Below are 288358 nucleotides of genomic sequence, written 5' to 3'. Positions count from 1 at the left end.
AATTAGCGCAGCAGTCTGGAACTAAAATTAGCGCGGATCTAACCAACGTTTACGGAGGTCCCGATTCCAGACACTCTAGTGACAAAGAGGCAGACTACAAGTAGATTCAATAAACACATGTATTTATTAATAGTGTGGCGTAAGCCTGAACTTGCACATACATACAAGGAAGCATACAAGAACTAGGAAATGCAGAGTAAGAAATACAGAGACGGTCGCATGAGCAGGTACCCACGATGATAAGGGCGATACTTACGATCCTGAAGCGGAGCAGAGACATGGCAGTGAGGTGGTCCAATGCCAGAACTGGATCCACAGAGAGACAGCAAGGGAGTCTGGATAGGAATGGCACGTGCCTGGCTGGGAACAGGATAGGAATGGCACGAGCACCATGCGGTCTGAGGGACCAGCTTAAATACCCCAAAACGCACCCTGGGGCTGGTGCTGTACTTGGTGGTTCTCACGGATAAAAACAAAGGCTTTAATGGGTTACTGAATGTCTTAGATGGGCCACTTTAGGAATTTGATTGTGTTATAGCGACACCTCAGGAAGAGGGTACAAAGGAGGGAGGGGGAGATCCGAGCGTGCTGAATGGATGTTCCAGCGGACAGGGCTTGTCCTGATGTCATCAGCTCTGGAATGCGGAGGTTTCTTTGAGATGCATTCTCTAAGTGCTTGGGATGGTCGGCACTTAGCTTCTTCTCCGGGGCGGCTCCTAAGATATGCAGAGCGGGGCGAGGTTCTCTCGCTGCGGATGTGGTGTGTCCCCTTCTCCAAAATGGCTTCCCAAAGCAGGCTTCTTCTCTTGGTCTTCTGGCTGCCTAAGAACATGGTCGCCGGCTGGGCATGGCGGGGGCTGGTTAGCAGGTTGCCCGGTAGCGAGGGCAAGCTTGGTGACCGGCCCGCGGGAGGCTCCAGGCGGGAACTGACCATGGAGCACCTGGCCAGGCTCGCTGGAGGTTTCCCCGGCAGGCGCCCGGCTGCTAACAGCGACTTGGGCCCAGGTGAAGCAGGCTTCCATGGAGGCAGGGAAATAGCATGTAAAACACAGTCCATAGCAGGGAACAGTCGCGGTCCGTGGCGGATGGCAATGCGGCACAGGGCACATGTGCAATAAAGTCCAAACACGCACTGGGAGGTCCAGATATAGGTCTGGGCAGGGCTGCCCAGGAAGAGAGTCCTTTGTGGAGTCATCCAGACATAGAGTCAGGAAACTAACACAGTCTGTTGCAGCAGCAAGGTAATTAACAAGCAGGCAGGAAACTGACACGTGTATTAGAGTGCACACCTGCAGGGCAATCTTGGTGTAGCAGTAAAACAGCAATGCAGGAAACTCTGGCACAGTCCATGGCAGGCCTTAAAGCAGGAGAGGGGGGCTACTTGGCAACAAGTTGCAGTAGTCTAGCCTGGAAGTGACCATTGCACGGATTACTGTGGCCAGGTCCCAGGGCGAAAGATAGGGCACCAGTTGCCCGGCCTGTCAAAGATGGAAAAAGGCAGACCTGGTAACGGTTGTGACCTGGGCCTCCATTGAAAGTGTGGCATCCAAGGTCACACCCAGGCTCCCCACCATCGGTGAAGGTTTCAATTGTACCCCGTCGAGGGCTGGGAGCTGGCTCCCCAGCTCGATTGCCCCATGACCCAGACACAGAACCTCCGTCTTCAGGGGATTCAATTTCAGGCGACTCTGATGTAACCATACTGACACAGCCTCAAGACCCTTGGCCAAGGAACCCAGAGCGAGATCAGACTGGCCGTCCACCAGCAGATAGAGCTGAGTGTCATCCGCATACTGGTGACAACCCAGCCCAAACGGGCTAACTGGGTGAGGGGGCGCATATAGATGTTAAATAGCATCAGGGAATCACCCCCTGAGGGTATAAAATTGGTGGAGCACCCCATTTTGTTACCCCTATTGCATAGCCTTCTCCTTGCCGTTAATTCCCCCTCTACTCTCAAGGAGGCCTATTTCTGGTAACAACAGGACCTCAGTTTTCAAAGGATTTAACTTCAGGCAGCTAATCCTCAGCCACTCCACTACAGCATCCAGTCATTGGGCCAAGGAAGAGATATCTGCTTCTGGTTCCTTGTCAAATAGAAAGTAAAATTGGATGTCATCAGCATACTGGTGGCATCCAACTCCAAGCCTCCTAACAACATCCGCTAGAGGGCATATTGTCCCTGGAGGAAAGAGGCAAACCATTGTAAGGCCTCACCCCTAGTGAGGCTAGGTGGACGACCAGGACCAGGGGTCAACTGTGTCAAATGATGCCAAGAGATCTAATAAAATCAGCAATGTACAACTGCCCCTATCTAGTTCAAGCCAGATGTCCTCAACCAGAGCTATTAAAGCAGTTTCAGTCCCAAAGTCCGGCTACAGCTACTTTGAAAATAAAATGGGGGCAAAACAGCTCACCTGAAGCATTGTGGCAGGAAAGGAAAAGTCTAGCACCAAACACCTCTGTCAATACAAATGCAAAAGAAAAGTGGAACAGAGCTCTCCCTGCACCTGCTTGCATTCTTATATATGTCTATATGCACTCTAAGTACCATTGAGTTATATAGAACTTGTTCCCCAAATAAGTCTGCAGAGGGCTGCAGGTCTTCAGTGGTAATATCACCATCTCAGTCCCAAAGAGACTTAAACTGCAATCCCAGGCACATTAGAGTGGGATAGATTTTTCCAGTTCTCAGCTGTTCCATATAACTGCAGCACATTCTACTCTATTTTCTTCCGTTGACTTTTAGTTTTCTCATTTTTTTAGATGAGTGTGCATCTTGCAGGGGAAGAAGGCAGCATGCACGCATGCACATGTACAAGTCTGTTCTATGCTTCTCACTTCCAGCCTGCACAGTAGCTGTCCTCACACAATGACCATCTGCTGCTACAACAGCAAACAACTCATAGGTAACTGAGGTATGTAAATAGATGCAGAGGAGTTCTCCGTGTTAGTCTGTAGTAGCAAAATCAAAAAGAGTCCAGTAGCACCTTTAAGACTAACCAACTTTACTGTAGCATAAGCTTTCGAGAATCACAGTTCTCGAAATCACAGTTGCAGCTGACGAAGAGAACTGTGATTCTCGAAAGCTTATGCTACAATGAAGTTGATTAGTCTTAAAGGTGCTACTGGACTCTTTTTGATTTTGAGGTATGTAAAGGTGGTAATAAAGCGGGGAGGCAGCCTTTAATTTTGGTCAGAGTCCCAGAATACTAGGACTATCCTGACTGTCACCTCTCCTGGATCCTGGACATGATACCCATTCTCCTTCCCTTGTACACATCATTTAAGAGTTGCTCTTAACTGCTGCCAGTGCTAGTTTTTTGTTTGTTCAATAAGAATTGCTGTTTGTGTCTCAAACCTTTAAATACAGGGATCTGTATTCTAGGCAGCAGTTCAGCCTATGATACTTCAAGTATGTCCATTGCATGAGGATACTTGTGATTCATCCTGCCTTTTAAAGGGGGTAGGGAGCCTTGTTACTTCTTTAAAATCCTCTCATATATATAGACTGCAATTCTGAAGGGGGGAGGCCCAAAAATGCCCAGGGAGCCAACCAGTTGCCATGCTGGTGTACCTCAGAGATACACTAACATAGCTCCAAGGTATGCTTGTGTAGCCCCCTGCTGCACCACAGCTGGTTACGAGCTGGCCACTGGTTCAGCAACACCATGGACCCCTGCCAGAACAGTGTGGGTGCTGTCTGTGCTCTGGGAGGAAAAGAGGTGAGGCCAGGGATGTGAGCCTCCCTAGCATGGGAATGCCTTCCAGAACCATAGTAAAGTTATGCCTGCAAAAACCATGGCACATACAGGGCTTTTTTTCAGCGGGAACATGGTGGAACGGAGTTCCGGAACCTCTTGAAAATGGTCACATGGCTGGTGGCCCCGCCCCCTGATCTCCAGACTGAGGGGAGATTAGATTGCCCTCTGTGCCACTCGGCTCCCCTCTGTCTGGAGATCAGGGGGTGGGGCCACCAGCCATGTGACCATTTTCTCCGAAGGCAACTCACTGAGTTCCACCACCTCTTTTCCCAGAAAAAAAGCCCTGGGCACATAGATACCCATAGATGCCCATGCAACAAAGAAGCCTAAGTGCTCGCTCACAGCTTAGGTCCTACCTACAATTCCTGGCATAATTTAGGATGCCAACTAGGGTGTAGCCAATCATCTCCCAGCAGCTGGTTACACCTTCTCCCCACACCCAAAATAGTAAAGAGTCCAGTAGCACCTTTAAGACTAACCAACTTTACTATAGCATAAGCTTTTGAGAACCACAGTTCTCTTCGTCAGCTGAGGCATGCATCTGACAAAGAGAACTGTGGTTCTCGAAAACTTATGCTACAGTAAAGTTGGTTAGTCTTAAAGGTGCTACTGGACTTTCTGCTACTTTGCTACTACAGACTAACACGGCTAACTCCTCTGGATCTATCCCCACACCCAATCACACATACATGAGCTACATGAACCCTAGCCAAAATGCTCTGTCTGCCAGGCCCCTGGCATGCAGCATTGCACTTTGGTTGTGGGAAAAGCACAGAGAGCACTAAAAGCACTAATACCTAAGGGAAAGAATAAACACTAGTTTGAATAATGTTTCTCTGTCCAGAACCCATACAGGTTATCTCTGCAGACATCCAAAAGAGGGGGGGGGGGGCGCAACACCCGACAAGTAGTAGTAGTAGTAGTAGTAGTAGTAGTAGTAGTAGTAGTAGTAGTAGTAGTAGTAGTAGATTTATATACTGCCCTTCAGGATGACCTAATACCCACTTAGAGCTGTTTACAAAGTATAACATTATTATCCCCACAACAAAACATCCTGTGAGGAGGGTATGGCTGAGAGCTCCGGAAAGCTGTGACTAACCCAAGTCACCCAGCTGGCTTCAAGTGGAGGAGTGAGGAATCAAACCCGGTTCTCCAGATTAGAGTCCTGCTACTCTTAACCACTACATCAAACTGGCTCTCAAGTAGGGGCAAAGATCTGGCAACCTCAGACCCACCATTCCCTTCCCCCACTGTATGTGCTACCTCAATAATATAGGCTTTTGCAACTGAGGCTAATAGTGACTGTATATGGGGGAAACCCAGGACAAGCCACCCACAAGTATACCCCATGACATGTAATGGAGCATACACTCAGGAAAGTCTATGATGGGGAGGGAATGCTAACAGCCCCATATCAGGCTCTCAGCGCTACCCCTTTCCAGGTTGCCCCCACCCCTCCAGGCAGGGCATTGACTGCACTTGGGGCCTGGGTTGATTGGCAGCTATGACTAGTGAAGCTGATGTCCAAACACTCATGGCACCTATTTCCTTGCAGGATAGAAGCGCTATGCAGCAGCACCTGCAGATGGAGTCACAACAGTTGAAGTGCAACTCCTTACACGGGAAGGGTGTCAGTGCAACAAATGCCCTGCAGGGGTATCCCAGCAAACAGCGCATGCTGGTGGGGGAATCAGAAACCATGCTGCTGTCCCACAGGAATAGCTGTAGTGGTGCCCACCATGCTGTCTGTCATCATTCCCTATGTCTCTGTTCAGCACCTGTGTAGGCAGTGATTCTACAGGGAGGAGACCTGGAATGATAACATTTCCGGTGCAGTATGGGCTGACTGTGGTGCCTGTTGTCGGCCCTGCCACTCTGCCATAGGGCTGCCATCTCACTGAGTCCAGCTCATCCAGGATGTTCAGACAGCCATCCCTCTGGCACGTCCACCCCCTCACAGACATGCTGCAATAGAGAGGAGTCGCCCTATCTCCCCATGGCTCCCCAGAGCAGCTTGCAAAGGTTCAGGGGCTGTAGTGGACAGAGGGAGTTCACAATCTTGCTCAGTGAAACTTACTGCTGTTTCCCTGCTGCTCTTCAACAAAGTCTTGAGTGTGAAAAGCTGTGTCCTTGTCTGTTGGTATTGTGGAGTTGAGGTTTGCCCCCAACTTCCCCCACCACCATTCCCATGCCACACCACCGTGCCTCAATCCCTCCCCATGAATTTTCCATGGGATGTCCCCAAGCAGTTTCCTCTTCACAAATCTGAGCAGGTGGGCTCTGATTCATGAGAGGCTCATGCTGGGGTGCATTTTGATAGTTTTCATGATGCTATTGGACTTCTTTTGAATTCACCTACCGCAGACTGCCATGGCCGCTTCTCAGCAGTCCTCACCCCATACTCTCTTAGTCTGCTGGTTGCTATGTGCAGGGGGGGGATCCAAGGGGGAACATGTATGCCCTTGCAAGTGGGAGTCTACTGCTAAAGACACAGCTACCCATCTTGATCTAAATTACAAATTATTTTTAACTTGAGGTCACTTCTTTAGTATTAGACGTAACATTTTATGTTCTGTGCTTTAGGACTGCACATTACAAACTGTGGATGCTGTTGTGGAAAATATATATTCTAACATATTTTAATTTTATTTGGGATATGCACTTTATGCTACCATATATATATTTACAATTGCAAGAGTACCCTGGAGAACAAACAGAGACCTCTAGGATGCATCAGGAAATGTAATTATGAATGGAAACTTCCCAGAGGCTCTGTGCCACTGCTTACAAAATGTCTGCCCCTTGTTACAGCACACTATGGAACAAAGGAAGTATTTGCAATGCTGTATCCCACTGGAATCAGGTTTCCCTTGAGTTTCCTTCTACAAACATGTTGGAAAGCTTTTGTTCCTGAGCATATTTTCTTTCTCAGACATATGGATTGGAGACAGAGGTGACCAATATGGACCAACAGTAACTTATTTCAAGATCCTCACCCTGCTCACAAGCCTTAATTGTGCATCTGTAACTAGTTACAATGGATTTCTAATGTCATCTTTGACCATCAATCACAATGTATATAGAACCACTCTGAGTTCTGTACCATAAACTTCAACATCAATACAAACACCAAAGGATACACCCAAAGTTGCCTTTGGTATCTCCGTATTCAGACCATGTGCAGCAATCACAAGACTGTGCTTTGTATTAACTACCAATATGGTTAACAGCAAAGAAATGGTCTTCCAGGTAAAATTAAAACTAATTTCAGTTGTTATACCTGATAAAATGATAAAACGTTCAAACGATAAACTTGTAGAATAAACTCTAAGAAAACAAATACAAAAAGAATGCAAAAGCACAAGGAAATCAAGACTGAAGTGATGCTGGTTGGAAAAGCGGAGATCTTGAAGGTCATTGTGCTTCTGTCCTTTGATGAATCCAGTTGACCCTGGCAGACTCAGTGAAAAGCCTAGGGGTTATATTAGATCCAGCACTGCTGCTAGAGAAGCAAGTAAATGCAGTGGCAAAAAAGACCTCCCAACTTAAGACTAGCCTGGAGGATGGCCCCTTACCTCAACACGGCTGATCTGGCCACCTGGATTCATGCTAAGGTTACATCAAGACTAGACTACTGTAATTCATTCTGCATAGATCCTCCCCTCAAAGTCAACTCGGAGACTCCAACTGGTACAGAACACTGCAGCTTGTTCACTTTTAGGAGCTAGACAGAGCATGTATCATTCCATTCCCATTCTGCAGTCACTCTATTGGTTACCTGTCAATTTAAGGTAATGTCTTTCACGTTTAAAGCCCCTCATGGTCTAGGCCCCTCCTATCTGTGCAACTGCCTCTCTTCCTATGTTCTACCAAAGCAGCTTTGCTCATCTGAACAGGGCCTTCTGCAGATACCACCGTGCGGTTGGGCTAAATCAACAGTTGCCTACGTATGTGCTTTCTCTGTAGTAGCCCCCACCTTGTGGAATGGCCTGCCTGAGGATGTCAGGAAAGTTCCCACTCTCATGACTTTCTGCAAACTAAGCAAAACTGAATTATTCAGGATGGCTTTCTACTCAGATGATAGGACTGCATCATAAGAAATAGCTCAAAGTGGTGCTTTGGTAAGGGACGGGCTACAGACTAGGGCTATTGGGTACTGTCTGATGATGAAGATATGCTCCTACTGGGTAATTCCATGTTGCTAAAGATGTTGTGTTAATTAATTAAGCTTTAATTCAGAACAGCTTCACCTCTGTTTGGTTTTACGCTAGTTTTCAAGTTTTCTGCTACCATACACTATTGTATCCGTTTTCACTGAATGTCCTGTTGATCATATTGTATTTTGCTCAGTGAATGTCCTAGCTGTTGATTATATTGTATTTCACTTGCAGTGTTTAATCCACATTGGATCTAAGGGAGAAACGTGGGCTATTAATAATAATAAAGTCAGTGTTGTAAAGGTGGTTCAATAGAGAAAAAGGTGACTGATGATCTTGCCCAAGGAACTCTCAAGCCATTTCTGGCTGGCCTCTTTTTCCCTTGAGGATGGCATTGATTTGCTACAGCTTGGCCCTTATCTCTCTGTAGCTGTGCTGCTGGATGCCCCTCAGTATAGTTATCCTCTGCTGTGGGGGCAAAGATGCCTGACAGTATCATTCTGATAAACAACCATTAATGAACTATACCTAGCTCTGAACACATGCCATATTACACAGTACAAGTCACATTTTGCTTTCAAATTGCATGACAGCCATGGTTGGACTGCTGCACATGCATAACTTTTTGAAGACCACTAGTGTTTGTTTAGAACACACTTCCACAAAAAACATGGACCCTTGTAAGAAATATTCTCCTTAACAATAGCTACTAGAAGCGGAGTCCTCCCAGAATTACAAACGATCTCCAGACTACAGAGAATTACACGTGATCTCCAGACTACTATGGTGAAGATGGCAGTTTCGGAGAGTCACTTCTCTGTTGAGCTACCTCCCCAAACCCCACCCCCAACTCTAGGAATTTCCCAACCTAGAGATGGCATCCCTAACATTAACACTTTCCTTCATGCTCTTCCAATTCTGAAGCAAGGCATTTTCCTTCAAGGAAAATGCTACAGTAGGTGTGTCACTGGGCTTGGCAGTCATAGTTCAACTGCCCAAGTTTGTGTTGAACTGAAGCTTTTGTGTGTGTGTGTGTGTGCATGTGCACACACGTCCATGTGTGTGAGAGAGGTGGGGGGGGGGGGTAATGTTTTTGTTCACTCACCATTTTGATCGCACAGAGTCAGACCATCGGTTGGTATTGCTTACTGGCTGTGGCTCTCTACCTGGCTGTGGCTCTCAGGCTGGAGTGTTACCAGGCTCAAAATCTGTTAGGTGGAAATGCTAGATATTGAACTTCAGACCTTCCACAGGCAAGAAAGAGTCTGTTTCACTGAGCCAGACTCTTTCCCCTTAAATTCCAAAATTGATTGCTTGCCAAGAAAGGCAAGCTGTATATGGAAGCGGGGATCTGAACCTTTACTGAGTTTCTCACAAACTGCTCCTCAGTCTCTTCTTTCATTCACCACTTGATAATTAGCACAGGGATGTGAAGGCATGAAAGTTGCATTAATGTGACAGAAATGGGACCTGCACCCTGGAACAAGGGAGACTTCTCCATTGTCACCACTTGCACAGCAAAAAGAGAGCCAGCAGCATCCCTCCAGGATGGTGAGAATATGATCATATCAGCTCTCACAGATCATGATCCTTCCAAGTTTTAAATTAGTAGTCTTCTGTGACAGAGTGAGGGAACTGTTTCTGGTAACCTAACTGTTAAATTGGCAGACAACTGGCAAACTTTTCATTCCCTGCTAGTATGGCAGCTACTTTAAGCGAAGAGAAAGGAGATGAAAAATGAATCAGGAGTGGGCTTTCTTCACAAAAAGGTGATGATTGAATAAATTACTTTTCACTCTAAACAGAAGCAACATTTCTTCTGGAACCTGTGTGTGTATAGGAAGCATGCTCCAATTTGGGTTGCCACTTCCCGGTTGGGAAAATTCTTTGGAGATTTCTTTAGACCTCCTCAGCAGGGTATAACGACATTGAGTCCTCGCTCCAAAGCAGCTAATTTTTAAAGCTATTTTTAGTTGTAATTCCTGGAGTGATTCCGCACGCATTGGATAATGCACTTCCAATCCTCTTTATAGATCATTTGGAACGCTTTTTTTCATGTGCGGAACAAAAAATCCACCTCAAACAACTGATAAAGTGCATTGAAAGTGCATTATCCAACGTGTGCGGAATCAGCCCAGAGGTCTCCAAGGCCCTACCTAGAGGTTAGCAGCCCTAGTTCCGGCTGATGGTGTTGATTCCAGTCTCATCCATAAAAACATTCTTCTGAGAATCAACCCCATTGAATAGAGTTGAGCATAATCAAGTTGAAGAACTACAACAGGCATACAAAATCGAATGTACGGAGACACCATCATACAAATCTTATGCAGCTCAAAGAGGTGAACGATTGAAGACTGAAGAATGATTCCGTTCAGTGTGTTAGGGAAAACGCGAGTCTATTCCGGTTTAATTCGAAGAACAAAGTGCATCATCATCATTATTGCTGAGTGTCACGGTCTGGTTTTTGACCGAGAAATCTGCTGCAATGTTTCTTCGGCAGTCTGTGCGTGTTTATTTGGAAGTGCACCCCTACCTTAACTAGTCCCAAGTAAGCGCACAAAGTCGCATTAGTCAGAGGCACGTTTCTCCCCAGCAATGAGCCCAGGCCCTGACAAGACGCTCCAGGACCGAGACGTCATTTGTCTGCATGGCATTTTCATCCCGCTATAGGGCCAAGCGGGCTCCTTGAAGCAGCTTCGGAAAGGGCGCCTGAGGGCCGGAATGGGCGTAGAGGGTGGAGGGACTTTCCCACCAAGCTCCAAACCGTCTTCTCTCTCCGCAAGAGGGCGCCTGTGTCACCGGTTACCTTTCTCGTCTGCCCCTCCCTTTCCGCCCCAGCTTCCGGGGCATTGGAGAGGAGATGGCGGCGGGAGGGACGGACTCGCGCGCCGTGGATGTGGAGGAGGATGCCTCTCAGCTCGTCTTTCCGAAGGGTGAGCGCCGCGCCATGAGAAGAGCCAGAGGGGTGGGGGAGGCAGCTTTGGAGGGTGGGAGCCAGAGACGCTTATACTAGTCCCACGTTTATGGAGGGCTCGTGCATTGTCGGGTTGTGCTCCCCCCTCCCGACCGATTCGTCCTCGGTCTCAGGACACAGGGGGCAAGCAGTCGGGGGAGGGGGAGGCGTTGCTTGGTTTGGAGACAGCCCGGACATGGTGTGTGGGCTTTGCATTGAGTGTCCCCTGAGGAAAGGCGATATAGAAGCATAGCGGTAGTAATAAAACACGCTTCTTTAGAATAGCAAGCAAATAGTTTGTGTGCGCTTATCTGAATGTAGTCCATCAAAGTTTATGCTTCAATTAAAACATGTTAGTCTTTAAGGTGCCCCAAGACTCTTGTTTTCTTTTGCTGCAACAAACGAACATGGCCACCCTTCTGGAAAGGTGTAACGTGTAACGCCTTTAATCCTTTTGTGATACTTGCAGATTCTCTGGCATAAGTTATTTACAGACTGGAGGTGTATAGTATCTACACCTCTGTGTATGTTTTTTGAGGGGGGAGAGGGGTACCTACTTGCTAGTTGAAGTTAACACTTCAGCTGGGTTCTAGTCCACAGAAGCTTATGCCACAATAAACCTATTGGTCTTTAGTGTGTTAAGAGGACTCTGGACTTGATGCAGCTTACTAATTGCAGTGTAGGTTGGTCTTCCCCTCCAACTCCTACTGCTGTCATTGAGCTGTCTGAAATTCTCAGGAAGGGTCAGAGACTGTCAGGACCAGTGTAAGTGGCAAAGTGAGATCTGCAGCCTGAAGGGGAAATCAACAGAAATTGTCTAACTGTTCTTTTTGCTGCAGCAGGGTAATAAGGTTATCATCCTGGCAGTTGTCTTTAAAGCTTTATTGCAACTTTAGCAAAAGCATTAATCTCGGTACTAGTTTTGTAAGATAACTAGTATACATCCTTTAGCTGCTGATTCTGTCTCGCAAACGTTTTATTTTTTTTGTATGGACTAGGCTGTATATTCCAATATGATGCTGTTTCAGGGAATAGTTATCACATTTAGATGTGAGTTTGTTTGAAACATTCTGGAAAACAAGTATGCAATCATACCAGTCTTAACATTTCGCATCAGTATAAAAATGAGCTGAAAACTGTGCTTAGAGGTTCTATTAAGCATGATACGCCTATTATAAATGTGGTTGGATGGCTCTCAGGAAGTGTATTTATGCATGATTAAATCTCAGTACATCTATGGATGTCATACCATTCTTAAGATAAGGTATACATATGCCCTGGAAGGTGATACAATGAACTCTATCTCTGCAGGTTGTAAGTAGAGATAACCTTTCTGGGAAGGGTAAACCAGCACAGCAGGGAGAATGCTGAGCTTTCTCCTTGATGTATTTATTTTCTACTTGGAAGGAGGGTGTTTTTTTAAAAAATGTTGGAGGAGACATTTAAAAATGTAATTCCCTACCTGAATGTGATACATTTTAGTCTGCCACCTATCCTGTTGCATATGTAGGCCAGGCCTTAAAATAACTGTAGTATCTGGATTTCTGTGTACTTTAATTTTTTTGTCGTAACCACCTTTATATACAGAATTTGAGAGTGCTGAGACCCTTTTGAATTCAGAAGTACACATGCTTCTCGAGCATCGGAAACAACAGAATGAGAGTGTAGAAGATGAACAGGAGCTCTCAGAAGTCTTCATGAAAACACTGAACTATACTGCTCGCTTCAGTAGCTTCAAAAACCGGGAGACTATTGCTAGTGTTCGCAGGCGAGTAATTTAGCCAATGGGGGGAAAAATTTAATTGAAAATGTGAGTGCCAAAGTGGAAGAGTAAAGCTACCACCTATAAAATAAAAAATAGAAAAATTTGCTGTATGCAAGGTTTTGTTTTTTGCAAGTAAATTTTATTCAAAGTTTTAAAGAAAACGAGTATAAAGGACCTAGATAAGGTAAGGTAAAGGGCCTGAGACATAGCTAAATAGATCAATGTTATAGGTGTTTATATTTAAATGTGTTCTGTTTTTTTGGAGATGATTGGAAACTAGCATTTCTTAGTCTAAAGTTTTTTGTAAGACATCCTTCATAAAACATTTCTGGACTTAAAATTTTATTATACCTCTGTTGTGACTCAAAAACTTTCCATCTTATTTCATGGGGTGCATCTTATGTAGCTGCTAAGAATAAAGACCACAAAGTGTATAATTTCATCTTCTTTAAAGATCATCATTCCTGTGTTCATATAGTTGCCTATTAAGTAACTCAAGTTGGAGATTCCACAGTATATGTAGGCTTATATGAGTCATACTTAGTTGGATTTTGGAAAACTTGTTCATGTGTATATCCTTATGCCTGAAGGACTGGATGCTGTGCTGGCTCCTCCCCCTCCCTGAGAAAGTGATAATTGGTAAAATATTCCAGACTAACAAGTAGACAGTTGGACAAAATTGCAACATCCAAATCTTGGTACAAGGACAATTGATTTTTTTAATATGCTTCTACTCTTGAACTTGTATCTGTTTTCTAAAGTCTCATTATCTCCTTCAAGCATATCTAATTTGATATACATACTTTGTAATTTTAAGGTAACATTTTGCTTTTGATGTATGTGATGTATCTGTGTTGTGTGTGTTAAAATGTATAAAATAAATGGTAGTGGAGACTATATTTTTAAAAATTCCAAGTGTGAGATAATTTAAAAACCCCACTGAATTCTTAATGTGCTTCACTAGCCTTTTTGATTCTTTCATTAGACAAATGCCTCATTCTTTCTAGAACGTTTTCCCACTGCTTGAGAGTGATTTAAAGTGCTACTGGACCCGAATCTTGCTCTTCTACTACAGACCAATATGGCTACCCATCTGAAAATAAATCTTGGTATGTTTTGTTTTTCCCCTGCAGTTTATTACTCCAGAAAAAGCTTCATAAATTTGAACTGGCATGTTTAGCTAATCTGTGTCCTGAGACAGCTGAGGAAGCCAAAGCTTTAATTCCAAGGTGAGCCATTCTGGGGGTCATCTTGGTGACACATGGTGCTATTTAGAAAGTTCAGACAACAGGTATGTCAAGATATGGACATTCCCATCTGTCTGATTCTAAAGTTGAATTGGTTTTATATTCTGTGATATTGGTAGCCCCATACGACTTTTGTGTGGCTTTAGATCAACAAGAGATTAGCCTAGGGGTTTTTGCTCAGGTAATAGGGCTGTGCTATAGGAAATGGCTCAGAGAGATGCTTTGGTAAAAGGACAGGGACAGTAGACTATACTACTGAATATTGTCTGTGGATGTAGATATGCTCCTACTGGGTTTTTCCCTCGTCATTAAAGGTAACTTGTTTACTTATGCTTTGTTTCAGCAATGTTTATTCTCTGCATTCAGATTTAAGTTTGTTTAAACAAATTTTGCAACGTGTATCATGTTTCCATTGAATGTCCAAGCTGTACATGTCCAAGCTGTTGGTCATATTGACTTGCATTGTGTAATCTGTCTCAAGTCTCAATGAGAAAGGTGGACTATAAATAAATAAGGGCTTGGTTAGTCCACTCCTCCCCCATTTCTTCACTTAAACCTTGTTATGCCCCAGGCTTATTCCCAAGTTTCAGAAAAGAGAGAAAAACTACAGTTGTGCGTCCCCTCTACACTCCCTTCCTAGTTCCTAATCAAGGAGAGCTGTTGCCATTAATACTGTGCTGCTTCTTGATAGTGTAATGCTAGTGGTGGCTGTTCCCTTTCTCTGATTTAAATTTCACAACTGAGAGAGACTCAGCCCACAAGCAGCCTCCTTAACTTTGTTATGGAGAATGAGCCTGATTCTGCAATTCTCTCTCTTCCTGCCAGTACCCATACTTTGAGGAATGAGCATCTGCTATCCAGCATGAAGCCTTCAGAGTGGAGGAGGTGGAATTTGGAATAAATTTGTGTAGCTGTTTCCCTCTGTAGTATGTGGGTCTGAGAAAGTTCAACTAGGGCAGGTTGCTGCTTGCCCCCTAATTTGTAATACAAATATACAAAAATAATTTGTAATACAAATATAGTGGCTTTCTCCCTGCTGAGTCAGCACAACTGCCCCCCCCCCCCCCTCAGGCCACGTATCTGGGAATAACAGTCAAGACTTCTTGGCAAATTTCAGCATAAGTATTTTTAGTATCAGTGTGTGTGTGTGTGTATTTTTAAATTAAGTACCATTAATTCTTCTCCTTTAGCCTAGAGGGTCGGTTTGAAGATGAAGAGTTGCAGCAGATTCTTGATGACATTCAGACCAAAAGAAGCTTTCAGTATTAGAAGGAATTACAAAATCCTGCTGTAATCTGAACACTGAAAATCATCATTTGTTCCTTTGTATTCTTGGACCAATCCTGATTATTGCTTGACAACAACAGAGAAACTGATGCAGGATAGATGTTGAAAAATGTTTGGACTTGTTACATATTGATGGAGCTGTAAAAATTCATGCGGTATAAACTGAGGAGCTCTTCAGAGTTTAATCTGATCAGTTTGTTTCCAAACATCCTGGCTTCATATGGGAAGCATACAAAATACTTACGGCATTGAGTGTAAAGTAAATGAAGGCATGGGTCTCATTCTGAGTATTTGTTGTTCAGGATAAACTTTTTTTCCCTATTATTTCTTGAAAATAGTAACAGTGGAATCAGGTCTGATGCATTTGAGTGATTTCTTGACGTGTTTGATCAAGAGAGAGAGCTCTTTCCTTTAGGACTAATTTTATACATTCTTTTTTGTAAAAATCTCCAGCATTTCTAATTAGGGGCATGTGGTTTTTTTAATGTTATTCACTTATTTTAATGGAAATCCCTTTGACACACAAAAAATGTTACTTTGGTGGTGGATAAACAGTAGAAGGAAGGGATTTATTAAACTGAAGGCCTTTCTTATATGTTGGTATGTTGATATATTAAAACTTCTTGTATGTTTAATTATATGCATATGCTGTTATAAAGACCAGTTGTTTACAAGTCTGTTCTGGCGAGAAAAAAAATAACACTTTAATGGTTTTTGAAACTGGGACTGAAAATACTAATGTTGAAAAGTCAAGATGCATACCTGAGTTGCTATAAGTAGCAGGACTTGTTGCTTGAAGTGTGAAAGGAGTGCTGGCACACAAATTTAAATATCTTTGTGCATTTCTAACCCTTTAAAAATTTTCCTCCATTCGTACCCATGCATTTTTACCTCAGAAGTGAAACAACAACGGGTGAGGAATTGGCTGAAATTCTCCAGAGATGTGAGAGGGTATGAATTTTCTATTGAAGCTTGATCCCTGCTTGAAGATGAGGGATTCAGATCTTTTTAGAAACATAGCCAACAAAGCCTCTGTGGTGAAGAAGTAAACTGAAAAGCTACTTCACAAATGTCTATATGATTGTTTAGCATGGGGGGTTGCTTTTGTCTTTTACCTTAAAACCTCTATATATTTTTGCATTTTATATAACATTCTTTTGTCTAAAATTTGTGAGCTGTATAGACACACCTGTTAATAAATGGAATATTTTTTTTAAAAAACACTGACTCTTCAATGGAAGCCTGATGTAGAGCTCAATGCAGTAGTCTGATCTAGATGTTACGAGGGCATTTACGACAGTGGCAAGATCTTAATTGCTCAGGCAAAACTGCAGTTGTCTCACCAGGCAAAGCTGGAGAAAGGAACCCCTGGCCATTGCCACCACATGCTTACCCAACAGGAGTGTCATCCGTCCCTAAACGGATCCGTCCCTGAGCCTGCAAAAGCGGGGAGGGCGGAATATAAATATAATAAATTAAATTAAACTGCTTCCAGGCACTAGCTCAGTTTCCACAGCCTCCCTGGGATCTGCTGGAAGTGTGAGATAAAGCTGAGTATCATCTGAATATTGGAGACAACAGCCCAAATCTCTGAAATGATTTCTCTCAGCGGTTTCATGTTAATTTTAAAAAGTATGGGGGACAAGACAAAACCTCGCAGGGGCCAAGCAGCAGACCCTCAGTCCCACTGCCTGAAATCTACATTCCTGGTAGGACCAAAAGCACCATGGAACAAATGCCTCTCAGTCCTAACCCCAAAAGACCATCCAAAAGAACACTATGATTGATGGTACTGAAAGTGGCTGAGAGGTCCAAGAGGATCAACAGGGCTGTACTCCCCCTATCTGCCCTCTCACAATTCAATGTATTCTAGTGTAAGCTTTTGTGGACCATAGTCTAAGGATTTAGGATTCCTCAGATGATACCAATCTCATCTAGTTGAGCAAGAAGAGGAGGGGTTGCATTATCACCAATTGTTATAGTCTCGAGTTCTGGGGAGGAGGGCAAGGAAGGCGGACACCCAGCTACTGAGCAGAGGGACAACACTGCTAATTTGTTGTGTGGGAGTTTCTTCCACTTGAATATCTGCTTGGAACAAAAGACAGATTGTGAGTTTATCCCATCTGCATTCCTAAGACTGCTTGGTGGTGTGTGTGTGTGGGGGGGCTTTTTGCTGAGACAAAGGTTTTGGCATTGGTTCCTGCTGCAGCATTTGGAATTGGGGAAAGTTATCTTCACTCATAGCAGTGTTGGAACCGTTAATCGACACCAAGCTTTCCACTTCTCATTTCTTGATGTTCGAAGAGAGAGACTAATTTAAGTTAACGAGATTTTCTCCAAGACAATGAGATAACATCCTTTGGAGCGAGAGCCCTTTTTAAAGGAGATATAAAGGATATTTGAATACACCTTCCTTATTCCAGCTTTTTGGAAGATTTATTGACCTAGGAAGTGAAAAGTATAAAGACTGAATGTTCAAGTTTTATTAATGTAGATGTGGACATTTTTAGTACTTTTGCAATTAAAAGCATTGCCGAGAGGAACAGCTAAGCTGGGAAAGTGAAACTGGGAAAACAAGTGTTTGTTTTGGTTATCCAAGATAAGAACACCTGGACTGCGTTATTGTTTTCCTTAAGTTGCTATGGCAATGGGACTTGGAAGAGATACAGTGAAGGAGAGACACTATTAAGAGAATTTTAGAAGTCTACTGCCACTCTGTGGCGCAATTAGCCTGACACTGTTAGAAATGCAAGAAAAAGAATTTACCCTGAGATTTAGATCCATTCCAGAAGAAGAAAATGAGGACATTCTGGACAAGATGACTGTGGCTTTGGTGGAGTTTTTGGACTGGGATCAAGATGTAATGCAAATGGAAATTGATCACGCATATAGAATTAACTCTAAATTTGCTAAAATGAAAAAAACTCCCAAGGGATGTGCTGGTCCACTTTGTAAGAAGAAGAGTGAAGGAGCAAATTCTATAACAGCACTATACCACAAAATTAATAATTGGTGGTGCCCAGATTATAGTTTTGAAAGAAATCCCCACCCGATTTCTGCGTAAACGCAAGGATTATAGCTTTCTGGTGGAATAGCTAAATTAGAAAAATACTGCTTTTCAATGGGATACTCCAGAAGGTGTGATTTTTACATTTCAAGGGCAAAGATTTAGACTGAACTCAGTACAGAAAGCCAAAGACTTTTTTTTGGAAAAAATAGGCATCAATTGGAGCAGAGTAAAGAGGAGGAGGAAGTGGAGGCCCATATTTAACTCTGCTCCTTATTTTTCCATATATTGGGATTTTTTTTCACCCATTTTATTAAATTTTAAAATTTCACGGCACTATGGATTACAAAAGTTTAACATGGAATATCAATGGAGCAAATTCAGCCCCAAAAAGGAAGAAAATTTTTCACTACTTAAAGAAATTAAAATATGATATGATTTATTTGCAAGAAACCCATATTAGAAGAAAAGATATAAAATTTTTGACATACAAAATTTTGGGTGAAGAATTTATAGCAGCAGATACCAAAAAGAAGGATGGAATTGCCTTATACATTAAGCCACATTTAAAGCCTAAATTGATAATGAGTGATGAGCATGGAAGATATGTGGCAGTAGAAATTGATTTACAGGGGACAAAAACATTGGTGGTGGGTCTTTACCATAAAACTGGATTTTATTAAAAAAAATGGGGATTGTTTAACGGATCTAACATATGAAAATTATTGTTTGATGGGGGATTGGAATGGAGTGATTGATCCAAAGATAGATAGATGCTCTGAGAAACACATCAAGATGAACCAGGGCAAACTACCTAAAGCCTTTTTTGATCTAATGGACAATTTGGATCTGATTGATTTGTGGAAACAGAAAAATGGTAACGCAAGAGAGTATACTTTTTTTCAGAAAGACACAGATCTTTCTAAAGAATATATATGATTTGGACATGTCAAGGGACATTGCCCCCAAGGTGGCTAAAATAGAGATCCTACCTAAGACATTTTCGAACCATAACCCAGTATCCATGACTTATAGGAGAAAAAGGGGTACCTTTAGGTGGAGATTAAATGAAGCTCTATTACAAAATGGACTATCAAAGACGTTAAAAATAAACTAAAAGAATATTTTGAATTAAACTTAAACAAAGGTACAGATATGAGAATGGTCTGGGATGCAAGTAAAGCATATATTAGAGGTTACCTAATTCAATATAATGCTCAACAGAGAAGAAAAAACCAAGAGAAAAAACAATGTATTTTGGAGGAGATAAAGAGCAAAGAAGAACTCAAGAGAGCTCCTGGAAATACTAATATATTGCAACATATTAAGATCTTACAACAACAACTATCAATGTTAATGTCAAGAGAAATGGAAATGAAATTGAATTATGCTAAACAAAGAACATTTGAATATGCAAATAAGCCAGGAAAATGGTTGGCTTATAAATTGAGAAAGGAGAGAGAAAAGAGAATGATATTGAAAATACAAGAGGCGGATAGGGCATTAACAGACACTGCAGATAAGCAAAAGGCATTTTATCAGTACTATACAAATCTGTATAAGAGTTGATGTGTCAGCAGAAAAAATAGATGAATATATTAATAAACAGAAGTTACCTAAGATCACAGAACAACAAAGACAAATTATGAATGGACCTATAACAGTAAGAGAAGTGGGAGAAGCCATAAAAAAGAGTAAGTTGGGGAAAGCTCCTGGACCAGATGGCCTCCCAAGTAGCTACTACAAGTGTTTTGAGGATGAACTTCATCAGCCTTTACAAAAGACGATGAACTCTATTTTAGAGGGAGGGAAAATGCTGGACTCATGGAAGGAGGCCAACATAACACTTATTCTAAAAGAGGGACAAGATCACACATTGACAAGAAACTACAGGCCAATATCATTATTAAATAACGATTATAAGCTGTTTGCATTGATCTTGGTAGGAAGACTTAAAAGTATCCTACAGGACATTATTCATGAAGACCAAAGTGGATTCCTACCCTAAGAGGCATCTAAAGGACAATGTAAAAACAGTATTGGACATTCTGGGATATTTAGAAAAACATAATGAAAGACAAGTTGCTTTGATTTTCTTAGACGCTGAGAAGGCTTTTGACAACTTAAACTGGAAATGTTTGTTTAAGATACTGGAAGATCTGGACTTTGGGGACAATTTTATTAAATGGACTAAGTCAATCTGTACAACCCAGACTGCACAGATAGTCGTGAATGGAGAGTTAACTAAACCATGTGGAGTACAAAGAGGCACAAGACAAGGTTGCCCATTGTCACCTTTGTTTTTGCTTTTAATTTTTTCATTAATGCACCACATATTATTACATTACAATACAGTCCCAATTCTCCCATGATACATCTTTTACCCCTTTTATAACCCTCCCCCGCACAAGGTGGCCATCATATAACTACAAATTAATTTTTAGCTACGAGCACAATTTTTCCAATTTTCCAAATATAGCTGTATTGGCTTCTCCATTATATACCCACTGAAAATATACAGATCATTTCTCTTTTATCTCCTCCATTTTTCCATCCCATACCTTATATTTTTTTAAACATTTCAATATATCCGATTGAATATATTCATATAGGTAATCATTCCATCTTTCTAAGGTCCATTTTAAATTCTCCTTCCAACCGCATGCAATCACTGCATGTGCAGCTAGTAACATTGCTTTAAAAATATCCTGGTTTTGTTTCTCAATTCTAGTGTTTCCCAAGACACCCATGAATAATAGATCTACATCTATATTAAGGTTAACCTTACATACCAATGCTATTTTTCCCTGTATCTTTTCCCAAAAATCTATGACCTTTGGACACCCCCACCATAAGTGGGAGTACCACCCTTCTTTTGCATTGCAATGCCAACAATTAGGTTTCATCCCTTTAAGCATGTATACCAGTTGGGCAGGAGTTCTATACCACTTCATGATTATCTTCCTTTCAAGTTCTCTGTACTTTTCTAACTTAATTTTCTTCAAATTCACCATTAACTTATTAACCTCCTCAGAAGTTACTTGTTTTTCTTTATTCCATTTATTTTTTAAAGTTCTAAACATACACTCCTTATCCTTCACCAATTCAAGGTAGATTTTCCCTGCCAACCCTTTATTTCATCCACATATAGTGCATGTTCTATAATATTGTCTTCCCTTTTAATGGCTTCTTTATATTTGTCTTGTTTAATTAAATGGTGTAGCCCCATTAAATTTAACCAATATCTTTTCCCCAATTTTTGATTCAATTCCTGAAGTGGTAACAAATCCCCTTGGCCATTTTACATATCCTTAACTCTAGTTATACCTTCCGCCTTAAGATCTTCCCAAAATTTCGGGTTCGTCTCCTTCTCCCAGATATACTTAAGTAGAGTCCATTTCGAATCCTGTGGCATCATAGCCATTTTCCACCTCTTCCAAACAATCAAGGCTATTTTTCTTGGGCCCTTTGCTTGTCTTATCTCCTTTTGCAAATCTCTATTATAAATTCCATAGCTACCTGCTCCCTTATTGATTGCAGATTCAAATCTTGCCCACTTATCCCCTTTCCTCTATTCTAGCTCCATCAGTGCTTTCAACTGGAATGCATCATAATAAGCTTGCAGATGTGGGAGTCCCCATCCTAAATCATCTTGGGGCGCCCATTGTCACCTTTGTTATTTATACTGATGCTTGAAGTTTTGAATAGGATCATAAGATGAGAGAATTCGAGGTGTTAAGGTGAAACAGGAGAACTACAAATTTGGTGTTGATTTTGGAGGACCCTTTGAAAGGAATTGAAACCCTAATGACAAATTTGAAAGAATTTGGTGTAGTGGCTGGTTTTAAGGTTAATACGCAGAAAACCAAAGTCTTAACTAAAAATATTAAAATACAAGATTAAATGAAACTTGAGAGGCTAATTGGGAAGAGATATTAATGAAAATTAAAGATATCACAAACCACGACCTCCCCTTTGACCCAAAAATGATTTTTTTAGACTTGTGGGAAAACTCACACGTCCCCAAAATCAGAAAGGAGCTCATTGCCTCTTTTTTTGTAGCAGCTAAGAGTGCCATAGCGACAGTATGGAAATCAAAAAAATTACCAACAATCGAAAACTGGTTCTCTAAAGTTTGGAATCATTTCATTCTAGAAAAAGTAAGCAATGATATGCAAAATGCAGTACAACTCACAGAAAATACTAATTTTATTGAAAAGTGGCTCCCATTTCTGGAATACATAGAAAAGAACAATATGCAACCCAACTCGAAAATACTACAAGTTGTAACAAACAATGGATACCTCTCCTTCTATTAAGCTGATAGTATAACTGTGTAATTACATGGAATTACTTTTTCTCTATGTTAACTATTAAGGATGTAAGTCTAACTGCGTATTGTATATTGGTTTTTGTTTCATTCAAATTTGAAATGTTGTTTGTTACTTGAAGGTTATTAGTTACATCTAATGTTACAATAACAATAAAAATTTAATAAAAAAAAAACTTGAGAGGCTAACAGGGTTTAAAGTTGAGAAAAAGGTAAAATATTTGGGTATTACTTTGTCAAATACAAACCAAAACAATTATATTGAGACTTGGAAAGAAATTAAAAGGCATATACTAAGATGGGATAAAACTTAATTATCACTGTTGGGAAGAATAGCTACAATTAAAATGAATGTCTTACCTAGAATGTTATTCTTATTTCAGACAATACTAGTTTTGACAACAGAGACACCATTTAAGCAATGACAGAAGGATATATCGAGATTTATATGGCAAGGCAAAAAGCCAAGGGTTAAATTTAAGTTTCTACAGGACGCAAAAGAAAGGGGAGGTTTGGGCCTCCCAGATTTGAGATTATATTTTGCGGCTAACTGTTTGTTAAAAAATAGAAGATTACTGGACCTGGAAGGGCATGATCCAAAATTTGGGTGGCATGGATATCTATGGTATGACAAAGTTAAAGCCAGTGCAGAGTTTAATAATCATTATGTAAGGTGTGCAATCCTGAGAGTATGGAATAAATACAAACTTAGGTTTTGTTCGAAAATACCTCTTTGGCTGTCATCGCAGGAAGCTCATTTTAGAAGGGAAATGGTTAGTCCACTTAAATGGTTAACTTATCAGGATTTATTTGAATTCTCACAGGACCAAGTTAAAATTAAATCAAGAGAGGACTTAGAAGGGCACGCCCGTCAGTGGTTTCCATATATGCAAATTTTGGAGAGATTCAAACTAGACGAGTTGTTATGACTTTGAGAAATCTAAAACTGAATTTGAAATAGCCCTTTGTACAAATGATGAACATGTTATTTCTAAAATGTATAAACTTCTGTTGAGGTTTGAGATGGAGGAAGAGCAAGTAAAAGAATGCATGATTAAATGGGCAAAATTGTGGACATGATATATTAATGGAGCAATGGGAAAATATGTGGATAAGGGGGCTGAAATTTACACTAAGCTCCAGTATTAAAGAAAATTTTTACAAAATGATGTATCGTTGGTATATGACTCCTGAAAAATTGGCTAGAATGTATAAGGGGGCGTCAAATGTATGTTGGAAATGTGCTAAACAAGAAGGGACATTTTTTCATATGTGGTGGACATGTAAGAAAGCAGAGTTATTGGTTGCAGATACAATCATCGATTCAGAAGATTTTGAAGATTAAACTTCAGCTGAGAGACTTTTCTATTGGGAATAATGAACAGCCAGTTGGAAAAAAGTTTTAGGACACTGTTTTTATACTCTATTACAGCAGCAAGAGTACTTTATGCACAAAAGTGGAAAACTACAACATTGCCTACAGCGGAGGAATGGTTGACAAAAGTTTTGGAGTTTGTGTTAATGGCAAAATTTACTGCATTAATTAGAGAAAGGGCATTAGTTAACTTCTTGTCTGAATGGAAATGGCTAATAGACTTTTTGCATGAAATGGATAACAAGGATTTGATGACATCTGCATTTATGGATTAAGAAACAGGAACAATAGAAAAAGAGGGTTTTGTGACTAACTTAGAATAAGTGGGACTCTAGAAATGATATATACTTGTGGTGGAGAAAATCGGAACTCAATTTGTAGTGTAATCTAGGTGTTATTTTATTTCCTTTTTTCTTTTCCTCCTAATTTTATAGATACATGTATTGTTAGTGTGTTGTGTTTAGAATTGTTTTTTCTTGTTCTCTGTTGTTTATTGTCTTGTGGTGTGTAGTCTATAGTTTAATAAAGAAAAATTTTAGTCAACCAGTTGTTATAGTCTTCCTCTCACTTCCTCTCACATTTCAAGGCTTTTTTTGTCCGTTTTGCCCCATTATAACCTTATATTTAAATGCCCCTTTAGTGAAGGCCCACACTATGCATCTGATGAACTGGGCTCTAATCCATGAAAGAAAGAAAAAAAATCCCATTATTTATTTTTATGCATTTCTAACCTGGTTTTGTCCAGAAAAAGGATCTAAAACTGTTAGCCTTTAGGGTAGCACAAGTCTTTATCTTGCTCATTGGTTTATTTCTGTACTGGGTTGAGTAGGTTTCCAACCCTATGCAACATTACATCCACTTGAATTTTAGTATGTACTAAACCCAAAGGTTTATGTACAAAACCCAAAATTTCACTGGAGTCAAGTAAGCATCTTAAAGACTACAATATATAAGCTTTCGTGAGTCTCTGAACTCCTTTCTTTGGACTACCTGAAGATGTCAGGAAAGCTTCCAATTTCCAGGCTTTTTGCCAGCTTTGCAAAACTGAATTATTCAAAAGGGTTTATAGGGTTCCCAGTTGCCACCTGGTGCTGGGCAATCTCCTGGGGGTTTGCCATGTTGCCTGCTGATCACTGGAGAGTGGCAGGAGGTAGCAACTGGCAACCTGGGAAGGTGTGCTCCTGACAGGGTGTGATTACATCATTTCCTATAATGATGTCATTGTGCCACTGCAGGCAATATGCCATTCTTAGAATTGCTTATGATCTGTATTGGTATTTCCTCAGCTCTATATAGGATTTCTCCTGGTTTTAAATATCTGCAAATTTGCGTTTATATTCCCTATTACATTGTTTATTGAAATCTTTAAAACTGACTGTATTAACCCACACTCTGCAATTCGCCTTGAGCCTGAGCGAGAAAGGCAGACTAAATTACGTTAAATAACTAACGTTAAACGAATAAACAAGCACTGAGGCTGATTTTATATACAGATGCGGCAGGGTTTGTGTGTTGTATATTAGTGCTGTATACAATCTCCCCTCATCTGAAGAAAAGTGTTCTGACTTGACAACTCTTAACATAATTTTTTAAAGGTACTACTTCATTCTTGCGTACCGGACTTTAAGCACCGCCCTTTCCGGAGCGGAAGGCGGAAATGACGCCTGTGCCGAGACTCAAAGCAGATCCCCCTCCCTCCAATTCAGAAAATATCTGGTCCCTTCATTCCGAAAGCGCATGCGCATACCACAGTCCTTTGCGCGCCCCTCCTCCTCAGCCTCTCTTTGGTTTTACTCCGCCGCTCGCGTGCGCGATGACGTTAATTGTGTGTACCGCCTCTGGTCGCTGGTGGGGAAGATGGCGGATGCTGGCGGCGGCTCGTGAGGAAGCAGCTTCCGGGATAGAAGCGCTCTGGGGTTGGGGGCCCGACGTACGGGGCTCTGTGTGCGGCTGTTCTGTAAGTGTCTCTCGTCAGGCAGGCCGCGCAGCTCGGGGTGGGAAAGAGGCGTCTCAGCAAGTCGGAAGGCCGCTGCTGCTTCCGCCATCTTTAGGCCTCGAGGGCTGCCCCTGTTGAGGGTTAGGGGCCCGCGGTAGAACGGTGGCGTGGGAGCACGTTGAGTCTGGAAAGGGTCTGAGGTTCGGCAGGAGAGGCTTGAATAGAGCGAAAAGTGCATCTATGCTGATCGGTGAAGATAGTTTCAGGTGGGTGGCCGCGTTGGTCTGCAGGAGAAGAGCAAGGTTCGAGTCCAGTAACACTTTAAAGATTAACAGAATTTCCAGGGCGTGAGGTTTCGAGAGGCAAAGCTTTGATTATCGAAAGATAATACTCTGGAAATCTTGGAGGTCTTTAAGATACTATTGGTCTCGAATATTGTTATTCTGCTCCAGTAGACAGCTGAAGGCGACATTGGGAATGGGTTAGATATGTTCCTTCCGACGTGAATAACTTCTAACAGGACTAAATAAATGCTTACAGTATGATCTTAAACAATACCAGTATTTTAGTGTAGGGGAGTGGCTGTGAGTATGATCTAGAAAGTCTCTGATTCAGGTCTCACCTCAGCTACTCGTTCCCAGGTGACCAAAGTAGGTTACTGTCTTGGCAGCTTCTGCTCCTGTAACACGGACATGATGGTGGTCATAATACCAGGCTACATTACAGGATTGTTTTGAAAATAAAGTTTTAATTTTAAACATTTTACTTCATTTTTACTTTACCTTTCTCGCCAGTGAGGCCCCAAAGCTGTTTACATCATTCTCCTCTCCATTTTACCCTCACAAAAACCTTGTGAGATAAGTTAGATTGAGAATGTGTGACTGGCCCAGGTCAGCCAGCTGCCATGGCAAAGTGGAGATTCAAACCTGGATCTCCCAAATATCAGTCTGATACACTATACTGGCTTTCATATAAATAGAAGCAGTCATTATTTGGAATTAATGTATGATAGTACATATAATAGCATGCAAGCATTCAAGTGATACAATTCTTAGATAGAAAACGTACAAAATAAGGAAAAGACATCTTTGAAATGTAAATATATTACAGTGCAATCTGAGATAGCGTTACATCCTTCAAAGCCCATTGAGATCTGTGTTCATTTCTGTTTAGGATTGTGATGTTAGTCACACACACATTTGTAATCACAAGGTTTCTTGGTTATGTATTTAAATCATTATTTCTATGAACGCATTAAGTCTTACTGAGTTATATTAGGAAATGTTAATTAATTTTTACATCCTTAAAATGGTAAAAATTAGTGTTTATAAAATTGCAAAACCATGTCAATGATTATTTCAACAGAATGTTTAGAAAGTGTGCTTAGGATCAAAACTCTTGTTGGTAGATCTATGGCTTCCTGATTTACATTTTCTTAAGGGCAGGGTCTTTGATGTGAATTTTCTTTGATTTTTAAAGAAGGCATAACATAGCATTCTGTGCTTTAGGATCATATTCAGATTCTTTTCCCTCTGTATAATATGTAACATACAACTGTTATAGGTTAACATGTACATTGGTATGAAGTCTTGTATTTGCCTGGTGGTAAAAGTTATTTGTTCTTAGCATCTGTATATTTATTGCAGTATATTTTAATACTGTATTTCCCATTAATTGCAATCATATATTTAAGAATTATTTATATTTTAAGCCATTTTGGGGTCTTTTCCTGGATAGTAAGTTGGGATACAAGTGTTGTAATGAACAAACTATACAATTGCTAGATCAAGATGGGTAGCCGTGTTAATCTGTCTGTAGCAGTAGAAAAGAGCAAGAGTCCAGTAGCACCTATAAGACCCACATTGTAGCTCTATCTGAAAAAGTGAGCTGTGAAAGCTCACACCCAACCACAAATTTTGTTAGTCTTATAGATGCTACTGGACTCTTGCTCTTTTCTACTGTACAAGTGCTGTATGTTTAGTGACCATGGTATGGCCATTAAAAAAAAACCTTCATTGAATCTGCAAAATAACTATCTTCATTTCTATCGCTTGCTTTAAAAAGTAGCCTTTTAACCTCAAAATATCTCATCAGTTTGAACTTGAAAAATTGAAACGATAACATCTCTTTAGTATGCAGTATGAAATATTTTCAACTTTTGGAGGGCATTTTTTTTCAAATAGTCACAAGAAATCTCTAAACAAGATGTTTTCTGAATAAGCATATAGCTTCTTCTGATTTTGCACTTTTGTTTTACTGCCTGAAATTTAGTCAAACTAGTTTACATTCATTTCCTCAACCATTCCCAGTGGTGATGCATATAAAAGCTATTTGGGAGAAAAATACTCAAGGAGTGAGGCCTCTGAAGACATAACTTGTTATGGTTGAAATAGTCACTCCATTATCATAACTGATTTGCCAATAATAGTGTGTAAATATTCTTCATTTAAAAAGAGTACAAAAATAAATATTTCAAAATGCAGCTCTACATTTTTAAAAAAATTATACAGATGTTATTCTAAATTTGTGAAGAGTTGTTTTCCTTTTACTAAGAGCCTCATTATTGTATTTGTGCTATATTTTTTCTTCCTGTGCTTTGTCTGCAATATTAAAGCAAAGGGAGAAATTAAGCATAATCAAATATGTAATTTTTATAAGAATAGATGTTGGCCATGAACACTCTCTTCTGAAGTTCCATGTGCTGCTTTTTTCAGTTCTTTACTCCAGCCATTCCTATTTGATTATGTTTTCCACTGCTGCTGAGGTCTTAGCAGGTCACCATATTGTCTAGATTGTGGCTACTCATAGGAAGGCTAGTTTGAATAGAATAAAATCAAACTCCTCTTGCAAAGCATGGGGTGAAGGGAAAGGGGAATAGAAACAATGTATATTGTGTCACTGAGAATTCTGTCAGTTGGGCATAGTACTATTGTTCCTAATTGATTTTTACATTATGACTTTCATTTGAAAACCTTTAGCATTGGCTTCCACATGTCTTCACATGTACATTTATTACAAATGGAACTGAAAGAGTTGAGTATTTATTTGATATTTGCCGTGCTTAGTTCATAAAAATGTCTTTGCTGTGGTTTTCTGTTTTTATCATGATTATGTTGATCACCTTAAAGCATCCTAAGTAAGAATCACAGTTCTTGTTCTTTAGAATTCTTCATATACTTGGAGATTCCATTGATTACAAAGGTATTTGCTTCTAAAAACACATACTGGAGATGTCATCTTCACTGAGAAAACAAGAGTTACCTGTTCAGATGGGAAGTGAAATCTATCAGATATGGTGAATGTTTGAGATTTTCCAGTCTGTCTAGAATCCAATAACTCTTTGAGACTTCAGTACTGAATGTCTTCCTCAATATTTGACTTTCATGTCCACCTATAATTTGAATTGATCATCATATATCTCATTGCCAACTGCGCATGTTGGCAGCACTTGGGCACAAAAGAGATGTTTGTGCAATCTTGGGCCACTCCTAGTGTGGCAGAAAAATCTAAAAACAGTAAATGGGGCACTTTCAATTGCCCCCCCCAACCAAAAGCATGTGCAGAAAACACATTTAACTCTTCCTCTGTTGTCAACATTATCAGAGGTAGGGAGGGCCTGGTGGAGGCAGCAGTGTGGAGAGATGGCAGTGTGGAGGTGAATGCTGGTTTGGATGGGTGCAGAAGCACCCGTAACTGCACCCAAGCTAGGGGGCAGCAGTGAGAAAGATACTATGGTGAGATTGGGGCGGACAGCCTGGGGGGAAGCCTCTGTGGCCATGCTGGGAGGGAAGAAAACCACGGCAGAAAGACCGGTGGGGGGAAGGAGACAAGGAGCCTCGTGTAGCATCCTGCAATTCTCCCCATCAATTCTCTTTGTAATCATTCCATTTTTGTTGAATGCTGGGACTAAAAGAACTGTATTTCTGAACATTTTTTCCCTAGAAAATAGAAATACGACTTTTGTGGAGAAGCTGGCTTTCCAGTAATAGCATAGGAGTCTGCTCCTGAATAAGAAAGAAGCTGTGGGAGTGGCTGTCCATAGAGACTGGGGCTTGCGTTAGTTCTAATTGTAAATTGTCAATCTCTGGGGAACTTGCTTGGCCTCCCATAGCTTGGTGAGCTTCATTATTTTCCATATAGTCTTGCAGATATTTTTGATAGCTTTAGCTTACTTAATTGCCAAATAGTAAAGAGTTCATTAGCACTTTTAAGACTAACCAACTTTATAGTAGCATAAGCTTTTGAGAACCACAGTTCTATTCGTCAGATGCAAAGTAATTGCCACATAGCTTTTTGCACTTTGGGAGGGATGCATAAGGTCAAGTGTATAAAGATGAAGTGAGTTATATCTAGCATTTGCCTGCAGGAACCCCCATTCTGGTCTTAATATTCAGAAAAAATGCTATAACTGCAAGTAAAAAATAACTTAAATGACAAGAATTATATATAGCAGTAATGGGTGTAGAGTTAAAAAAATCTGCACTATGGGCCTATCTAGAGCCAGGCTATATGTTCCTGTAAATTGAGCTAATCCCAGGTTTGCGAAACAATATTTATTTAATTATATATCACCTCCATATCGAGTGCTCAGTATCAATTGTTTATATATATATTTGCTCTGCCATGACAGCTTCATTCATCTAAGCGGGGCTTTCTCCAGGTCCCACTGTGTACATGGGCAACATCAACAACTGCCCATACATTTGCCTTCTCTGGCCACCACCTTATGGAATGGAGGAGAAAAAGGGTTATCTTGTGGGTTGAGGGTAAAAGGAAAATAGGCAGTTTAGTAAAGTAGATGAGGAGGAAACAGGAATCACCAAGGTACGTGGATAGGTTTCCCATCCTTCATGTTCCTCTTTGCCTTGTTTAACTTGCTTTTATGCTAGAATGTAGAATATGTTAACTTATCTTCAAGGGAAAGTAACAGGCATGTGAAGTGATGTCCTGTACACATAAGCCCGTTTTTCTGTGGCACATAACACTCTTATCTAACAAATAAAATTTGTCTTCTCAGCTGGAGACAAGCCAGAGCATTGTTTTCATCCATGCTTCAGTTTGTGTGTACCAGATTTATTTTGCTACACATATCCCAAGTCCTCAAGTAAATAAGCAAATCTGTAAAACATAACACTTTACTCTCTGGGATCAGTTGGTTGTAGATACCTTTTTGACCTTGCTTATACTAGATGTATACCTAAATTTTTTTTTTCATAATTACAACACTGTATTCTGATGGATTCTCAAATATGTGCTTTAGAGTCGAAAAGGATTGCTGCACAGCATAAAGGTTTCAAAAATGTTTCATAGTTAAACATTCCTGCATTCTGGTATCTTTGAATAGTTATTTTTATGGTGGTTGAAAGAGTATTCTTGGTTGATCTGCAATTACACCAAAACACAGGCTTTAAGAAGCCAGCGTTGCCCTTATATACCAATATAACATGCTTGAAAAAAAAAACTGTGCTCATGGAACTATTAAAACATGTCAGTCAGTCTGTATTGCAGTAATGAACAAGCTCTAGCAACACAGCAATTCCATCAAAGAAAAACCAGATATTTCCACGTTTTATAGGAAAAAAATAAAATATAAATCATTTAAAATATCTCAATATAAACCCATGATGATACACTTTTCAATCTAATGGTTAATGACCCAGGGTGGAACAACTAGTGAGCAGGTCAACTGTGCTTATATCTGCATGCCTCCTGTCATCTTTATGATGGCAGCAACAAACCTTGCCATTTGGAAAGATGCATTTATCTGCCAGTAGTAATACCAGTTTATCCTGATCTGACCTTCCTAGTTTATTTCCAAGTAAATAATGGTCCTCAGAAACACTTTACGCTCAGTCTCAAATCTCAAGCACTGGAATATGACATGGGACAAATTCTCGATGGATCTATAGTCATAAGAGCAGACTCTTTCACTGTATGGAATACCATTGAAGTGGCCACCTAAAACTGCAAACAGTAGACTATCTGCATATGCTTAGTGAAAGCCTTTCTGTACTCATAATTAATTGTATCAGTAAAGTACACTGGTAGAGTCAGGGGAGAAAGAAGTAACTGCCTGTAAAAGGGAGTTGTTCTCAAAGTGCCTATTAATCCAACATCAGTTTGAGCATTCTGGTCAACAGTCTTTGTTTTATTAAAAGTTTGGCTGCACGGAAGCACTAATGTCAATACAAAACCACATCATAAGTTAGCCCTTCATCACTCATGTAAAAGTTCGACGGCCAGGAGATGTACAAAAATATTTTTCAGTCAATAGTTAATGGCTGCGTTATTGAGGGTAGAGATAATTCTACTCTGACCGTAGCTGAAGATGTTCAGGGAGGGGTATCCAGCACCAGGTGGGCTAATTTATTCAGGGCAACTTCTAAGGAGTAGAGATTTCCAGAGTCTGAAAGTGCTACTCCATATAGAAGCTGGGGCAAAACGTGGGATTTCCCCCCCAATTTTGCTCCATATTTTTGAATATTATTTTCAAAGTTTTCTTGAGTGTGCATTGTCAAATTATCAGCATTCATACGAAGCTTGTGGAAAACTGAGTAAGAAGCCATGTTAGCACTTCGGATTTCTCAGTGTCGTTCCAAATGATCCAATACTGTGTAGGAAGGTGTAGTGGTTTTAATTGAACATCAGTCCATTTAATATGTAGGTACATAACCATGTGAAAAAAACTATTGTAAATTAATCTGTATGTGCAGTGTGGGCAGCCGTTTCTGTGGTTAAATCTGTTGAAAACAAGTAGCCACTGTGAAGGAACTTGGTGTTGACTTTTGGAAGTGATTAAATTTTGGCTAAAGTTGACTCTATAAATTTTACATAAACATTAAAGATAAGCTATAGTAGCCTTTTAAACTTTCTGTGGCTGCTCATCCTCTTCTCATTTGCCTCCCAGTCTTGCTTCATGTACAATACTGCCTGCTGCAGCCTGTACTAATCTTCCTTTTTTGTATTATACCATTTATGGTTCCCTTCAGCTAAAAGAGGAACAGTAGAGCATAAATGGAATATTTCAGTAGAAGTGAATAAAGGTATAATATGCTCACTTATGACATTGGCTACTTTACTAACGTGTGTGAAAGCCAAATTGCATTGTTCAATGAATATATTACTTCTCTGTGGAAATAATATATAAAATATGTATTGTTTAAGCAGCCAGTAACTTGCAGTCTCCTCTCTCACAGGCTTCAAGCTCTTCTCTGCTCCATGAACATCTGCCAGAATTCTGAACAAAAATATTTGGCACAAATGTGTTAAAGAAGTTGTCAGTTTCTGCTGCACAGGTATTTAAAATTCACTGCCTATCAGATTCCGTTTAATTAAATTGTAAACCCCTTGCCAGAGTTTTGTATGTCCTTAATATATGACAAGATTCCTGAAGTTGCCAATTGGAAATTGCTTCTGTGCCCTTGCCAGTCAAATATAGAGCATAATAAACTCAAGCCATTGAAGAAAAACTTAAAATTAGAAATGACTTTAAATCAGTGCTTGATTAATATGTATTTTTCTGAAGGACAATTTTGTCTTAATAGTTCATGAAAGTAAGAAGTGTGTTGTATGTCAGAAAACAGTTACTACTTGGTACATACATAACCCTCTTAATTTGATGAGTGCTTTATGGTCTCTACTGTTCTTACCTTCACAACCATCCTGTCAGGCAGGGGCTTAGGTTGAGGTGGAGTCTTGCTGTGGCACAAGTGGAGATTGAATCTATTCCAGGAGCAAAGGCAATGTTTTTGTGTTGAATCCTGGCTTTCTTTCATACCTATGAGATAGCATTAATGTGTAGCCTGATCATTTAGGTCTCTAACATTCTTGAGGGTTATAAGTATACTCTAGTACCTTTTCAAGCAAAAACACAAGAGGTGACTAATTTGGATTTTATGCACTTTACTTTAGTGCACTTTTGCTTATTGAATATCTCTTTAAATATGTTTTTTAAAACTGAAATGTAGAAAAAACATTTTTTAGTTTTAATAAACTGTAAATTCTCTGCTGGTATTCTTGTACTGCAGCACTGCTATTTTATGGAGGGTATAGCTCATCATCATGACTGCAGAAAAATTCCAGTAGTCTTTTTGCTGTGTTCTGTAATCTGCAAGCTATTAAGGAAGAAACTGGGTTCACCTTTACTAACCAAAAATAAAACATGATCATTTTGTTTGTACCATTTTGTTAGTGGAATATCTAAAAGCAGTCAGGAGCTTTCATGTCGTTGATGTTGGAGTGACCTGGACTTTTAGTCTTTCCAAAGTTGCTTGCATAAAATGCTCCAAGTACAATTCCTTTCCATTTTTGGTGTTTTTGTAAAGCTCTGTCATGCCCTGTCACTGGCCCCATTCATTCCTTATGAATTGAGGGAGAGGGGTAATGGCAGCATTCCTGTGCTAGGACATGGCTAGAGCATGCACCATAGGATTGTGTGGGTCCCTACATCCCCAGCTTGGAGGGAAGAGGAAAGAACTGGCTAGCATGGCACGCTGTGGAACTGGTGGCTACAGGATTCAGGAGAATTGACGATGCAACTCTCTAGCTGACTTCTTCCTCTTCTCTTCTGGTCCCACTAGGGGCTACTGGGGACTTCTCATTCTCCCACCCTGCCCCTTGGTTTAAGTGTTTTCTCCAGCCAGCTCTTCCACATGATTTAGGCATAAACAAGCTTTGTGCTTTGACTTTCTGAGATTTTTAGAGATGGGTGCTTTGCTGAGGGTACAAAAGGTCTCTTCCATTGCCGTTTGTTTCATCTGTACCATACCTGGCATGAGAGGCAGTGATGCCAAGTTCACCACACAAGCACAGATGCATACAGTATGTGTATCCAGTTCATGTGCATCCATGGGGATTTGTTTGTATGTGTGAAGGCTTGTCCATTTTGCCCTCTATTTTCCGATACTTGATCCATCATGCCCAGTATTCTTGAGGTAAGCTAAAAAGTCCTAATCATTTAAACTGTTTTTCATTGAAGAACAAATCAGCAAGCCTTTATTTATCACTATAACAAGAGTTACAAATGGAGTTCCATTGTGTTTATTGAAATATCATATAATAAATCCATACACTAACTCCCTCAAGAATTGTTGTTTGAAGTTTGTTGAATGTAAGTACAGCTCTAGAAGAGCATTATCAACTTGTGCCTTGCCTCATGTGAGGTAATTATTACTTTGTACATGAAGAGCTTTCCCTAGAGTGTGAGTGAGATCAATTAGAAATAATTTTAAGTGTTCCACAAGGGACAGCAAGTCTATTATGGGAAATTATCCTATTAATTTCAGAATTGCACTCTGAAGAACTATTTAAAGTATTAAGAAACAAGCAGTAAAGTAACAGTAGATTAAACAAATGTAGAGTTTCTACTGCCTATATCAGATGTGTCTATGTCTGATCCCTCAGTAGATTTTATTAGTGAAAATGCACGCTCAGATTATGCATTTAACCTTTTGTTCTTATACAGTTGGAACGTCTCAAATTTTCCCTCCCCTCAGCAGTCCTTTCTTATCCTGGGAATGGTTATTCTCAGGGTTTGGGGACTTATGTGGAGCAGGAGGCTGCAGAGGCAAAGGAGACAGTATCAGTCCCTCCTTCCATTAGGCAGAGCTCTGTCTTTGGAAGAGGCAGGAGGGGAAGATTACATCAGATTCACACTTCTACTGCAACTTCTCAATTTGCATGGCTAGGATCTACACAGGCCCTGCAACCCTGTGGCTAGTAGGCTGCTGAGTGGAGGAGAAAGCTTGGAAAGATCTCCAACAGTGCCTTCTACTGGTGGATTTCTGGATCCAATCCCTTGATACTAAATCAGATCTTAAAACAACATCTTCAGATTCTTATGGCTTAAACTCTACATGTAAGGTAATGGTAGAAGCCTCTAATCTCAGGCTGACTTTCAGACCCACATATCTTGACTTTGAATTTCAGTTTCTGTGTTAGGCTGTAGGCGTAACTTGGATAAAATGTTGATCCTAAGCTATATTTTATCATTTTAAGTACTTAGACTAATGAAATTACGTAAAGTCAAGTACCTGTCACTGAGGCACATGCTACAATGATTAGAGTGTCAAGATGAAATTTGGAAAATTCAGGTTCAGTCTTACTCAGATGTGAAATGCCATGTGCCAGACTTCAGACACTTTAAACAGAGGCTCTAATAAATTGAAGGTTGGTCTGTGATGCTCCTTCAGGAATTCCAAAGACCCTTGGTCCAGGTTGAGGAATTGAGGCTGCCCAAGAGAAGAGAATTAAACACCCCAGTGTTTCTTTGAGCCCGTAAGTTCTAACATCTCAAAGAACCAGAATTCACAACTCCATTACAATTCCAGTTGCCCAAGACTTCAGACTTCTCTGTCAGCTCTCAGAAGATAATACAGTGTAGCTGGAGGTGAGGCTACACAGATTGCCAGCCTTCAAGCCAAAGTCCCACTTCTTTAGAGTCTTGCTCATTTTCAGCTGGCACTTGGAAGTGCTGTTTCTCTCTTTAGTTGCTCAGTTGAATTTGGACCATTGATAACAACAACAGTTTGGACCATTGATGACAGAATTGCAGTAGGAGCTCTCCCGCATCCAGTTAGCCATTTTAGTGTTAGACCCTGGAATATGGTTACTTGGCTACCTTCTGCTATAGGCCAGTCTCTTCCAGACCTTGTTCAGAACCTGTGGTCTAGCTTGTTAGCAATTGAATCCTGACCATATTTACTTGGAAGTAAATTCCAGTATCCAGTAGGACTTGCTTCCAAATATGCATGTTAAGCATTGTAGCTTAAATGTGAGGCAGTTCTTAGCACAACAAATGATCAGCAACCAACTGGCTTTAAAAGGGTAGCATGTGGTGATTTAAGGCCAAGAGCTACATCGCACAAACATTATGTACCCATACAAACAATAAAGGGGAGAAGGAGTCTGAACAAGCTGAGTGTGAGGGTTTAGCAAACATATTCTAACTCAGCATATTTGGATACCTAGTTAAACTTTATAACATTGGAAGTATAAACTTTCAAAAGTCAAAGCTTCCTTCATTAGATCTGATGAAGGGAGCTTTGACTCTCCAGAGCTCATACCCTGGAAACCCAGTTGGTCTTTAAGGTGCTACTGGACCCAAATCTTGCTCTTCCACTACAGACCAACACATTACCCGCCTCAAACATTTAAATAGTGTGTTAGCAAACACAGCATATTAATATGGACAAAACTGGTGACATCTAAAGCTTATACTTGAAAATGTATTTTAAAAAAAATTATGCTGCTTTTCCACTCAGGGTACCTAAAAGGAGGAATAATCAAAATGTTAAAGCATTTTAAAGTATGAGAGAGAGTGTGTGTGTAAAACATTTCAACAAAATAAAAACACAAGCACGGGATATGGTGAACATCTCATTTTCCCCTTCCTCACTATTTTCTTTTTCCCCTTTCCCAGCAATCCCCATAGTCCCACATTTTCTTTCTTCCTTCTCTCCTTCCTATCAACCAACCTTTTATCTGTCCCCCCATTTTCAAATATATTTATTTACTACATTTATTCCATGCCTTTCTCTACAGTGCAGCTTACATCATCCTCTTCTCTCCCATGCAGCTTACATCATCCTCTTCCATTTTGTCTTCACAATAGAACTGTGAGGTAGATTACACTAAGAGTGTGTGATTGGCCTAAGTTCACCCAGCAAGACTCCATGCCAGAGTATGGATTTGAACTTGGTTCTCCCAGTTCCTAGTCTGAAACTCTTAACCACATGCACATGCTAATTCTGTGGGGTGGCTGCTGAGTCTGGGTAGGTCATGCAAATCACATGGTATTGTGTTGCTTGATGGTTGCTGCCAGGCCTGGCCCCAAAGAATCCTCCCTCAGACTCTAAAACAGTAAACAGATTCTAAAGCATTGCAATAAAGGGGCTGCTCCCCACCCCCTTGCTTTTACTGACAAAAACCAAGCCTGGAACGCTGACAAAACTCTTGTGGTTTCTTAGCAATGGCCAATGAGGGCATCAGTTTCTTAAAGCTACAAGTTATCCTTTTATCCTTTGGGGGGGTTGTTAACCCCTAATTTATTGGGGGGAGGGGGCGGTCAGATTTTTCTGCAAGCCTGAGGCATTTCTCAGGTTTGAGAAAGATCTATCTTGTCGTTATGACTCCAGCCTCCAGATTTAAGTATCCACAGTTATGGCCAAGTTAAGAATTAGATATATTGATAGATACATACACATAAACAGGAAGGGAAGGTCACTGAGGGAACGCCAAACAAAACAACAAAGTCTTCACCCGCTAGTGGAAGACTGTGATAGAGGGGGACAAAGGAATCTCCCTGCAGAGGGAATTCTGCAGTTTTGGTGCCGTGACTGAGAAGGCTAGATGATGGTACTACTACTATTTCTTTCTCATTGCAACCCAAGTTGGATTACAAGTATTATTAAAAAAATCTTTCAGTCTGTCAGCAAGCAAAGTAGAAGATATGAGAACTTTTGAATCTTACAACAAAGATTCCTAGTAAAACAGCCTAATGCATTTGGGCTGGAATTGTCGAACAGAGGAAAAACTGTAACAGTGCATGGAAACATATCTTTTTAAGGCAACAACTTAATCAGTGCAGAAAATACTTTATCCCTAATAAATCATCTCCTGAGCTGAACCGTTACCCTACAGCTTTGCTCCTTCTACAAGAATGCTGTCCTGAACAGTTCCGTTTTGCAGGATGCCACCTATCTAAACTCAGGTGGCAGAGGAACCCAAAGCATGGCTTCCATAAATGGCCCTAGTAGTTAGTTGGGTTCATATTGGAGTAGGCAGGCAGTCCTTCAGGTTTGCAAGCCTCAAGTTATATAAGGCTTTAAAGGTTAATACCAGCACCTTGAATTGAACCTGGAAACAAATTGGGAGCCAGTGTAAGTGGAACAAAACTGGAGTGGTATAGTCTGTACGACTCACTTGAGTGAGCATTTGGTCTGCAGCCTTCTGTGCCAATTGTAGCTTCTGAACATTTTTCAAGGGCAGTCTCATACAGAGTGCATTGCAGTAATCTAATCTAGATGTTACTAAAGCATGGCTGCAGCTGGCTCACCAATAAAAAAACTGTTGAAAGGTGCCTCTGACCATCACCACCACATGCTTATACAACCGGAGTCTCAGGTCCAGGAGCACCCCTAAGCTATGGACCTGCTCCTTTAGAGGAAGTGCAGTTCTATCGAGAACAAGAGACTCCTCACTTTCTGGAACAATCCTTATTCCTACCAATAGCATTTTTGTTTTGTTGAGATTAAATTTTAGCCTGTTAACCTTTACCCATTCCAAACTGCCTCTTGGGAACAGTTAATAATTACCACAGCCTCCCTGGAATCTGCTGGAAGTGTGAGATACAGCCAAGTATAATCTGTACATGGATGATAGTCTAGACCGAATCTCTGTGTGACCTCTCCCAGATATCTTCATACGAGTCTTAAAAAGTATGGGGAGGCAAGATGGAACTTTGCAGGATCCTGTAAGCCAGGGCCAAGGGCCAGTCAGTAAGCTCTCAGACCACCTTCTAGAACCTACCTTCCAGGTAGGACTGAAACTACAACAGAACTATGCATTCCAGTTCCAACCCTGAAAGGTGATCCAAAAAGATACTATGAGCTATCAAAAGCCATTTCGAAATGTTGTTTGTGTCTACTGTATGTGCAGGAATTGTCACTATCAAACATTGTATTATATTATCTTAGATATAAATCTTCATACTACCACATACTAAAGCCTTGACTTAAAAAGCATTTTATTCATAGCAAAAGAGCAAATTTTTCTTAGCATTTTTTTTAGTGCTCCCCAGAATTTCCATTTTCTCAGTCGGAAAAAGGAAAATAAGATTGTTTTCAAACCATGTTTTTCCCCTCAAAAATTTGTGTATTTTTCTGGTCCTTCAATCTCTATCAGTAAACAGCTTTCAGTGAAATACAGTGAAATCCATACATTTATTTATTTATTTATTTTATATTTCAATTTATAAACCATCCATCCTCAGGGGCTCTGGGTGGTGAACAAGTTAAAATCAATAAAAACAAGAAAACAACCATTCTAAAATCAACATACAATAAACAATAATGAAATAAAGTAACCAGATACATTAAGGTGCAATGGTGGGGAGAACCCCCCCACCCCAAAGGTGGGAGGCCGACATGGCACCGCCCCCTTCAGCCACCGAACGCCTGGCGGAACAGCTCTGTCTTGCAGGCCGGCAGAACGATTAATATGTCCCGCTGGGCCCGTGTCTCCATTGACAGAGCGTTCCACCAGGCTGGGGCCAGGACTGAAAAGGCCATGGCCCCAGCATCTTAATAGCATCTTAAATTGTTAGTTTAGGACACAGGCCTGTGAGTGAAGCCAGGATTCAAATCTCCCACTATGATCTTGGGCCAGTCATACTTCACACTGTTTCTTCCCAGGTGTCCTCACAGGTTATTGTGAATGTAAAATTGAGGAGGTGAGAACCTTGTGTGCCACCTTATGTTCTTTTGAGGAAGGGATGGATGCAGATATAATAGACCAGCACCAGAGCCTGTTGTGACATAATACAACAGACTCTAGCATTGGGGGCCAGGCCGAGCCAAGCCGCCCATGCTGCAGTGGGCTGACAGACCGCCTCACAGTGGGCCAATGGGCCAGGCAGCCCTGCATCACAGTGGACTGCTGAGCTGGGCAGCCCCACACTGCAGTGGGCTGCCCAGAAGCCCCAAGGTAGTGGGAAGCCCAGGCGGCACAGTACCATGTCTTCCTATCGCTGGACTGGAGCTTCCCAGTCCTCTGAAAGCCCCAAGGCAGTGGGAAGGCCCAGAACCATGGCACCGGGCCTTCCCGTAGCTGCGCTGGGCCTTTCGGAGTCTCTGGAGGCCCAAGGAGACTGTGGGGAGGCAAACTGTTTTGCCTTCTTATCCCCATGTACTGTGCCTGTGCAGTGTTAAGAAGTGAGTCGCCAGCAACACGATTTGCCTTTTATGTTTAAGGATGCATAACTTCTTAATTGGGGGTTGGTCTAGTGAAAAATAATAGGGGGCTGTTCCCTTATGTTTATTTACTTCATTTATACCTGGCCCAGTGGGGACCCAAAGTGGTTTACATCGTTCTCTCTTCCATTTTGCACACTACAGTGTAAACAATCCACTATAGGTTTGCCTCCTTTTCATATTGCTTCTATAGTAGTAAAGTACACAATGCTGCTTTCTGTGCTACTGATAGCTACCATCATAGCTGTGCAGTACTGAAGGGAAAAACTGAAGTTTGAACACTTCAGATAATTGAATTGTTGTGGCAAATACAAGTATGGCCTGTCATTTTAAAAGTTTGGAGGATGTATGGGGACTAGGATATGTATGCATGTGCATTCAGACCAATGTGTAATGAATTAGAGGAGGGAGAAAAGGAGTGGTAGAATGAATGGAAAGAAAGGAAAGTAAATCTGATGGACTGGTGGTGAGAATGATACAAATGACAACAGCATTAAAAGACCAGTTCTGCAGCAGATCACAGCACATTAGTGGAAACTTAAAACAAAAGAAGAAAAGTGAGTTTTTTAGAAATTCTAAAAGGCAGAAATGTTAAGTTGAACTTCCCCTTTGTCCTAAAACAAAGAAGCAAACTTTTGAATACTGCCTTATTTAAGTACAACTATACTACACAGATTTTATTTGTTCAGCGTTTCTAATTTTCTTGCATTTGCTGTCATTTTTTCTAGAGCTTTCAAAGCAAGATTCACCATGGCCACAGAGATTGGCTCGCCACCACGGTTTTTCCATATGCCAAGGTTCCAGCACCAGGCACCTCGGCAGCTGTTCTATAAAAGGCCTGATTTTGCTCAGCAGCAGGCAATGCAACAGCTCACCTTTGATGGGAAACGTATGAGAAAAGCTGTGAATCGAAAAACTATAGATTACAATCCTTCTGTAATCAAATATTTGGAGGTATGCTTATTATAAATAAGCATATTGAGTTATTACTTTAGAGTCCAGAGGTCTACATATGCATTTAACTGTTTCGTCTTGTTCTTCCAAATGTTACTGGTTTAAAAAAATCATGACATTCATTAGACTTTTGAGAAAAATGGTATTCATTGTTTAATGTTAGATTTTAGATTAACTTTGGGGAAAAATAAACCCATGTTCCTAGCTAATAGATATTTTGCTAAATGTTGTGTGGATCCCCTTGGCTCCACCTCCCCCTATTTCTGGGATTGGAAAAAAGTCTCAACTTGAACTGCTAATGCTGGTACTTGCTGTGGGGAAAGTAAGGGAATGCGCTACCAGGTCAGAGCCATTTATTACACACCACATAAATATTTCACAGAAAAAATACCATGGGAAAGAAGAGAAGGGCATGTTTATTTGGGTTTGCTGCAAGAGTAGTGTAGGAGCTTTTCACCTCAGCCTTCTTGAAGCAAGGAAAATGGGAAGACCTGGGAGTATTGTGCTTTGTCTTACAAGTGAAAAGCTAAGACCAGTTTTCACTAATGGGATTAGAAAAATTAATGGGATAGAGCAATATTTAACTGGTCTTTCCTGAAAGCTGTAAGGTAGGGTCTCATTTACTCAAAGCCTAGATCAGGATCAGTGAAAAGTTTTAAAGAGGAAAGAATGAATAGGTCTCTGGGGTCTCTGTATTTCACCTTTGTGCTGCTTGTAAGTAAAAAGTTAACAGATGTTCCTTCCATCCTTTCACATTATCTGGAAAATGAAGTAATTTTTTTGAGGAACGTTATAGGTACATTTGTTTCTTCAAAACTAGCTAGAATTGCATAATTATTAATCAGAAAGGGTTTTTTTCTTCTTTCCAGAACAGAGTATGGCAGAGAGACCAACGAGATATGCGGGCAATTCAGCCTGATGGAGGATATTATAATGATGTGAGTATGCATTTTTTTGTCGAAGTTCAGTGGGCACTTAAGCATACTTTCTGACAGGCTGAAAAATTTAATATAAACTGCAATTCTCCCTTTATCTGTGCAAGATATGGATAGTTAAATTGATCATCTATTTACCCCTTGGTGAACTGAAGTATCTTCAACTTGTGAAACAAGGTGTTTGGATCCAAGCCCTGCTATAGAGTATTTAGAATCAGGATAATGTTTTGTGTGCTTGAGATCCAAAGATACAATGTACAGCCTCCACAAAATTTGGTCTTAATTGTCTTGCTTCTTTGGGAGCAAAGTCCTGCAAATCAATTCATTGTGCATTAATAAAATTACCCTTTTTTTCTTCCAGCTGGTCCCACCTATAGGAATGTTGAACAATCCTATGAATGCTGTAACAACAAAATTCGTCAGGACATCTACCAATAAAGTTAAATGTCCAGTATTCGTTGTTAGGGTAAGTATGGTATTAAAATGTGCATGGTATTGAATATCTCAGTAATAACTTTCCTAAAACTGGTTTTATGTGACCCAGTGCTTTCACTGTATCACTCAAAGTGGTCAGAACATAAATGTGACAGTGCTGAAAGCACTGGGAGGTCATAGGACAAAAGAGAAGACCAGCATGTGTGGGGCAGTGGTGTTTATGATACATCAGAAGGAACATATGGAAGACTGAAGAATTCAGTTATTCTGTAGAAAAATTACAAGTTGTTCATCCCTACATTAAAATCTGCATTTGTGATAGACTAGCAAATTATGCTCTGACAAATTATTAATTCACATTTACTCTTGTAGTGGACTCCTGAAGGGAGGCGCTTGGTCACTGGTGCTTCTAGTGGAGAGTTCACCTTATGGAATGGGCTTACTTTCAACTTTGAAACAATATTACAGGTAAATGTAGACAATAAACCTGGAAATTTGTAGCTGTTTTACTAGTTTCTGCTTTCTGATCATATCAAGAAACTGAGAGGAGTATTGGAAACGAAAATATGTTCAGGCTTTGGACCTCTTGACTTTGGTTGTTGAGGTTTTGAGCAGTTCACTTAGTCTTGTGAATTCTTTTGCCTTTACTATGAAACAGTCCTCCTCACAAAACAATTGGTGTTCATAAAATCCCATTTGTAGACCAATCTCTAATTCATTTCTAAGTAACATAATCCATCATACACCGAAGCTGATAATAGTCTCTGTCAAAAGAATTTGTTGATTTACAGTAGTTAGCATTTTCTTTCTTGATTTTTTTCTACCTTACTGTTCAGAGTTTTTCATTTCAGTGGATAGACTGTACTTGAACCATTTGAATTTGTTAACTAGAAATCTCTTTTTCTGTCTTGCAGGCTCACGACAGCCCAGTAAGGGCTATGACTTGGTCACACAATGATATGTGGATGTTGACAGCAGACCATGGAGGATATGTGAAGTACTGGCAGTCCAACATGAACAACGTCAAGATGTTCCAGGCACATAAGGAGGCGATTAGAGAGGCCAGGTTTATACACAATATACCATTTTCTGTAGTTCCTATTTCCATGATTAGACTGCTCTATAAGTGTATTCTGGATGCAGGCATACATGGGTGCTGTCAGATTCTGGGAAATGTCCTGCATCATATAAGCATATTTTCTTTTGTTTCCACAATTTCATGGATTTGCTGGCATTTCTCTGAAATAGTGTTGTCCCAGTATCTGCCTCTGCAATATGTTAGAGATGTATTTGTCTGCCGCATTTTGCACTGGTATTGGTTTCTTTTATATATGGTTGCAATGTGTATCAGTTATTCTTTTTTATGCTCACTGTGTAAGATGACAATTTCATTCCAAATAAAGAATTCAGTATTTAATAATATAATTGAATAAATATAATCCAGAAATAAAACAGCTGCATAGTTCTCACAACATAAGAAACTAAATAAAGTGAAGAACTGCTTGGCTTGGGGAGGCCAAGAAGTCCAGTAGTGTGAAGGAGCCACACAGATTTCCACATCCAGAAGTCATGCTTAATGTTGAATGGGTTCTTCAGTTACAGAATCTGATGATATGACTTTAGGATATCTTCATGGTTCAGTGTTGAGTCTCCAATTGTGTAATTGTAAATATAAAAATGAAGTGATACTCCCTCGCTAAGATGTATGTGAAGAATGTTAATATTCTTTTAGCAAAGGATGTATATAGAAAAATATTACTTGATTAAAGTGTGCCTGAAGAGGAGCTTCAAATCCGAATTAAACATACAGCAGTGTTTCCTCAGTTTTTGGTCCCACGTATTGGAAAGAAGATTAACTACCACAGAAGCATTTTCCATTCAATTTGCCATTTTCCCTCATGATTCAGGGTTTTCCTGACAAAGCTTTCAAGACGTGTTTTTACTGGTTATATAGGTTTACAGTGTTGTAACTGTGTACTGGATTTCTCCAAACTAAGTTCTTGTCACATATAAAGATCCTGGAGTTTCAGGGGGACTACAGCTGAACAGAAATTTCCTTGGTTCTTCAGTGCATCGAAAAGGAAGTCCATCCATAACTGGAGAAGGTCCAACCAAAGTATAATTATAGCTGCTGTCATATCAACCCTCCATATTTTATGAGGAGCTTCACAACTTCTGAAGCCTCTCCCATGGTGCTTGTATTTCATGGGAATAGCAACTCTTCTTTCATGACCCTTTTTTGGATATGTAGGCCATAATTAATTTTTTAAAATCAACTACTTTTAGCTGCTCCCTACTTTCCCTATGAGTTTTTGCTTCTCTTATTACAAGAAGTCTGTGGATGAAGAAGACTCTAATATGAACTGTCAGGGACTATTATTTCCATACTCTCTTTCAAAACACATACAAGTCTTGATCTTTGTCAATTTCACATTTGTACAGATATTGCAGAGAAGGTGTAGATGTATGCAACCATAGGTGGAACAGGGCAAAGGCGGAGTTCTGCTGAAATGGTCTCCATTTGGTTGGGGAACAAAATGCAGAAATAAGTACGTAACAGAATTCAAATGGACTCGGCTATGCAAACACCTTTGAATGAAGTATAACTTTCCTTGGCAGGATATGTTCAGATGCCTCCATCAATTTATTAACACTTAAGTTAAATTTTGCCCTGTCTGAGAAGTTTAGATAATCTGTTAAAATGCTGACTTCTTTCCCCTGCTGTGTGTCTTCATGTAACAGTTTCTCACCCACGGATAATAAATTTGCTACATGCTCTGATGACGGCACTGTTAGAATCTGGGACTTTCTACGTTGCCATGAGGAGAGAATTCTTCGAGGTATGTGTACAAAAAGTACTCATTGGGATATGTCAAAGGTTGTCAAAAAGGGGAAATTCTTTGTAACTACTTACATTAGCTAAACCCCTCTCCACTTCTGGCATTCCTGCCTTAATTCTTCAAGCAACTCTGTCACAAAGATTTCAGATATTCAGATGTTGATGATTAGTGTTTATGACCTATTTACATTACTTGTAGTATTGGAGCAATGTATTTTCCTACTCCTTAGAACTGATAAACATCTGCGTATGAAGGCAAACCAAATGCCAAGTCTCACATTCTCATTCCAGTATATTACAGCTGCAACAAGTTGGGGTAGAAACACTTACTCAAGCAGAATGGGCTCCCCCTCATAAAGTAATGTTTAAGCTGTTTGTTTTCATTTTTAAAAATACAAGTTAGATTATACATTGTCTTCTATGTTTTTGTTCTGCCCTTCTTCCAAGGAACTCATATATGGTTTTCCATACTACTGTTCTTATATATAGCTTTTCAGCAAGGAAATACTAGTAACCACCACATAAATACATCATACTTTTTGTATCTTGACTTGCCCAATTTGTGCAATCACTATACAAGTTTAGGAGTAATGTCAACATCCATTAATATCTATATATTTTTATCCTACTTTTCTCCAGATGAAGGACTCAGAGTAGCTTAGAAGTAAAAGATACAGAAACAATAAAAATTTAAAAAAGAATAAACAACCCAACAGGGCTTGAATCTGACCTAAAGTAGGTAAGCCATGAGGATGTGCTGGGCTAGTGCTGGTTCTGCCAGCCTCTCTCAGCACAGGACTGCAGGGTTCATACATTTAGTGAAGTCCAAGCTTTTAGTTACCTGCAAAGAAAGAAAGAAAAGAAAAAAAACTGGATCATATGTCCACAGTTACAAACCTTCGCCTAGTGGCATCTCTTGCCACAACTTAGGCAAAATACATCTCCTATGAAGATAGTTCTTAGAACATATTTTTAGACTTAAGAAGAATGTATAAAATAAAGCAAAAAAAGGGTCGTGGCAACACTGTTCTTGTTTTCATAACATCACATTGGAGTAAGCATTGAATTAATTTTCATGGAATTGTATTTGAAATAGAACTCTCAGTCTAGCATTGTAGCCTGATGTGACCTTTTTTAAATACAGAAGGTTCTGAAAAAACTCTCTTGTTTGGGGTTTGATTCTTGATGTTGCTTCACCAAATAGCTTAGCTGCAAAGTACTAAACTTAATGGTTTTGTTTAGGCTTCCTGAAAGTACCTCCCACGTTTATTTTGGACAATAGAAACTGTTTCTGAGCAGTGCTACAGCTACAGACCCTCAACATATTTAAGCTTCTTTATTTTGGCTGGAAAATACTATACACACACTTGATAAAATCCAGGCATTGAGCTGTGGTTTTCTCTCTACTCACCATGCATGCACTGCCTTCATTTAGAGTAAAAAGCTGAAGCAGAGGATATACTTGTGCTACTCAGTTACTATTCTATCAAATAATGCTTTTTTACTTGAAAACTTTGGGGAAGTATACAAAGGAAATTATACAAATGGGTTTCTTTAATTGGCATTTGAGCTTGTATTCATTCTGTTATAAATTGAATTACAAATGGTCTCTAATAGTTAATCTGATGCTTGTTTACTCGGAATTAAACCCGTAACATCACCAAAGCGAATAGGGGTTGTATCTTATTAAAGGTTTTCTACTGGAAACGAATCATTCTCTGCCCAGTAGCTCCTGATGAGCCCTCTGAATTGGTATTGCTGAGAGCTGAAGTAGTTTCAGGCAAGCCAAATAGGCAGTGAGGAGGGGGAGTGAGATTGCCACCCTTTTTTGTCAGTGGAATGTCACTAGCGGCTTTTTTTCAGGGGATACGGAGTTCCGGAACCTCTTGAAAATGGTCACATGGCTGGTGGCCCCGCCCCCTGATCTCCAGACAGAGGGGAGTTGAGATTGACCTCTCTGAGGGCAACCCACTGAGTTCCACCACCTCTTTTCCCAGAAAAAAAGCCCTGGTCACTAGTATTCAACTGTTGGATTAGATGCTTTTCATTTTCTGTTACATGCGATTTCTCTTACTATCTTTTTGACTTCTTAGAAGTTACTTATGTTAGTAGGCTTAAATTCCATCAAGTCATGTTAGATCATACTGATAACTATTTTTGCTTAAGGAAGAAAACTTGTAATAAAAAAATCCCTGGGTTATTGCAGCTGACTCATATTTCAGTTAGGATAGCAGATACATAGATATTGCAACCTTAGGATCCTTTGCTATTGCTAATTTAGGGGTTGATAGACTGATTAACAAAAATATACATCATTTTTGGACATTTTTATCTTGTTGCTGAAACTTACAAATCTTGGTATAGGCATTTAATTCAGAGCATTCAGACCTTTTAAAGACTGTTTAGGAATGTTTATGGGACCACTTTGTTAATGCCTTCAAACATGATCTTCCATCATTCCAACACCTTGAAAAACATATTTTTAACACAGGTGTTATAAGTAAACATATAACTAATTATGGATAACAAGTCTTAGTAGGAGGGAAGACTCAACCAGACACACACACAGCTCTGCTCCATCTAGCTCTCTTTATGTAAATTCAGTGGCCAGTAGTGATGTCCTGTGGCAGACCCATTTTCCAAATACTTTAGCTAATATTTAAGACACTGAAGTTCACCATTGTGCATTTTAGTGTTTATAATCCAAGGTTTTTTTTAATTCCTTCCCTTGCAGAATACAGAATTCTCCAATATTCATTATTAAAAAATTATTCTAAACCTTTTCACATCAACTTTGAAGAACTGTTAACATTATGAAAACAGCTTAGAAAAATCAGTTGTTTCATCTTGCTTATAAATTTGGGAAATCTGCAGAAGTATGCCCCTTGTGTAGGATCTTAAGCAAGCATTTGGATGGGGGATTATGTCAATGCTCCCTTACCAGTGCAGCACTCTGTGCTACATCTCACACCATTTGCTATGGGGCAGCTTTATGAGGGGGCACAGGGAAAAGAAGAGAAGGTGGCAAAGATCTCTTCCACAAAATTGCTTTCCAGTATATGAATCTCTTATTGCTGTTGACTTAAAGCAGCGGTCTTCAAACTGTATACTGGAAATGTTGGAGTTTCTCAATTCAAAGATCAGTAGTAGTAGACAAACTTTCATGAAAGATAGCTTATCTGCTACTAGCTCCTCATCTTCCCCATCTTTCTCCCCATCTTCCCCCCATCCTCAGTGATTGAGGATGAAGTTTTCAATTTATATGGGGTAAGGCCCCAAAGGCCTTGCCAGCACCTTGCATGAACTGAATTTGTGCATTAGTACGCTTCTCAGAATTCTCTGCCACGTGCATTGGCCTCTCAGGAAACCAGCTGGTATGAGATGAGTTTCTTGAAGCTAAAAAAACTTGAAAATCATTGACAAGTTGTCTAGGGTAACATTCTTGAAAGTGGAGTGTGGCTTAAAGTCATGAACTTGTTTTGCATGCAGAAGGTCCCGGGTTCAGTTCATTATATCTTCAGCTAAAGGCAATCAGATAACAGGTGTTAGTACAGACATTTATCTAGCTGAGAGCATGTGGAGTTTGTTTCCAGTAAACAATACTGAGCTGGAAGGACTGATGATCAGACTTGGTATAAGACCTGAAAAATACTTCCTGCAAGGCCTATATTTGAAGAATCATAAATTGCACAAATCATATTGAGATATGGAATGATATTCCTATCATTTGTGCCCTCTGTATGATGTTTTACCCAGAGAACTTAGAAAAAAGTAAATATGAGAATCCTTGAATTCTTAGTCTCATTCTGTCTGCAGCTGATATGAATTCTGAGACACTCTCTTAAATATGTAACCTAGCAACACACATTATTTTTGCTTTTAGTGTTATCCGAACTCTGAAATGCTATTCAGTGAAATTGTTCTGAGTGGGTAATAATTTTGAAACGTGGGCTGTCTTCAACATAAAATATAATTTCTGTGCTCCTGTTTTTTAGTTAAAAATCGCCTGTGCTTGGCATGACTCAAGGGCTGTTAGTTTGAATTTGAGGTGAAAAATTCTCTCAACTTCCAGAGCAGAGGATGAGCATGGAGCATTATAGGCTACCGGTAGCAAATTGGCCACATCAGTTGACTGGAGAACACAGAGAATTGTCAATTGAAAAAAGAATTTCCTCTGATATAATAGGGTGCCAAGCAACCTTGAGTAGGTCTTCTGCCTGGTGTTAAGGAATCATTTTGTGGCTCCAGTTCTTTGGCTAGGTACCACCCTGCATCCAATTTGCCCTTTTAAGGAATCATGAAACAAACTTCACAACTTCAGTCTGTGGAATATTTGAACTGTTTCTGAGCTGGGCATGATACTGATTTGATGTGTAGCCGTAGCCTACATTTGAAAGTTGAGGCAGCAGGTTGTGACCAGTTTAACATATAGCATTGTTCTGTGCATTTGAACCTATTGATGAGATAATGATGTGACTGCTGAACCAGGACTGTGCTTCAGAAGTAGTTCTTGTCTCTGGTAGGAAATTTGCAGAGTGGTGATGGAAAATATAATTTTGTTGGGATCTTTTGAATGGAATCGGAACCCTCTTTTCTTAGCCACTCAAGCTTACAGTCTTGAGTACTACTTAATTCCCAGGAATGAAAGAGCAGTTGCCGTTGCCCTCCCCCAAGCTTTTCCTTTTAAACTTTGGTTCTGACAGCTTATGTCTCAACCGTAGGAGGCCACATGATCCCTAGAAATCCTTTTTCAGCCTTGAAGAGGCTGCAGTGAGAAGTGGATGCATAAAAGACCTGGCTGCTATTTTTGATGCCTGGCTTCCAGGATGGATACTGTTTGAAGATTTTTATCATGGTAATTGAGTTCTGAAGTCTCATTATTTGCCTATAAACTCTCATTAACAATTTCCTCAGCTGCAGTGATGTCCTGGAATGTTCACAAACATTCTTACTGTGAACAAAGAACTGGGGTGGAGGGCTTGTACTGGAAAAGGGATGTAGAGTGGTAAGGAGATTACATTTTCATAATACCCCTCTGCTTCCACAAGTGTTTGTGTCTCTTCAGTCTGGTTATTTTCTGTTATCTCTTTAATCTTGGCTACTAAAAACCACTTTGAAGTGTCTTGTCCGGCATCTGCAAGATGTTCAGTCTTGGGCTTTAGTGAGTCTCAGTGGAACAGAATTCCATAATTGAGGCTTAGCACCGAGTGTGCTTCTCTGTGTTTCCTTGCACACTTGGTTGGATGCATAAATAATGTACTTATGAGTATTCAGGTAGACCTTGAAGGGCATGGTGAAACATGTGAGGGGAGTCTTAGATCTCTTGGGACCAGGCCAGTTAGGATTTATCTATAAGAATCCACACCCTGAATTAAGCTTGGAAGATAATTTGTAGCAAATGCAGACACTGGGAGTGCTGCTGTCACATAGGTTCGGCCTACCCTTTCAGAAATCTGATTGCAACTATCTATACCAGCTGAAGTCTCTGGCCAGCGATTAAAGGTAACCCCACATATAGAGCCAGTTTGGTGTAGTGGTTAAGAGCACGGGACTCTAATCTGGAGAGCCGGGTTTGATTCCCCACTCCTCCACTTGAAGCCAGCTGGGTGACCTTGGGTCAGTCACAGCTCTCTCAGAGCTCTCTCAGCCTTACCCACCTCACAGGGTGATTGTCGTGAGGATAATAATAACACACTGTAAACCGCTCTGAGTGGGTGTTAAGTTGTCCTGAAGGGCGGTATATAAATCAAATGTTATTATATAAATCTATTATTATTATTATTATTATTATTATTATTATTATTATTAGTGCATTAAATTAGTCTAGCCCTTGAAGTTACATACATATAAATTAGAGTTGGTAAATCTATATGTTGGGTATGCCATAGTGTTTTCACCATGTAAAGACAGTGTTGTGTAGTGGTTACAGTGTCAGATAGGATGTGGGAGATCCAGGTTCAGATCTTCACTCTGCCATAGAAGTTGGGTGACTTTGGGTCACACATTCTCAGTCTGACTTACCTCACAGGGTGGTTCTGAAGATAAAACGGAAGAGAGGAATTCAGTAAATACACATTGAAAGCCCCGTGGCACAGAGTAGTAAGCTGCAGTACTGCAGTCCAAGCTTTGCTCATGACCTGAGTTCGATCCTGGTAGAAGCCGAGTTCAGGTATCTGGCTCAAGGTTGACTCAGTCTTCCATCCTTCCGAGGTCGGTAAAATGAGTATCCAGTTTCCTGGGGGTAAAGTGTAGATAACTGGGGAAGGCAATGGCAAGCCACCCTGTAAAAAGTCTGCCAAGAAAACGTCATGATGCAACATCCCCCCATGGGTCAGTAATGACTCGGTTCTTGCACAGGGGACTACCTTTACCTTACCTAAATACACGTTGAAAGACTAGAAGCATATCGACAAAATTAGGAAAAATCCCATAAGAATACAACCAATAAATCACCATAAGACGTGTCCCAAAACCCAGCCAATTTGCAAGGTCTGCCACATCATCAAGTCTCAGTTTTAGTCCACAGTCAAACACTGGAAGAGAGCAGAGACAATTAGACCCAGGGCAGGTGAAAGAAGATGAGAGTAAGATCTGGGTATTATCAACATACTAATTCCATCAAATGCCATGCCACTGTGTGATCTTACCCAGCATCTTAATATATATACCGAGTAGGAAAGAAGGCAAAATGGCACCATGAGGAATCCCACACAGAACATTCTAAAGTGATAAAGGTCCATAACCATCCTACAGTATCATCCTATTAAGAATTTGAAAGTATATGGGGGTTTGGCGTAGGGGTGTGCGCTTCAGGAATCTGATTCGGGTAAAATACCCAAATCGAACCCGATCCAGAAAGCTTTGGGGTTTCCGATTCAGAAACTCAAAACATTAAGCTTCGGGTCAATTTAAATGCCCGTTTCCCTGCATTTAAACCCCTGAATCAGTTGCTTGTCGGGGGCTTCCCCAACAGGCGGCTGAGTACCGGTGCCGCTGTCGGGGCCAGGGAACTCCTTGGCCCCATCATCAGCGGGCAAAGGAGGAGGCGGGAATGCAGGCATAAGCCTGGACGTCCCCGCTGGGTGCTCCATTTGCCCGCCGGTCTCGGGGCCGAGGAACTCCTCGGCCCCAACACTGGCAGGCGAAGGAGGTGGTGGGGATGCAGGCATAAGCTTGCAAGTCCCCACCGGGCACTCTTTTCGCCCGCCCATCTCGGGGCCGAGGAACTCCTCGGCCCCAACGCCGGCAGGTGAAGGAGGTGGTGGGGATGCAGGCATAAGCCTGCATCTCAGCAGAGCAAAGGTAAGTGGGGGGGGGCTGAGTGTTGTGTGGTTTTTAAAGGGCCCTGCTGCTTGCAAGGGGCAGGACAGGGCCCTTTAAACTATCAGCTGGCAGGTAGCAGGGGGGAATTTCCCCCGCCACCTGCCAGCTGATAGGGAGGGGGGCTGTGGGGGGGTTTCACTTTGGAATGCTCCAAATCTTTACAGAGCATTCTGAAGTGATTAAAATGCCCGAATCCGAAGTGGCTTGCCACTTCGGATTTTGGGTATTTCAGGAAATCCGAATATTTTCAGCGTGCACACCCCTGGTTTGGAGTGTGTGTTGTGTGTATATGTTATCTATTTTCCATGAATAAGAGCAATTTGCTCAAAATTCAATGGAAGCTAGAATTGCTTCAGTAGATCTCTGTATACCATAGGAGTGACCTGTTAATAGTTTACCCTGTACAGCTGTTTTGGAATGTAAAAACATTCGAGTGGTTAATTTGGAAGCCATTTGCATGACTTCATGGTTGGCATAAAAAATGTAATGGTTATCAAAGCACAAGTTAATCAGAATCCAGTCCAGTTCAAGAACATTTAAAAATCGCTGAACTATATCTTGTGCATATAAATTAGTTCTTTTAAATTCTTCTAGGCATAAGATTATTCATTCTCTCTTGAGTGTTACATTTGTTGTTAGACTAATTGTAAAGACCATGAGAGAGAGAGAGAGAGAGAGAGAGAGAGAGAGAGAGAGAGAGAGTAGTATGTGAATGAAAATTGATTGAAATGAATTTTTGATGCAATGCTAGTTATAATTATCACAAAATGGGGACATTTATACCTGTCACCTGATCAAAGAAATCTTAGTGGATTAATTGTATAACCTTTAATCGATTAATTGATAAGATTTGCATGTGAAAAGGGCATGATTCTGAAGGAAGATATACCCCAGCTTCTTTGTTTAGATGATGTGTCATATTCCTGGTAACTAGGTTTTCTAAAAGTACTTTTATTAAAAATAAGTTTTTAAAAACTCTGCTTGGTCATTCTGGGGCATTTTAAAAAATTTATCCAACTGGCCTACCATTCCAGTCCTAGAAATTTGGCACTCCATAGCTGCTAATACCATTTATGGGGGAATAAACTGTATTTTAAAACCTTGACATTAACAGGTGAAGTTATTTTCGCAGTTAGAATAAAGATATTATCTTCAGCTACAACTAGCACATTTCATACAGAGAGAACTAAAGTTCTTAGTAAAACTTTATCTTGTTGAATTACTTATTTTGGTCTAAAGAAAAGAGATTATTTTGATTCCTGTTGTACTGGCAGCGGTGGTAACAGTCTGTGGTCTTTTCTGCATTGGGCTTTTTCATCAGTTCTGGTTCCATACTGCATCGATTTCTCACCAGAGTTCTGCACGAGCAATCAAAATACCCCTATTTAGTCTCCAGACTGCTTCCCAGAATTTTTTGCATTCTGCATCGAGAAAGGTTGCATCTGCTGCAGAATCTTTCCCCAGCTTTTCTGCGGCTTTTCTCCCTTCACACATACCTCAATTTTTTTCCCCAGGGAAGTCAAACAGGGCTCTTTTGAAGTGCAGAATGCTTTCTTCGGTGTGAGGCCTGGCCCTGGCCTTGCCTTTCACCCTCCCCTTTATTTCCTTGCATCCTGATCAGTTCAACTGCAACTAATCTAGTTTTTTTCTGATTTAAAACAAAAATTAAATAGCAATGCTGGTGCCTTGAAGAAAAAAACCTTGCAGCTGCTGGGGCAGGGGCGGGGAGGAGAACACTACAATATACAAAACACAAAAACTCTGCAGAGAGCCCATAATTCCACTTGATATTTTAAAGCTTTCTTCTGCGTTTCTTATAATTTTTAGTCCATTCTTTTTTGGCAGTTAAAAAAAATTAAACAGCAACATTGCAATCTTGGGGCTATTAAAAAACTGATGAGTTCTCAGTCAGTCAACTGACAAAAGTGATGTATTCTTCAGAAAGCCCGCAGCAGAAACGGGCCGTCTTCTAGTGCAGAAATAATAAACAGACACCACTTCAGTTCAAAAGTGTTGAAGCAGTAGGGGGCCAGAAACAATGAATAAAGCAGATCTGATCCTCGTGGGGCAAATACACAGAAAATCGAGTATAAAGTTCACCATGTGGAAGAGGCCATTGTCAGATGAAAAGTTAAAGTAAAAAAACTTCATCAAGACAACTAAGAATTGTTGCTATTAAAATAAATGCTAGATCTTTAAAAAGAAGAAAAGTTAACTAAATATAGATAATAGTCATGGTGGTGAGATTAAGAAGCAGATGGAAGGCCCCTCCATTGCCACTGTCTGAACTGTTCCAAATATCGTAACACACTATCTTTGTGGAGAAGAAATGGAATTGGGCCTGAAGAATGATAGGAAGCGGGAACAATCAGTGAGGAAGTTGGAAAGCTTGCAAAAGAGCATCTGTTAAGGTAGTAGGCCAAGGAAACCAGCAGTGCCAGTGACCTGGGAAAAATGGAGCAGAAAAGAGTGGTCCACAAGGATAAAAGCCAAAAGGAGGGATCTGAGAAGTGATTATATTTGGCCTTATGTCTCTAATGTGTTGAAAGCATTTACATTAAAAGTAGAACAGTGAACAATTATATAGAACAGTGGTTTCTAGGCTATTTTGGGTAGTCTTGGCATTCCTTGGAAGATTGTTGGGATTATTCAATGAGATTATCAGAAATTTGCGCAAACATCCCTGAGAAACAGCTTCCAGTATCTTTCCCTTCAATGTGCAACAACAGAAGGCTCAGAAGGCCTCACTGATTAGTCTATATGAAACAAGTGTGTGTTCTAGAACATGCTGCAACATACGGAACATGTTAGATTTCTTTGGCAGACCTGTCAGTGCAGAAAAGGATCTTAAGGCAGAAAACGATTGCTGTATTATTAAAGTAGGGTATACAGTGAAAATTTTGTACCAAAGAAGGCTGAGCTTTGTACCACTTTCCAAGAAAACTAAACTTTTCCAAAAATGCCCTCAATTTCTGTGTATACAAATAAAATAAATGTGGATATGCAGCAACAACATACTTTATTCTACATACTTTATTCTTAATTCCGCAGTGTGGAATTAATAATTTTTAAACGTTCAGTTTTCAAGGAGGAAAATAAATGTCTAGAGAAGTATGCATATTGCAATCTGTCTTTTGTATATGCTACACAACAGTTTTAAAGCAACTCTTACTAATAGTTATAAACATTGCTCTGAAAATTAACTTGCTCAAAATTCACTGCCAGTTTCCACATTTTGTGCTATATGATATATTTTGTATGAAAAAACCAAGAAGCTGTAAGCCCTCTCTACCCTGCTTCATTTTTTATTGTACACAGTAGATAGAGCTGTTCAGGATCACCCTTAGTGGCTGATGATTACTCCTTCACCATACTCATTTCTGTGCCATGTTTGGTGTTTTCTATTTGATTGCATTCCAGCACAAGAAATAAATGTGGTGCTGTAATGACTCCTCTGTAAACTTGAAAGTCTGTTTATAGTTCCATTAACATTCTTCAAAGGGTTATCTGAAATTGAGAAGTCTTACAGTAATTAGGATGCATAGTGATTTCTTTGAAGAACTGAACTCTGTTTAATATTTTGGTTTGATTAATTTTTTTAAAAATCGTGAATGTTGGTCATCTTTCACTTTTAAAATCACAAATAGATTCTCCTTTGCTCCAGAGTTTTTTTAAAATCCCTTTTATTGGCAGGGCTCAGTAGTCTGTGGTTGCACATCCTGGACAATCTGTAGTTCTTGTTTTTCTGCAACGTTGGTTAATTGGGGCTTTGTAGTCTAATCGTTATTGGAGGTGTCTAGATTCTGGGACTATTAGTTTATTTCATTACATTTGGAATGAAATTGAATACTAACATGAATACAACCTTCTCTCTGCCTGGAGAATTGTATCTTCTTTTCTAATATATATCATTCAAGAAGTTTTCATCCATGGCAGAAAAGCTGAAGTCCTTAAGTGCTCCATTGTATATTTTACTAGACCAATTTTGCTAATGCCTCAGAACTAGCTTTCTACATTGATAATGAATCATGGAATTATATCTGCTGAAACTCATAGTTGCTCTGCAACTAAATGTGCAGCACCAATGTATTCTTTGTGCATCTCAGTTAACTCAAGCCAAGAGCCATTATTTTCCCTGATTCTTTCCCCATTGATTACAGCAGGCAATCCTGAGTCCACAATACATCCTCTCTACACCAGTAGGTTCTGTAAAATGTATTTTGTACTTCATGCCATGTGTGTCCCTCAGCCCTCCTTCCTTTTGTGGGGAGAGTGTAGGTTCTTCTAAGAATGCTGAGAATCCCATCTGTTATTTTTAATATTTTATTCAGCCCTTCATGGTTGCAGAGGCAATTACAAACAAGTTCTTCGCCATGCAGTAGACTCTCATCATCAGAATTGATGAGCCTCATTGTACTTTGTTTCTCAGTGTCTTGAAATGACAAACCACAGATTTCATTTCGTTCTGTTTTTTCCTGTGTGAGAAACAAGTGCAATCAAGTATAAAAGATTCATAGTTTGAGTCATCTTCTAATTTCTCATAATTTTTGCATAACAGTTTCATTAGGCTTGCCTGTCTAAGAATATAAAAAGAGCCCTTCGAGATCAGATCCAGTGGTCCATTTAGTCCAACATCCTATCTCACACAGTGGCCAAACAATAATTCTTGAAGGCCAAAAACAGGGTATATAGAGATTGAGGTCTTTTTCTGATGCTGCCTGCTGGCACTGGCAATCAGAGATTTATTGCCTCTGATTGTGGGTGTTCCCTTTAGTCACCATGGCTAGTAGCCACTGATAGACCTTTCCTCCACAAATCTGTCTAATGATCCCCTTTTAAAACCATCTGTGCCTGTGACTACCACTACATCCTCCAGCAGCAAATTATGCAAATTAATCACTTGCTGTGTAAAGAAGTATTTCCTTTTGTCTGTCCTGAGTCTACTGTCCATCAGCTTTACTGGATGCCTTCAAGTTACAGTATTTTGAGAGAGGAGAAAAAGTTCTCTGTGTCCACTCTCTCTACCCATGCATAATTTTATAAACCTTTATCATGACTCCCCCCCCCCATGTCATCTGTTTTCTAAACTGAAAAAGCCAAAACTCTTCAGTCTTTCATCATAGGAAGGGTGCTCCAACCCCTTAATCATCTTGGTTGAACTGTTTGGTACTTTTTTCCCAATTCTGCAGTGTTATTTTTGAGATACAGTGTCTAGAACTTCACATAGTTTTCCAAAGTATACTTTGTGTCATAATTCCAGAATGATCAAACAGCAAAGCAAGAATGGTTTTTCCTGGACCAAGCAAGTTTAACTCATGTAGCCCATAAATATATATTCAGGAAAACTACACGTCTTTGTGCCATAGTCAATTGAAGAGGTTACAGATGAAATTCCAAATGAGCTTGCGGCATAGCTCTATACAGGGGCATTACAATATTGGCAATTTTATTTTCAGTCCATTGCTTAATAATCCCTGGTATGGAGTTTGCCTTTTTCATGCTTGCTGCAAACAGAATCAATGTTTACATTGAACTACTCATTGCAACCCCATAGAATTTCTCATTCTCCACCAGCTCAGACTCCATCAGCATATATTTAAAGTTAGGAACTTTTGTTCCAATATACATCACCTTACACTTATGTTGAACTTCATTTGCCACTCTGTGGTCCACTAATCCAATTTAGAGAAATGCTCCTAGAGCTCTTTGCAATCCATCTTGTTTTTCACCATCCTGAACAATTTGGTATCATTCTCAGACTTGACTGCTACACTAAGAGCTGCAGTTCCAGGTACAAGTTTTTCATGGGATTGAAGTCCTTATGCCTGAAATTCAAGGCATCTTGTAGTAGTGCGACATTTCACTAAGAAAAATAACATTGGTGATGTCATACTCTATATCCATCTCAAGAATAGCTCAGATCACATCATTGCTAAAAGTTTAAACTAATTTAAATGTCCTGTATTTCTACTTAAGCCATGGCAAGTTTTGTTTATTGCATTTGTGTTCTTAACAATCTGTCTGCAAAAAAATTCAGTTAACCCTGAAGCTGTTGATTGTTTCACTGGTATTTAATTTACAGAATAACTTTTATGATAAAAAGTATTTTATCCAGTACTGCTGAACATACATCTCAATGGTTTAAAGCATAAATGGTGTAGTTATTGGTTGTTCACTTATTGATAATGTATATCCCTTGGACATGTTTTGTATCCTGGGCTTTCCTTCAAACTGAATGACTGAGAGATGTGTGGTGATTTTAAGTAAGCCTGTGTTATTCCATAACATTTTATGTTGCCTTATCCCCCTTTTACAAGAGAAGAGTACTGTGTGCCTACTAAATGGAAACTGTGATCTGTAGGCTACATCTGGATAAGTCTTGTTTTAAAACATTTACAATATTACAATTACTATATCCTTGACTTCTTATCAGGGATGCAGAGTGGAATGTCTGTGGTCTCTCTGCAGTTGTGACTGTAGATGAAGGTATGTTTGTTTTCATAGGAATGTAATTAGTGATAATTGTAAATGCATTGGGTTGCACCTCTTCACCTCTTTTATGTTCTCTCTGAAACAGTAATGTTTTTGAAGTGCAAACTTTGTTCATGATTTACATGGTTTGCTGTGAATTAGAAGAAATGCCACCAAGGGGAAGGAGGTTGTTGATTAAATGAGTTGAGGATATGAGGAACAGTTTCATAATCACTAACATGCCTATACCAATTATCAAAGCTTGCAATACCTTTGTTTTAGGTGCATTCATAATTATTAGGAATTATTTGCAGATAAATGTTTATCATGACTTGGATCCAGCAGAGGAATTTCTACAAACAGAGCTTGAAGCCAGCTTGGCATAGAGAGCCAGAGTGATGTAGTTATTAGATTATCTGACTAAGATCTGGAAGACCAAGGTTTGAATCCCCACTCTGCCGTGGAAGCTTGCTGGGTTACCTTGGGCTGGTCACACACTCTCAGCCTAACCTGCTTCATTGGGCTATTGTGAGGATAAAACGGAGGAGATGAAAACCATGTAAGCTCCTATGGATCACTATTGGGGAGAAAGGTGGGGGGTATATATGAAATAAAATCACGTTTTCACCAATTTCCTCCCTATTCCTGCCGCCGACTACTCCCCTCCTCAGTGCTTTTCCTGAGGGTCCTGTTTCCCCCAGGAACAGTATTTCGGGGGGGATTTTAGGCCACATCAGGAAGAAGGAAACAGGGAAGATCTGCTTTCCACTGGACCCAAGCCAGTGTCGAGAGAACCTTCCAGCCATATTGCTCAAACTACTTCACAACACAAAGCAAGAATTAGGATCATGTTTGATGTTTGTTTCTGCTCTAATGTTTTGATATGTATCTATTTACAATTTTCTACTCCCAAGGAGTATTGTATTTGACAAAACGATAAAATTCTAAAGTAATCATACAATTAGAAAGGGAAATTGTACAGATAAGAGAGAAGTGATTAATGGAATGCATATATTTCTTCCAGTTGCCTGATTTCTCTTGAGAAACGTCATGTGAAATCATTGTGAATATATGAAGTGCAGTCCAGAAAGTTAGTTGTGACTAAGGATCATTTGATTTAGTCAGATCATAATAGACTAGTCCTATACATGTTTATTCTGAAGTAAGTCCCAACAAAATCCCAGCTTCATTCTCTTTAACATTGGCTACCCATAAGCACTTTTGAAAGGATGAAAAAAATTACAGTGTTGCTGAAAGATGCTGAAACTTAAGAACTCTTCATGTAAAGGGGATTCCAACATTGTGTCATAGCTACTGATAACACCTCTTTAAATGCCCTTTCACACATTTGACTTGGGTGATACAATCAAAGGTGGCGATATTGGTTAATTTTTGAGATGATTTTTAAGATGAGAATGAACATAGAAACAAAGGCATTAAGGCCTTTATAATCTTAAACTAGCATGCTGAATTGTATCTGATAGAAGATAATGTCCAGCAACACAATCTCATGAGAAGGTAGGACACTTTATTCTGCAGCAGTCATGCCCTTTAAATGATCATAGAGGGCAGTTCGAAATGGATCACTCATTGCAATTGTTTAATAGTCACAATAAAGTAAGGAAGCTAGTTAACAATTTTTCCAAAGAAGGTTGGCAGAATTTTTCCAAGGGTCTGTCGTTATCTTCTAAGAGACATGATTGGTAGGATCATGGATTAGTTCTCCATGGCTAATGCTCATCTGCAAAGATTATCAAAAAGCATAACTTCTCTCTCTTTTGTGACAAGCACCACTCTATCTGAAAATAAAAGTTTAGATCCAAAGATGCTGCTATGTGAGCAAAAGGGACGATCCAGAGCTAGATGCCACACACCCTGCCAGGCCCACAAAGGCACCCTGGCTGGAGAGTCCCCAACCCTCTGAAGCCAGTTTGTCAGTTGGCATGAGTGGGGATCTGCAGCCTACTTTAAGCGAGTGGAAGTGTCTGCAACACAAGCAGAAGGCGCTATCTTTGCATCCAAGTCATATTTGGGTTATGTCAATTAGAGTTCAATTAAAGTTTAGTGTTTTCGAATCTATAACCTGAGATAAGTTGCACAGCTTCATGGGCATGGTATTTAGTCTGCTTCCACAAGAATATCTAAGAAGAACGTTTTACTTGTAATGAACATTTTGGTGAGTATAATGTTCAGTGCTTCCTTGAACTTGGGAAATAGCAATTTTTAATTTCAAATTATGATTCTTCAACACAGTGACTAAGTTTGACAATGAAATCCTATGCAGAGTTACTCCAATCTAAGCCCACTGAAATCAATGTGCTTAGAGTGGAGTAACTCTGCTTAGGATTTCACTGAGAGAGAACTATTTTATGAGTCTCTGACTATGAAGAGATGTACTGTTCAATGTTACTGTTTAATAATTCCCACCTTTGCTATATAGAAATGTAGCATCCATTTTCTATACTAGTAGCATGGCCTATCCCACATTAGAAAAGTTGATACGAAATTTCGAAGAAAAAATTGTTAATGATTGAACATGCATACTTTAGTTCTGTCTGATGGAAAATTCAGAAATTGATTTTTAGTGTGTCTTCTGAAAGTAGAGTTAGCAGTCTGCCTCTTCAGTTGTTGCTGTGCAAGTAGAAGGTTGTATTTGCAGCAAAAGCAGCAGTCTGTGTTCAGGCCCAGTTCTGCCTCTCTTGCTGTTTCTGTGATTCCAAAATTTCTTATTACGAACGGTTGGAGACATAATGATAGGGAGGGCTATTATGCAAGAGGCTGTTGTATATTTTGTCTCCCAGATCCCCCCTTCCCTGCAAAAAAAGCCTCTTTTACAGCACGTTTGGCTTTCAGACTCATTCGGTCTGTAATTTCTTCCTCAGAAATAAACGTTCCTCTTCCTATATCCTGGTATCACCTGAAATGTCTATATCTAGCAGAAGAAGCTGCAATTTAGGATAAGTGCAAGAAATAACTTTTCAGAATTTTTAAAAGCAGTATTTTAGAGGCATTGAGAATGGGATCAATTCCTGTGGTATGCACTCTTTTGTTTTTGTTACTTCAGGGGGTTTACAAAATGATTTTTCAGAGTGTTTTGACCGTAAGTGGAAAAAACTGAAACTAGGCTTCCAAAAAGTACATCCAGTGGTATGGCAGTGGATATGTGTACAGTTATTGCTAGCACCTTTTGGACTGTAATATAACTAACGATAAGTAGTACGCTTTCCTACTCCCCTTTCTCTCCCATGATAACTTTTAAAGTGCCTTTCTGAAGGCATCTTTATAAATTCAGTGAAATGTTGAGGATAATGATCTTATTCCATAGGGCCCCATTCCATTTACAGGCTCCTGTAAAATGTATGGCATATTCAGAAGATAGAAAGGATATCTTGGGATAAAATAAAATGTGTTAGTTTGTTGTCAAGGCAACCCCACAATATTCCCTTTCTTTCCAAATTGTGTGGCAGCAGTTTCAGTGCAACAGAACTTGGTAAGACAGGAAGAGTCACCTAGTTGCCTCTAGCTCAGTTCAGATTAATGGAAATGCAAAGACTTCATTTGTCGTCATTGTCACATAGCTAGATCTGACTTGGTTATGTAGTCCTCTAATACCGCATTCAGTACAAGATCCTTAATTGGTTGAGATCACAAGATTCAGAAGAAAGTCAAAACAAAAAGATATTGGCACTGAGGCAGATATAGATTGCACTACTGTGAACACGTAGTACAAAAAACTTTTAAAAGGAGAATTGTTAATTGGGGGTTAATTTTAAGCCCCCTCAGAAACAATTTTTATCTTCTAAATGTATAAGTGAAAATTCTACACAGCCTTAATGGCTTATCACATTTGCACATTTGTATTAAAATTTTATTTGATATGCTAGGCACATTTGTGTGTGTTATGTGCTGTCAAGTCGCCTCTGACCTATGGCGACCCTATGAAAGAAAGCCCTCCAAAAAGTCCCATCATTAACAGACTTGCTCAGATCCTGCAAACTGGAAGACATGGCTTCTCTTATTGAGTCAAGCCATCTCATTTTAGGTCTTCCTCTCTTCCTACTGCCTTCCACTTTTCCTACCATTATTGACTTTTCTGGAGAATATTGTCTTCTTATGATGTGAACAAAGTACAATAGCCTTAGGTTTGTCATTTTAGCTTCTAGGGAGAATTCAGGCTTGATTTGATCTAGTACCCACTTATTTATCTTTTAAGTGAACATTAAAAATACAAAAAATAGTGGGAAACTTGCCACTGATATAATGCTTAGAGATTGCAGCAAAATAATTTTTAGTTGAATTTCTTTTGTGAAGATTCTTTGTTTTTCCATGTAGTAGTTTGTTTTCTATATATACTTAACTTTGGAGTAGCATATTGGAACACAGGTAAACTCAGTCCTATCCTCGCAGGTTCGATCACTTCATGCAGTCAGAGGTACCCTCTACACCAGCTTAAATATAATCCTATCAGTTGCTATAAAACTGCCTACAAAGCCCCTAACTCATCTTCTAGAGCAAAGTTTTGCTGGCATAAGGGATGAAACCACATCAGCCACTTTTAAGACGCACAAAACTAGTGGCAGCCCTACCATATCTCATGGTGGAAAATTGCCCCCTCCCTCCTAAACTTCACAATAGCTGTAATGGAATAATGACAGAGCAGCCCACTTCAGCATGTATGGATGACTGCCAGTGTTGGAATAAGAGGACTGGGTTTATTTTATATTATAGAATATAGGATTCTTTAATAGAAAATAGGGTAGTTAACACATTTTTAAAACACTAGAATTAAGAGTTGTCACAATTTGTATTGAATATGTTTTCAAATGTAGAATGGACTTGTCTGGGTTTTTAGGTTTCAACACTTCCATGTACTAGATTACCGTGTGATTATAATGTAGAGATACAGACCTGTTTTTCTAGCACACATACCAAAAACCATTGCATAAAGCATGTATTCCTAATTATGGATAGGAAGAGAGAATCATTTTTCCATGTTCTGTTCACTTCTGTGATATATGAAATACATGAGCAATAAATGTTTCTGAAGAATTATTATTTCCCAAGAATAGAGCCTCGTGGCACAGAGTGGTAAGCTGCAGTACTGCAGCCCAAGCTCTGCTCACAACCTGAGTTCTATCCTGGTGGAAGCCGGGTTCAGGTAGCCGGCTGAAGGTTGACTCAGCCTTCCATCCTTCCAAGGTGGGTAAAATGAGTATCCAGTTTCCTGGGGGTAAAGTGTAGATAACTGGTGAAGGCAATGGCAAACCACCCCGTAAGAAAGTCTGCCAAGAAAATGTTGTGATGTGACATCCCCCATGGGTCAGTAAAGACACGGTTCTTTACCTTTACCTTTACCTTTTTTTCTACTCAACATAGAACTAGTTGGTAAACAGAGAAAAATAATCATGATTCTTTTTAAATACTGGCAGCTTGCACAGCACTTGTTTTAATCATACTATCTTCCACGGTTATAAGATACAACGTTTCTGGAATTTTTGAAATTTCACCCAGTGCCCCCTTTCCCCCCAAAAAAAAACCTCTGGAAATTTTGAGGAAAATTGAAATGTGTGCTCTTCACACTTTACTATGTAAACTAAAATATGTTTAGTGGTTTAACAACAAAAATGCGTCATTTATAACTGATTTGGCATATAAAATTGTGTCATTTGTCCTGCTTACGGAACTTAGCATTCTAAATGTCTTTATTTACTTAAAAAAATTACAAGTACACTCAACACATGAAAAAGAGTTGCAAACTGCTGCACCATATCCTACCGTAACACATGTATCTTAATTTTAGCATCTGAGAAATAGGAAAAAATAAAAGTTGAAAGTGGGAAACAAATTCTGTAATAACCAAAAGAAAGTATTATATGGACAGAAACATTCTCATACAGTCACAAAAACAATGCTAGCATATCTAGATATTAAGCTCAGCTTTATTATACCAAAAACACTAAATTTTTAAACACATTATAGCATACTCTTGCCAAAGTTACACACATTTTTAAAAAAAATCTTGAAAATGTTGTCTGTCTCTACAGTATATGTAGGAATTATCTAGTGCTGTAGATACTCATTCTACTCATATTGCATAAAACATCTTTCACTTACTTAAAAAAAAATAAAGTTTTTTTCAGTGTTCCTCAACATTCTCCAATTTTTCCACTGGAAAATTTTTCATGTTACACATTTTGAGTAAGAAATACCTTGTCTTAAAACTTTTTGTTCATTCCAAAGGACTTTTTGTTTCTGTACTCTTTAACATTTTCGAGTTTTTCCATCAGCAGCATCAAGAAAGGCCTCAGACTTTACAATGCAGGGTGTATTCTCCTGATTCTTTCATCCTTTTTTCCTGTGCCTTCATATCTCTATGTGTAGGCCACACTGATTGTTTCTGAGACCCAGTTTACATATTACCTTGAGCAGTATGGATGTCTAGTTGTTCCTCTGTTGCTTCAGGTAATGTGTATCTGTCTTGTCCATGTGGCTAAGAGTGGCAACACCTAACTTCAAGCCATCCTCAACATTTAGTGTGACTTTGGTTGTGGCCTCAATTCCAATATGTACTAGGGTATGGTCTGAAGGCACATGGCAAAGCAGTCATGCTGAGGATAAGCAGTTATGAGTCTGGGCTATTTATCTAATATATGTATATGCCTCCATCCATGGAGATTTGTACATGCTTCTATGATTCCCGTATTATCATCACAACAATCTTGTGAAATAGATTAGACTGAGAACTACATGAGCTTCATATCTGAACAGAGGTGTGCACCCTGCAAAAATTCGGGTTTCTCGCTTCAGGTTTATCCGAAGTGGGGGGGAAATCTGGACTTACCAGAATCCTGAAGCCGCAAGCCACTTCAGGATTCTGGTATTTAGCTTGCTTCAGTATGCTCCGTAAAGATTCGGAGCATACTGAAGTGAGGGGGAGCAAACCCTCTGCCCTCCCCGGGGCAAACCCACACCCACCCACCACACTTACCTGGCCGGCAGGGAGAGGGGAGGGTGATCAGCTGGACAGCAGGGAAGCCCAGAGCCAGCTCCTGCAGGCCACACTGCAGCAGCCAGCTGGGTGGCAGGGAAGCCTGGAGCCGACTCCTGCGGGCCCGCACCACAGCGGCCAGCTGGGCAGTGGGGAAGCTGGAGCCGGCTTCTGCAGGGCCTGCGCCGCCACTGCAGCGGCCAGCTGGGCAGCGGGGAAGCCTGGAGCCAGCTCCTGTGGGGCCCCTGCTGCCACCGCAGCGGCCAGCAGGGTGGCGGGGAAGCCTGGAGCCAGCTCCTCTGGGGCCCACACCACCTTCTCCACCACCACAGTGGCCAGCTAGGTGGCGGGGAAGGCTGGAGCTGGTTCCTCCAGGGCCCCCACTGTTGCCACCACCACAGCAGCCAGCTGGGCGGCGGGGAAGGCCCGGATCAGCTGCTTGGCTGCTTTGCAGCAGCACGGAAAAGGGCATTTAAACCCCTTGACCCGAAGCAATACGAATCACTTCAGGAAACTTTGATTCGGGCTTTCTGAATTGGAAATTCGGAATTCAGAAATTCCAAATCATTGCGAATTGGGTCTAGTTCGGGTTCTTTACTCGAATCCGAAACCTGAATCACACACCCCTATATCTGAATAAAGATTTGAACCCAGGTCTACCAGATCCTAGTTTGAAATTCTAATCACTACACACACTGTTCATTGCTTCTGTGTGAAATCTGGGAATCCTGTCTTAATTTTTCTGTCTTAATTACAGTATAGTGCATTTTAAAACCGTATGCTTAAATAAAAAAGAACCCACCTTTTCTTTATGTTAAAATTCCTAACCAGCTTAATTTAATCAGATTATTTAAGACGAAACTCCGTTTTCAAATTTAGAGATTTCAGTTTCTAATCTATGTTAAAAAGTGTAGGTCTGGATCCAAAGGTACCCTGTGGAAGACATCTTTCACTACATGAAAGACCATTTTTATACCCCATCCTGGAATGTTGCACAAGAAAAATAAAACTAAATCCATAAATGTGCTTCCACTTCTGTAAGAAATTAATTTTACCCTTGTAAAAATTTACCCTTGTAACAATGCTGTGTGATAAATTAGGCTGTGTGTGTATAATTGGCCCAAGGTCACCTGTAAAACTTCCATGGTAGAGTGGGTCTCCCGGATGCTAATCTGACACTCTGACCAACATACAAAACTTGTTCTCAGGTTATATAAGCAGAAGCATTAAAACCGGCTGTAGAATCCCCTTATTGTAGCACTGCAAGAATTCTTGTGCAGGATCTTGCCCCATTATTTTCCTTCCGTTCATGGTTCTTTAGACACAGCCCATAGTGTTCTCTCTACCTATGTGTACTCTAAAAAATGCTGTAAGGAGGTTTGCTGTATACAGTTTTACTGTTCTAAGAATTTGAAAGGTGTCTGACTTTTAAAGGAAAAGTATCCCAAACTAAAAATGTAAGAAATCTCTAATATATCTGCTCCAGACAATTTCCTCATTATTTATGTTGGTTCTTGGTTGCTTGTTCATTATATTCCATAAGTAGTCTTAATAGTCTTCATATAATACCAGAACATAACACATACATTGTACTGTTTGTACTGTGCATGGCTTCTAGGAAAAAAGGATGCTTCTACGAAATACATACCAAATTAGTGCCATAACTTTTAGAACTCTGCATAGGGCATTTGGACCATCATTTTGGTAAATGTACTTGCCATATCTTTTGTCCTCCATTTTTAACTGGCCCCTTATTTTTTTTAAAGAATGTCACATTTTGCACAGGTATATATTCAGTTTTATTGTTTTTCCTACCATTTGTGTCTTTTTTTTGTCTGATTTTTTCAAACTGCTTTTTAGCAGCGCCTACTTCAGTGCTTAATCTTTGCACAACCAGCAGACTGCGTACTCAAAAAAGTGCTGATAGGCTAGTACAGTTATCACAAAAAGAAGAAACACATTACTGGTATATTTTAAAATATTTATATCTTGCATTTCAAGCAGATAGTTCTCAAAACAGAGAATAATAGCACAATGTGCAAGTATAAATATGTATAAAAAGTATAGAAGTGCAAAAATATAAAAGTTCAGAATCAATAAGTACATAAATAGAGAATGCAGCGGAGAAACTGAGGTACAGATCACCCATGGCCAGCAGTTTATGTGGTGCTGAATACAAAATTGGGGAGGGGATATGGCTCATTGGTCTGCATCTGCTTCGCATGCACAAATCTTCCCCATCTCCACTTAAAAAGGATTAGGTAGTAGATGATGTGAAAGACCTTTGCTTGAGACCTTGGAGAGCTTTTGTGAGTCTAGATAGAAAATATTGATCTTGATGGATCAGTGGATCATTCAGTGTACAGCAAGTTCATGTGCCTAGGTATTTCAAAGAATCTACAGTGAAATAAAACACTAAGCATTGTAATAGGGATGCACCAATACAACAGACACATCCTAGCAGCCAAGATTCTTGTTTGTGTTTAGATTAATGCTGAAAAACGCTTCTTACAGATCTGTTCTCTGTTCTGGGAATTTCTTATGGGTGTAGGTATACACAAAGCATGCAAGACTTCCATATTGCATAGTGTGCCTATTTATTTTTAATGAAATTGATGTCCACATTTTCTGTAAGATATATCAGAGTGGCTTATAATCAAAATATCTACATAAAATCATATATTCTGAAATTAATAACCACGTTAATGAAGAATGTTTAGCAAGCATTATAAAAATAGTCTATAGAATCTTGGACACAATATATTATTTGATGACTGTCATTGTGAGTTGAAAGCTACTAAATTTGTTAAATGTGCCTATTCAACATCACAAGCATTGGAGCTAAAGACCTATTGTTTTGGGCATGCCATGTGGAATTTTTGGCTTTTTACCCTTTTGAACAGAAAACACACACCATAAATTGTGGTGGACATCCGGTAAGGTTTGAACAAGGTGTTGCAGTGCTGCACGAGCAGCAAGGTTGTTGTAATTTTTGCAGGCCATGAGTACTTGCATCTACATAGAACAGCATGCTAGTGTGGCATCTTTACAGTGTGAATGGGGTACTTCCCCATCCAAAAAACACTCAATTTTATTGTTGCTCAGAAGTGGTAGCTAGGAATTGCCATGTATGCACACTCACGCCACTTTTTCATTTCCTCTGCATATAACCAAGTCACTGTTAGTCACTTTTATGTATAGGCAAAGCAGACCTATGTTCGGTAGCAAGACTGTACCATTGGTGTTCAAACATGTTGTTGCAACACATTTTTAAACTAAACATGGTAGTAATATGACATTGCCCCACAACAGTCATTCGGTAGTTGTGTTTGCTTACCAAGTGATTTGTGGTTAAGGAACAGTGCTGTTGTCTGCATTAATTTTGACTCAGTAGATGTTTTTAAAAGACACAAATAGAATATCAAGTAGAAGCCAAAGTTTATACCATAAATAATCTGAGACGGAAATGTTTCTTTGAAGTTAGTGGGATAAAGTTATCATTTTTTCCTGTCTTCAGAACATTATTGAGCTTATTTAATAATTTAGTTCCCACAGAAGAATACACAAGTGCTTGTGCATTTGATATGTACCCATAACATTACTTCAAAGGAGTCCTGTATTATTTCTCTTAGTTGCACTCCTATAATCTCTAAAATTGCCAAGATACTTCATTTTACTGTATAGCAGAATTTTGTTCTTTGTTTTAAGTCTTAATCCTGTATTTTCAAGGTCTGAAATAGACTACAGTTGGAAGACATTGGGTTATATCCAGCTCAAGGACCATGCAAGGTTAAGGATCCATGATCTTCCCGGTTCTCCCCTCTCCATAGTAGCCATTTTTGACCCTGGAAAGTGTATTCTTGGGGGTCATAAGGCACATGTGGAGTAATAATCACACCCAGTCTGTGTGGCTATTACTCCATGCACATCCTGAGTCACAGGAAAAAACTTTCCCAGGGTCAAAAATGGCTGCAAGAGAGCCAGGAAAACCCATAGTCATCAATGCTTTCTGTTGACAGATTGCAGGATCCAAAACATTTTTTTCTAAGATATGTGGGGAAATTTAAGGATTTGCATGGTTGTGTTCACAAGGCCGATTACAAACCATTCAGTGCTCTTTAGGTATTACACAGTGGACATAATTTTGTTGAATGTGCAGAATAGAAATGTTTAGGATGGCATTTTTAGTTTAAAAAATTAGCAGAGGGGAACAATCTAAGAGAATGCTTTTATAAAGGAATAGGTTTGTAATCTTATTGCAATGTTTGTTGTAGACTTTGATTTTACTGCATTCTCTTCTGCCTTTTGTAACACACTTTCCACACTATGGTATGTCATGCTTTAGACAGTTTTTGTTTACATCATTTTGTAACTGTACTCCTAGTACTGTTGCATTTTTTTATTGCAGACTTTGGGATGTTTTCTTTGGCTTTACTATCCACCCCCAAAATTTAGGAGTCAGACTTATTTTTCAGCCTTCAGATTTTATATTTGAATTACTATACTTTCCAATTATTGCTACCACAAAACCTAATCCTAAACTCTTTGCAATTTCTTGTCATTTTTAAAGCTATAACAACATTGTTGTAGTATATAATAAATATGGGGATACTCTAGTTGTTTTCACAACAAAATGATAACCTGTCCCTCACCTAAATAAGCTTTGTACTTTTGCTGAGAGTCACTTACCATAAATGCTGAAAATACATGGTGCCACAGTGAAATTTCTAGATGACATGGCTCCTTGGATTTGTCAAGCCCTCGTTTATTGGATGTTGTTCTGTCCAATTAATTGTAAAAATATTTTTTAATCCACCTTTGGACTCAGTGATGGGGTGTGCTAAAAATGAAGTAAATAAGTTATGTTCCCAGAAAGCATGACTTTCCTTGTTTAGTACAATGTGGACTGCTCCATGCATGTGAGTCTGTGCATAAGGAGCTGTTCCTATTATGAATCTGAATGAGGAAATGTGAATTTCTTGTACATACAGAGTCTTCACATACACAGAACCTTGAATATAAAGGCATATGACATTTAATACAGGATTTAGTAGCTTCAACATAATTTTGAGACTAGGGTCATCTTAAAAAGCAGATCACCTGCAGATCACTCTTGATTACATACCACTAGCTTTTGCTAGAAAACAAACCTAGAAAACAAACAGATTCTGTGTAGGAATATCAGTGACAAGATAGCATATTCCAAGGTATTCAGAACAGTTTTAGATTTCTGCTGTGGCTCAAATTTATTGCCTTCCAGACTTGGTCCTTCTCATGAGAGCCAGCATTTTTTACTAGTTGAAGTGTTGAAGTAAGAGTTGGGAGTAGACATGGGCACGAACCAAAAAACCCCAAACCACATGATTCGTGGTTCGTAGCATACCACGAACTTCCGACCTTTTCCCAGTTCGTGGTTCGTGAGGTTGTCACTTCACAGACCCTGCGCTGGAACCAGCGTGGGGTCTGTGAAACTGACCGCCTCTTTTCCTGCTGCCTGGGTTGTCAGTTTTACAAATCCTGCACTGTTCCAGCGCAGGGTCTGTAAAACTGACAGCCCGGGCAGCAGGAAAAAAGGCTGTCGGTTTCACAGACCCCACGCCGGTTCCAGCGCAGGGTCTGTGAAATGACAGCCTCTTTCTCCTGCTTCTCTGGCACTGTTCCAGCGCGGAGTCTGTGAAACTGACAGCCTGGGCAGCAGGAAAAAAGGCTGTCGGTTTCACAGACCCCACGCCGGTTCCAGCGCAGGGTCTGTGAAATGACAGCCTCTTTCTCCTGCTTCTCTGGCACTGTTCCAGCGCGGAGTCTGTGAAACTGACAGCCTGGGCAGCAGGGAAAGAGGCTGTCAGTTTCACAGACCCTGCACCAGTTTCAGCCCATTGGCTGAACCCAGCACGGGGTCTGTGAAACTGACAGCCCCTTTCTCTTGTGCAGGGGCTGTCAGTTTCACAGACCCATCACTGGGCTCAGCCGATGGGCTGAATCTGGCGCGGGGTCTGTGAAACTCCGAACCGGCCACGGAACAGCTGGAAAAATTCATTTGTTCCATAAACATGGATTCCTATGGAACGCGTGTTTCAGTGCAAACGAACCAGCCATTCCTTACAGAATTTTGTTCCGTGGTTCGTTTTGTGCCCATCTCTAGTTGGGAGACCTGGATTCAGATCCCCATTCTGCCATGATGAGTTCACTGAGTGACTTTGGACCAGTCACTCCATCTCAGCCTCACCTACCTTAGGAGGGTCATTATGAGGATAAAATGAGAAAGTGATGGGAGAATAATGTATGTTACCCGTTGCTCCTTGAAGGAAGGGCAGCATAATAACATAACTGATAGATGAAAGTTTTTATGAGCCCTAATCCTCCTTCCCCAATTTCTGGCAAGCAACCTGAACACAAAATTTTTGGTTCTACATTTCTGCAGATGTGGATTGTCTTTACTCATTGTGCCATATTGTCATAGTCTTTTTTTAGTGTTAAGTTTAGTCAAACCTTAGTGCTAATCTAACAAAAAGTCACCTTAAAATAGCAGGTTACAATAACAGCTTTCAAAATTTTTAATAGAGAAGGGCAAAAGGAGCATATGTCTCAGACTTCACCCGTCTTGGTGTAGCTGAGCTGTGATCCACGAACTTACCATTTCTAGTCTTATCTCAGCCACAAGTTTACTAACAGTGTAATCCTAAACACAGCTACACTCTTCTAAGTCCATTGAAATCAACGGGTTTAGAAAGGTGTAACTCTGCTTAGAACGGCACAGAGTTCAGCTAGCTGTACGTTGTCAAATAATAGCCCCACACCCCTTGAGTCATTGAACAGTATTATAAAATGTTTGGGTTCAAAATAAATTTAAAATTAATGATAATTGATGAATTATTGATAAAGTCTTGTTACAGAGTTTTTAGGAGTCATGTGACGTCATTTATTTAGTGTCAGCACTGAAACATCCGCTTATGTACATTATTAGAACTGAGGATAGCCAAATACATGTTCATATAACCTTCTGCTCCAAATAATTTTTTAATGTAAATCAATTTGCAATAACACTTCACAATGTTCACATAGTATCTAAAAATAGAAAACTTCAGAAGGAATTTTTGTATAAATTCAGTAAGCTTTAAGGAAGATTTTTCAACTGACTTCTGAAGTGCAGTATATTTTAAGATGAATCATGGTGCATTGTATGACTGTTTTGTATCGTTTCATAACCTGGACAGCTTGTTTCACTATCGTTCAGTTTTTGTGTAAAAAATGTTAAACAATAATTTTGTACTTTCAACAGGCCATGGCGCTGATGTCAAGTGTGTTGACTGGCATCCAACAAAGGGGTTGGTGGTTTCCGGAAGTAAAGATAGTCAGCAGCCAATCAAGTTCTGGGATCCAAAGACTGGACAGAGTCTTGCCACACTGTAAGTGGGGTTATGGTTGTGTCTGTTCTCTTGTTAACAAAGCTTTTTATGATTCAAACCTCTCCAGGACTACTGAGTACTGATTTCATTCCTTTAAAATTCTGTCATCTTGATAATGAGTCTTTAGGCACCAAAGTGGTATAAGTCTTTAGATAAGTTTTGTTTTTATAGTTTATGAAATTTGTACTAAACAAATATGTTCTGTAGGTTATGATGGTTTAAGTAGATATATAGAAGTGTACCCTGGAGAAAGAAGTCACATTTCTTGATCTTTGTTTAGGGCTTATTCAGCATTCAGTTAAACTAGCCCAAGTTTTAAAGAAATTTATGATTTGTTTTGAGATATTTAAAAGGCAATATAGGACAGGCTTGCAAAAGGCCCAACTTAATTTTTTCGGTTTTGGGACCAAAAATGTAGCTTGAGGTATTCCATAGGGGAAGTCGGGAAGTAGAAAACTTCAAAAATGTTAGGTTGTACAACCAGATGGTGCTCAACTTCTCCTTTTGATTGTGCTTGTGTAAGAAAAAGACTTTTAATGCCATCATTCCCTCTTTCACTGTTTCCTAGTGTAGATGGATCTTTCTGCAGAATTAGGAATTAGGAAGAAATGAGGCTGAAGGCTTGTGGGGAGGAGAAATCCCATCTTTCTCTTGTCTGCTGTGTCCAGCCCCACAATGGTCTCTTTCCCCACCACCAGACCTCTTCCTGTCATCTCACCTCCGGTTGCCCTCTCCTTGCTACTGCATACTGGATTCTGCCGGGGTTCATATGCCGGGTTGGATTGGTACAACGACTCTAGATGCCTTCCAAATTCTGGCTTTTTCAGTGATCTGCACATACTCAGAGTTTACTGTCAACTTTGGGAGTAGATTTACCCCCAAATTAAGTTTTTTTAAAAAATCAAAAATTCCTGCCTAATTGATAACTGTGGTTGGCCTCATTGTGTAGATTTGTCTGTTTGCATAGAGGCTAAACTCTTGATAATTAAATAAAAGGATTAGCACTCGTATTAAAGTCTGTAGAATAATTGTCTGCTTTTGAGAAAAGTCTCTAGGTTAGTGTAGACCAGTGTTGGTGGATACAGCTTACATCTAAAAAATACTTTATATGTTACCTTAATGTGAGGGTGACAGAAATTCATACTTCTTTCCTGTCTTCTAATGTAATGCACAGGATGGGACATGCTATACCTAGCTTTAGTGATATCTATGAATTCTAGGGGTAAGAATGAGAGTCTCATTTTGCTTGTTACTAGGGCTGTGTTAGCAGATCACTAGTCACAGATCACTAGTCACAGATCCCGAAGAAGATCCAACTCGGCAAGCTTCAGTATTCGGAAATGCTTCTGAAAGCTTTGGGGCTTGTTTAAAGGGCCCTGCCGCCGCTTGCAAGCAGCGGCGGGACCCTTTAAACATCAACCCTCCCACCTCCCCCCACCTACCTTGCGATGGCTCCGAGCTGGCTCCTCTGCTATTGCTGCGCCGTCGCTTGAGCCGGCAGGCTGGTGGGGAAGGCCAGGGCCACCTCCTCCAGCCCTTCCTGCCCCTCAAATGGCCACGGCGCCAAATCTCCCCACCCGTGCACAGCCCTACTTGTTACTGTAGAAGAAAGAAAACACATGATTCCCTTCCTTAATTCTCAGTAACTATGAACCAGTAATTTTACTTACTCAAAGGAGGTTCTCACATTACTCATGGCATTTTATATGTTAGGATCTCTAACAAACAGCCAGCTTTATAATGCAGTCTTGAACTGCTTCTATTGGTTTTTTTTAAAAACGGCTTACTTATTAATTCTGTACAGTTAATCTCTTTATGATCTTTCCCAGACATGCTCATAAAAATACAGTGATGGAGGTCAAGTTGAACCTAAATGGCAATTGGCTACTTACAGCATCCCGTGATCATCTCTGCAAACTCTTTGATATCCGAAATCTGAAAGAGGAGCTTCAGGTCTTCCGGGGTCATAAAAAAGAGGCCACAGGTTAAAAAATAATTACTTTCCTTTTAACTATTTCTGAGTAGGCTTCTTGGATATTCAAGTTTCTAGAAATCCATTGAAGCCTACCAAAAGCAATCAGGCTGGTGCTTGTCTCAGTCCTCTCGTATTTTCTTCTGTACTGTACCACTGCTAAATGTAATCAGCAAAGGCTTATATGTACAAGCCTGACATAGTAGTTCAGCTTTATGAATAAGATAACTGCTTTGAAAAAACATGCAACAGCTGTGAGCTGGAAAATATAATTGGACTTTATAACTGGCTGCTAGGGTAGCTTCTCCATTCATCAAACCACTTCCTTCTCTGAGTCCCCCCATGGGGGCCTCCTCTTTTAACAGATTACTCTGAACTGTCATATTGTAGTTTCCTTTCCTGCACTGATGCTTGACTCCCCCTGCTAATCATTTTTAATCTCTGACCCATTCCTTGAAATCTCTCCAGTTGAATTTAACACCTCAGCTGTATGTGTTCATTGTAGTGTGAACCATGTTCTAGCACACTGATGGTAAAATTATGTAGTAATAATTATGAATTTCTTCATCATAGCTGTTGCCTGGCATCCTGTTCATGAAGGTCTCTTTGCCAGTGGAGGGTCTGATGGCTCTTTGCTTTTCTGGCATGTTGGGTAGGTACTTAAGTCACTGACATTGGCAAATTTCAGCTGAGATGCTCTGAATATTTTTTTCTTTTAAAATGTTTTTATCTGATACTTTGTAAATGTTTATTATTATCTACCTTGAATGACCCTAGTGAGAAGACACATACATGAATTACTTGAATAGTTTTTTTGCTTTTGATAACATTTGAGTATCTTCATACTAAGTTTGAGACTTTGCTTCTCATATACCTGTAGAAGAAATCTAAGACAATATGTATTAGTCTTAACACTGTGGAATAAGTAAGAAAAAACATACTTTTTCTAGCATCAAATAGGGTATTTTCTGAAAATGAAATGAAAATAAAAGTGATCTCTTTACATTGACACACATGAAAATAATGTGGATTTGGTTTCTCTTCTGTGTCACCTGCCGCTAGGATTGCCAGCCTCTAGGAGATAAAAACCAAAAGCCTCTAGGAGGTGGCTGGAGATCTCCCAGAATGACAACTGGTCTCCAGGCTATAGCAGACAGTTCTCCTGCAGAAAATGGCTACTTTGGAGGGTGGACCTGTGACCCTAATGAGGTCCCCTCCCCAAACCCCACTCTCTCCAGGTTCCACCCCCCAAATCTCCAGGAATTTCCCAAACTGGAACTAGCAATTCTACCAGTAGCCATCTGAAAAGAAAGACTCCCGTGTAAATAAACTTTTTCTTAAAATGCGTTATTTAGTATTTAACCCATTTATAGTGCCAGAACCATCCACAGTACATAAAGTAACATACACTGAGCAACATTGTAAATCTTGAGTAATTGAATAAGGAATAATCACTTTTTCATCTGTTTAATTACTACTTTTAATATGTTGCAGAGTGGAAAAGGAAGTGGGTGGAATGGAAATGGCACATGAAGGAATGATCTGGAGTCTAGCTTGGCATCCCCTAGGACACATTTTGTGCTCAGGGTCAAATGATCATACCAGGTATTTTATTTTTTACTCAAAGAGCATTTTGCATTTATTTGACAGTGCTAAATCTCTTTCATTGATGTCCTCACTATGCATGCACACTCACAAATCCTCTCTGTAGGAAGTTTCAAGAAATGAAGTCATACAGTTCTGTCATGATATTTTAAGTGCTAGAGTAGAATATTTTCTGGTGCTACCAGTGATCTAGCTTTTAATATAGGCCCTGCTTTTGTAAAATTTTACTATAGTCACATGCAAACTACGACTGAAGGTGATTTTTCTCTGACGTATTTGAAAAGAAATAAATACACTCTTAATGTAAATTGAATTATATGCTAACATGTGATCATCTGACAGCTCATTTCTAACATGTCAGGGTTTATAATACTGTTGATTGTCCCATGAGCAAGCTGGAAGGCCTGGCTGCTGACAAAAGGGAAGAATGAAATAAAATGTGGTAAATGTGCAAAAGCTGCTGTTAGATCTCGAATAATTTTTATATGTACAAAGAAAATAATGTCATCTTGTAATTGATGTATCACAATTATTAATATTTTAAATTGTTTATTTAGAAAGTTTATATGCCACCTCTCCAGAGACCTGCTTGAGGCAGCTCTCAAACAGTAACATCCATAAAAGCAACAACATAAAAATTACCAATAATAAACAAGCCAGGTCATACAAATTTCAGGAACACAGTCTATTAGGGGTCCTCAGCAAGGACCACAACCCTGTTCTGAACTGTTATGGAAACATATTCAGTGAGGGAAAAGCTGAAGGAGTTGGGTATGTTTAGCCTAGAGATGATATGATAAGCATCTTTAAATATTTGGACTGTCGCATAGAGGATGGAAAGAAGTTGTTTTCTGTTGCCCCATACACATACCTTCTGTTTCTGGATACCAGAGGCTCTTGGGGATTAAGATGCCAGTCTTTCCATCTGCCTCTTGTGCGTCTTTAAAATTTACAACTGTTTTCAATAGAGCTGCTACTTTGGAGATCCCCTGAACCTATTACTAGGGGTGTGACCCCCCCCCCCAAATCCAAGTAATCCACATCCAGGTTTAAGGGATTAAAAAAAATCTAGGATCCCTGAAATCTAGGTCAGAGAATCCTGGATTTAACTGGTAATTAATCCGTATGGGGGGAAATGGGGGGGCATTTTTAAGCAATCTCCTCCACATTTGCAGGGAACCTACTCCTGACTGTCCACTAAAGACTCCTCAAATTTCAGGAGTATTGGACCCCGGAGTTCAATTCTGTGGGCCCCTGAACAAGCTGCCCCCAGCCACTCTCCATTGTTTCCTATGGAGGAAACATTTCCAAGGCTTTTAAACTCTGTGACTGCCCCCCCCCCCCCAGGGATTTGGGATTCTCTGATTTGACATTAAAACTCCCTTACAAGTTTATTGTCAAACCAGCAAATCCCGATGTCGAACCAGAGTATCCTTTTAGTGAAGCAAGTTGGGGGAGCTTGTTTAAAAGGTAGTCAGTGGTGGCAGCTTGAAGGGTTTCTTACCGAGCTCGAGGGAGGGGCAGAATGGGATGGGAATCCATTTTGTCTGCTGTCTCCTCCCTCACTCCACTAACCTCATGCCACTCTCCTGCAGCAGCATGGACTTAATTCCATTCAGGCCCTGCCCTCTTGCTCGCTCTGCTGCTCCATCTTTGCTGTGGCTCCTTGCCCCGGCTGCCTATGGCTGAATAATCCAGCCCAGTGAATCCAGGTGCCCAAATCTAATCCAGGGTTCTGGCATACAATCCATTTTAACTGGATTAAGATGGATTGGCATAAATTCATCTTTTAAGCCAGTTGCTGAACCCATATTGTATACCCCTACCTATGATTTGAGGCCCTGGACTTCTGCCTCTACTATCTGGAATAATCATTTACTTCCAGAGCCAACAAATGTCTTTTTATCCTGCATTCTGGTCAAGGTTTTAACGAAGCCATAGTTTCTCCCCAAAAATATAGACACATACTTTTTGTGCAGCTGGACTGTATTTGCTACTTTCATGATTGATAGAGGAGGAGGTGACTTTTTTACTGTTAAATATGATGATACAAATTTTGTGTCACTTATATATAGCCTGTGGTCCTGGTTAATGACAACTTCCCATTACTGTCTTTGGTGCAGAATAAGTTGCCAATTCTTGTTGCAAAACAACTTCTTATTTAGAGTGCTTCGTCCTGTTTGGTGAGTGGCTTCCCAATTCAGTGACCATCATAGTTCAGCAGTGTAATCCAAAGCAGTTCTGCTCAGTATCCTACTGAAGTTTACTTAACGGAGCTTGCTCCCAGAAAAGTGTTCTTAAGATTGCAGCCTAGATTGCTCTAGAGAAAACAAAGAAAGTTTAATACGTTCTTAAAAAATTACTAAACATTTAGATGGTGACTAGGTCTGAGAGATGTGAAAGTTCAGCCTACAAATCAACAAAAGATACTATCTCTTAGTTTTATTTTGACAGCAAATTCTGGACCCGTAATCGTCCTGGAGATAAAATGCGAGATCGTTACAACCTGAACCTGCTTCCAGGAATGTCAGAGGATGGAGTGGAATATGGTATATATACAGGATTTATGCAATACAGCCATTTATATAAAAATAATAAAAGATTGATAAAACTAACTAAACACGCAATTAACCATGGTCCTGAATCCTACGAATGTGTGGCCCTTTTAAAAGTGTGATGGTGTCGACCATTTATGTTTTCAGTTCCGTTCTTCAGTCTAGTTGAACACAATAAGCATCATGTTTGTGCTTCCTTAACTCAAATTAATTATTGCAGTCTTTATGTCTAGAGTCTTCAGAATTTATTTGTGTTAAAAATCTGTGTCCCATCTTTCAGGTATACTCTCAAAGCAGTTTGCAATAGAAAAAAATGTACAGCAACCATCTGATAAAAATTTTAAAAGCACAAAACACATTTTTAAAAAAAATTCCAAACATTTGTTCTCTTCTTTTTATCACTGTCCAGCCAGTGACTACTTTGTGAAGGAAATATATGGTTTCACTCATTATGTCATGCAGGGATTTTGATGACAAACTGTTGATTATCACTTTGTAATTATTATAATTTGAGTTAAATCTTTCTCACTTAAATCCTTGCAGTCCAATAAAGGAATAAGTTATGAAATAGTTGGTGTTGTAGGATATCAATGCTTATAACTGTAACCAGTTGGACACCAGTGTCAGGATGTTACGCGCTTTTTCTAATTACAGTTTGATAGATAAATATCAGTTGTTGCAGCCTGAGGGACAAATTGCTTGGGGGAGTTCAGCGTATCACATAGTTGTTGGGCACTTTTATATCAAAGCTTATTGCATCTTGCTGAGAAGGATTGCCTGAGTGGGTCCAGGAGGAGGGAACCTCCTTGAAGGAGTTAAGTATAAACTTCTTCCTGGGGGCATTATTAGGTCTATGTCTGCTCACTTCAAGGTGAGTACAACTCCATCCAAAACAGACTGACTCTTAACATTGTCCGAAGGATATCATAGTGCATGGTTCTGAAAACCACTGAGAGGTTCCGGAACGTTCAAGAGGGTCATACTGCCTCTGTCTCTGTTCCAGTGGCTAGCCAGTCAGGGCAATCAGTGTTGTTTCACTTCCTAAACTAACCTGGAGAATGAAATGGGTTTATCTCATCCAAAAACCAAGAGTTGCAAAGCATCACATGGTCAAGCAGCTTCTGATGCCACCTTGTCTTTGGAATATCTTTCTCTACAGCTGCTTGGCTGGTGCCCAGGCACCAGGTGAAAACTTTAATTTGTATACTATAAACTGGTTGAGTATGGAGTACACACACACATACACTCTGATATTTGGCTTCTTTTTATCACTGTTTTTAGTAATTATTTGTAAGCTGCCTAAGAAGTTTCAAGCTGAGAGCATGTAGGGTATAAAATTTAATTAATAAATGTTAAATTACCCAAAGATTTATAAGAAATGTAGACTTATTTAATAAGTGTCAATGTATCTTCCATTTCCAGATGACCTAGAACCTAATAGTCTTGCAGTGATTCCAGGGATGGGAATACCTGAGCAACTGAAGTTAGCCATGGAACAAGAGCAAATGGGTAAGAGAGAATTTAGATTTGGAACTTCATTTTCATGTACTACAAAGATATTGGCTGGGTTTATCCTTTTTATTTTTGTTTTAATGTCATTGTTAGCTGAAAACTTAATCTTTCTGCAAAATGTTCTTCTCTAAAATGAAATGGGAATGGAATTTTCTGATGGTTTTACTTATGAAAATACAATTTGTTCACCATACTCAATGATAATGATTATTTTTGTTGAAGGGAAAGATGAGGCAAATGAAATTGAGATGACTATCCCAGGTTTGGACTGGGGAATGGAAGAGGTGATGCAAAAGGACCAAAAGAAAGTACCTCAAAAAAAAGTTCCCTACGCAAAGCCAATCCCAGCACAGTTTCAGCAGGTTGGTAGTTATATGTAATGAATCTAAACATCTGTATATTTAACTTAACTGACATTGTTACAATGAAACAATTTCCTGTCAGTAAAACTGTCTGTTATATACAGAATGTTGCCTTATTAGAAAGCAGAATGCCACATCTGTTCTCATTTATGAGCTGTTATGGATCAGACATTCAACAGCTTTAACTAAAATATAGAGTCTTGTGCAGTCTCTTTTCATGAAGTCACTAATTAGACAATAACAGTTGTATTTTTTCTTGTTTCTAAAATCAAATTATTAAAACACTAAAAATAGTTGCAGGAAGAAGTGTGTCACGAGGACACACTTACGTGAATGAATAAATCCAGTGAATTTCAAACTTTTGTAAGCATGTTAAGTAAACATGTTTTTGAGTAATAAACGTAATGATTGTTCATACTACACTGTTAGTATGTATATTTTATAAGTAATATATTTTATACGGCTAATCACATACTCCTGATTGCCTCATGATGTCAGCCTTATTGGATATAATGGTCATCCATGAGGTCAATTTGTATGGCAAAGTGCAGAATACACAATACACTTCTAGCCCTGGATCACTGTTTGCTGAGCTCAGTGGCTGAAACTGCAGAGACTGACTAGAGCACATCCAGTGCTTGTTTGCAACTGCACATTGTGCATTGCACATTGTAGGAGACAATGTCTTTTAAACATCTCATCTGCCATGAACATTATCCCTGCTGAGAAACTTCTTAAACTTATGAGGAACTCCAACATTCTGAGGTGTACAGTTTGATACACATTGGTATCCTAACATACTTTCTTAAGTAAAGTTTTGCTCTTCTTTAATCCTCTAACTGTAGTAAACTTAGAAAGGGGTGATTCTGCTTAGGAAATACCACAAAGCACCTTGTTTCATAATTCTCTTTGGCACCCACACAGCAATATATCATCAAAAGGCTTGGTAAATGAGTTGGATCCAAACTCTTTGTTTGCTTCATATGTTTATATGCCAGGAACCCAAATCTTTTTGAGCCTGCAGGCACCTTTGGAATTCTGACACTGGGTGGTAGGTGCAGCATCATAATGGTGGAGTGGAGCCAGCCATAAAATGTCAGGGAGTGAAGTCATGCATAATTCTAATAGTAACTCTTCAGCATTTCAGAGAGAAGTTCTGTTTAACAGAATGCCTTTTAAAACAAACATATTATTTAAAACTATTTTCTTGCATGTATATAGCTTACTTTCAGTCACACAGTGAAGATCCTTGTGCTGTGGTGGCAACTCTTTAAAAATCTGCAGTCAGTCAGAAGCCACCTGGCCTCACTCATTTTATAAAAACACTTGATGGTGAAGCTATCACTTACAGGCACCACATTGGGCCCCCTGTTACATGCTGTGCTACCCAGCAGATCAAGATCAAATAAAACAGATCAAATAAAAACTAAAACCAGTCAAAACAGAATAAAAAATTGCACTACCCCAGGATTTAAAAAAATCAATTTAAAACCATGATGCTAAGAACCCAACTGTAAGCGAAAAACATCATTTAATCACCAATTTCCAATAATACCAATAAACCCTCATAAAACAGCCACATTAAATTCAAAATACAACACTGGCAGCCATAATAAAAAATAGCAATAGCAGTTGTTACAATTCAAAAACTTGAAAACCAGCAGCAGCAGAAATTGATGGATTGAAAACCGTTACAACCAGGCTGTCAGTAATCCCTAGAAACACTGTCAGCACTCTTTAAAACTAACATTTTGCGACTGGGTTGAACAAAAGTGCTTTAGCCTGTTTCCACAAGGTTGCTAGATTTGGTGCCAGTGGGAGGGTGTTCTGAGGGAGTTGGATCCAAAGATGGCATTTTGTCAAAGGAAAGACTCCTGGAAGGATGTTTTTGGATCCATCCCAGTGTATTTTGTCAATAATATTTTAAATATATACTTTTATTATCATCTTCAGGCCTGGATGCAGAATAAAGTTCCTATCCCTACACCAGCTGAGCCACTGAATGACCGAAAGGAAGACCTGAAACTAGAAGAGAAAAAGAAATCACAGGCAGAGATTGAGCAGGAAATGGCAGCTCTTCAGTACACTAACCCACAACTTCTGGAGGTATGTAATGGCCAGTATGAACAGTTGCTGAGGTTCTGATGTTGTCACCACCCACACTCTCAGCCACACAATCCCCCCAGTACTGTCACTGGAAAATGTGCAAATGCTGTGTGCACTAAGAGCTCTTTTCATGAAGCACAAGTTACCAACTATGATTATACCATTATAAATGTGTTTTAAATATAATCATTTATATTGAATAAATTATACTACAGAACATTGTGGAAAAGATTTCTTTCCTCCTGACAAATCTCTAATTGACTGATGTACAGTCATTATATGGTTAAAGTTTTTGATAGAGAACTGAATCCTTTCCTTGCCATTTTATTTTCAGATGTATTCTGTAGTCAGTATACTTTGGTTTCCAAAACTTCTTAAATAGTGCTTGTATGCATGAATCATTATTATTTAGCTAGAGGCCCCCAAGGCATCCATGGGAGAGTGGACAGTTTGGAAATCCCCTTACTGACATCATCAACCTTTCCCTCCAGAATTTTAAAATACCTCAAGATCTCCATTAGCCCAATTTCCCTGTCTTCCCAGGTTTTTTTCTTCCCCTTTTAACTGACTCTGAACTGCCCTCAGCATTCAGTGCCTCTCAGGGAATGCAGCGCCATCATCCGACCTTTTTAAAGGGTTTTAGCGGGGAGCTCATTTTATGATTTGTCTTTTGATACACACATGACTATATTTTTGTTTATCTTTGAATATTTAGAAACCTCTGTGTCTTGAGGGGGAGGGGGTTGGTTTCTCTGCCTTCCTTATTTGCATGCGGAACCTATTTTACTATTAGATTGTTATTGTTGTTGTTGTTATTGTTATTATTTTGCAGCAAATGAAGATTGAGAGGCTTGCACAAAAACAAGCAGAGCAAGGTCAGCCACAGCCTCCTGCAGGAGGACCTGTTCATGGACCCCAGCATTTCCCAGGGCAAGGTCCAATGTCTCAGGTGCCTCAAAGCTTTCAGCAGGCCCATCCACCTCAGCAGACGCCAATGAATATGCCTCAAATGGGACCACCTGGGCCACAGGGACAGTTCAGACCTCCAGGCCCTCAAGGACAAATGGGGCCACAAGGTCCTCCTTTACACCAAGGAGGTAGTGGCCCACAAGGTTTTGGGCCACAAGGACCTCCACAAGGAATACCAAGACCTCAAGAGCTTCATGGACATCAAGGAATGCAGAGACATCCTGGTCCTCATGGGCCAATGGGGCCTCCAGGGCCACCTGGTCCACAGACTAGTTCTGGTCCTCAAGGACACTTAGGCCCACAAGGCCCACCTGGCCCTCAGAGTCATATAGGACAACAAGGCCCACTTGGGCCACAAGGCCACTTAGGTCCTCAAGGACCACCTGGTCCTCAAGGACCACCTGGTCCAAGAGGGATGCAAGGTCCTCATGGAGTGCAAGGAGCTCAAGGGATGCAGGGTCCTGTATCTCAAGGGCCTCTCATGGGACTTAATCCAAGAGGCATACAGGGACCTCCAGGGCCACGAGAGAACCAAGGACCTGGTCCACAAGGGATGATGATGGGTCATCCATCACAAGAAATGAGAGGACCTCATGGTTTACTGGGACATGGTCCACAAGAGATGAGGGGTCCCCCACCTCAGGGTTCAATGATGGGGCCTCCACAAGAATTACGAGGGCCACCAGGTGCACAAGGACAGCAGGGACCTCCACAAGGTGCTATAGTAGGACCTCAAGGAAACATGCCAGGGCCATCAGGGCCTCAAGGACAGCAGAATCCTTCAAGGGGGCCACATCCATCGCAGGGCCCTCCACCTTTCCCTCAGCAGAAAACTCCGTTGCTTGGTGATGGTCCTCGGGCTCCGTTCAATCAGGTATGACTGGTAATGATATTCTTTGTGGTATATGTTTCTGGGAGGACAATATCTTTTTAAAATATGTGATTATTTAAAATTTATAAACACAAAATTTTCAAAATTGCTAATAATTCCACGGCAAGATAAGTTAGATGAAATTTGGAGCACACATCTTACTCTTTATTGTGGAATATGGCAGTATGATTTATAATTATTAATAATTATTGTTTAATAATTATTAAAATGAAGCTCACAGTTACTCTGAAGCCATAAAGAATATAAAATAATAGTAGTGCATCAGCGTTTGCAAGAATTTTTTAAATGGTAATCTCTATTAATGGCCACATTTCAAAGTACCAGGGTCCTGCCAGCTGGACTTTAAAAAAAAATTTTTTTTTTCAAGTGCAGTCTCCTGCATCACTTCAGAAGTTACTTTTGAAGCTTGGAATATTTGTAAAGCAGTGTTTGATGTGAGGTTTATGAGGTACCCCTTGCAATTTGCTCAAGCAGTATTGAACTCATAGCCCACATGGTCCAAACGATAAGATGGCTTTTGTACTGTTACGTTTTAGTATTACCAGATTTTTATACTTCAGTTGAGCAACAAAATATTTTCATACTTGTTTTTATTTTGGAGTCATACTTCTGTCTAGACAAATTACTGCAGAATACACTAAAACTGAATTATTGCTGTGTTATAACAAAACACAATCTACTTATATGAGTGGTGAGATGTTTGTTGAGAGCTGATGGAATGAGAAGGAGGAAGTTGCCAGTTGGAGGATCCATGAAGAAATAACAGTCAAGGGTGACCTAGGCTGTAGCTCAGCTTGCAGCATGTTGTAGGGTGTGTGGCGGGCTGCAGTGGGGCTATTATGAATGCTTCCTTTTGAGTATTCTTACCTCTTGCAAGGTGTTGTAGTCCATTTCTTATCCTAACCCTTAGGAAGGTGATGGTGTCAGGAGGTGCCTACTCCTCTGAATGATTGGGATGAGCAAAATTATTTTGAGTCCCTGTTTTATGAGGGAGACTTGGTTCTTCCAGGTCCAAGTGATTTGTTTGTAAGTCCAAAATTTATACTGCTGAAGGAGAGGAAAACTACAAACTCTTCTAAGAATTCTCTAGATTTGCTTTTTTTGTTTGTGTGTAAAATGACCAGAAGGAGAAGAAAGTCCATTGTTTTTACGGAAGCCAGGAACTCTGGATTCTCTGCAGGGCTACTTGGGGCCTGTCTGTTTTGGTACCTGCCCTTGGATCCTGTTTTGGAACATCGCTATTCAGCCTGCTTTCATATGAGAAAGGGAATTTGAACATGCTGTAAATCGATAGGAGAGCAAGCAGATTCACTTAGGAGTAGATCAGGATGTACACTTGGGAGTGAGGGGCAAGGTCCTGTATCTGTGGCATCCTACTAGAGTAGATGCCCTTTTTGAATTGTTTGACCTTTTTTTTTAGCCCAAGGAAAGTTAATATATCCTGCCAGCTGTCCTTCCTACTGAGAAGCAGTTTTCATAAGCTGATCTTCTCTGTTTCATTAACTCCTCTTTTATATTGAACTTACAGGAAGGACAGAATCCAGGTCCTCCACCATTGATACCAGGTTTGGGGCAGCATGGGGGACCTGGCCGTCATGGGCCTCACAACCAAGGACCGGGTGCTAATAAAGGTAATTAAACATACTTCTTTCTTAGAATAAAAAGCCTTAAGCTACATGAAATTGCCAAACAAGTCTTGTCAATAAATAAGTCTTCAGTGCTGTATTTGGGGCGAGGGGAATGGTGCACAGGCTATATAAGGCAATGCTATGTGTTTGTTTCAAATTGTACCCTGCCTTTTGGGTATTTAAAGTCACTCAACATTCCTAACAACAAGATACATAAATGTTACTAAAACATTGGAAAGTTGGAAAGAAAAAGTAAGGTTAAATCATTATAAAACAATATAACTCACACACCAACAGCATGCAAACATCTTGCAAAAGTAATAAATAATCTAGGTAATTAATTCCCATAGTTTCCCAAAGCCTATACTTAAAATTGTCAATGTTCCAGCAAGCTCTGAGATACCCTGGGCTCAGGCTGTTTCAGACAATGAAGATTAATACAGATACTTTGAGTTGTGATCAGAATTAGACTGGTAACTAATTCAGCACTTTCTGTCCTGGAGTTATATATTCCAAATAAATAGCTCTAGTAAAATGGCATATTAATTCTGAGCCAGCTCCCCAAGACATCCTCAACTACAGCCTCTCATAACATGCATTACTGGAATGCTCTCTGAAAGTTATTGTGGCACGATAAGTGATAGTAGCAAATGCCAGTCTTCCAGAAAAGGACATAACTGGCAAAAACACACTTAGCTGACAATTAATTTTACTGACATCAAATGCATGCTATGTGTGTTGGTATAAATAGATTAATGCATGAAAAGACAACCAGCTGAAATTGCAAATCTGAAATGAAGAATTAAATTGCTTCTGTGAAAGCAACAGAAAGGAAAGGAATATATGCAAGGTCCTAGATGCACAGTATAATAAAAGAACAAAATGTTTAAAATAACCTTTGCTGAAACAGATTCTTGCAGTGGAATGCGGATAATGAGTTTAAATACTCTCTCAGGGAAGTAATGAGACAAAAATCTCAGATCATGGCCTTGAGTGGTAATAAACTGCTATCATTTCAGACACCTTTCATCTAGAAAATTAGAACATTGCAAGATAATTGTTTTTAAAGATTTGTCATTAAGAGAAATGTATGTGTATATGTATTTGTCAAGGTGATTCTCGTGGCCCACCAAACCATCACATGGGCCCTCTCTCAGAAAGAAGGCATGATCAGAACAGTGGTGGTCCTGATCATGGCCCTGAGAGGGGTCCCTTTCGAGGTGGCCAAGACTGGAGCGATGGTAGAGACAGTAGAGGCATGCAAGACAGACGAGGACCTCATCCAGATTTCCATGATGATTTTGACCGACCAGATGAATTTCGTGATGACTTCCATTCAGACAAACGATTTGGACACCGCTTACGTGAATTTGAGGGAAGGGGAGGCCCACCCCAAGAAGACAAATGGAGACGTGGTGGTCCAGGCCCTCCTTTCCCCCCAGATCACAGAGAATTTAATGAAGGAGATGGCAGGGGTCCAAACCGTGGACCTTGGGATGGACGGAGACCTTCAGATGAGCGATTTCCTCATGAACCTGAAGATGCACGGTACCGGGGAAGAAGAGATGAAAAGTAAGACCAATTTTTATTAACTGAAACAGATCTCTCCTGTTACATACTTTAACAAATCGAATTAATTTCAGAGAGATGAACATGTATACCCTTATGATAATTCCTTTATTTACAAGTCCATTCATTATTAAAAGATCATTTTGAAAGACACACTCTGTGGACAACAGTTCTCTCTGAGGACATCAAAAGAATAGGAAAACTCAGAATTAACAGAAAACTTGCAGATTTGTATAGGATATAGAAAGGGAAATCCATACCTTCTTGGATCCTATCCAAAGCAACTTTAGATTGTGACCAAACGTCTTAGTTATTTCCAGTGTTTTTCACTTTGCTGCATTACAAGTAGTTTGTACCATGATATTGGTTGCTCCATAAACTCAACAATAAGGCCCCTTGATCATGGAAAACTCATAATGCAATTCTCTTAGAACCAAGTATATGGTAATTAAAATGTAATGTGTTGTTCAGGCACAGTAAATACAAGCACAGTTCCACAAAATAATGTCATGGGGTTGGATTCACCCAGCTTTTCTTCTTGTGAAAAAGGAAGGGGTGGGGGTCTGCTTTGATTACCCAAAAAATGTTATGCTGGGTATGATAGGACTTGCATGTACAAATGCCATGTGGGACAAGGACATTAGTAAGGAGAGGAGCTGGGTGAAAAAGCTGGCTGTATCCAACCAGTGGCTTGTGTTTTGTTCCCAATGTCTTTTGAAAAGCAAAAAGAATATCAGGCAATATAAACCTTTAAAAGTTTTGACAAGGCAGAAGAAAGATATTCTCCTTCCCCATCTTTCTCTCATGCTTCTTTACCATGATCCAGCTAATCAGATATATGCATAGAAAGAAGTTTCTGACCGTACATTTTCTTAGTTGATTTGGGAGATGGCATAACTTACATGTGTATACGCATTTTCATTCCTTTGAAAGCAATATAGTACAAATTAAATCTGCATTTGCATGCACAATTAACTGCATACCAATTTATTTCCACTCCTGATCCAACTCAGGTGATCCACACTTCCTCATGCAGATATCCTTAATTGTATCCTAGCTCTGCTCAGCAGGAAAGGACTCAGCTCAAGCACAGAGTCTACAGTTGTCTTCCAGGCTTGCCTCCTATTCAGTTGCAGGGATAGAGATGTAAAATATCTGAATATTTTGAAGCCATTGTGGGGGAGGTGGCAGGTTTACATGCTGTAATGCTTTTTGAGACAAGGTTTATCTCATTCCATAAATAAACTGTAGTAAATTTTTCTCAGTACTCCTCCAAATTTTCAAGTTTTCCACTGGAAAAATGGAAGAAGTACTCAGACTTTTTTATGCTGTGCATTTTGAGTGTAAAAAGACTTGCCTCGTTCTAAAACTGAAAATATTTTATAGGAGTTTTTTCAGTGTTCCCCCAGTTTTTCCTATTTTCCATGAGAAAAATTGAAAACAGATCAATCCTTGGGGGAAAAGAAACATTTTTTTCCTGAATTTTTCCATTGTTTTCTTGGCCTTCACTTCAGTATGCATGGGCTGTCATTGTTCCTCTGCTCAAGCCAGGACACACCTGGCTGAAACAGAAGAATGGCTGCCCTAGCTGTCTAGTCCCTTTATGAAGCGCTCATCACTTGCAAGTTTGGAGTAGTTTTCCAAGAGCTAAAGCGTCTTTCTAGAAAACCAGGATTTTCCTAAAGTTGGGAAACTCTCCCCTGTTCCCACCGCTTTTACAAGAACACACTCAGAGCCTGTCCCTGGGCCCATTTTAATGCCCAGTGAGTCTGGACATTAGCACACCTTTTTTTAGTACTTGCAGTTGTTATGCTATAGAGACAGCAGTATGACTCAGTTTACTTAAGATTTTTTTTCTGATTACGTTTCTGTGATATCATTGCTGAGTGAAAACACAGTTATCTGATGTCTCAAACAAATTCATTTCATCATTCATCTCATTTTCATGACAAATCCAGAAGGGACAAATTTTGCATATTTCTAGCCTGTACAAATCTGAAGCAGTTACAAAACTCTGTTCATGCAGAGAACCGTGCTCTTGTTAATTTTTTCACACTTACTACAGTAACACCAGCAACTAAAGAGACAAATCACTTTTTAAATGGAATAAGGTGACCTCCTTTTAACAATGGCAAAGACTTTTTAAAAACCCAGTCTATATTTTCACTTGCCTCTCTTCACAAACATGTATTTTATAGGTTATAGATGAATGCCATTGGTGACATGGAGTTAGTGACATTCCTGTTTATACTGGTAAAAACTGCAGAATCTGTTACTTAAAATTCATGTGTAGTAGCATTAATGTCTTATTTCTGAAGCTTAGGTACAAATCTTTCCTTATTTTTGTGATTGTTCTTTTGTTCCTTTTACTTCAAATCTGTACAGCTCTTTCAGCTTTATGTGTGTCACTTAACTCTTTGAAATAATTTTTATTCTTTTTTAAATGTGTGCAAGATATTTAATAACCAAACAGAAGTAACATATAAACAATGTTTAAAAAGAAAGGGGAGCAGTACGTCTGCTGTAGAATCAATTTGATACCTGAAATGTCGAGCAAAATGTAAATGATTAACAACTAATATCTAGCACTTCAAGGAAAGCTGGTATGGTGATTTAGTTTTACAAGTGATGAACAGAGGAGCCAAAGAAAATCATATATGTACATTTCACATTTATACTGGGACAGATAAGAATGTCCAGAGTACCCTAGTGTAAACTGGAGAAGTTTTTAGCGTCATTAAAATAGCTAACAAAAAAAGGTTATGTATTGTCGAAGGCTTTCACAGCCAGAGAACGATGATTGTTGTGGATTTTCCGGGCTGGATAGCCGTGGTCTTGGCGTTGTAGTTCCTGACGTTTCGCCAGCAGCTGTGATTGGCATCTTCAGAGGTGTAGCACCAAAAGACAGAGATCTCTCAGTGTCACACTGTGGAAAAGAAGTTGACAGGTAATTTATATCTACTCAGGAAGGTAGGATTGGGCTGAGTCACCTGTAAGAGTTTCCCAGGGTGTGGAATGCTAATGGAGAGAGGCTTCACTGTATCCTGAGGAGGTTCTTTTGCATATGGATTGGTGCTTGATATGCTAATCTTCTCTGCCGGGCTATTGTCAGGTATAGAGTATTTTGTTAGCCTGGTGTTTTTCAGGACTGGAAACCATGCTCTATTCATTCTTAAGGTCTCTTCTTTCCTGTTGAAATTGTGCTTATGAATTTCAATGGCTTCCCTGTGCAATCTGATGAAGTAGTTGGAAGTGTTGTCAAGTATTTTAGTGTCCTGGAATAGGATACTGTGTCCTGTTCGAGTTAGGCTATGTTCAGCCACTGCTGATTTTTCCGGATGGCCAAGTCTGCAGTGTCTTTCATGTTCTTTTATTCTTGTCTGGATGCTACGCTGTATGGTCCCGATGTAAACTTGTCCACAGCTGCAGGGTATGTGGTATACTCCTGCAGAGGTGAGGGGGTCTCTACTGTCTTTTGCTGATCATAGCATCTGTTGTATTTTTCTGGTGGGTCTGAATACTGCTTGAAGGTTGTGCTTTTTCACAAGCTTTCCCATCTGATCAGTGATTCCTTTAATATATGGCAAAAACACTTTTCCTTTATGAGGCTGTTTTTCCTTAGTTGTTTGATTTATCCTTGGTTTAATTGCTCTTCTGATTTCATTTCTGGAGTAGCCATTTGCTTGAAGTGCGTGGTTTAGATGATTAGTTTCCTCGTTGAGAAAGTGCGGTTCACATATCCGTCTTGCACGGTCTACTAATGTTTTTATTATGCCTCTTTTCTGTCGAGGGTGGTGATTGGAGTTTTTGTGTAAGTACCGATCTGTGTGAGTTGGTTTCCTGTAGACCTTGTGACCTAACTGAAAGTTTGCTTTGCGGATAGCCAAGGTATCTAGAAATGGAAGTTTCCCCCCGCTTTCTTTCTCCATGGTGAATTGTATGTTCAGGTGGATATTGTTGAGGTGGTTTAAAAACTCCATCAATTCTTCCTCACCGTGGCTCCAAATGATAAAGATATCATCTACAAACCGGAACCAGACTGTAGGTTTGTGGGGTGCTGATTCTAGAGCTGTTTTTTTCTAAATGTTCCATGTAGAAGTTTGCTATAACTGGGCTGAGAGGGCTTCCCATGGCCACCCCATCCCTCTGTTCATAAGAATGAATAGAGCATGGTTTCTAGTCCTGAAAAACACCAGGCTAACAAAATACTCTATACCTGACAATAGCCCTGCAGAGAAGATTAGCATATCAAGCACCAATCCATATGCAAAAGGACCTCCTCAGGATACAGTGAAGCCTCCCTCCATTAGCATTCCACACCCTGGGAAACTCTTACAGGATGACTCAGCCCAACCCTACCTTCCTGAGTAGATATAAATTACCTGCCAACTTCTTTTCCACACTGTGACACTGAGAGATCTCTGTCTTTTGGTGCTACACCTCTGAAGATGCCAGTCACAGCTGCTGACGAAACATCAGGAGCTACAATGCCAAAACCACGGCTATACAGCCCGGAAAATCCACAACAACCAAAAAAAGGTTATGTTTTGCTTAATAAACCACAGAGAGAGAAAAGTGGCTGTTGAAGACCTTTAGACTCGTTACCATTTATCCAACCAATTTGATTGGAATTTTAAATGTTTTCTTTAAATGTGGATGCTGTATGTGTGTGTGTCTGTGGGTTTGTGTGTGGGAGAGAGAGATAATACTGCAGTTTTACTGTCCTTTCCTCTCTTGCATTCTTTTTCTTTCTGTTGTGCATGTTAGTAGGCCTGCCAATCTAAAATGTTAATTATAAGCAGCTTATAAAATGTATTGTTGAAGATGGCATTACCTGCCAACTTCTTTTCCACACTATGACACTGAGAAATCTCTGTCTTTTGGTACTACACCTCTGAAGATGCCAGTCACAGCTGCTGGCGAAACGTCAGGAACTACAATGCCAAGACCACGGCTATACAGCCCGGAAAATCCACAACAGCTTATAAAATGATTAAATTGCATTAAATGGTTGCTTGGACTAGGGTAATACCTTTTAATGATTAACACAGAGCCAGTAATAAGCAACAGACCTTATTAGAGGTCACTGCACTCAGTTAAATGATGCTGCATAATGTCTGTTCATGAATAAATCTGTTCAGTACATACTTGGCTCATGTTGGGAGATTATAAACAATTATTTCAAAATGTGCACCCCTTGCGAACCCAAAAGTGAAGCTTCCTGGAGTTTTCTGAAGTACCTCCTGCTCCTGTGAGCTATAGGAAAACCAGGATTGGCGCTTTACTTTGGGAAGAGGTGTTTGTGGAAGAAACAAGCGGTCACCAGGAAACACTGTCTTCCCAGTGTTCCCTAACGTAGGGCCTTGTGGCACTTAAGGGCCCTACGTTAGGGAACACTGACCTAGAGCCTCTATTGAATCAGTTGTTGCCATTTTTCACCATACAATTGGCTGTACTTGACAGTCTCTACAGACTGAGGATGTCATATGCTACTCTTTGGAATGATCAGTATGAAGAACAATATTATACCAATCTATTTGCATTTCAGGGACTGAAGCATGTTAAATTATATATTTAAATTATAAATATTTAAATTATAAAATTCCATTTTAGTTTGGGCTATGTGAATCACTATATCTTTTTACTAAACATAGTACATAGGAATCAAAAGTTTTGTTTGTAAGTTGGAAAAGAATATGAGAAGATAAATCTTATTCATATAATCCTTTTTATTAATTGTCCCTCTTTAATTAAATATTATGCAAGTTTATTCACCATTTTCCCAACCGTTATCCCGCAATTAACATAGAAAACAAACTGGAAGCACTTAAGTTTATGAGTTTCATTGCTGGTTCTGATAGCGTTTCAGGTTTTATTGATTGGTGGTATAAAGTGAGATGCAATCAATTGACTTTATTATTTGTCTTCAGTCAGATGTTTCATGAAGTTAAGAATGCTGTTATATGAGTGGCAGCCTACCTTTATTACTGCATCATGGGATCATCTGATAGCACTGGCCTTTGTTCCATAGCCATGCAGGAATCAAGGTCACATATACTCGCACCCTTCATTTAGGAACAGGTACCTCCTGCCTGGAAACACTCTCCAGAGAGCTTGTTCATGCTGTCTGGACAGGGAAAAGGCTGTAGAAGGAAGTTTGAGCAAATACATGGATGTGGTCATTACACTGGCATGTTTGCAGCTATCCAGGTATCAGAGCTCCCCCTGCATTTACTGTTTGAAAGCAGGACACTCATGTGATCTGGCGTGATCTGGCTCTGGTGTTTTCTAGAAAACAGAAGGGGATTACCCCCCCCCCCCCCCGCTATAAATTAGCATAGCTACTGTTCTAATAAGTTGAAATCCATGGTAATATTTGTATGGTTGGCCAGATTTGTTTTCTTTACCACTCAAATGTCAACTCTAATTAATTACAGATAAAGGTCCCTACATTCTTCAACACCATTTATTTGGGGAGAATGGTAACAAGTCAGGATGCCAAAACTTGGGATACTTGAAGGACCTGCCATGAGGCAGACTACACAGATTCTCTAGTGCATTCTTTGTTAAAACATTTCCCATCCTTTCAGCCTTTTCGGTCCTGGCCCCAGCCTGGTGAAATGCTCTATCTCATGAGATCAGGGCCCTGCAGGACTTGTTAACATTTCACCGGGCCTGTAAGACGGAGTTGTTCTGCCAGGCATATAGTTGATGCTAGGCGGTGCCCCCCCCCCGGCAGGGGGGAGGGTTAAACCATATGCCCTCCCATGTAATGTTGTTGTCCATCTTGTCATATTTTCATTCTGGGAAGAACTGCTGTATGGAGCGTCTAAATCAAATTATGTGCTGCCTTGTTTTTCTTTGCTCTGTGTGTGTGTGTGTGTGTGTGTGTGTGTGTGTGTAATTTTAATGACAAGATGTAGTATTTTATAATTTTACTGATTTTTAAAGGTGTTTTAAGCTGTGTTGTGATCCGCCCTGAGCCCGCTGATGTGGGGAGGGTGGAGTATAAATCCAATAAATTAAATTAAATTAGTATCATGAGTTGCTAAACTCATCCTCATCTCTATGGTATAGGATAGCTATATGGTTTTTCAGTTCAGATATCATGCCAAATCATAGTTTCCAAACTCTACCCATGGTTTCTGACTGTGGTTTGCCAGCCAGTTGTAAAACATGATTTGGCATGCCATCTAAATTGAACTACTAGTATGTTCAGACACCACAGACAACTCTCAATTTGTTCATATCGAAAAACAAGCCAGGAAAACTTCAGGTCTTTCCTACATGTGTACGCCCTCATGTGCCACACCAAGACTGAAGGCTGCCTGGTTCAGAAATAACAGTATGTTGTTATATTCAAATAAGGCAGTTTAATAAATCATTGCTTTATTTCTTGTCTGCAAACTTGGATTTTAAATCACAGTTTAGGTTCATGGCTTACGGGCAAGCTAATCCATTATGTGTTGTCACATCCAAAGTGGACAGTTTGACAGATTGCAGTTAATTTTAGACCAGGACATCTTCAATCTTGGTGCACCATATGATGAGAAGAGGGGCAACAAGAACCTCCTTGGTGATTTTCATTACCAATAAACTATGATTGGTCATGATGTCTGAATGTAGTAACTATGTTCTTCCATCATGAAATAAAAAATACTGAAAGTGTCTTTTTTTAGTTTGCTCTCTAAGCTAGAAGATTCTACAGTTGTTGTTTTTCAGATGGTTAATTTAAAAACTGTTTAACTGATTGAAAACCCTGTTTTTTTATTTGACAGATACCATCTGTCAAATAAAATTAATACCATCCCATTGTAACAGTTGCAGCTGTTATTTTTTAAAAGAGCTGTACTGTTTTTAAAGTTTACTGTGTTATTTGAGCCATGACCTTCTAAGCATGGAGTTCTATATAACCCAGATGTATTCGTACCTTTTTTCTTTGGTGCAGTTTCAGAAGAGGCACACCCTCAAGACACGAGAGCCGTGGACCCAGGGGGAGGGACAATTTTCCTGGGCCCGATGACTTTGTGCCAGAAGATAACTTTGACTCATCAGAGGAGAATACAAGAGGAAGAGACCATGGAGTCCGAGGACGAGGTCGGGGTACTCCAAGAGGTAAGGCAATGTTGTTGCTTGCTGGAGATGTGAAATTTCATACCTAGTTGAGGATGGTGGATACTGCAACTGGAATTTTGTTGATATAATTGAATTGCTCAAGCACCTGCACATTCTATGTCTGTTGTTATGCAGGGGGTCGAAAAGGTCTGCTTCCCACTCCAGATGAGTTCCCACACTTTGAAGGAAGCCGAATGGATGGAAATCGAGACCCAGGTAAAATTTGATTAATTTATGCAAGAGTAGCCATCATCAAATGTCTAATGTTGTTGCTCATTGTCTCCCACTTATATCTTAGTAGCTGCTTTCACTTCACAATTTTCCTATCTGAATAATCACTAAATGCCTTGGTGACCATAACAGAAAGGCTGGATATAAATGTTGTAAATAAATCTAAAAACACATCACTACATTTTTGTTTTAGCATTTTTCTGAATACTAAAAAAGACAGTATATGCTGTCATAATCTATGTCTCCCCTCTTTTGTGTTGTTTTATTACTGCAATATATATGAAACTAACCCCTGGCTTGCTTTTTCTGTCATAGTCCAGGGTTAGAACACTGTCTTAGAGCCCTCCAAGTAGCTTCTCCACCATCCCTTCCAAGACTCTCTGTCCTTGTTATCGCATCCACTTCCATGCACTATGAGCCTGCCAGCGATTGTATCCCACCTTTCTAAAAAATTGTGATCCATCTACAGTATGCAGTATGTTTTACTAACAATCCCATCCTCGCCCAAATATTGGCAGCTTGGATTCCCATTACATGGTGTTTTAATTCCCCTCCCCTAGAAGAACATGCTTGATTTCTTTCGAAGACCTAGAATTTAGTGATCTTACTGCAATGGCTGCTGTTCTTTTTCTTGTTCCCTAAGAGATATGTCCTCAATCTGTTTAACTGCCATCTCTTGCATTGTCTGATGAAGGCAAAGAAGGCAGCCTTACTTGAACAGGAGATGGAGAATATTTGGAACAGTCTGCATTGTGAAATTTTGTTTCTTCTCATAGGATTCTGTTTGTCAAACAAAATATTTTAATAATAATTCTTTGTGTGTTGCAACATGGTCAGGCCCTCGCCAGGATCACCCTCCTCATGATAGTCACTCTCCTGCCAGTCGAGAACGTTCTTCCTCAATCCAGGGGATGGACATGGCCTCATTGCCCCCTCGCAAGCGTCCTTGGCATGATGGACCTGGAACCTCTGACCATAGAGAAATGGACCATATCCAAGGAGGGCCTCCAGAGGAGAGAGGAAAGGGTAAGAATCATTCATTGAGAAACAGAGTTTCTTCAAGAAAAATAGCCTTTGAATCATAAGGGAGAACGCCAGTTTAAACAGTATTAATATTTATTATCTGTATAAAGCACTTAGTGTAGGCATTGTACAGTGCTGTGTAGAGATGAGAGTGTCAGACTAAGACGTGGGAGACCTAGGTTCAAATTCCATCTCAGCCATAAAACTCAGTGTTGGTGACATTGGGCTGGCCATTGTCAGCATTACCTGCCTCACATGGTGATTTTTAAGGTAAAATGGAGGAGAGGATAATGATGTATGCCACCCTGAGTTCCTTGGAGGAAAAGTGCGACAAAAATATATTAATTAAATGAATAGATTAAAATATGAATATAATAAATATAAATATTGTTCTCTTTACAGGATTAATTTTTATTCCACTTATCTAAAGCATATTTGAGCATGCTTACTAATTTCCCCTGTTCATTTTTCTAATTTGTGTTTTGTCACAAAGAACTTGCAACTAACAGCAAACACTAGGTCATTGAGACTCTAATGAAAACACATGAAACCACATTCCACAAAATTTTAGCTGCTATTTGTAGGTAACCACTAACCTTCCTGGCTCCCAAATCTTCTGGCATTCACTCACAAAAGGCTACTGCTTATTTCAGTGGGCTCACAAGAAGATAAAGAGTTGTGAAAGTTACTTTAGAAAACCAGATCTACAAACAGAAGCCATCTAACCATTTCTGCTTAACCCATGCTCTGTCAAAAACATTTTAGTACAAACATAAGAACTACCATTGCTGTTGTTAGCAGTAAATTAATGAAAAGATCCACTAAAAGGAGTTGCTTTTATCTTTGGAAAACCACAATAAATTTATAAGGCCTGCAGATAAATACCTTATTTTAAAGGCAAAAGTCATTAAGGCTGCAATTCGAATGTCACTACCTGGAAGGTATGAATATATAAAACTGCCTAATACTGAGAGAATATACCATTGATTCACCTAACTCAGTATTGTCTACACTGACTAACAGTAGCTTTCTAGAGTCTCAGGCAAAGAATGTTCTTGCCCAGCATCTGCTGACAGAGAGTTTTTAACTAGAGATGTCAGAGGATGAATCTGGAAGTTTTGGAATGTGAAGCATGTTTTCCCCCCCAGCCACCTCCTGTGACCCATTAATTAATTTGTTTGTTTTTATTTACTTCATTTGTATCCTACCTTTCTCCTCAGTGAGAACCCAAAGTGGCTTACATCATTTTCCTCTCCTCCATTTTATCCTCACAATAACCCTATGAGAGAGGTTAGGCTGAGAGAGCACGAGTGGCCCAAGATCACCCACTGAGCTTCTATGACAGATCCTAACCCCAGATCCTAACCCAGCCTACTATCCACTGTACCACATTGGCTCTGAATTACTTCTGAAAAAACATAACTAGGATTAGGCAGCAAAGCTAGAAGAATGCTAAGCGTTTCTGTAATTAGTTGTCAACAGTTGGGGAATACACAGAGTTGTGGGGGCATGTCATTTCCCCCTCCCCCACCATGTCCTCTTTCCCTTTCTTGTCCCCCATAGCGTCTCTCCTTTTCTTGCTTCCATTTCTCCCCCACCTTTGTCTACCCCCTGTCTTCCCTTCCCCCCCAACATTCTTTCACTTATGGACTAGGTGCATGGTGCCAGCTGAGCCAGGCTCAGTTGCATGGTGGGGGAACCGGCAAGGACTTGGGTGGGCACTTTTCCTCTTATCCCCATCCCCACACTATTTCCTCTTTCCCTCCTGGCAGCCTCCGTATGTTCACCTTTCCCTATGACCTTTCTCCTTCAAACCCACTAAATAACTTGCTCCCCCATCTTCATCTGTATTTCCTAATTTACTTCATTTGTACACTGCCTTTATCCACAATGGGGACCCAAAGCAGCTTACATCATTCCCCTTGCTTCTATATTATCTTCACAACAACCCTGAGAAGTAGGTTTGGCTGAGAGTGAGTAACTGGCTCAAAGTTACCCAATGAGTTTCTACAGCAGAGTGTTGATTCAGTCCTGGGTCTCTCAGGAGACGCTAACCACTACACTACACTGGCATTTGTGGGGAGAAGGGGCTGCTATTGAACAGTAGCAAGCAGCCAGGCCTGGGTGAGTCACGCAAGTCATGTGGTATCAAGTCATCTGGTCATTGCTTCTAGGGGCCTGGCCCTGATGAAACCTCCCTCAACTGCCCAAACAGTCCTGGAAAGGGCCCTGCCGTCCCCCGGCCTTTTCCTTACAGAAAACAAGCCTGGAATACTGGCTAAACTGTTGTGGTTGCCTAGCAGCAGCCACTGAAAGCATCTGGATAAAACTACAGGCCTTTTATCCTTTTTTTTAAAAAAAGAATGCATTTTTTTTAGATTTCAGATTTTTCTGCAAACCTGGGTCATTTTTCAGGTGTGTAGGAAGATCTGTCCTGTCCATTCATGGCTCCAGTCCCTGGATTTAAGTATCTTTAGATCAGGGCCACTTGGCTATTGCAGGGTTTTTTTTCTGGGAAAAGAGGTGGTGGAACTCTCAAGTGGCAAGCGGCTTCAGGATTTGGGTATTTAAACGCTTTGGTATGCTCCTTAAAGATTCGGGAATCTTTACGGAGCACACCGAAGCTCAAAGCAGCACTTTTCTTGCCATTTGTAAATGGCAATAAAAGTATTGCTTTCAAACGCCAGCCATATTTCAGCTGATGGGAGTGAAATCCCCCTCCTTTCAGCTGAAAAAAACAGTGGGTCATTTGAAAGCAGCAACACTTTTCTTGCGGCATCATACCACAAGAAAAGTGTCGTGGCAAGAAAAGTTTCTGTTTTCAAATGCCCCACTGCTTTTTTCAGCTGAGGGGAGGAGGGGGTTCCTTCTCCCTTTCCTGTCAGCTGAAAAAGCTGCTGGCATTTTAAAACAACTTTTTTCAGCTGTTGGGAGGGGGAATCCCCCTCCTGTCAGCTGAAAAAAGCTGCCGGCTTTGAAAGCAGCAACACTTGGGCTGCACAGGGAGGAAACGGGATCAGGGGGGCAAGGCCACCAGGCATGTGATTACTTTCAAGAGGTGCCGGAACTCTGTTCCACTACGTTCCCCTGGAAAAAAGCCCTGGCTGTTAGTGTATAAGATGTATAGGCTTATTTTTCCCAGATGTGAACAGCATCTTTAGCTGCCTTTGTAGCTAATTGCAGGTTCCGGGAGATGATTTTGATTGGGGATACAATTAAACACCCCCCCATCACTTCCCGTTTGCCAGTTTTCAGAGCAGTTGTCTGGGCCTGCTAATTATAAAAACAAATGTGGGATAGCCTGATTGTGAATCTTCTATGTCACATGTAGTTTGGCCTTGCCTACCAGAGCTGCAGTGATGCAAATTCTGTGCATCTGAATGACAGATGAGGAGAAAGTGGAGCTGTGCTTACTGTGGTAATGCTGAGATACAAGTATGAAAAAGTCACTGTTGTACAACAGCTCCCACCCCCAGTGCTTTTGCACTGCCTCCACAGCTGTGAGCTTTATTATAAGTTGCATATGATTTGATGATACAGTGAGAGAAAATAATGTTAAGAGTATATAGCTCATGACCATATTGCATTAAATTGATAGATAAGGACCATGCCACAAAATTGGTGAAAGATAGTTTTCAAGTATGTTGCCAGTTACTGGTTGCTCACAGTGATACAACCATTACAAAATTCATCACTGTTCTGTCTGATAAATTTCTCTTGACCCTCCCTTTTTAAAAAAGCAGATCATATTTTTAAACCATGTCATAGACATTTCTGTGTGGGAAACATAAGAACATGCTGTGGAGTGAATGACTCATATTTATGGGCAATGTGAAGCAGAAGATGAGGCACTACCTCTATCACTGCCCATTATTAAGAGCTGAGAAAAAATGTATACATGACTACTAATAAACGGTAGAGAGCAGCCAGATTTGTGAAAAGGGTGCAAGTGATGGACAAAGGCAGCATCTGTGGGAGAGTTTACACTCAAACTTTAAATCTCTGAACTGCCACACTTTAAATTTTAATTTTAAGCAGTTGCTGTTCTACAATAGGGGATCTCTCTGTAAGATACTTACGGCTTTCAGGTTGCCCTTCTACTCCTCAGCCATCACCTGCAGCATACTGCTATAGACTATCTGCTACAGTAAAATACCTGCCAGACAGAGAGCTGGTGTTTGCAAAAATTATATGTGGTTGCTTTGATGGCTTCATTTGTGGAATCTTGTTATTCCTTTTATCAGAATATATTCATCAGAATCAGAATATATTCATTCTTCACCATATAATGAGTTTTCAGGTGACTCATCTGGTCACCTGGATCAAGTAAAAATTACTCTCAGGCAACCAAGTGAGAGAGAGCCCTGTGTGTAGCTTTCCATATGATGCTCTCATTCTCTTCCTTGAAGGAAAGGAGAAATTGTTCAGCAAGCAGCCCCCAATAAAGCTCTGTATAAGGTCTCTACATTCTGAATGCAAAGTATGGGACTGTGTGTCTGTCTCCCTTCCTGCCTTCCTGGAAGCCTGAGAGAGCCAAATAGGTATGCTGATTCCTGAGCTGAATCTCAATCTTCTGAAGACTGCATGCTAGGCTGTCTCTCTGCCACTAGGAGGAAGGACGACAGGACATTCTCACATACTTCCTCCAAATGAGAGCTCTGTCTTAAATAGAGTGCCATTATAATACAATGTGTTGGCTGATTGATCACACCTACTTGTTCTGTCCCTCAGAAAGCAAGATCCACTAATTTCCCTCAAGAACACAAAAACAAGTTCTAATATAATGTCTTGCTGCTTTGTTTATTCTGTTTCTTCTCCCTTGGGGGGGAAGGGGTAGAAACAGGTCAGTTCTATCTGTATTTACCCAGCTGGCCAGTACAGGCTGACTACTTCTGCCTTCTCTCTATGTGCAAAAGAGAGAATGGAAGACCATACTTGACCTCCATAGTAAATTTGTGGGGTGGCTGAGGCCAGTGGATCATGGTGGATAACCAAATAATCATTGTACTTTTCCAGTAATGATTGCACAAATGTTTTTATTTGCCTTTGTGGGGACATTACATCTACATTTTATATAGAGGCTGTATTTAGTCATTATTTTTAAAAACTCCAGATTAAAGGAAAATGTAATGCTCTCTGTTCTTATTCTAGGGCGTGGGAAATCAGGACCTTCACAGAGAATGTCAAAATCTGGGAGATCCAGCTCTTTAGATGGAGAGCATCATGATGGATATCATAGAGAAGAATCCTTTGGTGGACCTCCAGGAGGCAGTAATCCTTCCAGAGGAGGAAGGAGTGGAAGTAACTGGGGAAGAGGAAGTAATATGAACTCAAGCCAGTCAAGGCGAGGAGCTTCTAGAGGTGGCGGAAGGGGTCGATAGAAGAGGTTATGACTGGGCAAGACCCAGTCTTTCTAGGACAGTATTTAAATACATCTGTTGCAGAATCATTGAGAAAGTAATTCTGCAATCCCACAAACCTGGACTCTAAATGGAGATACATGAATGTGCATTAGTTCCTAAAGAGGTCTTTTCAAAGATTAAATGCCAGCTAGTAATGCTATCACAACTGGCTTTGTTTCATTCTCCTCTCCATCCCAACCCCAACACTTCCATATTTCCTACATTGATTTTTGAATATAAAAGCTGGATTTTTTTAGTGTTGTGAGACATGGAGCACCTCCACAGATTTCAGTTCATGTCCAGAAGAACTTGTTTCTATATGTACAGTTGTCAGGAAAAAGTTAAGTTGTTTTTGTATGAATACAGAATGCAATTTGTCCAAAAATTAACAAATGAATTGAGTGTGATTTTTGTTTATACATGTTTTCATATCTCACTAGAGAAATCATCTTCCTTCTAGAATTTCTATATGGTAACGTTGTGTACACTAAGCCATTCAACTAATTCTTAATTATGTTTAGTTACAAAACCATTTAAGCCACACAGATGCTGTTCATATGATGAAAGATTATGCAGATTTCCCTCTGGCCTTAGTTGACAGCTCTAAACACTGATGGAAGCGAGCTCCTACCCTGTAGAACTGTAAACAGCCAAAGGAGGACTTTCATCCATATGTTACCTCAGTATGTAAACTCATCCATTGTCTACATTTACATAATGTAATGAAAATATCCACTTGTACCTATCAGCTCCATATAGTAGTTACTACCTAATGTTTGATAAGGAGACTGTGATCACTTACAGTTCATCAATCTATCCTATTGAGCTGCCTCCGCTTTTACCAAGAATGGTGTAAGCCCCAGAAAAGCAATGAAAGACCTACCATAAACTGTTAAAAGGTGACTAAGCCTTAATAAATACTGTTAGACAGTGGCCAGCTTTTATTTTAGAGATACTACCTGTAGTCTTCTATATTGAATTGCTGCAAAAAAAAGGGTTCTAATACTTTGGTTTCTGAAAAGTAGTAATTTAACCAGCAATTCCCAAAGGAAATTTTATTATTTGTTTGTTCAATCAGCAAAACTTCAACACCCACTGTCAAGAAAGTAGTGGCTAGCTACAATCTGGAACATTCTGAATATTTAATTTAGCCAGCAGAAGGGAACGTAAGACTTTTCCCCCAAGTTCGGTAGTTTCATTCCCTTGCAGTATTGTGTCTGTTTATTACTTTTTATTTTGCAATAAAATATTCTCAGTTGAGGTGTTTGTCATCCACCATTCTAACATTAAGACAGTTTGATTTTTCCCATCAGTCTGTTGTGTAACTCTTTTGCATGTTTACTTGGAGGTAATTCTCACTGGGATTGTCCCAAGTATAAGTAGGATTGGGCTTAAGTACTTCTTGATTGCCTCTATGACTACCCAGACTTGTGAGGTTATTTGAAGTAACTGTCAGACTATCAATTAAACCACTGTTTTTCAGGAAATACCAGTTTGGAAACTATGGATCTAGCATGGTCAGGAAAATACATTAGGAATTTAATCTTTTAATAAAAAATAACCCTTAGTAGGATCATTAATACACCAGGGAAACATTTAAAAATGCTATCCTTCTGTTTGAATTCAGTTTGTTAGCATATATAATAACCATCCTCATCCAGTCTTAAAGAAAAAATGTGGTTTTCCTTATACCATAGTTAATTTTAACCTGTTAGGACATTGCAGTCTTATCAACTTCTAATCCAAAAATAGCATGTAGGAGGTCAGGGTTGACTACAGCAAGCTAAGCCTGTAAGAAAAAAATGTAAGTTGGCATTTTCAGAATTAACAAGAATCTAACAAAACGTGCTTCATGGACACCTTTTGATTTAAGTTGTCTGCTGTACAAATAAAGAACATTGCTAAGCATTGCAATCTTATGACAGGCCACAACCCCTTGGCTTTACGCTTCCAATTAATGTATCAGATTCAGAATGTTAATGGGGAGACATCACAGCAAATATCCATAAACCAACAAAACAGTCAATGTTTCTGTCTTGCATTTCTCCATTCCTCTTTAGATTATGAATTATCCCAATAATGAAGACTGCCTACTTCAAAGGAAAAACACTTGCCATAGATTAACATTATGTTGGAAATGTTTGTATGTTCTGCCTAAAATATTGTTAAAGGCAAACTCCTCAGTTGTAGGGGTAGTAGAGCTTCTTCCATGTATACAGGTAATTTTCACAAGTGAAGACCTGATAGCATTTAAATCTATGAAAATGTTTAAAGCCAGCGCAGACATAACACTAGTTCTCTTCTAATCCTGGTTAGGAGCTGATCTTGACATTCTTCTACCTCCCATCCCCTCCTTGAGAAGAATTCTTCCTTAATTACAGTTAAGGGAGAAACAATCAACCACAATAATTTCTACAGCTGATTTGTAAATTACAATCATTTAACTAGAATCTGAAACCACAGTGTAATGTTGGGTTCAGATCCTAGTTAAACGGATCCCTGGCTAGTACTAACCATGATTCTCTTTTGTACTATTGCATTGCTTAATAGCAATTACAGTTAGGGGAGAATTCAGTGTTGGCTGGGAAAGAAGTTCATATTTCTATAGCTAACTCAAAGTAGCAGTGATTAATGAAGAGAGAATGTCATGCTTGCACTGGCTCTTAAACTAATCCCATAGATAAAAGGGGGCTGCTGTATTTTTCTTCTCCTTAGAATTTGCTTAATCATTATACTTGCTGCTCTCCAGAAATAGTATGTATTTCAGTGAAATATTAACAACACTCCAAACAAAATTTGTCAGATCATACCTCAAATGGACATGAATATTTCTAACTACACTTATAAATCCCTAAACATCCTGTGTATAATGTGCACTGACTCCTGTGATACAGTTCTTGTTGATGTAAAAGAAAGATGGTCTGAACTGAACACAGAAAGATGGGGAGTTGCCAGATTTCATGCAACAATGATGCATTACTAAGAAGTGATTATAGCCACTTTCAGGTCCCAACAGACCTGAAAGTTTACTTACTTACTTGCTTACTTTATAGCCTGCCTTTCTTACTGAAACTCAAAGTGGAGTACAGGTTGTAAAAAGATACAATCAAATATCTTGAGACATCCAATAATGCAGTAGGACTAGGATTACAAACATTAGAAATAATACAAATAAAAAAGTATCAGACAATGCAGAAAATGGAATTACAAAAGTAGAATATAATGCAACAAGAGCAAGATAATGAATATAATAACCCATTACAAAAATTGGATTTAGCACATGCCAAGTTGCATTTTTAGGGACAGAAAAAAACACGTATATAAATGTAGACTATAAAAGTGTAGTATCTTTAATACAAAATATTTTGCTTTGTACATTTAGTTAAATTATGCTCTACAAATACTGAACCAATTAACACTGTTTAAAATACTCAACAGCGGGGAGGACAATTTTTGCTATGCAGTAATATTAGCTTGCAGTAATACTTAGCATCGATGTATTGTCGAAGGCTTTCACGGCCGGAGAACGATGGTTGTTGTGGGTTTTCCGGGCTGTATTGCCGTGGTCTTGGCATTGTAGTTCCTGACGTTTCGCCAGCAGCTGTGGCTGGCATCTTCAGAGGTGTAGCACCAAAAGACAGCCCGGAAAACCCACAACAACCAATACTTAGCATCCATTTTGATTTGATTTGCCATTGTTTGTAGTAAATATTGAGAGATGATGAAGGCCTACAAATATCAACCAATAGCAATAAAAAGCAGCCTTACCTGACCATGCAAGCATGGATACTGATTTTCCTATAATCTTCTCCATTCCTGCAGTCCATTGTAAACCTCCTCACCCCCCACCCCCAGAACATTTCTAGAGTTGCAGCACCCAAGGGAAGGAATACCTGCTTAGGTCAGGGTGCTGCTGGCAGGAGAGATTATGGTTAAATTACTCCTGAGAGATCTCTGTCTTTTGGTGCTACACCTCTGAAGATGCCAGCCACAGCTGCTGGCGAAACGTCAGGAACTACAATGCCAAGACCACGGCAATACAGCCCGGAAAACCCACAACAACCATCGTTCTCCGGCCGTGAAAGCCTTCGACAGTATTATCAGTCTTCAAGCCTTGTTTTTCTCTGTAAATTCAGGGGGGAGAGGCAGGGTCCTTTACAGCAATATTTTGGCCCTTGCAAGGAGTCTTTGGGGCAAAGCCAATCAGCAACCACCAGATTACTTGCTACCACACAAGTTGCAGGACTTGCCAGGATTTTCTGTTTGCTACTGTTCAACAACAGCTTCCCCTAGCCAGTGTGGTGAGATCTGGGAGATCCAGGTTTGAATCACCATTCTGCTGTAAAAGTTCACTGGATGACCTTGGGCAGATTCCATATTCTCAGCCTAAGCTACCTCATAGGGTTGCTGTGAGGGTAAAATGGAGGTTGGAGAATGGTAAGTGCTGCATTGAGTCCTCATTGTGAAGAAAAGAGGTATAAATGAAGTAAGTACATAATGATGGGAGACAAATAAAAAGGATGAGTTGGAGAGAATGAAGCTGGGGAAATTGAGAATATGGAGGTTGGCAGGAGAAAGGAAAATGAGATGCTCTCTCTGCAAGTCGTTCCTGATTCCCTACTGTATAAGTGGGCCTTGAAGCTACCACTGTGCAGCTGAACCATAGTTTTCCCACATAGAGGCTGCTGGCGGGGAGAGGGAAAGCTGAATATAGGGGCAGATAAATGTAGGTTGGCTAGTGGGTGGGAAGGAGAGGAGGAGACAGAAAAAAGACACTATGGAGGCTGTGGTAGTTAAGCAGTGCAAACTTAAACTCTTACACCCTTCTAAGTCTATTGAAATCAATTATCTTAAAAGGGTCTTGGATTGCATTATCAGGTAGCACCAGTGTCTTGATGCATTAAATGTATTCTCAATAATCCTACTTTCATTACACATGATTCCAAAGGTTTAGCCATGTTAGTCTGTTGTTGCAAAATCAAGTGGGGGCCTGGTAGTACCTTAAAGATTAACCCATTTATTTTCTGCGGATTAGAACCCACTTCCTTCACTGGCAGACTTACCTGTCATGGAGGAAAACAGTTTTAAACAGGGTGAAAAGTCTTTAGAATAAACAGGTTGCTTACCTGTAGCTGATGTTCTCCAACTGGTCATCTGTGTGCATTCACAATGATCGGCTTCACACCTACACTGAGCTTTAATTCGGAAACTTCTAGAGCTAGATTTGAGGCATAAAAATGGTCTCGCTTCAGTCATAGTCTTTACTTTGCATGCCCATGGAAGAGAGGTTGCAGCTTTCCATTCAGTTCTTCCAGAAAAGTAACGCAAGTTAAAAGCATCTGTTGCAGAGAAGGCGAGCAGGTCATATGAATGCACTTGGAAGAATTCCAGTTACATGCAAACCATCTGTGCTTCTGCATCATGGAGACGAGAAAACATTAACATGCTGTTAGTGGGTACACATGCAGTTAAGAAAGCATTGACCACTCCTGTTATGCATCCGCTTTGACATCTACAGTGCAGTGACTTGCGAAGGTGGAAGACTGGGTGGGAAGGCTGATCTGCAGAACTCAGGAAGATGCCTCTGTGAAAGATTGAAGATGTGGTAACTGCTTTTGTGGAATGAGGTCTGACTGTCCCTGGAAGTGCATTATGGGCCACCTTGTAGAATTGCTTAAGGGTGACTTAGTGACTGAACCACTGCAGAGACTCTATATCCTTGCTTTGGCTCTGAGTAGCATATCAATAGGCCTGGGTGCTTCCTGAAAGAGGCAGTCCTGTCCAGGTAGAAAGACAATTCCCAGGGAGCATCTAAAGCATACAGCGGCTTCTCTTCATCAGATGCTAGAGTGGAGAGGTAAGTGGGAAGGACTAGGCCCTGAGTCAGATAGAATCCAGAGACACTCTCTGACAGTAGGAAGATGTAAGACTGCTTATATTTTTGTTAAGCTGAAACTTGAGTGAGTCTGAGTGCAGAGTTCAGTGGACCCTCTTGAGTAGATTGCAAGCTGGAAAGCAATCGTGAAGGTACAGAGTCTTAGGTTACAAATAGTAAGAGGTTTGAGGAGTTTTCCAATTTACTGGATGAGAACCAGCTAGAAGTCCCATGATGGTGTAATTAGACGGTGGCTGGTAAGGCCTTTGAAGAACCGTTTCACCAGTGGTTGAACAAATAGGGAACAACCCTATACCAGCAGATCTGACACAGAAATGGTCTCCGAATAGATCTGGGGAGATTAATGTCCCAAACCTAGAGAATAGAGTTAGAGGAGGTACTCTAGAAGTCACTGGATAGGTAGTTTGGTTCTGTCCTTGCACTGAAGCTAAGGTTAAAAAGTGCTTACTTTTGTGTTGGTAAGACCATCTGGTAGATGCTTTTCTTATATTCAGGAGCATCAATCTGAAGACAATGCTATGTTCTGGAATTATCTTCTAGGTCACCAGATTTAAGATATCTATGTCCAGGTGAAGAATACTGCCATACTTCTGTGACAGCAGGTCTGGAATTTCTAACAAATGGAGAAGATGGCCCTTCAAAAGGTGGATTATCTTGATGAACTCAAAACTATCTCAGCTAGTAAGGGGTGATTACTCTTGTGTTTTCCCAGTGACACTGGAAGCAAGTAGGATTGTCAGATACATGCTTTCAAGTAAGAGATGTTCAGGACCAATAATGGGCAACAATCTCTTTGGACCTCACCTTACCATATCTGCCAAAATGTTGTCCTTGCCAACAATGTAAATTGCTATTGCTGTAAAGCTGGGCTCGATGTCTCTCCCCCCTAGGCTGCTGTCTAAGTAAGAAAGAGTGACAAAGGTAGTGTTATTTATTTATGTAGTGTTTTGTGGCCATATTATCTGTGTCAACCTGCATTACTTGTCTTCAAGTAGTGCAAAGGAATCTTTTAGGCAATATATTCAAGAGGATCAGACCTGAAAGGGGTCAAAACAGAAGATTTTAGCCACTCAAGTCCCCCAGCAACAGGGGGAGGGCGAGATCATGAAAAACAAATGCTACAAATTCTTCTTTGAGCAGAACAGGAAGACACTTAAAACAAAAAGGAAACCTTCTAAAGGTATCACATCTATCTTCTATATATATAATTGAGTAAGTGTATTTCAGACAACTCACTTCATACCCTGTGCACCACCAGAGGGTGCTGCCACAGAGGGAAGCCTAGGCAGGGAGCCTAGGCAGGGTACCAGGTCCCTCCAGAAAATGTCCCATGGCAGGAAGCCCAGAAGGGGAGCAAGATGGGAGCAAGTGGCAATGCCCACCTCCTGTCTTCACCCAGCTGGTATTAGGACTAGAAGAGGAGCAGGTGGCAATGCCTAACCCCCGCCTTAACCCAGCTGGTATTAGCAGTGGAGTAGGTGGCAATGCCTGCCCCTGTTTGAGACAGCTAGGATCAGGAGCGGAGCAGTTGGCAATGCCAGCCCCCCCACCTTAACCCAGTTGGTATTAGGAGAGGAGAAGGTGGCAATGCCCTCTCCTCGTCTTAACCCAGATGGTATTAGGAGCGGAGAAGGTGGCACTGCCCAACCCCCATCTTAACCTAGTTGGTATTAAGAGCGGAGCAGGTGGCAATGCCCTCTCCCTGCCTTAACCCAGCTGGTATTAGGAGCGGAGCAGGTGGCAATGCCTAACCCCTGCCTTAACCCAGCTGGTATCAGCAGTGGAGCAGGTGGCAATGCCCGCCCCCCCTGCCTTAACCCAGCTGGTATTAGGAGAGGAGCAAGTGGCAATGCCCTCTCCCAGCCTTAACCCAGTTGGGATCAGGAGCAGATCAGATGACAGTGCCCGCCCCTTCACCTGGCTGGGATCAGAAGTGTAGCAAGTGGCAATGCCCACCCCTCGCCATCACCCATTTGGGATCAAGAGTGGAGCAGGTGGCAATGCCCACCTTGTGCCTTCACCTGGCTGGGATCAGGCGCAGAGCAGGATGCAATGCCCTTTTCCCCTTCACCCAGCCAGGACCAGGCACGGAGCAGGTGGCAATGCCTGCCCTCTTCAATCTACCAGAATAAGCCACTGAGCAGGTGGCAATGTCCACCCTGTCTTCACCCTGCCGGAGTCAGGAGCCAAGCAAGCCGCAATGCCTTCTCCACCCTTCAACCTGCTGGAATCAGAAGCAGAGCAGGTGGCAATGCCTGCACCCCCTTCACCCAGCTGGGATCAGAAGCAGAGCAGGTAGTAAAGCCCGCCACCCACCTTCACCTGTCAGGATCAGGTGCAGAGCAGGAGGTAATGCCTGTTCCTCCCTTCACCCAGCAGGGAGAAGGTGGCAATGCCCACCCCCCTTCTCCCAGCTGGGATCAGGCTCAGAACTGGTGGCAATGCCTGCCCTCTTTCACCCAGCCATAGTCAGGTGCAGAACAGGAGGCAATGCCCAGCCCCCTTTACCCAGCATGTATCAGGCATAGAGCAGGTAGCAAAGCCCACCACCCCTTCACATGGCCAAGATCAGGCAGATCAGGCGTGGAGCAGATGACAATGCCCACCCACCCCTCCTTTACCAGCTGGAATCAGTGACCAAGGAGGAGTGAATGCCTGCCTGCCCTCCCTCCCCTTTCTAGAGCCCGTTGTATTTTTTCCCACTATGGGCTTTGTTGCTAGTATCTTCATAATTTTATTGCCAGTATATACTGTATATTTTAGTGACCCAGCCCTTAAAGTGGTGTGGATCAACACTGAGAAAGTCTAAAGCTACTCAGTTAAATCAGAAGGGTCCTTGTATTTTCTCTCCTTCTAACACCTACAGTGGAACAAGTCAACTAATATTGGGTCTACCCCACCACCACTACACACACACCAAAGCATCTTATTTTGTGGGGGTTATAAGGTAGTGTTAAATTTTTCTTGATTAACTTGTCAAGATATGAAGGGGATCAACATCTGAATGGATTTACTACATATAATTACTTGATGACTCAGCTAAGTTACTAGACTCAAGGTGGTGGTGGTAGATAGTGCTGTCAAGTCATAGATGATTTATGGCTATCCCTGCTGGAGTTTTCAAGGCAAGAGACTGCCAGAGTTGGTTTGTCATTGCCTGCCTTTGCATAGCAACCCTAGCCTGCCTTGGAGGTCTCCCATCCGACTATTAACCAAAGCAGATCCTGCTTAGCAACCCCTGCCTGGGCTATCTAGGGAAGGGTAGATAAAGGTAATCCGCTGTGCAAGCACTGAGTCATTACTGACCCATAGGGGGGAACGTCACATCAAACTTTTTGTTATGGGGTGGTTTGCCATTGCCTTCCCCAGTCATCTACACTTTACCCCCAGGAACCTGGGTACTCATTTTACCGACCTCGGAAGGATGGAATGCTGAGTCAATCTTGAGCCGGCTACCTGAACCCGGCTTCCACCAGGATTGAACTCAGGTTTTGAGCAGAGCTTGGACTGCAGTACTGCAGCTTACCACTCTGCGCCACGGGGCTCTTCGCTATCTAGGGAAACCACATACAAAAGATGACATGTCCACAAAGAGTCTCTCATCAGGTCTTCCATTCTTAAATGATGACACATCTAACAGGTTCTTTGCCTCCTTGCATGGTGACTGGAAATGCTCATGAGTTTTAATTGATGTGGCGTAAGTATCTGGAGACTGTAGTGGACACAAAATTCTGATATTATATAGGGATATTCAGGAAGAATGTGCAAGGTTCCTCACCTGATGAGACAAAGCTTGCCCCAAGGAGCCCTCAAGATACTTATTTTTTAAAGTATTTTGGTAATTGACAAACTTTCCACACACATCAATTGCCACCAATTTAAACTTGGTAGATTTTTAAATGCTGGTAGGTAAATTGCAATGTTATACTGTTAATGCAAATGCCCTGAAGCTTCAGTTCAGAGCTTGTAAAATAAGAGTTTCTTTTAATAATTAAATAAAGTTGTCGTTAAGGACTGCATAAGGCCGAACTGGGATAGAGACCCAGAGTAGGCAGTTTCTAGGCACGCAGAGGAAACGCAGCTGGAGCTTCATTCAGTTCTGCGGATCAGTTGCCTCCCTCCTGTAATTCCATACAAGTCCGTCGCCTCTTCCCTTGCGGGGTTTGGCTTCTCCCTACAAGACCCACCCGCCCGCGCTATTTCATTATTTATTATTTCCTTCCCTTTCTAGGAAAAGTATGTGCTAGGCCGAGGGGCGGGAAGAGGACGAGGCCGCCCGTCTTGAGCCATGGGGGCGGCCCGCGACTGCAGCCAACACAGGGCGTAGGAGAAGAAAGAAGCTAGCTGGATGGGCGCTGTCTGAACCGAGACCGCGAGCGGGTCTGCCCTTTTAGCTCCGGCAACTAAACAGCTCGAAGCCAGTCTGACGGTTCGGCCTCCACTGCCGCCTGAGCGCGGACCAACAGCCATCATGACCGGCAGGTAGGAAACGAAGACGTTGCCATTGCCTCAGATTTTGCTTGGCCGCCCGCTGAGACTGAGCGGCGGAAACGTTTGACGTTCTTCTGCCAGGGCCGGTGGTGAGGCTGGGCAGACTGCGGCCTCTACTGGAGAGAGAAGCCCAGCCATGAGCCCACTTGGGAGCCCTCCAGGCATTATCGCTCTCCGGGCGCCAGAAGGAATCCCGATTCCCTGGCGCTCTGGGGCATGAGGACGCGTTCCTGGTGAGAGGCCAATGAGATGGCGAATCCCCTTCCACGCACACTTCAAAGCATTTATATCACTGGACCAGCAGAGTAAAAATGATACACTTTTCTAATATTTTTAAAAAACAATTAAGCATTAATTGAGGGTTTCCTGGGAGGGAAACTAGCCAGCTGGAATAAAGTGTGTCGGAGTTTTGATTCAAGAAACACGTAACAAAAAAAATCCAAACACTATGACTTAGTTCTTTTCAAGAAGACTCGTCCACTTAGTGATTTACTGTAGCTTTAGTTTTGTATAGAAATAGCACAGATTTTCTGTCCCTCTGGCATTTTGTGACTCTTTGGCCCCACTGTTTACAAATTTTCTCTCTATGTGTAGAGATTGATATGCAAGTGGATCTTTTCATATCCAAGTAAAAAAAATGCATTCCTATCACACTGACATGCCACAAGATTCATCTTTGGTTTTTGCAACAACAGAATAACATGGCAGTATTACAACTATGGAATCTGTCAATTAATTCTTCTTTATTTTAATGAGCTGGTAACGTATTTATTAAGAGTTAGAGAGTGCCTCTGAGTGCATGCAGAGTTAATTTCCCTCAACAAATGACTACGAACCAGCTTTCATGTAGTGGAAATGAAGAAAGGGCTTTTATTTATTTATTTATAGTCTGCCTTTCTCACTGAGACTCAAGGTGGATTACATAGTGTGAAATTAGTACAATCGGCATCAAGGACATTTCCATAAACAATGTCATAGGATTTTACAAAAATATAGCATTAGCAAGGATCCAGTACAAAGTTGAAGAATTACTGAAACAGAACATAATCAGTTCTAGGACTGACATTAAATAACATCAAGCACAGGTAGTATAAGAGTACATTGTATATAGGAGTACATATTTTATGGCAGAGAGGTTTTTCATGGAATGCTTGAACCCTGATATCTCTCCTTTGAGTTCTGTGGGACCTACCCTAGTAAGTAAGCATAGGGCTGCAGCTTGACATTCCACTCTTAAACATGTCTACTTAAAAGGAAACCCCATTTATTTAAATAGAATATTTCCAAATAAATGTACAACTATGGCTATAATTTTGATGCATGCATAATTTTTACAAGAACTTAAATCACTCTGAGAATTACTTTTTTGTTTAATAGAACCGCACTGTTACATTAATCACAGAAAAAGCATTTTGGATGCAATTTTAACTCGGTTGTATTTTTCTATTTGTGCCCTGCAGCATGCTCTCTCCTTTCTCACTGCACCAGAGTATCCATAGGTTTCTCTGAATGCCTCACTTTAAAAGAATGTTTTAAAACGTTATATACCATAACACCCGTTATCTTCTTTCAGTACTGTCAGAGGTCTCTGTTCCCCAGAAAAGAGGTAGGGAGTTACCTCCACTTACTGGGTTCTCAGCATTTCTCCACCTTTTCTTCTGATTCATCATTCTGCTAGTCTCTCTCTGCATCTCTCGTTATCCTCCTTTCCCTTTAAACCACCCTTACTAAAGCAAAGGTAAGAAAGGTAATTGTAGAACAGGGGAGAGGAATGTCTCTGCCAGCAAGTGAGTGGATCAGCTGTTTCGTTCCTTGTTACAGGCATTTGAAACTGGAATGGTCAGAGCCTTTTGTCATGAGCCAAAGAGCTGCCTGTGAACATGACTGATCCAGGACCAGCCCAGGATGTTGGAGTTGTGTTGTATATTGTGTTCAGTTGTCTAAATTATATTTTTTGTAAACTGCTTTGAGTCCCCAGTGGGGAGTAACGTGTGCCATCAAGTCGCTTCCAACTTATGGCTACCTTATGAAGTAATGACCCCCAAATGCCCTCTCATTCATCATTGACATCCTTGCTCAGGTCTTGCAAAGAAGGCTGCCATTTCCTTTATTGAGTCAATCCATCTCATGTTGGGTCTTCCTCTTTTCCTATTGCCATGAACATCATAGCATTATTGTCTTTTCCAGTGAGTCTTGACTTCTCATCATGATGTGACTAAAGTATGATAGCCTTAAGTTTGTCATTTTAGTTTCTAGGGAGAATTCAGGCTTAGTTGTTGTTTTGGTGGACCATGGTATCCGTAAAACTCTTCTCTAATACTACATCTTGAATTAATCAATTTTCTTCCAATTTTCTTCACTGGCCAACTTTCACATTCATACATAATAATAGGGAATATCATAGTATGAATGATCTTGATTCTTGCTTATCTTTTAGAATCTATTCTAGTTCTTTCATGGCTGCCCTTCCAAGTCTCAGTCCCCTTCTTATTTCTTTGGTTGATAATTGATTCAAGGAATAGAAAGTCTTTAAAAATTTAAATGTCTTTGTTGTCAACTTAAGATTGTGAAGTTCCTCAGTACTTTTGTCTTCTTGATGTTCAGCTGTAACCCTGCTTTGATACTTTCTCCTTTAACTTTTATCATTAGTCTTTTGAAGTCTTCACTATTTTCTGCTGGTAATGTGGTGTCATCTGCATATCTCAAATTGTTAATGTTCTTTCCACCAATTTTCACTCCACTTTCATATAAATCTAATCCATCTTTCCTTATGATATGTTTTACATAAAGGTTGAACAGATAGGTAGATAATATACATCCTTGTCTGACACTTTTGTGAATTGGAAATCATTCTGTTTCCCCATGTCTGATCTTATTGGTAGCCTCTTGTCCAGAGTACAAGTTGTGCATCAAAACAATCAGATATTGTGGTTCACCCATTTCTTTTAACACCATCCATTGATTTTCATGATCCACATAGTCAAAGACTTTGCTGTAATCTATAAAACACAAACTGATTTTCTTCTGAAATTATCTGGTACACTCTAGTAACGCTTGCAATTTGATCTCTGGTGCCTCTTCTTTTTCTGAATCCAGCTTGAACACTTTGCATTTCTTGTTCCATATATTGTAAGAGTCTTTGGTGTAAAATTTTGAGCATCACTTTGTTTATGTGTGGGACATTAATGCAGTCGTCTAATGGTTGCTGCAATCTTTTATGTCTTCTTTTAAGGAATGTAGATTGAATGTTTCCAGTCTGTGAGCCATTGCTTTGTTTTCCATATTGGTTGGCATATTCTTCTTAAGATTTTGATGGGCTCAATTTCCATAGCTTGTAAATATGTTTTTAAAGGGGTACTGAAAGTTTTATTACAGAGGCACTGGAAATATGACCGTGTATTCCAAGATGGCACTTTTATTTATCTGTTGTTCACTATATGCCTCTTAAGTGAGTTTAAAGTGAGGGGGGAAATCCAGAGTTTAAAATAACCTAGAGTACATTGCAATTATGTTCATGCCCCATCATTGCCTATGGCCCTGATCGTACATGGGCAAGATGTGAACTGGTAGCAGGCCCTGAGGAAGGTATGCTTATGTGTAGGAAGCTGCCTGTGTGTTTGTGTGCCTGCTTGATGGGAAGAGGCCCCTAACGTTTTGGATGGAGAATGGAAGCTGTTCCCTTCAGAGTTAAAGCAGTAGGAAGGAACAATGGAGCACGAAACACATTTCACAATATTCTGTTCTTTCACAGTGTTTTGGGCTTCTTCCTGCCTTTGCATTCTGAGAAGGCGGAACTAAAAGATCATATGAGTCTCCCTTTGACACCCACCTGCCTTCTACAGTATACCTTTCTTTGGGATTGTAATGTTGGAATTGAAATTTCTGATAATTTCTAGATTACACGGTGCCTAACTTGGGATGCTTGGAAAGCCTTCCTCCTGTACGTTCTGTGCACTTATTGAAACTAAAATTCTATTTGTGTATATCATGACATTAAATTGTAACAAAGCTGTAGAGAAAGGGGAGGGGAAAGGGCAAGGGAAATATGAATTCCTCAACAATGTAAAAAAGTCTGACTCAACTCCTGTAATGTGATCCTCATTCTAGAGTGGGTGTGGAGTTGGAGCTGTGTAAAAGGACAGTTTGAGCCTGTAACCCTTGTGCTGTGCCAGCGTGAATGTAGTAGGAAATAGAATGTAAAGTATGTTTCTTTATTCAGATTCTGCTGTGACAGTATGTGACTTTTGCAGATTGGAGTGAGCTTGAAAGCCAGACATCCGCCTGTTTTTTTAGCACTTTTTGCCTAAGTGACATATAGAATAGTAGGTAGTACAGGATTATGGTGGAATTGGTGGAAGAAGACTGACACAGAAGAGCCTGTTTCTGCCTGCAGTGTTGTGGTTGTTGTTTATACGGCTATAATCTATTGGTATAGGTGTTTAGTCTTTTTTTTAGAGATGGCCTCTTAAATTCACTGTTTTTGCTACTTTAGTGAATGAGCTTAGTTATCTAAAGAATAAGATGCTGACATTTAGTTCTTCTTCAAATGTCTTGAAAATTGGCAAATTTGCATTATTATTAATAATAGGATCCAGCAAAGAAATTAGTGAATATGTTTTAAACAACTAGGGAGCAGAAAATTCTGCATGAGAAAGGTGGACCATTATAATTTGTGTTTCTGAAAAGTACAGTTCTTTGAAAGAAAGTCTTTGGAACTTGATATTATTTGTGCATAGCTCTTCAATTATCCTCATATAGTTGTCTTTCCAGAGGTAATAAGGTCCATGGCTGGCGTGAGACTTCGGGGACTGACATCTTCTAAACTTTATCAACGCCGGCAGGATCGTCTGAGTGGCACGGGGTCGCTATGGAGTGATGGGAAAGAGAGGGGAGCTGGGATATTTGGGTAGGTCATTTGGATAGCAGATTCAAGATCAAGGATTAATAGCAAGTTTCCTTTATCTTCTTTTGAAGCAGGAAGTAAAGAAACCTGGGCAGACGGAAACAACTGTTTTAATTTCTACTCTGTGAAGAAAAAAAGTTTCCTTTTAATTTCTGCACAATAGCAGGAAAACAATCATGGAAATTGTTATCATTAATTATGCTGAACTGAATACTAGTATGGAGTTGTAAACACAACAAAAAATCTGGTACTTTAAGTCATCATAGTCTTGTTAATATCCTGCCTAAATTTTAGTTAGCATCTAGAACTGACTAGTGGAGACTCTATGCATATGTAATATGCATAGTTTTCTTAGTAAGTTATTGCTTGCTTGTTCTTCACAGCATTGTTAAAAGGGAAAATAGTCATATCCTTTTTAGATTAAACAAACAAACTGCTTGCCTTACATTTTGTTGTGTAAGCTCTAAACAAGATTTTAAAGCAGCTTGCATGCTGTTTGGTAAATGAATTTAAAAGCACACCGGGGTTTGGAAAGGAAAAATGACAGGTAAAGTGGAAGGTGCAGAGCAGAGGTTTTTAAATTAGGTTCAAAGGAATCGCCTGAGGAGTTTGTACATTCTCAAACACATGGGGTGACAGTTAGGGCCAATAATCCTGGCTGGCTTTCCAGACAAATTGAGAGTTCATTGTATACTACACTCCAGAATCTTCTACAATTCCTTGGCAAACAAATATAGGCTATGTAGCCATCTTCAGACATCCTCTGCACACCTCCATCATCTGAAATATAGTGAACAGGTACAAGGGAGAGTGGCGCCATTTCTTTGGAACTCTGCCAAGAAATGTCTACTCAGCTTTATCAGTGTTCCGTCAACTGTTGAATATTTTTCTTTTTTGAAGGCATTTAGATTTTAAATGCTGGTTTTCTCTGTGTGTTTTGACCTGGAAATTGCATGAGGATGATGACTGGTTCTTATGCTTATTGGCTTTGTTAGAATTTGAGGAAGGAAATAAGCATTGAATAGAACAGGAACAATTATAATGTGGTCTACAATGATAGGAAAGGAAGCGAAGCCAAGCTACGAAAGTCAAAAATATGGAACAAAAAAGCACATTTGAACGTCTGGAATATCAAGTTTAGCAAACAAAAAGTTACAGTTAAGGACTAGATATAATAGTTTTTGTCACGTTGATCTTAATAAATTATTAACCACAGAACTCCTTTAAGTGTTAAATTTGTCTGCTCTGTTCTGTACAAATTCAAAATGAATCTGAGACTGAACCAACAGTCAGTAATGTATGATTAAAACATGGGATCTTGGTGCCTGTCTTTTGTCTTGAGATGCATGATCATATAAATAACAAGATTATTACTTCTAATACAAAAAATTGTTGACATTCAAAGTTCAATAAATGAACCAGCATAGTGAGCAAGTATGTATGGTTGAAAGGTCCCCAGATTTACTTATCTGTATCAAAAGAGTTATTTTATGTATCTTTCTCAGGATTTAAAACATTGTTGTATTATTAAGAATTAATGTTAATTTATATAACTCTGCCTTAATAATTTTTTTTTTCATCTGATAGGATTTCTTGGATAGTTGGGCTTTTGTAACATATGATTAAAAATTATGAAACTCTGCTGTTACTTTGGTGTTAAATATGGTAATTTTTTCATATTTGACATTTTTAGCCGGTTGTGTGTGGGTAGATGGGTAGAATGAATGCATTTACAACCAGCTAGAATCCAGAAATGTTTCTGAGGTCAAAAGGAACCGCATTCAAAAATATGATCCCACAAAGAAGCAGATAATTTGACTCTAAGTGGAAGTAATTTCTCTGGTTGAATTATCTGGTAACTTGAAAAGAGCAAACATAAGTAGCCCTTTCCCCATTTTCTCCTGCCAGAAGCCCCCCCCCCCACATGTAATTTAAACAAAATGCTCCACTGAATAGGAGACTGCAGTCAGAAAGGGAATTGGCTAAAATTATCTCCCATCTCTCTCTTGTATGAATGAGAAGCCTCCTCCAGCAAGCGGAGTCCTGTTTTGCCCAGTTCACCTTCCGTGCGGCAGCCCCGCAATGCAATGATGCATTTTGTTTATGAGGGTTCTGCATTTGGGGGAAATGCCAGGGGAAGGAGAACGCAGGAAAGGTCTGCCTTCACCAGACTTTTTTGACTCATTATAGGATCCTACTCTCTGTCAAGGCCCAGTAGTTCTGCAGATCTTAAAATAAGCAGTCCTTCAATACTTGTACCATAAATACAATTCATATCATGAAACTTTCTACCTTGTAATCTGTACGAGTTTGTGACACTTTTGTCATGAAAGATTATACAGAGTGTTTGGCACTCAGTAGCAGGAGGTAAATAAATCAGTTTTTTCCTGCATCCTCTCTGCACCTCTCTCTGTACCTGCTATAGTAGAATAAGTGCGTTTGTGTGACATAGCTATGCCAAGGTTAAAGGTATAGGTAGGGTTGCCAGCTCCAAGTTGGGAAATTCCTGGAGATCTGGGAGGTGAAACCTGGAGAAACCTGGAGAAAGTGGGGTTTGGAGAGGGAAAGGACCTTGGCATGGCATAATTCCATATAGTCCACCCCCCAAAGTAGCCATTTTCTCCAGGTGAACTGATCTCTGTGGCCTGGAGACCTGTTGTGATTCCAGGAGATCTCCAGCCACTACCTGGAGGCTGGCAACCTTAGGTATAGGTCTTGGGGAAGTGTAGAAGAAGCACTCTTTTGGCCTGGGGTCAGTGTGATGGCATCAGTTGTACTAGCTCTGGGATCCTAACATCGGATCTTGAGTTGTGTTCACACTACCTTTTGTAGCATTGGTTTTCATATTCGTGTGTTTCTCATGAAGTCTGATGTGGATGCACAACTCTGAAAATATTGTATCCAATACTATCCATACGTCTTTTGTATAGCTACTTATGTCCGTAGGTATAGCTTTGCTTTTGAAAAGGGGGGGTAAGAATTGACTGTTCACTAGTTCATGTATGTGGGAAGAAAATCATCAGGGACATCTCTGAGCTGAGGAGTGAATTCCTTGTGAATTTTGATTTGCAAAAGTTTTGTTGATTAACAATATCGTTTGTAGCCTATTTGTATTTATAAGTCCTAGTTTATGTGATGCAATCTATTGAATGAAAATAGTAGATTACAAGAATATCTTCCCCTGGTAGCCACTAACTATGGGCTGGTGCAGTTCATTTTTTTTAAGCTGTTGTGCAGGAGTTCAGGAAAACAACTGTATATTCCTAATTTTGCTAAGTATTTAAAGTTGTTATACTGCAAAAGCAGGCAATAGTTAATTACATCTTAATGTAATTAAGTAATGCCACTAGTTCTGTCACACATTGTGTTGTGCTGAATTTTTGTGGTTTGATTTTTGCTGCAAAAGTTGCTATTTTGGGAGAGAAGGGGCTCAAAGCTGCTGTTTTGGGAGGGGAATCAAAACTTCCCTGCCTTGTATAATTAACATCTGGTACTGTGCCAGAGTATAAATAAATCTATAAACAAGGGCTCAAATATGATTTAGTTATCAAAATTTACCATGTATTCAGAAACCTATTGAAAGCTGTCATTGTAATATAAGTGGTGGTAGTGGAGAGTACTGTCAAGTCATTGCTGACTTGTGGTGACTCCTAGTAGAGTTTTGATGGCAAGAGACTAACAGAGGTGACTTGCCATTGCCTGCCTCTGCAACGCTCGTCTTCACTGGAGGTCTCCCATCCAATTACTAACCAAGGCCAACCCTGCTTAGCTTCTGAGATCTTATGAGATCAGGCTCACCTGGACTATCCAAATTAGGGCTTTTAATATAAGAAATGCTCATATTTTCGTGAAAACAACATGCACATTATTTGCCTAAGTCATAAAACAAACCACACAATTATTTACCTTTTGCCTCTCTTTTCCTTCCTGTCATATTTATATAACTATATGGATTTTAGTATGTAAATTGAATTAACAAAAAATAAATGTGAGAAAGAAGTTTTCTTTATTTTGTCGAATATCCACAAGGAAATGAAAATGGAAACTGATTATTTAGTTTGACTGGGATAGTGTTTATAATTGTGGTGATGCTTTTGTTTTGATTCCTAGTAACATGTCAGATGCCCTTGCAAATGCTGTTTGTGAGCGCTGTCATTCTCGGTTTGATCCCACGGAGCGAATTGTGAACAGCAACGGGGAGCTGTATCATGAAAACTGCTTTGTCTGTGCTCAGTGCTTCCGTCAGTTTCCCGATGGACTCTTTTATGAGGTAAGATTCCCATCAAGTAAGACCTATATACTTGTAATACTGTGTAAGATTACTTGGCATTTTCCTCCACAGACCTTGTCCTGTGATGACAAATGAATTGTTTTGTATGGAACTTCTGATTGGCCTGAATTCTTCAGGCACTGCTTTCCTAAACAAGTGAACAGAACAGTTTAATAATAAAAGCCATATAGAAAAAATAGCCAAAGTCTTAACTTGCTTTAACATCATTGATTTCAGGGAAATGTAGGTCAGAAACAGACTTTAGGTCATGATCTAACCTATCTCCTATGCATTGAAACAAATTCTTGACACTCTAAAGAGATCAGCCAATATTTTTCAGATTAGAGAGTGATGCAAGCCAAGCATCAGTGTACAAGTTGCTCATAGGATAAGGCATAATGGTACTGAAACAAACTGATGCACTCAAAGTTCTGTTAGGATTACTTGCCCATTATGTTTCCTAAGCTTAAAGTTTCTGAAGGAAGATGCATGGATAAAGTAACATGCATAATATAAAACAACAGTAAAAACCGCAAGAACTGGGAAAAAAACTGAAATACAGGTTGCCAAAGATAAGTGTCATATGAGGCTCTCATGTATAGGTAAGAATTGTTTCACATTGCACCTGTATATATTATACAGCAATGTAGTTTAATATTGGACATTTTGTAAGGATATATTGTATAGCTCATACTATCTGTTGCTGTGAGTAGGATCTTGCTATGTAATTTTTGCATTGTGATGTTAATACTTATGATGTATTGTCGAAGGCTTTCACGGCCGGAGAACGATGGTTGTTGTGGGTTTTCCGGGCTGTATTGCCGTGGTCTTGGCATTGTAGTTCCTGACGTTTCTCCAGCAGCTGTGGCTGGCATCTTCAGAGGTGTAGCACCAAAAGACAGAGATCTCTCAGTGTCAGTGTCATAGTGTGCAAAAGAACCTTCTCAGGATGCAGTGAAGCCTCCCGCCATTAGCATTCCACACCCTGGGAAACTCTTACAGGATGACTCAGCTCAACCCCACCCCTCCTGAGTAGATACAAATGACCTACATCTTTTCCACACGGTGACACTGAGAGATCTCTGTCTTTTGGTGCTACACCTCTGAAGATGCCAGCCACAGCTGCTGGCGAAACGTCAGGAACTACAATGCCAAGACCACGGCAATACAGCCCGGAAAACCCACAACAACCATTAATACTTATGCTTTGCTTCAGTTCTAATTTCAGACTTCTGGTTGGTTCCAGATTTCTACAGTACAAATCCTGTTGTATTGTTTACTGGATATGGTGTCCAGTTGATTGTATTGACTTACTCTGTGTAATCTGCCTTGAGTCCTAGTGAGAAAGGCAGACTATAAATAACATAAATGAAATAAATATGTTTTCCTACATTTGTTTTACAGTTTGAAGGAAGAAAGTATTGTGAGCATGACTTCCAGATGCTCTTTGCACCCTGCTGTGGAGAATGTGGTAAGGCCCCTGATAGTAAATAGTTATGTGTTCTCTTTTTGTGATGAGATGAAGTGGGGTGGGATTGGTGATAATTATTTCTTCAGGCCCCTGGATGAGACTAGAAAAATGTAATGAAGAAATAGAATTGGTTACACTGCATATTCAACCTTGTGCTTCTAAATCATGGTTCCTGAGATTCAAAATCTATTAAGAAACAGTTTGTGGTTCATTGGAACTAAAGTTGATCTTGAATTTGGCAAACCTGAATTGCCTGAATTACCTAAGGCAAGGCATACTCACAGCCTGAGTTTGTCATATATAAAATGGTGATAACATCAATTGCATGGTGGTTTTGAGACTGAGCAAGGTAATCGCAAAATGTTGTGAACATTATAGGTGTTCCATAAATAGTGTGATTGTTGATGATTGTAGGGATGTTTTTTTTTTTTTTTTTTTTTAAATATTTTTATTAGTATTAAGCAAATTAACATTAACAATAGTATTATAGCCATAACAACAAGAGAAAATGTTCCACATTACATCTGAAGGTAGATTTAACAAATAGATAAATGGAATATTAAAAGAAAATATTCCTTTTTTTTTTTTTTGCAGTTTAGTTTCAGTTTATTCAAATTTAACAGCCCATAGGCCATACACTATCACTATAAGTGAAATACTACATGCAACATGTCACAAAGTTGGGTGAATTCTCCTCTTCCTCCTCAGGTTTTCTCTTTCCTTGCAGCCAGCCAGCCAGATAAAAGCATGCTCTTTCCATCTTGCTGAGTAGCATGCCAGTCATTGGCACTGAATTTTTTCCACTCTGGATGGAGGATCCCTTTACCCATGTTTGCTATAAAGTAATTAAAAAAAACAATTTTGAATTACAGATCTAAATGAAGCAGTTCTTCTAAAACAGAAGTCACTTAAAATATTCAGCCATTTCCTAACAGTGAAGAACTTCACCTGATATCATTTACTCTTTTTGTTAAAGTCCCATACAATGAAATGATAGTCACTTTTATTAGCACAAACCAAATATCACAAAATTGTGAGTAAGCTTTTGAGTCCTCTAGAAATCTTCACTAGGCTGTATGTTCAGTGCAAAATACAACAAAAAAAAGAGGTGGATATTCTAGCACCTCCTTTTGTTAGGTTTTTTTTCTTTTTTTTATTTTTTTCCTTTTCTTTTTCTTTTTTTTTTTTATTCCCATACCCTTATCCCTCCCGCCCTCCCTTTAGCTACTCATCCTTTCTAGCCAGGGGCACAAGCTTAGGAGCTTCCACCGAACGTCCCGTTGTTGACCCTCCATGACCCATTTTAAATATAAATGCCATTTTTCCTTAATCTTTCCTATTCTTAATTCCCATGACTCATCCTGATTAATTATGGCTATAATGTCTGATTGAATGTATTCAAATAAATAATCCTGCCAGTTTAGTTCCGTCCACTTAGTTTTGTCTTTCCAACCAAATGCTATTACTGCTTTACCGGCTAGCACCATTGCTTTAAATAAGTCCTGTCCTTCTTTTCTGATATCTTTATGACCTAAAGTACTACCTAACATCAATTCTGGGTCTATCTTTGGTCTTATTGCGAAGAACTTATAAAGTTGCTCTGTTACCTTCTCCCAAAAAGCTTTAACTTCTGCACACTCCCACCACATATGGGAGTACCATCCTTTCCCGTTTCTGCAGTGCCAACAGTTTGAACTTAGTCTTGAGAACATATTAGCTAATATAGCCGGGGTTCTATACCACTTCGTGTAGAATTTCAATTCCAGCTCTCTGAATTTATGCACTTTTATCTCCTGTATACCTTTTATAATTCTGTCAACCCTTCTATCCGCTAGACTAATTTCTACGCTCCACTTCCCCTGAAGGAGGGTTCTTGTCCGATCTTTATCAGACATCATCCTTCTATATATCTTGCCTGCTAATCCTCTTTTTGTGTTTATCATCACCTTTAATAACTCCTCCATTGGTTCCCCCACCGTCAGAGTCCTATTTTCGATTATCTTTTTAAGTCTATTATGTAAACCTATTAGCTTCAACCAATATTGCCTTCCTATTTCATCATGTAATGTTTGTAATGGTTTAAGTGACTGCCCACATAGTATATCTTGCAATCTAGTGTACCCTTTCTGTTTAAGTAATCTCCACCACTTCTCATCTTCCTCCTCCTCATCCAATGCCTCTAATAATACTTGTTTAGATACTCCCTTTAACCATTTCGGTTGCCATTTCCTCCAAATCATTAATGCTGTTTTTCTCGGTCCCGGTTCTAACATACTGTATTTAAACTTTCCTCCTGTAAATACTCCAAATCTTCCAACCCCTTTATTTGCCTCATTCTCGATTCTAACCCATTTTTGTTCACTTCTCTCCCCTATTTCCATTAATGTTTTTATTTGAAATGCTTCATAATAATTTCCCAGTTCTGGGACACCCCATCCCATGTCAGATCTATGAGCATATATGAAATATCTAGAAACCCTACTTTTTTTACTGCCAAAGACCCATTCTTTTATTCTCGCATTCCAACTGTTAATTTTTTGTCTATTGATTTCTAAAGGTATCGTTTGAAATAAATATAATAACTTTGGGGTCCAGAACATTTTCACTATATTAATCCTAGCTGTTATGCTTAATGTCTTCTTGCCCCACCTCCTCATTTCTTTCAATATTGTGTTCCACGTCCGATTATAATTCCTCTCTACCATCTTATTAACATTTTTAACTATATCTATCCCTAAATATCTGAATTTCTTGACCCCTAAACCTATTCCTGTCCATTTATGTATCGCTTTCCTTTCTTCCATCCTCACATTAATATACATTATCTCTGATTTTGCCATATTAACTTTTAATCCTGAGTTTAACTCAAAGTCTTCTAATATAATTTTTGTCTCTTTGACTCCTTCTTTCGGATTAGATATAACTATGATCAGGTCATCTGCAAATAAGTTTAATTTAATTTCTTCCTTACCTATTTGACATCCCTCTATCCTCCCAGAGTTCCTAATGCGTTGAGCTAGTTGTTCTATAGCCATTATGAAGAGGAACGGGGAAAGCGGACATCCTTGCCTAACTCCTCTCTGAATTGAGAATTGTGAGGTATGTTCCCCATTGAGTCTAACTACCGCTGTGCCTTCTCTATATATTTCCTGGAATACTTGTATAATTGATTGACTAATTCCATATTTGGCCATAACTGTCCATAAAAATTGATATGACAGTGTATCAAAAGCTTTATAAACATCTAATTTTAATAAAGCCAGTTTCCTAGATTTACTATGACACAAGACATTGATTAAATTTCTTATTGGGTGTGCAATGTTTCTACCCTCCATAAAACCGTATTGATCCTCTTTTATCACTTTCCGAATAATATTCTTAAGTCTATTTGCCAATATTTTGGCAAAGAGTTTATAATCCTGATTCAGCAGGCTAATCGGTCTATATGAACCCACTTCTTGGGGGTCTCTCTTAGGTTTCAAAATCACCGTTATTTCTGCTTTCCTCCAGGTATCCGGGGCCTTTCCTCCTTTTAGTATATTATTAAATACTTCTTGTAATTCAGGGATCAATACCTCTTTCATTTCCCTATAAAATTCAGCTGAAAAACCATCTAACCCTGGAGATCTACCTGTCTTTAAGCTACCTATCGCCTGCTCGATCTCTTGACACTTTACATCCTCCTCAAGCCTCCTTCGTTCAGTTTCCGTTAACACTGTCCCTATCTCTTCCTCAAATTCCTTCACCTCTTTTTCCTCATATAAACTTTTATAAAATTTCTCAAATGCTCCTTTTATCTCCTCTGGATTCTGTGTCACCTTTTTATTTATCTTAATACTCCTCACCCTTTGTCTCTCCTTTTCCCTTCTCAGGTAATTTGCTAATCTCTTGGCTGAATTAAGTGTATTTCTCTGGTATTCGTTTTTTACCATAACCTGCTTTTTCCATAATGCCATGGAGTCAAGAACATCCAGTTTTTTCCGCAGTTCCCTAATTAATTTATGTCTATTGGGGCAAAATTTCTTTATTTGGTCCTCTTGCAACTTACTTAATTCCTGTAGTTTCCCTTCCCTATCGGCATGCCATTTTTTCCTTATCTCCTTTTCTTTCATAATACATTGCCCTCTAATTACCGCCTTAGCCGCATCCCATAGTGTATTTGTCTCCACTGTTCCTCTGTTCTCTTTGAAGTATAGCTTTATTTGATCCGTAATATATCGCTTGTCCTCCTCCCTAGCCATAATCATGTTGTTGTATCTCCATGGTCTTTTAACTTGTTTATGCATTAGTATTATTTCTACACTTACCGGGGCGTGGTCTGAAATCCATGTTGGATGGGTGGTTACTCTTTTTACCTCCCAGGTACTCATTCTATTTATAAGTACATAGTCTAAACATGAGGTGGTTTTATGTCTACTTGAAAAATATGTGGGTTTGGGCACTAGGTTAAGAACTTTGTGTACTTCAGTCAGATCCCATTGTTTCCAATTAATTATGTTATCTTTATTAAAATCCTTATTTAAATCTCCTGCCAAAATTACCTCTCCTTCAGAGAAGCTACGCACTTTTTTTAATACCTTTAATAAAAAGGATTTCTGTCCCATATTTGGAGCATATATGTTTATCAATGTTGTTAATCTATTTTCAACCAGGCATTTAACCATTATGAACCTCCCTTCAGCATCTCTTATCACTTCTATTACTCTTATATCATTCCTCTTGTGAGCCAGAATTGCCACACCTCTTGATTTTGATGATCCACGTGCCTCTGCCAAGATCCCCCAATTAGGGTCTCTGAATAAAGGTCTTTTATCTTTCTTTGATTTATGTGTTTCCTGGAGCCATGCTATATCTATATTCTGTTGTTTAAGAAATCTAAGAAGTTTATACCTTTTTAAATCCGAACTCAGACCATTGACGTTCAGTGTCAGCACCTGTAGCGTTTTATCCATTTTCAAACTCAGATTTACCTTCCCTTTGTTCCCCTGGCCCGATATTTAGTTTGATATTCCCCTTTGTATACCCAACTTCCCTTCCCTTCCCCCTCCCTCCCCCTCCCCTTCCCTTGTGTAGAGCCATGAGCTGGGGATGAGTACTCATCCCTTCTCTACACATCTGGGGTAAGCGCACCCTCCACTCCCCGAGTTATATTAATAACCATTTTAATACTATTATAATTTTGTTTGTATACTTCCCTTAATATGTCTCAGTCTCGAGACAGTCTTGGCCTCTTGTCCTGACGGTTAGATGGACCTTCCTCAGAGTCCGGTTGCTGTGGCCGAGGTTGATGCGTTTCATCCATCGGGATTGACTCAGTATTCCTCACATTTACTCCCAAAGTTTCTAATAGGTCCCGTGCCTCTTCAGGGTTCCTCGCACAAAGCCTCCTCCCCTCTTGGTAAATAACCAGGGATGCTGGGTACGCCCAGCTGAATTTAATGTTGCTTTGGTTAAGTTTCTGTGCAAAAGGTTTCATTTGAGTCCTTTGATAAAGCGTTTCTTTGCAAAAATCTTCCTTCACATAAACCCTTCTGCCTTTAAATGTCAGCTCTTTATTTTTCTTGAGTGTTTTGAATATCCTCTGCTGTAACTTCTCCCTCACAAGCTTCATTATCACCGGGCGCGGTTCCCCCCCCATTCTTCTTGTTTGGAGTCTGTGGGCACGTTCAATATCTTCTTCTTCTATTTCCAGCTCCTGTTGTGATAACCATCCCACCAGGGTCCGCTCTAAATCACATGCTTTAATTTCTTCAGAAATACCAAAGAAAATAATGTTCCCCCTCCTATTACGGTCGGATAAGTCTACGTATTGTTTTTTCAATGAATCAATCTCCACTTTGTTCTGTTGCGCAAGAGCCTTGGCTTCCGATGCAATGCCTGCCACCAATTTAACCTCTGAGCCCAAATTTCTCATTTCTGCTGTTAGCTCAGTTAAAGAAGTTTGTATTTTGGTCTGGGAGTCAAGCATTAGTGCTTGAAATTGTGCCAGTTGTTCTGATAAGCCTTTCACAGTAGCCGCCATGTTATCTGTCTCGGCTCGTCCTCCCTTCCCTTTTAAAACTAAACAAGTTCTGTTATCCTCTCACCTATTCTTTTCACCAAGCTTCTTCTTGTTGTGCCAGACGTCTCATAAATCAGTTTCAGCAGTTTCAATCAGCAGTTTACATTCTTTTAAAGCTGTTAACTTGGATGTCCTCGGGAGAGTGGAGACAAGGCGTCCAAACGCTAGCGCGTGCGCATTGCCCTCCAGCAGTGATTGTAGGGATGTTGATGAGAAGATTTTCCTCCAATAAATGGCCTCTTTAAGTCATGTTTCTATTCCAAGGTGAGTTCATCATTGGGCGTGTTATCAAGGCAATGAACAATAACTGGCATCCAGAATGCTTTCGCTGTGAGATTTGTGATGTGGCTCTCGCTGATTTGGGCTTTGTGAAGAATGCAGGCAGGTAAGAGGGGGCAGAAGGCATGAACATGAGAGAATTTGTGGAGTGATAAAGAATGGAGTGATACCATTTGAAACTGCAGTACAATGTTGTTTAGATGCAAGGGCTGTTTCAGACACTGTAGGGATGACATGAAGGAAGGGATCAGCAACCACATTTTTTAAAAATATGAGTGTGCTGACAGGAAGATCTGGAAATCACTGGCACAAACACATTGTCTTTTATGTCACTTAATATTTCTTCCAAAACATACTTTCATCGTCTTTGCATATGATGGAAGTTCGTATGTGACATACCAAGAGGCTTTAGAGAAGAACAGCAAAATGGCTGTAAACTCAAAGTGATTGTTAGTTGCCAATTGTAGAACAGAAGGAATGGGGTAGGGGAGGTACTGACAGATCACAAATAGTGGGATGCAGGTAGTTAGGAGAATGAATAGGAAACCACCATCAAAATTGTGGGCAAATTCCTTTAGACAAAGTGCTGAATAATAGGAGGAGGATGCTATGGAATCTCTAAGCTGGATACTTGATAACAGCAAGTTGAAAGGAAGAATATTGCTTACCAAGACCTAATTTCTTTTTGAATTGAAACATTTTTACCCATTTGACAAATGTAAACATGTTTATAAAAGAAGATTTACAATATGAAGATAAAGGAAATAAAAATGCTTCAAAGGACATACCCACCCCAACCTAGTAATTAATGCCTTATGCAGCAATCGAAAGCAAACATCAGGTTTTCCTGCATTTGATCTCTTGGAAGGTTCACTTGAGTTGATGTTGTCTCTTCCTCAGGTGGATCTAAATAGAACAGCTATAGAAAAGTGTGTGTAACATTACAGACTTGAAGTGCCAAATGCCAATTGAAGCGCTTTCTTATACAGCCCAGCAGGGAGATGAACTGGAGTAGTTATTCAGTGTTGAGGATCCCTGTGCAGCTTAGGAGGATATGATAGGAGATGGGGTATGATAGTAATGGCACAACTGCATCCACAAGGGTAGCATCATTTACCATTAAAATGAACTAGAATAGAGATTTGTAGCAAGCTACCAGAAATCTTTTAGCTCCTGTTTGATTAATTAACCCTATACATTCAAACATAAGCTACATAAAGCTGCATGGCATTGGTTGTTGTGGGTTTTCCGGGCTGTATTGCCGTGGTCTTGGCATTGTAGTTCCTGACGTTTCGCCAGCAGCTGTGGCTGGCATCTTCAGAGGTGTAGCACCAAAAGATAGAGATCTCTCAGTGTCACAGTGACACTGAGAGATCTCTATCTTTTGGTGCTACACCTCTGAAGATGCCAGCCACAGCTGCTGGCGAAACGTCAGGAACTACAATGCCAAGACCACGGCAATACAGCCCGGAAAACCCACAACAACCATCGTTCTCCGGCCGTGAAAGCCTTCGACAATACATCTGCATGGCATTGTTCTAAACCTGTTTTCGTTAACAGTACTCTACAAACAAGGCTCAGTCAAAGATTATTAAGTGCTAGTGTGGTGTTTATAACCTGTTCAGAGTTCTGCATAGTCAAAAGATGGACAGTGAGACAATTTGCTCTCTAACAAATGGAAATGTTCCTTCTTTGTTGAAACTGTTATAAAGTTGTATATTTGCATTGCTGTATAAAAATCCATTCACAATCTTCATGATGCTCCTAGACAGAACACCTTATGAAATTTTCCTGGTTTTGAGCGGGATTGCTGGCTTTTCTTAGTTCATTGGAGAATATTTCCTGCATTCACAGCATGGAAGTTGTTCATGTTTGGCCTCTTGGAATTCAGCTGATACCCGAGTTTGCTTCAGTTGTCTTTTAGTGTAGTCAAGGAACAATTCTGGTTATTAAGCACTTGCTTCTTTCCCCAGCCCCAGTTACTCAGTTCCCTTTATTAAGATCAGGCAGCTGGTAGTGTAGTTACTGTGCTGTAATACAGGTTAGATTTTGATAGGTTAAATTGCACAGGGAATTAGCTCTTCCTAGTGGCAGCTATGTGAAATTTCTAGGTTTTATTCCTTGATTTCTCAAGAGTGAAGCACAAACTCTGGCTGTGATATTGGAGAAACACTGCTCCACTAGCTAGGGAATGTCGCTATAATGATTAGGAAAGTGTAAAAAAAATTATATATATATTTACAGTTCAGATTTAGCACTTAAGGAGCTGTCATTTGTTTTTCCATCACAACTTGAAGGTAGCCTTGCAGTTTTTTTGCTGCAAAATAAACTACATAAAGCTTCTCGGAACTTTTCTGCTACAAAGAAATACATTACTGGATCTAGGGCACCATTTAGGCTGGTGAGGCAGGATGTAATGCGATTCCCAAGTGCCAGGATCCGTTGCATTTCACAGGAAGTCTTCACACCATCATAATTAAGGATATAAATGTAGCGGTTTATATGGTAGGGCACAAAGCAGATCAGGAAGATCATTAGAACCATGATGATCATTTTGATGGCTTTTTCCTTGAGATGTTTCTCAACTCTATTCCCACTCTTCAGGCTGCGTATAATCAATAAGTAGCAAGTAACTGTGGTAAAAAAGGGGAGTGTAAATGCTACAGCTAGCGATACAAGAGCATGGCGTGATGCCTTTTCTCTGTAGAGCTGCAGGCAGACAGTAGTATTATTCAGCTCAGCAGTCTGCACGCTGACCAAAAGAGGTGCCATTGCCACAGCTACTATAACCCACAGGAAGGCACAGGCCAAATGGGCATAGAGCGACCTGCGGAGTTTGATAGATTTTACGGGGTGCACAATAGCTAGGAAACGATCTACACTGATGCACATAAGGAAGTAGATGCTGGCATACATGTTGAGGTAGAAAAGGAAGCCTGTGAGTCGGCATGGGATCTCTCCAAAAGGCCAGTGATTGCCTGAAAAGTGATATACCAACCGAGTTGGTAAGACCAGCACAAAAGACAGGTCGGCTACAGCAAGATGCATCAGGAAAATGTTGGCGGGGGTGTCTGACTTCTGGTCCCGGATAAAAAGCCAGAGAGCCAGAGCATTGCCAACAAAGGCTAGAATGAAATCCAGAAGATAGAAAGTAGCAAAAAGGATGTTCTCCATATGGGTCTCTTTGCCACATTGCTCCGAACTTTCGAGAGAAGTGTTGAAGAGCACATCTAAAGAGTCTCCTAGGCTGTTCATTCCTCACTGTAGATCTCAATGTAAATCTGAAATAATCAAAAAGAAAAAAGCTAGAGAGGCATCTTTATAATCTGAGAAAGCAATATAGAAGCCAGACAAGCCTGCTTAAATTTATACCAATCATGGGCCAGATTCTGTATACAGAGGCTTTCATGCTGCCTACAGTAGTAGCCCCTCATACTGTCTCAAAAGGCACCAAAACAGGGGAGGGAACCTCTAGGGCACAAGTTCAAGTGGCTGCTTCTGGAAGTAAAAATCATCCAGCCCCTATGCACATACAGAAGTACTTTGTGCGCACACATGGTCCTCTGTCAATCCTGGCCAAACATTTTATATACTCTACGTGACCTTCCTAAAAAGTATACATGCCTTATTTTGTTTTACGATGTCCATTTAAAAAAAATTGCAGTAAACTAAACACTGTAGACCTCCTTTGTACAGTACAATATTCTCCCTTCAAAGCCAGTTCCCCTCAAGGTAGTATAATTAAGAAACTATGCAGTATATCAGCCTTAATTTTTCTTGATAGTTTCACTTTCTGATTGATGATCATTATTTAACTCTTGATTTTCACTCTGTTTTATGTTGATATTTTACTTTGTAAGTCGCCTTCAGCACCTTTGGAGGAAAGGTGGCTAATAAATGCTTTAAATAAATATATAAAATAAATAAAATTTATAGACCATCTTTCTCACAAGGCAGATTGCATAGTCAATACAATCAATAGGATTGTATAATATAATAAGCAAGGTTCGCAGAAATTGGAAACGAAGCAGAAATCTGAACAGAACATCAGTATTAAACATGACATGTTAAACAAGCAGTAAATGGTATATTTGTTTGGACTGCAGTTCATTAACAAGAAGCAAAAATTATTGTATGAAGTAAAAAAGGCAGATTTTGACCTGTTAAAAAATCCAAACAGCAACAATAGATACCTTTATTATGGTTAACTAAAAAGTCACAAAATAATGAGCAATCTTTCAAGTTCACCAGAACTTTTCTTCAAGTTGATATTAAGTTAGAGACAGAAAAAAATGGTGTGACTGAAAATTTTACTGGGTACAATGAAAAGCAGAACCTGAAGACTTAACATGGAATGGAAGAGACTTACTTAATTAGGTAATACATAACGGGTAGCAAAATATTATCATATCAGTAATATAAAGTGTAATTCCTCCATGTGACCAGAGAGTGGTCCCTTGTACACCATTTCATAAAGAGAAAAAATAAGAGGTTTTTTGTTCCTAGTAAAACAGTTCCTTTTGTACATCTTGCTTCACTTTTGTTCTGGGGGATTCTGGGGGATGCTTCAGTTTGTTTCTGTTGGGCTATGTTGCAACAGTGTCCCTTGCTTTTTGGTTTGGGTGGAATAGATGTGATTCTCTGATGTGGTGCTGGTCCCCTTCCTTCACTTTGGTTCAGGGGGAATTCTATTGCTGTGCTTCAGTTTCATTCTATTGAACTCTGGGATGAGCTCAGCTTGCATTTGGGAGTGTTCCTTGGACTTGCCAGCCTTGCCCCAGGGTGTTTCTGCAATGGGAGTCATCTTTGACTTTTTCCTCATATGAAACAATGAAGTCGCTCGGGGCACCTTGTTCAGGGGCTCAGCGAATTGGTCCCCGGGGTCCAATCTTCCTGTAACTTAGGGATTCTTTAGTAGGTCTCCTGAGAATTTGGTGGAGTTTGCTGGAAAAGTGCCACCCACAGTCCCCTGGATACCTCCCAGAGTGGTTTTCCCATAGAAAACAATAGCCAATGTTTTTAGAAATACCCAAACCGAATTAGATAATGCATTTAGAATGTGGGGGATTCTGAATTTTTTCTGAGATTTGGTAAAAAAAATGTGAATTTCCCGATTTGGGGGGGTGCACACCCCTACTGGCCCCCACCGTATGGATCTCCTGCCTGAATTGGTCAGGAAGGCTCTCACTCTCCTGACTTTTGGCAAACTATGCAAAACTGAATTAGGAGGGTTTTCATACACTGATAATATGGCTGTGCTGTAAGGAAGTGGTTCAAAGATGTGCTTTGATAAATGAATAGGGACTTTGAGCTATTCTGTGTACAGGTTATTCTGCACCGGCTGTTCCTGTTGTTCAGTTTGTTTGTTTATTTATTTGAATTTTTTTAAGTCGGCACTAACACTAAGGTCTCAATGCACCTTACAACATTTAATGATAAAAACAGAATAAGAACAAGTAATAACAATAAAATTGAATCAAAATCTTAAAATACATTAAAATACCTTGCTCAGCTGTTAGAACCAACCCAAAATTGACTGGTTAACCTTCAAAGGCCAACTTAAACAGTTGGGCATATGCCCTGCGGAAACTCAGCAAGTCTGGCTGATCTTGGGTGTCATCAGAGAGTACGCTCTATAGGGTAGGGGCTACAACTGAGGAAGCCCTTCTCCTAATGACAGCTAACTGAGCCATCCTGGGGCCAGGGACCTGCAAAGTGCCCTGAGAAGCTGACTGAAGGGGGCAACGGGGCTATAATGGGAGAGAGGGTCCCTTAGGCATCAGGGTCCCAGACCATAAAGGGCTTTAAAAGTTAATACCAGCACCTTGAAATGGATGCAGACTAATTGGTAGCCAATGCAGGTGCCGCAAAATTGAAGTAATATTTATTATGTCATGTTAAATTGCTTATGCCATGTTTCAACATTGTTTTAGTTTTGTATGAGATTTCTGCTTGTTTTCAGACTTAAGCAATCAATACCCTATTGTACTGTTTATTGAGTGTCTCATCTGTTGATCATATTGAATTACGCTATGTGTAATTTACCTTGAGTCTCAGTGGGAAAGGTGGACTAGGGTTGCCAGCTCTGGGTTGGGAATTCCTGGAGATATTGGCGGTGCAGCCTGGAGAGGGAGCAGTTTGAGGAGAGGAAGGACCTCAGTGGTGTATAATGCCACAGCAACCATTTTCTCCAGGGGAACTTCTCTCTGTGGCCTGGTGATCAGCTATAATTCCAGGAGATATCCTGCTGCCACTTGGAGGTTGGCAACCCTAACTATGGATTATGTAGATACATAGATAAGTCTGTACAAAATCATTAAAATAAGACTGTAATGAAATCCAATTTTAAATAAATTTATCAAATGAGAAATCTTTTCCCCTCTTATAAGAAGTCATTTTTTAAAAAAAGAATGCAATGTTCTAGATCATCTTATACCAATGTATTAATAATGGTGGGCTCCTGCATTTCTGTGAACCTGCAAAACATATTTTTGAAGCAGGCAAACTTTCAGGTATATTGCAAGTTCTGCAGATGTACAGGATGGCTTAGTATTTTGTATTTAGTTCTTATGTAAAACCCTTGCAATGAATATAGGACAGTGGAATGAATGCATCAGATACAGTTTTAGAAATTCAAGCTTCTTTTCTCAAAGTTTTATCTGTAGATCTTCCTTGTTTTATAGGCAAATCACACATGATATTGGAAGTCTATGATTGGATCCCCCAATGTGCATTATAGCTACCCTAAAAAAACCCTTTGGGGGCAGGAAGATAGGAATCATGGCTGAAGTGCTGGGGTAAAGGACATTTGCTCCTTGCCTCAAAAATGACTATGTTCCTGGAAGGAAACAGAAAAGTATATATATAGGGTTGTCTTCCTGCCCCCCCTCCCCCAGGTCTTCAAGTGGCTGTGGGGGTGGGGGGTAGGAGAAAATTGCACAGCAGCAAAATTGATTTTCCCCTTTTCAGCACCTTGACCCTGATCTATAATGGGGACCTCACAAACCTGTTTTTTGCAACTGAAATATATATCTGTTAGTCCAGTCACAAGTCTGATGTGTTATTTGTGGTCACATTTGGATAGCTGGCTTGAAAATTAAGTAACAAAGTATGCAAACAAGTATCTTGTTTTGACTCAGTCATCCACCTCACAGGGTGATTGTTGTGAGGATAATTATAATAACATACTTTGTAAACCACTCTGAGTTGGCGTTAAGTTGACCTGAAGGGTGGTATATAAATCAAATGTTATTGTTGTTATGTACTTCATTGATTCCCAGTTAACTTTTAGGATAGGATTGCTGCTTTCATGGTGTTACTAAGCTTTATATGGAAGGATTTCTGGGCATTTATTTCAATTTTACGCAGATCATTTCAATTTTATGCTGGGCACTTAAGCCCATCAAGTTATGCATGTTATACACATTGGTGTGTGCAGTGTTCTGGAGAGTTGCTGTGGTCTCCACAAGAAAGTTGGTGTTTTAAGAGTTATTGTAAGTGCTAGTTCTGTTAGGAAAATTAATCTTCTATTAGGATTTCTGTGGCATCCATAATTATATCAGCTGTTACCATCTACACCTCTTTCTGTGGAGACTTGATCTGACCTCCGTCACATGTACCCTGATCACTTCCAGAGTGTACTGTTATAATATGCTGTATATGGAGCTATCTTTGGAAAGTACTAAAAAATGTAGCTAGTTCAAAAACCGACCACCGGGTTGTTGTCTGGGGCAGCAAGTCACTTTTGCTCAGCTTCATTGGCTATTTCTAAGCACAATTCAAAGTGCTGTATTTTACTTTTAAATACAGTGATAGATTGGGACCAGGGTATTTGAAGGACTGCCAACTTTGTCTGGACACTAAGGTCATCTGAGAAGGTTCTGCTTTTTGTTCCACTGCCATCAGAAGTTCAAAAGTGGCCCTATATGATAGGGCATTTTCAGTAATGGCACCAAGATTACAGAATTTCCTCTCTCAAGGCGCATCTGATTTTTAGGATAATAGTTAAGCCATTAATTTTTCCAGGTTTACTGAGTTGGAAATTATTTTGAAGTTTGTTTGGCTTTTTGTCTATTATTTGGGTTAATGATAAATTCAGCTGATTTCTGTTGGTTGTTTTATTCTATCTTAGCCTGTTCTCTGGTTACTGGCTGGTTGTTCTTGTTCCTTCATTAGTATGACTAAAGAAATAACTATTGATATCCACTTTGTGGATATTTTATACCAAAAAGGATAAACTTCGATACTAAATAAAATTAATATATATCTAAAATGGTTTTGCAATAAACTAAATTAATATGATTTCATTATTTCCTCCTGGAATCATGAGTATTCTGCCTGAGAATGCAGAATGGTTTCATGGTAAGAACGTTTTATCAACAAGAGGGTATATAAATTGTAGAAATTCCTTAGCTGAGATTGTTTTACAATGCTAGCTGTCTGTTCTCATCATGACTTGGAGAGATGTCGCTACAATGGAGGAGTTTTAGTATACTGCATTATATGCTGTTTGAGTTGAGTTTCTGGTTCTTAGACCATTTTCACATAACTTTTTAATAAGTACTTTTGAATATTTCTTGCACTATGTTTCATATGTAAAGGTTATTCATGCAAGACAGAATGCAGAAAACAATAAAATGTACATGTAGGTTTTAGATTTGCGTTACAAATCAATTTAAGTGCAAAACGACTTCTGCTTCTCTGTGAAAATACCTTTGCGTTGTGCATAGGCTACTCTTTGTACTTTACATTCCACCTCCTATAATTTTCAGACTCCACAAAACTACCTGTTGCTGTAAGTGGAAAATTAGCTACGGTTTCTAGTGCAAAACAAACAAAGAGATCAGCCTCCCCACTGAAACCAAAATTCTTACCTCTTGTAGCCCTGTGGAGGTGATGGACAAAGATCTGATTCAAGTGCCAGCAAATGAAGGAAAGAGAACAAGGCTGAAAAAGTGTGATGATCTTGAAGATCCACTCAGTGGGAGAAGGAGCAATGCTATATAGAGCCCTGCTAATGATGATAGTCCATTATCATCTGGCTTGCATAAGAGTAGAGTAGATAACACATTTGCTGAGAAAGACAGTTTTTATTCCAGCAGAGCACTTGGAAGGGAGAGCGGCTGTTGTGTTTATGAACATTCCAGCGTTTGTTCTTCTCTCTCTCTCTCTGTGAACCCCCTGCCTTTTTCACTCACTCTTTGGAGCCCTCTGACCATTAGTAGAGGGCATGGAAAGAGTTACAGAAAGGGAGGGGAAGTTTGGTGTTGCAGACACAACAGGACATTTCAGAAGGAGATAATTCCATAATGGTAGGAGTGGGGGAGAATAGAACGGCTGCCATAGTAACGGCTCTGTGATTCCAAGACCTCCTTTTGCCTGCAATGGAGGAGGGTCTATAGGGTGGCAGAGGGGGCTTCTGAATGAGCAGGGGTGATAATGGTGTGTCAGTGGAAAGGGCTAAAGGCCCCTTATTCAGTTGAATGAGAGGGATCTCTTTTTAGGACATTGCTATAGGGTCTTAGTGTACTGCACTGTATAATTAGTCTCCATTCCAGAGTGTGGAATAAAATTGATGCCTTTATGCTGAGATGAACACAGCTGCATGCTCCCTTTTATAAAGGCACGCTGTCTGCTTTCTTTCTAGGGACTGTGGCTCTTGTCTGGGTTCACAGTATTTTCAACTCGAGGGAGGGACAGAAGAGAGAAGACTTGTGAAGAGGGGGTGTTAATAACATTCCTTTCCACTTATGCTCACAAGGACTTTCTATTTGAGGCTTGTAAAAATACAAAGCCACACAACAATTTTGTGACTTTGAGGGTTATTATTAGCTCCATTTTTCTGACAGGGACCTGGAGGCTAAATGACCTGCCTGCATCTTTCAGGAAGCCTATGAGACAGCCCGGAATAAGAATTCAGTCTCCTGTCTCCTTGCCCATTAATCTCTCTTATATGTACTGCCAACCTCTATGTCCATGCACCTCACCTGACAGATAACCAAAGCTGGGTATGACGTGAGGCTTCCACATATGGGGCAAATTATGTACTTGGAATTATTGCACATACTTGCTGTTATGTGTACATGTGAAAGGTTACTGACTATTTCTGCTGCTTTTTGTTACTAAGAGAGAAATAAAGCCTGAACAAGAGAATGAAAACTATCCTGGGTGCAAAAAATAAAATACGGCTTGGCTTTTGCCAGGATTGGTTTTGCATTCGTTCCCTCATTTGCATTCGTTCCCTCATGCAAATGAAACCCCACTGAACAGATAGGGACATATTTGCAAAGAAGCAGTTGGGCTTCCATGGGAATGGATTGGAATGAGAGAAACTCAGGGCCCATTCACATAATGACAAGTCCGCATCCGCATGGCCACCATGAAGACTTTGGATCACGTGTGTGCTGGGAGTTTTGTGCTTTGCAGGTGTGTGTGGAGAAGGAGCTTCGGCCTCACCCTTTCTGTCCTGTTTTCCCAACCTGAATTGGCTCCAACCTGAACTGGCTCCTGCTGTTTGCTTTGTTGGGAATTTTTTGTGTATTGATGATTACATGTAAGTTTATCAATGAAGCAAAATTAGCTCCCTGGGGCCATTTTGGGTCAGAAAAACAGCAACGGGTGTGTGTGGCTGAGCCCCTTCTTCATGTGACTATAGTCTCAACCCAAATCCGGTCTGCATATGCCTGAGAAGATCAAAACTCCCACACCTGGTGCAATCTAAAATATTTGTGGGAGTTTGCTTGGTCCAGAAAGCCGCAAGGACTTTAAGGTGTGAATCATCCCTCAGTAGCCTGGCAAAGCAACCATGTGTAGGATAGTATGTAGCACTGAACTGGATGATACCCCCTAATTTTCTGCTTTCTTTCCATTTGCATTCTAGGCACCTGTGCAGGCCTTGCCATAATCGTGAAAAAGCCAAGGGCCTGGGCAAATATATTTGTCAGAAATGCCACTTGATAATTGATGAGCAGCCTCTGATGTTCAGGAATGACTCTTACCATCCGGATCACTTCAGCTGCACCCACTGTGGGTATGTTGACCATTTCCTGTCCCAGTTACAACTGAGGAACAAGTAAAAATGCATAGAATGGGCTGTTGTGCTGTCTCTTTTGAGGCTGAGTGATCTTCAGACTAAAATGGCTACCTTTAAGCAGACTGACAAATAAGTTGTTCTATATGATTAAAAAGCAGTTGAACAAGAAAAAGAGAGGAACTGCAGTCACTGTGCTGATCTTCCATAATCTTCCCCTTACACAGTAAATGATTCAGCTGGAAGTATTCTGATTGAGCATGAAAACTGTTCTTTTAAGGAGTCTGTTGAGAAGGCTCCATGTTGCTGAAACAGCTTAGGCTTCATTGAACCGCATAGTTTGTAATGGTTTAGAATTGTTCTCATCCCTAGTATAGCTTGGTTATCTGCAGTCTGTAACCCAGACCTAAACCTCCCTTATAAAATGGCTTTACAGAGTCTATGTCATAACCTTGTTATTATTCATGGGTTGGAAGGGTCAAAGTAAGAACATTTGTTTTTAATAATTTCTCTTGAGAGTTTTATTGTTGTTTGGCAGGAGGCTCAGAAGAGTCTTAGTTATGGGGTTTAGTTATGAAGTAGCATGTAGCATAGGATAAAGAATTTTCTCTCAACGTTCCTAATGTTTGGAGGGGGGTGTTTATGCAGGAAGGAGCTGACAGCTGATGCCAGGGAGCTGAAGGGGGAACTCTACTGCTTGCCGTGCCATGATAAGATGGGCATCCCAATCTGTGGAGCCTGTCGCAGACCAATTGAGGGTCGAGTGGTCAATGCTCTGGGGAAACAATGGCATGTAGAGGTGAGAATGTTTCCCTTGTGCTTGTTATGGAATGCATGTTGCAGCATGACTGACAGCCAATAATTCCACTATCTGTGTGAAGTTATAAGTGCAAGCCATTGTTTTAAATGAATGATCAGTTATTATGATCATTATTTAGATCTCTAGTGTTCCTCATTCCAAAAGGTTGGTGACAGGAAACAATATTTACAAAGTCAGTAACGGTAGTAAAATCGCTAGAAACAATACATCCTAAAAAGCCACCTCTCTAAGCTCACTGACTTCAGTGGGCTTTGAATGTTATAACTGCTTAAGATTGATTCAATACTGTCTTAAAAGATGTAATATTACTAGATTTATTATTACTGGTTTAATCCAGGCTCCTTTGTGATATAGCTATCTCCAAAATAGACTCCTGGACCTAACATACTTCTTAACTTCACAGCATTTTGTTTGTGCCAAATGTGAGAAGCCATTCCTAGGACATCGGCACTATGAGAAAAAAGGTCTGGCTTATTGTGAGACTCATTACAACCAGGTAAAGTCTGCCACATTTTGTACGTACGTTTCTTTCCGATAAAGCGAACAGGTTGCCAATAGAACAGCAGTTGCCAATGGAGAAATTGGACAAATATTTATAGTCTGAAACAATGTGAGAGGTGTAAAATAAACAAATACAGAATGCTTAGTCTTAATAGATGCCATTTAAACCATGGAAATGTAAGTCAAGATGTCTCAAAAAACTTGAACCATAAATAACTACTTTTAATACTTCCTTATTTGTATATGTGGTGAGCAAGGTTCATGTCCAGTAACACCTGAAAGACCAACAAGAGTTTCCAGGGTATAAGCTTTCAAGAGACAGGTTCTCTTTATCATATACAAGTAGGAATGGAGTTCTGACTTCTGCCAACTGTCAATCTTTGTAAAGTGAATTGCAGACTATTAGTCCAGCATAGTCAGTGTTTCATCAATGAAAGCTAATGACTAGAGATGGTCTCCTGATAGAATAGAGTTACTTCCAAGAACTTAGAGGTGAGACTTCTCCAGTTGAACAGAATGGGAACAGAGACAACAAAACAAATATTTGTAGTTAGATGTAGGGAGATCCGACAGTTTCCTAGCTGAGCTAAAACTGGGGATGCAGCTTGGAAGGAGGGATGCTACCTGCAGTAGGATTGCCCATTTGCTTCTGCTATACTCTGCTTGTATATTTATAATAAATATTTTATAATAAATATTACAAAGATTCTGTAATTCTCTAGTGTTCTCTCATTCAAAAGAAACTAAATTTCCCTACACTTAGAGAAGCCAAGAGTGTGTAACTGTATCTCAGTGGGCTTTGGGTACAGTGCAGATCCTGTGTGACTATGATCCTGGGAGAAAGGGGAAGAAGCAGTGGATCTCTGTGCACAAAGCACACAGGGAGCAATAACCTCTTTCCTTTCTTTGTGAGAATACTCTCAGTTCTTATTTGCCCGTTCATTTGCCTGCTGCAACTTCCCAGGATTGACATTTGGAGGTTGGGGGTGGAAATTTTGCCCACTCCCTGAGTCTAGCATCACTAGTGTTTGGATCCAGTAGCAGTTCTTATTCCACCTCAGCAGCCCCTTTTCTTTCTCCCATACAAATCAGTAGGACAGAATTCACTTCTATGGGAGTGATGGGCACTTTTCTAGTAATCCATGTAAGGCAGCCTGTGATAGGTTGTACGAGTCTTGTTACTTACAATCCATAAGTGATGGGCAGGAGGAAGAAACAGGCCTTTTGCGTGCTCCCCTATGAATTATCCTTCACAGATGCACTGAAATGCCACTACACAAACTACAGTATGCTGCCTTATTGGTATCAGGAACCTAGTTTAAAAATTAACTATTTTTGTCTTGATAGTTGTATACTGACATAAAAGAGTGATGCATTGCCTCTATTAAAGGTAGCAGAATGAACCTGCAGTGACTAACAATTCAAAGGTGATTGACAAGTAACAAGTGTGGGAGAGATATTGAATTGCATAGTTGTTTGGGGGACTAATTACAGTGCATCTCACTAATCAGTAGTAAAAAGCCTCTTTTTTTTCTTTTTTCTTTTTTTGCCACAGCTCTTTGGAGATGTCTGCTATAACTGCAGTCATGTGATTGAGGGGGATGGTAAGTTTGAGACTGTTAGTCAGTGCAGCTGTTGCAGTCCAGCAATTACAAGGCATCAGTGATTCCTTTTACATCTGTCTGTCCTCACTGACTCTGCAGTTTGATACTCTCCTTGTTTGCTATTTCTCACTAGTGGTATCAGCTCTCAACAAAGCTTGGTGTGTGAATTGCTTCTCCTGTTCCACCTGTAATATCAAGCTCACGCTGAAGTAAGTAGCAAGCAAAGTCTGTCCTGATGGGACAGTTAACACAACTCAGAGGATTATTGCAGAGGCCATGGCAATACTCATTGTTCTTGGAGACAGCTGGCCAATGGAACTGATTAAAGTTTGGGATGTTATTGACAAAAATATGTGAGGAATAGAAGAAACTTCAACTTTTATATAAAGGTTAATCAAAACTAACAAACCCAGCATTGTGTACTGTCATTCATTAATAGTATAGCAAGATCAACTTTAAGTATGCCCTCACCAGCAGGGTTTTCACATTTCTTTCTGGGGCAAGGAGGTCCAAACTACTTGCCCCAGAATATTCCTGCACTGCTATTTAGGCATTTTGTAGTTGGGATGTTTTCAGGTAGTCAGCCCAGCCTTCTGTTTCAAACTTTAGGCTGGGGAACATACTTAAAAGTAGATCTACTAGGGAGGGAATGGGGAGGCGAGGGGCAGCAGATAGAGCATCTGCTGTGCATACCGAAGAGTCCAGGTGCAATCTCTGGCATCTCCAGTTGAAGGGATTAGGTAGAAGGTGATATGAAGGACTTCTGCCTGAAACCTTGAAGATCAACTGCTAGTCAGAGTAGACAATACTGAGTATGATAGGCCAATGGTTTGACTCAGTATAAGGCAGTATCATGTGTCAAGCAGGCTGCTTATAAGACAGCAGGATGTCACACCTAATTACCACCAGATTGGCTTGGCTTGGTGTACACGTCCAGTAGAATAAGGTAGAAATGATGTTATACAGTGCTGAGATAGTATAGACTGTACCTCTCCAGTTTGCAAGTAAGAGATTGCATTTTTGAAGCTTCCTTACATTAATTCTCTGTAAATGGAAAATCAGCATTGCATGAGAAAGGCTAGGCTAGAATGTCTTTCTGTGATGTGTTGCTTTTTTATTTGCAGGAAGCTTTTACATGGGGAAGCATTAAAAATAACATCTTACTCTTGCAGTCTGAAGTAGTGCAACCTATTTGACCATTGCAGACTACTACTATCTCATTGGCTGCAGGTGTAGACCAGCTGGAATGAGTAGCTAAAAGCAGATCTAGTCATGAGTAAGCACCCCTGCCTGCCATGTCAAGTGGCAATATTCCTACAATGTCTAGACTGATGCAAACAAATGCAAAAGAAGCCAGCATCTTTTTCTTCCAACATAATTGTCTTAGGATTCTTTCTCTATAAGTTTCTTTATCAGACAGACATGAGAGATAGGAAATGTTGCATTTTGTGTTGTCTGTCCTAGCATGTAGCGGCTCTTTGAGCTTGCAGGCAGAGGGCTTTCAAAGTTTCAGTCATGTAATTAAAGATTCTGAGCACTAAACATGTTACCACCTTCTTTCATAGCATGTTCTCATGCAGTTGGAAAGAATTTTTGTTATAGACGGTATTAGTTTTAAAGAAATCCGCTAAAGTTCTACATTATTTAGATATTAAACTGCTAATGATTTTGTGAATGACGTTTAATGATTCTGTATTTCTTTAAAAGGAATAAGTTTGTTGAATTTGACATGAAACCAGTGTGCAAGAAATGCTATGAGAAATTCCCTTTGGAACTGAAGAAACGACTGAAAAAGCTGTCAGAGTTGGCCACTAAGAAAACTCGTCCTAAAGCTCTGGATTTAAACTCTGCTTGAATATTTCTGTACTTTCTGGTGACTGCACGTATGTTAACCAATTGCAAAAGAAAACCGTAAGAGTGGCTTAAAGGACACAAGGCAAGTAAATACTTAATAGTAAAATCTTGTATCCTGAATGTTTTTCTCATTTGCAATATTGTACAAAGATATATCTTAAGGTTTCTCTCCATTAGTCCCTTTATTTTTATTGAGAGTCAGGATCACAATATTAGTTTCTTCTTTTGACCAAGAAAAACCAAGATTAGCCTGACCAAAACTGAGTCATAGCAGTACAAGGGGAAGGGGAAAAGGCATCCAGTCATTTTTCAGCTCCCAAGTCGCCCTTCAAAAGCTGCTACAGGAGGAAAAAAATACAGGATAATGCATAGTATTTCTCCTGTGGTCCGGAGTGGGGCAGTCAGCACTAATGGGTAGCTCCTCCGTCTCTTGCGCAGGGCCGGACAAACTTGCGATCCTCGGGGGAGGGGCTCCCAGGTCGATTCAGTTCCTTTCCAAGCCCGCATCAAACCCTTTTAACGTTTCAGTCCAGTTTATTCCTGTTCTGGATCACATAACTAATAACAACAGTCAATCAAAAACATTCAACACAACTGACCAGCTAGGTCAACCCTACGAACATCCCAATGGTCCTTTGACTTTACTAGTCTCCCTTTTCATTAACAAGTACCCTTCTTCACTACTCCTTTCTTTCCTCTCTCTATTTTTTTTTTAAGGGTGGGGTCTGACTGCCCCACTCCTGGACAACCGAGAAAGGAAGATTCACGGTAAGTGAATACAAATCTTCTGTTCTCCTGTGGTTCAGAGTGGGGCAGTCAGCACTAATGGGATATACTCCTAGCAGTGTACCCTTGGGCGGGTTTTCTAGGAATCCAGGACATGCTGTAGCACTCTCCTGCCGAAGGCTGCCTCTGAGGAAGCCATCCGATCTATCCTGTAGTGTTTCGTGAAAGTGTGAACTGATTTCCACATCACTGCCTTACAGATCCTTTCCAGGGAAGTGAAGGATCTGTATGCTGCCGAAGTGGCTGCCCCTCTAAGGGAGTGAGCCGTGATCCCTTCTGGGGGAGAAACATTCCTAGCTTTGTACGCCAGCACTATGCACTCCCTAATCCACCTACTTAGGGTGGACAGAGTCACCTTCTTTCCTAAGGAACTATTTCTGAAGGATACAAACATGCTCTCTACTTTCCGTACCTGGCTAGTTCTGTCTATATAGAAACTTAGGGCCCTTCGAACGTCTAGCTTGTGCCACTCCCTTCTCATGTTTGGGGTTAGCACAAAAAGAGAGTGACGTCATCACACAGGGCGGACGGAAGCAGCGTACAGGGCTGAGAAGCCGCACGCCCCATTCACCTCCCCACAGGCGAATGGCGCGGGGGGCCTTGCAGCCCCCCGCGCTGCTTTCACCTGCTCCGCAGGACAGGGGGCAGCAGGCTTGCCGCGCACACCCCCTGCCCTCCAGGGCAGGCGAAAGCAGTGCGGGAGGCTGCGAGGCTTTCGCCTGCCCCGCAGGAGAGGACAGGGGGCGGCTGGCTTGCCGGCCACCCCCTGCCCTCCAGGGCAGGCAAAAGGCAGTGCGGCCCCCCACGCTGATTTCACCTCCCCCGCAGTACAGGGGGTAGCCGGCTTGCCGCGCACCCCCTGCCCTCCAGGGCAGGCAAAAGCAGTGCGGGGGGCTGCGAGGCTGCCCGCAGCATTCGCCTCCCCGCAAGATGGGGCGGCCGGCTTGCCACGCACCCCCTACCCTCCAGGGCAGGCAAAAGCAGTGCGGGGGGCTGCAAGGCTGCCTGTGGCATTCGCCTCCCCGCAGGACAGGGGGCGGCTGGCTTGCCGCGCACCCCCTGCCCTGCAGGGCAGGCAAAAAGCAGTGCGGGGGGCTGTGAGGCTGCCCGCGCTGCCGCCTGTGCAATCCGGCAGCTGGGAGCTGTTCCCGGCGCCCCGTCCCTGGCGGCGCCGGGGGCAGACAACCCCCCCTGCCCCCCCTAGTTCTGCCCTGACAGCAACCTTCCATGCTTCCTTCTTTCTTACCCACCCACCCACCTTTTATCTGCCTCCACCCACTATATTTATTTACTCCATTTATACCCTGCCTTTCTCCCTTATAGGGACCCAATGACTATCCTCTGAGAAGGTGCAGACTGGGAATGAAAAACCCTGGGAAAGGGCTCTTCCCCCAGCCTCCTGGCCCTGCCCTCTAAAGGAGGGGAGAGGAAGAGACATTATACCTGGCCCTTCTCCGCTCTCCCAAAGTGGGGAGGGAGGAAAGAAGAGGCAGCCTGACCCACATGCTCCTTTCCTCACCTTGCAGAGGGCTCAGATGGGCCAAGCCAGGCATGGCTGCCTCCCTTGCCTCACCTTTTGTGGGGCTGGGACAAGCTGGAAGCTGCTACCTACCTTTCCTCTTGTGGAGCTTGTGTGGGTCAGACTGGGTGCCACTGCCTCCCTTTCCTCATGCTTGGGTGGGTCAAGCCAGACATCCCCTCTTGGACTGAGCTGTGCACCACCAGTTCTCTTGCTTTTCATGGGGCTTGGGCAACCTTGGTGCTGTCTTGCATGGGGTGGGTTGAACACTGCCACCTACCTCCCTTGCCTTGGGCAGGACTTGTGTGGGGCAGGCTGGGTGCTGCCACCTTCCTTGCCTCCTGGTAGGCTTGCACAGGGTGGGCTGGATGCCTCCACCTCCCCCACCTTGAATGGGCTGAGTCAGGTGCCACCTCCCCACTGCCTTGCCTCAGGAGGGCAGGGTGGTGCCTCTTCCACCTAGCACAGGGTTTGGGTAGGCTGGGCTCAGCCCTTCTCTCACAAGGAGTTGTCCCAGTGCTCTTAATGGCCTCTTTGCTCCTTCTTCTGAAATAGGCTGGGAATGTGTAACTAGCCTAAGGTCACTCAATGACCTTTATCAAACACCAAAAATAGCCTAGGAGAAGTCCCTGCTCCTTTACCATGCCATTTTACTGACAGAAACCAAGCCTGTAGTGCTGGCAAAACTGTTGTGGTTGTCAAACAACAGCCACTGGGGGCATCCATTTCTTAAAACTATAGGAATTACTATTTTGTTTTTTTAACCCCCAATGTGTTTTTAAAAAAAAGATTTTAGGTATTTCTGCGTATCTGGGGTATGGTTTTAATCTCCATATTTAAGTATCCTCAGATTTGACTGGGTTGAGAATTAGATATATTGGTAATGATAATAAATATGGAACACCCATAGCTGGTTCCTCACCAGCTATGTAGTAACTAAGTAGTAACTTTGCTTAGTACAATTTTTATATTGTTCAGCACAAACTTACACTGTGGACTGTTCCTACCTACTATAGTAGTTAAGCTGCAGGTGATTACTTTTTTATACTACTGATATTTTGCAGTTGGTGAAAACATTCGTGATGTTTAGGTGTCCCTCCTTTGCTTCCTCAATTATATAAACCAGAAATAGAGGGAATTGAATGGGCTGAAGCAGATTAATTAGAAGCTTACCTGTTTAGACAAAGAGAGAGAGAGAGATTATTTTTGGAACCTGCATTTATGGTAGCTGAGAGGAGGGTTGTTTCTAAGCTTTTACACTTTGCTGCTACTTCTTCTTCACTTATCATGCTGACATCAGTGAGTGTTCTAATATGAAAAAGGGATGAGGAAATGCCTGGGATGAAAGTGAGTTATAAAATAAATTATGCCTGGGATAATTTATTTTATAATTCACTTTCATTTCAGTATTAGTTGTAATGTGATCCTGCTTAGCTGCTCTAAAGCTGTAACTATTTGCTACCTCAGCAAATCAAGATTCCAGAACCCGTATTTGCTGAGTGACCCTGTGGAAGATATGCTTAATTTGCTTGCCTTTTTCTGTAAAGACCTGCCTCCCCCCACCCCAACCAATTTCCCATAAACTGTAGGTTTCCTGTCCAGAGGCCTGGGAGGGAGTTTGTTGAAAGAGGAAGTGGCAGTTGGTCAGTGGTTAAGCAACCTCTCTTCCACTGGTTATTCTTCAAATCCCATCCCCCAGCATTACCAGGCAAATATGGATTTGGGAAGTTCTTGTTTGCCAGGTAATGTGTAGCTCCATCCTAAATGGCATTGTTCTTACCAATTTCAACCACAGATAAACTGATTGATGTTCTTATGGTAGAAAGATTTAGGAGTAAAAACTAGCCACCTTGTGTTGTTTAAAGTGCATTTTTGCCTTCATTAAATGTCTTTACTGTAGCAACTGAGTGTTGTTTCTACTCTGGCACTGGAGGATCCATTTTTATATTTTCCATCCTTCTCCAAAACTATGCACCAGCACTTGGGTTGTGGCAGCACATCTAATAGCACAAGTTGATCTATTTTTCTTGAGAATAGTCCTTTGAATATAAATACAAAGAGTAGCCTATGTTCCTGAAGTCCTGAATCTGTCTGGGTATCCTTACCGATTTCACTTGTCCCAATCCAGAGTCCTCTGTGTACACGTGGAATTTTTTTGCATGTATGCTGCAATATTCACTTCAGTGGGAAGAACAGAGACACATGTATATGTGTATCTGTTAACTGAGTTAAAAGGAATGAGATAGCTCTGGTAGCTGAGTGGGGAGGTTTTATGCGACCACTGTAGATCCTATTCCGAAGATGGTGGATGTAACTCTCTGTAGTGCATCTGAAAGAACAAAGCACAAACACTTCTTTCCAGAGCCTGTCTCAACTCATGCTGAGTCTTCCATTCTTCCTGAATCCTCTTCCAACAAGCACAGTTCTTACTTTGTGATCCAATTTTATGATGTGTATTTATGAACAACTGGTCGAGCCAGAATGTGGCTGTGGACTGGAGTGCAGGTCATAGTGCATCTCTTAGAGAGCAATGTAGTGTGGACAGGCAGCATACAAACATAAATTTATGCCTGTGATTCTTAATCCAGCAAGTGATATTGATCTGTTTATCTGGGCTTGGGCATTAATACTCATTTGCTTGAATGTGACAATCTGTGGTCACTGGTTTTATGATACCCTTCTTCCTACATGAAACTATACAAAGACTGAGTGCTGCACCTGAAAGATTTCTCAAGTCAGCTGCAATACTGTATGAAGTATATGATATGCTTTGAAAATAAAATAATGTAAGGGGCAAATGCTTCATTAAAAATATAATTAATGATGAAGGAAAATACCCTTGTTCACTAGTATAAAGAGGGATATCTTTGAAATTCTGTATCTCATTTTGGCTTCTGTGGAACTACAGTCCCACTCTGCAGTTTTCTCTTAAAATGCCTTCTCTTTACATTTTGTTTTATGTTACATAGTTTATTATAATGTATATTTATTGTATCTTTCAATACAGAATCTCTTTGTTGGAAAAAAACCCCTGACAGATGTACTGAAAATTAATTTTCCTTCCATGTCCCATTCCTGGAAAAAGTAAATGTTAAACCAGTGCTCTAGGGCAGCTTGGCAAAAAGACCACAAGCATGGGGCCTAACTAGGTGGCCAGGCTTCAAAAACTCTGAATTCAGTGATTTTGGGGATGGGCACTGGTATGTTCAAAAGATCAGAAATTGTTCGTGGGAGTGGAAAGTTGTGAATATGCACTGGGATATATTGTCTTGCTGAACACGTACCCATTGGAATCCACAAGCTAGTAGGTTTTTTGCTGTAGCTGAAGCCACTTATCAGCTAGCAGAATATGTTTGCCTTTCATCAGCATGTTCACTATTGGCTGGAGATCATGTAGTGAGAGAAAGAAGTCATGTTAAAAATGACACTGAAGTGTTGATTGGGAAACCATGGCTATGAACAAGTATGAGAAACAATTCAGAGTGGGAGGAAGGGTTTTTGGAGTGCTTTCTGTATCTCTTGAAGCATACTTTTTCCTCTTTTAAAATGGTTGATGAGAATTTAAGTAAAACTCTCAGACCACAACAACTGGTATTTGCATCATCATAACCAGAAATTAAAAGCAGTCTTAGTGTCAAAAAGAGATGGTAAACAGAAAATTGATATTGTATATGCTATCATTCCGCTATGTTGCACTGAGTATAGAATTATTTGCTTATAATACACTGTTAAAGTATAAAAGTTTCATATCATTTTTTAATGGATATATGCATCACTTAAGCTCATAGATATCAAATACTCCCAGAAATCATTGTCTTTCTAAATGAAAACGATTAACTTTTGCAACATAATTGCACTTTCTGTTATCAAGGAGCTGCCAAATATTTTGCTAGAGGTTTACAATTCCTATTTGCAGTCTTCATTAATAGTGGCACACTGTGGCTAAATCAGTTATATATAAATGCTTATATGTAGGCATATAAAGCATATTATTGTGTAAAAAGAGTCGTCTTATTTCATAGAAAGTCACAATAAACCATCAGAGTATGGTGCACGCTATTTTACTTGTGAAAGTTGCTTACAGTAATTGCTTTTGCTGCTCGTGATTTGCGTAGCGAAAACATACACCTCTTTGGATTAACATTGTATTATTTCATTTACATTTTTTCAAATGTCAGTTCACTGCTGTGTATCTTTTAATTCTTCACAATAAAAGTTATTTTAAAAGTTACAAATGTTGAATTGCTTTTACCTGCATTTGAATGATTTGTAAATTGCAGTTCCAACCTTTTTCATTAGTAATTACTGTGTATATGTGTTGTCATGGAGCAAAATCCAACATTCAGTTCATTCTAATGTCATATTTGTAATATTCAGAAGTCTACTCCCTGTTTTATTATAGCTCCAAGGCACCAGACTCCACTGCAGTTGCAGATCAGGCTTTACTTATAGCTCTCTCTATAAGCTTGTTCAAGGCAAATGCTATGAAGGACTCTGATGGGCCTCTCTTTTTCTGCTTTGTTCTGAATAAAGTTGTACATAGTTTACCTGAGAAGTCTCTCAGCAGATTCCTTAGTGACAGCATCCTAACATTATACTTACAGAAGAGGAAGGAGGTATATCTTAGCCAGTCAGCCAGCCAGTCAGCAACCTTTTATTGGCATTCAATAAAACAGTTTACATCAAGCAGGGCAAAAACCAAAAAAACAGCAAAGTCAGTCGACAGAATTAACCATGTACTCCCTAATCCACATAGCGATTGAGAAATACAATGCAACCATATGTGTAGTGTGGGGACAATGATCTGATAGTAAGAAAGAAACTAATCTTCTGTCAGATTGACCCTGACGATTGATCAGCAAAGGGCAAATCAAGGAGTCCCGCATGTGAACATAAAAGTTGCAATAAAATAAAACACGAGTTTCAGATTCGGGCTGCATCCTTCTACAAGGACATAGCCTATTGGGGTAGGGTGTATTTGTAAATCCCCAAACAGAATTTCAGCGGGTAAAACGTTAAAAACGTGCGAGCATAAAAGCGTAGGTGGGGGAAAGACAGCGATGAGAACTAAGCGGCAGGGCTTTTATACTTAGGGATGATTCCAAACTCCAAAGGGGAGCAGGTCTTCTGTGCCAGAGAGCAGAGGGTTTGCCTATCAATATCTAAATCTTAGTCAGTTTTCCCTCCTCATTGCAGTCCCTGTGGCTTTTTGTCTGTGGGTCCCCTAATGCCAGCAATGACTTCAGGAAGTTTGGGGTGCCTCTGGGGGAAGGGAAAAGATATGTTTCCAGTGGAATTGCCATAGGACACAACCTAACATAAAATGCTGGGAGATCTTTACTGGTAAAAAGTTGTATTTTCATTACATAGAAGATGGGTAGAAATTTACTGCAGTAGAATATATAATTACCATTGAAGATGTCTGAATATTCTATTAAAGGTATGGTGACTTAGATCAGACTAACACCTCTACTGGCACAAAGGCTTCTACTAGCAGAACACAATTTTCCTGCCTTCCCCTTCCCACGGAAGCTCTAAATACATCCACAGTGGCTCAGTAACAGGGTTTTGGAGTGCATTTTGAATTGCTGTGGAAGGGGGAGAAAACAGGAAAATTGCTGTAGTCTGCGGAAGAAAGCCCTTGCATCTGCAGAAACTTTATGCTGGATCCAGTCTGATACGTACATATATGCTGTCAAGTCACAACTGACTCACGGCAATCCCAGCAAGGGGCTTTCAAGTGAGAAGCTGGCATGGTTTTCTATTGCCTTCCTCTGCAGAGTCTTCTTTGGTGGTCCCCCATCCAAGTACCAACCATGCTTAGCCTCCAAGATCTGACTATACCATGCCACCTTCCATCCCATCCAGCTTGGTAGCTAGCATTCATTCATTCAAACTTGGAATGGCCAGGTGGTGACCCAAGAGGGTAAAGCAGCCCCTCAGATCAGTTTGGCTGGCCCCAATGGCTCTGCTAAGGTTTCGGTATGGTATTGTAAAATATTTCCCAACAATGTATAAGGAAAGTCAAAGGCATATTTTAAGTTATGTGATGTAGCAATTCTAGATTATAATGCTGCATCTCTCTTTTAGATTCTGTGCGCAACGTGTAAATACAGACATACTTGTCTGTAATGCAACACCTGAGTTCCATAGCTATGAAACCCTTGTTAGATGGCCCCAGGTTTATTGTGATGCCCAATCACTTCCATGCTGTATTAGTTTATATGACAAAATATATTTCAGCCTCCAAGAATACAGAAGTGGGCCATTATGCTTTAATGGAAAACAGAATGTCTGTTTCGTTTATCAAGTAAGGATGGAGTCACAACTTCTACTGGTATTTAGTAAGGATTTCTTCCAGACTGCAGCATTAGGAGTATGATAATATTAGACTCTGATTGTTTCTTCAAGATCTTTCAGTTTATTGATTTATATTGTTTAGTACAGTGTATATTTCTGGAAAGAAGATAAAATCTGCACTTTTGCCATTCTGCATTTTTTTAAAAAAAATTGGAAACAATTTTGATATCGATAATAAAACATTAATAATATCAAACATTAAAACAGCTAACTGAATTTAAGCATTCGGGAATAATCAGCATTCACAGTTACCTGGATCCATCTAGTTTCAAATAATCCATTGCTAGCAGTGGCTTCTAAATGTGGGATAGCCGGCTGCCTGCTTGCATGAGGTCAAGTACTCTGAAAACTGTGGCACTTGTTTCGCTGCACAAAGATACTGACATTAATCTCCCATCAAACATGCACAAAAAGCCTGTCTGCAAAAACTGCACACCCTTTTCTAGACACAACAGATAACTACTTTGACAGATGACAGAGCGAAAGCCAACAGAGCTGGTTTTTTACAGCTGCTGAAATGTCCCTTATGGAACTTGGTGTAAATGTACCTACAGCACTTAGTGTATCTGATTTGGGAAGAACAAGTTTGGTCTCTCCTTTCTACAAACAAGAGTGAGTTTTCAGTTCTTCAAATTACAGGAATGGTTTTACCATAAGAACAATTTTAACTAAAAAGTCTGTGATAGACAGAAAAGATAAAGACCATATGATGCGTAGATTCTAAAGCCAGTTGTCCTGCTGAAATTATTTGACCCAAAGCAAGCAGCAGAAAGATCAAGGAATAATTTTTTTAAAAACTCAGCAATTATGTTAACTGCTATTGTTGTCTCTTTGAAGACTGTGAATCAATCTATAAAACTTAAAAAAAATAGAGTGCTTATTCTCTAGAGAAGATAGTCACACTTTATATAAGTGTGAACTCCAGCAGACAGGAGCAAATTTGGGTCCAGTGGTCTTGCTGGCTTTATCTCTGCCATTCGGAGGTGAGAAGAGCAGACTGGTAGACAACTAGACACAATTAGAGGGTGGTGAAACACATTAGTACGCTCAAGCGAAGGCAACATTCACAGAGCAGCCTGAATCCTCACTTCAGGGAGATGCTGCTGCTTTTCAATGTAACTCCTCTGCAAATAAAAGGTAAACAGCCACCTTTTTGCTGTGGAGTGCTGAGGTTCATACTGAGAGAGCATATCAAGGTGCATTTCTTTCCTGCTCAAGCAGAAAGACTAAGATAGTGAGCCATTGTGGTAAAAAAATTTAAAATACCAGACTAGGATGGCCAAAACCTGGGTTCAAATCCTCAATCGATAATGAAGCTTGCCTCATGACTTTGGATTCTGTTTCAAACTCTCACAGAGGTTTTGTGAGGATAAAATAGAGGAGGGGAGAATTATGTACATTTTGTAATGGGCAGATAACCCAATGTAAGCCTGGAAAGGAGACTGCTGTTACTGAACTCCCTGAGAGATTGCTTTGGAATAAAAGCCACCTATGCTGAAATCCCTGAAGTGGTACATCAAGTCAGGAGTGATTAAACTGTAGAGTCAGCATGAGTGCACATGTGGCTCTGCTGCTTCAGCAGCATGAGATGCCATTAGAGCTGACAGATGCAAACTTAAAATGAATTTCTTCTAGGCTATGATATTGGTGATTTGGCAAAGTTGTGAAAGATGGACTATAGTCATTCTCAGGCAGGAAGACTGGGATTTTTCTGTTTGTTTACAGCATTCATTAACAGCTGCACATACGATGTCAACAAGTCATCCATTTTGTATCCCTAGAGGGAGAAAAAAAAACATGTAATCAGCTGTCTGAGAAAGGGCTGCAAAGATACAAGCCAGTTTAGCAGATCACGGAACTGTTCCCAACAGTACCACCAGCTGTCATGATAAGGCCATATATCTGCAGGCCTTTTAGATGTCGAAGCAGCCTATAATTTGCCTTTTCTAATCCAGTCCTAGAAAGCAAATCTCCTTTCAGGAAGGAGGTGCTATAAACACCTGGCAGGGTAGTACACCATTTGCTCTGACACCTCAGGATGTTTTTTATAGCTGATGTCCCAGGATGGATAAATGTATGTTGTTCTAGCCTTTTGAGAGCCATCATAAAACAAGCTCCATGAGAGATGAACCTAGCAATGGAGGACTGGTTTAAACTCCCTGGACGGAGGGGGCATTCCCTGGAGGGAGGGGTTTTAAAAGGGCTGCTGCCTTTTGAATGTGTGGTTTATCAGGGATGGAGGAAGGAGGGTGCTACGAGGCTTGCCCAACCTCTACAAGTGACAAACACCCATCCCTGCAGAGGATGTCCAGGTACTGCTTGGTAATCCTCAAGGGATAGTTAGATATTAGACTTTGTTCTTTTTCTTTCTTTTTATTAGTTGTTAGCCTAGTGCACTCACTGCTCTTCCCATATATGATTGTGTTTTCTGTATTTTATATTCTGCTGTAGTACAATAAAATCTTTTAAGCCGTCTCCAGGCCTCGCCCACAAGCCTCCTGCTTGGCCATTTGCTAGCACTTTGCACATGCACAAAGGTTCCCAAATGGTGGCAGTAGCTACTGAAGGAACCTACAGGTGGGAAGGAGTGAGAAACTCCCCTCCAATCATAATACCAAGCACCCTAGCAAGTAGTCCACCTACTAATTTAGTTGTCACAATCCAGACTACAGCTCCTAACCATCCAATTTCCCAAAGCCACAGGCACACATATGTACTCGTCCATCCTACCCCCTGCTCCATCTTCAACCTTACCTGTTCAGAATTCTTTTCTCCTCCTCCCACTTTCTTCCCCACATTGTGTCCAGGAAAAGTGGGGAAATACAAAGATCCCCAAAAGAGGATCTGAGATAAGAAAAGTCTAAACCCCAAAATGCACAAGGGGTACTGGAGGGAGGGAGCTGCCATGTAGGATTTTTCTCTCACACTTCCAAAGAAGAACAATTAACTAGCTTTTTTTTTGGTCTGCTTGTAAGACTTAATTTGCTGGACCTTATGAGTTACTCCCACAGAGAAGCAAGTTCAGTTAGAGTCAGACATGACTTCCTTGGGAACAATTTCCATTCCCCGAACTGGGCATATTTACTTTCACCAAAACTCTGTAGTTAAAGCTACTTTTTTAAAGCAAATGAGAGTGGTAAGAACATTTTTGGCATCTTATTTATTTACTGCACATAATAGTACCCGAGGTGCACTGCGTCCCACCAACATCTCTCTATGCTGTACAGCAGCTAGGGTTCAGTTGTCTGCTGCCCAGCACCAAGTAAGCACACACTCCATGCCCCCCTCACCATACAGCTTAGAGAAGGCTGGAAATGAAATTTTCTTGTAAAAATGAACAGTCCTCAATAAAGGTTTTGACACTATCCTTGGGAACAGGCAGTTGAAATCTTATTGGAGCTTTCATACATTGGGGGTGGGTAACAATCCTGCTCCAGACATGACACCTTGAGGGAAAAAATTCCTTTTAGAAAGCAGGTTCAGATGTTTACAAATCACTCCATTCACAGGATGTCCATATGAGGGACACTACTGCCTTTGATCAGCTGCCTTGATGCATTGCTGGTGAAAGCCATTTTTGGTAGTATTCCCACAAGCACAGCAAAACATTTGTCATCTGCCAAACGCACACAAGTAGCTGCTGCTGCATGGTGGGCAAGTGTTATTTCCACAGTGCAGCAATCTTTCTGTTTGGCAAACTGCAAACTGCTGTTTGGCAGTTCTCTTGGGATCAATTTGTAAATATCTGAACTGGTCTTTGGAGGAGTCTCATAAGTCTTAAGAACATCCGAAATCACAAGTTTTTCTTACCAATGATGTCTCACACAGAAGCCGACTGCCTCGAACCAGGTTCCCTATGGTCATATGGAAGTATGTGCTGCCACTGCTCCAGTTGGAGATTTTATTGAAGGGGTAAACTGTCAGGATCTCCTGCAAGTCAACATAAACATTACATACATTGTTTATTTCTGTATGAAAAGACATTTGTGGCACAAGAGGGAAAATAGTTCACTGGGGGCAAATTTCTATTTTTCTATACAGGGATATCAGCCTGTGAATTTCCAGAAGGCAATTCAGCGCTAACACTTCTTAGTATTACCATTCTCCTCACCACATACCACCACTGTTTTATATGAAGCTGTTTTCAGTAAGGACTGCCTATGACTTTCCTTAGGTCAAGCTCTTCTTAAATACTGTCTCTTAAATATTATCTCTCTTCCAAAATGGATCTGAAGAAGTGAGCTCTGACTCAGGAAAGTTCATGCTGAAATAAATGTTATTAATGTTTTACAGTACTGTCAGCCATCTGTTTTATTTTGTTACCTCTTACCCAAGTTTCTGTTTATTTGCTTTCTGATAATGTATCATCCTTCCAGGAAGCCACCACATCATAGTACTCACTTTGCAAGATTCTCTTCCCTGAGCACACAAATTTCATGCTTATCATTTTTTTTTACAGAATTGTTGGTTTTTCTGAAGGTGATACTATTTTTAACAGCAAATGGAGAAATGGCTCAAACTGGAACTAGCTGCTTTAGTCAATATAGAGACTTTATTCAAAAGAAGAATTAGACAGGTGCATCCCCTGCTTCCAGTCAGGAAGGTGGTCATATCCCCTGATGCTTCTACCCTGAGGGCCTTTCCTAATGACCTTGGCTAGCATAGGTCATGTGTGCATTTTCCAGAGGCCAAGCAGCAAAAATGAACTCTTACCTTAGTCTTTGGATGTATTAAAGATACTCCTTGTTTGTTGATAGCAATCAAGACAATGTCTGGGAAACTTGGCTCTGAGGTTTGCTAAAGAGAAATAAAAAAAATGGAGTCTATTGGTAAGGAGCTATTTATGATCACAAACATTCTCAATGTCCACTAATTCTCCTTCACTTTCTATTAGTGCAGGAACCACAAGATCTATGGGATGCTATGTGTTATATATAAACTGAAGGCTATTCTTTTTTTTTTACAATAAATAAACTGATGGATACAGAAATGGTTAAGTGCCCCTTTCCCAACTGCCTTCTCTTTACTCCAGATTGTCTTCCCAAATGGCTTTGACACCCACAGAGTTTCAAATGCATGTTTGCCTTCATTAACAGTTTTGAGACCCTGCCAGAGGGGAAAGTTACATAAGAGGCATCACCTGGAGCATGAAAACGGTGGGCAAAAAGAGACTGAAGGGTCCTCCAATCTCAACCATCCTCTCCTGAACCAGATTTTCATCAGATTTTTTACAGAATTGTTGGTTTTTCTGAAGATGATACTATTTTAACAGCAAAGAAAATAACTGGGTGGATCCAACCATACTTCAAGTAGCTTTTTTTTACCCAAAGGGGCCTTCCTCCAACTTAAGTGGCTCTTCCTCCAACAGAAAAGCCACGTAAAAAACCTCCTTAGGTTGGAGGAAGGCTTAAAACTTGAGCCAAAAGGAAATGTGAGGTATAAATAAATAAATATTTTGCTCAGCAGAATTGTCAACAGCAACAATATCATAGTATATGAAAAATATGAACTGAAGAATATTTTAACAATAAAAAAGAACAATGACAATAATTGCATATACTCTGTCGTACATCAGTAACCTCTAAGCAAAAAAGACACAGTGAAAACTGACTTACTGTGCATGTGCAGTTTCTGACTCAAAAACAATCAAAAGCAGAAAAATGACAGATCACTAATACCACCCTGTAAACTATATCAAGTTATCTAGAACCCCTAAAAGCAGGCAGAAATTTGGACGTGGAGTACATCATAACTATTTAATAATTGCTGATGGTCATCCTCTTCCCACAAACCATTTTCCTGCAAGTGTTCATATTTTGAAAAACATTACATTAAGTATGCATGTTAAGTAGCGCTCTGTAAATGCAGGTAATTTATCTACAGTATCCTGATGTGGGGTACTTTTTGGCATGTAATTCTAAGGTCTGCTTTTCATGACTGCTTCTGCTGTTATCCACTTCCAGCCAATGGGTGTCACATCCAAGAAGGTTGAGTGATTCATAGCCATACACAGACTGTGCAGATTAGTTATCTGCATGCCAGGGCAAGAGTAATTCTTCTAGTACTTGGAATGATACCAAAAAAAAACAAAAAACAGACCCACACAGAGTTTGATACGGGACTTTTACCTTCACACAAGTGACCCAGAATATGGTATGCACATCTGGAACTTAGCATGCACACAGGACGTCAAATCAGAATTGATCATAAGAACTGAGTATCATACTGAAGAGGATAAACAGGCTTAAAAGAAGCATCAAGGTAGCAGATGCTTTCAACTGTAGAAGGCTTTTAATACGGCAGCAGCCAGAAAGACATGAAAATTTTGAAACTCACCTTCACTTCAAAGAAGGCTGAGCCAAATGTTGGCCAATGACAGATGGACTTCAAGAAGGCAACCTTGGCCTCTTCCTCAGTTTTCTGTTCATGTTTACTGCAGGCAGAAATAATGCTCTGTATAAAACAAACGTAATTAAGTCAAAACGGTATTGGATTTGCCGATAGTTAAGTGGGGAAAGTGCCTGTTCTCTTCTATAACAAGAGTTACTTGCTAAGGCACTTCCCCATCTTCAGATTCAAAGGAAAGATGGGATGTTATGCGTACAGCTATGGCAGACAAACAATATATGCTGTGATATATTCCTTAAATCTCCAGGACTAGATGAGATAAAAATCTAAATAAAATGGTACAGCATGAAGTCTGCAGTTTTTAAGCAGAAGCAGCTGTCATGACTACAAAGACTCTTCAGCATGAAATCTCACTGGAAAGGTGGTGTTAAGTGGGAAGCACCAAGGAAAGCACTATTGGCTTCACTGGCTGGTGAACTCTGGAATAGAAGCATCAGCTACTGTGGTCCGCTGTCCTATACTGATGACAATCCCAACAGCAATACTTGTGTAAGTGAGATGACAATTTGGATTCCGGGCTCATCAGTGGGCTCTTACCCTCTTCCACTCCTCTGGAGAGGTTGTTCGGATCATGTTCTCAGGCACTAGTTCCTTCAGCGTTTTGGGGATTGCTGCCTGCTGACAATCCTTAAAATGAACTTTGAAGATCAGTCCACCTAGCTGGACGGCATCCTCTTTGCAGCACTTGTGATAGCCTCGCAGATACTTGGGTAGTTCCTGAAAGATGCAATTACTGATTATAACCGTCCTGCATTTTGAAGCACTACCCCCGCCCCCATTGCAGTTTTGCTGAGGCATGTGTATATGTGAAGGAAAGGTTGCATATACAGCTGACATTAGATATGTCCCTGGAAAATCAAGCCTTTGTCTTTGACAAAAACAGCACTGAAGTGCCCTGGTTTTAAAATGAAGGCCCAACAGACCACTCCTTGGGAACATATTTACTGGCTAGATGGTGAATGTACCTACAGTCACAGACAGAATCAGGTTTGAGGACCTTCCAGTTATACTTGGGAGTAAAGGGGATTTCTTTGGGATCATAAAAACCCACAGTGCACAAACTTGTGAATCCTCAGCCCATACTAGTTTACTGCCTGGAATGTGATTTACAATAGGAAGATGGGACAAAAGTGTTCTTAATCCATAATGACCCCCCTATAAGTCTGCAAGGCTCACAGAAACAACAGTTGCTCCAGCAAAGGCAACGTTGAGCTGCTTCCACACCACAGATTCCCCATGTTTCAGCCTCCTGACTGATTACTTTCTCTCTCCATTTTTCCACATGATGTCATTCCCTATTTGTGCACAGACACGCACACACAAATCTGCTTTATTGTACAAAACTGGTGTTTCCTGGGCAGGACACTATCAGCACAAGGAGTTCCTTGTGTCTGAAGGGGAAACAGCATAATCGCAGAATTTCAGCGAAGAGCTAGTCGCTATTTTTCTTTTCATTTGTTGATAACTGCAAGAGGCCAGCCCTTCCCAGCAGTTAGGACAGGAGGAGAATCACCTGCCTTTTAAACAGAAGGAAGGGGATATCTGGAGTTGCCTCTGAAATTACATGGAGGCTTTTAAAAAAAAGTTTTAAATGGTATTGCATTATTCTTACGTACCATTAGGCATGTTCATGGAGGGATTTTTTTTAACAGAAGAGAACTCCCACACCTCTGCCTATCTTTTGGTCAGGGGGAGGGGAAGGGATCGCTTCTCAAAATTTAAAAAAAAATTAAAATGGGGTGGACAGAGAACCCTGAAGTTCATGAGAGAACACAGAAGGGAGGGGGGGGGCTTTGATGCACATTAGGTATGAAGGAAACCACAGATAACAATGGAGAGAAAACAGATTGCCCTCTGTCAACTAGAATCTTCATTGCAAGAGTGATTTCACACACCATTACGTTAGCAACCTGACCACCATGTAAAACCACCCTATTGTCGAAGCAAGTGTGTTCACACAATTCCCTCTCAACTGGAATAGAGTTCTAGTCCATGTTGAACCTTGTTTTAGAATATTTCTTCCAAGCTTCCAGTTTAATACAATGTACAAAATGGAAGATAAGAGAGATTTCTGTGCCAGAACACTCTTCAGGCAGATATTTGACTGCCTCCTTGGTCCATCACCTTTCAGTAGGAAGAAATGTTGCCTATAATTCAGTGCAGAATTATCCCTGAAGCAGGTACCCAAATTCCATTAGCTCTAGGCATTGCCCTTACAGCTACCCCTGCCCAGTAACAAGAGGGAAGAATGTTGTTACTTTTACTGCCAAATTCTAGAGATTCTGTACTTAATCACACTTGCATATCACATAGATATCCTCCTAGTTCCCACTAATTGTCCTATCTAAGCAGTTCTTACACCAAGCAAAATACTTCACCACCACCACCATCGGCATGCTGCAGCCATTAATCCAGTTACCTGGTGGTAATGGAAGATGCAGTCTGCCTTCAAGTCTTTCCCAGGAGTCACACTGAGCCATAATTTTCTCATGAAATATACCTGGTAATTCACAGTCACAGGAACCACTATAAAAGACAGTTGTAATATTTAAGGAGAGGGGGGAGGCTAACCTTTTCTCCCCGCTGCCCCACCCCCGCAGTCCAAGAATGATTATGCTTATGCCTTTGAATTTCAACCAAATGCAAATGTCTCTTACATAGTCTTTTGCAAACACACTACTCTAATTGCTCCTTCCAATGATATGTAGAGGAACATAGATGGTGCATCTAATGACAAACAGAGTGGAAGCTAGCATATATTCATCTGTCAGTACATCCCTAGTCAATGTGAGAAAGGTGAGGTACTCAGTCTGGATACAAATTATTTGTGGAACTGGAGGTATTTACACTATTCAACTGGTACTACTTAAAATGATAATTTGGAATGGAATTTTAAAGCTAGGGTTCCTTTTTCCTCCCTAAAGAGAGCCCTTTACTAATTACTGAACAGTTACATGGCACAAAAATGTTTGTCAAATGTGGTCTCATTGACAACTGTTGCCTGCCAATGGCTTAAGTCAATATCCTGCAAGTATTTATTTATTTTATTTATTTATATCATATTTGTATTCCGCCCTCCCTGCAAGCGGGCTCAGGGCGGATAACAACCTTAAAATCATTTTAAAACGTTTCATATTAAAACATTAAAACATCATATAAAAATAGCAGTACAGTAAATTCAGCCTGTATAGGTTTCACTATTTTCAAATGGCGCTTAGGGCAAGTCAGAATAAAATTTATGCCTCAGACACTGCAAATTGCTCTCACAAACAGTTGTCAGTTTTGAAAAAATGCGACTTCTAGCTCCATCAAATGTTATGGAATCCAAGTTAGAATCTGACATTTACAAGCAAAGGAGGCAGGTTCTCTTATATACAGTGCACCAAGATGGTGTGGTTTCAAAAGTGAGTTTCAAGAGAAAAAAATTAAGGACAAATTTTATGACAATCAGCAAACATTTGAAAGGTTAAATATAAAAAGATTTGAGGGAAAATATTCACCTTGTTTAAATAGTAGTTACTACTTTAAATAGAACTAATGTGGTTAAGTTGCAACTGTGTTGCTTGCTTCAATTTGGTTTGGGTGGAATGGGTGTGATTCTCTGTTGAGATGTTGGTCCCTTTACTTCACTTTGGTTCTGGGGGGGATTTCATTTTCTTGCTTCAGTTTGGTCCTGTTGGGCTTTCTCTGGGATGAGCTCAGCTTGCATTTGGGAGTGTGCCTTGACCACGGCAGCCTCGCCCCAGTGTGTTTCTGCAATGGGAGTCAGCTTTGACTTTTTCCCATAGGAAACAATGGAGTGGCTGGGGGCAACTTGTTCAAGGGCCCACAGAGTTGGTCCCCAGGGTCCAATCTTCCTGAAACTTGGGGGTCTTCAGATGTCAGTAAGAAATAGGCCCCCTGCAAATCTGGTGGAGTTTGCTTGGAAGTGCCACCCCCAGCCCCCTGGATAGGCCCAAATATTTTTCCCCCATAAGGAATAATGGAGAGTGGCTGGGACACTTTCTTTGGGAGCCCATCAAATGGGCCCCCAGGGTCCAATCTTCATGAAACTTCGGGGATGTCTTTAGAGGACAGTCAGACTCAGCAGTAGGTTCCCTACAAATTTGGTGAAGTTTGGTTGCAAAATTACTTCCCTCAGCCCACCAGATTGCCCCCAAAGTTATTTTCCCATAGAAAATAAATGCTGAATTTTACTAAATGTTTACTGAAAATTCAGTAAAAATTCAGAATACTTGTTTTTTTTATTTAGAATATGCAGATTTTACCAAATCAGCCAAAATTCAGTATTTTAATCCAACTTCTGAACTGAACTGCATACCCCTAGTGCAGACTGACCCTCACTGAAATCAGCAGTCCATCTGCAGGAAAGGAGGTAATCAGCAGCAAAAGGGCAAGAAAGAGCTCACCAAAGAGTGACCACAATAAATTGAGAGGGGGAAATTTTCTGCTGCACCTTGGCAGCTGGACCCAAAACCAGAAGATGAAATTCAGAAGAAAATTGCATATAGACAACACACCAGGGGGTAATCACAATACATCTATAAAAAGGCAATGAATCCTGTGAAATACACTGGCTGTTTTTTGAGGTCACAAGCACTCACAACTCGCCTCACAACGACTCCAACTTAAGCTCCCCACCCACCTCCATCCATCCATACCCTCTTTGCCAAGCTTGTTCTTCCGTATCCAGTCTGTCACTTGTCTCAAGGAGTCAAAGAAGTAATCGGCTTCATTCTGACTGATCACCTAGAAGAGAGAGGAATGGGAGCCCAGTTTTAGTGTGCAGAGTCAAGTCTCACTCCGTAGCTCCCACTGCAAAACCAGGAATATCCAGCCTGAAGATCTAACTAGTCAATCCTGCAGCAGGACTCATGGTTTAGATTTTGAACATCAGTCATGCAGAACAGAAATTAAGCAAAAGCAACAAATGGCTGTCTCCATTTATAAGGATTAGTTGAAACATGGCTTATTATCAATGTAGGGATGTGACCAAGGCAGCCTGTAAACCAAGTCCGGCTCATACTGTTGCACTCTAAGCCCATTATTACCTTGTCTGCAGTCTTGACAAAGAGGCTGAATCCTTCCCAAGAACTCAGTTCCAGCTTGCAGGCAATAGTCTGACACAGAGTCCGCACTTTTGTGTGTGTCCTTACTTCAAATACCTGGAACACAAACAGTAGAGATCAATGTGAGAAGACTGGAAGGAAGGACAACTGATTTTCGCTAGCTTGATGCAGGGACTACCAAGAGCTGATCATCTGCCTCCTTGGCAATGAGCAACAGCAAATGCTACTGAAGCAAAATATGTAAGTTCATGGAGAAAGGAAGCAGATTGCCAGATGCTGGGGAGATGCAATAAGAGATGGCTTTCAACATCATACTCCCTGTGCAATCCACTCAGGATCCATCCGTTTGGCCACTGCTAGAGAGACAGCTGGCCTAGATGAATCATTGGCTTGATTTAACAAGGCAAATCTTGCATTCACTTGATATGAAGAACAGCCTCACAATGCATTTGTGGAAGCAAGAGAGCAATTCTCACCTGCTCGGTATCATTTGGAAAGTAAACCTTGTGGGAGATCTTTGTAATATTCTTCTGGATCGCCTCCACTTCCACACTGTGGGGGGCCCACTTCCGACAGCCACTCCTGGAAAAAAGTCAGTGCAGACAGTCATCTCAGAAGCAGGCATGGGCTCACCTGAGGATGTGCACACCCTGTTCAAACCTGAGTGTCAGGTCACTTACCCTACACCTTTGCCTAATAAATCTATGAAGATATCACAGATATGAAGAGTCCAACCAGATATAACAGCAGCAGCCTTGTTTTAATTGTTACACATCGCTGCTTTACACCATTTTGTCCTGGCCAACTCTAATAATGGTAGTTGAACAGAAGAAAAATGCTTCCAACAGTAGAGAGCGCAGTAAGGTAAGAATAAGGGGCAGGGTTCTGTAATCCTCACCTATGTTTGCCATTTTGCATTAAAAACTATCCTCACTTCCGGCTATACACATTAATAGGAAACACATTTGGATGACCTCATCATGCCTAGTCTAGCCCTAAGAGAGTAAGGAGCTGAGGCTATTGAGGTACTCTGTGCCAGCTTCTTCAATGATGCCAGCACAGACCCAAAATGCCTTCAGCTTCAAATGCTGTGTCCTCCCATGGATGGCTTCAGCTTTTCTTCCTAGGTCTTTCTTCAGGCAGTCTTAGCCATGGGGCATCTGGAGCAGCTGTGCGCCCATGCTGGGGGAGCTGCGCTGGAAGCCCCCGCCACCCTGCAAGCAGCTGCCCCAACGACTGCTCTGCAGCAGATCCCTTGCAGCGTCTGAGACTTAGGCAATGGAGGGATGGTGATCAACTGTAGGGTGGTTGGGAAGCCCCGACTGCTCTACTGCTGATCCCCTGGGCCCCATGCTGCCTGAATTTCAGTCAGCAGGAAGAAGGGCAATATGCTGCAGGGCCGTGACCACCCTAAAGCTGATCCCCCACACTACCTGAGACTCAGACACCATGGGGGCCGGTGATGAGCTGCAGGGTGGTTCCCCCCAGTTGCCCTACAGCTGGCAATGTAGGAGGAATGATCAAATATAGGGCAATTCCTCCCCCCCCCCCCAGAGTGTCAGCTGATTGCCATCCCCTTCTACCAGAGTGACTCTGTGGCCCCATCATCAATGAATCCAGACTTATTCAAATACAGGATTTGAAGTTGCTTCGATTGCAAAATCAAATCATGGCCAGCAGCCTTGTTTTCTATGTATCAAACCATCTGCTTATTCTTGTGTGTGAAGAGTATATGAAATGAATACCACTAGGGATGGGCAGACTCTGGTTCAAATTATACAAAGCTGGTTTAAGAAAGGATCTGCTAGTTTCTTGAATAAAATGGACAGGGTTGGAGCACATCGGTTTTAAAAATAAGGCATTTATGCCTAGACAGGTGCGGTCACACGCGAGGTATATGCAGAGGATATATGAATGAATCCCATGAGAAAGGCTACATTCAGTTCCCTAAAGGGTGTTTCTGCAATAATGCCAGTGGATAGTGATTAGAGGATGGATGAATGTTACACTCTAGGAAGAGAGATCTTGTTTAAGACCAAGTGGTTGAGCTTTCCAGTCACTTCATTTCTCAGGTAATTTTAGAGAAAATATAAGTTGTTCTTGTGGTATTTTCTACACAGAAACTACAGATAAATTAATATTCTTTCCTCAAACTCAGAAAAATTCACAGGCATGGATTCTATTAATGCAAATGGAATACTGCTTGCAGAAGCAAATTTTCTGACACCCTCACCTCCATGCAGCCTGAAATACCACTCCATCATGCCAGTGAACCCTAGGACACAGTAGTGGCAGAGGGGCTGCTGAAGGAAAGGAGAATAAATGAAAGCCAGCCTCCTCTTTCCCTCTGGCAGAAATGGTGGGCTCTCCTAAAAAGAAGAGCTGTTGTCGGCTCATGCTATCACCATTCCAGCAGGACGGAAATGAGGTAGATGATCTAAGAAGCCAATGTGGATGAACAGAGAGCTCAGTGATGGACAAAAGAGGAAAAAGGAGATGTTCAAGAAATTGAGAGAAGGAAATGCATTCAAAGAAGTGTATCTAGGGGTAGCTAGGCACTGTAGGGCAACCACCAGAGAGACCGAAGCTCAGAATGAGCTGAGACTGGCCAGAGGGGCTTGCTACAACAAAAATACATTCTTCAGATATGTGAGGAGCAAATGGAAGGGGAAGGGGACAATACCTTAATTGCTGAGTGAAAATGGAGAAACTCTGACAGAGGACAGAGAAAAGGCAAAAAGGCTCAACGCCTACTTTGCCTCAATTTTCTCCTTGAAGGAGAGAACAGGCCCAACTAGAGATGGTAGTAGGCAAAGCATGTCTTCACAGCTACTTGTTGACCTAGGCAGTTGTGGAGAGGCACCTTGCCACACTGGATGAGTACAAATCCTCTGGGCCATTTGGGGTGCACCCAAGAGTGCTTAAAGAACTTTTAAAAGAACTTGCAGACCCTTAGTCGATCATCTTCCAGGCCTCTTGGAGGACAGGTGACATGCCGGAAGACTAGAGGAGGGCAAATGTCATCCCAATCTTCAAGAAAGGGAAAATGGACAAACCTGGAACTACAGGCCAGTCAGCCTGACCTCTGTCCCAGGAAAGATACTGGAACAGATATAAAAGGCATCAATCTGCAAGCATCTGATGGACAACATGGTGATACAGGAAAGTCAGCATGGATTTGTCCCCCACAGGTTCTGCCAGACCACCTCATCTCCTTCTATGATTGAGTGACAGGCTCATAGGAATGCTGCTGATGTAATTTATCTGGATTTCAGTAAAGCTTTTGATAAGATTCCTCATGATGTTCTGATGGTTAAACTGGTGGACTGTGGACTGGACTCTAGGATGGTTAGATGGATAAGGAACTGGCTGGATAACAGCACCCAATGGGTAGTTGTCAATGGCATCACGTCTGACTACAGGGAGGTGTGTCACAGGGCTCGGTCCTGGGCCCAAGTGCTTTTCAATATTTTAATAAATGATCCGGATGAGGGTATGAAAAGATTACTCATTAAATTTGCTGATGACCCCAACTGGGAGGAGTAGCAAACACCCTGGAAAACAGAGATAGAATTCAATGCAATCTGAGCACCCTGGAAAAGTGGGCAAATTTGAATAAGATGCAGTTTAACATGGATAAGTGCCAGGTTCTCCACCTGGTTAACAAAAATGCAAAGCATACAGACTGGATGAGGGATACACTTCTGGATAGCAGTGTGAGTGAACAAGATCTTGGCATACAGGTTGACAGGAAGCTAAAGATGAGCAGTCAGTGTGATGCAGCAGCAAAAAGGCAAATGCAATCTTGGGGTGTATTAACAAAGGCATAACATCCAAATCACAGGATGTCATTGTCTCACTATATACCACATAGGAAAGGCCCCACCTGGAGTATTGTGTGCCATTCTCGGGGCCTCACTTCGAAATGGAGAGCCAGTTTGGTGTAGTGGTTAAGAGTGTGGGGTTCTAATCTGGAGAACTGGGTTTGATTCCCCACTCCTCCACTTGAAGCCAGCTGGGTGATCTTGGGTCAGTCACAGCTCTCTCAGAGCTCTCTCAGCCCCACCCGCCTCACAGGGTGTTTGCTGTGGGGATAATAATAGCATACTTTGTAAATCGCTGAGTGGCCGTTGTTGTCCTGAAGGGCGGTATATAAATTGCATGTTATTATGCAGAAAATTTGAACAGGTGCAGAGCAGAGCAACCAGGATGATCCTGGAGACCAAGCCCTACGAGGAAAGACGGAGGGACTTGGGAATGTTCTGTTTGGAGAAGAAGAGGTTGAGGGGAGACATGATTACTCTCTTTAAGTATTTAAAAAGCTGTCGCTTAGAGGAGGGAAGGGAGCTGTTCCTGTTGGCAACAGAGGATAGGACTCAAAATGATGGGTTTAAACTACAGGAGGGACAGTACCAGCTGGATGTTAGGAAAAACCTCTTTACATTAAGAGAAATTCAGCAGTGAAATCGGCTGCCTACAGATGTGGTGGGTTCCCCCCCCCCCCACCCATTGGCAGTCTTCAAGGAACGGTTGGACGAATACTTCTCAGGGATGCTTTAGGCAGTGGGCTGGACTAGATGATCTGTAAGCCCCTTCCAACTCTATGATTCTATGAAATGACTTCCACGAGGGGACAAAATAGTTAGGAAACAGAATGGCAGAGGACAGCAGCTGAGGAACAGGCTGAATGATGAGAATAGGATGACTGTCAATAAGAGAGAGATCAAGAGGTGGAAAAACAGGAACCTGCCTCAGAATGAGTGAGATGGTTCTTTGTTGTACAGACAAACACAGGGTAGGGAGGAGTGTGAAAGGAGAAGAGAAGCCAGAGAGAAGGTGAGAACAAATAGTATTCCACAGCAATATGGTTATGTAACATGATTATGAACCTGAGGGTCATATTCATTTTACTTACTCATCATAAGGAAGGAATCCCCAGGTTTACATATTCTTTGAAAATTACATGACATACCAAAGATACCTTTCCTGCAAGTATGTACTGTTGACACTGAAACCTTACTGAACAGAGCGGGGAGGGGGTAAATCAAAAAGGATTACTAAAAAGTACCTCATCACCCTCTGGATTCTACGCTTGCAATCTAAAGCCAGGTTCTCCTTATGATGAGTCTCCATGAACTTCTGAGCATGTTTCAGCAGAGATTTACTAGGAGGGAAAAGGCCTGTGCAGAGCCAGAGTAACTGCCAACCATTGCTCACACTGTACCTGTAGTTTTGACAGATAATTTCAAAGCTTTACTATAAACACAGCATTCATACAAAAGGTGTTTTTTTACCCATCTCAACAGCAATTCTTCAGACTCAGAAATCTGTGTACTGTCAACAGGAACGAAAGAGGTTCTGCTGTGGGTCTTCAGTGACCCACTCTGAAAAATATGGGCAAAGAAGACTGGAAGTCAAGTCAACTGAAAGGCTTGTCTCTGAGGTGCTCACAGGTCAGTGAGATCTTCCTCTGTCAAGGAAGTAACTGGATATTAAGAGTTCCTAGTGCGAAAGGTGAACTAGTAATTATGGCAAACTTGAAAATCTAGACAAACAGACAGATTTCAGCAAATGCCAAATCCTGATTATTTAGATAATGTATGCTGATCCCATTTCTATAACTATTTGAGAATAAAATCCAAAATTGACTGTCCAAGAGGCAGGAAAGGGGTTGTGGGGAAGTATCACCACTGCTTACACTTTTCCAGATAATACAAACCAGCATGTCACAGATTAATTATGCAGTTTAAAAGGGCTACTAAGGTAGTAGCATAGGTCAGTGATCTCAAACCTTTCATTTCTTATCTGGCACATTATAAACTAGAATTAATAGCAAATACCAACAATAAAAGTAGAAGTGAAAGATTAAAAATGGTGCGTTTTAAATGTGTGTTCATTTTACAATGCTTGCTTTCTATTTATGGTTCTAGAAAGAAGTTGAATAGGGATGGCTTAAGTTTCAGGCCTTAGGCAATCTGAATCATTTATTAAAAAAATCAGGATGTGTGGTTTATTGTTGATTGTGTTTGGCCCTGACTGCTGTCCTGCAGGAGATGGCCAGGAATGCTTTGCTTTGATACCTGTTGCTATTCTCTGTGAGCTGCTTCATGATCTGACAGTAGATCTCATCACGCAGAATTTCTTCCTGAATAGCCACTACAAATATCTGGTCAGTGAGCTCTACAGGAGATCGCTCTTGCTTTGAGGGGTAATCTCCCATGTATTTCATGATAGGTGAGCAAACAGATAAGGAAAAGTTTATGGAAAAGATGCCCAATTAAAATCCATTCTGAACTAATTTTAAAGGTTGCATATCTCTCATTTTTTGATGCCAGACTAAAAGCTGTCTGGCAAATAATGTGAACCTGGCAGCCCATGCTTACCAATTTGCACTACTTTCTATAACTTTTACCCACTCCCTTAATTTTCTTCTTAGGATCATCTTGATTAGAAAGAGATTATATAAGCCCTCCCAATTGCCATATTCATGTACAGATGTTAGTATTATTGAACATCACTAAATGGATTGATAGGTTACCAGGGACTGAGCACATTCACCTGACTCCCAATAGTGTGCCCCCACCCACCCCCAATTAAAACTAGTCTAGCCTTCAAGGGATTTTCAAGGCAAGAGATGAGCAGAGATTGTTGCCATCAGTGTTCCCAACCTCCAGGTAGTGGCTGGAGAGCTCCCAGAATTACAATTGATCTTCAGGCCACAGAGATCAGTTCCCCTGCAGAAAATGGCTACTTTGGAGGATGGATTCTATGGCATCCTACTCCACTAAGGTCCCTCCCCTTCAAAACCCCCAAACTCCTTAGGTTCCACCCCCCAAATCTCCAGGAATTTCCGAACCTGGAGCTGGCAACCTTATTTGCCATTGCCTGCCTCTGCATAGCAACACTGATCTTTCTTGATGGCCTTCCATTCAAGCAGTAACCATGGTCAACCTTGCTTAGCTTCTCGGCTCTGACACACTCTGGGCTATTCTGGCTGCTGTCCAGCTATCAGCAAATCATAAAATATGGCATCATCCCAATTTCTCATAAAATGTAAATATAGAAAGCAAGTGTTTTGTAGTGGTTCGACAAGGACATCAGAGAACCAGGCTCAAACCCCCATTCTGCTGTGACGCTCTCTGGGTGTTCTTGGCCCAGTCATTTTCTCTCAGGTGTCTGAAGAAGGGAGCTCTGACTTTTGAAAGCTTACATTCTGAAAATCTTGTTGGTCTCTAAGGTGCCATTAGACTCAAATCCTAATTTTCTGTCAGCATAACCTATCTTGTTATGAAAATAAAATGGAGGAGGGAAAAAAAGGGTGAGATAAAAATGTGACAGGTACATATCAGGAAAAGCAACATGAAAGTGAGTTCTGGAGGGGAAAAAATTCACTTTCAATGTGAATAAATCACTTTTACTATAACAGTTGAAAGGATATCAATGAATGTCTGGCAAGCAAAGTCCCAGAGGTCTGGATTGGCGCACACCTTCTTCAGTAAGGGCTGTTTCAAAGGCTCCCGAGAGTGAGCCCATAGGGGACTCCGCCCACGGGACTTGTGTAAGACAGCCCTGCTGATGGACTCCTTCTCAGGAACCCTGGGGGCAAACACAGAAGAGCAGCATTATCTCAAAGTGCTAGCTGATCTCTGGCAGCAGAGTCCTCACACTTTTGTCATTCCAACCCAGATTTGCGTAAAACAGAAAGAGCCAACTAATTGGAATATGGGTGTGACCTTAAATTCTATGGTAATCCGCCATCCTCCAAATCGTTAGGGCAGATTCACACATTTACCAGAGCTGCCACATGGAAGGAATCCACAATGGTCTGACAGCATCTGCAGGAAAGAATCTCATGAGTTAACTGACATGATTACTTCTCAAGCGATTCCATCCTATAGATATTACTGAAATGTGCAAGGTGCTAGAGTGCTTTTGGCAGTGCGGCTTCTCTCTCAATGAGTATCTGCCCAAATAAAATCTAGGCTTGCTGAACTACTGGCCTGCCTCCCAGTTTGCCCAGTCAGCCAGCAACTACGACACGGTCTGGCCATGTGGAAGCCAGACTCGTATTACTTTGATAATATGCTAATTGGTCTTTAAACAGGTTTGTATATTACATGTTAAGCCAAACAGGGAGATGAGTCTAGGTAACTTCCCATTCTACTTTAGAGCAAGGCCTTTGGCCCTTGTTCCTCCAAATTTGTAGTACCCTATACCAAAGTATAAACTAAATTAGTGGACAATGAGAGCAGAATGTTTTACCTCCCAAAGCCAAATCAGTACTTTCTCAAAGACATTTTAATGAAGCAGTTATATATTCAGTTCTCAAGAAGAAATTAAGAAGAAAAACCGTATGACTAAGGCATTTTAAGACCACCTTTCGGCAAGCAACAGTTACTATCAGATGGAAAATCAAAAAGAGTCAGATGGAAAATTAGAGTCGTCCAGACAAAACCCATCATGCTACATGGTAACCAGGTCTAGTGAATGGAATAAAACTTCAGATCATGGAATAGATCATCAGAAGATGAAAACAGGAACTGGCATAGTGAGCCTAACAATTTATGCTAGCACATCTACCAGCATACAGTTTCTTTCTGTATATCCTGCAAAAAGTGTCTGCAAAGCCAGTCTTAAAATAGTGGTTTATGGGTTTGAGTTCTGCTGAAATAGGATACACTAAGCACTTTTTAGGATTAGGCCATTAGCTGCTTTACAGTCTGGGTGAATATTTTGTTTATTTTATTTATGGCATTTATAGTCTACCTTTCTCACTGAGACTCAAGGCAGATTACATACTGTGAGATTCGCACAGTCAGTATTAAGAACATTTTAATAAGCAATGCCATAGGATAAATAAATGCAAATTCACAAAGACATAACATTAGCAAAAATCCAATACAAAGAATACAGTGAGATGAGTGGCTAGAAGAGTTCAACATTGGTCTGATTTACTACTTTGTATTCTACTTCTTTGCAGATATCAAGAGGGATCATGCCCCATCCCAAGAGGAATTTCCATTGCACAGAAGACAAAGAAGAAGCTGCAGCACAAAGTTGATTCAATCTCAGCTGGACTACAAAAGATGTGCTCATCTTTGAATGCGTAACAATTCTTAAAGAAACAGAACAGAAAGTTTTGTATGTATACCTGAAGTACTCATAGGAGAATTCTTCAAGAGTATATGGTTTCACCTTAACTTCCTCCTCCTCAGGCTCCTCTGCGCGAGAGTTTAATGATGCCAACCGCCGTTGTTCAGGTGACATCATCAACAAACTCTGAAAAGATATGGTCTCTTGAGTATTCCATGATTATTGTCATGGAGGCAACATTAAATCAGAATTGGCCATCCATGTGAATTTTTCAGAAAAGATCTGTGAGCAGAATACTCAATGTCTCTGCACTTTGCTTACAAAGTCTCTTCTGTAAAAACGCATGAAGAAACAACATTTCCAAAATGTATGTCACTTTGTATTCCTTTATGGGGGGAAAATGATTCCACAAAACAGAACTTGCATAGACTTCAGTTCTTATGTTAAGGTTTATGTTTTGAGGCTTTGTTTTTCCCAAAACACACTAGTATACTTTCTTTTAGTATACACTTTTCAATATTTAGTATTTTAGTATTCACTTTCTCTTCTGGAGTTAGGAATGCTGGTACCCACTTTCTAGTATCCCAGTCCTCTTCTTTATACACACCAGTGCTTTCCTTCAGTCGTTAACTGAATCTGAAGGTCTCCACAGTCGGTTTCCAACTATACCTGACCAGGGATCTCTTCACTCTCCAGAACTACCTCCTTGTTTGATTGGGTAGGGAAAATCTCTTCTCCTTAGAAGCTCTATCCCCTTTCTTTGGCCGGTTTGGGAGTCTGCACCTACTTCCCAAACCTCCTTGCCAACTTTTCTCCAGTTCTCCTGTCAGTGTTAAAACTGCTTTCTGTTAGGACTGTTATCTCTCAACTCTGTTATCTATTTCTGTTATCTCTCAACTCTTCACACTCGATTCCTCTGTCAGCTAGGACTGAAAGACCCTCCTCTTTCCAGCTCATGCTACGCAATCAGATCTCTTGGAGGAGTCTGTCGCTCAAAGCTCTCTGTGAGGGATTAACCCTTAAAAGTCCTGCAGCTGTACAGCACTTCCAGATTTTTTAAAAATGTGCAGTCTGTCACACCGGGTTAATCCCTATTTGAGGAACTGGTCATCTTTTGCCTCCTCTAACTCATCTCCTCCCTTTTACAGGAATTAGCAGTGATGCCTGGAGGCCAGAACGGGAAGCCATCCATCACAGTTAAACTCCTAATATCAAAGATTAAATGGCTGTATAAAAAGAAATCTCAAACTTCATGCCAAACATGCTATGAATTCAGACTGGGAAGACTTTATGCAACAGAGAAATTCCATCAATGCAGGGTCACTCCAGAAAAAAGACAATTAGCTGTTGAGCCCAATCTCACTTCTGAGGGAAGTGACACTGCCTTTCTCAGTATTATTACTATACCACAGCCATCTTCTGGACCAACCGAAGATTCTGAGCTATCTTCAAGGGTAATGTATTACAGTAGATCAGATAGGAGATTAGCATGGCATAATCAACAGTGGCAAAGACTCTGTTTTCCAAGGAGGGATGGAACACGTTATCACTGTGTAGCCCACCAGTTAAGGTGCTACTATTAAGAATTACTTCTGGCACTGTTGCCCACAGAGGTGAGGTAGGCAGCTAGTGATGGTATTGGGTTTTAGTTAAGGCACGTTAACTAAAACCCAATAATGGTTATGGGCCCAGTCTCAGCAAGTTAATTATCAGAACATGTTATTTGAGTTCTGATTAACCAAGTAGAACCTCAAAACTGAGGAGAGAGAGAAAAAAAGTATAAGGCATAATGGCTGCTGCTATAAAGGATCAAGGTACACATGTCTTTGTTCTTGAGGACGATAACTTTGCTGAACGGAAAATAAGGCTGAAGTTTAATCTCAAGAAAAAGCACCTGGAGAAACATCTCACAGAAGCTCCATCAGCTGAGGGCGACGAGAGAGTGAAGTGGAACCAGGAAGACGATGTAGCACAAGCAGTGATTGTAAGTTCTGTATCTACAAATTATCTAGAATTGATTCAGGACTGTGAAACAGATAAGCAGATGTATGACCTTATACTTAAAGAGCATGTGACAGATTGGGCAACCAGGTCACTTTTGCAGGATCAATTGCAAGCATTAAGATATTCAGACAGACAATGCTTAAAAGTCATGTGAGAAAGCTACAAGATCTGTTCTTTCAGTATGCCCAAGAAGGGGAAGAAAAAGATGATTCTGCCAAGTTTGTAGCTTTATTTAAATCTCTAGACCACATGTTTTTGCCAGTAATCTCCCTACTTGAAATAAAGGGGAAATTAAATTTTTGAGAAACAAATTGAAAAGGAAGTTGCAAGACGTAAAGCTTTAAACTCAATTTTACGAGAATTGCCTGACCAGTTTGTTCATAAAGTCTCCCTAAGAGCAAAAGAGCAAGTTGACACCTCCAGCACTGGAGAAAGACATTTCTCAAACTATGAAATTGGCAACCATTCCAAGGTTGCCAGAAAGAGAGAATCCTTAAGCAAACAAAGGTTCACTACAGCAACCCAGTATGAGACAGGGCAAAACTCATTTGCAACCACTCCAAAGGCAAAACAATTAATATGTTACAATTGTGGGGGTATAGGCCATGAGCAAATCGACTGCTCTTCCCCCAGAGCAATGGGAGTTCCCCCTCCCTCTTGTAACATGAAAGCAAGTAATTTTAAACACAAAGAGTGAGTCTGACCCATGCCTACACACACGATGTAAAAATGAACAATGGACTTACATTCTAGTTTATGTTGATGATCTAATGTCGGCCTATGAGAATGCAAATGACGGCAAAGAAGTTGTAGATCATCTGAGTAAGGAAGTCACAATCAAACAGCTTGGGAACGTGACTCGCTATTTAGGCATTCAAATACAGAGTGAAGCTAATGGAAGCTTCCTTCTCAGCCAAGAACAAAAGATCAGGGATTTATTGAAAGACCTGAAACTGGAAGACAGTGCTCCCAAATACATTCCAATGGAGCCTAAGTATAACAAACAAAATGAAGCATCTGAAGAGTTACCCAAAGAGAATAGGTATTGTGAAATCTTGGATAAGATCTTATACATTTCAACCCTGACACGACCAGACATTTGTTCAGCAGTAGGACTATTGTTCAGAAAGTTTACCATACCCATAAAGACGGGAAAGCCCTAATGACTTTAGTAAGATATTTAAAGCAAACTGCAAGCCTTAAACTCAGGCTACCAGCAGACAACATGCCTAAATTGACACTTTACATGGATGCAGATCATGCCGGGGACAAATCTGACAGGAAGTCCACAAGTGGCAACATAATCTTGTATGGTGGTGGAGCCATAAGCTGGGCAAGTAAGAAACAGACCATCACTGCTAGATCTACTGCAGAAGCTGAATATGTTTCAGCAGCATTAGGATGCAGAGAAATTCAGTGGCTACTCAAAATAACTAAAGATCTAGGCCTAAATATACCTACACCTGTTATCATATATGAGGATAATAAAACATGCATTCATATGTCACAAACCAAAGACGTCAGTACATCTTCGAAGCACATTGAACTACCACATAGTTAAGTATCTGTACAAAGATGGGACTATTAAATTAGTCTACTGTCCTAGCAACAAAATGATTGCTGATGTTTTTAACTAAACCTCTCCAGAGAGAACGTTTTGAAGCTCTCCGAATGAAGATGGGCCTGGTACACTGAGCCAAGATCCATCGAGAGGGGGTGTTAGAAGAAGGGACTGGCGATGTCTCTTGCTCAGGCCTTTAGGACTGCCAGCAGAGAATAAGGAAGGCAACAACCATAGAGTCAGATATATAGGCTGCTATCAGTTGTCTTCCTGTCGGGGGAACTTCCTTCTCTTCTCTCCCTCTCCTCTCTTTCTTCTTCCCTGCATGCACCAGGAGAGGCAGCATGGTGTCTCCTCCTGAGAGAGATGGTCTACTTACAATCTAAAGCCATCTAACGTATTTCTTTAGATAAATAGTTACTGGTTCTCTAACTTGGAGAGCTTTCTGCATGCAGTTTGTTTAGTTAACGTACCTTAACTAAAACCCAATAGATGGGACCTTCTTGGTGGTGGTACCTCATCAGGGGAATTCTCTCCCCTTTAAATCTTATCCGATAACTACATTATTGGCTTTTGGACACTGGGCCAAAACTTTTTTTCTCACCCAGGATTTATTCAGTATAGGCTCTTCCATCACTCCTATAGTTCTACAAGCATGAGTACTTTTGTTTTTCACTACTAATCACAATGAACACAAAATCAAGAGGAGAGCCAGTTTAGATGTAGTGGTTAAGAGCAGCAGAACTCTAATCTGGAGAACTGGATTTGATTCCCCACTCCTCTGCTTGAAGCCAGCTGGGTGACCTTGGGTCAGTCATAGCTCTTCCAGAACTCTCTCAGCTCCACCCACATCACAGAGTGATTGTTGTGGGGATAATAATAATATACTTTGTAAACTGCTCTGAGAGGGCGTTAAGTTGTCCTGAAGGGCAGTATATAAACTGAATATCGTTGTTGTTGCATGTCCTGAACCGATTATTTATACTTTCTTCCTGGGTTTCAACATCTCTTTAACATTAAAGGAGTGAGGAATCGGAGCCATTTTTTCAGAGGCTCCATTAATTGCTCCTTACCAGTATTTGACTCGAAGGTTTTGTAACAGAAGGGAGGACATAGATACACTCTTCTGAAACAAACCCAGATTTGTTGGTTCGTTCATTCTGAGCATGGATCCAGCCTTGACTTTCTTCTAGTCTTCTCTCCCGGTTTAGAATCAGCAAATCCCCCTTCTTAAAGGACAGGATTGTTAAGTCCTCTGAGGAACAAAAAGACAAATAAAGCATGCTAATCAGACCTTATACATCAGAGAGAAAATCTGAGGGAGGGAGATATCGTCAACTGATAGCACTTGAAGAAGGGGCCATAACCAGCCTTCCATTGACCCTTTCTGCTAACGACATAGAAGAATTTGAACTAATCAATCAGCCGAGAGGATCCCATACCAGCCATCCACTGGTCACTAATGTATCCCCAGACCCAGTAGTGACCAATCAGGATTTAAAAGAGGAAGAACTTCAAAGAGAAGATATCTGCAAACACAGATTGTTTTGCATCACATTGCTTTGTTACTTATGCCATTTGGACCGGCAGCTATCAACATAAAAATTGGCACAGTCAGACACACCGGTGCAGAATACCTTTGGAACCCTTTCCTTCTGGAAGCATGATACGTATCTGCTTAGTTCTTTCTTCTACTGAAATAAAGTGTCATACCAGACCTCCGCTTCTGTTTTGCCTCCTGACTTACTGATGATCCTGTTTCCAGAGCAACCATCCTGCATTTACCTTGCTGCTTGCTCTCCTGCATTGCTACAGCATATTGTGATCTCTTCTTTAGTCCTTCCAGAAACATGACCACTAATTCTGCAATGACAACACTGTTGACTGATGTCAAGACAAATTCTTCTGAACGCAAAGTGGTAAGGGTGCAACTTTGTCCGAATGCCTTGACTGCCCTGTGGATCACAAAACAACACAGCATCTAGAGATGCAGGAATGTGAATCTCTGCACACAGCCCTAAAAAAAAAATAAGAGTTCACACTATTCAGCCAAATACATGGTAGAGTGTCTTAACATTAACATTTTGTCCCCCATGTTATTCAACTTCTATGTAAAGCCTTTAGAGGAACTCCTTTATAGCTATGGAATTGGGTGCTATCAATATGCAGATGACACTCAGCTCTAAATCTCACTATCCAAATCATTGTGGGATGCAGTGGAGACCCTGGGTGCTGCCTAACAGCTGTGGTCAAAAGGCTGAAAGTGAACAAACTGAAACTGAACCCAGACAAGATGGAAGCGATGCTTGTTGGGATGGCAGAGATTTTGAAGGATATTTTACTCCTAACTTTTGATGGAGTTCATCTGACCCTTGCAGACTCACTTAAGGGCCATGGGGTTATATTGGATCCAGCACTACTGCTAGAAAAGCAAGCTAAGGCAGCTGCAAAAAAACAGGCTTTCTACAACCTCGGTTTAGCCTGGAAGATGGCCCTCTACCTTGACACAGCCAATATGGCCACTTAGATCCATGCTTGAGACTTGACTACTCTAATGCACTGTACACAGGTCTCCCCTCTTAGTTAACTCTGAAACTCCAGTTGGTTCAGAATGCTGCAGCTTGTTTATTATTGGGAGCTAGAAGAAGTATGAATATTACTCCTGTTCTGCAGTCACTCCACTGGCTGCCTAGCAGCTACGAGGCTCAATTCAAAGTATTGGCTATCACATACAAAGCTCTTCATGGCCTTTGTCCAACATATCTATGGGTCCATATCTCTCCCTATGTTCCTCCACAGCAGCTTTGCTCATCTGTACAGGCCTTCTACAGGTGCAACCTTGCACATAGGCAAAATCAACAGCTGCCTGTACTCATGCATTCCTTGTGGTGGCCCCCACTCTACAGAACTGCCTACCTGAAGAAGTCAGGAAAGCTCCCACGCTCCTGGCTTCCCACAAACTATGCAAAACTGAATTATTCAAGAAGGATTTTTACTTAGATAGGAGGGCTGTTCTGTAGGGAGGTAGTCACAAAGAGATGTATAAGTAAAGTGCTAAGGGCTATAGACTTTTTTTCTATGTATCGTCTGTTTCTGTAGGTATGATCCTATTGGATAGTTTATATGCTGTTTGATACGTCAGTCTTATAATTGCTTGTGCTCTGTTTAGTATTTCTTCAACTGTATATTAGATACCTGCCAGTTTTAAAGCTTTACAAAATTGAATTTACATACCCAATTACAATGTTTATTAAAATGTCTTTGAAACTAACTGTACTGAGTCACACTGTGTGATCAGCCTTGAATCTCAGTGAGAAGGGAGGACTATAAATAATGTAAATAAATAGATAAATAAAACATTCATCAGAGGAAAGGGGGTAGGAAGAAATAAATCAGATGGTATTTAAATCTGAAAAATGAATCACCTTGTCCTAGGAAGACGTCAGTTTTAGTTCAGCTTCTTGTTTCTTATCCTGTAACAGTAATTCCCAGCCCGGAGGGGTGTAATGCTAAGTAGTGGTGCTACAGTGTAGTGATTAAGTGGTTTGGCTGCGAATCAGCACACTACTGGTTTGAATCCTACATAATGTTTTATGATAATGTTTAATGAAATGTTTTAAATGTTTTTAATGCTGTTATCCTCCCTGAGCCTGCTTGCGGGGAGGGCGGAATATAAATATGATAAAATAAATAAATAAAATAAATATTGTCAAGAGCTCAGTAGGTGGCCTTTGGTAAACCACTCCTCTCAGCCCCAGCTCCTCAGCTGTATTGAGGGGATAACTTGTTCACCGCTCTAGGTGGGGCACTAATCTGTCTAGAAGAGCGGTATATAAGTGCAGTTATCAAGAGCCCCGTGGTGCAGAGTGGTAAGCTGCAGTACTGCAGCCCAAGCTCTGCTCACAACCTGAGTTTGATCCTGGTGGAAGCCAGGTTCAGGTAGCCAGCTCAAGGTCGACTCAGAGCGGAACTACAAGTGACAAAAGGCACAGATTGGACACTTGTCAGCTTCCCTCAAGTTTTGATGGGAAATGTAGGCCTCCTAGTCTTGCAGCTTGGCTCTCTGACTGCTGTCCAATGGACTTTTCAACTGTCACTTGTCCAACATTCCACCAAGCTGCCTACATTTCCCATCAAAACTTGAGGGAAGCTGACAAGTGTCCAATCTGTGCCTTTTGTCACTTGTAGTTCCGCTCTCAGCCTTCCATCCTTCCAAGGTTGGTAAAATGAGTACCCAGTTTCCTGGGGGTAAAGTGTAGATGACTGAGGAAGGCAATGGCAAACCACCCTGTAACAAAAAGTCTGCCCAAAAAAATCATGATGCAACGTCCCCCCATGGGTCAGTAATGACTCGGTGGTTGTACTTTTACCTATCATTATCATTATCATTATCATTATTATTAAAGGATGGAGCTCCATAGCTACTCCTTGGGGAGAAGGTACTCTACAAACTTAGAAATCTAAAATCTCCTCTTTATTTCTTCCCCCTTTTGCAGTTGTGGTGAATAGAAAACAAAGTAATCACGTGTGGACTTCTAAATCCATTTATTAAAACATTTTTACCCTGCCTTTCCTCATAGTACAAGGCAGCTGTGGCATGAAGAGTGGGTGGCAGCTAGTCTTTGGTTCCAGAGATTCTTTCTGTAGAGACTGTGCTACTGTGCTGTGTGTAAAGTAAACACACAAGGATCAAAGCAGCTTCTTTGCAGTGGAGCACTATATCTTGAATGATACATTTCTTATCATCCCACTCTTCCTACAGATGATTTCCAGCCTGACCATTACCACTACAGGTTTTACCAACATTTAGGAGCATCTTTCCTAACCCTTTACTTGGAAATCAACAACGAACTATTTCTAAAGTTTCCCCCTCACTGAAAAGTGTATTTTACATCAAAATTTCCTAAATCAGTCCTAGAATGTGAAGCACTAAAATGCCGAGATGCAGCCATACTCTGTTTGACCCAAGTACACTTACCTGCTGGTATGAATGCCAGTAATTTCTGGAAATGACAGGTCTAGAAGTCTCTTTTCAGAATCATCTAGAAAGCAAATACCTTTCCAGTTAATTGCCACTATGAAATGGTTCTTCGGCAGGCTGGGCCCTGCAAATACAATAAAAAAGTGCTATAACCACCTATTCTTGCCTCAAGTATTCCTCCTTCAGTGCCCTCACTCACATCCAAAGTGTCATCATTACCTGAAAATTTGGTAACTTCAAAGAACCTAGAAAAGAGCAGGGGCCACTGAAAGCGGGCAAAATCCACCAGCTGTTCTTTCACACTCTGAGGTGAATGCCTGTCCTGCGTGTATAGGGCCTGAAATAAATTAGCGGCATACTGGATTACTTTGTGCACACTGCACACAAGATTCCAAAAGAAGGTCCTTTAGCTAGTACTGACATGAAAGCAAGTAAAGCTCAGAGATTTGCAGGGTAACTTGAACCTCACTCTCAAAAAGCAAAGTAGACATGTACATGTTCCAAAAAACACCCAAAATGTAGATTATTTTATTTATTTTCAAAATGTATACCCTACTTTTCAAAAAATATATTCAAAGCAGTGTATAACAGCCAATCATAAAGCATACATTTTTAAAATAACATTATAAATATTAGAACCTTAAAAGTCCAAATTCAACTACACAAACAGCAACTGTGTAACTTTAAAAAATATATGTCATTTATAGTCCACCTTTCTCACTGAAACTAAAGGCAGATTACACAGTGTAAGTCAATTATGATCAGTGGCTTGGACATTCAATGAACAATAGGGTATATAGGGTATATAATACAATATGCAATAGGGTATATAATTTGAAAACAAGCAAAATTTTAAATACAAAGATGAAACACTGGTGAAGCAAAGCACAAACAATTTGACATGACGTTTGTTTCTGAAATAACTAAATGTATCTCATCAATATAAAACAGCCAATAAGGTTCCTAAACAACTATATGATATATGACTCAGATACAGTTGTCAAAACCAGCAAAAAAGATTTGAACGTATCAGGAAAAAGTATAGATGTCAGGGAGTCCATTAGTATGCTCCACCTGCAGATCTCTCTCTCTCTCTCTCTCTCTCTCTCTCTCTCTCTCTCTCTCTCTGGGACCATCACTTCCTATTCCACAAGACAACATGGAAGGAATACATCATAAAGAGATCTAAGTGAAAAGAGCTAAGGTTAAAGTCAGTCTCTGTACCTCTGAGTGTGCTTACCTTGGCATGAGCATATGTGATGAGGCTCACCCACTTCTCCTGGGGCTTGGATCTCAGTAGCTTTGCTGGGATACATTCCTGAAGTATGTTCCGAACCAAGTCATTTTGGATGGACTCTCCAAACTGGACATAACAATATTTGGCTCCTATCTCCACCAAGTCTTCCTCCTACAAGAGTTAAAGAGATTAAATGATTTGCTGGAAAGTCTTAAACCAAATCTCTGAAATTTTTCGTTACTGCATTGCCTGTGTCTGACAAATTAGATATGAATTGTTTTCCATAAGGGTTGAAGTAAGAATTTGTACATCACAATGCATATGGAACCATGAGTTATACAAATAGCATTGAATAGGAAATTTGAATAGATGGTAAAGTAAAATCCATATGGGAAAGACTAGGCTTAAGGAGGAGTGATTATATGCCATTATCTGTCTGTTCCTCTATCACTGAATAATATCAGTGCATACAAACTCACCTTCTCACAACGGTATTCTCCAAATCGGATACCACGAATGATTTGATCATAGATGAGTTCAGTGCTGACTGGATCTTCTTTAGAGTTGTGCCAGGGAGAGAAGATCTCTTTCCTAAAGTAGAGACGCCAGGGCGTGTAACGCTCATGGCCGCCCTTCTCTCTTTCCAGCTGTTCACACTGTGAAATGGCATCCATGATGTGATCCCGTCCGCTACCTAGTGACCAAACCTAACAATATGGTCTATTTTAAGGATAAATATGGTATTAATTGAATTTGTTAACAATCATAGGAAATTGCTCCTGGAGTCATCTTATTTATTGGGAAAAGTTAAGAAGGGGGAGTGAATAGTACACACCAGCAAAGACAGTAGCAGGGGGGAAATATGTTGGATCAGGAGAATTAGCATGGAGTTAGGCAATGTACTTATGGGGTAGCTAGAGAAGGAAGTGCCTTATTTTATGCCCTCTCAATTTGTTTGTTTTTTGTTTCTTCAAGTTTGCCCCTGAGAAGCACGTGGGTTGGTGATTTATTTTATTTTGAATATTTTTATAATTTTTTTCAGAAGGGACCTAAGAATGATTCAGGAAAAGCAAGGTATAAATACTTAAATAAAATAAATTTATTGGCACATGTCCCCTCTAAACTACACTGACTATCAAGATACCCTTTAATCTATATCAATATTTTGAAACCAGGAGAAATGCAACATTGAGCTACTCATCAAACTATTTATATTTGGAACATCTAACTTCAAACTGAATGTGTATGTTGTAAATGGGACATATGAATAAACTACCATGAACTACAAAATCAGCAGAAAGCATGTGCTGAACTGCATCAGAAAACATCTATACATATAGTGCACAACATAAGCATGCTGGCAATTTTGTCTTCACACACAATGCAGTTCTCATGTCCAAGCAAATTCTATCCAAGCTGGAGAAAAATATCTTTAAAATCCTAATTTGTGCTTGTGTGGCCTTCAGTTCCAAAGTATTCTTTCCTTGCTACAATTGTGAGATGACAGGCAATTCAGGCTTCGACGAACACCATTACCAAGTGAACTGTAAAATACATGAAACTGGATTCCACTGGTTATGCTTAGAAAGCACTGATGGTAAAGGATGGGGACAGCAGAAGACGCCTGACAGAGTGCTGTGGAAACAGAACTTTCCCATCAAGGGATGGAAAAGTACAACCACTAGAAATCTAAAACTCAGAAGCGTTGTACAAATGGAACTCTGAGAAATCTGGGTATAGTTTATCACAAGTTATATACTTCACCTTGTCATACAAAGCAATGTAGAGAGAGAACCCAAAGGTGTCCTTCAACTTTATTTTATCAGCTATCATCTGGCAGATTTCCTTTGCAGTGGAAGCTGAATCTGCAGGGACTGTGATGCTGCTTCCATTCATCAGGGTCACACTGAGCATGGTGGGCATCTTACATTTTGTTGCCTGCAAGGCAGAATTAAACAAATTGAGAGAAAGAAATTGTAGCATTTTCTTCTCATACACTCTATAATGCAACCACAGTAAAGAGAGTCTGTAACACAAATAAGATGGAGAAATCTGACCTATATCTGTTTAAACAAAAGAAGTTGGTAGCTGTTTTAGTTTATAGCAAAATTCAAAACCAAAATCCATGTAACACCTCTTATTTAGAACAACCAAAATAGCATAATACATTTGTGCAAACTTCTAAGTTATCCAGACCATGTCAGCAGGCTGGATATTTAAAAGGGGGGGATGCGTCTTCCAGGCCATGGTGTTAAGGCCTCCTTGTCTGAATCACATGTAGGATGCTTAGCTGACTTCAGTGGGCACAGGGCACCAAGGTGGTTTTTTTGTTTGTTTACTTTGGGAATACTGGAATATAACCAGTGAAGAAAAGGTTATTTCTCAGTTGGCTGAAAAAGAATCTGGGTATTAAGTAATGCTTTCACAAATTAGGCTTATGTTGATGGCTATCTGCCCTGAGTTCAATGATTTTGGGAAGCAGTCTTTTTCTCTGCTTCCTCACAGCATTGTGATGCCTTTGCACACCTGGGGAGGGGGGAAGTTTCCCCAGCTTTTCTCTGATCTTTCTCAAAGCCTCGGCTGTAGACTTACCAGGCCGCAAGGTGCAGGGGCATGGGGTGACGGTGTCCTAAGTGACTCTGGGCTCGGGCAGCTCCAGATGTCCCCACATCACCATGTGGGAGCCAATGAATTCAAATGGCTTAGCCAGCTAATCAGGAGCAGGCTGGCCAGGCTCTGAGGAGGAGCCTGGACGGACGGGTCTGGGCTCCACAGTTCCCTGTCAGATCCACCAGGCAGGTTTTTATAGGGGAGCTGCTCAGGCCGCGTGGGCACTTGTGTGCAGTCAGCATCGGCACAAATGAAACGGAACAGCAGCTGGAGACCAGCAGCAGCACAGTCGCCCATTTTATGGAAATGACTTCCAATATAGTGTAATATACAAACATAAGCCATATCCCTATAAGAAAACAAATGTAGTAAAAGCATTCCAACAAAGGGAGGCTTATTTTATTTTTAAATTACGGTCAGTGGTCCCTGAAGGTCTTAATTTAAACTCAGATTTATCATCATACATCTAGGATCTGTACCTTTAAAATGTAATGGGATGTTAAAGTCGTTGTAGGGTGAAACGTATATATAGGTGCATAGCATTAGGGCTTTTAGAGAGCGTTATTCAATTGGGATGAATTGTGGAGGGCTTTGCCATCATAGGAAGGTTTGGGAGTTCTTTTGAATAATGAATGGGGCATGTGTATGTCCATGCTTGATGTAATTATGTTTATTACAGTTCCATATGACATAATAATATTGCACTGATGCCTGAAGAAGATTGGGAGAAATAAACTAGGTTGGAGAAAGGCTGCACTGGAAGTCAGGGCTTGTCACAACTGTGATTTGCAACTGCAACTGTTACTTTTCAGAGCTTTCAGTTCTATGGACTGAGATCATTGGTGTTTACAACCTTGTAACATACGATGAATATTGTTAAGCAAATATTTAGTGCCTAGAGGTTCTATGGTCTGAGACTTTGAAGGTTCCAGGAAGTGGTAATTAGTATATATGACGATATTATGAAGAGATAATGTTATATATATGTATAGAAGAGGCTGTATTATTCCAATCATGTGTTCTATGTGGAATAATGAATATTTGGTTCTAAATAAATAAATTTTGTAGTTTTATAGCTAACCAAGATTTTATACTAACCAAGAGGTGAACAGTATAAAACAATTCTCCTTTACTTGTTGTCAGAAGCCATTGCAAGTTGGGAGAAGGGGCTGATCCCTCTGCCCCCCGCCCCAAGTTCTGACTGTCTCCCAAGATTTGTAGTTCACTCTCTGCCCTGTATGGTCCATGTTAAGAATCACTGGACTGGACCATAGCTGGCCTCCTTCCCCACATAGTAAGATTTATCATTATGAGGAGAGGAGAAAATAGAATACAGACAATGGCTACCTGAAGTTCCAGCCAACTAGGTGGCTCAGACCGTGCTCCATTGACATATGTGCGCTTCAGTCTTTCAGCACAGTATGGTGCATACAATGTCGGTCCACCTCGGATGAAATTCAATAAGAACTGAAAGTACAATACATAAAGAAGGCATAAAGATCTAAAAGTAAACATAGATGTTCATCTGGATTCGAGGTTCTACTATCACAGGCAGTATATAGAATTTATTAATATTTAGTATCAGTTCCACATCTCTGTGTATTAAAATTTCTTCCAAGACAGCAAAATGATTCTAGAGCACCCAATAGGATTTCTCTAGGGTAGTGTCATCTCTAGATGGCATAGCTGCAGTGAGGAAGGGAGAAGAGAGAGGAGGAAGATGGGAAGGCACAGTTGGGGCAGCAACAGCTATGGTTTTAGCAGCACATATATATTTTTATATATACTCTTCAGCTATGAACTAAGGGCTGATGGACTCTGACCTGGAGTTGTGGAGACTGCTTAAAAAGAACAGGAATGTTTTCACTAGATGTCCAAAATTCATTACTGAAGCAATCTTGAGCATCCCTGGAATTTTAAAACTAGAAATCTACTAGGAAACTAGGCATCTACTACTGAGAAGATCTAACATCACTAGATCAAAGAGAGATTTCTCCTGATAATCTCAAGATCCAAGGATGTTAGTGGATGGGGAATGAACAAGGAGAAAAAGGAAGTGAGGTAAGGGAAAGTAATTGTCAGATTCTCCTACTTCCATTCTTCATTAATTATATGAATGCATGAAGTCCTGTCATTTGGACGTCAATTTAACCAATACACACAAATGGGATTGTAGTAGATATTCATGCAGCTGCATTACACTGACATCAAGCAGATCTGTCTCAGATGTTGTAAGCATTGTTAATATTTAAATACAGTAGCTACCGCCAATAAATACCTTCACAAACTTTTCTGAAGGAGGGAAAGAGCCAAGACAGAGAGACAGTAGTATCCAGCCTCTAAGATAACTGGTCTTGTTGTTATTCTCAGAAAGCTGCTTGCAGATCTGGCAGTAAATCTCATCCCTATGAAAAATACAAGCAAGATGATCTTCATCACACAGACAGGTACTTTGTCAAGCAATGTTGTCATATTGTATTTGTTTTGTATTATATAAAATATTGCACCCCAGCACCTCATTCTCTACCTGGGGCAGATCTACAAACTAGCCCTTTTCAGACTTCAATTTTGGCCCTCCAGGAGCAAGCACTACCAGAGATCTTCTTTTTTAATTTTTAAAAAAATTATCATCAAAGACAATACTAAAATATTAATGAAAGCTATTTACAAAAGTAATTTACAAAAGTAATTTTTAAAATAATTGATTTTTGCATAAATGAACAGTGCTTCATTTGAAATAAACAAATAACACTGGGACAAAAAAAAGTGTCAAAACATCTCTACATAGAATGTTTTACAACACTCCCACTGACAAGATGCATATACAGCAGTAGTGGTAGATGCTAAAAACAAATACACAAAGAATTTACCAGCATGACTTTGGTGAAGAGAGAAAATTGAGAATGGAATGCACAAGTCATTCCATTCACAGAGGCAAGGTGGGTGGAACCTACCAGAAACCAACAAGCAAGAGTTCCATCTGGCACAGAACTGAAAACCTAATGCTGAAAATCAAATATGGGGTATATTTGATCTGATTTCTGGGTGGGGAAGGAAGCCATCAAAGTCTCTCTGTTCACAAAGAAAACAAGATTTGTACACAGTGGGCAGAAGATAAAATGTTGGCCTGCCAGCGCAGAGCTGGCACACATGCATGTTTCAATACACAGATACTATACAAAATTTATAAAAGAAAATGACCGAGAGCACAGGAATGGGCCTGGGAGCGATGGGAAGCTCATGCAGGAGGGAGGCAACCACATAGAAGCGCAAAGACCACAGAAGCATGGCGGCAGGAGAAAACACACTACTGTTGTACCAAAGAGACTAACACTTCTCATGACCATTATCCTTGGGAAAAAAGAAAATATTTAAAAAACAGTCCTGGCAGCTAAAAGAATACAACAGACTTGCAAAATGAAAAAGCCAAATCCCATCTAACCATCTGAAAAATGGGAAGAAGAAACTCTGGGGAGGTGTGGGGTGTCTCTTTTCCATTGCAAAGGCCTCTTTCAAGCCAGCCATATAAAAACCTACTATGAGTGGTTATTTCCACCATCTTATTGCTTTCCTTTCACACCTTCCAAGCTTTCTGCCCCAGCTAGGGCTGAGCAATGGTCTAACTATGCAGGTTAAGAAACTTGTGAAGACATCCAACATTTTATAGTTTATTCTCTTTCACTTGGGAATATGATTCAAACCCCTTCCGCGCATTTAATGGGTGACTACTAATATGGTCATAAAAGGTTTGCCCTTTGAAGACAAAGCCTGTAAGAAAGAAGGCCGGGGGGTGGGGGGAGAGACAAGTCTCCAAGTCTCTGTGTTAAAACAACAGGGATACCCTGCCCAAATGATTTTTAAAAATCTACGATTTAGAAAAAACACATTTGCTGCAGCCTGGGGATATACAGGACTCTTCCAACACACAGAAATGACTATCTAAGGAATGGACACCTCCCTTGATGTATTTCAAGTTTTTATCTTAATTGTGATATTTCTTTTTTGTGCTTTTTGGTATATGGTTTGTGGTTTGCATTTGTTTGGCTAGGTTTGATGGATTGCTAAATAAACCCTATATTCCATCTGACCCAAATGTATGGACTGGGCGAGGGAGACAAGGAACACCATGGAACAGACACTACAGGGGAGAAACAACTCATGGAAGAACCCAGTTGGAAGGACATTCTGAAACTGGTTGCTTAGAATAGTTTTGTTGCCTTTTCTTCCCTTGGTGAGACTCGCTTCTACCAAGATACTTCATGCTGCGCATCTCCCAAAGCTCAATCTCTATCTCTCTGCAAACCAAACAACTGAAGTTTCCCATAACGGCATAAACAGTCCATGATGTGGAGGGGCCTGGAGGTCGCCCCTTCTTATCCTCTCTCTTTTCACCCCACAATTCATGAAGCTTGACACAAGCAAGTTCAGGGATGAAGAATGGGTGCATTGTTTCCTCAAGTTGTCCCTGTGGGAAAAAAGAGTGGGGTTCCTCACTGTGAAGCTACAGATGCATCAAACAAGTGAAAAGTGTCAGGGATGGAACACGGAAAGCTTCAGTTGTTCTCAAAGGGAGAGAGAGAAGGTCATTGTTACTATTGCTTGATAAGCCAGGAGGGCCCAGGCATGAAAGTAGCTCATCTGGATTTGTAAGTTCTGGAAGCAGATCCAGTGAAAGCTCCAACACGTCGGACATGCCCTGCTCTCCAGCTTGACACCCCCCCCTCCAGGCTAAAGAGGGATTAAAGGCCAGGTAACTGTATGGACGGTTGCTAAAAGCAGCCTGTGGTGGCTGCTGGCTCTGTTGGATAGGTGGACCACTGTGATGTACTGGCTAACCAGACTGGCTGCTGGGATGAGATACATGCAAATCTGGCAGCATGGAACTATGGGACTGATCAGTGCTGCCAGGATGAGGGATGGGGGTCTTACACAGAGTAACTTAAGGGTTTGTCAAGAGCTGCCATGTTACTAGGCATGTCTGGAGAGTGTGACAGTTGGGTCATGTGCATGAAGTTGTTCATAGAAGTTCCACCCGGATTCCCATGAGGAAAATCAAAATTGCTGCAACCTTGGAAACTGTTGCCTGTAACAGGGGGCTGATTAACACTCCTTTTGACAATAAATGGCTGCATAGTTATATCACAAAACACCCAAACAGGAGTGATTTGGTGGGACAGTAGGAAGTTTTTCATTTTTAACAACATTGAGGGGAGAGTAGATTGTTTGAAAGTCAAAAGCACTCTCTTAATTGCAGCCAATTAATGGTCATTAGATCTACAAACTGTAGATCTACTTGAAGGAGTTTACTCAGGGAACTGATGATATTTCTACATGAGTTCCAGCGTTCAGCTTCCATTCAATGCAAAGTGTAACCTGGTTTAGCTGCAATATCTGTTTGCAACCCCGAAGAGCACACTCAGCCTGAGCAACAGTTTGACAATGATTTAAGGGTGCAATTGGATACATTTGCAAGTCAGCTAATCTAGTATTTTCTTCAACGTGTGGCACCTTGGCATTAGAGGCCAAACAACTGGTTGTAAAAAACACGTCTCTCCAAATATTTCCCAGTGAAAGCTTCTAATGAGGTTCACAGACATTCAACTTTGCTAGACACCGAGGTGAGTTGTTTATAAATGTCAATTACTGTTTTGGCTGTCAGTAAACATTGCTTAGCCACAAATTCCATGATATCAGAATGCTGTGTTTCATTGATAACATGCGTTTGCATTTTCTCCAGACTGTCCTGAATGGGCTCCTGTTCAAACAGGGAGGTTTCACCAAGTGATAGGAAGCTATCTGAAGACTGGAAAGATTCTTCTGTCTCAAGAGCAGCGTATCTAGTCCTTAAAGTGGCTGCGACAAGTTTTTTTACATCCTCCCTCAGAAATTCAAATTCATTAGTCTTTAGTTGTTTTGTTGGGGAAGGCGACCCAGAATGGGTAGAGTTCTACTTTTTGCATGCCATAATGAGGAAAGAAGATAAATAAAAGAATCATTCCAGTTGTCGAAAGAGAGGAAGTGAAATCAAGAAGATGCCTCACTTTTTATGGAGGCCCAGGTGACGACCATTGCCAGATCTGCCTTTTCCAACTCCAACAGGTCAGGCAATTGGCGCCCTATCTCTCACCCCAGGACCTGGCATCAGTAATCCATGAGATGTTCACCTCCAGATTAGATTACTGTAACTCGCTTTACACTGGGCTGCCCCTGGGCCGGACCCAGAAGTTACAACTGGGCTGCCCCTGGGCCTGACACAGAAGTTACAAGAAGAAACACTCACTGTCCAACAGTCAACTCCTCACACCTGGCCTGAATACAGCAAAGCGCTGAAACCAATTTGATATCTTCTTGATATATGTCAATGGATCAACACGTGCATTTTATATGGATGAGTGAATGGAACCCCAGATGTTTGAAAGAACACTTTTGTACATACTGAAACTCTACATGTGTGGGAAATATGTTATTGCCCTATTCAGACCAAATGGTGACTGTTTGGAAAACTTCGGCTGTATGTTTGGAGCACCAACATCAAACATCTCAAAAGGCTAATCTCTTAGACAATGTGCATTCTGGACTAAAAAGTGAGGATCATTTCAGTTCCTGACCTAAAGGATCTCCTTTTGCATTGTATATAAACTTTGTCCCTATCATTCCAGCTGTCGAAAGAGAGGAAGTGAAATCAAGAAGATGCCACACTTTTTATGGAGGCCCAGGTGATGACCATTGCCAGATCTGCCTTTTTCCAACTCCAACAGGTCAGGCAATTGGCGCCCTATCTCTCACCCCAGGACCTGGCATCAGTAATCCATGAGATGTTCACCTCCAGATTAGATTACTGAAACTCGCTTTACACTGGGCTGCCCCTGGGCCTGACCCAGAAGTTACAACTGGTCCAGAATGCAGTGGCACATGTCTTTACAGGGATGTCAATTCGAGCACATATCCATCCTGTGCTCTGACCCTGTCCTGGTGGAACGTGGTCCCAATTGAGATGAACTTGTTACAGTTCTATAGAGCTTGCAAAATGGAGATGCTCTGCCAGGCCTTTAGCTGAAAGCCAGCAAACGATCTCCTGCCTGCCCCTCTCCCCCCCACATATTCCATCACAGGCTGCCCCAGGCTTATATCACAGCAATGTACAACCACATTCTGCATAATAAACTTTCACACAATGTCAGCAGCAGTAGATGAATAATTTGGAGGAATGAATAATTTGGAGGAAACTGTTTTGTACTAATGACAAATATAGTTTGAGAGCTGCGAAGCTATAGCATTAACTAGAGTAACAAGTTTGGGTCTCATAAGAAATTAATACCAGCTGTTATACAATACCATGCTTGTTATATTAATACCATGCTTGTTATACAAAAAAGTGGTTTTAAAAGACAGTGTCAAATAATGCTGCCATCTCTCTCTAAAGGTGGTTAAGCAAATATACAGAATGCTTGGTTCAAATAATGGCATGAAACTAGGCAAGGCATGTTTCTGGAAAGAGGCTCCCCCCTCCCCTTGCTGTTAACAGCCTTGTTCCTTCAAAAATATCTGCTAGTGCATCTAAAATATAGAACAAAATATGTAAAAAAAATTGAACCAAAGCGCTAGATAATTACACTGTAATCTGGAAAAGGGGGCTCCAGATGTTGCATAATTCAGTTATATGGACAGCTAGTCCTGACATGGGCTTCATACCTGATGGCAGGACGCAGGATGGCATTACCAATAACGAAGTGCACCTTTTCAAGGTTAGACATAGGTCTCTCAGACACAGCGCTCTCCTCCTGAGTACTTTCCTCACTGGCCAGCTGGTTTGTCACCTAAATTGTAGAAGACCATTTTCCTTCTTTGCATTAAGGGATCTTTTAAAAGACATTCTGAAGTGAGAAACTGTCATAGCTGATTACTCGCTTCTAAGAAACTATTATTATTGTTGTTGTTGTTATTGTTATTATTTTGATTTATAAACCACCCATCCTCAGGGGCTCTGGGCGGTGAACAACAGTTAAAATCAATAACAACTAAAAAACAATAATTCTAAAATCAACATACAATAAGCAATAATAAAATTAATTAACCAAGTACATTAAAGTGCAATGGTGGGGAGAACCCCACCCCCACCCCCAAAGGTGGGAGGCTGACATGGCACTGCCCCCTTCAACCACCGAACGCCTGGCGGAACAGCTCTGTCTTACAGGCCCAGCAGAACGATAATATGTCCTGCTAGGCAGGGGTCTCCATTGACAGAACGTTCTACCAGGCTGGGGCCAAAACTGAAAAGGCCCTGGCCCTGGTTGAAGTGAGGCGGGCTTCCTTAGGGCAGGGGACCACCAGTAAACATTTATCCGCTGATTGAAGTGGTCTCTGGGGAACATACAGGGAGAGGTGGTCCTAAAGAAATGCCGGTCCCAACCCGCTCAGGGCTTTAAAGGTAAGAACCAACACCTTGAACCTGATTCGGAATTCAACCGGAAGCCAGTGCAGCTGGCGCAGGACAGGTGTGATATGTGACTAGTAGGATATACTGGTCAGGACCTGCACCGCCAGGGGCAAGTTGCCTGATCAGATGGAGATGGAAAAATGCAGACTTGGCAACTGCCGTGACCTGGGCCTCCATCGACAGGGAGGCATCCAGGAGCACACCCAGACTCTTCACCACTAGCAAAGTTGCCAGTGGTGTCCCATCCAGGGCAGGGAGCTGGACCCCAACATCTGGCAGCCCCCGTCCCAGCTGCAGGACCTCCGTCTTCAACGGGTTCAGTTTCAGCCTGCTCTGTTTCAACCGTGCCGTCACAGCCTCCAGAGCTCTGGCCAGATTGTCCGGGGCCGTGTCTGGCCGGCTGGCCATCAACAGAAAAAGCTGGGTGTCATCTGCATATTGATGACAGCCCAGCCCAAACCTCTGCACTAACTGGGCAAGGGGGTGCATGTAGATGTTAAATAACATTGGGGAGAGTATCGCCCCTTGCGGAACCCCGCACACCAAAAGGTGACGGGGCAACAAATGTGACTATGGGAATTGCATTAATGAGCTCCCAAGTGCTTCCCCCCCCCTTTCAAAAAGCAGGTACATGGGCTCCCAATTCAGATCAGAATGGAGGCACAAGAGAAGGGGGTCAGAGTCTTCCACCCTACACAGCTTTTTGAACTTGAACCTAAAATGGACCTATGGAGCTGCTATTTGCCTCTTTGGGACATTCTTATAGGCCCTGATCAGTCTACCCCATTGGGAAAATGTCAGCTCTTTGAGACCATGAGGTTGGGAAAACAGCACGGGAGGGAGCCTAAACCTTTCTTCCCTGGCGCCATAGTCCTAATATGAATCAGGGCTTCACATATCTGCTTCTTGAAAGGAAAAAGCATTTGAAAGCTAATTCACACAATTCCCAGATTCACATCTGGTTTGGTTCTCAGAGTAACATTTGGCCTATAAATCCCCTTTTGCATAGATACAATTTTACATGAAATACAATTACCTGTGATGCAGATAAGTAGAAATGTTTATGTTAATTTGCAAGTAAAAGCACAAAGAACAGAGGAGAGACAAGTCTTTAAAAAGTTCAACAATTAAACATGTTCACATATTTACCTTCTGGAAATCTTGTACAAAGAGTAGGGTTGAAGCTTCCCCTAATTTATGATGTAATTTGTGATGAAGAGAGTACACATATACAACTATATACACAATGCCTGAACTTTCAAGACCCTTCCAACTCTTTTTTGAGGTAGAATGACTGAGAATTGGATGTACGCATGTACATCTCAGACTACATGTTATGTCATCCATCTGATGGCGGACACACTTGTCCGATAAGCTACAAACAAAGGACATTTTGCCTGGGAGGTCACAATTCTTAGAAAGCTGCAGGATACTGAGGAGGATAATACAATACAAAGCGTACCTTTCCAGTTACTTTGGAGCTGCGTTTTAGCTTCACAGATGAAACTACCTTGGAGAACTTGTTGTCCTTCCTATTTTCTCTCTAAAATTGAAAAAAAAACTCATTGTAAAGGGTTTTTTTATCCCCAAAAGGCACTGGAAATAATTGGGTTAAGGAAAAGTCATCTCTCTAAAGGTGGTTAAGCAATTTAGATCCCTAATATAATAGATACAATTATATTACTTAATAGACTAACCAGTGTTTCACGTTTTGCAAACTTTCAGATTAAACATTTTTTATACAGCATAAGAAGTTACATTAAACATGTAAAATATAGTTTGCACCATGTCTTCCTGACTGATGGCTGTCTACCTGGCCCATGTGACCTGAGAATCAAAATATGAATAGTAATAAGACATTATTGTGCCATGGCAGCATTGCTGGCTTTTAGGGATATGTGGCACAGCCAAGAATGCTGCCCAGTTTTCAGAATATACATCAAGTTCTAGTAAATTCAACATCAGTCAAGACTTCTGAAGCATATTCTAGATAAGGGATGGGAAGGCCTTTGAAGGACTTGCAAACAAAAAATCTGGTTGCTTCAAACCAGTTTTGGGGAGATGAACTGAAACATTCTCTAGTTTACAGAAGCCCCTTTTGTAACTCTGCTACTACTGTGGAGGGTAGAGCAGGCTGAGGTTCATGCTGAGAACTTGGTGGATTATAAAAAACAAAACAAAACTCCAGACTATCTTCCTTCCAGTGCTATAAAATGAGTAATCTAATTGGAATGTAGCACTTTCTTTTCGCCCAAGACAGCCCTAATGAACTATGGCCCAGTTTTCTGGCAAAATCAAAATGCTTTACAATCAACAATAGTACATTTACTGACAAGCTAGACTGTCCCTATTAATTATTTTGATTCCAGTTTCCAAGCACTAATTGCAGGAAGTTAAGCTAAACCATGGACCAATTATCTGCAAAGTTCCTTTCATCTTCACTGATCAAACTCATAGCCCCTGGTCCATAAAAGCGATGTAATACGGCTCCACTAAGTGCTAGATGAATGGTTTTTGCAACCATCTCAAGGGCCTCAATACCTGGTGGATCTGTCATATACAACTTCATTCAACAGATTTTATTCTAATTCTAAGAAATCACTCTGTGTGACTGTAGCAAAATAAAATGCAGACTTTCAGATCTCTAATGATCAGTGGGATATTTGTCTTGGCTCCGGTAGCTAAGGAAAACAAAAGCAGTAGGAACATTTGCAAAGTGGTCCTCTACACCTCCCAATGGTCCTAGTCTGAATGGGAGTTGTGTGCACAAGCATATAAGCTAGAGGAAATGTAAAGATGAACAATGTATGGTCAAAATAATGTTGACCGTAAGTGTTAATATATTGCACAGGTAATGCTGGTGACTGGTATGTGGTATGCTTGTGTCCATTAGCTATTTATCCCACATCAGTGTTAATCATAATCAGGTTAATCACAAGAGACCATTTATCTGGTGCTCTTCCATCATGCCTTCAGGAGCCCAGGAGTGAAGGTTACAGCTTCCTTAATGTTTATCTAAACTTTCTGCCAGTGTGATACTGTATTTGTTTTTAAATTTATGTAAACCATGTTGAGCCCCATTGATCAGAAGAAAAGCAGGATATAAATAAATAAACAGGCAAGATACCATAAGTTCTTGTTTAAGTTTCCTACAGGCAGACTGGATAGTGACCACTCCTAGGTCAGTCTTATGACTTCACCAGGAGAGGAGCTCCCTACCCTTCCAGACTGGAACAGCAGAAGCACTTCCACATTATGATTTCTCATCCTTACAACATGAATATATAACTTGAATACCAATTTGTGAAAATTAAAGGAAAACTGGAAAAAATGTGGAGGTTCTCACTGAACAGGAGGCGACTCTCTCAAATGTAAAAACCTCTCTCTCCTTAGGAGAGAACATGCAGTTTTCAAGAGGGGTTGTTTCACCAAGTTTCTTTACTATGAAAATATAGATAGTTAAAAATCCTGAATAGCAACTGTAGGCATCACCAGTTGTATATTTGTTCTTTCTCTTGCCCAGGTTGCAGTTTTTATTCCTCCCTGATATTACTCAGAGGTAAGAAATAAAAAATAATTTTAATGCACCGAAGTGGAAGAGTTAAACACTGCCTACAACAGAGGATTGGCTGATAAAGGTTGGAATTGGCAATGATGGCAAAACTTACTGTACTGATTAGAAAAAAGTCAGTAAGTTTATTGTTGAATGGAAACCCTTCACTGATTTTTCATATGAAATAGAAAATAATGACGATGATTTATGGATTTATGGACTAAGCAATTTGGACATTAGAAAGAAGAGAGCTTTTAATGACAGAGTAAGGGTAAATTTGAAGTATTTTTAGTTTATTTATTTATTTATATTTCAATTTATATACCGCCCATCCCCAGGGGCTCTGGGGATTTATATTGTTTGTTGTTTCTTTGTATTATGTTCAAATGTACTATGTACGTTGTTTCTTTGTATTATGTAGTATGTGGTGTCATTTTTGTATGTTGGTTAGTTGTCTGTTGTTTCTTTTATTAGTTTTTTGTGTAACTGTAGTCTTTAGGATTGTTCTTGAATAATATAAAACTCTCAATAAAAAAGAAAGACAAATAATTTTAAAAAACCAATGAAAGTCAAAAATGTAACAGGCAAATGCACTCACATATGCAAAGGGACAGCGCAGTTATGCCAATGTAAACCAAATTGTAAACCACATAAAGAAAAAAAATACCATCACATATATGAGCAAAGTAAGAGCAGATAATGCAATGCAAACGAAACCTCACAAACCAGAGTTGGGATATCTGGTACTTAACAGTGCAATCCCATGCAAAGTTATATCCTTCTAAGTCCATTGAAGTCAGTGGGTTTAGAAGAATATACCTCCGCTAAGGATTGCATTATTAGACACAGAAGAAGTAAACACACTGCGATTTGCCAATCATATTCTTATTTTAATAAGCCACTAGCTGCAAAGAGCATCACCCTCTTACCAGTTCAGGGCTGGTGGTGGCTGTGGATGGAAGCTGGCTTTTCTTGCTAAGGCTGTCATAGATCGGAGTCACCTCAGAGCTGCTCTTGCTGCTGGTGTTCTTTGTTGGCTCTGGTAATTCACCCATGAATTGCAAGATGACAGTCCAAACAGCTAGAGATGCCTAGTGAGGACAGAACACACCACTGGATATTTTTCTGTTATATTTAGTTAGCTCCTATGTGACAAACTCTACACAAAACAATTGTAGCTGATCAGTGCAGTTGCTGGCCAAAAGGTAAGCTTTACATTCTTGCCAGGATTTGAGCCCAGTGGCATTTTAGAGACCAACAAGATTTTCCGGAAATAAGCTTTCAAGAGTCAAATCTCCCTTCTCTTCTGAAGCAAGCTTTGACTCTTAAAAGTGTTGGGGGGGGGGAAGTGAGTTAAAAATAGTTAAATTCAGAGTTGCAAAGGATCTTGATCAACAGAGAGTCAGACGCTTGTTTGATTTTAAGAAAACATTTACTCTAAATGAAAAAGGAACACAGGATTCCTACAAAAACAAAGAACTCTATTTCCTACATCTTGACTCTACAAAGACAGCACGAGTAAAAATGGAGAATCTGCTTCTTCTTGACCCCAGGAGAGGAAGCAACCTGACCTATTAACCAATACTAGTTTCTCAGTTTTCTGGGCTTTCAGATAGATAAGGCTATTGGCTCTGTGCCAGGTTTCCCTTCCAGGTCATTGCAAACAGTAGAATACTGGGTAAACACATTAACCCCATAATGACTGAATGTCAGACCTTACAACCTATATTCCAACAAAAAGTTCATACCCTGCCAATCTTGTTGGTCTCTAAGGAGCCATGGGACTCAAATCCTGCAGTTCTATTGCAGACCAACACAGCTACCTAGCGGAAGCATTCTTGCCAGTATCTCATTTTCTTCAGTGAGCCCAGGAATGGCTTCTGTGAACATGCAGTTGTGTGTTTTCTTGCTGCTGCCTTACCGCTTGTATCTGCCTTGCCAGGCAAAAAGCTGGTGTCTTTTGCCACCTCCCATTGGAGGACCAGAATTTTTGTGCTGCAGAAGACTTGGACATTCTATTTTGGTTGCCTCTAGCAAGTGAGCTACAGAACTATGTGGGGATGTGGTCAATGTAGCCATGGTTTCATCTATGTGTGTCTACCACATAGAACATGACTGCAGTAGTGGAATCAAACCTGCACCTGCAGAGCTCCCTGTTCATTCCAAAGTTATCACTGCCACATGCCACGGTCAGTTCCATAGTGGGGAATGTGTACTGTTTCTTTTGATCCCTTCCTTGAGTACTATGCATGGGTGGCAGCAGAACAATGTCAGGGAGGCACACTGGCATTAGTGTGCATTGATTGGCTGCTTCCACGTATGACCATCATTAGTATGCTGCTCCATGCTGGAGAGGTTATGGGCAGTAAAGTGCAATTGTTACATTCTCAGCTCTGTGGAGTTGGGTCTTTTTTGCGGAGTTGGGTCTATTTTATTGTGAATTTTTTTAAAATGGCATTGTTTGCAGCCTGCAAGAAAAAAAACAAAACAAGCGGGGATGCTGCAGAGCACAATTTACAAAAATATTTATATTACCAGAACATCATCCTTCTCTTCATGGTATAGCAGCGGGTGGCGCAATGTCCGTCGAATGTGGGTATGTGTAGAAGATCCCTGGAAGTAAGTGGCTGCAAATTTGGGGAATGTGTATTCTGCTAGGTCATCAGCCTCCTCTTCCTCCAGGTCCATGGTCATTGGGATCATATCCAAGTCTATCTCATTCAGCTTGGGTATTTTTTTCTCTAGGTCCTACAGCACAGAAACAGAAAGCATGACTTGGCTCTTCCCCTCTAGTGTGTGCTTCCTATTTTGCCATAGTAAACTACAAATGGCACTTTCGAAGTAATGTCAATGTTGGACATTTCAGCTACTTACCAGTATGCATGCAGTACACATCACCAAGAGATAATATTTCTAGTAACCACTTTACATGTTACCTTTTTACAACCCAGAGGACTAATTTCCATGTTATAAAAAGTGCAAAACTCAACATCCTGGAAATATGCACTGGGAAGATGATGCAGATATACCAGTCACATGCATTCGGAATAACCGAATCCCCTCTCATTATAGCACCTCTTGCTCACCAAAAGAGACTTGTTCATTATTTCTAATTAACAATCCCATCTGGAAAATTTATTTATTTATTGTCTTTGGATTTCTATTCTGCCCTCCCCATGAAGGGCTCAGGGTGGAGAATAGAAATTCTTCTTCAGAGCCCTCTGGAGTTCCATCTATTTGTCTTTGCTTTCTGTTCAAGTCAGTCTATTAGACTGACTTACCTATTAGGTAATGTTGAGTACAGTAATCATCACACATGAGAAAATTGGAAGATTCTACTGAAGTACACAGATGGGACAATAAACTTCTTTGTTCCACTATCTAGGGAGTCCCCAGAACCCAATAGCCACAGGACCATGTAGCTACCTCAAGAGGTCTGGCCTTTTTAAAAACTGCTACAGCAGCAGCTGACTGACTGCGGCTGACTCCCTGCCACTCACAAGGAAAGGAGAGAAACAGCCAGGAGGCATGTGGAACTTGCCAGGCTACCTTTAAAGGGGATGGGGAGGAAGCAGAGGAGGAATGATCTGGCTACCATTCATAGGCCCCCAAAAAGGGAGCAGGCAAGAGGAGGAGGAGGAATCAGGAGGCAGGAGGAGGTGCTGAAAAACCAGGGGTGGCCTTAGCCAATGAGCAATTAGGGCATTGCCCCAGGCCCCGAGCTGGGGCTCCCCAACCACCACCCCCAACAGAAGAAGATCAGGTTCCCACCATTGCCACTACTTATGCCTGTCGCATCTTAGGGTCAAAGTCACCAGACTGTGGTGGCCACTCATGCCTGCCTTGTCTGGGGCTTGGGTAGCCAGTTTCCAGTGGCAGATACCACCCACCTTACATGGGGTGAGGGCTGCCTAGTGATTGGCCCCATCTTGGACTTGTGCTCAGGGTCCCAGAATTACTAAGACCACCCCTGTGAAGAATCACCTCACCTCGTAATTCTGAGGACAATGGAGGCACTGACAAGGGGCATTGGGAGGTAGGCTAAAAAGTGAGCCTTTGATCCTCTTCTCAGACTGACTGCCAATGGAGTGCTCGTACAGGGAGGGTAACATGGAAAAAAATTGGAAACTGAGATTCTAGTGAAAGCTGAGATGTTCAGAAACAATGTCAAACATCAAGATCAGATACCATGACCACTTAAAAAATTATATTTTCTGTTCCAATTCCTTTTCAGTTCTGTTTACACTTTGTAAATATTGTCAAATCGAATCATAGTGATGGCTGTTTGTACCTCAAAGCCCAAGGGAGCTTGTCCTTCTTGACCTCCAATTAAAGAAGGTAAAAAACCAAACACTCTGTCCACCATTTCCTGGTCGCTGATAACATCATAAAGCGCATCATGCTTGCTGTCAACAGTGTCCTGTTGCTTTTGCTTGCTAGTTCCTTTTTCAAACTCCAGAGCTGCTGGGCACTCCTGTAAATACACATCAGAATTCTACTGAGCAGAAATGAAGAGCTTGTTGAAATAAGAATCCTTACACCTATCCATATTTCATTGAGACAAGTCTTTTTGAAGACATCGCTGAAGCTTTGGATTTGCACTGCCAGTAAAGTCAGAGTTACAATACTAGTCACAAAATGCACATAGGAAGCAGAACATAAAGCAGAATTCAATAAGGAGCCTTAAGCTTGCCAGTCTCCCAGTGGGGGGATCTGTTGTTGGGTCAACAGCATGACATCACTTCAAGGGAAAATCTGGAAGTGACAAGAGTACTCCTTTATGGTAAAACCATAGAGTTTCTGGTGATTCCTAGATAGATGTGATGTCACGTTTGGTTTTTCCTGGAAGTGATGTCATGTTATCACTGACAGCTGTCCCCCATCCATCTCCCACTGGTTGCTAGAGCCTGGCAATCCTAATAAAGCAGAATGTCTCAAGGTAATGTCTCACAGGCATGCTCCTAGCTGGGGTGCAATGATGACCCTTCCAAAAGTGATATCATTGCGCTGGCTGTGGGAATGTTCCCACACTTCACACAAAGATGATTCTTTAAGAATTGTCCTGTTTGAGGATGAAATTGGCCCTGCACAAAGCATGGCAGCACTCACATAGCCAGCATGATGTCACTTCCTGAAGTGACATTATCATGCCCTAGCTGGGAGCATACATTCCCCTGTTTATCTGGGTTGTCTGCTGGTGGTAGGCAATTGCTGAGCACCTTGCCTCTTCCTGCCAATTGCCAGTGATTGGTGGGCAGAGAAGCAAACTGCCAGGAGTTTGCCTGCCACTGGTGGGCTACTGGCAAGCCTACAAAACTAACGTTAAATCACAATTAAGCCTAATCAGATTTCATAGAAAGAGGGACAAGAATAGGATTGCCAGGCCATGCTTGGTAATTTCCGGGAGCATGGGGGGCAGGGATATGGGGGTATGCTGGCACTGCCACCATCACATGCACCATGATCTCACTTCTGGGAAAAACTGAGAAAAAACATGTTGCTTTAGGAATCACTGGAAACTCTATCTACCACAGTGTTTCCAAAGATTCCTAGAGCAATTCTGGGTTTTCCTCAGAATTGATATCACATAGCATAAACTGCTAGCATTTAATTTTTTTTCTCCTGTTGCCTCCTAGGAGATCTGGCAACCCTAGACAAGAATTATATAGCTATTGCTGCACATCTAGGACTCATGCAAAGGAGAATAATTTTTATTTAAAGGACCTTAGTTAGACCTTCTGGCAGTTTATATAATTAATATATTAGAATTGTTTAATTTCCTGCATCTATAAACCAAATTAAAATACTCTACTGGAATTTAACATTCTACTTAACAATGGCTGCCTTCCGCTTTCAGTCTCATTAGCATCAGAGGTAATGTATTCCAGACATTCATTTGTGAAAATACTCCAGTTTTGTTTTCACATAATTAATGATGTTATTTTTCCTTTCAATAAGGAAAACTTCTTCAAAGAGATTAGTTGCCTTACATGACAAAGTAACAACAAAACAGATACCAGTACAACATTTCAAAACAGAAGAAGTATGAATATGAATAAGGAGTATGAATCAGAGTATTATGTTGCTATTGCTTATAAATCTGTGCCTGTAGTACCAGGAAGGAGTATCTGATGAGGAATCAACTGGTAAGACCATGTATAATTTTAACACATGACTTACAATTGAGATAATATAAAACAATTGATAATATAAACAGTATAAAATAATTGAAATATTAGAAAACAGCCACACAAAATTTGTTTTGTTTGCTATTTTCTCCTATTTATTATTTTACTATGCTTTGACAAGTCAGAAGAAAGTAGGTTTTGAGAATTAAATCTGGAAGATCCAGGTTCAAATCGTTACTCTACCAAGAAACTCAGGGCCAAGCTACAAGTGATGAATGACACTTGAACAGCAAGTGAACAGACTCACATGTATTCCTCCCTGTTCACTTGCGCTTCACTTGCTCTCCACTTGATCACATGTGAGTCTGTTCACTTGCCGTTCAAGTGTCATTCATAACTTGTAGCTTGGCCCTTAGCGGGTGACCTTAGGCCAGTTACTAGCTTTCTTTGATTTCAATGAGTAACTCTGTTTAGAATTTCACTGTCAGCCTAATCTACCTCACTAGGTTGTTACGAGGATAAAGTGGAGGAAGAAAGAATGATTTACACTGCCTTTAGTTCCTGGGGGAGGAAGAGCAGGATAAAAAACAAAGAAAAACACATCATATTATTACAAATATAGTCATTTGTTTCCAACAAATAAACGGGCAATTTACACTGTCAATATGTTCCAGATCTCTTTTCTTTTTACAATTTTTTTTATAAATGGATGCAGCAGTGTACACAATTCCAAATAAGATAAATAAAATTGGGCAATTGGCAGCGCTCACGTATTTTTTAAAAAAGAGAAATAAGCATACTAGCTGCTGGTTTTTTAGGCAAACCATTCTGAGAATGGATTCCAGGTGCCTTCAAAGTTACTAAGCGACACAAATCGCTTCGGAAAGCTTTGATTTGGGATTCCTGAATCAGGTCTGCAATGCTGGGCCCAATTCAGAAATCCTGAATCTTTACAAATCTGGTCCAATTCAGGTATTTATCCCGAATTGGAAGCTTGAATCACACACCCCTATTCACTTTTACAAATGAGAAAATGGGGAGGGGGGGGAGAATGAGAAAATACGTACAGGATATTGTCGAAAGTATACCTTGCCTTAAGCAGTTTGTTGCTCACATTGCAAAGGGGTAGCCATGTTAGTCTGCCGTAGCAAAAAAAAAGATGAGTGGCACCTTAAAGACTAAAAATGTTTATTTCAATATGAGTGTTCGTGAGTGACAACTTGCTTTGCATTGTCCTTGTGTGTGTGTTATATGCTGTCAAGTCATTTCTGACTTATGGTGACCCCATGAATGAAAGAGCTCCCCAGACATCCTAGCATTAACAGCCTTCCCCAGATCTTGCAAACTGATGGACATGACTTCCTTTCTTGAGTCAAGCCACCTTATTTTGAGTCACTCCACCTTTGTCTTTTCCACTGAGTCTTGTCTTCTATTACCCAGATAAAAGGTCTCCTTAATTCGTTGGGGGAATTAGCATTAAAGGAGACAACAGCGAAAGGCGGTAACTAAGAATCTCCATCTATGTATACAAGGATTGTTTCTTTAGAGGACTCTCAAATAAACAGGCAGATATTCAACAGGAAAGTTTTTTTTTATTAAAGAGAAATAAAAAGAGCAATGACAGAAATACAGTACAAATACAAGACTACTTAAGAAAAACAGGGAGGAAAGTGGGAGAAAGTAATTAGGGAGGGTGATAATTACCAGTCTTGAAAAAGGAGGGGTCTGTAGGAACAGCAGCAAAATGACCAGTGTTTCACAGGGAGAAAGCTCAAGCAAACATGAGGGTGGGTGAATGGAATACGCACACTGAGCATATGGCTGAAAAGCCCAATTATAGGGCAAAATATACCCTGAGGCAAAACTGACATCTTGCTCCCAAAAACAATTCATTAATGGTTTATCCGGAGGTAAGACAATAACTTGTGAAAGATTTTAATATGACTATTTGGGATGGACTATAGGTAAAAATATTGCTTGATGACCGAGTAAGTACCAGACCAGAAGCCTATCAGATGTGCTGAACAGCTTTGATTAGGTAAGGGGGAGAGGGAAGGTAGAGGAAGGTATTGATGAGATTAGGCAGGGAGTTTTCTCAAGAAGCCTCATCTCCAGGGCGTGGGGGTTATCAATCAGTCATCCCCCTGTGACTCATGGCTTGGTAACTTTCCAGTCTCCAGGCCGGCTGGCATCCACTATTCCTGGGCCCAGGCAGTGCCAAGAACTTATTGCAAGGGGTTTATGATATTCCATATTCATAAACTGCCCTGTTAGTAAGGGGAGGGGGTCTTGACTGCTAACACTGTGACCAAAATACAATAGCCTCAGTCTTGTCATTTTAGCTTCTAGGGAGAATTTAGATTTGTTTTGATCTAGAACCCACTTATTTGTCTTTTTGGACGTCCATGGTATCCATAGAACTCTCCTACAGCACCACATTTCAAATGAATCAACTTTTCTACCTTTCTTCACTGTTCAATTTTCACATCCATACATAAAAATGGTGAAAACTATAGTGTGGATTATCTTGGTCTTGGTCTCCAGAAAAATATCTTTATCTTTAAGGATCTTTTCTAGTTCCCTCACAGCTGGTCTTCCAAGCACCAGTCTTCTTTTGATTTCTTGGTTGCAGTCTCCCTTTTGTTTTTGATGTTTTAGCCAAGGAACAGAAAATCTTGAACAATTTCAATTTCTTCATTGTCAAAATTGGGTAATTCCTCAATAATTATTTTGTCTTCTTGATGTTCAGCTGTTATCCTGTTTCGGCATTTTCTGCTTTAACCTTCATAGTCATTCCAAATCTTCACTATTTTCTGCCAGTAATGTGGTGTCATCTGTATTTCCATGTTGATCTTTCAGCATCCCTACTCATGATTTGAATTTCCTTTTCATTTCCAGGATTTTAAGGAACAGATATCTTGTTCTTCCTTTTTGGTTGTTCTCTTCTGTTTCTTTGCATTCTCTCTGCATGCAAGTCACTGAAAAGCTGCTTTTAGAATTCGGATTATATTTTTTATTTTAGTCTGTCTTGAGCAATTTTAAGAGTTTCATCAGTTATCCATCTAGGTTTCTCCTTTCTTTTGGCTATAGGAATAATCCTTGCACATTCTTCCTTGCTAATATCTCTGGTTTCAGCCCACAGTTTTTCTGATTCATGATCAATTAAACTTAGTAATGTAAATCGGTTCTTTACATGGTCTTTAAATTCTTCAGATATGTTATTAAGATTGTATTTTGGCACTACAATTCTTATAGCGTTTTTCTTTAGCTTTATTCTAATTTTTTTAATTAACTGGTCATGGTCTGTACCACAATCAGCTCCTGGTCTTGTTTTAGCTGAGCTTCTTCATCTTCTGCTTCCAGTTATGTAATCTACTTGGTTCCTGTATTGGTCATCCAGTGATGGTCACACATACAATCATCTATTAGGTCATCTGAAGCACGTGTTTGCAACAAACAAGTTGTTGGCTTCACAAAATTCTATGAGTTACTCTCATGCTTCATTTTGTAATCCTAGTCCAAATTTTCTGACAATGTTTGATTCTACTTTGTCTCCTACTTTTGCATTCCAGTCACCTATGAGTAAGTGTATGATCAATTTCTTCTTGGACACCAGAGTAAAAGCTTTCAATTTCTTCCTCTTCAGCATCTGTGATTAGGTCATAAACTTGAATGATGGCAAAAACTGTGTGTGTGGTTGGGGGGTGAGGAGTTCCCATTTCTACTGCTGTACGTGCACGCAATACCTCCACATGCAGTAGCAGAAACGGGAAAACTCTCCCCCTTCCCTGCACTGTTTTTGCACATGGAAAAATGCTTGGAAGAAAGGCAGCAGCTTTCCTTCCCCTGGCAGCAGCTTTTCAAGTCCATTTGGGCTCTCCTTTTTTTACATAAGCCATTCCCCAGAGCTGCTGTGTGTCTGCGCAAGACCAAGATGGCTCCATGGTGAACTTGTGAAGGAAGTAACATTTAGAGTGACCCTCAGCTTTGACCATGCTGCCTTGAGTGACTCTACTAGGAGTTTATACTCTTGATCAAACCTGAGCTCCTGATGGTATTGCTCTCAGCTTCACTGACACACTCAACCCGCCCCCCCATCCCATGTTAGGTGTGTATCCAAGAGGGGAGATATTGTCTTTAGTTCTGTACTATTTATTGTTCATTGGGTGTCTTATGTTGTATGACTATTTTGTCTTTACTGCATAATCCGCCTTGAGTCTCAGCAACAAAGGTGACTGACTGTAACTAAAGAAATGAAATTTGTCATGCATTATCTCCTTTCTGACCATATATGTCCAGATAAGGCTCTCAATCAATATCAATTTCCATCTCTCTTTCTCTCTATGCATGCTTTGAAAGCATGATGACCATTAACTCATCTCTTTGGGAACAGGTTCTTTCCTGAATGCCACATGAGAGCTTCCCATTTATCCCCAGCAAATTAAGAAGTGGTAAAAAGAAGCCAACTATGCAGACTGCCAATTGTCTGGCCTTTTTGACAATTATTAAACCACCTAGTTCCCCTTTCCACCAATGCAGACCAATGCTGATTTGTGACAATCACAAAATTATTCCCTCGTCCTACAGCAGTGCTCGAAGTTAAAACAAAGGTAAAACAATAACTTCAACCGATCGGTTATTCATTTTTTAAAAACTGCCCAATAAACATTTAGCCAGGTTAACATGTCAGGTGCCTGAAATTTTGTTTTTAAACAAAGCCAACTGCCATAAGGACATGGACAGGTAAAACAGAAAGAGGAAATCAGCACTCACTCAAAGCCATTAGTGACTGTGAGGTAAAGCGGAAACAAAAATGGAAACTCACACCAGCTCCTATAAATTGGTACATCAGAAAACTTACCTTTTCTACTCTGAGAGTTTCTTCTCTTGCTTTCCTAGCTCCAGTTATTTGTAGGAGCTGCTTTTCATCCTCCAAGTGTGGCTTTCTGCCTTCAAGTAGGTGTTGCTGCTGCAGGTAACAGGAATTTACTGTGGTTACTTTTAGCCAGTTTTATCACTTTATACTTGGTCCTTTCAACATGATCCCCACCTTGACATTTGCACGCAATGGATCCCTCACCAAGCGTCAAGGCAAAACTTGCACTGGGGCTGGGCTTGCCTTTTCTGCTTATGAGTGACTATTAAAGTCTGCTGTTAGAACCTAGCTGTGCAAATCTGTGTCCTCACATTTTCATGACAGTATTGAAACACACAAAAACCTTCAAAGACACTAAAATATTATTATTCTTTCTGCATTTTCCCTCAGTAAATCCTCAAACATGTTTAAGAAAATGTTTTTCTTTTAAAATTAACTCGTGTAAAATTTCAGCATGCCCTGACATGGATAGCCCAGAAAAGCCCAATCTTGTCAGATCTTGGAAGCTGAGCAGGGTCAGCCTTGGTTAAAAATTGGGTGGGAGACCAATGAACACAAGGATTGCAGAAGCAGGCAAGGACAAGCCACCTCCATTAGTCTCTTGCCTAGAAAACCCCAGCAAGGCATGGAAACTCACTATGGCTTGATGGTACTCTCCACCACCGATTTTGGGTATAGACAAGTACTTTATTTTTACGAGCCCTTAAGACAAATATGTATATCTAATAACATACAATATATCTAACCCAGTGGTTCAGTTACAAACTGCAAACTCCAGTCATGAGCTGGGGGAATTTTTAAGCTTTCATGCTTCCTTTGCCTCTCATGAGTTGATTACTATTCTTTGCTTTCATTGTAAACTATTGTTGCCATTATGTCCACATGGGCAAACTATGGCTTGTGCTTTCCCTGCAAACCAGAATTCCGAAGTAAGTTTCAACCATTGCTTGGAATCCTGTTTGCAGATAAAGTACAAACCAAAGTTTACTGGTTCAGACATAACAGCAAATGAGTTTGCTGCAAAAGCACAGATCATTTATCAGCTGCATACATGCAAGGGGTGAAGATGTGTGCAAGCCCAAGGATTTCTCAGGTTTTGAGGTCTGCCATTATGTCTCATCCAAGCTAATATGAACAGAAATATATTGTTAAACATTCTGTCCTCAAGTCCTTGTCAATATTTCCAGGATAACTGCGACTGTCAGAAGAAGCTCTCACCCATATCTCTGTGCTTACCTTAATATGTATAAGAAGCTATTTTGTGCCATGAGGATACTAAAGCAATTCCTTGACAGAATTTTTATTGGCTGAGGTCAAACTTATTTCCACGCATCATATCATGCCCCCCTTCCAATCATACCTCTTTCTTCATTCTTTGGAAACTCCTACGGGCAAACATCCCCCTGGCATAAGCCTGAATGACACACACAGCATTCAGCTGTTCAGCTTTTTTCTGACGCATCAGATAACCCCGACACAAGGCTTGGAACTTAATCACATTTGCCCGGGCTGTCTCGTACTGTTTTGCAAGCTGTCGGCTCCGAAAAAGGGCTTGCAGGCGTTCAAAGCCTAGCATGATCTACCACAAAAGAGATGAAAGGGATAAAATGAAAAGTGCAGGCCTGATGTAAACAACAGTGGGGACAAGTACAGCAAGATAAAACAGGTTTAGGAAAAAAATCAAGGAGATGAAAGATAGAAATGGAAAAAATAAAGCAAGGATATAATGACAATGGAGGAGATGAGCTATGAAACCAAAATGTGATGGTGGTATAACAGGGATAGAAAAGCCCCGTCACCCGTGTGACATACCAGAATATTTTGCTTGGCATGGTGGCTCCATTCTCCCCCGTCTCCCTCAAAACAGGGATGTAGCTGTACTGGGATGGGCTCAAGTCACACTTGGGAAGCTGAAGGGATGGCTGGAAGACAGCAGCATCCTGAGGAGGGGTCACCTCCTGCATAGCAGTAATTGTTTAAAATTTATAATTTGGAATGTGATCGTTCTGACTGAAGGTTTGAGTGGAAATTCTCCCACTGGCACGTTGTGCCCCACCAGAACCCAGGTCACAAAGCACCCTTTAGCACTGAACATTACTCTATTATTTACACTCATTGCAATCAGTCTACACCAGAGAATCGTCCCTGTGTGGAAACATCCAAGGAGAGACCTTTGCTACAGCTAGAAAACAGATTCAGACAGGGTACTTCAGTTTTTTTCATCCTGAATACACACTAACCATTGTTTTTGCTGCCAGATAAAGAAAGTATACAAGAGACCCTGGATAACTGTTGCATTGGGGGGGGGCTACTGAATTAAGGTCATGCTTCAGCTATAAAAGGTACCCCTAAAGGCTTGGCACACCCAATGGGATTTTGACACATGGAAGTCCCCTCAAATTCAAAAGCAGTTTGCCATGCAACTGGAGGGGGAGCTTCAAGAAACAGAACACCTGGTTGGGCATATCAAATTAATCTGGTTGGGTAGTCCTTTGGATTCTATGTCAAGTTATATTCCAAGAACTACTGGGAAGTTTTTCTTATATTGTTGTGATTTGAAGGTATCTTGAGTTCCAACACTTATCAGGATATAATGTTGTCTAAACTGAGATCAGAAGCATTACAGTTGACTTCCTAGATACAGTCCTTCAAGTAGCAAGTCACTTTTTGAGTGCAAATTGTGTACTTTGTCATCTCTCATATAAGCAACCTCTCTGAATGCTAGACCTAGATTTGCAGAACCTATTGTTTAAACTGTATTATATTAATACATTTTTTACCATCTTAAAGTTCTTCCGACAGTAATAGCCCCTCCAGGCTGTCTGAATAACCACAGCACAGTGCCTCTGCTTCAGAAACTGTTTCCTACAAGCAGAAGGAATGAGAAATTGCTTATTTTATATAAAATTTAGCAAAAAATATGCTAATACAAATCCTTCCAAAATATGGACCAGTGTAACCGACAGTTGACAGTAAGACTTGGGACCATGTTGGTGGACAGATACAGATCAAAAATTTCCAAAAAAAAGACAAAAAACAGTAAAGCTCTGTATGCGCACAAGTAGAATGTAATTTTTTCTCCAATTTGCTTTTTCTTACTGTGAATAAAAAAAGAAGAGTTGGTTTTATACCCTGCCCTTCACTACCCAAAGGAGTCTCGGAGTGGCTTACAATCACCTTCCCTCTCCTCTCCCCTGTGAGGTGGGTGGGGCTGAGAGACCTCTGGAAGAGCTGTGACTGACCTAAGTTCACCCAGCTGGCTTCAAGTGGAGGAGTGGGGAATCAAACTCGATTCCCCAGACTGGAGCCCTGCCGCTCTCTTCCGTATGTATACAAGCAGCATCTCCAGTGTCACTTGCTCTTCTTCAGATTTTTCCTACTGTTTATGTTGTAGCTTTAAAGTTCAGTGGGTATTGGTGACATTATACTTCAAATCACAGTACAGACACCGAATCCTCTCTTTCTCTCTTTACACATGTAGTACACGAATTCATTCATACAAGGAAAAATGCAAGAGTATTTCAGAAAGGTTTCCAGGAAAGAAGGCACTGCCCATCAGTGAGCCCCTGTGGACCTGTTATTTGTTTATAATTTATTATTTATTGCATCTATATCCCACTTTTCCCCCAGCATGGTTTTGCTGTCTGTCTATCTGCTAGGTACTATGTAATGTGATCAGACAGCAACTCCCATAGTCCCTGATTATACTGTGGTAGCAGGAGTAGTACTAGTGATTCTGGAGCCCCAGGCAAAACTTGAGGATGGAGCCCCAGAATCACTTAGACGGGGGGGGGGGATCAGCTGTAGGGCAGCAGCCTCCTGGGCACCCTGCAGCAGATTGCCCCCCCCCACACACACACCTGAGTCCTAGGCAGCATGTGGGATCAGTGGTGACTGTCCAGCCGTGGGGGCTTCAGGACAGTTGTTGAGGCACTGGCTGCACAGAAGTGGGCGCTCCCAGCAAATTAAAAAAGTCCATCAATAATACAATAAACAGTAAACAACAATTGAAAACGTTGCTCCTCAACCTGAAACAGTTTTCAAAGCAGCTGTTTTCTATTCCCTCACTGTGCCCAGCCTAGCATGAACACAGAGAAGAGAAAGCCCATACTCTTCTAGGCGGGGTAACAATCTGACAGGTCACAAGTCTTTAATTTTTTCCCAGGTGGCTACCTCAGGCCTTGGTTGACTTTTCCTCTTCAGGCTGTAAAGGAGTTGACCCATCTGTTTCTGTCCACTGCTTTTAAGAGCACTGCTTTTGCTTACTACTTTACCTGTCTTTGAATCCCCTTAGCACTTTCTGAATAAGAATCGCTTTCTCTGCGAGTGCTTTGTCTCGTTGCCCCTCAAGTACTGCATCGTGATAGTCCTAGTGAAGAATATTAAAAAAATCCTCACATATGGCAGTAATACAACAGAACCAAAGAATATACTGCACACAGAACAATACTGGAGCTGAAGTATTCCTCTTCATAATGAAGTGCATTCGTAACAGAAAAAAATTCTGTTTTGAATTGCTGATTATAATCTCTGATGGTCTGCATAGTACTTATCAAGGGCAGCAAACATGGAATCCATATATGATGAAGCGGCACAGATTCAGTGACACTCACAAGGGATTAGACTTTGTGATGAAGATGGCAGACCGTGTGAGATCTTAAGCAATGTACAGTGCAATCCTATGCAGTTACTCAAGTCTAAACCAATTGATTTCACTGACTTTTCATAGGACTGTGGAATTTGAGTCCTGTGGCACCTTAGAGACCAACAAGATTTTCAGGGTATATATCTTCAGAGAAGGTGTCTGAAGAAGAGAGCTTTGACTCTTGAAACCTTGTACTCTGAAAATCTTGTTGGTCTTCTCTGAAGATATATACCCTGAAAATCTTGCTGGTCTCTAAGGTGCCACTGGACTCAGATCCTGCTGTTCTCCTGCAGATCAACACAGCTACCTACCTGAAAATATCATCACAGAACTGAGCTGTCAGTAATTCAGGGGAAGGGGTGGGGGACTACTACATACATGTGTGTGTGTTTTATGTACAATGTAAAACTGTTAGATGGCCCTTATAACTTACTTTCAAGAAAACTTTGGTCTTTCCAATTTTCCATTCATCATCTTTTCCCATCACTGTTTCACAGATGTAAATGCAGCACTGGCGAGCATCATTCTTCACCTGGAAAGCAAAGCCATTTGATTTAGGCTGGAAATGCAGACACTGCATGAGAGATTTTAATAAAAATGGCACTTCAAAGTAGTATTGAAATGGCCATGCTTTGGAAGTGCCTTCTTACACAACCGTAATTTTTATATGCTCCTTTTTCTTAATCTTTAATTGCAACCCATGGGAATTAATTATATCACCAGCAATACTGTTTGTTTTTTTTAAGTATTAAAATTCTACTGCAGCTGCCAAAGGAGAACTATGGACCAAACAACATATGATGCAACAGTTCTGTAATTACAGATGGGTGGCCCTGTGAGGTCCAAAACAGATGATATGCCTGACATGAGTTGAGTCACAGATGTACAACCCAATTCACAGTCAGATGTACATCAGGAGAAATCATTTTAAACAGTGCTTGTTCACTCAGTGCTGCAAGGGGCAAGAACGAGCTTCTAGTTTCCTTCTGCGCCAAATGGCACAGGCAGGAAATTGGAAGCTCGTTCTCCCCTTCTGCAGCACCTGCTCACAGTGCTGAGCAAGCAAGTGATGTTTAAGATGCATTTCCCTGATGTACCTCTGTCTGTGAGTTAGGTTGCCTACCCACTACTTAATTTGTGTCAGGCTTATCGTGTATTTTGGCCCTTAGCCCGCAGCAGTAAAACAAAACAATCTTTAAGGTGCCATTAGACTCTTGTTTATATCTCTGTAATTACAATCTTGTGGCATTTTGCAAGCTAATTAGCAGCCCATTGTGGTTGCTTTATCAAGGATGAGTTGTCAAGAGAGTTTTAGCCTTTTCTTCCCAGGTCTCTTTCACAAATTATGTGGCCCCTCTAAGACTGTATTTATCTCTGCAGGAAGGAAAATGCTATACCTATTCTTATTGTAACCATGAAGCTTCAGAGGTGTTATTTAAATTATATAACAGGCACGGGAGGAAAGGGCTAAACACTTCCTCCCCAGTGACCTGTCCTTGATGTTCAATGCAGCTCCCTGGAGATATTAATTCACTTTCAAAAAATTGTAGGAAATTTCAGTTGTGGCACTCTTACATTGCACGTAATTTGGCACTAAGAAAAATGTACAGAATTTTACCCTGTAGATACACAAACAGAAACAGGAAGCTCTTTTAAAGCGACAGATCATTACCACAATAAGGGCCAAACTAGCCATTATGTTTAGCACATGACCGCTACGGTGACTTGCAGTCAGATGGCAACAGCAAGTTCCCCATGAGAACTTAACTCACAAGTGTGTGGATCCTGATTTGGACTTAAATCATGGAGTGGGGGGGGGGTGAAGTGTGGGGGGTGAAGGGGCTTCAGTTTTCTCCCTCTGCACCATTATCCCAACCTGAAACAGCTCTGGGGGGTGGTATTTGCTCGATTGGAGGTCTGCACATTGATTGATGGGCTACACATGCAGTTCCCAGCAGGGCAAATATTTATTTATTTATTTAAATCAAAAAAAGTCCAGCAGCACCTTTAAGACTAACCAATTTTATTGTAGCATAAGCTTTCGGGAATCACAGCTCTCTTCGTCAGATGCATGGAGGGCAGAAAGAAACTGGTCAAATATAGAGGAGGAGAGGGGAGGGGAGGAGGAGAGGAGGGATGTAAACAACTCCTTTGATATGGAGTGCTGGACTCTTTTTGATTTTGCTACTACAGACTAACACGGCAAACTCCTTTGAACCTTTACACAAGCAAACTGATCCCCACATCAAAAGGAGCTGTTTGCATCTCCATATCAAAGGAGTTGTTTACATCCCTCCTCTCCTCCTCCCCTCCCCTCTCCTCCTCTATATTTGACCAGTTTCTTTCTGCCCTCCATGCATCTGACGAAGAGAACTGTGATTCTCGAAAGCTTATGCTACAATAAAATTGGTTAGTCTTAAAGGTGCTGCTGGACTCTTTTTGATTTTGCTACTACAGACTAACACGGCTAACTCCTCTGGATCTTATTTATTTAAAACATTGATATGCCACCTTTCTACCCAAATGTTGCTCCTTTAAGTGTGCTTGGGAATTCAGTTCCCACAGAGGACCTGCAGCTGCATCATATATTTAACTTAACATCTAGTTCGGCTCCAAAATGATGAGATTGGAATAAATTAATCTTCCTTCTTACATACCTTTTCTCGAGCAGATGCTGGCAGCAGGACTTGGTATCTTGCAAAGAACTCTGCAAAACTGTAGCGAATTGGATAACCAGCTTTCCTAATCCGAATGGTTTCCATCATCCCAGAATAGCGCAACTGTTGGATGCAGAGTTCTCGGTCAAACAACTGAAATTAAAGAAAACACATAGCCAAATTTACCACATTCACAAAATGCGTATAACACAGACAAGAGTACTTCTGCCTATTCGATGGTTGTTGTGGGTTTTCCGGGCTGTATTGCCGTGGTCTTGGCATTGTAGTTCCTGACGTTTCGCCAGCAGCTGTGGCTGGCATCTTCAGAGGCGTAGCACCAAAAGACAGAGATCTCTCAGTGTCACAGTGTGGAAAAGAGAAGAGATGTAGGTCATTTGTATCTACTCAGGAGGGGTGGGGTTGAGCTGAGTCATCCTGTAAGAGTTTCCCAGGGTGTGGAATGCTAATGGCGGGAGGCTTCACTGTATCCTGAGGAGGTTCTTTTGCATATGGATTGGTACTTGATGTGCTAATCTTCTCTGCAGGGCTATTGTCGGGGATAGAATGTTTTGTTAGCCTGGTGTTTGAACAAAACATTCTATCCCCAACAATAGCCCTGCAGAGAAGATTAGCACATCAAGTACCAATCCATATGCAAAAGAACCTCCTCAGGATACAGTGAAGCCTCCCGCCATTAGCATTCCACACCCTGGGAAACTCTTACAGGATGACTCAGCTCAACCCCACCCCTCCTGAGTAGATACAAATGACCTACATCTTTTCCACACTGTGACACTGAGAGATCTCTGTCTTTTGGTGCTACGCCTCTGAAGATGCCAGCCACAGCTGCTGGCGAAACGTCAGGAACTACAATGCCAAGACCACGGCAATACAGCCCGGAAAACCCACAACAACCATCGTTCTCCGGCCGTGAAAGCCTTCGACAATACTTCTGCCTATTCCTTCATACAAGCAGGGGACCCACAGGGACTTGCAGAGGACACCCCTGCATCCACTACTGCCTCTTTCCATTCCTTAGCAGCCCCCACAGCCACTCCCATTTTCCTGCTTCCTACTCTGCTTTCCAGCTGCCAGTCAACCTACCTTTATCTGCACCCCATCTTCAGCTTTCTCTCCTCCTGCCCTGGCAGCCTCCCTCTTGGAAAATTCCGGCCAAGTTGCACGGTCCCTGCTGAGCTGGCTCCAGCTGCGCAGTGGGGAACCTGCAAGGACTTTCAGGAGGTATCTCACTTTCCACTGCATTTGCCTCTCCACACAATTTCCTCTTTCTCTCCTCCTGGCAGACCCCATATCCTCACCACTCCCTGCTTCCTTCTCTCTTTCCCACCTACCAACCAACCTACCTTTTATTTGTCCCATCTCTATTTTCAGAGATTGTTTTCTTTATTTAATTTATACCCTGCCTTTCTCCACAATTGGAACCTAGAACATCTTACATCATTATCCTCTCCTCCATTTTGTCTTCACAACAACCCGGTGAGGTATGTTAGGCTGAAAATAGGTGACTGACCTAAAGTCACTCAGTGAGCTTCCACAGTACAGTGGGGGTTTAAAACTGGGTCTCCCAGATTCTAGTCTGCAAGTCTAACCAAAAGAGTTGCAAGTCTAGCTAATGAGTCACCTTGTCCCAAACTGGAGGATGTTGCAAGCAATTGACTGATTTACATATTTTAATGGAATATTACCATTGGCTTCTTGTGGTCATTCGGTTTGAGACAGCGGATAAAATACGGCTGGCAGGTACTCAGGATTTTCATTAGCTGCTCCAGAGACTGTTTGAACTGACCTCCTAATGTAGACATGCGTTTGATAGTATCAGTTCCCTGTGGAGAATAATAAGCACAAAGGTGGCTTGAAAACTAGTTTAACTAGTCACTTAGTAACAATGCTGTCTGGAAAGAGAGACAGAGATGGCACATCTCCACATTTTCACTGTCCTAATTCCCCGTGTGTGTGTGTGTGTGTGTGTGTGTGTGTGTGTGTGTGTGTGTGTGTGCGCACGCGCGCGCGCGTGTGCGTGTGTGCGCACATGTGGCAGCAAAATATGGACAGGCTGGTAAATGGCTGTTATGTGGGGGCAGGACTGGGAAAGATCAATTGTCCTGCCCACATGGCAGCCAGTGTGGCTTTACTGTGATATTTCCCAAAACACTGCAGAAAAGTAGATCAGGGAAAGTTCACAGAAAAGTCAAGGAAAAAACAATACCTGGAAGCACCACAATGCTGCAAGGAAGCAGGTAAAATCCCCAATTGCGAACTGTGCTGAACAGGCCAATTCTGGGCCTAACATGTCAAGCATTATGGCTGCTTGACCAGAGTTTACAAAACTTGTCAGGAAAAAACCTTGGCCTAAGAGAAACAGATGATTGCTACATGCCATCTTGAGCCTCATTAGTATTATCAGTGCCAGATGCAAAGCCCCCTTGAAACTGCTGAGGAAAGGAGTCTAGGCACCAAGGTCACCATGGCTGTGTTACATTCCATCTTCCTACTTTATCTTGAACCACCTTGGTTCTCATTGAAGAAAGGGCTCTCATGTGAGGACTTCAGAAAGGGCCCTCATGTGAGGTTCAGTTGCACAGGATCATGTCCTTACATCATGGCCATATTCTGTTTGGTCAATCCCTATTGTCCTATTTCTGTGCTTTTGGGAATAGAGGATGGTTCAGCTTGCTATGCAATTGCACTTGGACTGGCATTTGGCTTGAGTATTGGCCCATTCGGGGCTCCAGGCTTGGCTCTGACATAACTATGCCTTTTGCCACCTCAAACCTGGAACCTACAGTCTGGACATGACTCCTGGCCTGTGGCTATTTGGATCAATCAGGTGTCCATGCCTGAAGGCTCTGATGCTGGACTTTGTACTGATGATCAAATACCCCGGCAAGTATGTTTAGTGTTAGAAATATTTAAATTTCTTGTTTTATCTTTCCTCTTATGCACACTTTCTAATGTAATCATTTTATTCACTTATTAATAAATCAATTTTTATACCTGTGTGGTGTCTTTCTGGTTCAACAGCTTTAATCTGAATTCAGTGTCTAGGTCAGAGTCCAGGCCTGTGCTACCTTTTATAACTTTTACTCAGGATTCAACTTGCTGTTTCCCAATTACAGTCTGGTTAGGCCTGAGGTGTGGTTTCCCGCCCAGTTGAAAAGACTTAGAAGGGAACCTGGTAGCATACTACCATTTGTTTCGGCAGGAGGACCCTAAATAGGCTCCCTCTGACCCATGCACCCAGTTGGGTACACCACACCAACAGCATTAAAACTGGGCCAAATCTCCCATGTAGAAATGGCCTGTGCAACATGTGACTATTGCTTCTCTTCCCATGTGTATAGAGATTCACATATGACTTTAAAACAACACTGTGTTCACCAGCAAAGACATGCTGAACAAGTGGAATATCCACAACTGCATAAGAAGTAAACCAACCTTTAGCTTTTTCCAAGTCTGTAATTGGTAAATTAACATCACTAATCCCATTGATTTATAAATGAATTACTACTGCCCTCCTGTGGCCCTAGAACACAGTAGAAATTAGGTGATCTTTTTACAAGATCTGCTAATGTTTCATTGCAACTTAGTACAGCTCACATATATGTTGTCTATGCTGAACATTATTTCATAGTAAGGTGGATGTATGAATTTCTTTTAACACAGAGCAGTAAGGAATTTGGGAATGCACTACACAGGAGATGAACAGAATGATAGCATGTCTACTGAATCTGTAAATGCTGTGTAATAAAAGTTATAAATAATGTTCCCCAGCTCGGAGGGGGGGAGGGGAAGGAGGAGGGGAGAGAGATAGAGGAGAGAGAGAGCGCAAGCAGGAGAAATCCTCTGAGAAAGCTAATATTGTTTGCTTATTCAAAGAGAGATTGCTTGGATTACCACTATGCAAAAATATCATATTCCTAAAGAACTGTAAATCAATACACAGGCAGAAAACAGAAAAAATATTTCAGAGAAATTAGTTATTCTGCCTTCTGTCGGCCCTCCATGTCTCATGGAACCTCATTTACCAGCCTGCACTATTGCCTCTACTTTGTAGGGAGATCTCTGATCCCTTTTTACCTTAAAAAAGGGAAAGAGGAAGACAAAAAAATATTCTGGAATTTTCCTTTCTTTTTTCATAGATAAAAATAAGGGCAGACAACAGAACAGGAGCTCTAGAATCTTCCTGCTACAGTGTAGGCAAAACCAGGGCATCTTCCTCACAGTGAACTTTACATTGGGCTTTCTGCATATTTGACCCATGAGGACTGGATCCACTTTATTCCTCAGTTCTGACCCTGTATTGCTTCAATTCTTTAATTCTACACTTTCAGGGAGTTGAACCAAAATGTTTTCTGTTGTTTGTTTGTTTTCTGCACTAGAAAAACGCCCCATTTCTGCTTTCTGGAGAACCCCTTATTTTCATCAATTGATCAGCTGACAGGGCCAGATCGAGGGGGGACAGGGGGGGTAGTCTGCCCCCGGCGCCACCAGGGAGGGGGCGCCAGGAGCAGCTGCCAGCTGCCGGAGCACGCAGCCGGCAGCCTGGGCAGCCTCGCAGCTCCCTGCGCTGCCTTTCGTCTGCCCCGTGAGACAGGGGGCAGCCGGCTTGCCGTGCACCCCTGTCCTGCAGGGCAGGCAAAGGGCAGTGCGGCTGCCCACACCATTCGCGTGCCCCGCAGGAGAGGGGACAGCCGGCTGCCCCCTGTCCCACGGGGCAGGCGAAAGGCAGCGCGGAGAGCTGGAGGGGCCGCCCGCACCATGAACCTGCGGGGAGGCGAATGGCGCAGGTGGCTTCCCAGCCCTGCACGCTGCCTCCGCCGCCCTGCATGATGACGTCACCAAAATGACATCATCACGCCGCACCGGGGGCGCACGCGCACGAGGCAAGACTAGGGTTGCCCTGGGCGCCGGCAACCCTAGATCCGGCTCTGTCAGCTGAGGTCATTAAGTTTTGTTAGGTGATGGGCTGAGTGAGGACTAGTCCGTTTCCTCAGCTAATTGCTGAGAAACTTACAAGGTTGAGTTTTTTAAAATAGCACCAATGTTGCAACATTGCAGTTTAAATTTTTTTAAAAAACACCCCAAAACAATGGACTAAAAATTACAGGAAGCACAAGTGAAAACTTTAAAATATCCAGTAGTATTCAAGGATGTCTACAGAGTTTTTGTGTTAACCAGCATATTGCAGCATTTTCCTCCCCAGCAGTTACCAGGGTTTTTTTTTTCTTTGAGGCACCAATATTACAGCATTGCTATTTACACTGTTTAAAACCCGGTTACTGTTCAACCAATCAGGATGCAGTGTATCATGGATACAGATAAAACTATAGGAGAACAGTTGCTGGATATGACCAATAAAGTTAGTCAAGATACCTTTGTACACAGAAATATATTAAGAATGCTGAATAATTATCTTGTAATAATAAAACCTTGAAATGGAAGCGGACACCCCATAATTATATTACTTGTATATAATACCCAGAAATGAACCTAAGACATTATCTGTGGTGTACCTCTTGCCAGGAGTTAAATGGTTTGATACAGAAAAGCTAACTAGATGCTCAGGGCTTTTTAAGTGCATGCCTATATCTGAACCAGAGCAATCCAGAACAAAGGGAATAAAAGGGAGGGCGAAAGGCAAAGCCAAGGCTAGGCCTCACACCGAAGGAAGCATCCTGCACTTCAAAAAAGCCCCAGTTTGGACTGGAAAATGTATCATAAAGCGTGTTGCTTAGTATGGACGAGAGAATGGATACTCCTAGAAAATCAAAGACTTTTGGCAATAGAAGGGCATGATTTGCAGCTGGGATGGCATGCTTTTCTATGGTATGGTAAAACAAAGGGACACAAATATTTTAATAATCACTGGATTATAAAGTCCCTTATATCACTATGGGAAAGAACTATACCACAGATTTACTCTAAAACTCCACAATGGATATCACCTTTAGAAGCGTTCTTGCAACCAAATGTATTCTCAGTAGACAGGATGATTACATATAAAGACTTATTTGATGATAAAGGAAGATTAAAAACAATAGAGGAATTACAGAAACAAGGCCTCAATTTAGATTGGTGGTCAAGGACCCAGGTAGAATCTAGGTACAACAAAGATAAAAAAACTGGGAGGTTTCCATTTAGAACAAAATACTTTTGAAAAACTTATGTGACTCGAATGAAAAACTGATTTAAAAGATGTATGTATTTCTAATGCAAATGAAGAAGAAAAATGAGGGGGTAGAAGAATATAAGAACAAATGGACACAAAATTTAGGATATAGAATTGATCCAATGCAGTGGAATAAGAAATGGAAAGTGAATGTTAAAATAACCAAATCAGTGGCGTTTAAAGAGAACTTATATAAGATATTCTATAGATGCTATTTAACACCAGATACACTTGCCAAAATGTATACAAATTTATCTAATAACTGTTGGAAGTGTGAGAAACATAAGGGAACATTTTATCATTCATATGTGGTGGTCTTGCAAAGAGGTACATAAATACCTCTGGTTCATAGACTTTTACAAACAATTTTACACATGGTAATTCCATTGAAACCTGAAATATTTTTGTTAAACCGTATACCAGAAGATTTGGACAAAGAGCAGAAATATTTTATTATACATGAAGTGACAGCAGCAAGAATTCTACTAGCGTTTTATTGGAAAAGACCAGTAATATCCCAGCAGGAGGAGTTAATAGTGAAGATAATGGAGAATGCAGAACTAGACAGACTAACTTTACTAATGAAAGGACAAATGGAAGAACATTTTGCTGCCCACGGACCCCTTTTTACAACTGGGTGAGAAACAAATATAAAGATTCGAATGTAGTAATTATATGAAGGCAATATTGTAATTTCTTACTAGCAATCACAGTTAAGTGATGAGCAGTGTGGAAAATGTGGATAAGCAGAATGTTGTTTCAAGCAGAATGTATGATATTTTTGTCTCTTGTTTTCCCCCTTTCCCCTACCCCTAATGGAAAAACTAATAAAAAATATTTAAACGAAACAAAAAAGCCCCAATTTGACTTTGCTTGGGGGGGGGGGAGTCAGAGTATGTGTGCAGGGAGAAAAGCCACAGAAAAAATGAGGAAAGATCGATTCTGCAGCAGATGCAGCTTTTCTCCATGGAGAATGCAAAAAAGTCTGGGAAGCAGTCTGTAGATTGAATTGGGGTATTTTGACTGTGTGCGCGGAAACTCTGGAGAGAAATTGATGCAGTATGGGGCCAGAACCAATGAAGAAGCCCTATGCTAAAAAAAACCTAGATTTGGGTGGAGCCTCCTCCTCCACCAGTGAAGATGTCAACCTCTTGTTTACAGAGGGGTCGAATCCACATTCACCCATTACCCGCATGTTTATCAGATATCTTCCGTTTGCCTCTAATCCGCGATTTTTTCCTCTTTGGCCCTTTTCGCACTTACGGTTTAAACCGCCATTTATGAGCATTCGCCCCGATCGCAGTGGCTTCGGCATTGCACCTGTTCATTTCACACTGTCCACTGCAATTTCGATTTGGTGTCTGTGCTTCATTTCAAAACCTCGGTGCAATTATGGGCTTTTGGGGCCTTGCAATTCACGTCACACTTTTTTAAAAAAAATTGAGCATGCATAGTAACGTTGCAATGTTGGAACCCTTCCCCCCTTTTTGCTGATTGGGCTGTCCCCTGCCCACCAGAGAGGCAATTGGTGGCAGAGTTCTGGGGGAAAACATGTACCGCTCTCATTTTTTTAAATCAAGCCAGGAAAGGGTTAAAATGCTGCCGATTAATCTCCTCCCAGGAAGCAGAGGCTTGTTTCCAAAGGGCTGTGCAAAATGCTTGGGTTTTTTCCCCCTCTTTGGCAAAGTCTGAAACATGCCTGGGAGGGAGGGGAAAGCAGCCGTTTAATCCTTTCCTGGCTTTTAAAGCCAGGAAGAAAGTGCAGGAATATTACAACGTTGCAACCTATTCTTGTCTTTAAAAAAAAAAAGAATGTGTGTGCATACCCTAAGGGAGGAAGGAGAAAGCAGCTATTTAACACTTTCCTTGATTTTAAAGCTAGCAGGGAATTAGCAGCAAGCTTAGGAATCATTCCTGGCTTTTGAAAAAAAATAAAACAGCATGCATACCGGGAGGAAGGAAACCAACGAAGAAGCAGCCTTATGACCCTCAGCTCACTTTACTAAAAAAAATGGTGGACAAGGGGTTCAGAGAGCTGAGGAGGGTGGGAGTGGTTAATTCTGCACAAACCAATCAGCTCCCAGGGAAAAGGAGAGGGGGGGGAGAGAAGCAAAAAGGAGGCAAAAGTGTTCACATTAGCAAAATGCGGGCCAGCTGCCAGTCGGCAGCGAACTTAAAAAAACATCGGGGTATGTCCACAGGGGGAAAAATCGGGGATACAGCGGACAAAAAGCGGGACTGCATCCCATGACTGCTTTTAAGTGTGAAAACCTTGCAAACATGGGATGTGGAACAGGTACAAACGTGCTCTAAAAACCGAGTGCGAAATGTACCTTTGTTCACATTCCTGCTTCCAATCTGTCTTTCTTGCGCGTCCCTCCAGTCACACGGCCGCTCGAAAACCACTTTTTTGGGCGGGACCTTTTTCCCCGCCCATTTTTTTTATTTTTTTGAGCGCACTTTTCCGTTATTTCGATCTTGCCTTATAAAGAAACATCATTGAAGATAATGATGCCTCTCTTTCTCCCACTGACAGCACTGATGGCTCTCTCCCGTTTCTTTTTTGGAAATTTGGAAGCATGTGGGAAGCTTTTGTGGGCATTTCCTATGCAGGACAGTTCAGTGCCTGAATTTTACTGAAGTTTCACTTCCTTGGAGTGTCATTATTTCGATATTTCATAATTTCGATATTACAGTAATATAAAATAAAAAAAATAAAAAACAGTTAAAAAGGAAGTTTCGCGAGTCCGTTCTGAGGATGGATTCACCCCAAAATGATTTTTCAAACTACCAGATTTGATTCAGAAACAGCATAATCAATAAATCCAATGCTATGAAGTCAAAAACAGTCTTTTGCAGACTATGGAGCACTTGCAAGTTGAATCAGCCAATAGGAACTCTCGGAACGGCCGGAGAGACAGGAAGGGGGGTGTTTTTTAAAAAACCCGCGTAAATTGCGCATTGGCCCGTTCACGGCCACCGTGAAACTCCCGTTGAAAACCTGTGACCACGTATTCGGGAGAAATGCGAATGAAATGCATCTGTTTAATGAGGTAATGTGACTGGCACTCGGGATTGCGTGGGGAATGCGGGGAACATGCAACTTAGAATGAGTAATGTCGATTCGACCAGGGTCTCTCTAGACATGCAGTTTTTTAAAGAGCTGGGTCCGCAGACCAAACTCAGGTTTCTGCAGCCATATAGCAGTTAAAAAGTAAATGGCTGTTAAGAAATAGAGCCCAAATGGCCTCAGAATGCCTCTGAGAGGGAAGGAGGGGCCCCTCCCTCAAGTCATTTGCCAGTATCACAATAACACAGGAGGAGGATTCCCCCCCCCCCATTTTTAACTGCTCCATGTGCACAAAATACTCCACTTGGACAGAAAAACAGGTGGAAAACCTCCCTTCCCTGCTATTTTGATATGGGGAAATGGCTGTCAATAATTTGATTTAACATCATCTATCCTAGTTTATGTGTTCTTTTTTTTGTCATCCTGTTTTTTTATTCTCTATTTAGACGGTGGTTGTTGTTCTTTTTTTTAACAGCTATTACCCAAAGCTGCTGTGTAGTTGTGGGGAACTTTTTAAAGAGTTGGGTTCTCCAGACCCAACTCGTTAAAAACTGCACATCTAGCTTTGCCTGCAGTTTTGCCTGTGGAGCAACGAAGAGGGGAAACCCTCACAAGGATATCCTCTTCCACCAATGGATAAATTAGGAGTTCTAATTGTGCTAATCCATGTCTTTTACTGCATTTTTTATTGTCTCATATAGTCCCTGTTTGTTCTGAAACCATTTATTGCATGTTTCCTGTACAGATGCACGAATAATAGGATCTAGGTTCAAGTTTAAAAACTAGACAAGTTCAGACACATTGATGTGCTACTTGAAAGAAGAAAGACAACACTGCTCACAGGAGTCAGGGGGACAATGGGGAAAAATCAATGCCCCTTGAGCCAGCCATGCACTCTCAGCCTGACCTACCTCACAGGGTTGTTATAAGGATAAACTAGAGGAAAGGCAGCAAATAAACAGCATAAAGACGCAAGCAGTGCAGAATGTTTAAGTCTGCCAGACTCCTAGGATCCTCAGCTAATTCTCTCTTAAGGGAATTTCCATCGCTTACATTTAAGGTTGCCTGACAGCAATACAAGAGCATGCATGTACCTTGAATAGGTTCACGGACTGCGCGATGATGTCATCACACAGTGCAAGCCGGGGCATTCGCCAGCAGATGGCTGGGGTGACGGGCGGAGGCTGCTCCGCGCTCCGCACGCCACCCCGGCAGCAGCTCGTGGCTGCTGCACCCAGCTGGGGGCGTGTGGCGGTGGCGGCGGCAGCAGCACGGGGCTGGCTGGCTGCAGCAGCTGCAGGCCAGCCACGCCAGCTCCGCGGTGCGCGCCTCCGCCCCTGACACCCTCTCCAGGGCCCTCGAGCCTGAGGCCACCGCCTACCTGGCCTGTATGGGCGCGCCAGCCCTGGATGGAGGTCATTGACTAAAGCCACCAGAGCTGTGTCTGTCCATAGCCTGGCTTGAAGCAGACTGAAAAGGGTCCGGAGCAGATGAGTTACCCAAGAAGGTCTGGAGTTGGTCCACTACTACTCGCTCAATCACTTTGCCCAGAAAGGGGAGATTAGAGACTGGGTGGTAACCGACCACATCATTTTTCTTTTGGGATTTTTAAAAAAATAGTGGATAGGTAGCTAAGGGTAGCTGAGTGGCTGAGGGAATGATTGGTTGACTTATGATAGACACCAAGGACTTGTTAATGTCGTTTTTACATATTTTAGCAGACAGAATGGGAAAGGATCCAGTGCACAAGTAGTGGCCTTCAAAGATCTTAAGATCCTGTCCACATCCATCATGGTAAGTGGGTCAAAATGATCCATAAACAGATCAGACAATGTATTAGACATTTCTTCTGATCTATGTTACAACCTGTATCCAGAGTATATTTGTGCTGATTTTGTTCACGACTTTGAGTGGGCACTAATTTGTCCAAAGGTATACATATGAGCTATTATAACTGCATTGTGTTTTGCACCTGTGGAATTCTTAACTCCATAAATATATGTTCTCTGCTTTTATTCACCCTTTTTGGATTGTATTGCCACATTTTCTTTGCAGTTTTTAAAAATATTTTTAAAGTATCAGTTAAAGTATCAGTTAAATATTGTTACATTGCAGCAAATATAGAATACGCATTTTCATATTCTTCAGTTTATGGTTGTTGGGTTCCTCATTCTCTTTTTTTATTATTTTTGGTAGTACTCTGCAGCCCACCCCATTTTTGTGTGTTAGATGAATGTTCTTCCAGTCACTGCTCAGCAACTCAAGAAATAAATGATTTGAAATTTCTCAACAGTTATTACAACACAATGGAAGCGGGAATAGGAGACACTGAAATAAATAAGTGTTGAACAAAACGACAGCTGCTATAGAAATAGAGCCAGTTACTGAAAACTGCATAGATGCCACTGTAGAAGCCCTTGGGTGCATGTTTGTCTGTTGTAGCAGTTCCTCTCCAAGCCACTTACCTGTCCAAAAGCAGGAGGTAATGTTCTGGACTGAACAAGACCACCGCGGGACAATGACTGATTATTGTCAGAGAACCTACTTATTTCCCCTTTGTATATTTAAAAGCACAATAATGCTTGTCTTTATTGAATTTGGCAACCCAGAATATCCTTTCAAGCTAGGCCAACTCATATATTTGAATTAGGGATGTTTTTTCTGCCTTAATAATGACCCCAAAGATATTTTCTTTCATCTACCACTGTGCTATTTTGAGCTTACATTGTAATCACTTCCAAAACATGCCCTCCCCAAGCTACAAGGCAAAGCAGTGATCTGACGTAAACTGCTTGGGAATTATGATTATTAAACTTTTATAGCATCTAAAATATAGCAATTTAAAACGGACACCGGAAGTGAATTACAGCTCGAATATGTAAGAGACTAAAAAGGGATTCATTTCCAAACAAATGTGAGAAGACTAACCTTGAGGGCAGGATCGACTCCAAGATGCCTGATGCTCCCACGCCCAAAAGCAGCAACATTTATTGTTGCATCCACCTGGAAGATTTGCCTGAGGAATTTGTTTTTGGATGAATGAACCAACTGCATTATATCAGAACTAAGCATGTTACGATTTTTCTCAAGAAAGCCTATGAATAAGAAACAAGAGAAGTTCATCATTTCCACTGGATATTGATTCCAGTTTGACGTTCATTTCACAGGGACACCTCCTCTCTTCACATTAATAAGCGTCCTTTTCTACTCCATTTAAATTGATTATTTACAGACCAAAGCTTTAGCTAAATAATGAAACAGTTTTCCATAATAACGTGGATTGAATTGAGGGGTGACAGATAGCTGTTACCACCTTACCTTTTGACTCATAATAAACAGCACCAGCAAAGTGATTGATTCCAAAGACTGTGTCGTGGACATTTTTTGGTGCAATATAGATTTTACTTCTGCCATGATGAGAGTTAATTTTGTTTAACAGGGTAGTGTCAGTGCCCTGGAAACAAACAAAACACGAAATGAGAAAAATCCACTCTGTATATATGTTTAAAATCAATAACAAAAATAAATGTGTGATGCATATTAGTCTACATTAGTCTCTCCCAACAAGCAAATAGTGGCATCTTGGGATTGCTTCAAGTCACAAAAATGGAACTGGGGGTGGGTGGGCAATAAGACTCTCTCCCCAGGTGCTGTAGTCCCAATCATATTTGGGCCCATGTGCTACATTTGGGCCCATGGGAATTAAGTTCCAAGTTTCCCTCTCTAAGGATCTGTCTTTCTCAGCCCTCATGTTTCCTTACATGGCCCTCTTTTACTTCTGTACTACCATTCTCAAGTTCTAATAAAATAATTTACCACACTATCCTGTTGCAGACCCTTGACTATTAAAGGTACTGAATGGACAAAAGCAGGCCTGACAATTGTTTTTCATTTCCAAATTTGCAAAAAGTGTAAAAGTTTTACTATTTCAGCAATGTTCTCTATTTTGTCATTGGAAAAAGATTATTATAAACATGGCTTTTTTTCTGGGAAAAGAGGTGGTGGAACTCAGTGGGTTGCCAGCACAGAGGGCAACTCTTGGTGGGAGGTGGTGGCCCTGGTACCACATGTGCACGTGCAAAGTGCACGCACGCTCCCAGGACCAATGATGTCACTTTGGGTCAGCTGGAACAAGGGGGGAGTTTTTAAAAATTTAAATCACCCTTGGTGAAAATGGTCACATGGCTAGTGGCCCCGCCCCCAATCTCCAGACAGAGGGGAGTTTAGATTGCCCTCCACGCTGCTCCAGCGGACCCAAAGTGACATCAAGAGGTTCTGGAACTCCATTCCACTGCATTCCAGCTGGAAAAAAGCCCTGATTATAAATAATTGTAAAGATGTCCAGTATCAAATCTCTGAACAAACTGAGTTAACAGTACAAAGTTTTAATACATATATTTCTACAGGGAATTTGTTTTAAGCTTAGAGAAGTGCTAACCTCATACCATAAAAAGTGATAAACTGGAAGTTTTGGTATGGTCATGTGGTTTCATGTAATTGAGCCTATATAAGATAGCTATTGGACGGTGAATACAGGAATGAAATAGATTACATAATTGGAAGCAGAAGATGGAAAACAATGTGCAAAGGTTATTCTTGCAGCTAAAAGTAAGAAGCCTAAATAGCTGACTGATGATAAAATTGCTAAAGATAGACAAGAAGCAAAAGTACAAGGTGACAGAAATAAAACCAGAATTCTAAATGCAGCTTTTCAGTTACTTGCATGCAGAGACAGAGAGAACAGTTATAATAACCACTGCAGAGAAATAGAAGAGAACAACAAAGAGGGAAGAAGAAGAGGTCTGTTCCACAAGATCCAGGAAATCAAAGGGAAATTCAAGCCACAGATAAGGATGCTGAAAGATTAACATCCAATCAGAACAAAATAAAGATGTAAATAATATACTGAAGAAGAACTATACAGAAGATATGAAAGGATGTCAGATTCCTCTAAAGAAAAATCTTTTGAGGAAGAGCAGGCAATTTTAGAAAGTGAAGTGAAAGCTGCACTCAAAGCAACTGGGAGAAACAAATCACTTGGAGTAGATGGGATATCAAGCTACAGAAACTGAGTCTATCAAAATCTTAAGAATATGTCAACAAATACAAAAACAAAACAATGGCCCACAGACTGGAAACAGTCCAACTACATTCCAATTCCAAAAAAGGAGATGCCAAAGATTGCACAACTACTGGATCCTCTCATAATTTCCCATGCAAACAGTGATGCTCAACATTGTATAACAAAGACTCTTACTATAGATGGAAGAAGAAATGCCAGATGTTCAAGATGGATTCAGAAAAGGAAGAGGCATATTGCACACAGCAGAATTTCATAAGAAAATCAGCCAGTGCTTCATAGATTACAACAAAGCTTTTGATCTTGTGGATCATGAAAAGCTACGGATGGTATTAAAAGAAATGGGTGTGTCATAACATCTGAGTGTGTTGATGAGCAACTTGTACTGCAGACATGAGGCTACCAATAAGGCAGAATATGGGGAAGCAGAATGGTTTCCAACTGGCAAAAGTGTCAAATAAGGAAGCATATTATCTCCCTATCTATTCAACCTATATGCAAAACATATCATAAAGAACACTGGATTAGATTTAGATGGTGGAGTAAAAATTGGTGGAAAGAAACAAATTAACAAATTAACAATTTGAGAAAGGCTGCCTTGAAAAACAAAATTCTTCATGGAATTGTCCTCACAGGGTCAAAGGGAGGATTATGTAGAACTCTCAGCATCTTGCGATAGTTCCATGAGGGAAAATGACGCTGGATGGGAGGATTGGTTAGTGCTGCTCCTCTTAAGAAATGCTTTATATGGCTGTATCAGGAAAGAAGCTGTCCTGCTATGTGATAGAGAGGGCTACCACCAGACACTGAAAAGTATAGGGACAAAGGCCTTGATCCTGGAGGAAATGAAGGACCTCTGGTGTGCCTGATGCAGATGTACTGGTTTTGTTTCTGTGGAACTACCTGTGAAAAGCCTTCCAAGGGACTTTGTAGATTCTGTGGGTAAAGGATTTCCTAGACACCAAGATTATTTTAATGACATTTTCTGCATGGTCATATTACTCTAGCACTCTCCTTTTAATTCCCACGTGGAAAGGTGGAGCCAACCTAGATCAGGATAGTCACACCTTGGTAACATCGAGATTAGACTACTGTAATGCACTCTCCCCTCAAAGTCAACTTTTCCACCACCTCTCTTCCCAGAAAAAAAGCCCTGCTACTGCATATGGTCTGTTGCTGTAAGCAAGTTCCTGCTGGGTGGTTTCTGCACTGTTTAATATGTCATGTTCAATTAACAATGCTTTGTTTCAGCTCTATACCAGATTTCTACTTGTTTTCAAATATCTGCAAATTTTGTATTTGAATGTGCCAGCTGATGATTGTATTGATGTACACTGTGTGATCCACCTTGAGTCTCAGGGGGAAAGGCAGATTATAAACAACATAAACAAAACAATTTTCTGGTATAATATGGAGTACCAGAGCTTCACAAATGTGTCACCAGATGGTCAGTGGCTTTGTAGCTTCAAAGAAACCATTAAAAAATTCAGTTATTGCCTGTGGGAGCCCAGAAAAAAAAAGATGATGCTCACCTTAGGGAATCTGCTTTCCTCATCAATGAGCGACACAATATTCATGGGTTTGAGTGCAATCACTTCTAAGGCTGTGTAGTTATCAGTGAAGTCAATGTGGTTCCAGGAGATGTGCTCAGCCAGGTATTCCTCCTGCTCCAACTTGAAGACATGTTGCACAAAGAACTGCTGGAGGTGCTCATTGGCAAAGTTGATACACAGCTGTTCAAAACTGCAGGGAACAGCAACCCAGAAAATGACAAACACTTCTGTGATGACAGTGTTATGCACGATCATTAATGTTCTTGTTAATGTCTAAACAGCGCTGGTTTATAGTTGGCTTTTCAGAATAGTAAAATTTATAACAGTGACCAATGTGCAAACTTTCTAAAAGGGACAACGCCAGATACAAGCCAAACACTGTCATGATGATCAGAAATAAGCTAATGCTGGAGTTAAGGTAGTATCAGAAGTTTTGGGATATTTTACCTATTTTAAAGAACCACTAATAGTTTTATGGAATTATCCAGAGCTTGTCCAATTCTAATGTACCTTTCAGTATGATGCTTAATCAGTATATATCATCCTCAATGTAGAATTTTATTCCCTGAAACGTCGCTTCCATCAACTGTAGTGGCTAAATCTTCTACCTGCCATTTGGAATGATGCAGATAATGTTCCACAGAGAAATTAATTAGGAATGTCGTACCTGTTGATATTAAAATTTTCAAAACCGAAGATATCCAGTAGTCCAATGGACCTGCAGATGTTCTTATTATCTTGTGAGGGTGGGTTGTAAATTGCAGCATTGATCTTATTCACTATCCACAAGAACAGGAACCCGTAGATACCCTGGAATGTGAAAAAATCAGTGCTCAAAAGCAATATGAAACTGTGTGCTTTAGAAAGATAATCGTTCCACTGACATCAGTATGTAAGGGTTAGCTAGCGGTTTGTCAGGCTGAAAGAGAGCTGAAAGATGACACCGTGAAATATTCAACTTTGCTTGGAGCAGATGAAAATTGATACGGACCTCAGATTTTGATTGATCATCACCGTTACTGTTATTTGAAGCTCATCAGAATACTTTTGAAGCGTTTAAAAACTTACATGGACTAAAAGAGAGTTCTATTTATTTATCACCAGACTGATCGATTATTTTCATGGAAAAGTGTGTGTAAGAAGTTTGTAAAAAACATTATTCTCAATGTTCACATGCAGATGCATTGTAATAAGTGCATTTGAAAATTTAACTATTTGGAACTATTTGGAACATTTTGAATACATTGTATTAACTTTTGTGAGAGAGAGAGAGAGCTTTTGCGTTGTTTATCAGTATGTAAGGGGCTGATGAACTGGAGGATTCTTTGGACCTTTCTAAGGCCTCCAGGGTCTGGCTTCTGCTTTGAGAGTGGTGTCTCAGTGCGGGGAGGTCTTGGAAGAAAGACTGGGTTGATCCACCCATAGAGTTCTCACCTGTCCTCCTTCTGTCACTTCTTAAACCTCAGAGACATGCAACCACCAACCCCTACTCAGCTGCCCGAGCCTTCTTTTATGGAGGCATCCCTCTAATCACCCAAACAAAGAAACCTGCCACCCCCGCACTGCAGGAGAGGCCTGTCTTTCCAAGGGAAAACTCTGCCTCCCCTTTAAAGGGTCTTCCCACCCCCTCCTATTCCACCGTGGAGATGGTGCCAGAGTCAGCCTTTCCCATCAGATGAAGTTACCATGGTTTTGGGGCCTGGGGTAAGGCCTATCCCTGCTGCTGGGCCTCTGCCCACCCTGGGAGGCCCGTGTTGGCTGCAGCATTGTTTGGGCTGTTGGTTGCAACAGCATTCTGTGGGCCCAGTGTGCTGGGGCCTCTAACTTGGGGGAGGACCTCCATTACCTGGCAAGGGAGCATCCGGGGACATTGGCTGGGCAGTAGTGAATCTTGGGCCCTGGGATGGGATGCAGACATATCATTAAAAAACCTAACATGAATCTTGGAGAGAAACAGCTGAAAAGGAAATGTTTCCTTCTTGATCTATGCAGATCTGTAGGTGGAAGTTAGCTGAGACTTTCTTATTAGATCGAACACAGAAGCAAATAGGACAATTAGGACATTGGTTACATGATTTTATCTTTAAACAACTATTTTATTACTATTTATGTTGTTCTAACTAATGAATTTCTTAAGCTTAGGAAGCATTCACAACCTTTACTGACCATAACAGATGCACATACATTGAAACAGTTGTTGATTTCCTTTACCTTCACAAAGGCATCTCTCACATCAGCAGCTTGGGCAACACTTAAGGGCATGGAGACACTTTCCCCTCGAATGATGATAGAATGGTTTGTAAGACTATTGTGGAGTTCCCCAGAATCTACCTGAAGGAATTAATATGGACTTAAGTAATTTAATGCAAATGATGCAGGGAGAAAAGGAATGGTATCTGATTCAGAAGAAGAGATATGAAGACACACAAGAGAAGGTAACAAAACAACACTGGACTGCCACCATGAGAATAATTTGAGTCAATGACAAAACAAGAAACCATCTATCCATAGCAAGGGTAACATGGCCAAAAATGCAGAAAATTATTAGTTTCAAGTAGGTAGCCTTGTTGGTCTGCAGTAGAATAGCAGGGTTTGAGCCCAGTGGTACCTTAAAGATGAACTTGATTTTCAGGGTACTTGCTTTCAAGAGTCAATGCTCCCTTCTTCAGATACAGCTTGTATCTGAAGAAAGGAGCTTTTATTTATAATAGCTACATTTTGTTTGGTAGCAGAATTACTCAGTCAGAAGCATTTACCTCAATGTACAGTAATTAATCCTCAGGCAATTAAACTGTAGAAAAGATAGAACTTACAGTTTATTAACGTAGATTCCATTCACAGTAATATCTTGCAGGAGAAAGAAAGAGTCCTAGTCTAAAGCATTACTTGCCCTATACCACGGCCGTTTAACTCAGTATCAAGGCTGGATGTCAGTGTATGAATGAGGCCTTCATAGTAAAAGCTCTCAAAACTACATCCTTCTCTTTGGAAGGCCATGAGGCAAGAAGAAAAAGAATCTCTCAAAGGAAACAGAGAGAGAGGAGGAGGAGTCAGCATTTCCACCTTAAACAAAGAGAAGCGGCTTACTTATCAAGAAAATAACACATACACACAGAAAGATGTAAAGCACTCCCCAATGTTCAAGGCATGCTGAGTTGTCTGTTATAATAGCTTTGACTCTCAAAACCTTATAACATGAAACTCTTCTTGGTCTCTAAGGTACCACTGGACTTAAATCCTACACAAAAAATATTAGTTTGTTTTCATAAGCATATAAGTGCAGCTGTGTTGGATAAAATCAATGGTTCATCTAGTCCAACATCCTATTTCACACACTGGCCAACCACATGCTCCCAGAAAGCCTACAGACTTGGCATGAAGACCTTTTGTGTCCTCCAGCCCTGACATTTGGATGGTTAAAGTCTGTGAACATGAAATTTCCATTTAATCATCAGGGCTATCCTCCATGAATAAGTCTAATCCCCTAAAGACAACTAAATTAGTAGCCATCACTGCATTCTGTAGCATTTAATGTCACAAATTAATTACTCTTCAAGTAAATACTTATTCCATATTGGGTGCCGGTGTGTTCTAGTTTTGTGGGACAGAAAGAAGTTCTCTCCATCCACTTTCTCTGCCCCTTGCATAATTTTATAAACCTTTATCATTTCCCTCCTTAGATGTCTTTTCTCTAACTAAAAAGCTTCAAACTCCTTAGCTTTCCCTTGCAGGGATAGTATTGCAACCCCTTGATCTGTCTGTTTGCCCTTATCCGCATCTTTTCCAGCACTACAATATCATTTTTTCAGATATGACAGCCAGAACTATGCAAAGTATTCCAAATGTGACCCATATCATAGATATATGAAAGGGGATTATGATAACAACCTTTTTTTTTCAATCCCTTTCCTAATAATCCCTAGTATAGAATTTGTTTTTTTTCACTGCTGAGCCAACATTTTCATCAAGTTATCTAGCATGATCCCAAGAGCTCCTTCCTGGTCTGTCATTGCAAGCGGAAACCCTAGAACCTTATAAGTTAGGATTTTTTGCCCCAATGTACATAATTTTGCACTTATTTTCCTGCACTCTAAACACTCTTGCAGAGCCAGCAAATAGATAACAAGTGGGATAATGTAAAAAACCAATACCTCAAGCAGTTTGGTTGCAATAGAGAAGTGTGCTGAATCCAGCACAGCAGAACAGTCCAAATTATCATACACAGCAGCTTCAAAAGAAAGAGCAAATCTTAGTAAATATATGTAACATAAATCATGTTGTAATATTTTTCTCATTCTAAAGCAACTGTAAAGCAAGAACAACATGAGAACAAAAATGTAGTCCCTGTAAGATATTACAGTGTGACCTGTTTTACAATGATGCAATATTTCTGGCTCAAAATAGCAGCCCCAGGGATGGTACAAGCATATGTAAAGAAGCAGAACAACTGGCAATAGTGACATAGCAACTTCTGCAAATGAACTCATTACAAAGATAATTGTCATCTCAGCTCAATAATACAGTTCCTCATTATTTCCTTCTAAAAATATTGATTCCTATAGATCACTAAGATCTGACATTATTCATTGTTTACAGATTTCTTTTTTTCCTATATGTAGGGCTATATGACTATATTAATACTTCTGTGACACACACAGCTTTGAATTTCTAGATTTCTCTGTAGCTTAAATATAAAACACATTACACAATTGTTAGCAGTCAGACCCCTTCCTCGCACTAAGAGGGAAGTTTAGAGATGGAATATCATAAATGCCCCTTTCCCCATATGCCATAAGTCCAAGGCACTGACTGGCCCAAGGCAGAGTGAATGCCAAGTGGGTGGGAGCCTGGAAAATTACCAGAATAGGAGTCAGAGGTGGTTGACAGACTGACAGCCCCTCCACACCTCAGAGAGATGCAGAGATAACAAGGTTTCCTAAGAAAACCCTTGTCTAAACCCATCAATGCCTGGCTACACTTCCCCTCACCCACCTACCTTAATCAAAGCTATTCAGTAAACCTGATGCTTACCAGGTCATCATCAAGCAATATTTTCACCTACAGTCTATCCCAGATAGTCACTTCACCCAACTTACTATTCTACCACCGAACAAACCATTAAGTTATTGTTTTTGGGAGCAAGATGTCAGCTTGCCCCAGGGAGCATTTCACCCTATAACTGGGTTCCCCATCCATGTGCTCTGTGTGTGTGTATTGGGACCCACCATACATTCTCAAATTCTTTTGGTCTTCTGTGAAATGCTAGTCGTTTTGCTGCTGTCTTCATGAACCTCTATTTTCAAGACTGACAATTATCACCCTCCCTAAACTGCTTTCTTCTCCTTTCCTCCCTGATTTTCTTAGTTAGCCTTGTATGTGTGTTGTATGTGATTTCTGTACATTTGCCTTTTTATTTCTCTAATAAAAATCCCTTTCTGGTTGAACATCTGCCTGATATATTTGAGAGTTCTCTATGGAATAATCTCTATTAACATTGGTGGAGATTCCTAGTTACCCCCTCTCACTTGCCTCCTGAATGCTAATTCCCCCAAACAATTAAGGAGACCTCCTATTTGGGTAATATTTTGGTTAATAATATCTATAATAAGGAGAATAAACAAGTTTCTAGATGCGGGGAGGGTGGAATATAAATGTAATACACTAAATTAAATTAAATCTGCTACTGTAGCCAATATTTCAACTATATTTATTATTGCAAGCACATACTCCAGGCTCACCTTCAAATTCCATATTCCCCAGGTGCAAAATAGCTCCCAGCAGTTTGCTTATTTCCCAATGCTCAGAATCAGAGAACATGAGGATCTTCATAGCAGAGCAGATATGAACATATTCTTTGGCATCATTACGACCTTCACAAGAAGTACAGTCACCCTGCAAAGCAACATAGATGCAAAACAATACCCAAACCAGTCCTCATACTGCAAGTTCAGCGTGTAACCCCTATGAGATAAAATAGTAAAGAGTCCAGAAGCACCTTTAAGACTAACCAACTTTATTGTAGCATAACCTTTTGAGAACCCCAGCTCTCTTTGTCAGATTCATGGAGGATATGAAGAAACTGGCCAGAGATATATAGGTGGTGAGGGGAGGAGGGAGAGGGTGCAGGGAGTGAGGGCCAGACTAGTACCCAGAAACAGCCTGCTCCAGGACAAACCAAAAAGAACCAACAACAGAACACCACTGGTTGTCACTTATAGTTCCCAGCTCAAACCTATCCAATTTATCATCAGTGATCTACAGCCCATCCTGGAAAACGATGTCTCTCACAAGTTCTGGGAGGAAGACCTCTCCTTGCCTACAGACAGCCCTCCAACCTTAAACAACTTCTCACTAACAACCATGAACCAGCTAGCAGAGTCACCAACAGTGAAACCAGACCCTGAAACAGACCCGAACAGAACAGAACAGATGCCAACTTTGCCCACATATCTACCTAGAAAATATGATAATCCCTGGCTCTTACAGCTGCTCATCCTCCAATGTGATCTGTGCCCTCATGTGTCAACAATGTCCATCTGCTCTGTACACAGGACAAACCAGTCAACCTCTGCACAAAAGAATAAATGGACACAAATCTGACAACAAAAAGGGCAATATACAGAAACCAGTACGAGAACACTTCAATCTACCAGGACATTCCATCAAAGACTTAAAGGTCACCATAGTTCAACAAAAACATTTCAAAAACAAAATCCAACGGGAAGCTGCTAAATTGGAATTCATATGTAAATTTGACTTGGTCAGACTTGGATTGAATAGAGACTCTGGGTGGTTATCTCATTACCAGAAGTAACTGCTTTCAGGAATTCCATTCAGATTCAGCAATGGAGGAAAGGGGTCACACCCTGCCTGGATTGTGCACTCCACCTCTTTCATGACTTTTGCAACTGATTTACATTTACATGGCCCTCACTCCCTGCACCCTGTCCCCCCTCCCCTCACCACCTATATATATCTGGCCAGTTTCTTCATTTCTTCCATGCATCTGACGAAGACAGCTGTGGTTCTCGAAAGCTTATGCTACAATAAAGTTGGTTAGTCTTAAAGGTGCTACTGGACTATTACTATTTTGCTACTACAGAGTAACATGGCTAATTCCTAATGAGGGCATATATCAGATTGGAGGATGAGCAGCTGTAAGAGCCAGAGACAGTGTAGTTGATGCCATTGGGTCCTGTAATTGTATTCCCTGGGTAGATATAGGGGCAGAGCTGGCATCTGGGTCTGTTGCAGGGCCTGGTCCCTGTGCTGGTGACTCTGCTGGCCGATTCATGATTGTAAGTGAGAAGTCGTTTAAGATTCCTCCAATCTGATATATGCCCTCATGTGCCAACAATGTCCTTCTGCTCTGTACATTGGACAAACCAGCCAACCTCTACGCAAAAGAATAAATGGACACAAATCTGACATTAGAAATGGAAACGTCCAAAAACCAGTGGGAGAACACTTCAATCTACCAGGACATTCCACCAAAGACTTAAAGGTCGCTGTGGTTCAACAGAAACCTTTCAAAAACAAAATCCAACGGGAGGCTGCTGAATTGGAATTCATATGCAAATTTGACTCTGTCAAGCGGGGACTGAATAGAGACTATGAATGGTTATCACATTACCACAGGTAACAGATTCTCTTTACAGAGGCGTGATCTGGGGGAGCCCAGTGACGCCTGGTGTGGGCTTTCGGGGACCACAGTTCTCTTTGTCAGATGCAACTGGCAGGGAGAGCTGTGGTTACCGAAGGCTTATACTACATAGGAATTGGACACCTTCACTGCTACAAACTGACTGCACACCAAAAGGAGATGTTTACATTTCCAAGCAAAGGAATGTTTTGATTGCCTCTATGCTAATTGCATTCTGCCTTCTTGTGATTTATGACCCCTCCCTTTTCTCTCTCTTTCCCCCTCCTCTTCTGTATCTGCCCAGTTTTGATCAGGCATCTGATGAAGAGAACTTGATTCTCGAAAGCTTATGCTATAATAAAATTGGTTAGTCTTAAAGGTGCTACTGGACTCTTTTTGATTTTAGTCCTCTAAATAAACTGGAAGCAACCACTTACCATAGTAAGGTAGGTGTACTCAGCAGCAGTGCCCAGATTTAGCATCTTTTTCTGTTCTATATTCATTCCCATTAACATGCAGTAAAAGATGTGATAGTTCCTTTCATTTGGAGCCTAGAATGGTAAAAAGACCCCCATAAACACAACTGTAAACACAAAGACACTGTTTATATGTGTACTAAAAAGATGCTTTTACCTGGCGACAAACCCGGGACTTCTCCAGAAGGAACTGTTCTATCCGGGCTCCTTCAATCACCCCATTTTGACTGAAGTGAATGTCAAGGTATTTCCCAAAGCGGCTTGAATTGTCGTTTTTAATTGTCTTGGCATTTCCAAAAGCTACAGTGAATGAGATGGCATTGTTCATTTGAAATCACTTTGCAGTTTCCTTTGCAAAGTAGAATTTGTTTACTTTGTTTTAAACCACCATTGGTTTTAAACCACCATTGCTTGGGGCAGCTAGCATTTTAAAGGTATAAATCCATTAAAACAGCTTGATTAAAATATGAAAAGTACATAGACTTCTGCCAGCTTTTAAATTTAAATATTTACAGTGTTACCAGCAACAAGGGACTGGGGAAATTGTTTGCACTGTTAAGGTTTATGGCCAGACAAAGATATTTGGTGGAAAGCACAACCACACAATCTCACTCCATTATCATATGTGGGGAGAAAATTGGGAAGACAGCCAGTGTGGTGCAGTGGCTAGAGTGTCAGAATAGGATCTGGGAGACCCAGGTTCGAATCCCCGTTCTGCCATGGAAGCTTGCTGGGTGATCTTGGGCCAGTCACACTCGCTCAGCCTAACCTAACCTCACAAGGTTGCTGCAAGGACAATGAGCCAATATAAGCCAATGATATAAGCTACTTTGGGTGCCCAGTGGGGAGAAAGACGGGATATAAATAAAGTATCTTCCGGTCTGGATCGTATATTGTCATCCAATCTGACAAAAGAGGTGTAGACTTAATACTATTTAATACAACATTTTAAGTTCAAGTTACATCAGCTGGATTTCAGATCAGGTGCTGGGAACCATGGTGAACTAAGGAGAACGTGCAGAATTCTTAAGAAGGCAACAACTGCCATGTACATAAGCGGAATAGTAAAATAGTAATTTTAATTCTTTTAAAATTATTCTTAACCTCTGTTGTATATATATGGCAGATTTCACTATCTTGAGAATTCTCTCTGAAGTTAATTGCATCTCCTTGTTTCCCAATAGCTGAGCTAAAATCTCATTCTGTTACTGACCATGGCAAAAGGTGAAGTGTTTAACTAAATAAATTTTGTTAATAAGTTATTTGCATATGATTTGCATATTTTCCCAATTGACTGCATTGGCTCCAGATTTTTTAATTCGGCATTGTTTTCCAGATCATACACACACACACACACACACAAAACTTCTATGTATGTCAGATCATACATACTCTCTCTTACACACACACACACACACACAGAACTGTCATATAAGAAAACTGTATGTCTGTGTTTGTGAAAAGGGCTTTGAAACCACTTGCATGTAATACTGAAATGTAGTAATTTACTAGCAGTGCCATCCTAATCATTACTACACCCTTCTAAGTTCATTGGGTTCATTTAACTTAACTTAGAAGGGTGACACTCTGCTTGGACTGGCCCTGCAAAAATTGCTCATGGACTTTATGATTTATATGCTAAGGTCTCCCCAGTCCCTCTTAGCAGTGTAATCCTATGCAGTTACTCCAGTCTAAGCCCACTGAAGTCAGTGGGCTTAGACTGGAGTAACTCTGCATAAAATTGTACTGCTAGGCAATGTTAAATGTTAGGCAATGTTACAATGTTAAATGTTATGATCCTTTGCGGAGGGCACTGAAAAGCTCTTACCTGTGTTGGTGCTCCATTGCAAAGGTGCAACATTTCAAAAGCTCTTACTTTGTGCACTGGCCTACATACAAGTAAGCGTCTGGATGCTAGGGTCATAAGTCCCTGCTGGAGTCAGTTGTGCTAATGAAACAGAACTCTCATGGCACCTTAAAGATGAACCTCTATTCCAGCATGAGCTTTCATGAGCTCACTTCTTCAGATGCAAATTAGAGGGAAATAATTTTGCACACATTTATAAGGAAAATTAGAGGGGAAATGAGTTGAGGCAGAGAGAGGATTGGTGTGGAACCTGTCAGAAATTTTTCAGCTCTGTGTAAGGTACTCAAACAGATTAGGTTGTTACATGTAACGGATGATGAAAGAGGTCAGCCTCTTATGGAAAGCAGACAAACAAATGGGTAGTAGGTTAAAAGTTGGCCTTTTAAGGTGTCACCAGACTTCTGTTCTATTTTACTACAATAAATACAGCTACCTCTCTGGAATTCTGCTAATATGCAGACATCTGGGGAAACCCTTTTTCATATTATTGCCATTGTGGAATTTGGACAGCCTCCATGTATGCTGCTCTGAGTTCCTTGGAACAAGAGTGAGAGAAAAATGTTTTAGATAGCCCCCACACAGAGGTCATAATGTTTAAATAGGTCTCCAGCTTCCCAGCCACTTTATGACCTGACAGAAGCTAAGTCACTGATAGCTATAACTCATCTGCTATGATCTCTTACTTACCTAAAAAAATGAGATATTTGAGCATCACCACTAACTAGGCATTACACCTGCTTTCTTATTCCCACTGCATCAAACATTCAGATGTATAGCCTACCTTCTAAAATGGGATTGGCCTCTAGAATCTGCTGCTCAATCCAAGAATGTTGACCACTGACAGAAGCTAAGAACTGCAATATCAGCTTTGTGCTTTCAGTCTTCCCAGCTCCAGATTCTCCACTGCAATAAAATAAAAAATCTGAAAAAAACAGCAGTTGGCTCCCCTGATCAACCAGAATAAGAAATGAAATCTGTTTTCCTTGTGCTTGAATGATTTTGGTTAAATGTTTGAGGAAGTGAATTTTACTTTCTATGACCACACTTCCTATGATTGCCCAGTAACAGAAACAGATAAGGCAAGGCTTAAATAATTTAACAGGTAGTTTCGGTAAATGACAGCTAGGCAATTAAGAGTTGTATTCATATGGGTGATGGTGAGGTTAATGCCCTGGGCAAAGAACACACAACACACAGCATGACTGGATGAAATGGGCCACAACTGTATTGATTACAGCCATTACAGCATTGGCAAAGCATAGGGCAACAGATCCGCTGCACTGAACGGCCCCCTGTGGTTCAATGGTTGCTTCCCCAGCATAACTGCTGGGCACTGTGGGATGGTAGGTGATGTACTACGGTTGCAGCATTGCCAGACGGCCCCTGCCAACCAGGGCAAAGTCTGCAACAGCCCCACCCAAGCACATACCCTTTGGCTTCACCCCAGATCCCTTATGGGGACCTTGAGATTTGGGGTGAGCTGCACAAGTCAATCCAGTGGATCCAGCCCAATTCCTGGTCATCTCCTCCGCTGCCACCCCAAGAATGGCAGCAACCACACAGGCTACAGGAGAGGAACCCCGTCCTGCCTGAACTCCTCACTCTGCACCCCTTGTCACGCCTCATTGAGTGGAACTACAAGTGACAAAAGGCACAGGTTGGACACTTGTCAGCTTACCTCAAGTTTTGATGGGAAATGTAGGCAGCTTGGTGGAATGTTGGACAAGTGACAGTTGAAAAGTCCATTGGACAGCAGTCGGAGAGCCAAGCTGCAAGACTAGGATGCCTACATTTCCCATCAAAACTTGAGGGAAGCTGACAAGTGTCCAACCTGTGCCTTTTGTCACTTGTAGTTCCGCTCATTGTCTCCACCTGGCCTTGCTCCATGGCTGCAACCTTGCCTGCTGGTGAATCAGTAAGCTTCCTTTAAATTCACCTCCCTCCCGCCAAACTTTAATTACCACTACTAGTCAGTTACATAAGGGCACATACTCTGAGGTGAGGATTATTTGGGAAGGGGGGTGAAGCCTTCTCAGTCTTACATGTAGCTGGTAACAGTATACATAAGTTTTCAAAGGGTAAGAGGTGGCTCCTAAGAGCCAGTTTAGATTATGTACCCCAGATTCTCATCCATGGCTGCACATCAAGGTAATTTATACTATCTTAAAATTACAAACATTAATGAACTAATTAATCCCCATTATTTCTATGTATTTAAAACATATTATAAATTCACCAGTGTATACCTGTACTTTTATACCTCTACCCAGGGGTCATTTCGTAGAACTCATTAGTATAACTCATTACTCTTTCTTTGTCTGTTCTTGTCCAATGGAGCAAGGATTTGTTTTTATTTTAAGTCAATCTACTGCATGTCTAATACTTTATACACAAACAACTTTTTAGATACAGTTCATCTGAGAAGGGGAATGGTTTTTGAAGATGTCATAAGATACATATCTCATTATTTTCAGGGTTTTTTAAAGTCTGGTAGTCTCTCCAAAGCTATTCAAAATATTTTCTCTTCAGCAGAGCATCAAACTTCCTCTGCCACTCCTTGCCCATTACCTGATGACACAGCACTGGTCTCTCTTATTTCTCTTCATGTTGAAATAACAGTTGTCTGCGATGGCGAAGACATGAGGTGGCAATTCCCCAATCCTTTTGTTACAGTAGAGTCTGATTTGTTCCATAGTATATAGCGGCAACTCTTGGTACGGATTCACTGCTACTAAGATAGAGCCTGTATAGGTCTAAAATGTGAAGATGCTTATGGCACTAATTATAACAAATAGGACATTAAACCCTTAATCACCGCATGTTCTGCTCTTGTCAAATAGCAACATTGCAAGGAAAAACAAACAGTTGAAAATGGCCCCCACCTTATGGAATGGCCTGCCTGATGAGGTCAGAACAGCCCCCACTCTCCTGGCTTTCCACAAACTGTTCAAAAATGCATTATTCAGGAGGGCTTTTTTACATAGGTAAGAGGGCTGTGCTGTGCAAAAATGGTTCAGAGAAATGCTTTGGTAAAGGGATAGAGACTGTAAACTATACTACTGTGCACTGTCTGTTGCTGCAAGTATGCTCCTACTATGTAACTTCTGCATTGTTTAATGTGTCATGTTTAAATATGCTTATGCTTGGTTTTTAGCTCTGTTTTCAGATGTCTCCGTGTTTTCAGACTTCTGATATCCAAACTTTATTACACTATTCACTGGATTGATCATATTTGTCTTACACTGTATAATCTATCTTGTGTCTCAGTGAGAAAGGCAGACTAATAATAATAATAGCAGCAACTGAATATGAAACTCTGCTTTGAGAACCAGTAACGAATGGACAGGAGTCAACACTAAACATATCATTTATATGAAGTACAATGCTGTTCACTTAATAACTCTTACTTAGCCGATAAGGACACCAGGGCCACATTTAATTAAAGAATTATTATCATCTCCAGATTGAAGGTAAAGTGTATGAGGTGCAGTCCATTGAAGATTACTACAAAAATCCCATTGCATGTAATGGATCAGAGTTGTATACTGAAACCTTTGAGTAAATATGAAAAGAGGAAAACTTTTTTGACATATGCCGTGTTTTGAAAATGTATTCAAATAACTTGTACATATACAGTATACAGACTTGGCCAATACTAAGTTCTTCAATAATATATAGATCTCTTCAATAAGTTAAAATACAGAAATGCAGGACAAAGTAATTATGGTTCATAGACTGAAAATAAAAGGAAGTATAATACTGTAAATTGATGAACTGGTCATAATTTTAAATTATCCCACTGAAAATAAGGTGTCCATTTTGATAAATTATTGTACTATTTTGACATAAAATATTAGAGTCACATGAAGAATTGGGATGGAATATAATATTTTATATAATATCGAGTATTTCATACTAATGAAAAAAAATATTTTACTTTTTTATAAAAGGAATAAATGTACGTTCTTGTAGTTCCCTGAGAAAAACTTCTAGGGGCTCAAAGTATGTTGAACATTTTAAGAGAAATTATATTAAAGATATTTACAAGAACATTTGAGACATACCATGTTCCCTCTTGTTTGCTTTGTGGTTGGGCTGCAATGCAGCACTTTACTGGTTCGAAGCTCACTACTTCCATGAACTCAACAGGTAGCTTTCGGTAAGCCCTATTTCCCCACCTTCTCTTAGCCCTACTTCCCCACGTCCATTGTGGGGATAACAACACTGATTTTGTTCACCACTCTTGGTGGACACTAATCTGTCCAGAAGAGCAGCATACAAATAAACTGTTACTATTATGTTGCTGATATTTATCAGTGCAACAAAAAGGAAAGCAAAACTACAATATTTTCCATCATAAATTCGAGAAGGATTAAGGATCTCTGAATCCAAAAGAACTTGAGATCATACACATAGAAGCTTTGGTGTATAAGAGAGACCATCCTGGTGGACATTATTACCACTTTCCAGAAATTTTCAAATGTTATTTTTTTTTAACAGTGAAATGTAACCTCCTTACTCACATAGATTTTGTGCTCCTTATAGCGAAAAAGGAGGTTGCGCACCATGCCAGCTTCGTTAAGGTCTCCGAGGCATATCATATCTTCTACTCCTTGGACAGATGTGGGATGCATTGGTCTCACAGTATTGATGTTCCGAGTCAAGATCCAATGTTCCTTAAACAGAACTGCTTTTAACTAATCACCTTGGATTTTACATACTATTTCAGATCATTCAACAGGAAAATACATCTTAAGCAACATTAGATGTGTGGTTGTAGGTTAAAATGTTTTCAGATGTGCATATGAACGCTACTACAATTATTGGGCATTCAGATAATGGAATTTTGAGTGATTGCACAATACATATCTAGTTCAGAGTTAAACTAGCTCCAGAGCTCAGGTATCAGGAAACATCTGTAGTAGTATATAACACGCTTGAATCTATTGAATAAAATACTGCATAGCCTACCTTGCCTTCATCATCCTCTAGTAACAATCGCCCTGATTCAGAAATCTTCACAACTGCCCCAATAGGCACATTGTGCTCACTGCCTGAAGGGGGTTCCATCCATATGTGATCACCCTGAAGAGAGCAAAGGGTAACTATCAAGTATAACCTTCACAGCCCAAGACCCACATATCTAAAGGATCCTCTCCTCTCATATATCCCCAAGTGACAGCTATGGAGCTCAGGTTGCCACCTGCTGGCGGTTCCCCTACTTAAGACAGCCCACCTCCATCGCAGCTTCCGCTTTGTAGAACTGGCTCTCTGAGGAGATGAGCAGGACCTATTTTTAGAATCTTTCAGGAAGCATTTGCAAGGTCATTGTATTTGCCAGGCTATTTAATGGGTTTTTTTAAGTTGACTGCAGGCATCTTATAAAGGGATGGGAATTATTTCAGGCAAGTTATTTTATATGTTTTAAACTGTGATGGTTTTCATTGTGATTTGTAAGCTACTTTGAGCCACAAAGAAAGGCAGGGTATAAAAATAATTTCTTTATATGTATACTCCATTTCTTTTATAGTTACTAGGTGGGCTGGCTTCATCTTGCGATGTATGTAGCTAGAATGAGAGGAGAACAGTTGTTGGATTTGACCAAGAAAGTCATAGCAGATGACTTTGCACACAAAAACAGGGCTAGTCTGGCCCCATAGCTAGACATGCCACAAAGGAAGTGTAAAGGTCTAGAACAGAACAACTTTGGAGAGCAGCACAAAACAAAGGAGTAGCATGGCCTTGTGTAGATTAGAACTATCTAACCCATATCAATATATACAATAAGTTGAAGCCCAGGTGCAATGTGTGTCTAAGAATGACAAGAATGTCTAACTTCACAGATGTTGGAGGTACAATTCACAGAATCATAGAGTTGGAAGGGGCCTTACAGCCCTTCTAATTCAACCCCTGCCCAGAGCAGGAACAACCAAAAGCATCCCCAACAAGTATTTGTCTAGCAGCTCCTTGAAAACTGCCAGTGAGGGGGAACCCAGCACATCCCTAGGCAGCCAACTCCACCACTGGGTTACTCTTAACATGAAATTTTTCCTAAAGTCCTGCTGATACTTTCTCTCCTGTAGTTTAAACCCATTCCTCACTCCTCTGCTTGAAGCCAGCTGGGTGATCTTGGGTCAGTCACACCTCTTCCAGAGCTCTCTCAGCCCCACCCACCTCCTCAGAGTGATTGTTGTGGGGATAATAATGACATACTTTGTAAACTGCTTTGAGTGGGTGTTAAGTTGTTCTGAAGGGCGGTATATAAATTGAATGTTGTTGTTGTATTGTTTCTATTGCCAATAGGAACAGCTCCCTTCTCTCCCCTAAGTGATAGCTGTTTAAATACTTAAATGTAGCAACTGTGTCTCCCCTCAACCTCCTCTTCTCCAAACTGAACATTCCCAGGTCCCTGTGTCTTTCCCCATAGGGCTTGGTCTCTAGCCCCTGATCATCCTGGTTGCTCTCCTCTGCACTTGTTCCAATCTGTCCATATCGTTTTTAAAGTGAGGCCTCCAGTACTATTCAAGGATGCAAGTATTAGTGGAGGGCCAAGAGATATTTATATGTATGCAAAACGGTATATGCTGCTGTGGCGGCAGCACCTTCTGTTCGCCCCTCTGCTGTCCTGCCAGGTGCACAGGGAAAGCATCACAATGATAGAGGGAGACAGTTGCTCCACCTGGATCCTCCTCTTGTTCCCAGGTTGTGGCTGTCAGCTCTCACTCTAGCCATGCTCTCTTCCTCCCCGGCCTGTGGGAGAAACTTCCTTTTTATAGCACCATCCTCCTCCCCTCCTTTGCAAGTCAACCCCACCCCCTTGCTTGCCCCTCTTCCCCTGGACTGGGTGGCTAGGTTCAGCCAATTGGCTAGGAGCCTGTCCCTCCAGCTTGCTCCTGTGCTCCTCTTGCCTGCCCCACCTGCTGGCCTTTGGGCTCGGCATGGCTCATTGCTGCCCCAGGGCCTCCCAGCCAGACTCTGACTGGAGCATGCTTAGCCTGATAGAGGAAGTTGGGGTTCCTTGTCTGTGACCTGTATATCTTTGAGTAAGATACTTTTTTGGACTTATCTAATTGGTCTCCTTTAATAATCTATGTAGTTGTTATAATGGATAGTATGATTTTCTGTTGCTCAAGCCAATATTAAGGATCAATCAATTTGCAATCAATCAGTTCACAACTTTCTCGATCCCTCTTTCATGTGCTGCATTCAGACACCACAAACCTCTGTTTATGAGAATAAACTCATATACTACTTCCCTAGTTCTTCTTTCCTCAAGCACAGTGCCAAAACTGCAGGAACACTGGACTATAAGCAAGAAATAAACCACAGTTTGTTAATTCATGTGATTTGGATGTCACAACACATTTTGTTTTAATTGAGATTTCCTGGTTTGCAATTTTGGTGCTGCATGCATGGTTAGGAGGGAGCCAGCATGCAAATCTGAGGGCTCTGAATCTTTCTCATCATAAAATACGTCAGGAAACTACAACTCTCACGCCTCAAAAATTACCTGACTATTCTGGCGACTATAACTGACTGACTGACTATTCTGGAATAGTAAGCCAGAAGCCTTAACAATACTCAATACTTCTCCCTTTAGTCCCATTAAGTCTCTATGGAATCTAAAGGCAAAGCCATAAACACTCAGGCGTGGCCCATCGCTCCACAGTCTTGGTTTCTCTACATGTGATGGGCAGTGATATGCAAGATTTATCAGATCCCATGGTACTCTCATACACTATTCTTGTAAAACCTTCCTGATCTGAAACCTAAACCCCCCACTGGAGGCCTGGCCAGTTTCATTACTAGAGAGTTATTTCTATTAAGTATCTGTTAATTTTTTTGCATATAATAAAATTATTATTATATGACAGTTTACTAGCTGTCACTGTTATTTCTATGCCTTCTTTATTAGTTTACTGTCAAAGAAAAAGGGGAAAATACAGCAGCCACAATAGTCACAGGAGTTCAATAAATAAACAACAGCAACTTGCCAGAATTGATTTGGACATAACTCTCACTGTTTTAATAAAGCATATAACCACTGATTAGGGATTGTTTAGGCACTGCCTTTGTAAACAGGGAAAGGTATTAAATAATGAAATGATTATGGACCACAAGAGAAATTTGATGCTGCTGACCAGATAAACTAAGTAAAAGTAAAAAAGTATTTGCAGCATGATGGCTACCCATCAGTTACCAATTCAAGGTTTTGGCTGTCACATACAAAGCTCTTCACAGCCTCGGTCCCTCCTCTCTGTGGGAGCATTTCTCTTCCTGTGCTCAGCCACAGCAGCTTCACCCATGTGAACATGGTCTTCTGCAGGTGTCACCATGCAAATTAGCAAAATCTACAACTACCCATACACGTGCATTCTCTGTCATGTATCTCCATTTTATGAAATGTTCTGCCTGATGAAGTTAGGAGGGCTCCCACTCTCCTGGCTTTCCACAAGCTATGCAAAACAGAATTATTCAGGAGAGCTTTTTTACATTGGTAGGAGGGCTGCACTATAAGAAAATGGCTTAGAGAGATACATTTGGTAAAGACAGGGATTGTATACTATACAACTGTGTACTGTCAGTTGTAATACGTTCCTACTGGGTAGTTTCTGTGTTGTTCAATATGTCATGTTTACTTTCTTATGCTTCTTGCAGCATTGTTTTCAGCTCGGTATTAGATGTCTGCTAGTTTCCAATTCTGTAAATTTGTATTTGCATACCCTAGTACATTGTTTATTGAATGTTCCAACTGTTGATCATATTGACTTACACTGCGTGATCTGCCTTGAGTCCCAGTGAGAAAGGCAGACCATAAATAACATAAATAAATAAACGTTCACTACATGGCCTTATGATTAATACTGTAATACTGGAAAGGAAGATGCATGAACGCAGAGCTTAGAAAATATATGCACTTGGAAGTGGTGACCAACTACAACATTCCTCATTGCAAGTCCTTTTCATAATGCATGAAATGATCCTTATGTGAATTGTGCTTAGCCTCTGTTAAGGACAGCCTCAAGCATTTCGGACATGTAAGCAAAGCATTCACATGCTTCATGATCTTAAGATCTAGTAACTCAGTTCCATCTGTACCAACTAATCATCCTTCTTGATACTCCCTGGGACCTGTCAGACTGCCGCTACTCATCATCCATTGCTCAGTTTCATTCGGCTTTGGACCCTTGTCCTCCCCTCCCCGGAAGACAAATATTTAGTTTTCTCCTTGCCTTTTCACTCTGCGTTTGCCCCATTCTTTCCTAAAGCAGAAGTACATACACTAAAGAAGCATCTGGAAGATGCTTCCAATCAGCAGATGCTCTGCCCTCAACCTAATGCTGCCAGAGCCTTCTCCTCTCTGCATATGAATTCAACATTAGGTGGGGCAAGGGAAGGCAGGGCAACATGCCAAGAGAGGAAGCCTAGGACTTCCCCTCAGTGGGGCAACCCTAGTCTTGCGGGCTTGCTTTCCTCCTGCTCTCTCCTCTCACAGGAGGAAGATGGGCAACCTGGTTGGTGAGCCTTGCCGCTATCTCCCTGCTGTTAATTGCACCACCGAATGTGTTCAAGGGGTATCACTTGGCAATCCTTACTGTGTACAGAAATTATAGATTTTGTAGTGTGAGCTGCCTTGTATTTCCTTCTTTTGAAAAGCAGGATCGAAGTGTTCTTCAGAAGTACAGAGTGATTCATACGCACATTACTACCCTGGAAGGGGCGGGGTGTTGCATTGTGAAAGCTCCCGAATGAAAGCACTGATTCTGCCCACCTTATAGATACTGCACAGGGTCCTGTAAATGCTGACAGTGATGGATTCAGGGAGCTTTCCAAACTAGAAGGAGCCAGGATGGGGGGGGGGGGCTATAGACACCCACAGAAACTCAGCATGCCTGACTTGCTCTCCCTCTTCCTAACCTCTTTGCAAAGAAGCGCCACTGAACCTGAGTCCAAGCCTTTCCCTCTCTGCATGTGGATTCAACACTAGGCTTGGCAAGGGGAGGCAGGCAGGCAGTGCTTGTCTGCCTTATGATCAGAGCAGCGTGGAGAGGGCAGCCAAGCCAGGTTGATGTCTTCCTCTTGCATCTTCCTTGGACAAGCTGGCTGGTACACAAGTGCACTCATCTAGGGCTGCCCTGCTGTGCACCTGTTCTGGGTTAGGGGCTCACAGCTCTGTTAAAAAACTACAGATCAATTAAAAATGGAGTCAGCAGACATGGGCTAAACTCCAGAGACTTCATCACTTGTAGCTTGGTTCCATTCGGGCCTATAAATACAAAAGCTTTGGGCAGACTAGAAAAGTTCAGCGAATTAGTGATCAGTTCTATCGCTGATATACTAGGTTCCGTGTAGACATGGTATACAATTGTGTGTTATCTTTCCCTCAAAGTTTTTTTTTTAAAGTGTAACAGTGTCGGAAGACTGGAAGTTTAGGCAGAGGAACAATGGGAGTGTATACGTGTGAGGGGTTTACTTAATCTTTCCATTCAATCTTTTCTACCTATATCTTTTCTCTGCAGGAAAAATCTGGAAGGGAAAGGGTAAATTGACCTGCCAGTTCCCTACATAAACTCATAAACTCTCAAGGTTGCTATTGTATTTTTTTTTTAAAAAAATCAGAAAAAAGACACAGGAGACAGCCTATCTAGATTAGGTCTTACTGTACCACCACCTTAATGCATTTCATATCAAGGCCAACTATCAGACTCACTTTTCTGAGAATCACCATCCTGCTTCAAGGTGACACACAAATCTGTGTTCTGAAAGAAACAAACACAATCAGAGCAAAAAAAGGGGGGGAGGGGGGAATCCAATACGGAACTAATAGATTATCCATTTAAGAGAGAGGACGGAGACAGAAGCTGTGATGTGCTGTGGGTAGGACCGAAGCAGCTCTGAATATATTAGGTTTAGAGAGAGAGAGAGAGAGAGAGAGAGAATGTGTGTGTGTGTGTGTGTGTGTGTGTGTGTGTGTGTGTGTGTGTGTGTGTGTGTGTGTGTGTGTGTGTGTGTGTGTGTGTGTGTGTGTGTGTGTGTGTGTGTGTGTGTGTTTTACCCTCAAGTCATAGCTGACTTATGGCAACTCCTGCTCGGGTTTTCATGGCAAGAAACTATCAGAGATGGTTTGCAATTGCCTGCCTTTGCAACCCTGGTCTTCCTTGGAGACCTCCCATCCAATTACTAAGTAAGGCTAACTCTGCTTAGCTTCTGATGAGATCAGGCTCACCTGGGCTATCCAGGTAAGCGCTATGTTTTGAATAGATTGTCCGAAATAACGTTTTATATACACATCCATGTTAAGTTAAAAGGTCTAAGAAAGTTGATTCATCAGAAGTTTTCAAACTAATTTGTAATCCAGAACCTGAAATAGGGTCTTCAGGTGCTTGTACCTTCTCCTGTATTAACTAGGAGAGAAACAGAACAGACAATTCATTGACACAGAGCCATTGATATTTATTGGATATAGAAAGTTGGAACTGGAAGATAATATTTTACAACTTTGATAAGCTATAAAACCATGAAGGGAACTGAAATCCAGACATGTGCCATCAATCCTCCAATGCTTAATAAAGCAGAGTATTCTTTTCAAATGATTAAATACTATGCCACTGTAGCAATTTTGTAATTTTATTTGAATTGGCTTGTTCTTCACTGGCTGGTTGCAGCTATAGTTGCCTTATACTTTACATTCTTATTGCTTATTTCTTCCATGACCAAGACCAACATGAACAACCACATTTTGATTACTATGCTCATATGCAGCCACATTCAAGATTAGAGAGATCATGCGTCCTTCAACCACTTCAGATGACAGAAGGGTTAGGATTCAGCTCTCTGGCACTGCTACACCAATGAGAATTTCTCAATTAATGAAAAAATGTCTATAAAATCAAGTTTTTTGCTTGCTGCTCTCCTGTTTTAATTCTCGTTTATTCTGATATAGGAGGCTTCCTCATCCTATCCATGTTTACTTATAAATTATTCCCACTGTGTTCAGTATGGCTGTTTCAAACAAATGTTATTGACTAATATGTTAGCATTAGCATTAATACAATATAAAGTAAGAGAAATACAGCCCAAACTTCACAAGGAATAACCTGCCAACTGTTTGGATGGCTTTGTCAAAACAGCTGCATTTGTCTTCATTCCAAATGAACATTTCTATAATAAATTATTGTATTCACCATATTAAAGACGAACAGAGAAAACATATTACCTGTTCAGAAGAAATCTGAAACGTGGCTTTTGCTTTCCTCTTTCACAGAAACAGCTTAAGAAGAAAGGAGTAAGAAGTGCAGAAAGCTGGTGCTGAAACCGGTGGAGAACTCTGTCCCCTGTTCCAGGAGGAAGGAGGAAATGACTGAAGCTCCTTTCACAGTAATTTATTATAGGACTTTGGCCCCAGTTCAGAATACACTCCATTTCTGCAGTTGACATATTAGGTGAGGTCAATTACTGGCTTCATGGTGCTGGATGAATGTTCCTTAAATGGTAAAACAGAGAGTCCTGTGGCACTTGTCAAATCGATTGTGACAAAAGTTTTCAGGGCAGGTAAATAAAGAGCTAGGCTCAGCTGGAAGATACAGATGAGGATAAAAACAATGGATCCAAAGGACAGCACCAACTGTGGTTTCTAGTACGGCCGGATGGATGGTGAAATAACCATTGAGACAGACTTATTCTGGGGACTTCCAATAAATGTAAAGCCAAGGATTAGATCTGACGATCCATTAGCGGAAAGTACTGATGAACATCAATCTTTCCCATGTTCTCCTTCCTTCAGCAGTCCCATTCAACACCAGGAAAGTTGATTCCTGGAGTTGCAGATCTAATGGCCACATAGATAGGGGGAGCTGCAATGTGGAGATTGCCTTTCCTGTCTCTTCCATCAGCAGAGCTGTGCTGACAGAAGAGGAAGGAGAGGGAGATTTTGGCTGATTTGCCCTCTGCAGCACAGCTCTCACAACACACCTGGCAGTCCACATGAATCCTGCAACCCCAGGAATCAACATTCCTAGGCTCAGAAAGGGGTGCTGGGGGAAGGGAAATGTGGGACTGATCTGCAATCTTTGCACTCACATATTACGAGATCGAATCCCTTGTATTTATTTAGTGAAATTTTAATATCCTGCCTTTCCTTTCTATACAATGAAGCTCAAAGCAGTTTACAATCAACATGAACATAAGACAGAGTACAAAATCAATAAAAACAGACAATAGAACAACCATTTGAATTCTGTATAGCAGAAATATGAGTTTCTTTCAAAGGTCTTCCTGAACAATATTGTTTTACAGAGTTTCTTAAAATTTCCTTGATAATGGAGTAAAATAACTGATCAGATAACATCTATGAATAATCCCAATTATCAATCTTCATATATAGAAAAATGGTCCCCTTTTTGAATTTGTAACCAATTATGCTACAACTGACAACTCTGTACCAGAAAATATAAGAATTTTCTTTTATATCTTTTATATTAATTGTATATGGTATAAAAATCTGTATATCAGGTTTAGCTCAATATCTTAAATGTTGTTAAATAAATCACTTGTTTGGTGTTAAAAGTTTCCATTTTGTTAATGTTGGGAAAAATTATAAAATAAAAATAAAGAGTTATTTAAAAATTTCTAAAGTAGATACTTCCGGACCTCCTCCTTAAAGAGGCTATTGGATTGGATAAGGATGGCACCAACACTGAAAAACGAACCAAATCTAAATATGAAGGAAGCGCTAGATGGCATTTCACACACACCCAGCACCATCAATGCACACATGACTCTAACCTTATGCAGAAATATTGGAATAACAGCACCACGACCATCTACACACAGACAGGGGGAAATCTGGCTTGGTGAGTAGTTATGTAAATTAGATTCTCATCAGATAGGCAACTCTTTAGTACGCAGATATACTGGGAGGTGAAAGAGAGCCAGTGTATATTATGGGCCATCTACAGTGATGAACAAATGAATAATGTGACCCTGAACTGTGTAATGTTAGCTGACATTATAATCCTGCTATTCTGTAGAACTGAAACCCATCTATATGAGCATATACTGAAAGATTTCCTCAGCAGCTTCTTAAGTCACAGTCTGCCACCCAGATCAAAGGATATAAATAGAACTTGGCTTTTGCACTGGTCTATTTTAAGAAAATTCACAATAGTATTGTAACTCATATGCTGCACACGTTGAATAAATTCACATTAATCTAACTAATTAGATATTAGTCTATGAGTTCTGTACTTGTAAATATATCTCATAGCTAAATATTAGCTTCATGTTATGTATTTTTTGCCTTCTGCAACTTCCCGTTAACCACCCTAAGCAGATCTGTACCGAGATAAGTAACAGAAAGCTACAGTTAAATTTAAAATGCACAAAGCATAGAAAAATGCCAAAAGGAAAAAGTGAAATAACATACCAGCAAAAGATCATACGTATTTCTCCATTTTTCTTCAGCATATTAATTTTAGCTAGCTTTAGTTCCTTCCAGTTTATTCATGGTGTAGTGAAAATAACAAAATACTAGGGAACATTGTATTTCACCTATACATAGAGACATCAATAAAGTGGAGCTTCTTGCTCTGGTTGTTACCAGGTAGGTCATTCGTCCTTGCTGAGCAATCTGATTAGGATCTAAGTGTCATCCATCCTTCCCTGGAATGCAGCCAACTAAGTATTAAACACTGACTACTTTGTGCAAGAGCTCATTCATCAAATACAAGTGGATGCATAAACAACAGACTCAAATGGGTGCCTACATTAAACATCCATATACTTGCTATACTGCTTTCTAGAATAAAATAATTTTAGACTGTTTATTCTAATAAATAATCAGAATGATTGCAGTACCCTGGGAAATCTTGTTGGTCTTTAAGATATATATAGACCAACAAGGCTACCCATCTGAAACTGATTAATATGACACACATAGCCTATGACTGTACAAAATGCACTAGTATGTGTGCGTCAGCCATGTCATAGATGTGCCTAATGTTCCACTCACCCTTGGACTGTAAAGAAGAATGAATATTTATGTATCTTTAGCAGTTGTGGTACTTCATCTGGCACTTGAAGGGCATATTCTAAATATGAGTTTTGAAACAGGGGATATATATTTGATCCTGCCCCCCAAATACACACACGTCTAACATTTCTCGTGCCTACTACCACGAGAAAAAAAATGTCCTGATCCTTTAATAGAAGTTTGATGGGATGTTTTTCTCCTCTTTGACATTCAGCTGTCCAATCCCATGTATTAAGTCTCTATTAAAGGGGCAGAGGGGTAAAGTGTAGATGACTGGGAAAGGCAATGGCAAACCACCCTGTAAAAGTCTGCCAAGAAAACGTCGTGATGGGACATCCCCCCCATGGGTCAGTAATGACTCGGTGCTTGCACCCAAAAGGGCAGAATATCTTTCTCCAGTAACCCTGGAGGAACCCTACTAGGTAACTCTACCAGGGAGAAAATTTCTAAAAGCTTTTTAATTCCTCTAAATACACACTGTTTTAAAATTGTAAGCCAAGTTTTGATGAATCTGAGAATTAACTAACTTTTCTATCATTTTGTTTTAAGGTCTACAGTTAACTGGAGCTAATTATTTTTATTAGGAAGTGTTTCCCTAGATGCCTAAATGGTTTGCATTGTGCCCTTATTGCCCTTTGCATATAATGTGACCTTTTACTGATAACTAAAAACTCAGAATCAGGGAGATGCCAATTGCATTTACTGTATAGCAGGGCTTTTTTTCAGCTGGAATGCCATGGAATGATGTTCCAGCAACTCTTAAAGAAATCCAAGTGACTGGGTATTTTAAAGAATTTTTAAAATGGTCATTTTGACTACTTTGGGCCCGAAGTGGCCAGGATTGGGATTCTGCCAGGCGGGGAAAGGTTCCTCTGTGCAGCAGGGGCCGATCCTGGCCTGTTTCAGCCATTTTGGGCCTGTTTCGGCCCAGTTCAGGCCCAAAATAGCAGGGATTGGGCTGTTGCTCCCCCTCCTGGCAGCGGCCTGTTCCAGGTTAATTCGGGCCTGCTCTGGGCTGTTTCAGGTCTGTTATGGCCTTCTTGGGCCTGTTTTGGCCCAATTTAGGTCAAAAACAGCCAGGATCAGGGCGCTGCCAAGCGGGGAGAGTTCCCTCACACGGCAGTGGCCCATTCCAGGCTGATTTGGGCCCAATCTGGGCCATTTTGGGTCCATTTTGGCCTTTTGGGGCCTGTTTTGGCCCAATTCTTGCCTGAAACAGCCAGGAACGGGCTGCTGCCAGGCAGGGGAGCGCTCTCCCATGTGGCAGCAGTGAATTCCAGGCCGATTTGGGCCTGATTCAGGCCCCCTGTGGAGTGTGGAAGTGCTTCCGGGGCGGCCACAGCCTGCGTGATGACATCACTTCCCAGTACCCAGTGAGTTCCACCACCTTTTTCCCCCAGAAAAAAAGCCCTTCTGTATAGTAATGCTCAATAAGATCTGGCTGCATATTCTAAAAATGCTTTAAACAAGGATGCTAATCTATGACAGAGATCAGGAGTGGTGGTGTGTTTGGTATATCCCCACCTTCTGAATACAGAAGCAGGGCTTTCTCTGGGAGCATCTTGTCTTGGCACACCATCCCACAGAAGTTCACGAGATAGTTAGACTGCTTTCTTTTAGCTGCCAGGGGAAAGCATTTTAATTTCCCTAAGCTCCTCGATTCTCCACTTACTCTTAGCTGTGTACTACGCTTTTTCTATGCTGGTTTAAATTATTTTTTGGATTGGTATTGCTGTTTCAAACTACTAGTTTCATTTTGATTGTTACGGTTTTACTATACTGGATATTGTTTTTGCATACTATACAAACTGCCTCAGGAAGCTTGGTACAACAAAGCTGACAGTAGCTGGAGATAAATTGTTTAAAGCTGTGATACAGCACTTTGTAGATAAAAATCATTGACTTAGATTCCACAGTTGGTGCAGTTCTGTATCAGGATGCCATTAGACTGCAGGCTGGTTCTAGTTATATGGATGACTTAGTTGGCAAGACATGATGAAGTGGACAAGCTGTTCAGAAGTGTGCAGCCAGGGGGCGTGGCACCAGCTTCGGAGAATACGGACGCCTGAGAGCTGAGTTCCGTCCCACTCTGCTCCAAAATCCTCAAACCCCCCATCTCATTAAACTAAAAATTGCACCCAGACATGGGGAAACACAGCGCAAATATCAAGAAGCAAAACGGCACAGTTGCAAAATGTCTGCAAGACTTCTTTCCTGCAACTCAAGCCTCAATGCCAGAGCCAGCAATTGCAAGTGACGCAAGTACAATGGCGCCAATGAGAAACGCAGCAAGAACTTTACTGAATGTCCCTCCTGACTCAGAACTTGCTGCCCTGTTTGCTAACATGGAACTTAGTTTCTTAAACAAAATGGCAAATCTTATAAAGCCACTTTTTGACCAGATTGCAGATCTCCAAACTAAAATAAACAATGTTATTCAAAAAACTGACTGAGCGTTAGATATCTCTAGCTCTTTACAAAACAAAATTCGCACTCTGCAAAAGGAAAAAGAGGAGATACATGAAAGAGTTCTAAACCTGGAAATAATAACACGCCAACAGAATCTTAAATTTAGGGGGGTTAATGAGGAATTAAAAGCAAAACAAGATTTATCCCTATTCCTAGCCAACTGGCTTACTAGCTTTTTGCATCCAGGTAAAAACATCACTCCAGCAATTTCCAAAGTTTACCAGGTCGGTCCTCTAAAAACAAACAGGAAATCTCCAAGGGACATCATTGCTACCATCCCAGATTGGGAAACAAGAAAAAGAATTCTGGAAATTGCTAGGAAACAAAAAACGTTCCAATATAATGGATCCCAGATTCAAATCTTTACAGATCTACCAAAGGAAATACTAAATAGGAGAAGCGTTCTCAAACCGATTACTGAGGTACTATGTGATGGAAAAATTGAATATAAATGGATCAACTACTCCAAACTTTACGTCCAGCTTAAGGACAAACATCTTTATGCAACTGATCAAGAATCAGGACAAGCCTTACTGCAGAATCTGGACATTTCGCCTACAGATCCATCGAAGTCTACACAAAAGAGAAAATTCCTTCAACCACCCACTCCTCACAAAGGAAGCAAAATCCCAGTTAGAACCAACTGAATAACAATAATGGAAAACATTCCAGAAGTCAAGAAATTCTGGGGGTTTTTCCTGTCTTTACTTAAAAGTTGAAAAAAGAGGGAGGGGGGATGGATCAGAATTCAGAGATCATAAACTAAAACAAAGCTAATAATTTGTGTTCCTTTGCTGTACTGAGGTTTTTGGGGGGTAGGGGGAGCCAGTTTTTTCTCTTTGCTCCCACTAATGACAGCCCCTAGACTTTGTACATTTGTACAAAGACTCTCAGGAGACTACTCCATTCAGGGTCTTTCAGGGGCTGTACAACTATCATATTATTGTACCTAGTATTTTGTTTATAAATCACTTATAGCTAACATTTGAGTTTAATAGTTATTGTAAGAGGGAAAAGAGGGGAGGGGGAATACTTACAATCATATTAATGCTATATAGGTTTTCTTTGTGGGAGGGGGGTAGGGAGTTATAACTTTAACTTTTCCCCTTCCCCCCCTTTCTTAGGTTTATATATAAGTACAGATATTTGTTGCCGGTGTATCAATTTGTAAGTGATATATTGTTCAAAAGCCTTATATAATGTTGCAGAACCTTAAATTGTTTAACCTATTCTATATATTTCAGCGTTTTGTATTTATCAACTTCGGAACCAATCTATCTACCAAATATAACAGAATACTTGACTCTCACAAAAACTCATCAAAAACTCATTGTACAATAGCTAGATATCAGACTGGAATGTTAATTAATTGTTGAAATGCTAATATAACCAATCAAGCTAGTATAATAGGAATAGACACCAACAATATATGATCAATAGAACTGTAATGTTATTTTTGTTGTATTTATTGTTTTAAAATGTTATGTTTAAGAAAATAAAGGTTTTTTTAAATTTTAAAAACTTTTTAAAAACTTAAAAAAAGAAGTGTGCAGCCCACCCCATTTAGACATAACCCTTGCCCTCTGTGGCTGTTTTTGAGCTGAGCTGGGTTGGTTGAATGGGTCCACGAGTTATGATGCCTCTCTGCTCAAGGGACTCTGCAGTTCTGACCACTTTGAAAGAAGGGGGCACGCGACCCCACCTGAAAAAGGCATTCCTGGTCCCCCGGACCTGAACAACTATCACTTGGTGGCCAATGTTCCATTTTTGGACAAGGTGTTTAAGTAGGTGGTAGCCATGCAGCTAGGCCTGTTTCAATCCAGATTCAGGTCTGGGTTTTGTACAGAAACGGCCTTGGTCTTCCTGATGCATGATCTTCATCAGGAGAGTGAGAGGGGGATTACATCTCCATTTTTCTCCCGGACTTCTCTGTGGTGTTCAATACATTGATCAGATTATCCTTCTGAAGAGGCTGACTGAGTGGTGGGGGAAGGTACTGTACTTTGGTGGTTCAGTTCTTACTTAACAGGCCAGTTCCAGAAGATGGTGCTGGGGGGTTGCTGTTTAGCTCCATGACATTTGTGCTATGGGTTCTAGTAGGGATCTGTCGTTTCCTCCACGCTCTTTAACATCTACATGAAACCACTGGGAGGGATCATTAAGGGATTTGGAACAAGGTGCCCACCAATAAGAGAATGACACTCAAATCTATTTCTCCTTAACAGCTGAGTTCTTGGCAGTCCTAACAAAAGCTGGAGACAGTAATGGGACGGAAGCACAATCCACACAAGATTGAAGTGCTACTGGTCTATGACAAAGCTGCTCAATGCCTGAGGAATCAGCATGTCCTGAAGGGTTGCACTCTCCCTGAAAGGTTTATCACTTGGGGGTACTTCTGGATCCTGGCCCACAGTTGGAGGCCTAGATCCTCCCTATGGCATTTATTCCCCTTTATCAGCTGCAGCTGATACACTGGCTATGGCCATTCCTCAAAATAATATACTGGCCATGGTGATCTGTGCTCTGATTACACACAAGGAAATCATCCAGGATGGGTACAGGGATCATATCACCCCAGTGCTGAAAAATCTGCAGATGCTGCCCATTTGTTTCTAGACATAATTCAAAGGGTTGGTTCTTACCTTTAAAGCCATAAATGGCTTGGGGCGAGGGTACTTGAATAACTGCCTCTTCCCATATAGTTCAGCCCACCAGTTAAGACCTGCCTCCCCCATCTTCACAGATGATGCGAGCAATCTCACCTTTTCCAGTTGTGGCATCTCATTTATGGAATTTATTTATGTCATTTATTATAGTCTGCCTTTCTCACTGAGACTCAAGGTGGATTACGCAGTGTGAGATTAGTACAGTCAATGTCAAAAACATTTCCATAAACAATGCCATAGGCTAAATGCCCTTCTCCTTGAGGCTCACCCAGAGCCTGTCTCACTTTCTTTTTGGTATCAGGCTGAAACATATCTGTTCACACTGACTTTTAATTAAGAGGTCATTTTAATAATAATAACATCCAATTTATATACCACCCTTCAGGATGACTTAATGCTCGCTCAGAGCGGTTTACAAAGTATGTTATTCTTATCCCCATAACAGAACACCCTGTGAGGTGGGTGGGGCTGAGAAAGCTAGAAGCTGTGACTGACCCAAGGTCACCCAGCTGGCTTCAAGTGGAGGAGTGAGGAATCAAACCAGGTTCTCCAGATTAGAGTCCTGCACTCTTAACCACTACACCAAACTGGCTCTCTTTTTAAATAGTATTTTAGTCTGGAAACTGTTCTTTTAAGCTGTTGTCTTTCTGTTTTTGGTTTATGTTTTTATGCTCAGCTGGGCTTTTAATACTAGCTTTTAAATATCTCTTAATGTTTTTTTTTGTAAAATAAAGCCCAAAGAACTTTCAGCCTGACAAATCGTAGATAGCATTTTAAAATGCTACAAATTCAGTCTACATTTCAATTCCAAAAAAAGGGGACACCAAAGAGTGCAGCAACTATTGGACTATTGTGCTAATTTCCCATGCAAAGTGATACTCAAAATTCTACAGCAAAGCTTCTTACCATACATGGAACAAGAAATGCCAGGTTTTCAAGCTGGAGACAGAAAAGGAAGAAACACTAGAGAACACATTGCAAATGTGCGGTGGCTAATGGAACATACCAGGGAATTACAGGTTATGAAAAGCTATGGAAAGTGTTAAAAGAAACATGATTGTTTTGATGTGCAACCTGTACTCTGGACAAGAGGCTACTGTCAGGACAGAATATGGGGAAACAGAATGGTTTCCAATTGTCAAAGGTATCAGATAAGGCTGCATATTATCTCCTTACCTGCTCAACCTCTATGCAGAGTATATCATAAGAAAAGCTAGATTAGATCTAGAAGAAGGTGGAGTGAAAATTGGTGGAAGGAACATTAACAGCTTGAGATATGCAGATGACACCAGGATATCGGAAAAAAATAAGTGAAGACTTGAAACAACTGCTGGTAACGGTTAAAGGAGAACGTGCCAAAGCAAGACTACAGCTGAATATCAAGAAGCCAAAAGTAATGACCACTGAGGAATTACACAAAGTTGACAATGAGAAAATTGAAATTGTTTACAATTTTCTATTCCTTGGCTCAATCATCAACCAAAAGGCAGGCTGCACTAAGAAACCAGAAGAAAAACACTTAGAAGAGAAGCAGTTAAGGAACTAGAAAAGATCCTTAAAGATGTCTCTTTGGGAACCAAAAGCAAAATAATCCAAACTATGGTATTCCCTAATACTATGTATAGATGTGAAAGTTGGATGGTGAAGAAAGCTGACAGGAAGAAAATTGATTCATTTGAAATGTGGTGCTGGAGGAGTTTTGCAGATACCATGGGCAGTCAAAAATACAAATTAAGTGGGTACTAGATCAAATTAAACATGAGCTCTCCCTAGAAGCTAAAATGACAAGACTAAAGCTCTCATACTTCGGTCACATCACGAGAAGATAAGATTCTCTGGAAAATTCAAAATCAAAAAGAGTCCAGTAGCACCTTTAAGACTAACCAATTTTATTGCAGCATAAGCTTTCCAGAATCAAGTTCTCTTCGTCAGATGCATGATCCGAACTGGTCAAACACAGAAGAGGAGGGGACTTATGTCCCCTTCTTTCTCCACTCTCTCCCCTCCTCTTCTGTATTTGACCAGTTCGGATCATGCATAAAGGGACTTATGTCCCCTTCTTTCTCCCCTCTCTCCCCTCCTCTTCTGTATTTGACCAGTTCGGATCATGCATCTGACGAAGAGAACTTGATTCTCGAAAGCTTATGCTACAATAAAATTGGTTAGTCTTAAAGGTGCTACTGGACTCTTTTTGATTTTGCTACTACAGAGTAACACGGCTAACTCCTCTGGAAAATTCAACAATGCTAGGAAAAGTGGAAAGCAGCAGGAAAAGAGAAAGACCTAAAACGAGATGGCTTGACTCAATGAAAGAAGCCACATCCTCCAGTTCGCAGGATCTGAGCAAGTCTGTTAATGATAGGACGTTTTGGCGGTCTCTCAGTCATAGGATCGCCATTAAGACGGAGGCGACTTGACGGGACATGACACATACACACAGCCTGCTTGCGCCAACCACCTCCTACAGACCAGATCCTAGTGGAAGCAAATGAAAAGCCGCCCCTCCCCGAGACACGACGACTAAGACTTCAGAAAAAAGCGCCACCCATTGTTCGAATCCAGGCCACGCGCGAATGACTTTTACGCTCGCTACAAGCTTGAGACCGTGCCTTTCGTTCTCAAATCACGCGATATTTTGACGTTTGCACTGAGAACCCGTATTGGTGGGGTGGGGGGAGGCTAGAGTGGCACCGAGCTTGAAGTTCCGGTAAGAACCCGGAAGCCATGTTTCTCGGTAGGTGAAAAGTGGCGTCGATCCATTCCTTGTTAGCTCTCCGCTGAAACCCTATCCAGTACAGGAAGTGCAAATAAGAACGGTGATGACGAGTAGCTTCTCTTAATTTGCAAGGCCGCACCGGCATCGAGTTAATACCATAAAGGGGAGGAGATGGTACTGCGCATGCGCATATGTCTCAGAGTCCGCGACTGGCATTCTTTCCGAATTGCGGAAGTTCTTGAAGCGCGGGGTGGCTGGGAAAGCGGTGGGCATTGGCGCTTCCGGTTTAGAACCTGGAAGTTGATTTCGTTCCCTTCCCACCTTTTTCCTCTCCGGTGTTCGCTACGAAAATCGGAGCCCCGCCTCCTCCTCTCGGGGACCGGTAGTAGGAGGCGGGGCTATGGAGACGGAGTATTACGGCGAGGAACCATCAGGTATCGGCAGGAGCGGTTGGGTGGGAGGGCTCAGCTTTGAGGGAATGACAGGCGGAGAGCGCTCGCGGGAAAAGGGGTTACGTGCGTGAGGGTCACGGGGAGGGGCGTTTGCGTACGAAGAGGGTGGGGTCAAGTGGGCTGCTTGCCTATGAGGAGAAAGGCGCTGCTGCTTGGGTTTTGGCATCATCGGTTCATATGGTTTTAATAGCATGGGTGCGTATGGTGCAGACTTCGATCGTTTAGTTTCACGGCGAAGGGGGCGGAATCTCTGCAGTGGTTTTTATCCCGGTAGCCTTCGTATTAATGCCACATGATAAGTGCTTTGGTTGTCCACACCTAATATGTCATCAGTTACGTGTGTTTCTGATTGATTAAGTTGAGATTGGCCATAAGGCACACTTGAGATTCCTCCAGCATCACAGGGGAGAGAGCCAAGCAATCCTTCTATCTGCGAAGCCCAGGATGTCTCCTTGAGCTGGACAGTCATGCTGTCCCTGCTCATCCTGCCAAGGGGCAAAGTGTGTATGTGCCAGCAAGGTGCTGTAGTAATAGTGCTTACCGTTGTTTCTTCCTAATAATAGCAACTCCGTGGTCTGACCTGTTTTCTGCTTAATAACTTCTGTTAGATGGCATAGGGGGTGGGATGCAGAAAACATGAGCCCTGGCTCAGTTAACTCTGAAGCAACTGGAAGCTGTACTTGACATCTGTTCCTGCTAATCCCGTGTATATGTGTCTAATGTTCTTATTTGTGTTTGGATCCACTGAATTGGGTTTTGTAAAGCTTCACTCCTGTCTCTCATTTAAATAAAATACAGCAGCATGAAGAACCAATTCCCACATTTTTATTTATATCATTATCCCATTCTTCTGCCAAAAGTTGACTCCCAATATGGCTCACAGGAATCAAAATCTAGTATGAATGATAGTGTTTAATGCATGGTGTTCCTTGGGGAAGAGTTACTAGGTGAGATCGATTGAGTGTGAGGGTGCCTTCCTTCTCTCTGTGATGGCCTGAGCACTGGCATTAGTTGGAGAGAGGGGCCTTTTAGTTGAAATGGAATCCAACCAGCGTGGAAGGGTATCTACTTCCTCTTGGCATTTTGTTCATGGTTGTGAGTACCCAAGTTAAAAATACATATTAACTTCATCAAGTATGAATAATCTATTTGCATATAAAATTTCATTCATGTCTCCTCAGAAGTAGTGATAGAGAAAGGATTGAGGTTTTGCACCTATGTATTTTAAAGGAACATGTGCATCTCATTTCAAGCACAGTTTTTTATGTTGAGTGCACAACTGATCGTGCCATTCTAAACAGTTACTTACATCCATTGAAGTTAATGGGTTTAGAAGGGTGTAATTGTTTAGGATTGCACTGTAAGTCTGACAAGTATGTCTGATGCTATTTAAACATGTTTGGAGATAACTTAGTTCTATAGTGATGCCAAAACCATATTTATTTATGACACTATTTTCTGATAGTGTGTAGAGAAAGATATAATTTACATTCTACCAAAGCTGATTGTATTGTGAAAGCAATAATCTGTTGATTATTTCTTGTATTCTTTTTAGTTTGTCAACAAAAGGGATGTGGTAGATATTTAATTTTATAGTAGTCTTAGTTTTAAAGAAAGCAGAAAGTAGGAGTGGTAGCCTTTGAGAATATCCGTTTTTCAGATATGTACAGATACTGGTTCCATTGACATTAAATCTAATATTTTGTGGTTCTGTCTGAATAACCATATGGTTAATTCCAAAACAGGCAGTAGAGTATGGATAAAAAAAATCTGCAAAATGGGACCAGAGACAGCCAGGGGAGATTTCTCTACAAACCTAAATGAAGCCCCACATTTGCTGAAAAATCTGAAATTTAAAGCAGACAAACAAAAACATTGGGGGATTAAAACTCCCCCAATTAATAGAAACAACACTGAGACTATATTTTGAGGTCTCCGGGCCATTGGGGGGGTTGTTAGGCAACCACAACGATGTTGCCTAGCTTTCCAAGTGTTGGTTTCTATAAAGCATAGCTGGGGTGGGAAAGGTGGACTTTGAGGTCAAAACAATCCTCAAAAGATACTATCCCTTCCTCTGATATGTCCTGATGGGGGAGGACTTACTGGGGACATACCCAACTGCAACCCCTGGAGACTCATTACCTACACAGTTCAGCTGGGCCTAGTGGTGGAAGCCACTGCACAACTTGACTAGACTTTTCCCAGAGGGAGGAAAGAAAGGAAAGCTGAAGGGGAAGGCAGGTAAAGGTAGGTTGGTTGAGGGTGGGAAGGAGAGAAGGAGGCAGGGAAAAGAAGGGGCTATGCGGGGCTGCCAGGGAAGGGAAAGAAGAAATAGTGAGGGAGAGAGAGGCAGGGGAAAATAAGGCAGTCTCACTAATCCTTGCAGGTCTCCTGCTTTAATTCGGACGCTGGATGTGTAACAAGAGTTTCATCTATTTCTGTATCAAGACATACTGCTGTTTCTCCAAACTGGAAGATGTTATTTCATCTCATTCTTCTTTTAAAAATGGTGCAGATGATGGTGGAGCTACTCCAGTGCAGGATGAGCGTGATTCTGGATCAGACATGGAAGAAAATGGAAATGAACCACACTCTGGATCAGAAAATGAAAGCATAGGACAACATTCAGAGGTATTAGTGATCAAATAAGAAGTCTATCTCTATCCATCTGTAAAGGATGAAAAACATTATTGGGAAGTTAGAGATAATGGGTCTTGAAGAGTGACTCTGAAAGGCCTTCAGACTGTCATGTACACTATTGTGTACTAACTTGGCAAAACGTAAAATTGTTTTTAATTGTCCCAGTTCTTCCAGTTCTTTTTGTATTTTGTTTTAGATATTATCATTTATTGATTATTGGTTAATTTAATAATGGAATTGTATGCTGTGGAATGTCTCAGGCATATGTCTCTGTAGAGCTGATATACAAATATTTCAAATCTGCTAAATACAGATATAAAAAATATAGCTCTGAATACACATGTTGGAAAGGGGGGGGGGAATTGTTTAAAGAAAGAGGGTAAAAAGTCATTTTTAAAAGGACCAGAAGAGTGAGCCGTACTAGTAAGCCCAATAAGCAAAGACAAAAAAATGACTGGTGCAGTGGGAAAAATATTTTATACTTGACTACCCCTATGCTTTTTCAGGAGATTCTGTAAAAATATATAAATATAGACAAGTCTAAAAATAATATTCACATATATAATTAAAAATACATACTTAAAAATAAATTCTAGAAAGACAATAATAACTGAGCATGTGAAAAAATAATAAATTGACATCCCAGGAACTGGAAACCAGTACACATTGCATAAATTATTATCTATTTCTACGCAGGTCCATTATAAGAATATATTATAGAATGCACATTGTTAGAATCATAGTCCTTAAACAGAGATACAGGCTAGTCTCAGAGAGATACATAAGTTATACAGCTCATACGAGCAGTAATAACTCCAAACTTTGACAAAGTCCATTTGAGTTGGAAGGTACACAGAAGAACATTTAAGATTCATCTTGTGGAAACAAGAAATATCCCCGTGTGTCTTCAGCACTGGAAAAGGGTCTTAGTACTAAGTAGAGAAGCATTGTAAGCATCAGGTAAGCTGAATTATACACAATGAACAGGATTAATTTATAGAGCAGAGTATGTTTAAAGAATTATAGTTAATGCTAATGTGTAAAGTCTTGCACTTGAATTATTTAAATAAGTATATTTATTGCTTGTTGGAAATTTATTAAATGAATATGGCAGCAGGAGAGCAGTGATTTATATCCCAAGTCAATTTTGGAGCATTAATCTGCTGTGGCTACAATTATAGTTGATATATTGTAATACCATAAAAGGCTAAAGATACCTTTTTGCGGAGGGAAGAAGATGCTTGACAGATATGCTTTTTAAAACCCGAATTCCTAGTTAATATCTCTCTGCTTCCTTTTGTCTGAATGATAATTTGAAATAACAGATATGAGCTGATATTCTTAATGCTGTTTTAGGCAAAATTCAGTGCTTGAATTAACCCAGTAGGTTTTAAATATATATATTTCTGGTTGAATAAAAGATCCCCTGTATTGTAAGTGGGGTGTGCGTGTGTAATAAGTATATAACCAGCTTAAGGGCATGCTGGAGCTATAATGTTTATTCAGAGAGTTTCTGTGCTCCAGTTTACTTTAATGTCAGTATGGAAGCTAAAAGTTTGTTTTTAAAATTTTGACTCACTTGACTGAGTGTAGGGTGGAAGGCAATACCAAGAAGCTAATTCATATTTTTCTTTGTGAAATATTTCTAACTATAATTCTCAAAAATAAATTTTGATGCAGTTATTCCTGCTATGTTTAATTTGTCGTTTTGTGCCATGCCTGGAACTGGGTTTTTTTTCTTCCCAGAATGAACTCAGCGATGAAGATGATGATGGACGAACTAGAGGCCACCCTATGACAGACTCTGAAAATGAAGATACCCCAAGGCAAAAACATAGTGATTCAGAAAATGAGGATGCCCCAAATCACAATGCCAGTGACTCAGAAAATGAAGGGGTTCGTGTAGGTAAAGACACTAATTCTGATAACGAGGATCACCCTGTTCACCGTGCCAGTGACTCTGAGAATGAGGATGCTGTAAATCCTCAGGCAAGTGATTCTGAAAATGATGAACCTCCTAAAGGCCATGATAGCGATTCTGAAAATGAGGAACCTCAGAAGCCCATGGCCGATGAATCTGAAAATGAGGGCTCACACAAAGATCATACCAGTGACTTAGAAAATGAGGAGCCCCCAAAACATCGAGCAAGTGACTCAGAAAATGAAGAACATCCAAAAATTCACAATAGCGATTCAGAGAATGAAATGGTTCCAAAACCTCTTGCCAGTGACTCTGAAAACGAGGAGCCAAAGGCTCAGCCTAGTGACTCTGAAACCGAAGATGCCCCTGGAGGCAAACAAAGAACAGAGTCAGGCAGCAGTGATAGGGAGAATAAGAAAGAGGAGGAAACTGAGAACAGCGCTCCACTTTCAGACAGCGATCCACCAGGAAAACGATCTCATGGCTCTGATAGTGAGGAAGAAGATGGCCCTAAAAAACGGAAGATAGCAGACAGCGATGAAGAAGGAGGTGAAGAGGAGGAAAAATCAGCAAAGAGGAAAACTGCTGTACTCTCTGATAGTGAAGATGATGAAAAAACACGTAAGGAAATACAGATTTCAGCCTGTTGCATGTACATTTTTAATTCACTACTTTATCAGCCAGTTGCAGCTGCATGTGTGAAATGAATTCATTGAAAAGCACAATAATAGTAATCTTTTTGGTATTTGGTCTGTAATGGCTCATTCACACCTGTAGTTCCTCAGTTTTTTCTTCAAGTGGTGGCTCTGTAGATGTGAGCCAACTGTCAGTTAGTATTCAGTGTTCAAGTATGAGGAATTGTAATGTAATGTGGAGAGTATTATCCTAAAGTGTGCTCTCCCTCCCTCCCCCTCCCACCCACTCACACCATCACTTGTTCAGCTAGGGTGGAGAAGGCCGTAAAATAAGAATATCAGTTATCCTTTTTAATCTCTTAGAAAGGGTAGTTTTGAGGCAAAAACCAAACTTGTATACAGTTGCCAAAATTGAATCAAGGGCAGTTGTTCCACTCTCCCTTTTTCCTGCTATAGAACTAAGGAGGACGGTGCCCCAAACTACTGCTTCTTGTCCCACTTCACTTGAGAGGGGGAAAAAGACATAACAGCTATAGCAGGTTGTACAGTATCCACAGCCAGCCCGGTTCTCAGTGAGTTTGCTCCACAGTTCTTGCGCCTTGACATTAGTGTGCTCTATTTCATCTTTTCTTTTTGTACTATTGAGCAAAAGTTAATAGACATTTGGGGGTAGGCATTTTTGTTGGCAGAAACCGGTAAGAGAAATAGGAGGGAGAAACCAAAGAACTGTGTACAAGCTCCCATTGATATTTGTATATGTAATCGTTTGTGTATTAAGTTTCATCCAAAAAACTGTTGTTGAATAGGTCTGACTTGTCCAAAGTGCATGAGTTTAATTGGTAACTAGATTGAAAAAGGACTTTTAGGAAATTTTACATCTTTGTTTAATATATGCCTTGGTCACTAGGTAGGTCACTAGGTAAGAGTTTTGCACTGTTGAATGGGCCATGTCACACATGGGTTAATGTACTGCATTTCCTATAATTGCTACTCTTCTACACTATTCTAAGGGGCTTGACATTTCCGGTTGACAGTCTTCTTTAGAGAATATTTAGTGTGGAATATTTAGACGTTAGCCATAACTTGCGTTTATTTTTAGGTGGGTAGCCCTGTTGGTGTGCAGTAGAACAGCAGGATTTGAGTCCTTAAAAGACCAACCAAGATTTTCAGGGTATGAGCTTTTGAGAGTCAGAGCTCCCTTCTTCAGATACCTGATGTCAGATACAGCTTTGATTCTCGAAAGCCTGTTGCTTTTATTTTGTACACAAACTGTCTTCTGCAAAGTTCAGTTGAGTATGATCACAGTTTCTGTTCCTCCTCTTTGTAATGTTAATTGAAGGAGATTTTTCCCTAAGCTGTTGACTGCTTTTACCTAACTTGACTCAGTTACTGATGTATTGGTTAATCTGCAGCTGTGAAAAAGGGTCGTCTAATCTCTGACGGTGAAGAATCAGATAGTGATGCTGCATCGGAGAAATATGAGAAGCAAAAGAAACCTATAGCTTCAGATAGCGATGAGCAGGAAGATGATGACAAGGCCGATGATGCTGGGAAGAAGAAGGAAGAGAAAGACCTCTTCGGGAGTGACAGCGAATCGGGAAATGAACAAGAGTAAGTGCCTCTCATGTAAGAAAGGTGCAAGTTTATGGTCTGGACATATTTGCTGCTACAGGGAGCAATAACAAAATAGGGAGCAGGACTGATGAATAAGCTGTGTGGGGCAGAAATTGTTGGCATTCTGATTTTAGGCTTGTGGCTCTGTTAGAAACCTGTTATTGTGTAATGCTCTTCTATGCAGTGTTGAAAGTATACTGCCTAAGAAACAAAGTAAAAATAAATCATATCTTCTGCAGAAACCTCATTGCAGATATTTTTGGAGAATCTGGAGATGAAGAGGAGGAGGAGTTCACAGTAAGTATGTTGTGAACCTGTTTTTCCTTCTTTCCAATAACTTCCCTGTGTGATGTGTGTGTCTGTGACTACATATACCTAGTTTTTCTGGGTTTTCATAACAGTTCAGCTGGGTTTATTGTGGAAGTTTCTAACTACAGCCACTCTGTCAGTTCCACTGTGTGACAGATGCCATGTAAATATCCCATCACAGGTTGGAAACTAGTGGCCTGGATTTAAAGCTAGCCTGAATCTTGAAAACCATTAAAAGGGTGTACGTGTGCTGTGACGGAGCTCTGTTGAAATCTTACATGAAGCAACTGACTTTATGTTGTCTTTAACCAAAGGGATTCAACCAGGAGGATTTGGAAGAAGAGAAAGGAGAAAGGAAAGGAACAGCAGATGATTCAGACTCAGATGACAATATCAGACGAGGAAAACAGTGAGTCTTCATGGTGACTGCTACAAGAGACCAGTCTTGCTTTGGAACAGAGATACGTTTTCCTTTAAAATGTCATCAGTACCTTGCTTCAGAGAAGGAGCTTCCTGCACTAAGGAGTGCTGTCAGCTTTTTTTCTTTCGTTTTTGCCAAATCACTTTCTTTATTTTCCTCCCCACAGTAGTGAATACTAAATAACAGGAACAAGTTGTCTTCCACCAAAATTTGAGTGAGCCATGCTGGTTTCAGGAGCAGAGCTATAGTCTGCTTTGTACACAGCTTATTATAGGGCTGCTCCAGTTCAGTTAAGTAAAATCAGTAGAATGTAGATCTTCTAAGGCTGGGATATTCATGTATACCTACAATTGCAGGGAGCTGTGTTAGTATATTTGGGAGAAAATACAGGCAGGGGAAGTATTATATTAATTTGTGTGAGACATTTGTACCCTCCTTTCCAAAACATGCTCAAGGCAGCTAGTTACCAACCATCAGAAACAAACAATATGTCATAAAACAAGAAACCAAATCAAAATCTGTCTCCTCATACTAGGATCACTCTGTCTTGGATTTTCACTAATGTGTTGGTTCAGCTTATTTTTGTAACATTTTTGTATTTTTTCCATGGGTCCTCAGATTATTGAGTTTGTGCCCCTTAAAGGCCATTCCAGTTTGGCCTATTTGGTTTTAGTGTGCTAAAAAGTGTTCCATATCCAGTGCAAGATGCAAGGCATGAAGTGGCTAAAAACTCAACTTGCACTTTTGAATCCCTTTTTTTCCTGGCACAAAAGTCAGACAGAGTAGTGCATACAGCAATTCTCAAGGCTGTTGGCCTGGTCTTTTCTCTTTAGATGGAAGGAACAGTTCTCTTTTTAGGATGGCAGTTTACCCTCCTAAACTGTAAAAAACCTATAGTGTTTAGATTTAGAACCTGACATCAAAAATTCATTGTTGCTGCAAAATGGCTTACAGTTCCAGCCTGACTTCATTGAAACCTTCTTCTACATTTCAGTCTCGACTTCATGTCAGATTTTGACATGATGCTACAGCGGAAAAAAAGCATGAGTGGCAAGCGCCGGCGCAATCGTGATGGCGGAACATTTATTAGTGATGCTGATGATGTTGTCAGTGCTATGATCGTTAAGATGAATGAAGCTGCAGAGGTATGTTTTTTTTGTTTGAGGTTTGTAGAGCTTCAGTTCACTCTGATTTTTTTTTCCAGCGCTGAGTTATGTAGAGCAATTAAGTTGGTATGTGTAGCACTGAGCAGGTAGAGCTGAAAACTTGTGATGGTTCATACAGTAAATGCTTATCTGTTTGTTAATGAACAGGGATTCTTGGGACTTTGTTTTTTCTAAAGCAACAACATATCACAGCGTTCCCTTCTCAAACTACTGGCACTGTCCATGTTCCCTTGAGTAGTACGGGAGGGACACATTGGCAGTGCACCAGCCAACTAACAAAACCTCCCTCATTCAGTGCATAGGTAATCCATATGTGATGGCAGTGGAAGCTTCTGCCTGGCAGGACACCTAGTCTTGGGGAGCGGGGAGTAGCAGGATTAAACTGTCACGTAGGATCCTGATTTGTAGGCAAGAAAGAAACTACACTGTCATATTGCCTGATTTAGACATCGCGAGGAACTGCAGTTAGTTAAGAAGCATGAAGACTTTGATTGCCCAGCTGTACAAAACGAGGTGGGGTTGGGAGCATGAGATTGTGAAGAGAAACAAACGAACTAGGACTTGCTTGTTGGTGACTTCTAAATGCAGACTATGTCTGGTCTGTAACCAAAATAATCAGATTGTGCTCAAGACTTCTAAATAAAAAGTGGATAAAACCCTAAGGATGTACTGGTGCCCACTGTGCAAGGACGTCTTAAAAGAGACTCTGGGTTTACATGCTATAATGCCAGTGAAATTAACAAAAACGTTGTTGCCTCTTAGTTCCTATTTCTCTACTTAGTCAGTGACAAGGAGATTATGGCCATTTCCACACAACTTACCTGCCTGTGGAACATCACGCGAAAGACCTGGAAGACATCTTCTTCTCGTGTGAAATCGTGCCAGGAAGATGCGATTTTGCTCAAAACTCCCGGATAACAGTGTCTTCCTGGCACGATTTTGCGCGAGAAGATACTGTCTTCCGGGTCTTTCACGCAATGTTCCGCAGGCAGGTAAGTCGTGTGGAAACGGCCTATTAATCATGTTGCTTTGCTTCTGAAATGGGATTTTGGTTGTTCTGCTGTCTTTCTGGTTGTTTCTGATTAAATCCTGAACTCTTCACAGGAAGACAGGCAGTTGAACACACAGAAGAAACCAGCACTAAAAAAATTAACTTTGCTTCCAACTGTAGTTATGCATCTGAAAAAGTAAGTAAAACTTGGTCAAACTTCCTTGTGCAGTTTGAGGAGAGAAATGGCCTGATGTGATGTGCTAAAAAGCCTAGATGCTAAGTACTATAGTTCAGCTTATTCTTAAATGTTTGCTTCACTCTTTAAATTGAGATTAATTAAAATTCAGTATTTCTAGAACTAACATTTCTTTGCTAAATGTATGTTGTGATGGCATTATCCATTTTGAATCTTTTTAGAAAGGCAGACTATAAACATGGTAAATAAAATACATTATAACTTTTCTGTAGATTATATTTAGAGGAATTTCAAAGGAAATAAGTAGGTTTCTACGTGTTTAGCAAAACTTCTCATTACATGTTTATTGAAATGTCTTTGAAATTGACTGTACTGATCCATACTGTGTAATCCACCTTGAGTCTCCGTGAGAAAGTTGGACTATAAATAATGTGAATAAATCAGTCATACCCATGCAGGGAGGAGGATGGAAACCATGGCTCTCTGGCAATAGGTAAAAGTATGCAAAGGGAAAATGTTGTAGAGAATGGCAGGGATCCAAGATCTCTGCAAGGCTTTCCAGACCCTCCATTTTCTCTCATATCATACCCCCCCCCCGAAAAGCTGCTTCTGAAAGTCAGGAGACCCTCCAGGTTGACAATGCAATGCAACATGAGGGGCTGGAACCAGGATGGCAACTCAGCAGTCACCTTGGGGTGTGTATGGAAGTTCCTCTGGAACACCCAAGATGATCTCCAGCCTGTATTTTATTCACTTTTAAACATGGATAGTTCATCCTGACTTTGCAGTGGGGAATAAGAGTGCAGGATACAGGGGATTGGGGAGTTGATGGAAGGCATTCCTCTTCCTTTGGTTCTGAGTGGAGTTGCTAATTGTTTTCATTCTGACTTTTCAGGCAGGATTTGAAGGAAACTTTCATTGACAGTGGTGTGATGTCAGCTATCAAAGAGTGGCTTTCTCCCCTACCAGACAGGAGTCTTCCAGCACTGAAAATTCGAGAGGAGCTTCTGAAGATTCTGCAAGAGGTTAAAAACTTATATGCAGCTCTTAGAGTCAACGTAACTTATAGGCCATTTATGTTAAGTTTCTGGCAGCATGAATGAGAAGTGTGCGTGTACGTACATATGTACATACATAGCAGTAAGAGTAAATGGCTGCATCTCTGCTGTTCTCCATCCTTTTGATATGGTTGAATATGTAAGGTGAAATTCTTGAGATGCAGAAATTAAACTTTTCTTACAAATCTAATAAGCACTCTTGGATAAAAACAAAGTTAAGGGAGCACACAGAGTCTCTAAATGTACAGTAGATATCCATCTGTGCAGTGGAGATTCTACAGCTTTCCTGGGCAAACTGTCCTGCTGATCAGCTGTGGCTACTGCCAAGTCTGTTTCCCTTTTGTTTCTATCACCTTTGTAATTTTGCTTCTTCAAGATTAGGGGTCCCCAGTACAGCATGCATGACTGCCATGGCACCCATCGACATCTTTCCTGGCACCCAACAAGGGATTTTAGGAAGGGGGGAGTACTTTTTCCCAGCAGGGCTTTTGATTGGCTCTTGGAGTTCTGATTGGCTGTGGAGATTTTTAAAAAGTTGCTTTGGCAGCAGCTGCCACCACAGCACAAGAACCTTCATTGCATAACTGAAGGTTTACTGTGTGTATGCAGGAAAATATTTTAAACCATTGGTTCCTTTTTAAAAGGCATCCAAATTAAATAGAGCGTTGGCCTCTAATAGTTATGATTAAAGTTACACATGACCTCACTCCTGACATTTTGTGGTTGATTCTGTCTCTTGTGGAAGCCATTTTGTGGTTGACTTGACCTCCTGTGGTAGCCATGTTGTAGTTGCACCTACCACCTTCTGTCAAAACTGTAAAAGGGCCCACAGGGTTGAAACGGGTTGGGGACCCCATTCTAGAAAATGCAAAAAAGAGTTGTGGGACTTTAAAAGGTGATGGTTTCCTAAGTGTGTGTCTTATGTATTTTTTTTTCTAGCTACCTAGTGTGAGCCAAGAGACCTTAAAGCACAGTGGGATTGGGCGAGCTGTGATGTATCTCTACAAACACCCTAAGGAATCACGGCCCAACAAGGACATGGCAGGGAAACTAATTAGTAAGTCACCCTCCCCTGTCATATGGTACACTGCAGCTCCTGTGTCCCTCTTGAGCAGTTACCATTGACATCAGTGTTTGCTCCTGCTGTGAAGAAAATACGTGATGCAAGAATAGGCAACCTTCTATATTACTGCTTCTGATAGTTTATGCCCATAGTTCAGGGGGAAAGTTGCACTTCTTTAGGTTAAATGTTTAGGTAGTGAATGGAAATATAAAGGAAGTTTACTCATGTTAGTTGCTTTCCTTTTGTTTGCTTAATATCTTAGTACATACATTTTCATGAATGTGATAGATACTATTCTGCAAATACGGAGATGCACATCATATAATTAAATGTAGCCTTACACTTGTAAGGACTTAGAAACATTTTAAAAATGAAAGGCAGGATTCTGGCACATGTTTTGAATGCTATAAAAATACTTGGAAGCTTTCCTTATCCTGCCCTCCTCCCTTTCTTCTCAGGTTAGGGGAGGGCAGGTTTGTTGGGGAAATGTTTGGTGGAGTGTTTGTTAACAGCCTGATGAAAATACCAATGAAATGTAAACAATAAAAATTGCTTGGGAGGGCCACCTTAAATGGGCTTTGAATCTGTATTAAATTATTAAGCAAGGCAGACGGATACCTGAAGCCAACTGCTTGTTGGGTGGTAGGAACTCCTCATAGCTGCAGGGTATATGTGCTGTCTGCTGCTTGAACATCAATGAGTTTTGTTTCAATTTAACCCCAAAAAAACAGATGAATGGTCACGGCCTATTTTTGGTCTAACCTCAAACTACAAAGGAATGACAAGAGAAGAAAGAGAACAGAGGGATCTGGAACAGATGCCACAGCGAAGGCGGTTGAGCAGGTAAGATGGTGTGTGCGCCGAAATGTTAGCATCTCCCCCACCCTTGCTGGCTTCTGTATAGCCAAGGCCAGTTGGCATTCACCCCCTGAGCACCATTCCCATGAGTGCTTTGAAAGTTGCATTTTATTTGGTGGTGAATCTTGATTTTCATCAATGTCCTCTTTATTTTCCTTTTCCTCTTCTACTATTTGTAGCGTCTCTTGTTCTGTGGAGTTGCTATGTTTGTCTGTTTCAATGTGGGGTGTGTGTATTCTGCTACAAGGAATTTTTGGAAATACCTACTAAATTTTTTGTATTTATGGAGATGATCATTGCCCAGCAATTCAAAATCTCTCCCTTCTTTGTTTACAGCTCTGGTGGTCAAACCCCCCGCAGGGACTTGGAGAAGGTGTTGACAGGAGAGGAAAAGTAAGTGTCTCCCCCTCCCCTTCAAGAACCACTTTGTTTGTAGACTTTTGTTATGTGGTTTGTGTTTTGGAAGGTGAGGAGAAAGTAATTTGAGTGAAATGATTAAAGCTTGAGCAACCTTACGTTACTTAAACAACATGCTTGTCCTATTTCCTTAGAGCTCTTAGGCCTGGTGATCCAGGATTTTGTGCTCGTGCAAGAGTTCCAATGCCCTCCAACAAAGATTATGTGGTCAGACCAAAGTGGAACGTGGAAATGGAAACTTCCAGGGTAAGTGTCTGAGGAAAAAAAGGAAGGAATTCATTTTGCAAAACTGAACCCAGACCAGTAAAATATTACAGAAATCAGATCATCCTCTGCTCACTGCTGCCTTGTGTTTAGGCATTATCTCATTGTTTCTGTCCATGTATTGCATTTGCCTTAAGCATGCAAGCGCTATCTTACCCAATCTGAAAATCTAGCCAAAATAGTTTCTCTTGTCAAAGGTAGCAGCAAGAAACAGCAGTTTTACTTGAAAGTTCTGATTGTTAGTGACTCTGGAACCCAAGTACAGGGGATGATCTTTCCTGATGCAATTCTTTACCCCTTTTCAGAATTTTTTTCTCCTGTTTTTTCCCTACCCCCAGTAGCCTGAAGTTTATGAAGTCCATATGTCTTTCTTCTCTCTCTCCCTCCTCATCCTTAAATCATGACAGTATTATGGCACTAGATAAGATCTACTTGTATCCAGTGGTTCCTATTTTTTGTTTAGACTCCAAGGCAAAGTGAAAAAGCCATCATTAAATGCTTTACAGTTTTCAGTTCTGATCAGCTGTCCTTCCTTTCATTAAATGAGATGTTGTTTCTAGCCTGGAACTGTTAAGAAAGGTATTAGTCGGTTGGAAAAACACAAGAGGCGGTTTGCAGAACAGAAACGACTCGGCAAAATGCATCGGGCTGTCAAATTCAGCATTGAAGGCAACAGGATGCCTTTGTAGCTTTGTAATTCTGCTTGCCCCTGGTTTGAGAGGTATCCTCACAGGTGATGTGAACAGTGCATGTGCTTTAGTTGTTGGCCATGTGCATGATCAGGCAAAGCAGCATGAATCTACTAACTGTCACCTAGAAAATACTGTAAAATGGGGGAAAAGAAATTAATGTATTACTAAATTTCCCCTGCTTCATGACATACCTTATAAGATGAGCCCAAAATTTCAATATCAGCATTATCATAGATGACAAAGACCAGTCCTGTTACACTTCCAACTGTGAATAGTTTTAAATTCAGTCCTGTGTTGAAGTAGTGAGTTTATCTCCTTTATAGCTGGCCTCAATAAGACATTTATAGTTGAGCTTGAATTTTCTGAAGATTTTATTATAATAGCGTAAGTTTTCCTGGACGAGAGCCCTTTTCATCAGATGCCTGAAAATAAGAACATTTAAAGGGTAATTTAAACACAAATCTATATCAATGAACAATAACTTCAGGCAGCTTATAGTAGCTGACTAGTCTGGATCAGGCTCTTATAGTTCAACAAGTTTTCTGTGAGGGATACCTAGGCTTGATCTACTTTTTCAAGATGATAGGTTGCATTTTTTAGAATATCTTGCACAGATTCTAATCTTACCCTCCGTTTAGCAGTTCTCTGTAGCTGTCTTCCCAGATACTATTTATATTTATTTATTTTATAAAATTTATATTCCACCTTTCTGTCCTCATAAGGGCCACCAGGGCAGCTAACAAATTAAAATACTACATAATAAAATGAAATCTTAAAAGCGATTAAAACCAACAAAAACACATAATTAAAACCAGAGCTAAAATATATACAAAAACATAAAAACAACAATTGAACACAGTGCAGGAATGAAAGATCACTGAAGAAACACTAAACAGAACAGTCTTCACCCACTGGCAGAAAGTGGCAACAGAACGGGTCAGATGAATCTCCCTGGGGATAGAGTTCAAGAGTTCTGGTGCCATGACCGAAAAGGCCCTCTCTCAGGTTGCTACCTGCCTAGTCTCAGAAGTCAGAGGCACCCAAAGCAGGTCTTCCAAAGGTTACCATAATGGTCTGATGCATATGGGAAAAGACGGTCCTTCAAGCCGCATAGGGCTTTAAAAGTCAAAACCAACGCCTTGTTTTGTGCTTGGGAGTGGATTGGTAGCCAGTGTAATTGCTGTAATATTGGGGTCATATGCTCCTGATAGCTGGCCCCAACCAGCAGTCTAGCTGCAGCTTCTAAATGTTCTTCAAGGATAGCCCCAAGTAGAGCACATTGCAGTAGTCCAGTCTAGAGTTAACTAAGGCATGGATCAATGTGGTTTGATCCGACTGAGCCAGGAATATGTGCAACTGATGCACAAACTAAAGATGGGGAAAAGGTCTCTCAACCTCGGCAGCCACCTGGTTTTCTAAGGTGACTACTGTGCTTGGCTTCATTTTTAAGTCACCCCGTTTTAAAGTTTGACATGCTGAGGTCAAGATTCAGATCTGTATTTTAGCTATGTCATTTCGCTGAAGTGGGCATGCTGATCTCTCAGTCTAATCTACTTTACACAGATGTGGTAAAATGAGAGAGATTGGCTAAGTTACTTGGAGCCAAGGTGGGCACAAACATAACAGGTACTATATATTAATTTTTGTTTGAAGTAATTCTTGCCAGTATCTGACACACAAAAGATTTAGATCTGTTTAGGGTTCAAAAAGTGTCAATTATCTAATCAGCTGTAAAGCAAGTAAAGGATAAGTTAAACATTTCTTAAGAATCAAGTGTTAGTGTTGATTTTTGTAAGAACCATTTAATAAATAGAGATGGCTGACTTCTGGGGAAATGAGACTTCACAGGAATGTGCTAGTTGAACTAGTTTTGCCGAGTTAGATGTAAAAGCCATTGTGGTGTAACATTGGATTTGGAAATGGAAAGCCCATCTTACAATGTCTCCTCAGCAGTGAAATTCATTGAAAGGATTTCGGCAAGATACGTTCTATTTGGGAAGGATAAAGTAGATTAGAATGGTAAAACGTGCCTTGTTTTACCATTTTAGCACATAGAAATATAAAAATAATTAATAGTTTGAACTATAAGGATGTCAGTGCTGTTTTTAGAGAGAGAATAATGTTTAGATGTAGTGGGAAGCAAAAAGTGAGAGGCTGATTGTATTCATGCTCTAGCTGATTATGATATAAATTCCCCCTATAATCAATACCTTATTTCTACAACAAAAGTACTGGAACTGGTAATCACATAACCTAGACAAGGTAATTTTTCTCTTTAATCTCAGGCTGTGTTAGTGTTGCTCAATAGTGATGGGAAGGAATGCTGCACAAGTTCAGATGTAGTCTTATTGTTTCAGTCCATTGCACTGTATGAAGCGGAATCCACATTTGTAAATATGATCCCTATGTAAACCTTTGAATACAACCCTAACTTACTTCACCATTAGTTAATAAAAATATACACTGATTCTGAGTCTTCCATACACACATGGCCTGTGCTATTGTGTGGCATCATCATCATCGTTATTAAATAATAATATTAATTCAAATTATCCGAAACACAATCAACAATAGGCAGAGGTCACATGTTGTTATTGATTGGCCTTGCTAAGCTGATACAGGTATCCGCCGGAGACCTAAGTATCAACCAGATATTGGCGTAATGTGTACGCTGTTCCAAGAAACGCCGTCTTTTGCAGTTCTGTAGGTGTTATGTCAGAAAGCTGCAGTTTTTCGTTGTTGTCGTCCTCGTCCCTGTGCTGGAGCACTTAAAATGGCGGGCAGTAGGAGAAAGCAATGCAGTAGACAAGGAAGGACTGTAGTTAGATGGTAAAGAATATTCTTTGCATGCAGAAGGTGCCAGGTTCAATCACTTGTGTCTTCAGTAGAAAAGATACCGGATCACAGGGCTGTGACAATCCCTGCCTGAGACCTAGTGGAATCATGGCCAGTTGGAATAAACAATACAAAGGTAGATGGACCAGAGATCTTGCTTGGTATAAGGCAGCTTCATGTATTGATAGACGTTCTGGTGTGTCCCCCCTCCTCCCCTCCTGTTTTGGCAGAGGTATGTGTAAACTTCATATTGCACTATGGTTGTTGTGGGTTTTCCGGGCTGTATTGCCGTGGTCTTGCCATTGTAGTTCCTGACGTTTCGCCAGCAGCTGTGGCTGGCATCTTCAGAGGTGTAGCACCAAAAGACTCTCTGTCTTTTGAAGATGCCAGCCAAAAGACTCTCTGTCTTTTGGTGCTACACCTCTGAAGATGCCAGCCACAGCTGCTGGCGAAACGTCAGGAACTACAATGCCAAGACCACGGCAATACAGCCCGGAAAACCCACAACAACCATCGTTCTCCGGCCGTGAAAGCCTTCGACAATACATTCATATTGCACTGTCTGTGGAGATTCACTTGTCTGCAGCCCAGTCTGTAGCTTGCTGTTTGGGCACACATTCATTGACCGACTGAAGCTCAAGTTTGTACTTCAGCAGGATTTGTGGGGGTTTTCCCTCCTTGCTTGCTAAACTGACCTTTTAGAATTTGTCTGCAGTGTGGAATTATTCAGTTGATTGACATTTAATGAGAAATGCTGTGACAGTACTCAGTGCCTTCATTATAAAATTAATAGTTGCTGGTGGTAATTATAAAATTAGTAGTTGCTGGTGGTAGTTTTGTGCTACAAAAACTAAGATTTTTTTGATAGCAAAGTTTGCATTTATTTAACTCTTGTGAGTAATCCACCTTTTGCAGTCTTCATATGAAATTATGCTGGTGAGATTATTCTGTGGGGTTCTTAAGACTCTAGATGAATTACACATGCATGCGTTGTCCTTTTTTTAATTCTGGCATTTTGGCCCTTTCCTAACTCTAATAACTTTTATTTCAAGTTTCAGGCCAGCTCTAAGAAAGGAGTCAGTCGACTGGACAAACAGATGCGGAAGTTCACAGATATCAGGAAAAAAAGCAGAACGTCTCATGCTGTGAAGATCAGCATTGAAGGAAACAAAATGCCCTTGTGACATCACAATGGATCTTCTTGGAATCCTCCTGAAAGTGCACCTAGAGACTCTCTGAAGATGTCTACATTTTTAAAACAAACTGATTTTTTTTAAAGTGTCTTCAAATTGTTGGTTCAGCTTGTAGTAATATGTCTGAGGCTTTTGACTCCCTTACCCACTGCCCAAGCTGTTGTTCATTATGATTGTATTTAACTCCAATCTCATGTGTCCTTTGTACAGATGGAACCTTGTATTGCCTCAGCCCTCAGACAATAAAATCTCTTTCGGATGTTGTGGGGCTAAGTGGTGCTTGGTAAGATGAATGCATAGTTAAGAAGATTCAGGACAACATGCTGACTGATCCCTGCAAATGTATAGCGGGGTGGGGGGGATATGTGAATATACTCTACAAATCCATATGCATCTGCCCTGTGTTCACAAGTTCAGATTACAGATAACTGGCTTAATAACAGGAGGTTCCAATCTTCCGTGATTTGTTTGGAACCCTTGAAGAAAGTAAAATTACCTGTTCTGCCTTTTAAATCTAATTAGTACTTCCAAAGTTCATGTTGTGACATATATAAGAAACAATCTAGTGGAAGTATTTAACTCTGACTTCATTGACTTCAGTGGAACTTGCATTTACTGCATTTACTCCTACTGCATAGCCTATATTTTAAAACTATGGTTACATTCTAAAAGGCCTCTGTGGATATCAGTCACTATTCCAGAACCCTCTGAAGTCTTATACAGGTAAGCTATATGAGTTAAGTGCTTGAGCAACATGGCACAGAGGGAATGACTGGAGTGGTAGGGATACACTTGGGCAGTAGTGCTTTAGGTAATTATTTTATGGCTTTTCCTGACAACAAATCCAGCCACCTGTGATTTTTTTTTGGCTGCATATAGTACACAGGGATCATAACTGGGTTTGTGTAAAGTCCCAAATCCCAGTTTCTTCTAGAATTATTTTGTCTGTTCCAGTGTTTCCAAAGCTGGGTGTATATGTGTGAGAGTTTATGTGCTGTGCAGGTGGTAGTAATGGTTATTAGAAGTAATTCAATTGTTTAATTGCAAAAGATTTTACCAAGGTGTTTTAGTAACTGCTTATTAGCATTTTAGATAGTCATGAAATGTCCATAAAAACACTTCATTCTAACCATCTATAAACAGGATCGTTACTTGAAAAGATAGGCAACTATCCTCTGGACAATAAGCTCCTCTAATAGTTTTCTAGGTTCCCTTGGAACAAATTCCATCGCATTGTTCTTTAAAAAAAAAGCAACGTGAAATGGAAACACATCAGTTGTGCTCCAGAATATCCCACTAGTCTCTATACTACTCTGTTACTTTAAAGTGGCATGCAGTTGGTAATTACCAACCAAGGCTGCTTCCTCCAGGATGCTTACATTTCAAAATAAAACAAGTACTAAATAATTTGAATTTATCCTCAAAAACTTGATGAAGCATTTAAGCTCTGGAATAAGCAAGAAAGTCAGTTAAAGCAGATTAAGTTTGCTAGCCTTCTTTTTAGCATTGATTTCTTTAGATCCTTTTTTCATTTTCTACTCGGTCATTATTAGCATTATATAGGTTGGCAGTCAGGAAAGACAGAGGAAGAGAAGCTAGAAGGTAAAACATTCTTATAAGATCACATCATACTATACAAGTAATGTTCAAATGTGTTGGTTCTTTTTAGTTCTCTTACTGAATGTGAT

General features: G+C 40.8%; 6 protein-coding genes across 11 annotated transcripts; 4 read left to right on the top strand and 2 right to left on the bottom strand.

Moving 5' to 3' along the window:
* The first annotated feature begins 10777 nt into the window (after nucleotides 1-10777).
* POLR2D (RNA polymerase II subunit D) lies at nucleotides 10778-16388 on the top strand. Its single transcript, XM_054982106.1, has 4 exons — nucleotides 10778-10854; nucleotides 12462-12642; nucleotides 13773-13868; nucleotides 15077-16388. The coding sequence occupies exons 1-4, from the start codon at nucleotides 10782-10784 to the stop codon at nucleotides 15153-15155; spliced, it is 429 nt and encodes a 142-aa protein (XP_054838081.1). The 5' UTR covers nucleotides 10778-10781; the 3' UTR covers nucleotides 15156-16388.
* Nucleotides 16389-25724: 9336 nt separating this feature from the next.
* WDR33 (WD repeat domain 33) lies at nucleotides 25725-105342 on the top strand. Its single transcript, XM_054982833.1, has 23 exons — nucleotides 25725-25842; nucleotides 33018-33116; nucleotides 41519-41744; nucleotides 42614-42682; nucleotides 43041-43145; nucleotides 43487-43582; nucleotides 44029-44180; nucleotides 45857-45954; nucleotides 74015-74141; nucleotides 75971-76125; nucleotides 76687-76765; nucleotides 77608-77718; nucleotides 80173-80267; nucleotides 81696-81782; nucleotides 82008-82147; nucleotides 84101-84253; nucleotides 85086-86096; nucleotides 87643-87745; nucleotides 88855-89314; nucleotides 97260-97426; nucleotides 97562-97642; nucleotides 98495-98683; nucleotides 103832-105342. Exons 3-23 carry the CDS (start codon nucleotides 41541-41543, stop codon nucleotides 104059-104061), a joined length of 3912 nt encoding a protein of 1303 aa, XP_054838808.1. The 5' UTR covers nucleotides 25725-25842; nucleotides 33018-33116; nucleotides 41519-41540; the 3' UTR covers nucleotides 104062-105342.
* An 8916-nt stretch (nucleotides 105343-114258) lies between these two features.
* LIMS2 (LIM zinc finger domain containing 2) lies at nucleotides 114259-147339 on the top strand. 2 transcript variants are annotated; one of them, XM_054982438.1, is made up of 11 exons: nucleotides 114259-114460; nucleotides 119240-119375; nucleotides 123483-123642; nucleotides 125047-125113; nucleotides 131439-131559; nucleotides 142333-142482; nucleotides 143131-143281; nucleotides 143706-143798; nucleotides 145359-145407; nucleotides 145541-145616; nucleotides 147115-147339. In XM_054982438.1, the coding sequence occupies exons 2-11, from the start codon at nucleotides 119254-119256 to the stop codon at nucleotides 147260-147262; spliced, it is 1137 nt and encodes a 378-aa protein (XP_054838413.1). In that variant the 5' UTR covers nucleotides 114259-114460; nucleotides 119240-119253; the 3' UTR covers nucleotides 147263-147339. The 2 variants fall into 2 exon arrangements, with proteins under 2 accessions (XP_054838413.1, XP_054838414.1); XM_054982439.1 differs by lacking the exon at nucleotides 119240-119375.
* Nucleotides 133692-134718, bottom strand: GPR17 (G protein-coupled receptor 17). The gene has a single exon (XM_054982440.1). The coding sequence runs from the start codon at nucleotides 134706-134708 to the stop codon at nucleotides 133692-133694; it is 1017 nt and encodes a 338-aa protein (XP_054838415.1). The 5' UTR covers nucleotides 134709-134718.
* Nucleotides 147340-155602: 8263 nt separating the features above from the next.
* MYO7B (myosin VIIB) lies at nucleotides 155603-257316 on the bottom strand. The gene is made up of 49 exons (XM_054982519.1): nucleotides 257281-257316; nucleotides 255775-255823; nucleotides 250035-250148; nucleotides 249587-249739; nucleotides 247632-247816; nucleotides 245845-245966; nucleotides 243354-243496; nucleotides 243158-243271; nucleotides 240817-240970; nucleotides 239230-239306; nucleotides 237290-237409; nucleotides 235746-235888; nucleotides 235058-235268; nucleotides 231764-231899; nucleotides 231374-231540; nucleotides 220892-221029; nucleotides 219186-219338; nucleotides 216962-217060; nucleotides 216158-216252; nucleotides 214664-214748; nucleotides 213244-213462; nucleotides 211869-211976; nucleotides 205171-205353; nucleotides 203415-203627; nucleotides 201809-201970; nucleotides 198789-198869; nucleotides 196582-196706; nucleotides 191168-191294; nucleotides 190237-190356; nucleotides 188044-188217; nucleotides 186759-186986; nucleotides 186283-186450; nucleotides 185262-185379; nucleotides 185040-185166; nucleotides 181847-182016; nucleotides 181135-181316; nucleotides 176555-176682; nucleotides 174842-174999; nucleotides 173484-173637; nucleotides 172472-172627; nucleotides 167880-167985; nucleotides 167386-167499; nucleotides 166996-167083; nucleotides 164754-164860; nucleotides 162872-163051; nucleotides 162263-162379; nucleotides 160640-160723; nucleotides 159737-159856; nucleotides 155603-157703 (listed from the first exon to the last, which is right to left on the bottom strand). Exons 2-49 carry the CDS (start codon nucleotides 255790-255792, stop codon nucleotides 157614-157616), a joined length of 6534 nt encoding a protein of 2177 aa, XP_054838494.1. The 5' UTR covers nucleotides 255793-255823; nucleotides 257281-257316; the 3' UTR covers nucleotides 155603-157613.
* Nucleotides 257317-267919: 10603 nt separating this feature from the next.
* On the top strand, nucleotides 267920-286933 carry IWS1 (interacts with SUPT6H, CTD assembly factor 1). 5 transcript variants are annotated; one of them, XM_054983373.1, is made up of 15 exons: nucleotides 268199-268379; nucleotides 270913-271028; nucleotides 272784-273579; nucleotides 275006-275204; nucleotides 275447-275504; nucleotides 275831-275925; nucleotides 276932-277082; nucleotides 278208-278290; nucleotides 279186-279315; nucleotides 280288-280405; nucleotides 281143-281254; nucleotides 281606-281662; nucleotides 281821-281932; nucleotides 282511-282671; nucleotides 286530-286616. In XM_054983373.1, the coding sequence occupies exons 1-14, from the start codon at nucleotides 268346-268348 to the stop codon at nucleotides 282637-282639; spliced, it is 2190 nt and encodes a 729-aa protein (XP_054839348.1). In that variant the 5' UTR covers nucleotides 268199-268345; the 3' UTR covers nucleotides 282640-282671; nucleotides 286530-286616. The 5 variants fall into 5 exon arrangements, with proteins under 5 accessions (XP_054839349.1, XP_054839351.1, XP_054839348.1 ...); XM_054983374.1 differs by lacking the exons at nucleotides 268199-268379; nucleotides 282511-282671 and adding an exon at nucleotides 267920-267963 and having other exon boundaries at nucleotides 286530-286933; XM_054983376.1 differs by lacking the exons at nucleotides 268199-268379; nucleotides 282511-282671 and adding an exon at nucleotides 267960-268045 and having other exon boundaries at nucleotides 286530-286933.
* The last annotated feature ends 1425 nt before the right edge of the window (nucleotides 286934-288358 follow it).

This window comes from Eublepharis macularius, chromosome 6 (assembly GCF_028583425.1).
Source record: "Eublepharis macularius isolate TG4126 chromosome 6, MPM_Emac_v1.0, whole genome shotgun sequence".
Taxonomy (NCBI): domain Eukaryota; kingdom Metazoa; phylum Chordata; class Lepidosauria; order Squamata; family Eublepharidae; genus Eublepharis; species Eublepharis macularius.
The sequence above is the reverse complement of the archived record's forward strand: the minus strand, read 5'-3'. Positions and strand labels throughout refer to the sequence as shown.

Excerpts from the sequence above, each read along its gene's own strand:
- GPR17 (XM_054982440.1), bottom strand. The coding sequence starts at position 134,708 with ATGAACAGCCTAGGAGACTCTTTAGATGTGCTCTTCAACACTTCTCTC.
- IWS1 (XM_054983372.1), top strand. The coding sequence starts at position 268,346 with ATGGAGACGGAGTATTACGGCGAGGAACCATCAG. Across the intron at positions 271,029-272,783 it reads GCATAGGACAACATTCAGAG|AATGAACTCAGCGATGAAGA; the intron begins GTATTAGTGATC and ends TTTTCTTCCCAG. Across the intron at positions 280,406-281,142 it reads CATGGCAGGGAAACTAATTA|ATGAATGGTCACGGCCTATT; the intron begins GTAAGTCACCCT and ends CCAAAAAAACAG.
- LIMS2 (XM_054982438.1), top strand. The coding sequence starts at position 119,254 with ATGGCTGGCGTGAGACTTCGGGGACTGACATCTTCTAAACTTTATCAA. Across the intron at positions 123,643-125,046 it reads CCGATGGACTCTTTTATGAG|TTTGAAGGAAGAAAGTATTG; the intron begins GTAAGATTCCCA and ends TTTGTTTTACAG. Across the intron at positions 125,114-131,438 it reads ACCCTGCTGTGGAGAATGTG|GTGAGTTCATCATTGGGCGT; the intron begins GTAAGGCCCCTG and ends TTCTATTCCAAG.
- MYO7B (XM_054982519.1), bottom strand. Across the intron at positions 221,030-231,373 it reads GAGTCGATCCTGCCCTCAAG|GGAACTGATACTATCAAACG; the intron begins GTTAGTCTTCTC and ends TATTCTCCACAG. Across the intron at positions 191,295-196,581 it reads ATCCTGCGTCCTGCCATCAG|GGATGAGATTTACTGCCAGA; the intron begins GTATGAAGCCCA and ends TATTTTTCATAG.
- POLR2D (XM_054982106.1), top strand. The coding sequence starts at position 10,782 with ATGGCGGCGGGAGGGACGGACTCGCGCGCCGTGGATGTGGAGGAGGAT. Across the intron at positions 10,855-12,461 it reads TCAGCTCGTCTTTCCGAAGG|AATTTGAGAGTGCTGAGACC; the intron begins GTGAGCGCCGCG and ends CTTTATATACAG. Across the intron at positions 13,869-15,076 it reads GCCAAAGCTTTAATTCCAAG|CCTAGAGGGTCGGTTTGAAG; the intron begins GTGAGCCATTCT and ends CTTCTCCTTTAG.
- WDR33 (XM_054982833.1), top strand. The coding sequence starts at position 41,541 with ATGGCCACAGAGATTGGCTCGCCACCACGGTTTTTCCATATGCCAAGG. Across the intron at positions 45,955-74,014 it reads TGAGGAGAGAATTCTTCGAG|GCCATGGCGCTGATGTCAAG; the intron begins GTATGTGTACAA and ends TACTTTCAACAG. Across the intron at positions 76,766-77,607 it reads TTGCTTTTCTGGCATGTTGG|AGTGGAAAAGGAAGTGGGTG; the intron begins GTAGGTACTTAA and ends AATATGTTGCAG.